This window comes from Schistocerca gregaria, chromosome 2 (assembly GCF_023897955.1).
Source record: "Schistocerca gregaria isolate iqSchGreg1 chromosome 2, iqSchGreg1.2, whole genome shotgun sequence".
In the NCBI taxonomy this organism is placed as follows: Eukaryota; Metazoa; Arthropoda; class Insecta; order Orthoptera; family Acrididae; genus Schistocerca; species Schistocerca gregaria.
In genome coordinates this window covers 383,603,581-383,887,424 of record NC_064921.1, presented here as the reverse complement: position 1 = coordinate 383,887,424, position 283,844 = coordinate 383,603,581, and the positions used below count along the sequence as shown (strand labels likewise).

At 41.2% G+C, this 283,844-nt stretch overlaps 1 protein-coding gene and 1 pseudogene across 1 annotated transcript; one reads left to right on the top strand and one right to left on the bottom strand.

The window, feature by feature from the left end:
• Positions 1–42,901: 42,901 nt before the first annotated feature.
• On the bottom strand, positions 42,902–43,019 carry LOC126337350 (5S ribosomal RNA; annotated as a pseudogene).
• A 40,292-nt stretch (positions 43,020–83,311) lies between these two features.
• Positions 83,312–280,292, top strand: LOC126320847 (cholinesterase 1-like). The gene is made up of 11 exons (XM_049994126.1): positions 83,312–83,391; positions 98,879–99,016; positions 105,442–105,573; positions 105,956–106,106; positions 106,558–106,743; positions 109,954–110,153; positions 127,133–127,298; positions 143,064–143,245; positions 250,966–251,098; positions 270,100–270,223; positions 279,929–280,292. Exons 1-11 carry the CDS (start codon positions 83,323–83,325, stop codon positions 280,083–280,085), a joined length of 1,638 nt encoding a protein of 545 aa, XP_049850083.1. The 5' UTR covers positions 83,312–83,322; the 3' UTR covers positions 280,086–280,292.
• Positions 280,293–283,844: the final 3,552 nt, after the last annotated feature.

The window sequence follows — 283,844 nt, the reverse complement described above, 5'->3', positions numbered from 1 at the left end:
TGAACAGTAAGATCTGTTCTTACACGAATTGACTGTCAGTTGTGGATTGCACTGCTTATGTGAAGTTACTCGTATGTCTGGCACCAATGCAGATACAGATTCGTACAGCAGTTCCGTAGGAAGATGTCAATGCTCATGAAACAAGTAAATAATGATTAATAGTTTGTTTTGGTACACCGAACCTGTACTAGATCACAATTTCAATTATTAAAATGAATAAATGTGCATTTGTGGCCCCACGTTGGGTGCCAGTGGGGCGTTCGCTGTGTTATTCACTGGTTTTGTATTTAACTGATTTGTAAATGGAAATGATAATTTTATTTTATTACATTGAGTAATTACTAAATAAATTTTCTTCCGGCTAAAAATTTGATCAAGTTTGTTAAAGAACTCCCAGTTAACGTCGTGTTAAGGTGTTGTCTGTAAGTTGTTTAAGTGTCACTAAATTACAGTTCATACAACGGATTCTATACAACTATGGATTATGATGGAAACTGTTATCTTCAGCAAAATGATCATTAAAATGATCATCAGCCACGCACAACACTGGCGTATGTTACCTGAAACAATATTCATCGCAATTCGTGCGTAATTAATTTAGGCTCCATACATCTATTAGAAACGTTTGTTATAACAATCGTGCTATGAGCACTGTTTTTAAAGAACCAAACTGATTCCAATCATTTTCATTAAAATGAGTTCGGAACCACCAGTGCACATTTGTATTACGTTCGGCATTTATGTCTGCAGAGTTGCGTAATTTGAATTTGCCGCTGAGATAATTCTTCAGATGGCGGCAGACAATTGATAGAGACTTTCTATTGTTATACCAAATAAGTAAGTATTTTAAATGATTATTAAATTCTATAAACTATACATTCATATTGTGCACCATTTAGACCTCATCAAGCAACATTCGATTTGTTTCTAAGGAAAACACAGACAAAAAAGCGATACAAATCGCTGCGCTCCTTGCAGCGGAAAGAAATAATTAACACAGATTATGCTTACTGATAGAGGAATTAAAGTTACAAATAATTATTCACTCATATTTATAATAATAATAGATCTATTTTCAAGTAATAATTAACAAATAATTACAATTTCTTAACAGACCTCAGTTCGATATGCGTCTGGAACCTACAAAAGCCATCCAACAAAAGGTAAAAACAAAGGAAGACAAACGTAGGTCATAAAAGGAAATTACAATTATAATTGTCTTTGTATGATACACTTCGATATGTCCAATTATATCATAGAATATTATACAAATAATTAATATTTATAAGTTTTCACTGTTTTTCATACGTCGAATAGATAATGTTTTGTAACTGTTAGAGGCATAATTTCCTCTCGTCGCACTGTATCCAAAAATTTATCACGTGGATGTTACACAGAACATTGAAAGACTAGAGTCAAATAAGGTCGGAGGGATGAATCACATATTTTCGGAAATCATTAGGGGAAAATGACAAACTGAAAATTTAGTTCTATAGAACCAGAGATTTATTAACAGAATTTCATAAAAATATCTTCTACACAACCCTGAAGGTAGCACAGTCAGATAAATGTGAAAAGGAATGCACTGTAAGCATAATGTCTCATACATCCCAATTGCTGACAAGAAGAATATAAAGAAGAATAAAACTAAATTGAAGTTCAACCATACAGGCCATGAAGGCCCATCCGGACCGACCGGCCGCCGTGTCATCCTCAGCCCACAGGCGTCACTGGATGCGGATATGGACGGGGCATGTGGTCAGCACAACTCTCTCCCAGACCTATGTCAGTTTCCGAGACCGGAGCCGCTATTTCTCAATAAAGTAGCCCCTCAATTCACCTCACATGGGCTGAATGTACCCCACTCGCCAACAGCGCTCGACATACCGTGTGGTCTCCCATGCAAGTGCTAGCCCAGCCCGACAGTGCTTAGCTTCAGTGATCTGACTTGAAACTGTTACCACTGCAGCATGACCGTTCGCTAATATACAGAACAATGAGAAAGAAAATTTTAGCCTCTCATAAATGACAAACAGTTTGGCTTCAGAAAAAGTAAAGATTCCAGAGAGATGGATGTAGCACTCACTAATGGAAGCAAAGTCTAAAAAAAATTAAAACAAATCTAACATTTGTCGGCTCAAAAAGTGTTCGACAACAGAAAATGGTGCAAGTTGTTAAGAATTACCAGAGAAGTAGAATTAAAATATGGGTAAAAATGAATAACACACAATATGTACAAGCACGAAGCAGGAACCATAAGAATGTATGATCAAGACTGAAGTGTTCGGATTAAAAAGGGTATAAGACAACGGCGCAGTTTTCACCACCTCTGCTATCTATAAATTGAAGAACCAATAAAGAAAATAAAGGAAAAATTCAATAGCGCGCTTAAAACCCAGGGGGAAGGAATGCCGATGATAATATTTGTTCATAACGTTGCTGTCCTTACTGAAAGTATGGAAGAATTGTAGGACGAATGGAATGAACAGCCTACAGAGTACAGAATAATGAATGAGAATAAGCCGAACAAACACGAAACTAATGGTCCGTAGCAGAAATGAGATTCGCAAAAAAATCAACATCACAACTAATAACCACTAAGTAGTCTAATTGAAGCATTTCTGCGACCTTGGAAGCAAAATGTAGCATGTTGAACAAAGCAAAGAGGATGTAGGAAGGAGACTAACACAAGAGAAGTGAATACTCCTGGCTTAGAGAAGCCTTAATTTGATGAGGAAATTACCGAGAATTTGTGCCAGGATCACAACACTGTATGGAAGTGAATCGTGGAATGCAGCACACTGGCACAGAGGGGGAAGTCGTATGGGCAGTACCATATCAGCCAGGGATTGTTGACCAAACGCAAATAAAAACTATACTGGAGTATTCTTCAAAAGAACTACGATGATGGTCACTTGACCTTGAAAAGTACAGTTATTAGGGTAGACTGCCTACATGCCAAAAGGAATCTGTCATCAATAACTTTGTACGTATGATGTCATCAAGATTGTGGAAAATTTAAAAAAATGAAAATGGTGGTCGGGGTAAATTTAAAAGTTAAAGACAGCAATCCGGGAAATTTCCTTAGCATTCACTGAAAATGAAACAGCTAACCAGCACCTAAAAACAGAAGATGGTGGTGGTGGGAGATTGTCTCATCATGCATTAAAACTAAACAACCACTCAGACTTTAGTATTTTAACGAATACAAAGTACTTCGAAGTGTACGAATGCTCTGAATCTTTTGCATCATTATCCAACAAATTACATGAAGGGTTCAACATCAATATAACGAAGTAAAAGGGCGGCTCAGGAGTATCTGAAGCCTCTGAATTTCTTTTTATTCTGCATGCAAAGTGTTACCAATATGTCAAAATCAACATTGTGATACTTGACGTATACATTGCATTTATTGTCATGCTTACGCATTTTGCAGATATTTTAGATACGGAAAGAACATTCCGGGATTTGACAAGCTTTACTGATGTGGAAAATAGTCAGATTGGGGGACAGTTGTGAGTGGTTCACAGATCAAAGGCTGAGCATTTGCAAGTGCTCCAATCTTTTGAGGATGAAAGCACGAAGAATGAAAGAGCAGTTTATTTTATTTTACATTTTGAAGTTTCGCAGGATACTACTAGAAGTAATAATCATCGTTGGTGACTACGTATTTCTAATTCGTTGATAACATTTCATAACTGAATGTTGGTGGTTATTGTTTTGCATTCATTCTTACGTAAGAGAAACATAAATATCATAAATTTTATTATATGCTTAGGGCAACAACTTAAATTTATAAAAAAAACCTACGTGTTTTCAAGCAATAAATAGTTTTCATCAGTTATTGTGCATGATAAGTAGCCTTTGAAGCACGGAATTGAGCTTCATCAGGATAGACCTGAAAGATCGGTGTAACTCCCTGGAAGTATCTGGAATGAAATCAAGGTATCAGGACTCAACAACTTGATCCGTAAGAACGAAGATGACTAGTTTAATATCGATTCCAGATCAAATGTTTTGAATTTTTTTAAATGCGTGGTATATTCAGACCTGTGTTTCTACAGCTCATTCTTTCCTCATAACCGCTTCTGAATTCAGTTTCATATACCTAATGTCTCGACACGTTCTTGTTTCAAAACATTTTCAGTCAGAGCACACACATGTCTAATGCTATTGCATCAAAAGCTAATACATTAAGACAGGACTGAAAATTCCATTCTTTGAAGATTTTATAGTCAACTTTTGTCTGTTCCTTTCAGTAAAGAATTCTAGGACTGAAATATGTGCAAAATTACGAGTATTTCATGAGTAGCGAGAGACGAGTATTTGATGTTACAGTAACACTGTTTATTCTTGTCAACAAGTACTCTTCCAGATTGGCGTTAGATGAGCAATACTGCCCTTAAGTGTTTTGCAATGCAATATGCGTATCACATTAGGCGAGCTAAGAGAGGGTCATATCCATTGGATGTCAGCAAGATAATACTTGTTGGAACAAGCAAAACGCTCATGTAGCAAGTCCACTTCTCCTGATGTTTCCATACGTGTTTTGTGACACTTGACAGTCATTGTATAAAAATTTATATGCGTAAATAATTAATTGGAGGCATCATTCGAATTTTGCATGTAGCCACGTTTTGTTTCACATAACTTTTGGATGAATTCTTTTGAGCATGGTACAAAAAATTCAGATACTTTTGAGAAATCTGTAAAATGTTTTGAAAATTTCCAATTTAAATAGTTACGCTATTTTTGGATCAATAAGGCACAAAACAAATTTCAGTACGTTCAAATACTTTCAAACACACTGTAATGTGCTTTGAAGTATTGAAATTCACACACTTTACGTAATCTTTATATAAATGTAGAACAAAAAAGTCAGAGCGCTTCTATAGTTTTGATTACCTTAAAAGTACTTCGAATTACTGAAGGTAACTCAGTTTATATGTGTTTTTGGGTAACTATGATGCAAAAATTTCAGAGAGTTCTGATACTTTTACTACTCTATATATGGTAACTGGTTATTTCATTTTAATGAATGCTAAAAAAAGTTGACACCAATGGCATCTTGCATTTTTAAGTGGTGTGATTGAACATTTTTATGGATGATAAAATGATTTCCCGATATAGCCATTTTTAAATATCACACCACATTAAAGATTTTCGCCATCTCGAAAACGTCATATCTTCGAAGTTATTGATGATATTCTGCCTAGCATGTAGGCAACCTGCACTAATACTTGCTTGCACTTTTCAAGATGAAATGGTCGCCATCTTGGGTTGTGATGATGTGATACCGCATACTTCAACACCGCATTTAAGTGCGAAATGTTCCATAAAACCTATGGATATACTACTCACGCAACACTGTTTCTTGAAATAGCTGTATAAACACATTTGTTCCACAGAGCTAATCAGAAAAGTGTTTATCAAACGACGATAAAATCATTTATTTCTCCACTATCTACTAACCAGCAATAGTATTTTCCCCTTACTCCTGTATTGTCAATCTATTCTATGTAGAAGTCTGAATATCTGCTTTATGAAATGTAAATCCGATTTATTTCAAAAGAAAGCTTGAAAATATCTCTGGAATGGCTAAATAAACAAATCAAAAATAGATAAATGAAGAGAATCCGCGATAACTGAAAGTGTATCATTCATAAAGAGAAATTAACATAAATTACAGCACATTACAATTTACATAACGTGGCGGGTACCTGACTTATAATGCTAAAGTGTGTTGTTGGTCATGAAATAACTGCGAATGTAAGTTTTCTGTGACAGGATAGCGAGAGTTTGTTTCAGTGCGTGTGGCTACCAAGCGCTGAGCCGGAACACGATGGAGCATTTCTGACCGAACAGCCTTGGAAACTTGTATCTGAGGGGCGCTACAATCTGGTACCTTTCATGGCTGGCGATACTGATATGGAGCGTGTTGCACACACACAGCCTAAGTGAGTTAAAATTTTCTCGTTGTTTTCTATACATACGTATCAATATTGTAGTGAACCCTGTGTATCAGTTACATCATCAGGAGCTCGATGATTTACAAAAATAGGATACTGAATATACACTTGACAAATCCCTATAATACGTACCTCACAAAAGTCCCTGCATTAGTCACCGAGGACCAATGACTAATGCGCACCACGTCAGGCAGTTACGTTGATCCACATGCATGCATTACTTTTTTATTTTATTTTATTTTTTTTGCAATCTGTCTGACTGATCGATTCACCCCACCACATCTCCGCTTCCCATCTTTCTCTCAGAGAAGCACTTGCACCCGAAGTCCTTCATTATTTGTTGATTTGTTGTGTATAAACCAGTCCCTTTCTTTCCCTCCTGCTTCACCCCACACAACTCCCTGAATATTCATGTAAGCTTTTCCTTAGTATCTCAACTATCACATTTCCCATTATGTAGTCACTATTTTCCATACGTTCCTGTTCCCGTGAATTCTGCGAAGAACCTTTTCATTTCTTGTCTTACCACTGATCCCGATATTCAACATCCTTCTATACCGCCCTATCTCAAATGCTTCGATTATCTGCTTTCCCAGGTATCCCACAGTCCATTATTCCCTTCCCAACAATACTGTGCTCCTGACACATAGCCTACACTATCTCTCTTTAAATTCAGGTCGATGTTTGATACTATTTCAATTTTTTTAGGCAGAAATTCCTTCCTTGCCTGTGCTAATTCGCATTTTAAGTCCACCTTGCATCCTAGGTAATGCATTATTATACTTCTAAAGTAGCAGAATTCCTTTGGCCTCCTTTGAATTACCGTCTCCAAATTTAATGTTGAGTTTATAGCTAATCTCATTTCTGTTACTCCTCGTTAGACTCTTGTCGGTTTGCTCTCAGTACCTAGGACTTCTAAACACTTCATTCCATTCAACACTCCAGCAATTCCTCCTGACTTTCACTGAGGATAACAATAACATTAGCGAACGTTAACACTAATTTCCTGGATTTCAATCTCACTTACGGATGTTTCTTGCATTAACACCATTGCTTCTTAGCTGTGTAGATTGAAAAATAGGGGTAAGCGACTGCTTCTGTGTCTTACTCCGTTTTTGATGCAATCACTTACTCCTTGTTCTTCCATATTGTTTCCTTTTGGTTGTTGTGCATATTGTGTGTTACCCGTCTTTCCACGTAGCTTACACCCATTTACCGAGAATTTCGAATATCTTTCACCACTCTTCGTTGTTTAACGCTTTTCATCGGTCGACAAATGCTGTGAAGGTGTCTTGATTTCTCTTTAGCGTTGCTTCAATTATCGAGCGCGAAGTCAGACCTGTCTCTGTGGAACCTTCGGCTTTTCTAAAGCCAAACTGATCGTCATCCAACAGATTCTCATTGTTTCCAATTTGTTGTAAATTATTCTTGTCAACAACTTGTGGTTCATGGTGTGAGTTCCTGTAGTCATGTCCTAGTTCATGAACCACGGGCAATGTATGAGTGGCCAAGTAAGTGGTCCCGACAGTCGGAATACCAGTTACTTTGGAATAAGGCTGAGCATCTCGGACATATTCTGAGTCGTGGTCACCTTTGTGCTCAGACGGCAAAGACTACCAAATCCACCGGTTAGTCCCTCAACCGTTAGGGTTAAAACTCAATGGGACTCGGGGCAATTAAGGCTAGCAACCTGCCTCCCCGATACTTTAAATATGATGCTGGCAACAATCAGAACAAAATGCCTCGGACCTTTGGAGGTGACGGAGTCCCACCTCTAACTGACAAACCAGGGACTCGGAAGATACGACTTGGCAAACAAATGGTAATGAGATGGGAAGCTATTAATATCAATGGGGGCTACCTTGGGAAGAAGGTAGAGCTGGCAGAGGCTGTAAGTAAGATGGGGCTGGACGTTTTAGCTGTTAGTGACATTCGGGTAATGGGTGAGAAAGAGAAAGTGGGAAAATACAAGGTATACCTGTCAGGAGTCAAAGCAGAAATAGCACAATGGGGTGTAGGGCTTTACATCAGGAAAGAAATGCAACCCAGCGTAGTTGCAGTAAGGTATGTAAACGAACGACTGATGTGGATAGATGTGACAGTGTCTAGCAAGAAAATTAGGATTATGTCAGTATATTCGCATTGTGAAGGGACAGATAAAGATAAGATGGAAAGTTTTTATGAGGCACTCAGTGATGTAAAGTAAAGAGGACAGTAAGAGTAAAGGACAAGGACAGTGTTCTGCTCATGGGTGATTTTAATGCCAGGATCGGAAATCGAACAGAAGGATATGAAAAAGTTATGGGTAAATTTGGAGAGGATATGGAGGCCAACAGGAACGGGAAACAACTCTTCGATTTCTGGGCCAGTATAGGCTTAGTAATCACAAACTCCTTTTTTAAACATAAGAACATTCACCGGTATACTTGGGAAGGCAGGGGAACCAGATCTGTCATTGACTATATAATAACAGATCAGGAATCCAGGAAGGCTATGAGGAACACACGTGTATTCAGGGGATTCTTTGATGACACGGATCATTATTTAATTTAATTTAATTTAATTTAATTTATTTAATTTTAATTGGGATTGTGAGGCTGAAAGTGCAGGAGGTCAGGTCCACATGTAGGAGGATAATAGTGGAGAAACTTCAGGATAAGGAAATCAGGCTCAAGTACATAACAGCGATCTCAGACAGGTACCAGTTAGTTGAATGTAGTCAATTACAGCCATTGGAAAAGGAATGGACAAGGTACAGGGACACAGTACTAGAAGTGGCCAAAGAATGTCTTGGAACAGTAGTGTGTAAAAGTAGGATGAAGCAAATAGCTTGGTGGAATGACACAGTCAAGGCAGCCTGTAAAAGGAAAAAGAAGGCGTATCAAAAATGGCTACATAGTAGAACTCAGGTAGACAGAGAAAGTTATGTTGAAGAAAGAAACAAAGCCAAACAGATAATTGCAGCATCCAAGAAGAAATCTTGGGAAGACTTTGGAAACAGGTTGCAGACATTAGGTCAAGCTGCTGGAAAACCATTCTGGAGTGTAATTAGCAGTCTTCGAAAGGGAGGTAAAAAGGAAATAACAAGTACTTTGGACAGGTCAGGAAAGCTGCTGGTGAATCCTGTGGATGCCTTGGGCAGATGGAGGGAATATTTTGAATAGTTGCACAATGCAGGTGAAAATACGATCAGCAATGTTTGAGATTTCGAGGTAGAATGGGATAGGAATGATGATGGAAATAGGATCACATTTGAGGAAGTGGAGAAAATGGTCAATAGACTGCAGTGCAATAAAGCAGCTGGGGTGGAAGAAATTAAGTCGGAACTCATCAAATACAGTGGAACGTCAGGTCTTAAATAGTTACACAGGATAATTTTAATGGCCTGGGAGACGGGACAGGTTCCATCAGACTGGACAAAAGCAGTAATCACACCAATTTTTAAACATGGAAACAGGAAAGATTGTAACAACTACACAGGTATCTCTTTTATCAGCGTTGTGGGTAAAATCTTCTCAGGTATTGTTGAAAGGAAAATGCGAGTATTAGTTGAGGACCAATTGGATGAAAAGCAGTGTGGGTTTAGGCCTCTTAGAGGTTGTCAGGACCAGATCTTTAGCTTACGGCAATTAATGGAGAAGTGTTATGAGTGGAACAGGGAATTGTATCTATGCTTTATAGATCTAGAAAAGTCATATGACCGGTGTCCTAGGAGGAAGTTACTGTCTGTTCTACGAGATTATGGAATAGGAGGCAAACTTTCGCAAGCAATTAAAGATCTTTAAATGGATACTCAGGCAGCAGCTATAGTTGACAGTAAATATAGTTCATGGTTCAGAGTAGTTTCAGGGGTAAGACAAGGCTGAAACCTGTCTCCACTGTTGTTCATATTATTTATGGATCATATGTTGAAGACAATAGACTGGCTGGGTGAGATCAAGATATGTGAACACAGAATAAGCAGTCTTGCATATGCGAATGACTTAGTTGTGATGGCAGATTCGATTGAATGTTTGCGAAGTAATATTTCAGAGCTAGATCAGAAATGTAAGTACTATGGTATGAAGATTACCATCTCCAAAACGAAAGTAATATCAGTAGGAAAGAAATATAAACGGATTGAGTGCCAAATAGGAGGAACAAAGTTAGAACAGGTGGACGGTTTCAAATACTTAGGATGCATATTCTCACAGGATGGCAACATAGTGAAAGAACTGGAAGCGAGGTGTAGCAAAGCTAATGCAGTGAGCGCTCAGCTACGATCTACTCTCTTCTGCAAGATGGAAGTCAGTACCAAGACTAAGTTATCTGCGCACCGTTCAATATTTAGACCAACTTTGTTGTATGGGAGCGAAAGTTGGGTGGATTCAGGTTACTTTATCAACAAGGTTGAGGTTACGGATATGAAAGTAGCTAGGATGATTGCAGGTACTAGTAGATGGCAACAATGGCAGGAGGGTGTCCACAATAAGGAAATCAAAGAAAAACTGGGAATGAACTCCATAGATGTAGCAGTCAGGATGAACAGGCTCAGATGGTGGGGTCATGTTACACGCATGGGAGAAGCAAGGTTACCCAAGAGACTCATGGGTTCAGCAGCAGAGTGTAGGAGGAGTCGCGGCAGACTAAGGAGAAGGTACCTGGATTCGGTTAAGAATGATTTTGAAGTAATAGGTTTAACATCAGAAGAGGCACCAATGTTAGCACTGAATAGGGGATCATGGTGGAATTTTTAAGGGGGCTATGCTCCAGACTGAACGCTGAAAGGCATAATCAGTCTTAAATGATGATGATGATTAACAACTTGTAAGCAACAGATGTTAAGCTGATTTAGCGATAGTTATCACACCTACAAACCTATGCTATCGTCGGTATTGTATGTTATTTCTCCGAAAGCCAGACGCATAGATTGTAAAAAACGAACTTGAACGTCGGTTGGTTACCATTTCCCCTAGTGATTTTAAAAATTCCGTCTGTGCCTTGTATCGTACTTGATCGTAAATTATCCGCTTCCATGTTGGACTCTAATACTGGATGGCCTATGTCTTCCATATCAACTCCCATTTCACATAGCATGTGTACTGCGTAAAATGCTAATGTAACTAGGTGCTATATCATTTTGTACACAGGAAAGGTAGCAATATAGTGAAATGGAAATTATTTTTGTTGTTATAGATAGCAATGTAACTACAGCTTATAACAAGTAAGGGACGATCTAAAAGCTTCCGTTTAGGGGCGTTGCTGCAGCGAGTAGCGCGACTCCGAAGCGGTATATATAAGCACCGACCTGTAGGAAAGGGGTTGGTATGGCACTCTTGTCTTTCCGACGAGCGTGCCGTAAATCCGGAAACAAAACAGAACCATCCTACAGTAATTCTTTTCATTGCTGCCGAAGAACAAACACCGGTAACATTCATGGGAGAATGAAGAATGATAACGGGGGAGCAGGTCTGTCCTAAGCGACCGGTGTGGAATTATGTGCGAAGTTCCATGCTGGTCACGATTAGACACAAGGCGCCGGTCGATCTGCGAGCAAGCCTCATCCAACTGGTGTCTCCATCACTGAGGCGCCTTGCCACGGTTCGCGCGGCTCCCCCCCGTCGGAGGTACGAGTCCTCCCACGGTCATGTGTTTTGTGTTTGTTTTCCTTAACGTACGTTAGTTTAAGATTAATAGTGTGTAAGCCTAGAGACCGATGACCTGAGGAGTTTGGTCCCATGGGAACGTACCACAATTTTCCAAATTTCCATCATTACGGTGCAGTGTTGACAACGCTTGAGAAGTTATGGTGTGCAGTGATGGCGAAACGTCTGGCAAAATTGCGACACAGGGTGCTGCTGCTTCTTGACATCGCACACATATTTAACGAAGGAGTAACGCCAACTTAAGTGCCAGACACGGACCACCCTCCTTATAGTCCTGAGCTTTCGCTATGCGATTACCACTCTTTCTGTACCTTTAAAAGGGCCTTTAAGTCTACGGTGCCTGCTGGACGGGGATGTGCAGCAACCAATTACGGATATCTTACAGAGCAGGACATGTTTTACCTGACGAGTTCTTCAACCTGCTGCGTCGATGGTGTGATTTCCTCAGTGCACTCGGTTATTTTGCGTGATTGGCATACCGATTCTGCACCGTACATCTGCCGAACGGAAACTTTTTGATCGACCCTTATAACTCAAACCTGAACATATCCAATGAGCCAAACAGCGTACATACTGGACAGTAGAAGACTAAGTACGTGTAGTGTGGTATGACGATTTTGTCTGTTCTGAATTGATGCGAGACGTCGAGTGCACTCATAGTGTTTAACTAACAGTATGTGGGGGGGGGGGGGGGCTTAGTTGAACCAGGGATGGCTCTATGAGGTTTTGAGAGTGCTTTCCTAGCATGACAGGCTCATTAATTTAGGTTGTCATGGACATGAGCCCGATTATTTATTTCAATGTCGTCAGTGATGCACTTTCTTTTCCATGTAATTGAGATGTTTGCTTTGGCCGCCCTCGTCTTCTAAGATGTCGACAGCAGTGTTCACAAGGCTGTAAATAAATGATCCTGGTTTTACGAACTCTCTCGCATCCTATCGTACCTCGCCTGGCCCTTTGTCAATTCAATAGGAACTGTCCTGATATATCAAAATTCTCACAGACTGGTAGTTCTGTGAGATCTCAGCCTCTGAGTGGCCTCAGGTGCAGGAGGCATACCTGAAGGAACTTGTACTGTGTTGGTGTGTTCTACAGATGACTAACCTTTTCTCAGGTTGTCAGGACCCACGAAAACTTCGGCGTCTAAGTGCAGAACAAAATATTTACAAAAATTAATCCTCAACGCGAAGTCAATTGGACTCAATATGTTTGTTCCATTGTTCGCCATTCCTTTGATTAGACGGCAAATTGCCCTTGACCTGAGATGGCTGGTATATGTTTGATCTGTCGCCAGACATCAGTGGCAGAAGTTCTTCAGCTTACGCTTAAACACATCCATCAACGATTACGGAGCCCCCTTTCATCTGGAGTCAAATGACGCAGCAGGAATTGCAGGACACTTGATTCAAGATGTTATATAGGGTGTTACGAAACTATTCCTTCAAAGTGATACCAGAGGTAGAGAACATCAAAACAAATACATTTAGTCCTGGTACATGTGGTCCCTGACGGCAGTTTCTAATGGTTCAAATGGCTCTAAGCACTGTAGGAATTAACATCTGAGGTCATCAGTTCCCTAGACTTAGAACTACTTAAACGTAACTAACTAACTAACTAACTAACTAACTAACTAACCAACCAACCTAATGACATCACACACATCCATACCTGGGGCAGGATTCGAACCTACGACCGTAGCGTTTCCGGACTTAAGCGCCTAGAACCGCTCGGCCACAGCGGCCGGCAGCAGTTTCTAATGCTAGGGACTGTTTACGCAGAAGGTAGTTTAGCATGCCAATTACAGAAGAGACATTCCCACGAAATGCTCGAATGAGTCATTGGCCTCTATCTACGCAGAATATTGTCGGACCACTGACTGTCTTCTCCATTCGATGATACCTGGCATGTCCGCAATCGCTCTAGCAGTGACGGCAGTTATAGCAACAGGGTCTTCTTCTGTGAATGTATGCTTTCCCTGCGTATACAGCTGGCGAACAGTTCTCGGGCTTCAAGCCGGGTAGCGATGTCTTCAAACTGCGACGTTTCGACGAGTGACATACTCATCATCTTCTGGCGAAGACCGCCACCCGGCTGGAAGCCCGAGAACTCTTCGCCACCAAGGTCGTCTTCTGTTTCCACAATGGTTTTGCATCAGCTGCTTGATAAGACCCAGTGGAAGAATTCCAGACGCTGAGGTGACCTGAGTGGCCACGCCACAGGGCCACCTCGGGTGATCCATAGATTCCCGAAGGTGGATCTCAGATGATTCCTCACAGTAGTACTGGAATGGGCTGGAGCTCCACAGTGCTGGAAGTACATTCTTTGTCTAAGATACAAAGGTACATCTTCCAGCAGTTCTGGCAACACATGTTCGTCAACGTTACGGTATCTGTCCGCTGAGGCGCTATCGAAGACTGCATGGTCCAACTATCCATCTCCGATAATGCCGGCCCACGCATTAACACCGAATCACTGTTAATGAGCAGGAGTTGGAGTACCTCATTGATTCACATGCGCCAAACGTGTGAACTGTGGATACAGGAACATGCTGTACAAGCCTACTCAATGACACCGACAGCACTGCTAACGTTATTACCAGTAATAAAATGTTCCCTAACATTAGAACTGGCTTCAGAGATTAAATGTTCGTAATCGAAATATATTTGTTTTGATGTTCTCTACTTCCTACACTAATTAGAACCAATAGTTTCAGAATACCCTGCAAATATTTTCTTATGAGATACGTTCCAACTCTTTCACATAACTTATTGCGATAGTCTTCCGCCAGCATATCATGAAATTTATCGTTCTGAGAGGTTTCGGTGTTGTAGCCGAATTACATTTGCATCGTGCCACAATATTCTGGCTGACTGCCGTTCAGTCGTCTTCAGATGAGTTTTACACTGGAAGATGGCTACATGGTTGTCAGCCGAAATGCTGTGACAGTATGTTGAGGTCATCACACTACAAGCCCGAAACATAAAGGAGTAGCCGTTACGCCAGGAAATCTTCAAGAATTACATGAAGAGTTCTTTGTCCAGGAGAAATATCAACAACGTATCCGGAACGTGTTAAGCTTACAGTATCCATACGCTCACGTTTGAAATCATTTATCGAGAGATTCTTTGTCTTATGTATTATTTCATACACTGCATGGACATAGATTGATAATGTAAGTGTTGATAATCAAAATCTTATGAGCGCACGATCGTCACGTTCATCTATTTCTACCATCTTGACAACAGACAATTACGTGTTTCAAGTGTTCGGAAATTTGAATACAACCGTTGAAGGAGTCGTTCATATGAACAATTACGTCGCCTGACAAGAGGATCCACTACTTCACAGAGATCATTCATTTATTAGCACAATGTCGTTAATTTCAGGTACGATGCGTCAGCAAGACTGGAGATAGCTGATACAATGGGCACATTCTGAGTACAAAATTTAAACAGAGTGCTACTGTTCCGTATTATACGTTCGCGAATTACACCAAAGAGATTCACAGCAGTTACGTGTTTGCAGTGCTTCTGTCCAGAACGTTAATGTGAAAAGGGAGCCTTAAGCAGGGGCTTGAATGTTTAACTCATAGCGAGCCGCTAACTTTATACACCGTACTACAGGATTCTGTTCTTTTAGTCGTTTTGTGGCCCGGAAGACATCTCGAAATATGTAGATGTTTAGATTATACTATGCGAATTTAGGGTGTAGAAGATACATGTGTACTGTAATACAGCAAGCATTAATTTGAATAAAGTACTCGTAGCGAAATAGTTATTCTGTGGCGGGATATATTAAACGAGATGCAGCGGCAGTGGAAATGACTAATTTTGAACTGAAATTCGTATTGAATAAATTTCTCGTTGTAACGGTCTCTCCATGTGTTACTGATTTCTGGTCCTATCCTTGTGAAGTCAGGCACAGATAACGCTGTTGGATAGCAATATGTTGGGTGAAGCGTGATCATATGAAAATGCAATACAGTGCGGCGAAATGCAAGAATAAACGAACTTCATATTTAACGCATATCGGACTGCAGCTTTTAAATTAGGTGATGTAACTAAATATGTGGTAGTACGTAGATAGCGCGAACATCACATAACCGAAGTATCGTATGCTTCACAGCGTAAACAAATAGCTGAAACATGTAATGCAGTTATGCAGATAATTAGCGATACATGACGGGTATATATAATGGATAATAACTCACTGTATCTCAAAGTAAGATTATTATCAGCAATTAGCTTGAGATTGCTAATATGGACGTCTTACTTTTAAGAAAAAAGATGAGAAAAAGGTGAGTCCTAAGTAGCTGAAATAAACTAGTTTGTTTTATATAGAAGACGAATGAAAATATTGAGTATTATGAAGAACCATTTCCGATGTCGATGTAGTGATATCGCTACATTGAGATCAGAAATGTTTCTTCATAATAGTAAATTAAATAGATGAGGATTAATATGCTACAGTGCCCAGTCCATGATATTTTAAAAATGAAGCATGCTCATCTAGAATTAAACATTTTCGGTACCTTTACCATATTTGAATGTTAACTCACGACGAAGATGATGGTAGAAACCAATGTGAGTACTATACAAAAACTTTACGAGTACCTGTAACCCATTGTATCTTCTCATTCTTATCCTGCGTACTACATTGCAAGTCAATGAGATGCAATAGATACACAGTCAAACATTCGGTGTAGGTCCATAAATAATGGATAATAGAGATTACTGGTAATGTCTAATTTTCCCTTAAATAAAGAAGGATTTAACAAAGACAAAATAACTAAACCTCAGTATTAACAGTAAATCTATTGTACGGATGGTACCCATAAGATCCATCATATGAATTTTAGTAATTTACATTACTATCTGGAGTATTTGGATTATTTTCTAAAATGTTCAGTATTTTCTGACGACAGCTGGTGGACAATTATCAACAGAAGCAGCAATAAAGGATCTCAACGACAACTTCTACGAAATCGTTGGGAACGATCTGCGACTTCCGACAAGGGAGAAACAACTGCAAGGTGCTGAATCCATCAAATAATGGTACTACAACGACAGCGACATCACGCTGAAGGACAACTACACCACCGCTCTGGTGAGTAACGATCGCTTCTAATGTAGAAGAACACATGGAAGTTGCTGCTAAAGCGTGCCTTCACTGTCAGTGTCTCGAATCAGGGTTCCAGGTACAAGTACTGGCGATTCAAGTGTACCTTCTTTCTTCTCAGAAATATTTGTGGCTTGAATGTCCTTTTTACTTGTTTAACTAAAGATGGAAGCATCAGGACCATTCATTGCCAATACCTTTCCGATATCCACATTCTGCAAATCAGTAAGAAGTGTGTGGCAGAGGCGACGTTCTATTGATCCATACATTACTCCCTTTTGAGTCATGGATCGAGAGTGGAGGCGTCGACTGCCTGTACTCCTCAGTACTGACTACTGCTAATCTAATCTTGTCTTCACAATCACCATAAGATCGGGATACAGAAGGCTAACATCCGATTCTACGATATTTGCCGTGTATTTTCCGAGTGTGCCAGCTACAATATTACAGATTTCTACTACATTTCCTTGCATATGAAACAAGGACCTGATGATTCACGCTCCATTTCTTTGTTGAGACTCGGTATCTCTGATATGGGTCCCATACGCTTTAGCAAAAAAAAGATTCAAATGGCTTTAAGCACTACGCGACTTAACATCTGAACTCATTACTCCCTTAGGCTTAGAACTACTTAAACCTAATTAGCCTAAGGACACCGCACACATCCATGCTCGAGGCAGGATCCAACCCTGCTACCGTAGCAGCAGCAGCGCGGTTCCGGACTGAAGCGCCTAGAACCGCTCGGCCACAGCGGCATGGTACGTTTTAGCAGTATCCTAGTATGAATCACACGAATCACTTGTATGCAGACTCTTTTGTATACAAACCGGTACCATTAAGTCGTAACCTGTTTTTTACTTAACCTCCAAGTCAGCCCTGAATGTTCCCTATGAATATACACTGCACCACTCGCTTGTCTGTATATCTGGCTCTACATGTGACACTAATAGTGTAGTCAAAAGCTATTCAATGTACAGCACACTAAGTTTTATTTCTGTCTCATTCACACTAAACAAGGTGTAACACTTGAATACGAAAAGCTTTTACAGGGCATCCTGAGGAACAAACTGAGGACAGGAAACATTCTTCGGAAGCATCGAAGGTATAGAGGCCACAACCTGCCGCTAGATCACCATTCAGCAGCAAATAAATATTATTGAGCTGCCAGACTGCGTATGGAACTTAGCGCAACGAGCATCACAACTTACAGGGCATTAGATGGCGTGGAACAGATCCTCAACTGTTACGGCAACTCTTTACGGACGAGTAATCGCAACGGCGACTGACGTTTGCTTCCTCAGTGCTCTCATCACACCGAGGCAAGTTCAACTGGTTAGGACGCTTCCCAGGAGTTTAATTAACGCTGTGTGAGTTAATGGCAGGTAAAACCTGCCTGTAGAAAGAATGGAAAACCTGATACAAGTCGACCCAGAAAAATCATTCCGTGGGTAGTTTCATTTAAGTCGTGTAAATATACCCGAAGAACAATGTGAAAAATTGAAACACTTTTCGAAACATAAATGATGTAAAATAAAAGTAACGTTAAATATCTTACAGACGCGAAGATTGGCCGTGCGGGTAGAGGCGCCATGTCACTGAAGGAGCGGCCGCTCCCGACGGAGGTTCGAATCCTCCCTCAGACATGGATGTGTGTGTGTTTCTTAGCTTATGTTAGTTTTAGTTAGTTTAAGTAGTGTGTAAGGCTAAGGACCCATAACCTCTGCAGTTTGATCCCTTAATAACTCACGAACATGTGAAGATACCTTACAGAAGGGAGACACTTACATACGGAAATGTAATCCTCCACATTTAATTGAACTTCTGTGTGCTAGGAAGACACAGCTGGCAGGGTACTGTCATCGAGACATTTTTGGAGTCGAGTTTTCGAACTTTACACACATTCATCCTCCAAGTAACACTCCTTGCAACTTTAACTCCTTGTGTCTTCACTGTTTAAGTGGCAACAGCTATAAAATTATTGTTGGCTAATACCGCCAGCCATCAGTTCTTCCAGTTTACATTGACACACTGCTTACGGGATTCTCCCCTCTGGTCTCACGATGGGCTTAGCTGCACTTCAAAACTTCGTTTGAGAAAATTTTGTCAGTGCTAGTAATTAACTGGCCACTGAACGAATCTTATAAAAATCATAATATAGAATATCATTGTACCGGAAAATAATTTACAATGTTTCTAAGCGATTTTGTGATTGCTGTGGTGTATAATAAACTATAGAATACAAAAACCCAGATATTGACGTTTTTTATTGTTTCGGCAAAACTGGATGTGACTTTGCTAGTAGTATTGGACATTAAAATCCCATTTGAAATTGCCCTAATTAAAGATCCCCTCTTAAAAAGAATCCCTGGAGTATGAGATCGCAAGTTAAGTCGTTAGCGAAGGTCATTTGTGTAGGGTTTTTCCCACTCGTTGCTTACACGGTGCGTAAAGGATATTGCGTTCTCGTAATGCTATACAACAGTTCAAACAACTATCATTAGTACTTTCATTTCTAGAAATCAAATTGACAATAGTTAGCTGTAATTACAGCAAGCATTGATGTCCTTCGCAGATTGGGCCGATCTGAGCAGCCGAGGCTAGCAGGAGCGCGTTCATATTCTTCTTCCAGGTTTCGCTCTTGGCGCGGCGCGGTTCAATTCCGCGCACTATTGGCCGACGTTTCCTCGCCGCCTCGTCTGCTGTAGCGTTCCGCATCTTCCTTGCGGCGATTGTGGCTACGCCGTAATTTGAAAGGGCTGTGTTAATATTTATGACAGGAAAAATATTGGCTGCTAGTGATTCACCATTTGCATCGCGAGCACCACGGAAAATGAGTGTCCCGGAGAAGCAAAGGTAAATCATCTATAGGATGTTTGTAGTAACTTCATAAAACAGACATGTACAACATTCAAGAAATGTTAAAAAAAGCTGTCAACTTACAGCATGAACACCGAATGAAAAATGACGCGTCGGAGTGATCATAGAAGTTTGCACCATCAAAATCGAAGGCGAACGCTTGGGAGCTACAAGATGTGCAGAATGTTCACCTACGTATTCATTCTTAAAGAACCCATTCAGAATCTTATTAGTGTAACGGGGTGATGAGAACTGATAGAATGTGATAGCATGCAAACGAAAGGGAAACACTGCTGGAGCCCATCTTGAAACTGGCTGTCCTTTAAGGCGTAGCTGCAGACAGAGCGATAATATGTTTATATGTACGGAAAAAACAATCCATAAGCTGAATGTGTCCAGAGGTTCCAAATGGTATGAATTTGCAATGTTACACACTATCCGGGAGACAGTTTTCACTAAAGGAGTACGATTTTTGAACGCAGACCAGGAATCAAGCAAAATCGAGTTAGTATGAAGGCTTTCACGACCGGATGACATATCTTCTGGTAAACCTTCCGAGATATAAGGTCGTGGTCCATGAAACTCTTCAGCTCCTAACGTTTCGTCCAGAGCTGTGCTGGACATCTTCAGGTGTTTTTCTCCTCCGGTGAGTCTTGTCGGCAAGACTCACCCGATGAGAAACACCCCTCTGAAGATGTCCAGCGCAGCTCTGGACGAAACGTTAGGAGCTGAAGAGTTTCATGGACCACGACCTTACATCCCGGAAGGTTTACCAGAAGATAAAATCGAGTTATTTGGACCATCTATTGGGCAAAATCAGTGCACCTTTACAGTTTTAGTTCTTTTACGCTCGATTTCCCACTATTGATTGCTATGACAAATATTCCCTACTGCCCAAGAATACTCACACCAAAAGGAATCGTAGGGGGCAGAGAACCTACAACTTTCCAGCTAATTTTTCATCCAGATCAACAGTCGGCACAATTGCATACGTATGCTTCAAGGTGTTGATGTTATTTGATCTTGATGCAGCTCTTTTGGTATCTCTAATTTCCAGGGTTCCTTTCGTATGACTTTCCTCTTCAAATCCTGATTGCTGTCTGTCAGTAGTGGTTTATCTTGTAGTGAAGTCGAAGTAGATACTCCGTGCGAATTGGTATGGGTGGAGGTTATACTTAACAGCCGAATTAAGTTAATAATTGGCTCCTTCTACCGACCCCCAGACTCCGATGATACAGTTGCGGAATAGTTCAGAGAAAGTTTGAGTCTCGTAACAAATAAATACCCCACTCATACGGTTATAGTTGGTGGGGACTTCAACCTACCCTCGGTATCTTGGCAAAAATACTTGTTCAAAACCGGTGGTAGACAGAAAACGTCTTCCGAGATTGTCCTAAATGCTTTCTCCGAAAATTATTTCGAGCAATTAGTCCACGAAACCACGCGAATTGTAAATGGTTGCGAAAACACACTTGACCTCTTAGCCACAAACAATCCAGAGCTGATAGAGAGCATCATGACTGATACAGGGATTAGTGATCACAAGGTCGTTGTAGCTAGGCTCAATACCATTTCTTCCAAATCCGTCAGAAACAAACGCAAAATAATTTTATTTAAAAAAGCGGATAAAGTGCCATTAGAAGCCTTCCAAAAAGACAATTTCCATTCCTTCCGAACTGACTATGCGAATGTAGACGAGATGTGGCTCAAATTCAAAGATATAGTAGCAACAGCAATTGAGATATTCATACCTCATAAATTGGTAAGGGATGGAACGGATCCCCCGTGGTACACAAAAAAGGTCCGAACGCTGTTGCAGAGGCAACGTAAAAAGCATGCGAAGTTCAGAAGAACGCGAAATCCCGAAGATGGGCTAAACTTTACAGACGCGCGAAATTTGGCACGTACTTCGATGCGAGATGCCTTTAATAGGTTCCACAACGAAACATTGTCTCGAAATTTGGTAGAAAATCCGTAGAAATTCTGGTCGTATGTAAAGCACACAAGCGGCAAGACGCAGTCAATACCTTCGCTGCGCAGTGCCGATGGTACTGTTATCGACGACTGTGCCGCTAAAGCGGAGTTACTGAACGCAGTTTTCCGAAATGACTTCACCAGGAATATTCCAGAATTTGAAACACGACCGTCTGCTAGCATCGTGTCTGGACTGATCACGGTTCAAATATCGTTTCCCGTTCCCATATAAATTTTCCGCTGTTATTATATGTCGGTTAAGACAAATACTGTCATTGTTCCCCTTACAAAACGAGACCAACATACATCTTCGAAAGTTATCTAAATGAATAAAAATGTAGACTGAAGTACTCAGTTCCCGATTTTAAGCTCTGAGCTGTAATAATAAATGAACTGAGGCAATGAATCTTGTACTGTCTTAATGTGAAAGCATAGCTCCACTGTAGTAATAATTAATTGTCGTAATAAAAAGGGGATTTGATTGCAAGAATTTTGAAGAGTATAAACAGCTTGAATAATTCACTTGCAGGGTGTATACGTGGACAAGGAAAATAAAAATTCCCGGATTTCCCGGTTAAAAATGCACTTTGTCCCGCGTGAAAATACACTTTTTCCGTGTTAAGTGACAGTATACTCTTCAGCACTGTAAAACTTATCAATTGTTTGAATGTTAATGGTTTTATATACCGATGTAGAATATCCCGGCACTGTAGAAAACTAAACTCGGCGGGGAGGGGGGGGGGGGGGACGTTTCGAAAGACCTTTGATGTGAAGCAACATGTACGCTGCAAATTACGAAGGTATACTTTTGAATTCAGCGCATGTCACTTTCCGAAGCATTCAAAATCTAGATTAAGACGCGCTTTTGTAAGCCAGTCATAGCTCATGTCAAGTGATGTCGCCAGCTGATGACAGCATACGACACGTGATGTAGTCAGCCAATAGCAAGATCACTCTTTAAGCAGCGCGAACACACAAATAAGAAAAGCTAATGATTTAAATTAATATACATAGCATTCACATATAATATTGGTCTCTAAGATTAATAAGTTGGAAGAGAAGCTAAGCTTCCACATATAGCGTTGAGCTTCTTTGCGCTTGTTACACTTTAAGATTCATAACACAAATTCGCCAGTAAAATTTTTAATAACGACGTAAATATTTGAACATCTGGGCTAAGAATTCTTCTAAATGGTCAACCTCAAAGAATTTATTTTTAAATAAGAGTCAAATGCTTTGTGATTTAAGAAATTCATCGTACTTTCTCGCACATAGTTCATCTTGCGTAAAAGGAAATTTTAATTGAATGTAACGCTTCTTAAACCTCCATTCGCAATATTTTCCTGCGACCTGTTAAAAATAGGTTCGTGTCAGCAGTTGGAAGAGAGCGCCAGATAACAAGCGTCACCGCGCTTACGCAGCTACGATGATGCAGGAAGCCCATATGTTCGTACGTGTGAAACATTTAAAAATCTTACATTATGCCATAAAAGGAACAAGACATCGGAGAACACTTCAAGAGCATCTGAATTTCGTGAACCATACTAAAATGCATAATTCGGCTTAAAATGCACATTCATATTTCCAGATTAGAATGTTAATTTTCTTGGAGTACCAGTACTGTATTACCTCGTTTGGTTCTTTATTATGACATAATGCCATACGAGCACTTGGAATGCAGCGAAGAGTTGAAACTAGCCAATAGTGTGAAATTAAACATTTTGTTTCAAATAAAGCAGAAAAGATTAATGAAACCCAAATCTCTTTAGCAAACCGACAAAAATAACTTCATTGTTCTGCAAGGCGATTAATGCATGACTGTCAGGAAAGTGGAAATAAAATCTGAAACTAATAATATATTTTAGCCTTCCGTAATTATGCGAAAGTATTTAATTCATTTGATAACTCCCGGTCGCAAAAATCCGTTTGTTGTCATTTAACGTGAGAGCAATAAACGAAGAGGAAACAGCAAAAATCACTGAACGTTAACACAGGTCACGGTGGGGACGACCCACCTCCCCACCACAACTCAGACTGCTCTGGGCATAAGCGCCAGATTTACTATATTTCCGAACCGGTGCAATATAAGTAGTGGCGCCCAGCCACACTTCTGTAACCAGAAGCGGGAGAAGGTACTACTCCATACGCGAGTCAACTCTGCATGCGCAAAAGCCCGCCCGCAGCTGCTCACACGAATCTAATATAAATTGTTGTCACGTCACTCTCACTGGAGGCAATTTGTTGTTACAAAGCATTGCATAGTCTTCCTAACACCTTTGACACACTTGGCTGTTGGCAGACGCTTGTGTGAGGACTGTGTTTTGTTGTTGTATACGGCGCATTTCCTTTGCAACTTAAGTTATATTTTCGTTTTTTTTTTCTCGTTAATGTTTCGTTGCTGCAGTATTACTCTGCAATAGCGGGATACAGTAATGTGTTTTGTTAGAGTATTGGTTCTTACCAGTCAAAAGCACCAAAATTTAACTGAAATCTAAAACAATGAAAAATTCCCGGGTTTTCCCCGGTTTTCTCCCGGATGAAAGAATTCCCGGGTTTTTCCCCGATCTCCCGGTTGTCCCGGTTCGTATACACCCTTACTTGGCCATCAAACATATTAAACTTCCCCTATGAATGTAATGAATCGCTGTGCTGGTAAAACTACTTTACGTGATTTTCAAACTGCAGAGTGAAACTGAAGGTACTGAGACTTTTCTCCTTATTTATTCTGATCATGACTACACTGACAATATTTTAGCGCACGCAATCTGACTTTCAATAATCCCTACAAGAGAATAGCTCTGACTAATAACAACCTATACCCTTCATGAATCACTTGTCTCAGAAAATCTTCGTTACTCGAACTACTGCAATAAAGCGAGCGCCAATACTGCCAGAGAAATAAAAGATTGTAAATGCTGAAGACACTAACTACTGATAGGCATATACCTGGCAAATGAACGACTTTGATAGAGAACAAACAATCTATTTACCTTAATAGTGCTGGCGGCTCACCTCCAACTGCCCAACACTACACTCTGGCGAAAACTTCCAACAACGAGTCCAACCAGCCACAGATTGCACACAGCGCAGTCAGAGATTTTAACAGAGAGCGCGACATGGCGTTACCAACATAAAAAACTGAACAGCCTACTTACACATACAGTAATTAGCTTTGCAAAATTTGATCTCAAAAACTGTCTCTGAATGACATAAGGTGGTCCCAATTGAATAAATAAAATAATCATAATATTTTCTCCTCACCTCTGTTCTGCGTAAATGTGGATAACACGTTGCAGTACTGCTCTGTCCTGTGCACAGCTATGCTAAAGCTGCAAATTACTGCATCTACACGGGGACACTCGAGAGGTGCAATGAGTTCCCTGTTAATTGCATATCGAACTATTTATCGAACATACTTGGTTGAATGATCCGTTAAAAATAATAGTAAGAGGTTGGTTTGTAAGAAAATGAAATATGCGCATAAATGACAACACCAATTTTTTTTTTTTTGTACACCGTGAAAAAGTGCTCAAGACGGTTTTTTAATTTAATGAATTTCTTAACATCCAAACAATGCACTTTCCTATCTTCATTATAACATTTACCTCATATTCTATGAGACTTCCTCCTTCACAAAAAAAAAAAAATCATTGATGAACTGAAACTTTAAATTTCAAATATAATATTGCCATTGCTTCCTCACTCTAACACAGGTTAACACTGTCAGCTTCCTTACACTAACACAGATAAACATAATCTGTGACTTTTCTCTCTACCAAAGCTAAACACTGTCTGCTTTCACTGCGCCCTCGCGCACATCAACGATACTAGAGACCAAAATTATATGAGACTCCTCTCATCCAGTCCTCTTTTTTTCCTTCAGGCCCTCAGCTACCTCTCCAGAACCAGCTAAGTGTCGTGGGCTACGTGTCGATTTCTCCGATATCTGTGACGTGCAGATTTCCCGCCAATAACACCTTCTGACTAGCCGTTAGCAACTTCGTAATTTCACTCAGCTGGAGCTGTCTTTGCCCTTCGCTACCCACTTCCTCTCCCTACTCGAGCGCTGCGGTAACTCGTAGTGGAACTTGTAGTGGAACTTGTAGTGGAACTTGCCGTATTGGATCGTTCGGACTTTCCAAGCTTCCAGAAGCAGATAAGACGTCCCTAGCCTTGAGTAGTATCGGAATCAACATCACCTACCAGATATGTGTTTTACAAGGTGCTTCGTGGGCTGGATTAAGCAGAACGAATAGCAGTTTGTTGTTACAAGGATTTGGTGTAACATTAATGGCGTTACGTCAGAGTCGCGCAAGTGCGATTTTCCTCAGTAGCATTTACACTCAATTCTCCACTCTCGTAAATGTTGCATCTACTTTTCTAACGGATTTATCCGTAAATTCCTCAACCATTATCCTTTCTTCCAGATAACTACCTTATTAGTAGGGTATCGTACAGCAGTTGCTGCTTCTCAGTGCAGACTTCCATGGTATGATCGAGCTGTTCCTGCTCTAACACTGGTGAATGTCCTGTAAGCTCCCTACAGATAAATAATATGTATAATAAGCTCAAAACAGTAAAAATATAAGTATATAATTTACATTCAGCGTAACCTCCCACAGATAAATTCCGTAACCTTGGAAGAATGAAATGTGACTAATCTCCTAATAAAAAAATGCAACTCATAGATAACATTTCTATAATTGACTGTGAATTTAAACTGGTAAATTTTGTACGTCAGCAGTACTGCCTCATGGCCCTGAAAGATCACACTGTGTAAAACGAAAATTCTTACCTCAATGAAGTCGCAGGACAACGTATATATATCTGCTCTTATAATAAATTTTTCTGGCACAGCCCTGTGCAATGCTGCCCGATGGATTTGTCATATGTAAAAGGAAACAACTGATTTTTATATACAATAATCGGTTATAACCATGGATTGGAGAAATTAGTTGTTCTTGTTGTGGTCTTCAGTCCTGAGACTTGTTTGATGCAGCTCTCCATTCTACTCTATCCTGCGCAAGCCTCTTTATCTCCCAGTACCTGCTGCAGCCTACATCCTTCTGAATCTGTTTACTGTATTCATCTCTTGGTCTCCCTCTACGATTTTTACCCTCCATGCTGCCCTCACGTACTAAATTGGTGATCCCTTGATGCCTCAGAACATGTCCTACCAACCGATCCCTTCTTCTAGTCAAGTTGTGTCACTAACTCCTCTTCTCCCCAATTCTATTCAATACCTCCTCATTAATTATGTGAGCTACCCATCTAATATTCAGAATTTTTCTGTAGCACCACATTTCGAAAGCTTCTGTTCTCTTCTTGTGTAAAGTATTTATCGTCCATGTTTCACTTCCATACATGGCTACACTCCACACAAATACTTTCAGAAACGACTTCCTGACACTTAAATATATACTCAATGTTAACAAATTTCTCTTCTTCAGAAACGCTTTCCTTGCTATTGCCAGACTATATTTTATATCCTCTCTACTTCGACCATCATCAGTTATTTTGCTCCCCAAATACAAAACTCCGTTACTACTTTAAGTATCTCATTTCCTAATCTAATTCACCCAGCATCACCCGACTTAATTCGACTACATTCCATGATCCTCGTTTTGCTTTTGTTGATGTTCATCTTATACCCTGTCCATTCCGTTCAACTGCTCTTCCAAGTCCTTTGCTGCCTCTGACAGAATTACAATGTCATCGTCGAACCTCAAAGTTTTTAATTCTTCTCCATGGATTTTAATACCTACTCCAAACTTTTCTTTCATTTCCTTTACTGATAGCTCAATATACAAATTAGTAAATTCTTTAAATTGAGATGAATGATTGTCAAAAGCTAATTTTTATAACAAACATTATTATTAAGAGATTTTTTTAACATTTACATGGGACTTGATATAACAAAACTACGTATGCTTGACGCTGCTTTTACCTTGTATTATATCGCTCAGGCTCCGCCATTGCTCCCCACGACCGGCCCAGCCAACTTCATACACACGACTACTATTTACAACTTACTCCTGCTGCTGACAATACTGCTCTCTGGTTTGAGATTCTCTTATGGCTTACATATTGGAGGCAGCGCGTGAGCAATGCATCTAAATTACATCTGCTCGAGTGCGCTAGCAACAAATTCCTTCATCATGGACCTCCTACAGTGCGACTGCACAGACTACATTTTACGGTATCTAGCTTCTGCTGTGTGTTCAAGGAACTACCCTCAAACAAGAAATTTTTGTTATGTTTCTAGTATTATGACGCACTACGCAATTTTCCTGAGAAATTTTTTACAGTTTGCAGTTCGATTCACATCTGTGCTTCGTGGAAGGGGTGGACGCCATTGTGAGGAGCATGTCCCACTATTCCTCACATCCGGTCTACTACTACGTATTTTCGTTCGTCGGTCCTCTCAGTGCATTTCCCGGTGGTCCAGGTAATAAAAAGCAATCATTACAATAGTAAAGTTAGCAAATTGTAGTATTTAAGAAACTCTTCCTGATTTTTACGTGAAATTACATTTATAATCAGTACCATACCATTATTTTAGCTACAGTCTCGCAGGACAGTATATATTTCGTCATATCATACAACGTTCACTTGATAGTAGAGAAGCTTATTTCCTCTCGACTACATACATAACCATATACAGACATAGATATGTGAGAATTCTAATGGAACGTGAACAAACAATTGCACCCTCAAACTGACTTACTCAAATTGTTGTTTACGTCTTTGGAAAGATTATACATGTGTTCCTAACAATACAGCTCCTAATAAGATTTGAATTTCGTACAGGAGTTGGTCGTTGTGTAATATATCCTGTAAGTTGGTTATGTTATGTTATCAAGATAGACTGTTATTTGTCCTCTGATGGGATATACCCTGAAGAACCAAAGAAACTGGTACACCTGCTTAATATCGTATAGGACACCCACGAGAATGCTGAAGTTTGAACAGTACATTGAAAGGCATCCAGGTATGCTCGATAATGTACATGTCTTTAGAGCTTGGAGGCCAGTGGAAATGTTTAAACATAGAAGAGTGTTCCTGAAGCAACTGTGTAGAAATTCTTGACGTGTAGGGTGACACTTGTTGGTGGCCCAGCACTGAAATCTCCAGAAATTTACAGAATGGGATGCACTTCTGTCACGTTGAACGATTCTCATCAGCCGTCGTTGGTCCGGTTCCTTTAGTATCTTTTTGCAGCCACAGTAACGTCGGAGATCTGATGTTTTACAAGGTTGCTGATATTCAAGGTACACTCATGAAATGGTTGTACGGGAAAATCCCACTTCATCGCTACCTCAGAGATGCGGTGTTCCATCGTTATGCGCTGATTGTAACGCTCAAATCTTGATAACCTGCCACTGTGGCAGCAGTAACCCATTTAGCAGCTGTGCTTTGTTTTTCTTTATTGTGATTTCATTCCCCTGCCCCATATGGGCAGGGTAGGGCTCTCAGCGGCACTATCCCCCGCTCTTCAGCCGAGTGACGTGACCACGAACACAAGAATAAAATGCTACATACATAAGGCGATAAAAAGGGTAACATAAAACAGAGTAATGGGAGAAAATGGAGGTAAAAATACACTGACACGGAGACGTTCATGGGCGACAGTTAATAAAGTCACCAGAAAGTTAAAGAAAAAAACACAGTTGGCGATTATTAAAACACAGAGAAGACTCTGAAAAAGTCGGCCACAGTATTAAAAACACTCCAGAACAGCACACTTAAAACCAATTTGGAACACACACGACTAAAAATAAAACTGCTAGGTGGGACCTGCAGAAGGAAAGGTCAGAGAGGATGGAAAAGGAGGGGAGCAAGGGGCAGCAGGGGAAGCGGCGGGGTGAAGAGAGTGGGGGCGTCAGAGGGTACACTTAGAGGAGACTGGTGGGGCAGGAGATGAAGAAAGAAGACAAGGAAGGAGGGAGTCCAGAGGCACTGAAAGGAGGCACAAGAGAGGGAGGGGGAGTAGGAGGGGAAGCCGCTCAGGATGACGGAGGGGAAGGAGGCTACTGCGCCAGACAGTTGTTGTGTTATGTACGGGTCGCCGACGGCAGCGCCGTATTCTGCTTGTTTACATGTCTCTGTATTTGAAGAAGCATGCCTGTATCAGTTCCTTTCGAGCTTCAGTGTATTACAGTAGCTGAAACGGGAGTGTGAGTGACTTAGAATATTTTTGTAATATGATATGGCTGAATAAAAGTTCCCACTGTAGCTTATTCTACACGTATTACCCGTTCTTTTTATATTGTGTTCAGAAGACAGGCGCGGAATTCGCTGCTGGGTAGTGATAATATGGCTGCTGCGCGATCGAGTAAAACTGGAGTAGAATGCGACGAAATATATCCCACTGCGCAGCAGGAAATTATCGGGCTCCGAATGTATGGCAAATCAGATTGGAGGCTCTAAAATAAAATACGTAATTAATTAAGTAATAGCACGCAGGTGGTGTATAGTCATCACATCATCGAAACTATGCTTCACAAAGGAGAAGTAAGGTTGAAATATAAACAGCGATCACACAAATAATCATGGATACAGGACAGATATATGAAATAAATATAAGCTAACAGTCCGCCAAAAATTATAGTAATTACTAGAAATTAACTTGAGAGCAACAAGATGAGACTCTTACTTTTAAGACAGGAAAAAAAAACAAAGGTGATACTTTCTTCCCATATTAAAAAAAAAGACGAATTAAATTGTGGGAAAGATATATAAGTGATGCCCTCACGAGGGAATCGCTAAACATATGTTATATGGTAGTTGTTGCAGTGATCCTATAACAAATAGTTGAGTTAAAATAAGAACTTCTCTATTTGTACTTCACATCTCAAAAGTAGCGTATTTGGTGGAGAGTATATGATATACTACAACTTAGTTTTCCCCTACCAGTTTCGTGGTTTATTCGCCAATAGTATGCTGGAAGGAGTGTTTTCGGCACTTTTCTGCACACACTCGATTCGCTCCCTTGGCGTCTTGTGGTAACGATACGAGTTCTCTGTTGGAGTAGGTAATACGTTTCCTGTGCTGAAACGTGGGACATCAGAAGATCGCGGGGAAACTTCACAGCGATGCCCAAAGGATTTCTGGGGTCTTTGGTGTCTGTCGAGGATTACCCGCATTAACAAATGGTTCAAATGGTTCTGGGCACTATGGGACTTAACTTCTGAGGTCATCAGTCCCCTAGAACTTAGCACTAATTAAACATAACTAACCTAAGGACATCATACACTCCCATGCCCGAGGCAGGATGCGAACCTGCGACCGTAGCGGTCTCACGGTTCCAGACTGTAGCGCCTAGAACCGCTCGGCCCCACCGGCCAGCCCCGCATTAACAATAATAACTCGTGACAAAACTCATAATTAATCTTTGAATCTTCCCATTCCTTCTGTTAAGACAACTTTGTGTCACAGTCTCACGAGCAGTAGTGAAGAGTCAGCCGTAAAATTCCGTTTGAGATAAAAATTTTAAAAAAATAAAACATTTTTATTTGTGTAAGATAGTGCCATTCACATAAACGAACTAGGCAACAGCCTCTCATCATAGGTCCAATTATAGACCGCTATTCATATTTACCTACCCTTTAAACTAAACACCGTCCGAAAACGACTCGGAAGGCCCAACGGCACACCGCTCACCCAACCGTTGCCAATTTCCGTGACCGCGGCCCTTAAGTCCTGAATCAAGTAGCTCAAGTAAGGGCTGAGTGCACCGAAGTTGCGAACAGCGCTCGGCAGACCGGCCGGTCACCCATCCAACTGCCAGCCAAATTCAACAGCGCTTAACCTCGATGATCTGACGGGAACCGTTATTGCCATTGCTCCAAGACCGTAGCCATACTTACCCTACAGAGTATATAATATGATTAAAAGTACAACAGGTACTGCAAAATTACAAACACTAGCACACCTCATACACTTTCAGTATGAGTATTTAAACGGTATTCTGCCTCTTATCGCACAAGTCATAGTTCATACAAATCACATCACTCATGCTTTAATTATTGCGGTGCTCTTTGTGAGACTCCAGAAAATTAGTATTGTCAATCTAAAGCCTACTTCTTTACAAAGCTGACTTTATAACACAGAAACCGGCAGTTTGTGCACAAGTGAAATAAAGCTCGTCATTCTGAAAAACTCAGCGCTGTTTCCTGTACAAATTGACAGTGAGCCCATTGGATAAAATCCACCACACTGCCGGCCATGGTCAATTTACTCGAAAAAGTTGTGTGTTTTTTGCATATCATCTAACGTCTCTGCTGACATTTTCATCTGGGATGTTCATCTTACGTAAAAAATAATGTTGGTGTATTTGTCGTGCCGCCCTTCTACATCTGCATCTACATCTACATGGATACTCTGAAAATCGCATTTAAGTGCCTGGCAGACGATTCATCGAACCATCTTCACAATTTTCTATTAGTCCAGTCTCGTGTCGCCCTAACCGCCGTCTGCTTCACGTCTGCTGTGCAGCGAGCTACCTTAATTTAAGTATTATCTGTATTTTTCTTACTTGTCACTTCTTCTTCTGCGTGTTTTTGCTTTTAGGAAGCTTTAATAGTAGAGTGCTATTAAGTGTTCCATAGATCTCGTGTTTGTTTTGAATACAGTCAGGGAGAGTCCCTTTAGTCAGCCATAGTGCCAGTAGTGTCAGTGTCGTCCTAACCGCCGTCTGCTTCACGTCTTCTGTGCAGAGAGCTACCTTAATTTAAGTATTATCTGTATTTTTCTTACTTGTCACTTCTTCTTCTGCGTGTTTTTGCTTTTAGGAAGCTTTAATAGTAGAGTGCTATTAAGTGTTCCATAGATCTCGTGTTTGTTTTGAATACAGTCAGAGAGTCCCTTTAGTCAGCCATAGTGCTAGTAGTGCTAGTGTTTGTTTTCAGTACCGTCCAGAGACAGGTAGTGCTATTTTCCTTGTTTCTACAAGAAGTGGTTAGCAATCACAGTTTAGTCAATAATCAACCGCCTTTAGTGAATTAGCAGTCTAGTTAAAAGCTGATTAACACTCTATAGTAAATTGATTTCTTAGGATGGCTAGGATGTGTGGCTGCTGTGTACGGACGCAGGAGGAGCTGGCCACTCTTCGCGAACAGCTGAGCATGTTGATGGCCGCGGTCAGCCGTCTTCAGGCTGCTGCCTCGGAGTGTAGCGGCAGTGGGGAGTCTGGTGCGTCGCATGGTGCACCCCAGGTGTTAGATGCTTCACCCACTGTCCCTGCTGTCGAGACATCTTCGCGGGTACCGGGCGCGGTTGGGCCACCCTCTCCCCAAGGGGAGTGGCGGGTTCAGCGGCGTTCGCGGCGCACGAGGCGGAGGATCAATGTGGAGGCTGGCCGTGTGGCATCGCCCGCTCTGCCTGTGAGTGGACATGTGGCTGCTCCTTCAGCAAGGTCCGAGCAGGCACACGGGGGGAGGGGTTTATTAGTTATTGGGAGCTCCAACGTTAGGCGGGTGATGGAGCCCCTTAGGGAAATAGCGGAAAGGTCGGGGAAGAAGGCCAGTGTTCACTCTGTCTGCTTGCCGGGGGGTCTCATCCGAGATGTGGAGGAGGCCCTACCGGCGGCGATAGAGAGCACTGGGTGCACCCGAATGCAAATTGTTGCTCATGTCGGCACCAATGACTCTTGCCGTCTGGGTTCAGAGGTCATCCTCAGTTCGTACAGGCGGTTGGCGGAGTTGGTGAAGGTAGAAAGCCTCGCTCGCGGGGTGGAATCAGAGCTAACTATTTGTAGTATCGTTCCGAGAACCGATCGCGGTCCTCTGGTTTGGAGCCGAGTGGAAGGCTTAAACCAGAGGCTCAGACGATTCTGCGGAGAGCTGGGGTGCAAATTTCTCGACCTCCGCTATCGGGTGGAGAAATGTAGGGTCCCCCTGAATAGGTCAGGCGTGCACTACACGCCGGAAGCGGCTACGAGGGTAGCGGAGTACGTGTGGAGTGCACATGGGGTTTTTTTAGGTTAGAGAATTCCCTCCCTAGGCCCGACAAGACGCCTCCTGAGACGCGGCAAGGCAGGAGTAGGCAAAATGCAACAAGGAATAACAATATTAATGTGCTAATAGTAAACTGCAGGAGCGTCTATAGAAAGGTCCCAGAACTGCTCTCATTAATAAACGGTCACAACGCCCATATAGTACTAGGAACAGAAAGTTGGCTGAAACCAGACGTAAACAGTAATGAAATCCTAAACTCTGATTGGAATGTATACCGCAGAGATAGGCTGGACAGTGAAGGGGGAGGCGTGTTTATAGCGATAAGAAGTGCAATAGTATCGAAGGAAATTGACGGAGATTCGAATTGTGAAATGATTTGGGTGAAGGTCACGGTTAAAGCAGGCTCAGACATGGTAATTGGATGTCTCTATAGGCCCCCGGGCTCAGCAGCTGTTGTGGCTCAGTACCTGAAGAATAATTTGGAAAATATTTCGAGTAGATTTCCCCACCATGTTATAGTTCTGGGTGGAGATTTTAATTTGCCGGATATAGACTGGGAGACTCAAACGTTCATAACGGGTGGCAGGGACAAAGAATCCAGTGAAATATTTTTAAGTGCTTTATCTGAAAACTACCTTGAGCAGTTAAACAGAAAACCGACTCGTGGCGATAATATATTAGACCTTCTGGTGACAAACAGACCCGAACTATTTGAATCAGTTAATGCAGAACAGGGAATCAGCGATCATAAAGCGGTTACTGCGTCGATGATTTCAGCCGTAAATAGAAATATTAAAAAAGGTAGGAAGATTTTTCTGTTTAGCAAAAGTGACAAAAAGCAGATTACAGAGTACCTGACGGCTCAACACAAAAGTTTTGTCTCAAGTGCAGATAGTGTTGAGGATCAGTGGACAAAGTTCAAAACCATAGTACAATATGCGTTAGATGAGTATGTGCCAAGCAAGATCGTAAGAGATGGAAAAGAGCCACCGTGGTACAACAACCGAGTTAGAAAACTGCTGCGGAAGCAAAGGGAACTTCACAGCAAACATAAACATAGCCAAAGCCTTGCAGACAAACAAAAATTACGCGAAGCGAAATGTAGTGTGAGGAGGGCTATGCGAGAGGCTTTCAATGAATTCGAAAGTAAAGTTCTATGTACTGACTTGGCAGAAAATCCTAAGAAATTTTGGTCCTATGTCAAAGCGGTAGGTGGATCAAAACAAAATGTCCAGACACTCTGTGACCAAAATGGTACTGAAACAGAGGATGACAGACTAAAGGCCGAATTACTAAATGTCTTCTTCCAAAGCTGTTTCACAGAGGAAGACTGCACTGTGCTTCCTTCTCTAGATTGTCGCACAGTTGACAAAATGGTAGATATCGAAGTAGACGACAGAGGGATAGAGAAACAATTAAAATCGCTCAAAAGAGGAAAGGCCGCTGGTCCTGATGGGATACCAGTTCGATTTTACACAGAGTACGCGAAGGAACTTGCCCCCCTTCTTGCAGCGGTGTACCGTAGGCCTCTAGAAGAGCGAAGCGTTCCAAAGGATTGGAAAAGGGCACAGGTCATCCCCGTTCTCAAGAAGGGACGTCGAACAGATGTGCAGAACTATAGACCTATATCTCTAACGTCGATCAGTTGTAGAATTTTGGAACACGTATTATGTTCGAGTATAATGTCTTTTCTGGAGACTAGAAATCTACTCTGTAGGAATCAGCATGGGTTGCGAAAAAGACGATCGTGTGAAACCCAGCTCGCGCTATTCGTCCACGAGACTCAGAGGGCCTTAGACACGAGTTCACAGGTAGATGCCGTGTTTCTTGACTTCCGCAAGGCGTTTGACACAGTTCCCCACAGTCGTTTAATGAACAAAGTAAGAGCATACGGACTATCAGATCAATTGTGTGATTGGATTGAGGAGTTCCTAGATAACAGAACGCAGCACGTCATTCTCAATGGAGAGAAGTCTTCCGAAGTAAGAGTGATTTCAGGTGTGCCGCAGGGGAGTGTCATAGGACCGTTGCTATTCACAATATACATAAATGACCTGGTGGATGACATCGGAAGCTCACTGAGGCTTTTTGCAGATGATGCTGTGGTGTATCGAGAGGTTGCAACAATGGAAAATTGTACTGAAATGCAGGAGGATCTGCAGCGAATTGACGCATGGTGCACGGAATGGCAATTGAATCTCAATGCAGCGAAGTGTAATGTGATGCGAATACATAGAAAGATAGGTCCCTTATCATTTAGCTACAAAATAGCAGGTCAGCAACTGGAAGCAGTTAATTCCATAAATTATCTGGGAGTACGCATTAGGAGTGATTTAAAATGGAATGATCATATAAAGTTGATCGTCGGTAAAGCAGATGCCAGACTGAGATTCATTGGAAGAATCCTAAGGAAATGCAATCCGACAACAAAGGAAGTAGGTTACAGTACGCTTGTTCGCCCAATGCTTGAATACTGCTCAGCAGTGTGGGATCCGAACCAGGTAGGGTTGATAGAAGAGATAGAGAAGATCCAACGGAGAGCAGCGCGCTTCGTTACAGGATCATTTAGTAATTGCGAAAGCGTTACGGAGATGATAGATAAACTCCAGTGGAAGACTCTGCAGGAGAGACGCTCAGTAGCTCGGTACGGGCTTTTGTTGAAGTTTCGAGAACATACCTTCACCGAAGAGTCAAGCAGTATATTGCTCCCTCCTACGTATATCTCGCGAAGAGACCATGAGGATAAAATCAGAGAGATTAGAGCCCACACAGAAGCATACCGACAATCCTTCTTTCCAAGTACAATACGAGACTGGAATAGAAGGGAGAACCGATAGAGGTACTCAGGGTACCCTCCGCCACACACCGTCAGGTGGCTTGCGGAGTACGGATGTAGATGTAGATGTAGATATATCTTCCCGTGCGAGTTCTGATTTCCCTTATTCTATTGTGATGATTGTTTCTTCCTATGTAGATCGACGTCTACAAAATATTTTCGCATTAGGAGGACAAAGTTTGTGACTGAAATTTCGCGAGAAGATTCCCTCGAAAAGAAAAACACCTTTGTTTTAGTGAAGTCCACCTCAAATCCTGTATCATATCAGAGACACTGTTTCCCCTATTTCGCGACAATACTCTGTCAATCCTATGTGATAAGGATCCCACACCGGGCAGCAGTATTCTATTGGAGCTTCTTTCTAAAGTAGCCGGTAGTGAACTTCAACTAAAGCGCAGCATGGACTCACATGTAGCAAATTCACTGAATTACAATCTACGAATGACAGTTATTTAGATAGTTGTTATGTAGTTGTTGTTATGGTCTTCAATCCGAAGACTGGCATGATGCAGCTCTCCATGCTACTCTAACCTGTGTGAGTCTCTTCATCTCCCAGTACTTACTGCAACCTACATCCTTCTGAATCTGCTAACTGTATTCATCTCTTGGTCTCCCTATATGAGTTTTACCCCCCACACTTCCCTCTAATAGTAAATTGGTGATCCCTTGATGTCTCATAGTGCATCCTGTCAACCAATACCTTCTACTGGTCAAGTTGTGCCACAAACATCTTGTCTCCCTATTTCTGTTCACTACTTCCTTATCAGTTTCGTACTCTATCTATCTAATCTTCAACACATTTCTGTAGCATAAAATTTCTAAAGCTTTTATTTTCTTTTGGTCTAATCTCTTTAGCGTCCATGTTTCACTTCCATACATAGCTACATTACAGGCAAATATTTTCAGAAAAAACTTCCTAAGACTCGAAGCTATATTTGATGTAAAAAAATTTCTCTTCTCAAGAAATATTAATTTTTTGCGATTGCCAGCCTACATTTTATATCCTCTCGACTTCGGCCATGATAAGTTAATTTGCTGACCCAATAGCAAAACTCATCTACTGCTTTAAGCAGTAGTAGCCGTTCTACTTTAGCTTTTAGTTTTTATACTCCAGATTTAATAGGGCCGTCCGCTTGTGATCAGTTCTGCTACTAGATGACGTTGGAAACCACTAGCTACAGCTCTCTGACAAATATTATAGGCTTATAAATAATGATTAGCCAAATCATAGCCGGCCGGTGTGGCTCAGCGATTCTAGAAGCTTCAGTCTGGAACCGCGCAACCGCTACGGTCGCAGGTTCGAATCCTGCCTTGGGCATGGATGTGTGTGATGTCCTTAGGTTAGTTCGGATTAAGTAATTCTAAGTTCTAGGAGACTGATGACTTCAGATGTTAAGTCCCATAGTGCTCAGAGCCATTTGAACCAGCCAAATTATTATGACCACCTACTTAGTTGGTGTTGCTTCACATTTGGAATCCGTAAGTTATTAGCCGCTGATTTTTCGGTGCGATGGAGACGCTCGATAACGTCCCAGATTTATTCAATCGGATTCCGTGAAGCCAAATTTGGGGTAGAAAGGATTTGAATGTGAGTTCAATATTATGCTCTTCCATCCACTATACTAGGTACAACAGGTCTTACGCCTTGTGTCATGGGCAACTATTCTGCTGGAAGATGTCACCCCCTTTGGGGAAAATATCAAGCAGGAAGGGATACAGGTGGTCAGTAATAACGTTCACGAAATCCACAAAGCTGCCTTTGTGTCATCGATTACTACCACAGATCTCATGGGAGCCTAGTAGTCTCCGATAGGGCATAATAGTGCCTCCCTCATAGGAGAACATGCCCCTAACAGCCGTTCGGCGGGTGATCGCGAATCCGGACTGGACCATCGACGTGGTATAACAAGGGACCTGATTCATCCAGCCAGGTGACACTTCCCTCTGATCCACAGTCAAATTTAGATGATAACGCTCCCACTACACTCGTTTTCTTTGTGTCAACAAGGGAATCCATGGGTGTCGTCTGCTGCAGGACCCCATGTTAAAGAATTTGCGCTGAGCGGTGCACTCCGAAACACTTGAGCTTGCATCAGCATTGTATTCTGCCACCAGATCTATACGAGATAGCCGCCTATCCTGTGTACATGGCGGAAATACCTCTGGCCACCAGATTCTGTGACGAGGAATTGACATCCAACACGTTGTCAAGTATATGGGCTCCCACAACAAAAAAATGTTCATATGGCTCTAAGCACTATGGACTTAACATCGGAGGTCATCAGCCCCTAGGCTTAGAACTACGTAAACTAACCTAAGGGCATAACACACATGCATGCCCGAGGCAGCATTCGAACCTGCGACCGTAGCAGCCGCGTGGTTCCGGATTGTAACGCCTAGAACCGCTTGGCCACCGGGGCGGCTATGGGTTCCAATGCGCTTAAAAACTTTCAGTGGATTCTCGCTGCTATAGGATGTGAACGGCATTGTGCCATAATGTTTTGCCTTTTGTCACAGTCGCTTATGTCAGTGGATTTTCCCAATTGTGTCTCTTAACGTCGCTAGTTTACGTGACTATGTCCAATAGCACAGACATTGGTTGCCAATTAAGCCCTAAGAAGCACTTAAGTGTTAAACACAGACGACGCTTGTAAGTTCACGCTATTATTAAATGCTGCTACCTATTACTAGATGAAATGGCCACACCGGCCTAACAGCCTCTAAGAAACACTGTTGCACACAGTAACGTCTAAATATGGTGTTTCAGATCACGAACTGTGAAAGGAGGAAGTTTCTATTCCTCTAATCAAAGCCTTACGCTCTGTTACACGTGGAAATACCAGGGAGAAACAAGACACCGATATATACGGGCAATGTAGAAACGAAACCACTAACTACAGTCCAGAGGCACATACAGACACCTTTTACGAATTCTTTTTAATGTAAAGGCTTAAGTGCATAGAAGTCTTTTCCCTCACATTGTAATACCTACGAAGCTTAAACCCCTAATTAAACATAACGCGTTTTCCACACACAAGGGACGCCAATTGTAATTATTATGAGGGGACTGTACTTCTTCAATAAACTGTCTCATACATCCACGCACAGAGGTGCCAAGCGCAGTGTCCTTGAGGCTACGACGAATGTTAAGTGTAATAGTTTTGACACTCAATGTTCAATGTCTATAAAGAGTTTCATGAAATATACCAATTGTAATCCACAGATAACATTCGCTGGGTTGCTGAACGCAACATTTTCCACCAAAAGGATCTGCCAGGTGCAATGTGCACAGTGGATTCCTGAATACAGAAACTGCACCCACATTTCTTGACAGAGTTGTCCTTCCCTCTCGTCTTCTAAAATGACTCGGAGACCGCGTTTCAATTGGTTTCTTCTTTCCCAGCCACGGTTCACAAACACGCATTCAGCAAACAGTGCATAAGAGTGGCAAATGGGATGTTACTTCAGTGAGAATTGCGAGATATCAGGACGTCAACTAATTATGTTTTATGTACTAATTGCAAATTTAGAAAAACAACGAGGGGCGTTCAGTAAATAATGCAATACATTTTTTTCTCAGCCAATTTCGGTTGAAAAAATGCGGAATTTTTCGTGGGAATAGTCTAATATTCCCGCTTCTGCCTATAAAGTTACATGAAGTTTCGGTAGGTGGTGGCGCTATACGTAGCATTAAAAATGGTGGCTGTCACGGAGGTGTGTTCCAAGCAGAGAGCTGTCATTGAGTTTCTTTTGCCGGAAATCCAAAGCATCGCAGATATTCATGGGCACTTGCAGAATGTCTACGGAGACATGGCAGTGAACAAAAACACGGCGAGTACTTGTCGGAGACGCCTCTTGTCATCATAAGGAGGTCACTCGAGGTCACGCAATCTTCCGCGTACCGACCCGCAGCACACAGTTGTAACGCTTGTTACGTTGGAACGTGCGGACATTCGAAGTGGTCGATGGATCACAGTCGAGACAGCGCTTCACAATTTAACGCCTCTGGTGGTAATGCTGACACAATCGTCCACCAGCTGGAGTACTTGAGGGTGTATGCCCAGTGGTTTCCTCGCCGCCTAACGGAAGAACATAAAGGGCAACGAAGGACTATCAGTGCGGTACTGCTTGTGCATTGCGAGGCTGCTCTTGACAATTTTTTGTCGAACATCGTCATGGCCGATGAAATATAGGTTCATCATTGGAACGGGAAACAAAACTGCAATCCATGGATGGACGCCACATAGAAAAATTTCAAAGCCGCATTCTCAGCTGGCGACAGCCTTCTGGGACTCCGAAGGAGTCATTCTGTTTAATATCCTCCCTCAAGGTGAAACTATCAACTCTGAAGTATATATTTCTACCCGCTGAAGATTTAAGGAACAAGTTGAGTCTGCCGCCACAAAAATGAACTCCTTTTCTCAATGACAACTCAAGACCTGACACAAGACTCCGCACCCGCGATGACATACCAAAACTTCATTGGACTGTTCTAACTCATGCACCCGATGTTCTGGCTGTTGCATCTTCCGACTTTCGTCTGTTTGGCTCAATAAAGGACGCACTCCACGGGAAACAGTGCGTGAATGATATGGATGTTACTGATGCAGCAAAACGTAGCCTCCGATGTCGACGAGCAGTGACGTACCGTACGGGCATACGGACCTTCACAATCAGGTGGCGTAAGGCCGTCGCATTGAATGGGGATTATATTGAGAAATAGGATTTTGTAGCAAAAAGATTTGATGTACTGAAAATCTAGATAGAAAAGACAACTTTCTTTCATAAAAAATGTGCTTCATTACATACTGAACGCCCCGTCTTACAAATGTAATAAATGATCTTCATTCTCTCTTCTTCATTCACAATTGTGTGTTTTGTTGTCTGATTTATGTAAAATAGTGCGTGTTTTCGTTCATTAACAATTGATATCTGTTTAATTTAATGCCAGAGGAATTTCAAAATAAAAAAGAAAGACGTATAATTAATAAGTTAACGTACATTATAACAATAATCTGTAGCTATACTAACGTATTTAATAAACGAAGACTTGACTTACTAAGGTAATGCCACTAACAACCACAATACCTGTTCCATATCTTGAAAATTACTGTGATCTGTATTTAAGTGGAAGAATTGTTTTTAATTACACTGTTGGCACAACATTATCGTGCACATACTCATAATTATTTTATTTCTCGATATCTTCAGGAGCAGCTCACACTGACGATATACATTACGTGTTTTCCTCAGCAACGTCTCTGGATCCTGACACAGATGGAGGTATTATTAGGACTCAGATGATAGATATGTGGAGCAACTTCGCAAAATATGAGTAAGTAACTATCTTCGTAATTGCCGTAGCCACTTATTGAAGTGTCGGTTACATTTAAAAGTAATAGCTGAAGTGATTCTACATCAATTAAAAGAATGCTATTGTTGTATAGTTTCCTCGCCATGAAAAGTATGAATTGCTTTACAACCTGACCAAAATGAGGAATATCATTTTAAGTTGCCATTTACCACGTCATATATCAACTGAAAAGCACAGAAATACCAGACTATCCAGTCCATCTCATAATCAAATTATGAGGCAAAACGCCTGCGAACAACTGCTTGACAGATCTCATTCACTTAAACCATTTCATGTTGAACCTCCTGTTGCTACTGTTAATGTGTTTAAACTGTATGCTCGACATTTCACCAACTGCTCGGAAGCTGAAACACATTTTCTCACAAAAAAATGAGCTAAATTAGCGCAAGGAAGAGTTTTCAATCCCAAACAGTTTGAAACATTCTGGGGATCGAAACACCTAAAGAAAAATTGGTACTCTATGCGATACACAAAACAAATTAAAAGTATGTCAGTTCATTTAGAGAGATGTTCTTTAGACAATAGTGGTGGATAAGGACGTGGTGGACAATTTATATGAATGCATCGTCATTTTGGAAGTTCCATCCTCCTGTTTGGAATGATTTCTGTGACAGTGAGTGAACGCTGTTACATTAAATACTTTCATACAATTTTTCAGACACACTTAGCTCCAGCATTCAAAAATATTACACGACCTCACTATTCATTACTGAATTTCTACCACTCTTTCGCTGGTCTTGTCATTACGTGAATGCAGTTTATGACGGGAAGGTAGACTGACCTTATAACGCTACCTTTCCGTTGGTCGGTAGTACAGGTATTGTGCTCGGCAAACACATGAATTCACTTCTCTGAATTCACCTCTTTTGCAATATGGTAGTTAGTAAAGGGTCAGCCACAAATACTTGTTGATGGATGTAATGTCAAACTGGTATCATTAACACCGTACTATACATAAAAACTAAACTCCCCGCGAACAGGCCACCAAGACCCAATGGTACCAACCGGCCGCCTTGTCATCCTCAGCCCGACGGTATCACTGGATGTGGATATGGACGGGCATGTCGTCAGCGCATCTCGCTCGGCCGTATGTCAGTTGTCGAGACCGGAGCCACTACTTATCAATCAAGTAGCTCCTCAGCTTACCTCACAAGGGGAGACTGCAGCCCGCTTGCCAACAGCGCTCGGCAGACCGGGTGGTCACCCATCCAAGTGCTAGCCCAGTCCGAAAGCCCTTAACTTTGGTGATCTGACGGAAACCGGTGTTAAGACTGCGGCAAGGCCGTTGGCCTGTAGTTTACATAATCGTATCAAATTCAGTTTGTTCACTAGTGCGCCGTCTCGCCTCGTGCGTACCTTTCTAGCTGACACCACTTACATGGCACGCACGTCATGGTCACTGTCTCAGGGAGGGGACTATAAAAAGCATGTGTATATCGTAGTACCGTGTTAGTGTTGTTACCGTTACAGTTGTTGCGAAACAAAGTGTACTCCTCTTGAATGGTATCAAGTAGGTCACTGAGGTTAACGTCCTAATCTGTTGTTGTGGTCTTCAGTCCATACATTGGTTTGATGCAGCTCTCCATGCTACTCTCTCCTGTGCAAGCTTCTTCATCTCCCACTACCTACTGCAACCTACATCCTTCTGAATATGTTTAGTGTATTTATCTCTTGGTCTCCCTCTACGATTTTTACTCTCGACGCTGCCCTCCAGTACTAAATTGGTGCTCCTTTGATACCTAGGAACATGTCCTACCAACCGATCCCTTCTTCTAGTCAAGTTGTACCACAAATTTCTCTTCTCTCCAATTCTATTCAATACATCCTCATTAGTTATGTGATCAACACATCTAATCTTCAGCATTCTTCTGTAGTACCACATTTCGAAAGCTGCTATTCTCTTCTTGTCCAAGCTATTTATCGTCTACGTTTCACTTCCATACATGTCCACACTCCATACAAATACTTTCAGAAAAAACTTCCTGACATTTAAGTCTATACTCGATGTTAACAAATTCCTCTTCTTCAGAAATTATTTAGTTGGCATTGCCTGTCTATATCTTATATCTTCTCTACTTCGGCCATCATCAGTTATTTTGCTCCCTAAATAGCAAAACTCATCTACTACTTTAAGTGTCTCATTTCCTAATCTAATTCCCGCAGCACCACCCGATTTAAATCGACTACACTCCATTATACTCGTTTTGCTTTTGTTGGTGTTCATCTTATTGCATCCTTTCAAGACACTATTCATTCCATTCAATTGCTCTTCCATGTCCTTTGCTGTCTCTGACAGAATTACAATGTCATCGGTGAACCCCAAAGTTTTTGTTTCTTCTCCATGGATTTTAATTCCTACTCCGAATTCTTCTTTTGTTACCTTTACTGCTTGTTCAATATATAGATTGAACAACATCGGCGATAGGCTACAACCCTCTCTCACTCCCTTCCCAACCACTGCTTCCCTTTCATGCCCCTGTACACTTATAACTGCCATCTGGTTTCTGTAGAAATTGTAAATAGCCTTTCGCTTGCTGTATTTTACCCATGCCGCCTTCAGAATTTGAAAGAGAGTATTCCAGTCAAAACTGTCAAACGCTTTCCCTAAGTCTACAAATGCTAGAAACGTAGGTTTGCCTTTCCTTAATCTTCTAAAGTAAGCCGTAGGGTCAGTATTGCCTCACGTGTTCCAGCATTTCTACGGAATTCAAACTGATCTTTCCCGAGATCGGCTTCTACCAGATTTTCCATTTGTCTGTAAAGAATTCGTGCTAGTATTTTGCAGCCGCGGCTTATTAAACTGATAGTTTGGTAATTTTCACATCTGTCAACACCTGCTTTCTTTGGGATTGGAATTATTATATCCTTCTTGACGTGTGAGGGTATTTCACCTGTCTTATACATCTCGCTCACCATATGGTAGAGTTTTGATAGGCCATTGCTCTCCCAAGGCTGTCAGTAGTTCTAATAGAATGTTGTCTACTCCCGGGGCCTTTCAGTGCTCTCCCAAACTCTTCACGCAGTATCATATCTCCTATTTCATCTTCATCTACATTTTCTTCCATTTCCATAATGTTCCCCTGAAGAACATCGCCCTTGTATAGACCCTCTATATACTCCTTCCACCTTTCTGCTTTCCCTTCTTTGCTTAGAACTGGGTTTCCATCTGAGCTCCTGATATTCTTGCAAGTGGTTCTCTTTTCTCCAAAGGTCTCTTTAATTTTCCTGTAAGCAGTATCAATCTTACCTCTACATCCTACATTTGTCCTCTAGCCATCCGTGCTTAGCCATTTTCCATTCCTGTCGATCTCATATTTGAGACGTTTGTATTCTTTTTTTCCTGCTTCATTTACTGCAATTTTCTATTTTCTCCTTTCATCTACTAAATTCAATATTTCTTCTGTTATTCAAGAATTTCTATTAGCCCTCGTCTTTTTACCTATATGATCCTATACTGCCTTCACTATTTCATCTCTCAAAGCTACTCATTATTCTTCTACTGCATTTCTTTCCCCCATTCTTGTCAATTGTTCCCTAATGCTCTACCTGAAACTCTGTACAACCTCTCGTTCTTCCAGTTTATCCAGGAACCATCTCCTTAAGTTCCCACCTTTTTACAGTTTCTTAAGTTTTAATCTACAGTTCATAACCAATAGATTGTGGTCAGAGTCTACATCTGCCCCTGGAAATGTCTTACAATTTAAAACCTGGATCCTGAATCTCTGTCTTACCATTGTATAATCTGTGTGAGACCATCCATGGGACGCTGCGGAGAGATCTTTAATTCGAGACAATGACGCACAATATGGTGACCAGAAATTTACGCCACTGACTCATATCGTGTCTGCCTCAGTATTCGCTCCTGCTACTCTCGAGCAGAGGGCCACTACAGATGCGTATGACAGAGGCGTCGATTATTCAGGCGTGTACAGTCGTGGACTAAACGAGCGAGACACCTTACCTTTTATTTATGCTGATCCCCACAGCCTTAAAGTCTGCTAGACAGCGTAACAGGCAAGGCGACTAAGTGTTACCAACATTCTATGCACCGGCATGAAATTGAAGAACTATCCGAACTTTGTCAGACTGTTTCCAATCATGTGTAAAACTACATTAATGCTGATTAGTGCGTTAAACACAAACGTAAATATAAGATATAGATGGAAGAAGAAACGCTAATTAGTATGAACTGTACTAATAAACATAAATTTCAGCTTATCGAGATATCATAACTTTTTGTAATACAAACTACCTCAGACCGTTACGAATTAGCAAAATATTATGCGCATTCCGCCGCGAAACGGTCTGTGTCAACGTTCAGACCAGTCATACTGGGTTACCGTTGCTGACCAACCATGAAAGTGTGCAAACTTAGCAATTCGTGAAGATTCAAAACGAAATTCAGTTAAAAATCAGTCAGTGGCCCACTTAAGTCAATTCAGTTATTGACAGAAGCGGAAAAAGTAGGCAGTAACAAGTATGAAATTCTACAAAAGTTTCATATTGACATCCACAGGGCAGCGGTACTGAATAAAGGTATCAATGTAACGTATTGGGGGCGCGAGAATTTCTTAAAATTGCTTTACTGGTAGTCTATGTGACTCCATCGAGTTTAGAACCGAAAAAGCCAGACCTCCCTTGCAGTAGCAAACACCTTTCGCTACGCTAGCAGACAACTCTGGCAAACAGCCCTCTAATATTACCCTAGACATGAATAAGCCTGCAATTTCGCCATGAAAACGGCAAAATGATCTGCAGTTAGTGTTGCATCGAGCTTTCTGGACTCAAAAACATGAATTTTATACCTTTATGTCACCGCTTATGTGACAATCACTCGGAATTTTTATCGAAATAACAAAATACTGTTATTAGAGAGTAAATTTAATAGGCTAATTCTGCGCTACCCCAGGAAATAAACGGTGACATAGCTGCCAAACGTATTCTACAATGTTCCGAATTCTCCATTAGACTCGCCACAGCCAGAAAACGTTCATTAGCCGAAGTGTTTCTGAAGCTAGCTATCAATGGTAATGCACACACTTCTATAACGCCGTGGCATGAATACAGGGATCCAAATTACCACGTGTATAGGCAAATAGATTTTATTTGCATTCCTGTAAATGTGATTTGGATCGAAAACGTAGCTACGATTAATATGCTGATATATCGACTGCAACTAGAACATTTAGAATAAAGAGAATGGTGATATCTTTACGCGGCCCTCATCTTCAGTAACTGTCGTAGGTATTTTCGTTGTTAGGATTTCGTTACCTTCATCGGTAAGAATGAAACCCTACTAGTCTCACTTTCTTGACCGTCTATCCGTCTACCCAACCCTTAAAACCCTTTTATTTCGAGTACGGGTAGACATAATAAGCGGAAATGTATCGCACTTCCTGCGGTAAACGGTCCCTTGGTGGTGTAAAAAAGTGAGCTTATATGTTTCTCGTTGCCGCGAGATCTTTTCACGAAATTTCAATCACCAACATCTGTTCTGAACGACAAAACACTATTTCCTCGGGAACTTACACAGGAAGAAATAACCTTAGTAATAATGTAATTCAGGGCTCGTAAGAAAAGATTTAAGTGGTCGTTTTTCCCGCACGCTACCAGAAGGAGCTGCAGTGCATCCTGCGCTCAATGCAGTTCCATTTTGCATTTAAGAGAAAGATGGAGAACTTCCTTTTGCCAGTTTCTGCCAATCAACACAGTAAATGCTTCCTCCTTCTCACAGTTAGACCTGATTAAGCCTGCTTTCTCGTTTCATACCTCATTCAGTCACTTCGTCTTTATTTTTCTTTCTCCCTTTATAACTATGGTTTCTATTAAATCCTTCTCTCTGCTTCTCCGAAACCTCATCTGTCACGACCATTACTGACCGAGCCCTCAGTTTAAATCTACCAGGATGTAATCTGCCCTTGTACGTCTGCTTTTTATGTACCAACATAAATTCAGCCTTATTCTATTACGTCAGGGCTTGTTGAAAAGTAATGCCACAGAATTTCCTGTATGAAAGTCTCAAAGATTTGAAACATAAATAACTTTGTTAAAATTCTATATCATTGTTGCTCAAGTTAACATATTTATTTCGCAACATAGGCCCCCTGGCAACGAACAAATTTCTTCCAATATATAGACATCAGTTTGCTTATATTATCCCTGTAGAATGTTTCACTATCTTGAGTGAGCCACAACCTCACCTTTGCTTGCTCCGATTCATTACTGTCAAAGTGATTTCTTGAAATGTGTTCTTCAGTTTCTGGAAACGGATGGAAATCGGATGGAAATCGGTGGGGCCAAGTCTGGACTGTATGGAGGATGATCTACATTGAACCCAAGGCGTCGGATTGTTGGAGATGTCGCAGCGAGCGCGTGTGTTGTCTGGCATTGTCCTTGAGTGGACTAACTCTTCGAATTCTAAAGTCGATTATAGCACACTGTTTCTCACGCACCGACAGAATTACGTTACACAGCGACATGCTACAAGCTAAAATTTGGAGCCCACCAGCAGCAGAGGGCTGCAAATATGTAATTCAACAAACAACATGTGTCAACAATTATTTTGTGCATTTCGCAGAGGACGCTCATCAGTTCTCAGGTTTCCTGCCTTCTTGCTTATGAAGTAGAACATTTATAGCCTTATGCCAGTTGCGAGAATTTATCTTCTCGTGCTGCATTTTGTACGTGATTTTAGCAGTTCATTTGTATTACTTTACCTACAGCCTTAAACTTTTATAACTATATATGATCTACAGGTGCCATTTCTTTCTATACCTGCTTTACACGCCGCGCCTTATTTGATGCTACTTCCAGAATGTTATGAGTCTAACTATTAGCATATTAGCAATTTGTGGTTCTTGTATGATCTCTTCAGGAGGTGCTGGCTTACACTCGAGAAAATCTGGGCGTAGCAATTTCAAAACAGGTGAGATAGTCTAGAAACTCAGAAAGTTGACCTCCATTCAGCAGCAACTGACTTCACATTGCATCTTTGCTATCTGCCTGTTGCTATCCTGAATTTTCTGTAAATGATTTCAAGTGAATTTAGAGAGGACTTGCGGTGTATTTCTCTCACATTCGGTATCCATCGTAATTACCACTACCTCTTAAACCATCTATTTTAGAGTGAAAACGAGGCTCCAGGGCGAATCAAGTCAAATTAAGCATATAATACAAAAAAATATTTCACTAACACAAATACGTGTATATGAAATATTTTAACTCGCCTTATAAAATCATAATGTATACTTAAATTTCTAAGTATCATAGTTAACATTCTTAGGAGAGAATGGAAATTGTTAGGTTTCAGCTCTTTTTATTCTCGTATGTTGCTTATCCACAGGTAACTTCTTATTCATGGCTGCCTAAGCCCAGAACTACGACACTGCATAATGTGTAGCTTCCAGAAAATTGAGATACGTTGATCAAACGACGGTATTATCCCCTACTGAAATGTACTTCAATACAATGTGCACCGAAGTTACTAATCCGTGGCCTAAAAGAAGGAGTATGTTAACGTTTACTGGTCCATCTTTCACAGTATAATTTGTAATGGATAACATTTTTTTCTTCCTTAATAACTGAGCAGACTGAGAACGTATGACTGACTGTTATAATTATTGTGATTTCAGCAATCCAACGCCACGAAAGACTTCCATTTTGACGGAGACCTGGAAGGAGTTCGATGATTCCGCTCCTTACTATCTGGAGATAACGAGACCTCTTCGCCTCGGAACGAACCTATCTGAACCATATATGACCTACTGGAACAAACTACTGCCTTCGTAAATACATACCAGGTTTATGTGTTATGTGAGGCTAAAAATATAGTACGCGCTGCTGTTAGATTGTCTTTCTACCATTAACACCAATGCGGTATTATAAAGTAAGAAGTCACACATGTAACGAAAGAATCGTTTCGATTACATAATTGTGTACATTGTTTCTCTGTGAGCAAACTTGACAATAAATAACGATAACTTTTCACAGCCTTCTCATTTGTTCTTCCCTCAGCACGTTGTAGAAATCAAGCTGCAGGAAACCTAAGTGCCTCCTGCAAGTGCTGTATGTAAGTTACCTATTTTCTTTTACTCCATAACTACTTACAGCTCATGATTTCAGCAGCAAAGGAGAACAGATGTTTTAAGTGTGCAGACGAGATGAAGGGCAAACATTTGTGAAGCGTGTCGTTTGATAGCAAATATTCTACATCGATTTACGGCAGTGACATTCAAATGCTGCTAAGAAGACGAAGGACCTCGAGTCCCTCTCTCCTTTTAGTGAGCTCGTACCAATTGTTGTAGTGAAGATAAAAGTCAAAACAGAGAAAGGGTGATCATAATGATGAGATGAACGGCGAAGCCTGTCTTGTAGGCGTATCTTTGGTTCGAACGGCTCTGAGCACCATAAAACTTAACTTCTGAGGTCATCAGTCCCCTAGAACTTAGAACTACTTAGACCTAACTAACCTAAGGACATCACACACATCCATGCCCGAGGCAGGATTCGAACCTGCACCGGTAGCAGTCACGCGGTTCCAGACTGTAGCGCCCAGAGCCACTCGGCCACCCGGCCGGCGGCGTATCTTTAACAGGATGATGCGTCACCGTGGGAAGATTATTAATCAGATCTGTGCATCAGATTTTGCTTCTCAGTGAAATGACGGTCATAAGTCGGCATCGGACTTCGTTATCATATACGTTATCTGGTACATGCTGTGAGCCCTTAAGGCTGCGACAATGGCGGCCGATCAATTGCATCACTGTATTAAGACGAGCAACAACAAATATTTGCTGAAAAACATTAAAATAATTCTTATATTATGTCAAAAAGTAAATTAAATAATAAAAGTAAATATAGGATATCTTCAGATTTACATAATTCGAAGTATTTAAACAGTAATAACAAGATCTTTTCTTTTATTGCAGCCGTTCACTAAGACGGCTACGACAGAAGAGATGGAGTACGAGACAGACTCGAGAAATTGCCATATGTTACAAAATAAAATCGTATCGTAAATAGGCCACAGAACACACCTCTGAGGTCTGGAAGCTGTGACAGTACTGCAGATGGAGACATGAACGATGACGGTCCCATTTAGGTTTGTTCTGCGCAACAACGTCAGGAGTCTCCTACAGCATATGAGTGAGCGTTCAATAGCTTTCTGAAAGTTGTGCTGTGAATTTCGAACCTAATTTGAGCATTAGACGTGATCGTAGCCACTTACTTAATGAATTTTACAAATTCCATTTGTGTCAAGTTGTCTTCGAAGATGGTGGTGCCAAACTACAGATTCTACATAAACGCGCAGGAGACTTGATTGGCCGAAAGGATGCTTTCTTATGAATTTCACAACGCCATTCAACAAGTCACTGTATAATGTATGTTCATCCCTTTTCATTCTGAAGTCTCATAACACTTAGCACATTTTATCACCTACACAAATCAAAGAGTATACTGACTCCATTTAGATAAGCAGAAATTGTTCATATACATAGGAAAACGTTTTCTTTCCTTTGAATGGGTTACTATTCATTTATTTTTACGTTTCAGTGTTTAAGAATGTCAGATTAAGTGACACAGACTGTTTTATCACTGAACTGTGAACCTCACGTTTAGGGAAGTCAGCTTACAGGAGGCTAGAAAGGCTGATAGACAGTTCCACTTAGGACAGTCTGACATCGCTGAGTGCAGTCAGACATTAACTACTATGCTCGCCCCATCCCCGTCCTCCACATTATCACCAACTTTAACACCTAACTAACCTGTAGAAAGAAAAACGTTTCTTGGAACACTTATATATAGGGTGTTACAAAAAGGTACGGCCAAATTTTCAGGAAACTTTCCTCACATACAAAGAAAGAAAATATGTTATGTGGACATGTGTCCGGAAACGCTTACTTTCCATGTTAGAGCTCCTTTTATTAATTCTCTTCAAATCACATTAATCATGGAATGGAAACACACAGCAACAGAACGCACCAGCGTGACTTCACAAACACTTTGTTACAGCAAATGTTCAAAATGTCCTCCGTTAGCGAGGATACATGCATCCACCCTCCGTCGCATGGAATCCCTGATGCGCTGACGCAGCCCTGGAGAATGGCGTATTGTATCAAAGCCGTCCACAATACGAGCACGAAGAGTCTCTACATTTGGTACCGGGGTAGCGTAGACAAGAGCTTTCAAATGGCCCCGTAAATGAAAGTCAAGAGGCTTGAGGTCAGGAGAGCGTGGAGGCCATGGAATTGGTCCGCCTCTACCAATCCATTGGTCACCCAGTCTGTTGTTGAGAAGCTTACGAACATTTCGACTGAAATGTGCTGGACCCCATCGTGCATGAACCACATCTTGTGTCGTACTTCTAAAGGCACATGTTCTAGCCGCACAGATAGAGCATCCCGTATGAAATCATGATAGCGTGCTCCATTGAACGTAGGTGGAAGAACATGGGGCCCAATCAAGGCATCACGAACAATGCCTACACAAACGGTCACAGAAAATCTGTGTTGATGACATGATTGCACTACTACGTGCGGATTCTCGTCAGTCCACACATGTTGATTGTGAAAATTTACAATTTGATCACGTTGGAATGAAGCCTCATCCGTAAAGAGAACATTTGCACTGAAATGAGGATTGACACATTGTCCATTCGCCATTCGCAGAAGTGTACCCTTGGAGGCCAATCAGCTGCTGATAGTGCTTGCACACGCTGTACATGGTACGGAAACAACTGGTTCTCCCGTAGCACTCTCCACACAGTGACGTGGTCAACGTAACCTTGTACAGCAGCAACTTCTCTGACGCTGACATTAGGGTTATCGTGAACGGCACGAAGAATTGCCTCGTTCATTACAGGTGTCCTCGTCGTTCTAGGTCTCCCCAGTCGCGAGTCAGAGGCTGGAATATTCCGTGCTCCCTAAGACGCCGATCAATTGCTTCGAACGTCTTCCTGTCGGGACACCTTCGTTCTGGAAATCTGTCTCGATACAAACGTACCGCGCCACGGCTATTGCCCCGTGCTAATCCATACATCAAATGGGCATCTGCCAACTCCGCGTTTGTAAACATTGCACTGACTGCAAAACCACGTTCGTAATGAACACTAGCCTGTTGATGCTACGTGCTGATGTGCTTGATGCTAGTACTGTAGAGCAATGAGTCGCATGTCAACACAAACACCGAAGTCAACATTACCTTCCTTCAATTGGACCAACTGGTGGTGAATCGAGGAAGTACAGTACATACTGACGAAAATAAAATGAGCTCTAACATGGAAAAGAAGCTAACTATCCAGAGTGCAGCTACACATTTGTTACAAAACACGCTCCCCCTGCATTACTCCTATCCACTTGCTTCACCTGCACAATACAATACCTACTTAAAATCAAGCAAGTTCAGCTGTGTACACTATGCTTACTGTTCGTAAAACTCTTCATTGCTGCACCACGTACTTCTAAACTGGCAAAAATTGGACGACCCAAAGCTGTTAATGCTTTGCGTCTAACCACTTTAATAATAATAATGATAAAACTGTGTACAGCTCAATTGTAGCCCTTTTGTTGTTATTGCTGTGCCGTGCCGTCGATTAATTCATCTGTTTGAAGTGAGTAACAAAGCAGGTACTACTATAACTTCGAGGAGATATTTTCTTGAGATGTCTAGCTTTTGTTACGTATATGTCTCACTTTTCTCATCAGCGATGTACGGGACAAAGCACAACATATGTGTCTACTGAGTGGACTATCTGAGGAACTTTTAGCCTCCGCCGCGTTAATGCCACTAAATGAGAAAAAGTAATTATTGATATCTTTTATAATCAATATTAGAGTTTTACAAAATTGGGATAATAGTAATGACTTTTTGAAAATAATTTATTTTTGTGACTGAAGCAGAATCTAATTGTTAAGTTTCTACTTCTCAGAAGATTTTATTTTATCCCACAGGGGGTAGTTACCCCCAGGTTGGGAACTACTGGCTTAGCGGAAGGCACTCTAGATGGCGGCTTTCTTGTCCGTACTGTTCCAAATCCCACGCGATCTTAAGAGATTCTACAATTTCCTAGGAGGTCCGCTAAGTTTTATTCAGAAGCGAGAGGTTCTTTTAATTACACAGCACAAGAAGTGCATGGACGAGGTGACATGTTACAAAAATTTGCATTAGGATCAGTTCGTACCGGTATTAGGTTTGCATTTGGTGTTGAGTTCATTTACATCATTTGAATTTTCAAGACCTCGCCATGTAGACATTAGTCTGTCTCGACAGTCAAGTCTGCTTGCACAGCTGGGACCGTCACAGGGTTCGCTCTGCGCTGGCGCGACAGGTAATTCGCCGGTACTGGTGTAAAGTGGACAGCGTTCTCACTCTATCGCTTTCGTACGAAATGTCTTCCATGATCTTCCAAGGCTATCGGTCATAGTATCGTTTGATAAGCTGAATTATCGCTTTCGCCTGTGAGAGCGTTGATTTGTTAGCGATCCGTTACTTTGCTAATGATTTTATTTCTGATAGTAGACTTGACTACGGAAGGACATATTTTCAAAGGAGGTACACTTCTACTGCTTAAAAAAAAGGACAGCCTCCTTTGCTGCGAGATATAAGAAAATAGTAATGTTTGTCAGTATACGCTCTTGTAAGAAGCGTAATATATACTGTAAAACTTGTGCACTGAGGAGAACGTTTTTATGAAATAATAACTATTATCTTAAAAGATAAAATTTTTCTCATTTCCGAAGTGAATATTATGCTCATCTCTCCTCTCCTACTAATCACGATACAAAGTGCAAGGAAGCAGAGGACTTAGGATATTGAATGCTAGATAGTACTGTGCGATCCCTGTTTAGTAACACGGTCTTTTGGAATGAACAGGTTCTCTTTTGTGAAAAGCGAAAATTTGTGGAACTTGCGCTACCGACCTAGACTATCATAGTTGTTCAGAATCGTATTCGTCTGACTTGCTCTTCAATAACAGCGTCAACAATTTTTCAGAGCTACATTACGACAGAGATCTTAGAGAAGCTGTTCCTCACGCTGGCTGCTAAGAAGTGCTTCAACTTTGATTTCGCTCGATTACACTCCGGAGACGCCACGCATTACTGAAAAATTAATAATTTACCCTTTTCAGCCAAGAGACAGTAATTAAGATCCATAGCACTAAATATTTTATTTTCGATGAAAAGATCAGTTTCAATTTTCATATTCAAAAGTAACACCAAAGAACAGATTTATTTAAATCATTTAATACTAGGAATGAAAGAGGACCTGGTAAGAGTAGGGAACAGCAGTTACAATTAATTTTGCAGTGGAAAGTTTAGAGGCTGCCTGTTATTCTTTTTGCTCTTGTCAGGAATACTGAATAATTTTTCTAGCTGCCAAGGGAGGGTCATTAGACCGTCTTCCACATATTAAACAACAGTCAGCCATGCGCTCACAGGATGAAGCCCAGTGTTCGCCTAACTTATGCGCCCGTGTTCCATTTACACACAGTAATGCTTGCCAAACACAGGATTTCACTCACTCCTTAAGCTTTTTGTAGGTTCTCCACTTAAACTACACTTAAATGGTCCTTTTTCAAAAGTCTTTACTCCACTGAAACTTAAGTCAAGAGTTTTTACTTCACGCTTTAAATTGCATCTCGTCCCTGCAGATCTCGAGGTTCATCATGAAATCAAAGATGTTTTCACTGTATTTACATAAGAAAGTGGGTGTTTCACATTTATTTTTCAATCTTGTCCTCGTCCTGTACAAGAATATTTACACTGGAATTTAAAATTGATGAGCAAAAAAATGGTTCAAATGGCTCTGAGCACTATGGGACTTACCATCTATGGTCATCAGTCCCCTAGAACTTAGAACTACTTATACCTAACTAACTTAAGGACATAACACACATCCATGCCTGAGGCAGGATTCGAACCTGCGACCGTAGCAGTCGCGCGGCTCCGGACTGAGCGCCTAGAACCGCTAGACCACTGCTGCCGGCTTATGAGCAAATATTCAGGCCACGTTCAGCACATTTTGCTTTAAAGTTCTCTTCTACGCAGGTTCATGATTACTTATGGTTTGGACAACAGGCATTCCCTATACCACGAAATTCAAACGTCTGCACCCAAAAGACCACAGACTCGAATACGTGCTAAAATGCACATAAAGCAAACCGAAAATAGAGAACAGCTAAAACTAAGGAACAGTACGTGTTAGCACACGTACAGCTTCATTCAGCTTTGGTAATGCATCTGATCGCATCCGTCAGTGCAACAGAATAATCCTGCCTATTCGCAGTGCAGTATATCAGTGGCATTTCACACTCCTAATTACCCTTTGCCCATGGGCTGCAATAAGCTTGTTGCACTTCCAGGAACAAAAACAAACTTAATAGTCTCCAGACCAGAGAGTGCATGAGGTGCTGGGCGGTTGTCAACAAGAATCAGTATCTTCCTATTCTGACTTTGTAATCTCCCAATCCTAAAGCCGGCCGCGGTGGTCTAGCGGTTCTAGGCCCTCAGTCCGGAGCCGCGCGACTGCTACGGTCGCAGGTTCGAATCCTGCCTCAGGCATGGATGTGTGTCATGTCCTTAAGTTAGTTAGGTTTAAGTAGTTCTAAGTTATAGGGGACTGATGACCATAGATGGTAAGTCCCATAGTGCTCAGAGCCATTTTTGAACCCAATCCCAAAGCCTTATTTCAACTTCAAACAGTTCGGAGGTCGTCCAGGACTTTTCTTTGGATTTTAGTACACTGATAAATTTTTGACGTACTTAAAACACCTAGAATTTTTTTATTTATCTATAATGACCATTTTTTTCCTTCTCAGTTTCACTGCGTTAGCACAACACACATCTGTTATTAGTTGTTAATATAGCTTGCCACCAACATATTTTTCCCCATTGAATTTTATAGTTTTCTCAAGTGTAAATTTAAACAACATATAAGTCTAGTTTGCAATAAAGGTGTCAAAGTTTTCATATCCTTCACGAATTGTAGGCCACACAGTAGTGAGCCAATGGACTGTTTCAGAATTCACACTGTTGGCTTCACTGCTCACTTTATCAAAAGTAATGCCGTGACGTTGCTTGAATCTGTGAATCCAGCCACTACTGCACACAAATTCCTGCTCTTCTAACTTCTTGGCAAATTTTTCTGGTTTCAGAATTTAAGTGAGCACATTGACGCCTCTCTGTTCTTTAAATCACGCAAGCAGGGCTCATTCACGGGGCTCTGTTCAGCTTTTCTTAACCACTCAATTTTCATCTATTTTCTTCAAACGCAGTAACAATTCTATCATTGTGCTTCCAAATCGTTTGGACTGTGGAATTTATGAGGCCACATTGACGACACATGTCAACCATTTTAACACCATTCTTGATTTCATCAATCAGTTTCACAGGTAAGGGTTTTCTTCGACTGGCTATGCTGTTGTAAAATGCAAGGAGTAATTAACAAATCGTTATGGAAACACGTTACGCATACTGTTGATGAGTTCTGAATCTGTCACTAGTAATAGGAAAACGAGATGAGGAGTGTGTACTACAATTGTTGTTGACGCAAGGGCTGAGAGAAAAAAATACCAGGCTGCCACAGTACAACAATTTCCTTCTACAGTACTTTTATTCTTGGAAAATCTTGTTGATAACTCAGGCTGAAAATGACGTTATTTACGAGCTACACGCATATAAATTCATTGTATTGAGCGAGGATGAGAAATATATTCCTAAAGAGGAATATAGCCATACCACGAAAATCATAATACAGTTCCGAATTTCATTTAATTTTTAAACAGCATGAAATAATATCCCTCAAAACTCCATCAATACCGCACGTTCCTTGGGGGACCAGACATGAAACATAATGTGCTCTCGTTCTTTACTAACACAATATTGTATTTAAAAAGAAGAGTGATGAAAATTGATAGCTTGAACACAGGGCAAGTTTTCTGAGCCAGCAAAAGGATTTCATTGTGTAGTTAAATACTGAAGCCACTGAAGGTATTGCTTGCAGTCATTCGTTTAGTAATATCTAAATTCCTTCCATTTTTCAATCCGAGAAATACATTTCAACATTAGAACTGTCGTCTGCTACGTCGATAACGAGTTGGATTAATGTCAGAATCCACGAAGCCACGTAAACGACACGTTTTCTCCTTTTTTTACGATGCGCTGTTCTGGATCGAGCCATCGTTCGGCTATAACATGTGACAGGGCTTCGTGCAATAGTTGCAATACGTGTGGCAGTATAAATGTCCGTGCTATTTCTCGCGACGAAGCCCCTAACCGTGCCTCCTGATCAGAACTGTTGGGTTCGTATAGCCTTGGTACGGTGGCGACTGTAGAAACGCAGCATTGATGCTGTCAAAATTATTGTTTTCCATGTTTCTACGACAGATATCACCCTGGCTCGTGTGAGATCACATATGTGGAGTAAAACTCTACATATGCTCCAAATAAAAAGGATTTGATTTTTCATTTTTGTCCTAAAATTTAATTTTTATGTTGTATTAATTTAAACAACCTTCATTAAGAATATTTTAAAAAACATCAATAACTAAGCATTTATATTTGTCATGAAAACGAATTTTGCCTACAATATGTAATTAGAAACAAAAAGACGCGAATTTGGTATTAAAAAATAATTAGATACGTGTTCATTAGCATATATTTGAAGAACATTAGATTTAAAATATGTATATATTCCAAACTGAACGAAAAGAGGGAAGAACAATACGAGATTTGAACCCTCGATCCACGAACTGTACCTGAATATATATTTATAACGCTACCGAGTCACCTACACATGTCATTTATACAGCGGCTTAACAGTAGTCAATACAGTTCCTCGGTAAACATCAAAGCCGATATTTAAACTAAAATTGAGAAAAACATGAAGAACAACCTTTTTCATCTTTTAACGGTGTTCTATGCACGCATTTCACTACGAAGCAGGAAGAAGCATGAGCTATTTCCACACTGCTTGTTAACAAAAAATGGTTCAAATAGTTCTGAGTACTATGGGACTTCTGATGTCATCAGTCCCCTAGAACTTACAACTACTTAAACCTAACCTAAGGAAATCACATACATCCATGCCCGAGGCAGGATTCGAGCCTGCGACCGTATCTATCACGCGGTTCCAGACTGTAAGGCCTCGAACCGCTCGGTCACCCAGGCCGGCTGCTTGTTAACAGCGCGACAATCAGAACACAACATCGTTACAGTCGAGCACAACGGAAACTGTGACTATACACAATTTTTGTAACAAAAACTACATTACTAAAGAATGATTAAGAGAAACATTGATAGTTGTTGATATATTAGAATATCTTGTAATTTCTTTTAGCGGAACTTAGTAATAAAACATCTAATTCAGAAGTAGGACCAAGAGCGTGACATCATTGTACGCGTGCTACGACTCCTGACCAATCATCGTGTTTGTGTTTGTTTACATCAGTTATGGCTTGGATTCAAAGAAATAGTATCGACAGCAGCTGAGAGATTTTTGCCAAATAAATTAACAAAAGATGCAGCTGATCCCTCATCGTATACAATACAGGTCAGAACCATGCTGCGGAAACAACGCAAAAAGGACGCCAAATTTAAACGAACGCAAAATCCCCAAGGTTGGCGATCTTTTACGGAACCTCGAAATTTTGCGCAGACTTCAACGTGAGATGCTTATAATAGTTTCCATAAAGGAACTCTATCTCGAAACCTTGCCAGAATTCAGATTCTGGTCGTCGGTAAATATCCAAGCGGAAATACTCCATCAACGCCTTTTCTGGCCAATGTCAGGAAAAATACTACCAATGTCAGCGCTGCTGAAGCACAGTTATTAAACACAGCGTTCCGAAACTCTTTCACCTCAGAAGACTAGCCAAATATTCCCGAATTCCAATCAAGAACATCTACCAACATAAGTAATGCAGAGGTAGATATATCCACAAAAGTTATGCAACTTTCATAGCTTAATAAAAAAGAGTCTTCCAGTCCAGACTGCATAGCAATCAGGTTCCTTTCGGAGTATGGTAATGTAGTAACTCCATGCTTAACAATCGCATAGGTCACACCAATATTCAAGAAATGCAGTAGGAGTAATTACAGGCCCATATCATTAACGTCGATATGCAGCAGGATTTTCGAATATATATTATGTTCGACGATTATGAATTACGTCGAAGAGGACGGTCTGTTTACAGCCAGGCAATACGGATTTAGAAAACATCGTTTATGTGAAACACGACTAGCTCTTTACTCACACAAAGTACTGAGTGCTATCAACAAAGGATTTCATGTTGATTCCGTATTACTCGATTTACGGGAGGCTTTTGACACCGTATCTCAGAAACGGCTTGTAATTAAATTGCGTGCTTATGGAATATCGTCTCAGTTACACGACTGGGTTCGTATTTTCCTGTCAAGGATGCCACAGTTGACGGAAAGACATCGAGTAAAACAAAAGTGATTTATAACGTTCAACAAGGTCTTTCCATAGGCCCTCTTCTGTTTCTTATCTGTATAAACGATTTAGGTTACACTCTGAAAAGTTGTCTTACGTTTATTGATGATGTGCCGTCGTTTATTCATTTAATAAATTCATCACAAGATCAAAACCAATTGGGAAACGATTCAGATAAGAATTCTTTTTGGTGGGAAAATTAGAAATTGAGCCTAAATAATGAAAAGTATGGGTTCATCCACGTAAGTCCTAAAAGGAATCCGTTAAACATAGGTTACACTATAAACTAATCAAATCTAAAGACCGTAAATGTAACTAAAAACCTAGGAATACGATTACGAACAACTTAAACTGGAAACAACGCATAGAAAATGTTGTGTCGAAGGCGATCGAAAGACTGTGTTTTATTGGTTCAAATGGCTCTGACCACTATGGGACTGTGGTCATCAGTCCCCTAGAACTTAGAACTACTTAAACCTAACTAACTTAAGGACATCACGCACATCCATGCCCGAGGCATGATTCGAACTTGCGACCGCAGCAGTCCCGCTGTTCCGGACTGAACGCCTGAACCGCTAGACCACCGCGGCAGGCTGTTTTATTGGCAGAATTCTTAGAAGATGCAGCAGATCTGTTAAAGAGAGTATGCTTCTCCGTCCTCTTTTGGAGTACAAACACTGCTGGGTGGTGTGGGATCGTTACCAGAAAGGATTAAAGACGTACATCGAGAAAATTCAGAGAAGAGCAGCGCGTTTTGTGCTTCCTGGAAATAGGGGAGAGAGTTTCACGGTCATTATAACGAAGTACATCGAGAAAGTTCAGAGAAGAGCAGCGCGTTTTGTACAGCCCGGAAATAGGGGGGGGGGGCAGAGTTTCACGGACATGATACAGGATTTGGAGCGGACTTTATTAAAACAAAAGCGCTTTTCGTGGTGGAGGAATCTTCTCACGAAATTTCAACCACCAGCTTTCTCGTCCGAATGCGATTTTCTTCGTAAAAACTGGGGAAACATTGGTTTTCTAGGCATCTTGAATACGTTATAAACTCCACATTTTTACATGACTGTTTTAAGATTTCTATAGAAAAATAATGCTTTCAAATAACACTCTCGAAAATTTCATGTTACTCCGTCGAGAGCTAGGAAACAAATCGTTTGCACAGCAACATTGTCCCCAATGGTCGATTGGCCACTTCGAGTACTTTCCACTTGAGGATTTAAAGGAATATACTGCATTGCAAGTCGAAGTGAGTTAAGAGCAAAATCTGAGATGACTTATTTTTACTGTAGACTTTAAATCAATATTCGTTTGCTAGTATCAATCGCAGGATTGTCTCAGTCGTTCGCCTTACTGAACTCAAGCACTATCACCTTTACGCAAGGTCCATGATAGTGTACAGTTCAACAGAAGAAAACCCGGAAACCAGTTGGTTCAGAGTCTAGTCTTATAATACTGTGGCCGTCAAATTTTCCGAGCTATACGACAGATGGAAAAATTAGGTAATGCCAAGCATGTTTTTTAGTTTCTTCTGCCATTTCGGAATTGCGAATTTCTTTTCACGTCTTTCGACACCACAGTATTCGTGAAACACATTATTTTGTAAATATTGTTTAAAATTAAAATACTCAGGTGTTCACTTTTATAATTAATTTTAAGCTGCTTAGCTCAACTTTGATATAAAGGGAAAGGGAACAACGAGAAAATGTCATACCCACTGTACAAAGCACAAATATTTTTTCGATTTCTTAAAAGTTTTGTGTTGTTAAAGAAATCTACTCAGTCACAGGAGGCGATGAAACCTAAATTCGTTAAAATTTATTGTATATTTATTTTATTTTGCTACAGTTAAATGCCCTTAATAACACCAAATACTTTTTATACCCACTTCATCATATCATAACCTATCTTTCTTGTATTATGTTTCCCGCCATAAAAACTGCCATTTAACTAATCAGCAGATGGAGCGTTATGTAAGGTAAATGTAGAACGATAGACAAAATTAAAACAAATGCTTTTAACTAAGACACTGGAGAATCCAAGAAGAAGACCCAGTCCAGCAGTGCTTTGTGGTCATACTCTAGTGGCAGCAACCACCGCTTTTAGAAAACAAAAAAATACCATTTTCAACCGTTTTCTTTTCCAGCACAGCCAACGTTACGACAAAATTATGTGTATTCATCTTACACTGACGCACTGCACACAATGCACAGATATTGGGGAGCCTTGCATAGGGATTTCTGTTGCTTACACTGCTGACAGTCTTGGCCGGTACACTGCAAATCTAATTGTTGGGAAGTTGGACCCAGATGCACCATCCATGGCTTATTTGATTTGCTCAAAACAACTACAAAAGACCAGACAGCAGACCACTGCACACTTTGTTAACAATGGTCGTTGTATCCAAATGGTACAGTTGAGAAGAAGGTGCTTCTAGGTTTCACTGATGCCGCTACATACATGGTTACAGGATTTCGACTGGTTCAAGTGTTCTACTCTTTGATAAGCTACATTGTAAAATGCGTAACACATAGGGTCAACTATATAGCAGAACACTTAAGGCTAGAACTCGACATGGTAAATAAATTTATATCCACATGAAAGAAAATTTTTGTTAAGGCACAATCAAGCATCCGGGCATTCAGAGAACAACTTCCAGATGTCGCCTTGTTACCCAAACCAGTTGTTATCTGCTGGTGCACTTGGTTAGCTACAGCGTAGTACCACAGTAAGCATCTTCCCGCATTCAAAAAGGTAACTGAGCCTCTGTAACTTCAACAAGAAGGTAATGAAAGATCCCTCAATCCAGTACGACTTGGCTTATATTACAGCCAACTACACACTTATGACAAGAATCTTTTCTGAATTATAAGGGTCAAGGAGACCTGTCTACGTGAACATTTCTTTGTTGGAGGGGGTTATAAGGAAAATTAATGAAGTGCAAAGTGAAGTGGGAGAAAAACACAGGGAAAAATATAAAATGCTTTGCAGAAGAACTCATATCAGAAGGAATTGTGCACCGCAGCATACATACTTAGCAGAAAAGCCAACTTCTCTCATTGCCGCTTTTCTATCCCACATGTGCCGAAATCGACGTATATCCCTGTCACATCCGTTGATGTAGGACGTTGTGAGAAAACCTAGAAAAGTTTTGAGTTATGTGATGCCAACTATGTTCTGAATTTTAGAAACCACTGATTTATCCAGCACTTATTAAATTAAATATGAGGCATGTTTCAACACATGGTTATATGTGTTTTATTTTGTATTTTCAATCACGTTTGGGATCAGTTTCAGCATTAAAGTAGTGTAATGCTTGGTGTGTGTCGTGCAGTTTGGCACATTCTCTTTTTCCTTGTTGTTAGCAAATAATAATAAGCTCGTATACCAACACCGTGTATTTTACATTATGTTCCGTTATATGATAATACAGTTAAGGACCTATTTTAAGCTATATATAGCCTAAATGAGACACTGAGAGTGTATTTTAGGCGCCTAAAATCCACTTTTCACAACCTAAAATTCCGCGGTCTATTAATTATGTTTGCTACTATTTAGTATTACTTTAAATTGCTTATTACATTCTTATGATTGGTCAAAGGATGTGTTCTCTCAGTTTCACACTTGTATTGTGTACTAATTAATTGTGATTACATACTGTATGAAATATACCTGAATATATATCAGTTGATTATCTTCCACTACATACATACTGGCATTCTACTTCACACTAGTGCAGCTAGATCACTGTTCAGGTGATTCAAATTGATAATTTTAGTATATTATAAACACACTTATTTACATAACAAATGCAATAGATATAGAACAATTATCATCATGGCACATACTCTCTCAAATCATTATTAGTTAAGATATAATCCTTTACTCTTATTTGATTCAGGGAAAGCCAGAAGCAACTCCCTTTATGTGGTGTACTAACTACCTCAGATGATCCATAACACAGGATTCCAAATTCCAATTTTTTAAGATGTCACTATAAGTGTTTTTTCAGTTGCCTGGAATGTCTTCGTTTTGGTCAGCTTTGTATCAAATTAAATCTCTCTCAGATCACCATTTTTTGTTAGTGGAACTATGGTTTTCGTATGTTTTCTTCCTAGCCCTCATTTCTTGGAATCTAGAAGTGGATGTATATATTCAATTGTTTCTTTCTCTGTAAGCATAATTTCAACTGTTGTATCTGAGGTAGAAACATGTGGTAAGACTGAATGACACAATGTATTTAATAGTTTGGGTTTCTGTCAAGTTAACAAGTTCTTAAAAGTTGGTTTACATGTCAATGCATGTTTAGAAAATAGCAAATGAGACCGATATTTCTCGAATATTTTGCAACACCTAAGTGAGCCAATGCAAATTAGCTGAAAAACGGAAGGAATACTTATCCATCAGGAATCGGATTATGTGTTATGACCATAAGACGACACCTTTTATATGTCTTGCAATGCTGCAGTAGTTTATCAGAAGGGCTTTGCAACAACAATTGTTTAACATTATGCAGTCTCGAATTAGAATCCTGTATGGTTTCTATAGTTCAGCAGATACATAAGAAATAAAGTGAGGTCTTTTATCAGTAGAACTTGGAAATCTGAGGTTTTGCTCGGTTAATTCCGAATATACAGGTAGTTCTTGACGAAGGCAAGCTATGGCATTTGCAACTATGTTGTCGTTTCCCTTAACATGAATTATTTCAAAGTTTTACTCTAATAATTGCAGAAGGTAATGTGTTAGGAGTGCATGCACTAATTTACGACTTCAGAGAGAGTTCAGAGATTGATGGTTGCAGAAGACTTTAACATGGTTACCATAGACATATTAAGGAAATTTCTTAAATGCTCATACTACTGGCCAAGCTTCCAGCTTAGTGGCAAAGTACTGTCTTTCACATTCAACTACAATTTGGATGGAAATCCTACTGTGTGACTAGTTGATTTTCTGTCAGTTTCATCAATTTTGAACAGAGAAAAGCCTAAGCCTTACAAGCCTTACAAGCCTTACAAGAAGTCTTTACACATACCTGGATGATGTAAGATTATAGAAGTTACCAAACCATGTTTAATAGTGTCAAAGGCTACTTGGCAATCCTTTCCCCAAAACCAAGGGGTGTTCTTCCTCAACAACCTTAAAAGTGCTTTACTGTTTAATAACTTACTTGCCCCCAATCGCCTAAAAATGAGCCAGAAACATGTAAAGTTGCTTTTTTTGTACTAGATGGAAGGAAATCTTTTGTAGCAGTCATGTTCACATGTCCTCATAGTATCTTGTTGGTAAGATTACAAGACATATATGTTTCATTCTATCTTTTTCAAATTTTGATTACAGGTTAATTGCAGTTACACTTGCCTCAATAAACTTTTTTCAGTGCTTTCTTTATTAAATTAAGAAACTCTTTCCATGCAGATATGGATATAAACAAGTCATCAACATACAGTTCCCTGGTGTATTAGTTTGGGTCCTAGGACTCGGTCTAGGACTGTCGTAGAAGCAGTTACACTTACATCTAGGCCAAATGGAATCAGACATTAGGAGGCCTCCAAAGCAGTGCTAGTAAGAAATTTCACTTCATAGAACAGCTGTTTCTATGCATCTAGGTTTCTGGTTTTGTCTGAACAGGAATGATGATTTCTTTATTTGGTCAGGTATTGAGCAGAAGATGAACACTGCTGCTGGACTTGGCTACGACCAGTAACAGACTACTGTGTGGTGACATTGACGATTCACTTACGTTCCACTGTAACACCTTATGGATTTGTTCTGTGAGTGCCCCTCTTTTTGACCACAGGCAGAGTAAATGGTACAGCAATAAGGTATGTGAGGAACTATGTTCATATGATACACATACCCACTGATAATCCTGGTTTCTCAGCTACGAGGTCTGTATACTTTGATAGTAAAGCAATTACTTCTGCTTGATGAGCTGCATGGGATTAGCCGAGCATTCTGGGGCACTGCAGTCATGGGCTGTGTGGCTTGGTCCCGGCGGAGGTTCGAGTCCTCCCTCAGGCATGGGTGTGTGTGTTTGTCCTTAGGATAATTTAGGTTAAGTAGTGTGTAAGTTTAGGGACTGATGACCTTAGCAGTTAAGTCCAATAAGATTTCACACACATTGAACATTTTTCTGCTTCATTATTTAAGATACCCAGATTGAGAAACCTTATCTTTGATATGTTCCTCAATAGCTGGCTAATCATTATAATGATTATGATTCATCCTCACTGAGTGAAATGAAGGAATGCTAATATCAGCACATTCGTTCCAATAGACATTTCCTTTACCTTTATATATAACTTACCATGCTTGGCCTCTGTTCTTATCAAATCTAATGTAACACTCTTCACATCAATGTGCATGTAGCATTTGCAACAAGAGAAGCGAATTGTAGCTTCTTTTCACATAAAATTGAGTACTGGAAATACATTTCATACTTATGGGTTTTGCTATAAAAAGATCTAACAAAAGCCTCCATTTCCTGCATTTACATTAACTTATGCTAGCACCCTGACAATTTATGAGTTGGTATGAATAGCATGTATAATTTGGCAATTTTGAAACAGCAAAGTTGGTATTTTGGAAAACTCATTCATTCTTTTAAGTAAATCAGTGGAATTGACACTTGACGTAGCTCCAGGATATAACACAGCAGCACCTGGAATGTTTCCCATCACAGCATTAACTGCAGCTGGAACTAAATCTCCATTCTGTTCATTAAACGTAGTAGGATCAGTAAATAACTTTTCTCTGGTATCCACACCATCATTATATCACAAGTTGATTAGTTCATTTTCGTTCTCCCTTCTCTGGCCTGGAGCAAACATTGAGGGTGAAATGGGATTGAATTTAGTGTGTCGATTTCGACATGGCTGGTTGCCCGTACTATCCCGCTTCAGCCACTCTACACCTGGGTTTTGTGTGTATCAATTTCATTTGGTTGTACAATATCAAGTTATTAGATTATCATGGTAACTATATTCACATTTTTTGTGTGGAATTTCATAAATTAAAGTTCCATTGGTAGTAATGGCTTTAGTCCCATGTATTTCTGTGATTTGGATGGTACCCAGGATAGTATTTGGTGTCCTGTCGCCTTCTTTTATCAACGTAGCTTGAACTGTGAACGGTTTGTGCACAGCCACCAAGGTTTCTACCAGTGGCATCACACAGGTGACACAATGGTCATCATTTCTGTTGTGATGGCTACCTGATGGAAGCAGCCTGGCCGGTGTCATTGAAATTACACACGTTCGAGTCTTAAAGTACCAGTTCAACACAATCTAAAATTCATATAAAGGTTTCAAATTAGTTTCAGTGATACGCACCAGTTTTTTCCTAAATTTAAGAGGTAACCTAGCTTTAACAACTTTTGATACACCTCAGTACGAGTTTGACTCGTTGCAAGACTTTTTTGTTTTATTTGGATATCATTCAAAATTTTTGCACAAACTGCTATTTTCACTAATGTCCAATTCAATGTTTTAAATGTCCTTTCGAGGACCAGTATTTTGACCAGAAAGCCCAAACTATCTAAAACACTCCGCGATTTCGATCGCCCATAGTGCCCCATCTCCTTCTATGTAAGGTGCAGTTGATTTCATATTCTATAAATCAATCCATCCCTTAGGCAGTACTCCCTTGCAGGACTTTATTAAAACTGCAGGCTGTGTTGTCTTTTTGTCAGGTGAAAAAACCTATAACTACCAGTGCTTTAATAATATTTCCTCTAAAAGAATTGACGAGAAGGTCAGCTCTGCTGCTATCCCATGTCATACATGATTAAATGACAACCTACTAAGATATATGTCTTCTTGGTTCATTTTATCAAACTGACCTGTAAAGTTGTAAGTGTCACTTACCCTGGAACCATGAGGTGGCGTCTCATGTACTATTTCTTGCGCAGTCGATAATTCCCTTCACACTTCGTTAATTTGTGCAGGTATTTTGGGGATATCCATAGTGTCTTCTTTAACTGAAGCAATTCAGGATAAATTATTCATCTTGAAGCATATTTTTATTATAACACTGCAGCATCTGCTTAGTGTATAACAATTTTTAATTCAGAGTTGAGCTATTCGTGGATTTGTATGTCCTTTTGTCTATCCACCTTACACTATCGTTGGGAAATTTTTGCTCTACATTTCGAAACAATGTTTTAATTTTTCTTCCTGTTGCGTGACTAAGTTATTTACCTGTTCTGTTAGCTGCTGGACAGTTGCCCTTAAAGCAGTTTGTTCTGATTTTATGGAACTCACTTCTCCCATCAACTTTTTTACAGTCTCAGAAACAGCGTCCAATTAGAACAAAACTGTCCTGGTTACGCTTAATATTGTGCAGTATGGACTTCAAACTGTATTGTTTGGATTGAAAAGAAGCGTGAGCGGACTTTAAAGCATTCTGAAGTACGTCCTATTTTTATGGTAAGTTATGAAAATTTGTTTTTATCAAATTCCTTTGCACATTTCCACAAACAGATTCAAGATGTAAGTAGTTTGCGAAATTAGTTCCTAATCTTCACCTTGCGGTTTCATTTCGATAGTTGAGGGTCCCATATTAACCACCATCATAAAAGTAAATTCACTGCCATCGGCTTATGAATAGCGATCACTGTGGTCAAATGGTTAGGGTTGTTCTATTATGTTTACTAAGGGCATTTCAACACGACAAAATGTAGACAGCTTTAAATCACTGAATTAATTTACTGCAAAAAATGCGCAGTCTAGACAAACAAACTGACAGCTTGGTGCAATATAACACATGCGACACACCAAATCAGCCATTTTGTTGTCAGTTATATGATCTACTACTCGACTGTTTAATACAATGTAAACGTCAAATCTGAGATAGGTCATGCCTTATGAACCATCTACCGATAAACATTAAATTTTAGCGAATGGAAAGATAGGTGCACAAACAATTGAATGCTTACCTTCACTACTACGATATGGTTTCAATCATAATAGCTTCGGTATTGCAATATAGTTTAATATAGTTTCAGTTAATAAAGTCTTAAAAATAACTTCACTGAAATATTTCAGTTTCTTTGACTTGATTCTAGCTGTGTCTGGTTTGTTAGTTCATTTACATTTTTCTAATTCAGCTTGTCTCAGTAGGTGACTGTCAAACCTGAAAAAGAGGTAACACAACTAGTTCCCACACAAACAAAAAATGTTCGCATTCATATAACTTAACGATGTTAGAAAAAGAATTCATCCTGGAAGCTGGTCGGAATTTGATGTTTCTCCCACTGTCGTAAAGTTAGTTTATAATGTCCTGATAAATTTTAAAGTACTAAACAAAAGGATTCACTTTAACACCGATCGAATGAAATTTCTTTATATTTTGCATTGCATGAGTCATTTAAATAATTTGCTTTCTTAAATGTTCTAATAAATTGTTTGTAACATTTTTAGTCCCAAAAGAAAGTACAAATCAAAGTTTCATGTTGGTCGTCAGTCTGCATGGTAACGTGTAACGGCGAAAGTAAATTAACATTCTCACACACGTAAAATGAATTATATAACTCATATAAAACTGTCAAAAATCACTTCCATAACTATAGTGATATGAGTGGAACAATAGGTTGCTTAGTTACCGAAATAAAAGTAGTTTGAGGTTAAATATAACATTATTATTCACAGAAGAGACACAGTACATTGAACTTACATCCACGCTATTCAATGACCAGCAGGAGAAGAAGGTTAATTTTAAAAAATCTAAGATTAATTCCCTGTTACAAAGATTATTTTCACTTGGATGGACAACTGATGCAACGTCGCTGTATTATATTTACTTTGCATTGATAAAATAGCGTTACACTATGCATACTCTGTATCATACGCATTACACAGCAACTCACAGACAATGTATTATACAGTAATATTGTTTGGGAGTGCATCATTGGATGTTGTGAGGTGGATTACCACATAGAAACGATAAACTGTTTGCATGAGTAGCTCTACAAAGTTGCCTAGGTGAAGAGTAATGTCCACTTTGAGCTGACATCACGCATAAGGGGCTATACCTTACGACACGATTTACAATTTAACTGTATATATCCAGTTGTATACTGAAACATATAATCAATATATATATGTCAAATCACAAGCCCATTAGTGAACAGTGTTATCAGTGGGCACGTGTGTGACTCTGTCCTATAACCTACATGTGTTTTAAATGTGAATAAGTGGTGTTTACAATGTATTTCAATATGTTGTCATCTAATACATACGTTAAGGAACAGCTGCTGTGTGGGGTTTACCAACACTCTTCATTTGTCTGCTGGTGTACATGTAAGCCATCCATCCTGTCAAGATTATTATTAACTATGTTCTGTCTCCATATAGCTTTACTGAGATTCACTGGCTGCAACAAATAAGACACAGATGTGCTGTATTAAAGCAGGAAAATCGATGTTCACCTCAGCACCGCTAAATTAGGACTGGTACCCACAAACAACGTTATTGCAGTGGTACTACGTTTCCTATGTATATAATTTCGTATCCCACCATCTTGACAAGTCCAAACAAGTTGGAGTTTGTGAAAGTGATTAGTCAGCTCATGTTCACTGAGGTGTGGCTGAGATCAGCAATAGTGATTAGTCTAGGTTTACTACTATCTAATAGACAGATATTCCACAAAGTCAAAGTATGCTTCTATAACATACAAACGCCAACAGTACAATGTGTCCATCACTCACTGTCATATAAAATCTGCCTAGAGCACTATCATTACTTTTTCACTCCTTCACGCAATTTATCGTTGTCTCATATACGCACTGTAAGGTGAAAGTATCATAAGTTAATATTAGCCTTAGTTTTGGAGAATATGCTTACACACTATGATGTCACAGTCTATTACATTAATGTTTATTACGAGTTTTTAAGTATGTTGCTAATGGTATTCTCATCACAGCGTAGAAACCTTAATTTACAATTGTAAAAGAATAATTTGTCAGTTAACTAATATAGCACCCTGTAGCAGAATTCTGGACGTACCTAACTGAGGCCAGGAGTAGGGAACACACATATCAGAGGTCAAGTGTGCAGCTAAGTACTAATTATCTGTACCACTGAAAAAATTGCTGAGGTGTGTCTCAGAATATCCCAAGAGCATTACGCTAGAGCTGACCCGCTGCAGCTTCATCCACACTGGTGGAACCATGACTGTGTTTATGTGACAACTGGAAACTGGAAGACTAAGTGCTAAGTGGAAAGGTTGCTACGCTTCACTTCCAAAATAAAGAGAAGGCATCATATATTGGCAGTTGGCTATCTTGATTTCACAGGCCTGCATTACAAAAGTAATGTTATTATTGGAGCATATCGCAACAGTTCTCTCTCGTATTTCGTTAGCGGTATTACAAATCATTACCTAAATTAATTAGACTGCATTAACTGCCTCAAGCTACAGTTAAAGTTCTGCTGGTATATAGTGTCTCTCTCCCATGCTAACAATTTCTGTAGACTGACTATTCTGCCTACAATGTCTATTTGCGGGCTGACACACAGATTGCGTCATGTTCATGTACTAACAGGTACTCGTACTCGTTTATGGCTCTTGACTGACTAAATTATCCAAAATATTGATCGGAGGCTATTTGTTGGAGCAACGTCTATGGGAGCTTAACATACCACTAACAATGTGTAGGGTGGATTGAACTGTGGTATCTTGTTGTCAATGTATAGCATTTTGCTGCTAGTGTATCAAAGACACTCTGATTCAGTCACTATATATGGTTATCTAGTTAACATGAGGCGCTTTCAGTTGACTGATCTCATATTAGTCTCGAATTCGTTATACCTATTCCTTCTGTTGGTCGACACGAGTGCAACTAGCACCTATGAGTTGCTGTGTCCATTATATTCAGGCCTTAGTACCGATGTGTAAATCCACTAACTGCACATCCTCATTCAGGTGTATTGGGGGACTGATGACATCAGATGTTAAATCCCATAGTGCTCAGAGCCATTTGAATCAGGTTTATGCTGTGATGCACGATATTCGAACTACAGTTATTCGTTGCCATAGTTTTTAGGCACTTCCTGAACACAGCCGAGCACTTCAAATTGCATATCAAAGGTTTTCCAATTCAAGCAATAGATTTTAGTTCTCATAGAAATGTGGTGGCCATTATAGTTAAAGTGATCTGCATGTTGTTAAACTGAAAGAAGAATGCAGCTGTGCAACTGTGTTACAGGCGCCTATATAATTACTTAATCAGATGTGTTGTCTTAATGTGAGAAAGCTAAGCCTACCAATTTCTTTGCACTTGCGTTATTGTCTATTTCGCCAGTTTTATAGTTGGTCACAGTTGACAAAGGCAACATGTGGATATGCTAATGTCATTTTTTGTGCTCCTGCAGTGCAGTAGTGCACTGTATTCTTCCTAGTATATGTAACGTACTGTGTTTATAAATCACCCTTACCACACAATTATAGGTCGACCATATGCTGCAGACATGTTACAACAGCGTTTCTGTTTCTTCATTAAATAATTAACTGTTGACCCAAGTTGACCTCAGTTTTACTTCATACACAGTAGATTTATTTTCTTTAAGGGCTGAGAAATAGCATTACATTAACACAGCATCTGCAATCTGGCATAGGCAGACACAGGAGCAGACAGAACATTCACCTGACATGCCTTTGCATAAGTGTCTAGTCAATACTTTTAATAATCACTTACCTGGTAGCAATCCTTGTATGTATGGACAGCAAAGTACGAGTCCCCTGATAGAGGTATTATGTCAAAAAATCAATACTCTAACATACACAACAAGTAACACGTATCCACAGCACTCAATTATTTAATGTAAATGCATTATGCAGTCTCAGTATTTCTGGAGTGCTTACACATCTTTGCTGCTGGATACAATCACACACACACACACACACACACACACACACACCATACTGTCAAAGTGATATGTTAATACTGATCACACATTACAGAACTTACTACCACATCATACATTCTAGGGTGTAACAATAGCTCATATCACTATCTTTGTAACTCTACCTCTCACTACAGTGGATGAAACTGAAGTACTAGAATGACAATTTTAAAAAATATTTCTTGCACTACATATTCACACCCCAATTCTCTGACTAAGGAGGATAGACCTGGAATGGAGAGTAAAATCAAACTGCGTAAGATTAGTGGAGCTCTACAGCTACTATCTGGAAACCACCATATATACTTGTGTATATGCAGCTAAATATCCTATAATAAGCCTGTTTTTACTTTCTTAACACTATCAGTCAATAAGAAAACATAGCTTTTAAAGTTTACCATAAAGCATTAGCAGAGTCCTGTAGCTGTCAGCTTTGTCAAGTTTTATAAATTGGTTGGAAAATGGTGACTTAGCAGTAGCTTGGTAGGATGCCAGATCTGGAAATTGGTAGAAAACTGACAATTTGATGGGACGCAAGATCTGGAAATTCGCATAACTGGCAATATATATATATATATATGTATATCACTTAAATATGTTACCTAGGCAAATTAATTATAATATAATTAATATAGAGCGACAGAGTTTCCGAAATACATTTTCCTAGGTAACATATTTAAGTGATTAACATTGCAAGATCATAAGTCAATATGAGTGCAATATCAGAAATTGCAAATGTGATATGCTGGTACATTAATAGGAGGTGTAACTAGCAGAATGTTGAATGCAAACACACAAAAGTGCATTAATTGCGTTGTAAAAGTGCCAGATGTCAGTCTGTGAGAAGGAGTTCTATCATGTACAGGGACAATTATTGCTGTTTCTGAATGATTTTTATGTCCAATGTTGTCCCATACATGTTCGATTGGAGACAAATCTGGTGATTGAGTAGGACAAGGCAAGACGTCGACACTCTGTAGACACCACAATCACCATATTGACGTACAAAGTTTCAATTAGGGACCACGGATTAACTGCGAGAGTGATTATAGTGTCAGACGAATTTGCACTGCACATCATAACTTCAGATACAGGTCCACTGTGTATAGCGCACAGACAGGATGACCTCCTTCTACACAACACACAGCCTTCACTGGCACTCAAGGAGAACCAGTTTTCCTTGGGAAATATAAAAACACAACAGCTGACTGTGTCACTGTGGTGCCAACTAGTGCTCAAATTGCTAAATTGCTGCTGCCTACACAGTATGATGTGTAAGAGCTGTATTTCGAACGTGATGGTCTCACCCTCAGTAGTGGTATTTGGCCGTCTGGAGTCTGTTCTTCTTGCTACTGTGCATTCTCGTGAACACTGCTCCCAGCAGTCATATACAGTTGCTATATTCCTGACAATACCTTGTTCAAACTCAGTGACGTGCTGATAGGGGTGCCTTTGACACCTTGAAGGCATTCCTAACTAACGTCAACTTAACCACGTCCAATCTCATAGGTAACGAACGTTACAGTGTGTATTTCAAGAAACCCCGATTTGCATTCTCATAGTAGATCTACACTACTGGTCATTATTTATCTGCTACACCACGAAGTTGACGTGCAACAGATGCGAAATTTAACCGACAGGAAGAAGATGCGGTGGTATCCGTTGCCTGGTGAAACGTTGTTGTGATACCTCGTGTAAGGAGGAGAAATGATTACCATCACGTTTCGGACTTTGATAAAGGTCGTGTTGTAGCCTATCGCGATTGCGGTTTAACGTATCGCGACACTGCTGCCCGCGTTGGTCGTGATCCAATGACTGTTAGCAGAATATGGAATCGGTGGGTTCAGGAGGGTAATATGGAACGTCGTGCTGGATCCCAACGGCCTCGTATCACTAGCAGTCGAGATGACAAGCATCTTACCCGCATGGCTATAACGGATCGCGCAGCCACGTCTCGATCCCTGATTCAACAGATGGGGACGTATACAAGACAACAACCATCTGCACGAACAGTTCGACGACGTTTGCAGCAGCATGGACTATCAGCTTGGAGACCATGGCTGCGGTTACCCTTGACGCTGCATCATACAGAGGAGCGCCTGCGATGGTGTATCAATGACGAACCTGGGTGCACGAATGGAAAAAGTCACTTTTTCAGATGAATCCAGGTTCTGTTTACAGCATCATGATGGTGGCATCCGTGTTTGGCGACATCGCGGTGAATGCACAGTGGAAGCATGTATTCGTCATCGCCATACTGGCGTATCACGCGGCGTGATGGTACGGGGTGCCTTTCGTTACACGTCTCGATCACCTCTTGTTCGCACTGACGGCACTTTGAACAGTGAACGTTACATTTCAATTGTGTTATGACCCGTGGCTCTACCCTTCATTCGATCCCTGCGAAACCCTACATTTCAGCAGGATAATGTACCATCGCATGTTGTTGGTCCTGTATGTGCCTTTCTAGATACAGTAAATGTTCGACTGCTGCCCTGGCCAGCACATTCTCCAGATCTCTTACTAATTGAAAACGTCTGTTCAATGGTGGCAGAGCAACTGGCTCGTCACAATAAGCCACTAACTACTCTTGATGATCAGTGGTATCGTGTTGAAGCTGCATGGGCAACGTTACATGTACACTCTATCCAAGCTCTGTTTGACTCAATGCCCAGGCGTATCAAGGTCGTTAATTGTGGCCCGAGGTGGTTGTTCTGGACACTGATTTCTCAGTATCTATGTACCCAATTTGCGTGAAAATGTAATCACATGTCAGTTCTAGTATAATATATTTGTCCAATGAATACCCGTTTATCATCTGCATTTCTTCTTGGTGTAGCAATTTTAATGGCCAGTAGTGTACTAGCGCCACTGTCATACGACTGGAGCCAAATTTTAATAGATGATACATCATCTTTCAGATGCAGATGCCTACTAATTTTCGTTTACGTGGCACAAATCCTTGTTGGTGTTGCGACTTTTTGGCGTCAGTGTAGCGTACACATATTTTTCCCGCAAACTCTGTCTAGCTAATACTTCTTTCCTCTTCTTTGAACAACCAGCCACGCACATTCACGGCAGTCACTCGTCAGGTGCTCATGCATTCTACATATGACCAAAAGCTCCCCCACTCCCTCAATATACATTGTTGGCAATCCAAGGCACGATGGGTTGCCAGATTACATAGTGTGCATCTTACCGATCGCAGGCCACCGTTCACATCTCTCATATTGCCTCTAAATTCAGTAGGCAATTATGACTCTACCATCACTGGAATTGCGCTGAAACAATAGAACAAAGTTAAACTTTAAATGCATTGAATTATGGAATATCAGAATGTTGTTAATTTATCATAGTCGGTCCGTAAAAATACAATATCTCTCTCATATCTATGAGGAAGCAGTATACCTTTAGATACTGTCCTCGCGCTCTCTGACTTTGGTAATAACAAAAAAGAAATAAAGAATACACGCACGGTCAAATCATAAGAATTAATATTGCTCGAAGAGTGGGTGGCCGAGCTTGCACGCCATTGGCAGGTAGGATGATGAAGTTTCCTAGCTGTGGCGTGGCTGCACAGGGTGGAAGGGAGGGCGGGGGGGGGGGGGGGGGAATTGGTGCGCAAGATGTTGGAAGGGGGAGCGGTGGGGAGAGCGTCGCCCTCACAGGACAGTGATGCTATGATATCGGAGTTTGTATGGCAATGATGTCATGGCTTTTGTGCAGTTGTCCATACTCAAGTATGCCAGGACTTCAACAATGTCTCTGTGAAATATAATGAGCTCAATTGCCCGAGCTCTAGTTGCGATGTTGCCAGAACCAACCATGACTTTCTATTGAGGAATAACCTTCTACAATCATACCACCACGCACTAACTTTGCAACAACTGTTGTCAGTACTTTCTATTTAAGTTACAGATTGTAAATAACGCAACACACTGTGTTGTAGGTCTTTCAGTTCAAATTACCCCGCGACTTTCGTAAACTTCCATCATTTTTTAATTGCTGGAGGCGGATGTTGGCACTGAGAGACATGCATTCCCCAAACATAACTCGACTGCTTCTCAGCGATTATACCTGCAGTACAATAATATTAAGCCACAGCAAATAGTTCAATACCTGCATTTTAAATTATTCCGATGGGAAGAGAGTAGCGTGTGACAAGGGAACTAAGACTAATGGGTATTAACTGGTTCTATTTTGGAGTAGTGAACCCACAAGTAATTAAGAAAATCATACACGCACCATGGGTAAAAACACGGTTGCGGAGTGTAATAGAACCACCAATCTTCTTTCGAAGATGTCGTGATTATGATTGTCTGCAGATGATATTTGGCTAAGATGTGCACAGATGCTCAAGATCTGGTGCTGCGGCAGCCGATTTCATCCTGGTGTAGACCATCTGCATGTGGTCAATCCGCAGCTACATCGTGAAACCAATGGTACGGTAAATTTCACTTGACAAATAAGGGTGCCAGGAGGGAGAACGCGTCATTCTGAAATTCCGTCATGAAAACCTGATGTTTTTGGTCATTGTACTCTTAAGGTGATTACTGTTTTTCCTAGATCTCTAAGGATTGTTGAACTGTTTTGTCTTTCTTGCCTCGTCTACGTTTTCGGGAGAATTTCGTTTCGTAATGATTGTAATTATATTTCCCCATGAACCATGGACCTTGCCGTTGGTGGGGAGGCTTGCGTGCCTCAGCAATACAGATGGCCGTACCGTAGGTGCAACCACAACGGAGGGGTATCTGTTGAGAGGCCAGACAAACGTGTGGTTCCTGAAGAGGGGCAGCAGCCTTTTCAGTAGTTGCAGGGGCAACAGTCTGGATAATTGACTGATCTGGCCTTGCAACATTAACCAAAACGGCCTTGCTGTGCTGGTACTGCGAACGGCTGAAAGCAAGGGGAAACTACAGCCGTAATTTTTCCCGAGGACATGCAGCTTTACTGTATGATTAAATGATGATGGCATCCTCTTGGGTAAAATATTCCGGAGGTAAAATAGTCCCCCATTCGGATCTCCGGGCGGGGACTACTCAGGAGGATGTCGTTATCAGGAGAAAGAAAACTGGCGTTCTACGGATCGGAGCGTGGAATGTCAGATCCCTTAATCGGGCAGGTAGGTTAGAAAATTTAAAAGGGAAATGGATAGGTTAAAGTTAGATATAGTGGGAATTAGTGAAGTTCGGTGGCAGGAGGAACAAGACTTCTGGTCAGGTGACTACAGGGTTATAAATACAAAATCAAATAGGGGTAATGCAGGAGTAGGTTTAATAATGAATAGGAAAATAGGAATGCGGGTAAGCTACTACAAACAGCATAGTGAACGCATTATTGTGGCCAAGATAGATACGAAGCCCACACCTAATACAGTAGTACAAGTTTATATGCCAACTAGCTCTGTAGATGATGAAGAAATTGAAGAAATGTACGATGAAATAAAAGGAATTATTCAGATAGTGAAGGGAGACGAAAATTTAATAGTAATGGGTGACTGGAATTCGAGTGTAGGAAAAGGGAGAGAAGGAAACATAATAGGTGAATAGGGATTGGGGCTAAGAAATGAAAGAGGAAGCCGCCTAGTAGAATTTTGCACAGAGCACAACTTAATCATAGCTAACACTTGGTTTAAGAATCATGAAAGAAGGTTGTATACGTGGAAGAACCCTGGAGATACTAAAAGGTATCAGATAGATTATATAATGGTAAGACAGAGATTTAGGAACCAGGTTTTAAGTTGTAAGACATTTCCAGGGGCAGATGTGGACTCTGACCACAATCTATTGGTTATGACCTGTAGATTAAAACCGAAGAAACTGCAAAAATGTGGGAAATTAAGGAGATGGGACCTGGATAAACTGAAAGAACCAGAGGTTGTACAGAGTTTCAGGGACAGCATAAGGGAACAATTGACAGGAATAGGGGAAAGAAATACAGTAGAAGAAGAATGGGTAGCTCTGAGGGATGTAGTAGTGAAGGCAGCAGAGGATAAAGTAGGTACAATGACGAGGGCTGCTAGAAATCCTTGGGTAACAGAAGAAATATTGAATTTAATTGATGAAAGGAGAAAATATAAAAATGCAGTAAATGAAGCAGGCAAAAAGGAATACAAACGTCTCAAAAATGAGATCGACAGGAAGTGCAAAATGGCTAAACAGGGATGGCTAGAGGACAAATGTAAGGATGTAGAAGCTTATCTCACTAGGGGTAAGATAGATACTGCGTACAGGAAAATTAAAGAGACCTTTGGAGAGAAGAGAAGCACGTGTATGAATATCAAGAGCTCAGATGGCAGCCCAGTTCTAAGCAAAGAAGGGAAGGCAGAAAGGTGGAAGGAGTATATAGAAGGTTTATACAAGGGCGATGTACTTGAGGACAATATTATGGAAATGGAAGAGGATGTAGATGAAGACGAAATGGGAGATACGATACTGCGTGAAGAGTTTGACAGAGCACTGAAAGACCTGAGTCGAAACAAGGCCCCCGGAGTAGACAACATTCCATTAGAACTACTGACGGCCTTGGGACAACCAGTCCTGACAAAACTCTACCAGCTGGTGAGCAAGATGTATGAGACAGGCGAAATACCCTCAGACTTCAAGAAGAATATAATAATTCCAATCCCAAAGAAAGCAGGTGCTGACAGATGTGAAAATTACCGAACTATCAGTTTAATAAGCCACGGCTGCAAAATACTAACGCGAATTCTTTACAGACGAATGGAAAAACTGGTAGATGTAGACCTCGGGGAGGATCAGTTTGGATTCCGTCCAAATGTTGGAACACGTGAGTCGATACTGACCTTACGACTTATCTTAGAAGAAAGATTAAGAAAAGGCAAACCTACGTTTCTAGCATTTGTAGACTTAGAGAAAGCTTTTGACAATGTTGACTGGAATACTCTTTTTCAAATTCTAAAGGTGGCAATGGTAAAATACAGGGAGCGAAAGGCTATTTATAACTTGTACAGAAACCAGATGGCAGTCATAAGAGTCGAGGGAAGCAGTGGTTGGGAAAGGAGTGAGACAGGGTTGTAGCCTCTCCCCGATGTTATTCAATCTGTATATTGAGCAAGCAGTAAAGGAAACAAAAGAAAAATTGGGAGTAGGTATTAAAATTCAGGGAGACGAAGTAAAAACTTTGAGGTTCGCCGATGACATTGTAATTCTGTCAGAGACGGCAAAGGACTTGGAAGAGCAGCTGAACGGAATGGACAGTGTCTTGAAAGGAGGATATAAGATGAACATTAACAAAAGCAAAACGAGGATAATGGAATGTAGTCAAATTAAATCGAGTGATGCTGAGGGAATTAGATTAGGAAATGAGACACTTAAAGTAGTAAAGGAGGTTTGCTATTTAGGAAGTAAAATAGCTGATGATGGTCGAAGTAGAGAGGATATAAAATGTAGACTGGCAATGGCAACGAAAGCGTTTCTCAAGAAGAGAAATTTGTTAACATCGAATATAGATTTATGTATCAGGAAGTCGTTTATGAAAGTATTTGTTTGGAGTGTAGCCATGTATGGAAGTGAAACATGGACGATAACTAGTTTGGACAAGAAGAGAGTAGAAGCTTTCGAAATGTGGTGTTACAGAAGAATGTTGAAGATTAGGTGGGTAGATCACATAACTAATGAGGAGGTATTGAATAGGATTGGGGAGAAGAGAAGTTTGTGGCACAACTTGACTAGAAGAAGGGATCGGTTGGTAGGACATGTTTTGAGGCATCAAGGGATCACAAATTTAGCATTGGAGGGCAGCGTGGAGGGTTAAAATCGTAGAGGGAGACCGAGAGATGAGTACACTAAGCAGATTCAGAAGGATGTAGGTTGCAGTAGGTACTGGGAGATGAAGCAGCTTGCACAGGATAGAGTAGCATGGAGAGCTGCATCAAACCAGTCTCAGGACTGAAGACAACAACAACAACAATGATTGTACTGTAAAAGTTCATTTTTTCTACATATATGGCTGTAGAGTCTCAAGTTGTTTAGCGCAGTTTCGAAGTTTCATTAATGTAATACCCTGATGTTCTGTTAGACAGATGTAAGAATATAAGGGTAGCTTCCACACACGACAAATCGTAACAACGTTAGATTAGTCTGTCAGCAATTGAAAATGCTTCGCGGGAAGCCTTGGGTTGTGCAACCGAGTCGTTGATTATGTTATGAAATGGAGTCGACGACTCCACTGAATATAAGAGAGCATACAATCGCTCCAAGAAAATGTAAGAGATAACAATAACAATGGCTCTGTTCGACTCACATTAGCTCGTTGTTGAAGTGCGGGTAATTACTCGTCGAACTTACTTGTATACCCACGTAAATTTACACCGAAGTGCCAAAGAAACTGGTACACATGCCTAATATCGTGTATAGCCGCGCCGTAACATGACGTGGAATGGACTCGACTAATGTCTGAAGTAGTGCTGGAGGGAACAGACACCATGAGTCCTGCAGGGCTTTCCATAAACCCTAAGAGTACGAGGGGACGGAGATCTGTTCTCAACAGCACGTTGCAACGCATCCCAGATATGCTCAGCAATGATCATATGTGGGGAGTTCGGTCGTCAGTGGAAGTGTTTAAACTCAAAAGAGTGTTCCTGGAGCCACTCTGTAGCAATGCTGGACGTGTAGCGTGTCGTAATGACCTGCTGGAATTGCCCAAGCCCGTCGGAATTCAAACTGGACATGAATGGATACAGGTCATCAGATGGGATGCTTACCTGCATGGCACCTGTCAGGGTCGTATCTAGACGTATTAGGAGTCCCATACCGTTTCACCTGCACAAGCCCCACAGCATTACAGAGCCTACACCAGTTTGAACAGTCTTCTGCTGACATGCAGGATCCTTGGTTTCATGGAGTTGTCTCCGTACACGCACGTCCACCCACTAGATACAATTTGAAACGTAACTCGTCCGACTAAAAAAGATGTTTCCAGCAAACAACAGTCCACTGTCAGTGTCGACGGGCGCAGGCAGACGTAAACCTTTGTGTCGTGCAGTCATCAAGGGTACACGAGTGGGCCTTTAGCTCAGAAAGCCCATATTGATTGTTTTGTTGAATGGTTCGCACGCTGACACTTGTTGATGACCCAGCATGGAACTCTGCAGCAGTCTGCGGAAGGGTTGCACTTCCGTCACGTTGAATGATTCTCTTTATTAGTCGTTGGTTCCATTGTTGCAGATTCTGTTTCCGGCCGCAGCGATGTCGGGGATTTGGTGTTTTACCGGATTCCTGACACTCACTGTACACTCGTGAACTGGTCGTACGGGGCAATCCTTCTTCTTCGCTACTTCGGAAATGCTGTATCCCATCACTTTTTCGCCGAACGTAACACCACGTTGAAACTGTCTTAAATCTTGATAACCTGCCATTGTAGCAGCAGTAACCCATCTAACAACTGCGCCAGAGACTAGTTGTGTTGTATAGGCCTTGCCGACCGCAGCGCCGCATTGTACCTGTTCACAAATCTTTGTAACTGGATCCGAATGCCTATACCAGTTTCTTTGGCGCTTCACTGTATTTTGAGTAAGCTCCTTTGCAGTATGTCGAAGAGGGGATACTACTCACCATTGTCTTTTAACCCACGCCTGCTCCCTCGATCCAATATTTTTCTCTGTCTATTATGACGACACGGTAGTTGTCACACTAGATTTGCTTCCATTTGAGAGTATCCAGGGTCTACTTCCCTTTTGGCCATCCATTTCTGGTATACAATGTTTCCCCCAAAATTACTTACGACTAATTTTCAGGATGGTTCCCTTGAAGAGGACAAGGTTCAGTTGCTTACAGTCTATCTTTATCGGATACGTACTGATATTTTCCTAAGTATCACGTTCATGTTAACAAGTGCAGTAGTTATCTGTTTCCATTAGTTTCAAAACATTTAATTCTAAAACGCGTAAAATCAATATCGTCGTTTAATTACTAAAATTTAAATACTACTTCATAAGCACTTTAGTATGTTTCTTTTTATTTTTATTTTTTTAATTTTTTTATTTTATTATCCTTAGGACGTATATTTGGCGAAGCACCTCGTCTGCTCAGCAAAATTTCCAGTAACTTCACCTTCTTCATTCCGTGGAAGTTTCCACACGTGCATGATTATGAGATAACTTATCAACTGGCTGCCACGGCAATTGGACGATGTTCTTAAGATATATAAAAAACGTGGCCAGGTGCCCAAATGTCGGACAGATTCCCCCAGCCACCGTAAGAGGAGATCAACACCAGTCCGCTATGCAGCTTATCACAGTACTTGAGTTAACCGGTTTACTCCACCTCTCTCTATCACTGGGTTACCTGTTGGTAAGTCTGTTAACAAGCCTACCAAGTGCTTCTACTCGTAGTGTAACTTAAATATTTGCCAGCAATAATTCTACAGAAACGGGTCTGATGTCACGAGAAAAATATACAATAGATGATCTTAGACGTCAGTAGTGACAACTGGCAACATAGCGGTATTTTGGTTGTAGTACTATTTGTTGAGTCTGCCTCCTACTTTCAAAACTATTGGGCCATTTTTCTTAAAACTATGCAATTTAGATGGTACAGTTAAACCAAAGGTTCAGATGGATGTAGATGATTTATTCTTAGTCAGGAAAGCATAACATGAAAACGTAATACATAGTACTGTCAATAAAAACGAAGACGAAATTCAAACACCGAAATATTTATACAAGTAGAACAACAATAACGGTAGTAGTTGTAGTAAAATAAGAATTCTAACTAAACATAGACTTACATCACTGAGTTAGCATTAGTCTGAAAAGTACCTCGCACTTCCCTTGCGTTCATTACTTGCTGAATTCAACTATTTACGTTAATAGTAGCCGGTGATACAGTGCCTGTATCGCCGAAGTTTGAGGCCGTATCCTCGTATACCTCTATAATAATCTTTTTCCCATTATTGCTGCTATAGCAACTTAAGTGGTTCACCAGTAAATACATACTTATTTGACGGAAGTATGTATTATTACATGTGTTAACTGATGTTATATTGTCTGTATTCCTTGTAACAGTTTCTGCGGATGCTGTCCTAGTAGCTAAAAGGTAATCGTAACTTGCTCACTATTGCTTTACGGCGATAGATGCAGCAGTGCATCTCCACTATGCTGTCGTTGGCGTAGTTGTATCTGATGAACCTGTAGACACAAAAACACCCCATCGATACAGCCCTTAAGGTACTTCTTCAACAAGCTCCGTCATCATATCGAAAGCATAATAGTGTGATAGTACCCCTCTACCTGTCTCTGTCCGGTAGCAATTATGCGAATAAGACTGAATGAAATACTGTCGACGGGTTAAAGCAACTCCTTTGCAAGAGTAATTGTTTCGATTGAAAGGGCGTCGGTTCAGTCCTACTTGCAGGATTGGACCGAAATATTGTGAACATGGACCGTATCCTGAGCTGTAAAATGATGAAGAATAGGATAGCACAATCCGTGATTGGGCTCGCCAAGCAAAACCATTTATGAACAAAGGAATCCTAGTGAAAAGTGGGAAACGACTTTCAGTATGCAGTCTGTAACGAGAGCAATGTGTAGAAATCCGTTGACACTGGGAGAAAGCAGAGGACCGACTGCACCAGGGTTTTTCTAGCACAGAGAGGCTTGCTTCACACTGTAATGTGGTTTACCGTGGCGGGCTCACTAGCGCATGGATCAATGGTCGGAAGTACGCAGAGGTTCATTATTCACAGAGACTGTCACTCGACACGTCTATTCAGCTCTGTGTTGTCAGAAGTCCTCTCTTCTTAAAACTCGAAAATCATTGGCCTTTATTTGGCTGTTGGGTTCAGATACACTCCTATAATGGCTCTTCGCGTCTTACACAGCTTAATGGGGGTACTGAGAATCCCCACAAGTTCAAAGAAACAAATTTTTTCAGGAGGTACAAAAAGCACACCACGTCTTACCATTACGTGAAATTCCGCTTATCTTCTCATTTTTCGTTAATGAATGTAGACTGGAGAATGACATTGCAATGCAGACAATCATAGCACATTTTCGTGATTCTAAGGAAACATTTATTTAGTGAAAGTGTGGGCTTTCTCAATGTTTTGTAACAAATAAGCATAGATCATTGCCTAACTCATACATTACTGGTGATATGGACCAAAATCAAACAAATTATTCCGATTTTCCGTTCTCTTTAGCATGTGTTTCATTCTTTGACATATGTTGGTCAGTTGTGTAGGTCAGAGTAGAAGTTCTGGATGATTTCTTTTGCTAGAAGGAATGGTAGACATCGTCTTAGGTCATTCATTTTAATCTAATTTATAGGCCCGTGATCTTGATAAACCTGTGCGTACAGGGCTTGGTGGAATTACGGATGGATCCGCCAGTTATAATGTGTGCTTTTTTGCTCCATCAATGAAGGGCCCAACTTTAACAACATTAAGACTTTCATTTCAGTAGGAGAACTTCATGAACTGTGTTACATGAAGTATTCTTTGTTGTTTCTTTGTGTACCTATTCCTTGAGTTTCAACTATAATGTGGTCATTTTGGCAGAAGTATAGCTATCATTAATTAAAATTTTGCATCTCGTATCATTTGGGTATTTTTACTTCAAAATTCATCCTTGTGCTGAACTCTTATTAATTTTGCATACTCTTTCCGCAAATACATTCTATCTAGTTTGTAGAAGCTAGGTGTGGTCTCTTAATGGAATGTAATGGATGATGAACTGAAATCTTCCGTGTGCCACAAGCATTAAACAAAATCTTATCATTGCAAAGTTTTTATTGTTGCCTCTACAAGAGGCCACAAAACAAATAAAGGCGTCCAGCATGTTTTCCAATATTTTCATTTATATAATCAAGAACAAATGAACATATTTCATCAAAAAATTTTCGTGCTATTTCTTCATGATAGAGGTAAAATCTGGTTCTTCCATTCTGTAAGTTATGTACATCAAAGGCATTTACTGAAAGCTGAAACAAGTAAAATATGTCTTGCACTGGCATCTGAGACATTTGCAGGTGCTGCTTAAAATCAGACAAGAGGCCTCCAATGACGTTTTACCACAAATAACAGCAGTAATCGATTAAACCAAAATGTAAGAGAAAATATCTATTATTCTCTCTGTTTATAGCAGTGGTCACAACTTAAAATTTTGAGAAAAAACGTATGTTTAGTGCATGTGGGGTTTCTCTTCAGTAAATGTGATACAGTGGCTACATAAAAACGCAGAAAACGTCAAAACATGGAGATTTTTTCTATATCGTGATCGACTTATATTTTTAAAGTACAAAATCACAGATAACTCAGTTTCTTAACTAAACGGACGTGTGGGGCTACTCGGTATTCGCATTCAGTTGGTGTTGACTGCATCAGACTTTCCTAGTAACTGTCCATTTTGAGAATCACACAGACACGCAAACAAGGGCAATGTGTCACCAAATGTGAACCATCTTTTTCCTTCGCCACCTACCTCGCTCAATTATCTGACAAATTTAGCATTATAAAGAGCGAGAGAGAGAGAGAGAGAGAGAGAGAGAGAGAGAGAGGGAGAGAGAGAGAGAGAGAGATAGATGGAGGGGGAGGTCCCAAAAACCGGCCCCCCATTATGTTTCTGATTTTGAAAAGATAGAAAGTAGTAATAAATTATATTCTAAAAGCACGTAATATTTGCACTATAACTTAGTACACCATTCACATTTTACTCTTATAAACTATTATTAAAAGGTATCAAGGGAAACAAAAATAAAAAAAATCGTTATTCATAGCGAGTTTGAGAAATAGTCACCAAAATCGGAGCACTCATAAAAATAACGAAAATACCACTACATATTCGTAAAGTTAGAATCAGGTTTCAAAGTAAAGTAAAAATAAAGTAGCTTCAAAGTATGTGTAGGATATCATCTTCCAAAAGGTTGCGTCTCCTTTGCTACAGATTATTCCTGAAGCCTTTCTTCCTAAGGGTTTGCTCTTGTCACGCTTAAGAAAAATACTAGTTCGCTTTTCCCAGCAGTTTCGTCTTTGAAAGTGTGTTTAATTATACTTCCGTTTTTCAAAAGTCATTACGAGTAAGCTCAAAGGGAGAAGCTTCCATAGCAAGACAATACTGTATCAGCTCTCCTTCAAGATGTTAACACAAAATATGCAAATTGAACTGATGCAGGAAATTCAAATCATCATGCTGTTGACTGTGTAAGAAAAAGTCGCTCAATCCAGAACAACTCTATTCGACTTGCAGAAAAACTGATTCCATCATCACTTTAGGTCAGTGAATTTTGTATGAATATCAGACAAGCACCGGTAGCCACTATTTCTGGAATCGACAAAATACTAGCGAGGTCTTTGTGTGGAGAACTGTACAGTCCCAGTGGACAAGAGGAAAGACCACGTGTCGCTGTCATGCACAATAACTTATGATATATGGACAGACGAGCAGCCTGTATTGATTACACGGCGAGAACAGCACAAATTACGACGAACGTTGCGCGTTATTACGTCCATTAGTAACTATCCTCTAGTAGCTAGTGAGCATGGGAAGCGTTTTGAAAATTTCGTCTCGCAATGCATCACCACACAATAAATCTCCGATGGTCTAGCAAAAGTAATGTATCTTGACTAGAGCTGAACTTGCCCCTGCTTTAATGGTAGTTAATTATGAGTGCAGCAGCGAGCAGAAAACCACGCATTAATGCACTGAGTCGAGCAGCTCCACATAGGACTAAACCTGAACATCACAGAGAAGGGAGCATATTGTTCAGTGAGTCTTTACATATGTTGCTTGTTGGGTGGACAGTGAATGTTAACAGATTTGTCTTCCTGTCAACTGGCGTTCCTGCCGTAAGGTAACCTCCCTGTACACAACCCATATTTTTCACGATGTTTTCTCCAGAAAGTTCGTCATTTGCACTGAATAGCACTGTGACCAGACCGGTTTTACATTCAGATTATGTAGAACGTGTCTAGCTTAGTCTACAACACTACAACATTCCGTGACCAGTTCTGAGAACAACTGAAACTAATCAAAGATTCTCCGACGTTTAATTCTGTACTCCGCAAAGCGCCCTATGTTGTGTAGCAGAGGATACTTCGTGTATCACTCTCACTTTCGTCTTTTTCCTGTTCCAGTCGCGAATATTGCGTAGAATGAACTACCGTTGGGAAGTTTCCACATATGCTAGGATCTCTTATATTTTTCCCTTCACGGTTTTTTCATAAGATATTTGCTGGAGCAAGCAGTATATTTGTTGACTCTTCTAGGTACAAATGCCCTTGGAAAGTTAAAGGTTGATGCACAAAGCCTCTCATATAGCATCGGCCGCTGTGACGTTTTGGTACTGTCTAAACGAAACCATAATGAAACGTGCTGCTTTTCTTGGGATCTCTTCTATTTCATGTGTCTGTCGTATCTGTTAACGGTCCCAGACGTAGAAGCAGTACTTTAGTATACAGGATTACCCAAGATAAATGATCAATATACAAAGATATGACAGGAACCATCATTTGAAGCAAAGAAGTCTAGTAAACGTGAGTTCTAAAACGCATACCTTTACAGCTATGAGCTTTCTTCATCTATGGTATTGTAAAAAGCATCTCTTCGACTGCAAGGTCTTTGCTTTCAATGATTTGGAATGAGCTAGTAAGGACCAAAACAATTAAGAACAATCTAGTAAACATCGACACTAGAATGCATACATAAATAATTGTGAGCAGTTCTTCGGTAGAATATTTATGTTACACAGTAGCAGAGATGAACAAGTGCCCAAAAGCTCTTAGGGTGTACAAATTAAGAGCTCATTTATGCTGAACGCCTTTTTTCTTGTTTTGGTCCACACTGTCATTTCTCAAAATTCAGAAAACAAAAGCTTGCATTAGATGAGATGTGTTTGACAGCATCGAAGATGAGGTGGTGCTCATAGCACTTAAGGATACAGGGTACTTTTCCGACTCAATATTATGTAAAAATCAACACTTATTTTTTCAGCCACTGTTTATAGTGTATATGTTTTATAGGTTTTTTGTTGATATTAGGTAATGCAGCACACTTTCTAGACAAATTAGAAGTATTTTGAAAATTTTTGAACCTGCTTAGAGTTATTAAAAAATTACAAACAAATTGATGAATTTTTATTCCAATATGCTTCCTCAAATGAGGAACCATTTAGTCCAGTGTTATACATTTGAAGGAGACCAAATTTTTGCCAGATATGCATGACATGATGGCTGAGGTACCAGATCTATTTAATTCCACCCATTATGTAAATTACAAGGAATAAAAAATATCACATCTTATATTATAATTTTTATAATTTTTCCCTAATAAAATGTTATTTTTTCTATTATTTAGTTGATTCTGCAATAAAGCTTAGGTCTACTACATAAGAATAGACATTTGCAAGTTACAGAAAAAATTCGAGCAATGCTTTATAAATTTTGGGAAATATTTGCACCTGAATCCTTAAACATACAACTTGTGGGAAATTGCGAATAAAGATATGAATCCAATTAAACTGTGCCTCTGAACGTTCCTGAAGCATAGTCTTAATCCTGCAGTATTACTTCATCTTCAAGCTATCTCTTGGCACTCCGTTTAGCACTTCCTGCTTCTTTGGTAACTTGAAGAGCGAATCTTTCAGCTTCATGCACCCATTGTCTATCACATGCAAGCATTTAGTCTTCCATATTCGAACCACATTTTATGCCTAAATGTCTCATGACTTCCAACCTTCCTATCACTCCATCATTGAAACATATCACTGCATCTAGTACAGCAATCTATTTAGTCCTACAAAACATTCTTGAGCAATCTTCCCCATATGCAATGGTTCAAAATTTCTTTTGTATTCTGAGTGCCCCCATAAAACATTTACTAAGCTAAACAGGATCACTCAGCTCTCTAAAAATTCATTTCATTTCATTCATAGCAGGCTTAGGAAGAGAATGCTTATGATGGTATATTTAACCAGTTTATTTTGTTTTTTGGTAATCTGAATCTGCTCCTTTGGGGCACAGTCTGCAAACAGGATGGTCATCTGTGGACAACTTATGAAAGTAGGTGGCCCTTACACTTTTTCTCATTGCTGTAACATCATTCAGAGATGCAGTTCGTCTAATGGTCAGTCAGTAAGAACTCTGAAGATAGTCTGTTTTAGTTTCTGCCTCAGACAGACAGAGATTTTCAGTCAGATAGCAACTTCCCTTTCATTTCTCTTCGTAGCTTCCTCAATATAGCACCCATCCTCTTTTGCACATGTCCACAACACTCTAGATTTGTTAACAAGGCATCACCATAAGCACTGAACTCATTAATTTTATTGAAAACTTTAGAATCCCCATCACCAAGGTACTTCGTACATCTATCGTCATAAATGGGCACCGATCTCTGAATTATTTTTAGAGCTCCCTCAAACTCAATATCTCTACTGTAACAATCATAATTCTTAGAACACTGACGTTCAATATGTCCTTGAGTGTTACGATGGCAGGTGTGGCAGTACTTAGATAAGCACTCAACATTCTCTAGTGAAGTAGCACACCATTCAAGGAACGATGTCCCGTCAAGTGCAACAGCAATGTCCCTGGTTCCACTAATATTTACTGTTTCTTCTACTGCACGATTCATAGATGCTTTAGACAATACCGTCAAGGCTCCTAAAAGTATTTTTATGTACTTTCTGAACCTACTGGTAGGAGGAGGAAGGTCCATCAAGCCACAAAACGTTTGAGCAGCCTTTTTTCCATTTCCTATTGCAAGCATTGCATACACTAACTTCAAATTCACATCATACAAATAATGACCAATGTTTGAAGTCATATTCGACGTAGATTTATTGCAGGATATACACACAACGACTAATTTTGACGCTAAACCATTCCTGCTACTTTGCTGTTCCGTTATTTCCAGACAGCCTACACCATCACATTGTTTACATTTCGCCACTTTCTTTAGCTAAGAAGATAAGATGCCCACATCAACAACAACAAATCCACTACCAACGGGGTCATTGTTAACACAAAAATTTCAATCACCAGGAGGCATCCCATGTGGGAGATTCTTCCCTGATGAACTAACTGATACATAGGTTACTTTCAACAGTGTGGCTCTCTTTGTTTGTGAACTGGTTACCATGGAATAGTTCGTATTTACTGCACTCTGCAGGATATGTACTTCCACAAATCTATATAGCACTTCGGTAACAAAAATTCAATAACACGTGAACAGACTGCTTCAGCGAAATAAAAGAAATTATAGTAAAGATAATCATTTACGGACAATAGAAACCTGCACTGGTGCCAACATATGCAATGTATCATACATATAGTTGCTAGAAACAGAACGTTCACAGTTCTTTCCAAAATAATACTGGTTTCTGTAACAGAAATAAGGTGGGGGGGGGGGGCCTTGGCGGCATACATGACTGTAGCTTTAAATTTGGTATTTCTAGGTAATTTTTCGCTTGAAACCCTGTAATGTATACAGCAATCTAATCAGGAATGAGGAAATGCTATAGAATTTAATGAAGTCATAAAAAATTCGGTTTTGTCATCGTTTATAAGTACCCTGTATCCTGAAGGTACGCTATTTAGAGCCCATTTTTACTGGACTTTCTTGCATAGAATTATCGTTCGTGTCGTATCGCTGGTTTTGACTTTCTTCAATGGGCTAAGGCTACTGAATAACGATGTAGACTTTGTCTTATGGGACATGACTTTTGAATCATCTCTAAAAGTAGCTAATGCTCTCTCGGTGTGAAATTGAGTCTTATCTGCTGACGATTAAAAGTAGTCTTATCGCTACTGACTGTACTATGCAAGACACAGTTAGGATTTCTGGAGGTTTTCGATATTGTGATTTGTCAGAGGCATTTGGTTGCGTAAATCACAACATCTTGTAAGCAAATTAGAATGCTGTGAGTTCACTGGCAGTGCTGAAATATTCCAGTGCCTTGCAAACTAGACTCATATAGTGTCCCTGCCGGGACCAGTAAATTAAGCTATCGCTAATCACCACGCTGGAACATAATTAGAAGTGGTGTTCCACAAGGACCACGGTTTCTCTTTTGTACATTAATGACTTATCATCAGGTAGTAATTCAGATTTCAGTACTTTACTTTCACATTTATAATCCATTATTTTATCCTTTTTTACAGTTTCAGGTATCCATTCTGATATCTTAACAGAAGGTATTTTACAGTACTGACTTTCTGTAAATTTTGTACAGGACCCTCTCTTGTTAAACACATAGCATTGCTTTCACAACCCGCGCCCCTCTTAACGTTACTTCCTTTGACTACTCTAAATGATTCGCTCCATTCAACAGTTTCAACATTTTATGCCGTTTACATTTTACGTAACTGTTATTCTACATTATTAGTGTTTCAACGAGAATTTTTACATTATTGTTTGTTCTATGATTTAAGCTCGACGTCTCTTATTAAAGTCATCACATCCCTACAATCTCCTTCCTGCTTCCTTTGCCCTTCCAAAATCATCCTCACTCCATTTCTCCGTATCCTCTCCACCTACCACCGACATATACACTGATTTAGCTCGACTTTGTATTAGATCTAAAGATCATCCAGAGTGATCGAAATATGAAATTTAAGTAACAATGTGCAACTGAGTCAGAACAATAAACGAGAATCATCTTAATTATCTGAACAATTGATCGAGCTCACAAGACGATTATGTCGACTATAACGAGAGATTATTTTATTTGCAGATGAGTGCTGCAACAATTAGCAGGCCAAGCATAGTTTTAGATAGCGCTACTACTAACAGTTTCATAGACATTAATAAATGGCTTACAGCCAGCTCATTTTCGTTAAACTTCGGAAAGAATATGTGCTGTTCAGAACATGTAAGAGGTTCCCAACCAGCACAAGCATAAAGTAAGAAGAAGTGGAGATAGAAGAGGCTGACAGTATTAAAGTGGTGGGGTAGAAACATGATACTAAATTCAGTTTGAAGGAACATTCCACAAAACTGGTCAGACGTCCAAACAAATCCTCGTTTCCAATGCGAAAGTTATCAGACATCCCATTATCCCTTAACTTATCACATTCTGAGATAACGTTTCCCGTAAATCAAAAGCTTTCAGTGTTAAAAAGCGTGTAATGCGCATTATTTATGGAATTATTGTAGACCATGCGTTGGTATCCTCAGGTTCTATTCATTGCCCAGGAAATACATGCACGAGCGTCTCAAATACAGATAGATGCTGTATTGGAGAGAAAAATGCTCTAGTCGACACGACGAGTGGGGTTGCTTCAGAAACTGCTTTGACCATCGTTGTAGCAGCAGAAAGTATGATACCAGGACACTTGATGAGCGTCGGATTTTGGGCATTCAATGTGCTGGAGACTCCACCTCCTACCTCCTATGGAGTGCAGCAACTACGATTTTCCCATATGACCATGACGGGAGGCGGGGGGGGGGGGGGGGGGGGCGTGGGGCATAGTATCTTAGTATCTCTATTGGAGGTAAACTTGTGACAGCCACAGCTACCGTCACTAACAACGATTTGCTAACAGGGTAACCGTCGGTATCCGCTTATTAGAGAGCAACCAGAACACAGAACATAAAATCAGAGTACGACAGGAAACCAAGCAGCAGTACAACTTAGCATTTTGCTGTGGGATACAAAAGTCTACATCACAAGTGAGGAACTGTCTATTTTGTCCAAATGGACATGGTGTCATTAATTCTTCTAACTGTATCTTGTCTCCCACTGTGCATTTTCAGTAATAAAGAGCTGAATTTTGGACATGAAAGCATAATGTAATGGCTTGCCGATTTTTCCCACAGCCTCCAGGGTATCTGTCATTCCCGTCACCATTCAACCACCTATATACGAATTAGTGCATATCAGATGTATAGAAAGGAAATGTTATCATGCATCAGGAGGTGGAACAACATAAAAGCATTGATGTTTCCAAGTACTGAAGTGGGTCAATGTTTTGGAGCACTTACTATGAAAATAGCAGTCACAGCAGACAAACTACACACCAAGAGAACTGGCGCCAATGTGTTGAACTCGACGGTATCAAATTTAGGTTTAATCATCCAGAGTTAAGTTTCTCGAGATTTACATATACAAATAAAAGTGACCCAGGCAAGTGAATACGATTGCACATTAATGTATATATATAAACATGCCTCGTTGTGTGCACAGCACGAGTAAGCCCGTCACATGATCCACACTGGCTCAGAGCATAGTATGGGCAGTGTCAGTGTGAGTGGAACAGTGCAAATGAGGCGATGGAACTCACAATGAATCAGTGATTGTTCGTTGTGGAAAGTTATATGACATCAAAGTCGTGGGAATGGTGTGGTCAGTTGTCCACTGAGAAGTTTGACGCTTAGTCCGAAAAGGGCGTCACACTGGATCTGTTTTGAACAATCAAAAAAGTGTTCCAAACCAAGGCCGGAAAGTGCCCCAAGAGATGATTGGTAGTCACTTTCAAAATAGTCTGTAGTCAGATTAGTATTGTATTTCCTTTCCTCTGTTGTGTTTCTCTTTACCCTGGAACTCTGTTCTCCAGACCACTTTTATTTGTCCCAGATTGTATCTCTTAAGGAGATTTGCAGGATGATTCTTCCCAAAGTCGAAGTTCACTTTCCTTACCGATCCATCTTCAACATGAGCTTGTGGTCTGTCTCTAATGAAACTGTTTTCGGTGGGAATTTAAAATCTAATCTTCCTTACTTGCTACAGTTAGTGCTGTTTGTGAAACAATGTGATAATTTATTAAGTAAAGTATCCATTTAAAATCTAAATAGAATGAGTCAACGTTAATCAGGAGTTCATCATTAGTTTTATAAACCACATTTTAAAATACACTCCTGGAAATTGAAATAAGAACACCGTGAATTCATTGTCCCAGGAAGGGGAAACTTTATTGACACATTCCTGAGGTCAGATACATCACATGATCACACTGACAGAACCACAGGCACATAGACACAGGCAACAGAGCATGCACAATGTCGGCACTAGTACAGTGTATATCCACCTTTCGCAGCAATGCAGGCTGCTATTCTCCCATGGACACGATCGTAGAGATGCTGGATGTAGTCCTGTGGAACGGCTTGCCATGCCATTTCCACCTGGCGCCTCAGTTGGACCAGCGTTCGTACTGGACGTGCAGACCGCGTGAGACGACGCTTCATCCAGTCCCAAACATGCTCAATGGGGGACAGATCCGGATATCTTGCTGGCCAGGGTAGTTGACTTACACCTTCTAGAGCACATTGGGTGAAACGGGATACATGCGAACGTGTTAGAACAGCAAGTTCTCTTGCCGGTCTAGGAATGGTAGAACGATGGGTTCGATGACGGTTTGGATGTACCATGCACTATTCAGTGTCCCCTCGACGATCACCAGAGGTGTACGGCCAGTGTACGAGATCGCTCCCCACACCATGATGCCGGGTGTTGGCCCTGTGTGCCTTGGTCGTATGCAGTCCTGCACGGCGCCAAACACGCATACGACCATCATTGGCACCAAGGCAGAAGCGACTCTCATCGCTGAAGACGACACGTCTCCATTCGTCCCTCCATTCACGCCTGTCGCGGCACCACTGGAGGCGGGGTGCACGATGTTGGGGCGTGAGCGGAAGACGGCCTAACGGTGTGCGGGACCGTAGCCCAGCTTCATGGAGACGGTTGCGAATGGTCCTCGCCGATACCCCAGGAGCAACAGTGTCCCTAATTTGCTGGGAAGTGGCGGTGCGGTCCCCTACAGCACTGCGTAGGATCCTACGGTCTTGGCGTGCATCCGTGCGTCGCTGCGGTCCGGTCCTAGGTCTACGGGAACGTGCACCTTCCGCCGACCACTGGCGACCACATCGATGTACTGTGGAGACCTCACGCCTCATGTGTTGAGCAATTCGGCGGTACGTCCACCTGGCCTCCCGCATGCCCACTATACGCCCTCGCTCAAAGTCCATCAACTGCACATACGGTTCACGTCCACGCTGTCGCGGCATGCTACCAGTGTTAAAGACTGCGATGGAGCTCCGTATGCCACGGCAAACTGGCTGACACTGACGGCGGCGGTGCACAAATGCTGCGCAGCTAGCGCCATTCGACGGCCAACACCGCGGTTCCTGGTGTGTCCGCTGTGCCGTGCGTGTGATCATTGCTTGTTCAGCCCTCTCGCTGTGTCCGGAGCAAGTATGGTGGGTCTGACACACCGGTGTCAATGTTTTCTTTTTTCCATTTCCAGGAGTGTACATTTATTTCGGAACTGTGGTTCAATTCTTTGTTACTGCATGCAACCTAAAGACGATCACATAAACTGAACCATCACATAACGTGTAATTATACTTATGGAAAATGAGCTTGCTGAAACTGGTAACATATTGAGACATACCCTCACAACCAATTCATAGTGTAGACTAGTTAATGTTCTCTCAGGCAATGATGGTCAACAACTGACATTTAATATGTCAGTACATCATGCCATTATGAAATGCAGCAGTAAAATTTAGGTCGGTTGTGACATCGAGGTCTAAGAGGTGGATAGAGTGCATTCATAGAGAATAAAAGTAAGTCATTACAGGAATAAGAAAACCTACACACCATACATCATGCAGTAATTTATTTCACTACGAGTAGCAAGTTAGTCATTTTTAAACTAATTAACTTGTCACATGGGAATTTAGTGGAATGGGGTTTTGTCTGAGGTTTGTGCAGAAGTGGGGCATAATGAACAATATTATTTTATTAAAACAACAAAATTTCAACAGAACATTAAACACCTTGTAATAAAACAAATATACATTTTTAGGCCAAAAGAATTTCAAGTATGGCTAAAATAACTAACAGAACAATTAAATATTTAGCGTTAACATAAAAAACTCAAATGTAAACTAAATTCAGTCTTGCACTCTTGTGACCAACTGGGCAACAACAAAACAAATTGCAATGACAATTGAAAAGCTTACAGTGTGAATGACTGCTTTGTATTATTTTGGATCAGTTCGATGACCTCTATATAGATCTAGATCTACTCTTGTTACTATCTCCAGACAACTACGAAACTAAATACCAACAACACTGCCAAGCTACCAATGCTTATGGCTAAATAACTTTTGATACAGTTGATACATGCGAGATGATTCATTTAAGATAATAACAGAGTAAAATCCTAATACACAGGATTGAACCACTGGTTCAATCATATTAACTCAATAACACTTGAGAAAGATCTGATTCACGCTAATAGCGAAAAACGTAACTTGTGGTTCATATATTTAGTCCACCCCCGGTAGATAGAAAAACTGTTATGCTTGCCCTGTCTGGTAAAACACACTGCCACACCTCTCATATGCCACAGATACAAACAACTCAATAGTTTAGACTCATAGTCTCCCATGCGGGAGGTTGTTTACAAGTGGCTACACTCAGTGCACATTTGCATCTAATGTTGTGCAGGGCCTTGATCATAAAGCTAACAGGCTACCACCGTCAGCTGCGAAAGCCCCCAGGTTGTGCTCCTTATGACCAGCAGAGCGCACTCTTCGACTCCTCTGAAAATTCTCTGTGTCAGTACAGGTAAAGGCAGTAACCATTGCACTTCGTTGGCGCCATAAGTGCCATCTAAACACTAAAAGGATCGATGACTATGCACCACAGGTTCTGACCACAGACAGGGCACTGGCGGTGCCGCAGTTCTCCATACGCCACAGTGACTACTGACAACAGTGCACAGATATCACGTGTGAACACAGTGACATGATGATCTTTGAGATCTGTATTTGAAGGGGAACAGGTCAATGCAGTTCTCACTACTTGTGCTGTTCACAATGGTTTAAGCTGTCACCATCAGCGCGGCAAACGTGGATCACAGCGTTCCTTGCTGATGTTTTAGTACTAGAGCAACGCTGATGTGTCTGGCTGGGTATGGTGGGAAATTAGGAATGCTATGAACTACAGATTCGTGGCAATACTTGCTTGCTTTGTATGATCCCATGAATCAACAAGTTAAAAATATCACCTTTTGAGAAAGCATTAGGTGGAGCTAAAAATAAAATCCAACTTTGACAATTCTTTTTAATTTTTTTTACCGTTACCAATACCTATTCTTAGTAAACAATCAGTACATAATACTACTAATATTAGAAGTCAAATCAATGTTTACCAAGAATTAATGCTTGTGCTAAAAGGGAATGAAATACCTGGTTTCACATTTGATCAACATTTTTCCAAAGCATATCACTAGTGTTATGAGGAATATTTTTAAGTTTGAGAGTGAATTTATGAACTTCGTGTTTTCCAGTTACTTGGACTCAAACGAAAGGTACATGCACAGGGCATATAAAACTTAAAACTCCTACGAGATTTGCTGAAAATCTGTAACAATATTTTTACTGACAGCTGGATCTATAATATTCCATAATATTTTAATTATCAAATACAGTTTACATAAAATTAATTTCTTTGACTTCTTCATATACCCCAGAGACATCACTGACTATGCTCTAAGGGATTGTGGTATGAAATAGAATGTAATATTCGCTGGATTAAGACACTATATGAAAAACAGAACTTTGAAGATAAACTTAGATAGAGACTTTATAGGAAATTTAACTTTTTTATTTTGTGACACATTGATTTTTATCTTCTAGTCTGCACTGGGTTGCTGGGTAATTGATACATAATCTTGCTTCATTACCTTATTTCTGTGAGATGTTCATTAATTTTGTGTAACAGATCTAAATTATGCAGTCCATTTGTCATACCTTAAAGTACTTCTTCCACTTTTAATAAAGTGTTCATAACTCATCTGTTACCTCGTTTTTTTAAATTTTCTTTACATTTGTTACAGGCTCAAGAGTATGTAACAGTGGAAATACAAGAGGGCACCCTGAGGGGTCAGATGTCGAAAACATGGACAGACATTCCCATGTTCATGTTTCAAGGTATTCCATATGCTGAACCACCAGTGGGAGATCTTCGCTTCCAGGCAAGTATACATGTTTCTTTTTCCTATGTTGTATATACGAGTAATGGTACTGAGTACATTCTGGCACTGTCTCCATTGCTGCTAGATTTACAATGGCCTCATCCTTCCGAATTGTCAAATTTCTTCCATCCCATCTGCCAACCCATCCCCTCTCCCCCAATCCATCCCTCACTCCTATGATATCATAGTGGCCACGGACCAATTGCCCTATGTGGAAACCACAAGAAATTCAAAAACTGATGGGAAATGAAAAAAAAACTTTGTTCTTCTCAACCTTCTAATGTCACGGATTCAACCTTCTAATGTCACAGATCAATTGTCCTAAATATAACATTTCGGGAAGTTCAAAATTCGAAGATGGACAGTTATCCTACAGGTGTAAAATGAAAAAAAGTATCCAATTTGGCGACCCAGCATGGCTGACCTACCAACACAGGCGCAGCCACAATGATTGACAGGTTTTCCGTCATATCTGTCACATCTAAATATTGGATGATTGACCTTGTAAGGGATCCGTGATCCCACAAACATAGAAGCTAGTATCCGACGCCCAGGTCGATAGTAGACAGGAGTCGATTGTCAAGTGCTGCAGGAGGCAGTGAGACGAGTGTCGAGTGCGGAGTAGTACTGGAGAGGAGAGCCTGGAGTGAGCTGTACTGTTGGAGAGGCGGGCAAGAATGGTGGTCGAGTAAATTCACCGAAGTGTGACAGATGAGCGCGTCCCCCTAATCGTCGTGGGGTGGACCCTCATCGACACCGATCCGCGAGTGATATGACACCAGAAGTGACAAGTGCCGAATTTCGTGTTTCGCGTCAACCGCGTCGGCCAGAAACAACCATGGATTGCAGTGAGGATTGTTGTGGATATAAACCCTCATTATTGCGTGAAACAAAACACCTAAAATCAGCAACCAATAAGAGATATAACCGTGATTAGACGTGTAAGGCGAAGGTAGCAACTGCCTCAGAATTTGTGTGTTCGTAGAAAATACAATACAGTTTGTACATCGCACCCTTTGTGGTCCTTAATAATAGACAAACTTTCTATCCTTGCACTATTCAGTTGCAAAGCAGCCGCACTCGGTTGAAATACTCCCCAAACGACAGCAGAAAAACCGATAGCCTTTCATCCATTAAGCACACCGTCATATAATCATAATAATTAGCTGTTTGGCGGCTTCGATAAATTACACAAAATCCAATAAAGGAAATTTAATCGGGGGTGTTTCAACCTGAGGATAGTGCCTTGGTCTTATGACAACAGAATCCATGATGGTGGACCTGAGGAGTCTTGTGCAACTTCCCTGGTTGTCAGATTTTCCAGCTGAATAGCACAGCCTGCATGGTTGCCAGACCACTTGGACTAAGCTTAGAATTTGGTGTAAGTTTAAAATAGTGTGATATTCAGAAATCATTGGTTTTCTCTACTCCTCTCATGTCCCAAGTTTAAAACTCACTCAACTTTCATGTTTAAGGAATTTCAATCCTGATTTTGCAACCCAGGAGCTGACTTGCCCTAAGTTTAAGACTAGTTGTCTGCGTCACTCTCTCTAGCAGCCATCTACTTGTGAAGCACTGTGCCATGTCATCCACTGTGAGTCATCAGTCACTGTGACAACCACAGCAGTGTGCTGTATGGAAGCTGACACTTTGGCAGTGCTGCTGCCTCTTCCTACCTCTGCCCAGACCATGTGATATTAGAATGCCAGCTTCCCATCCCACCTCACTGTGTGCTGTTGGTTGACACCTGGCACTGTCTGACATACCCCAATGGCTGCGACAGGACACAACAGCTGGGTAGTGGCGCCTAATCCACTACTTTTTGCTCTGCCGAATTAGAGGTGTGTGACGTACCAAATGCGCGAGTCTGCCAGTGTGCTGATGCCTATGAGATCACAGTCACAGTCCAGTCAGAACTTCCAGAGAATTTGTGATATTATATATGCCTAACATAAACATTATTTCTCTCATAGACAAATTGAAAACTGTAGCACATTCCAACTAGAAAATGCACTTAGACATGCTACTTCTGTTCTACAGTTAGTAACTTGGAGGGATGTCAGCTCTTTATATCTGACCTGTTTTCCAGAACAAAAAAATCCACTTAGTAGGTGCAAACACGTTTTTCTCCTCCAGACAGAAACCTGTATTTCACTCAGCAGTAGCTGTACATAAGAAAGCCCTTAGACAAGCTGTTTCAGCCTTACAGCCTGCAACACTACTTACAGCAGACACACGAAAATTCTCTCATCAGGAATGTGAAGCACTACTGTCTAGTTACTCCTCGCGTACAACGGACGAATTTGGATACAATGAACACAAGGCAATTCGAAAAATAATAAATGGAAGTTGGAAACATTCCATTGCGGTAACTAACGAATACTTTGCTTAGAAACTTGTGAAATTCAGTGAGTGAATAAAGAAGGCTGGAAATAATAATCGTACATCAACAGCTCTCTTATTAGACCATCATCCACCTAACAGTTCATAGAGACTTGTCGTTTGTGTGATGCAGCTGACATGTTTGTAGTTATAGATTCATTCCATAGTTTCAAAGAGTAAGAACCACATAGATTTGTGGTAGTAGTTTCAGTCCAAAGATTTCAACTGTATATCCCCAAAGTTACCCTCTTGATGGCTGTGTGTTGTGTGCTGTCCTTAGGTTAGTTAGGTTTAAGTAGTTCTAAGTTCTAGGGGACTGATGACCATAGATGTTAAGTCCCATAGTGCTCAGAGCCATTTCAACCATTTGAACCCAAAGTTACCTGAAACACATCAGCCACACCACATTTTTTCTACAAAGTTACCCACATTGTTCTGTCAAAATATTACTTTATCAGCTTTCTTGGAGTTCAGGCCAAAGACTAATTTGTTGATACAATCTCCACAGTAGTCTATTCTATGCAACCTCTACTGCAAACTATGTCCATTTGAACCTGCTTAGGTATTCGTGTCCAGGACTCCCTCTACAACTGTTAGGCTGCTCATGTCCCTCCATTACCAAACCTATTACCCGTGATGCCTTCGGATATTTCCTGTCAACTGGTCCCTTCTTTTAGTCAAGTTGATCTCCACAATTCTGTTTAATACGTTCTTATTACTTATTCTATCTACTATTAGCATTGTTGCACATATATAAAATCACATTTTAAAAGCTTATGTGGTCTTTATGTTTGAACTGCTTATTGGCCATGTTTCACTTCCACACAAGGCGACAATCCATGTAAATACTCTCAGCTAATCCTTCCTAATAATGAAATTTGTATTACATGTCAAAAAAATTCTTTTTTTCAGAAAAGATTTCCTTGCTATCCCCAATATGTGTTCTGTATCCTTTCTGTTTTGGTCATAATTGATTACTTTGCTGTCCAGTTAGCTAAACTCTTCTTCTACTTTTAGTGATTCATCTTCCAATTTAATTTCCTGATCATCACCTGATTTAATTCCTCTACATTCCAGTGAGCATACTGTTATGTCATCAGCAAAGAGAGAATTTTCTCCATGACTGACACTATTTGAAAAGTTATTAATGAATGAACCAGAACTCCACTTACAAACATTCAGAGGCTCTTCAGGTAAACCTTCTATGTATTTTGGTGCGGGGGACCCACAGTCTTCGAGGGTTGTTACACAACAGTGCAAATGTCAACGGTATGCGTTGAGTGTCTCGTTTACATTCGTTCACAGTACCTGCTATTGCCAACAGTGATTCCCTCTTTAACTCGTTGCCCTCAAGTGTGTATTCAGTACTGCTCTGTTCTGTCTAGGACTTTGTTTCTCCGCAATGTTAGTTGTGGTTTGACAGTGATAGACAGCAGTGCTATGTCTAGGCTTAGTGATGAAGAGCTGACATATGTGGGCTTCGTTTATTGGCTCATTAAGTACAATTGCAGAGTGGCATAACGGTTGTATTCTGAGCTGTTCCAGAACCGACGGCAACGTTACAGTACTTTTGCACCTCCAGAAGATTGAAGCATTGCATTTTCTTATGTGTTGTCGGTATTGGTGATCGAATGTTACAGATCCTCTAATACTGTGGAGTTATTTTCACAGAAACAAGCGTGACTGCGATAGCAAACCAATTAAATAATAATTACATTATTACCCTGTAACGAACCGCTGGAGACCGTAGGTTTGTTATATCTAAATACTTAAAGGGTTCCCTGAACAACCTCTGACACTTTGTCAATGGAGTTCCGGTTCACCTTGTATGCCTACGTTTTGTACCATATCTGCTTTACGCCTGCTTAGGTGAGTGATAACGTGCTTGTCTCCCAAGCACCGGACCCGGATACGATTCCGATCCGGTCGGAGATTTTCTCCGCTCGGGGACTGAGTGTTGTGTTATCCTCATCATCATTTCTTCCTCATCATCGGCCGCATGTAGCCCAACGTGGCGTCGACTGAAATAAGACTTGCACTTGGCGGCCGAAACCGAATGGGACTTCCCGGCCGCAATGCCATAAGATCATTTCGTTTCGTTTACCATATCTGCTAATTGTGACTGAAATCAGTTGTCAGCTACAACTCTATTGCATGGTGGTTCTAGTTTATTCAGTAGAATATTATGGTTAGTACTATAATCATCCTCGGAGACATCTAAGAATATATATGTGACTTATTCAACCTTGTCAAGAGTGTCCAGTGTCACTTTTGTCAATTCTACTACGATTGACTCTGCACTTCTACAACTTCTGAACCCAAGCTGCGACTCACTTTCTATTTACTAAAGCAATTTGTCACTCTCTTTATCAGATACATTTTCGAATTTTTCATAAAGAAGACAGCAAGGAAACAAGCCCCTAGTTTTCTGTGTCTACCCTGAAGCAAACCACACCTTCGAACAGCTTCATTTAACAACGTTATTATTACACTTAGGTGACTAACGTTATGAGATACCGATACTGTCTCTGTCTGTATCGCGTACAAAAAGGTATAAAAGGGCAGAACACCGGCAGAACTGTCGTTTACACTTAGGTGATTAATGTGAAAAGGTTTCCGACGTGATTATGCCGCACGACGGAAGTAACAGACTTTGAAAGCGGAATGATGGTTGAAGCTAGACGCGTAGACCATTAAATTTCGGATATCGTTGGAAAATTAAATTTCCGCGATCCACAGTGTCAATAGTGTCCCGAGATTACCACATGTCAGTCATTACCTCTCACCGCGGACAACACAGTGGCCGATGGCCTTCACTTAATGACGGAGACCAGCGGCGTTTGCGTAGAGTTGTCAGTGCTAACAGACAAGTAATACTGCGTGAAGTAACCGTAGAAATCAACGTCGGACCTACAACGAACTTATCTGTTACGGCAGTGCGGCGAAATTTGGCGTTAATGGGCTATGATAGCAGATGAGCGATGCGAGCGCTGCCTTTGCTAACGGCACGACATGAACCTGCAGCGCCTCTCCTGGGATCGTGAACAAATCGATTGATCCCAGACGTCTGGTAGGCAGTGACCTCGTCACATGAATCCTGTTATCTGCTGATAAGAACTGATGATAGTGTTCGAGTGTGAAGCAGACCCCGCTTAGCCATGGACTCGAGTTGTTAGTAAGGGACTCTGCAATCTGGTGGTGGCTCAATAATGCTGTGAGCTACGTGTATATGGAATGGAATGGCCCCTCTTGGATGTTCGACTACTTTGAGACCATTGTACTCCACACATGTACGTCGTTTTCCCAAACAACCAAGGATTTTTTTTATGGATGACGATGCGCCATTTTATTGGGCCACAGTTGTTCGTGACTGATTTGAAGAACATTTTTGACAGCAAATGGTTTGGCCGCTCACATTCCCCGACTTGAATCCCATCGAATATTTATGGGACATAATTGAGTGATTAGATCGTGCACAAAATCGTGCACCGACAAGACTTTCGCATTTATGAACGACTATCCTATCGAACATTTGTGGGACGTAATCGAGAGGTCAGGTCACACAAAAAAACCTGCACCAGCAACACTCGCATTTATGGACGGCTATAGAGGTACAATGGCTCAAAGCTTCCGCAGTGGACTTCAAACCCCTTATTGAGTCCATGCCCCGTCGAGTTGTTGCACTACGCTGAGCAAAAGGAGGTCCGACACGATATGAAGAGGTATCCCGAGACTTTCGTCACTTCAGTGGATGTTCGTTAATTCACTGTTGTCTTTAGCTACGTATTCTTCATAATTCTTAAGATTTGCTCTAAGGCGCTGCAGTCACGAGTCACGGGCTGTGCGGCTGGTCCCGGCGGAGGTTCGAGTGCTCCCTCGGGCATGGGTGTGTTTGTCCTTAGGATAATTTAGGTTAAGTAGTGTGTAAGCTTAGGGACTGATGACCTTAGCAGTTAAGTCCCATAAGATTTCACACACATTTGAACATTTTCTCTAAGATGAAACAGATATTTACGTATTATGAAACTTTCTCTTTTCCTTAGCCACCAGTGAGTAAAGCTGCTTGGTCTGGCGTTAGAGATGCACTGGCGGTAGGATCGATGTGTCCTCAACTTGATAACAATGAAGCGTCTGGAGACGAGGACTGCCTCTACCTGAATGTCTTTGGTCCAGAGGTAGGCATAATTAAATAAAAAACTGCTACTGCATAATTTACTAATGTGATGAAAAACTGCCGGCCGCGGTGGTCTCGCGGTTCTAGGCGCGCAGTCCGGAACCGTGCGACTGCTACGGTAGCAGGTTCGAATCCTGCCTCGGGCATGGATATGTGTGATGTCATTAGGTTAGTAAGGTTTAAGTAGTTCTAAGTTCTAGGGGACTGATGACCACAGCAGTTGAGTCCCATAGTGCTCAGAGCCATTTGAACCTTTTTTTAAATGAAAAACCGAATGATACTTTAAGTTTAATAACGAAACAAAGCTATGTCAAAGAATTCCTTATTAGATTTTATTACTCCTCTAACACGACTCAGTACGATGATTTTCTACATTTATGCAGACAGCCCTGCAGAAAGAAGAACTAAAACCTGTAATGGTATGGATCCACGGTGGATGTTTCACATCAGGCTACGGTCAGGGTGCGACACCTAATTACTACGTAGACCAAGACGTCATCCTCGTCAGCATAAACTATCGTCTCGGACTCCTGGGTAACAAATATTTTTATCAACGTCACCTCTTACTTGAATGATAAAAACGGTATGAGATGATTTTTCGTTACACATCTAGGTCAATGAACAACAGAAATTCCGTTTGTCATTAATGATTTATTTTGTATTTTGTGATAAGCAGTGTTTGTGAAGTCCTAGTTATCCTTTATACACAAAATGTTTTGCTGAAATGTGTGACGCCACCTTACATCTGAAACTGGTGTTATATGCCACACATCATAGAAGTAATATTGTGCTGGTACATACGCTTGTTCTTAGCTGTAGAAAGCACCAATATAAAAATTTCTGCAAAAGTGATCTGGCGTAAACTACCTCTTTTAGGAACTTCGCTCTCCTCACTCTGTTCATTACCTTACTAAATATCTTTATGTTATACAACGTCCGCTGTGTTTCTAAATACATCACTGACAAAACAAAAAAAAATCCGTAGGTTTCCTAAGCACAGGGGACGAAGTCGTCCCAGGAAACATGGGCCTTAAAGACCAGACAGAAGCACTTCGCTGGGTACAGAGGAACATAGCAGCGTTTGGTGGTGACCCACAAAAAGTTACCATTTTCGGCCAAAGCGCTGGAGGAGCATCTATCCATTATCACGTCGTATCTCCGCTGAGCACAGGCAAGTAAAACTTTTCAAACACTCTACTAATTTAATCTTTCAACTGATCGAGATTTTCAAAAATTATACGTTTGTGTCAACTACTGCGTAGTCATTAAAATTTATTTATTAATCACATCGAAATTAGGAGTCGTAGTTTCTTCTCCGAGTAATAATCGTTCATGTTATCTCGCAAGCATAGCTTTCACGAACGCAGCACGGCAACGTAGTCTAAAATATCAATTAAAACTTCCGCGCAAAGACGCCGTGGTAGATATATAAAAGTATTCCTTGACTTTTCCTCTCCGACTGCGCGAGACATCTCACCGTTTTATCTCCGATGATATCTCCCACAGTCGGAGACGAAAGTCAGGATATACGTTCGTATATGGACGACGGCCTCTTAGCCCGGAAGTTTTAACTCAAGTGAATACCAACCGAAAAGTCTGTATCGTATGAATAAATCTCAAACTATATAAATCTTCATTAGATGATATACTATTAGATCGATTTATTACTGAAATGTGCTGCTTTCCAAGAATAACTCCTCAAAGCCTTACACGTTAGTCCCATACTGGCTGCAAAATCAATCCTGCTACTCTCTGTAACAGTAGTAAGAAACTATTGAGTGACAGTAATAAGTAGCAAAGACGATAAAATGTTTCATCAAATTTTAGTTTCTATCATTACCATATAGCACAGTGACTATAGTTCTGACGTATTCTAGTGTAACATACCATGAATACACCTACAGTCACAACGTAAGTGTATTGTGTCACGTACCACGTAAAAGCGTCTGACATGGAGCTTAAGTAATTAAATGAATATCATTTTAATTATCTTTCATGATACATTACTGTTGTTGTAGTTTACGCTAGTGTAGATACTAAAACAATAGAATAATCATCTAAAATAATTTCCTTTTCAGTTAAGACCAATTCATGTACCGGCTACTTCCTGTGTACGAAGTTCTGGGAAGAGATTTCTCTCACTGAAGTGCCTTATTGTTTCTGTGCACTAAATTTTCGTTTGTAATATAATTATATTGTACTTCACAATGGCTTCAGGTTTCAATTGCGTCCTAGTTCCAGGCCTTTCGGTTGCATGTAGAAAGGGAAGTTTATCGTCTACGGTTTCTATTACACGTCGATGGTAAGAGGTAGGCTGCTACTCGTGACGTGTTGGCTAAGTTGCTTCTGCCAAGTGTTCGTTACGTCTAATGCTAAATCCCTCCCCCCCCCCCCCCCTGCTTGCCCCACGCGTATTTACTCAGTGTGAAAGCCGTCCACAACTACTTTGAACTGAGAACTTCAGTTCCACACAAGATATATGAAAAAGAAGTTAATGACCCTTATGTTGCTTAGTTGTGAAGCTGTTGCTCTACAAACGGTACTCCACAAAAACTGATTTTTGCCTGTCACGGCCGGTAATCTGCTCAGTCACTGTGTCGTGCAGTGATTTTAGCTACTTGAGATATTAATGCAGTATTGTCTCGCTGACCACATGTAAAACCGTTTATCAGCATCAGGTCTGGAGAACGGATTTATCGAGCACGTCGCACACTGCAGCATTTCGAAGACGTTTTGAGTTCTCTGGCGAAAGGTAGTCACGTTTGGTTTTCGAATTTAGCTGCAAGGAAGCTATCTTCGTTTCCTTTAACTCATAGTTAGTACAAGCCAGGGCTACCAATACTAGTTCATTTATGTTTATTGGTTTCAAGGCGAAGAAGAACTGTATGAACTGCTTAAAATAGCATACAAGTTTGAAAGACGAGAACTTATCTTTCTTCGAGAGATTCTGTCAGTATTACACTGCCGGCTGTGGCGTCCACGTTTGTTGCGTCTTTCGTCCTTTCGTTGCCAGGGATGTGATCTCAGGGAATATAACCAATTGTTTAGGCACCTACGGAAGTGGGAAGGATTGGGATCTTACGTCCTTCCGATGACGAACTAATTATAGTTGTCTCAAGGGATCGGGTAGAATAAACAATTGATTCATGAAACCGTCATGTATTTCTACTTTTACGATTTATACCAGCGGGAACAGAAGCTAAGCTTTAATCAGTGGTGCTGCTCGTCAAGCCTTTGCATTATCATGCAATATGCCTCTGATAGATTATCAAAAAAGGGACGAATGCCGCAAACTTGCATTTGGCGGGGAATTCAGCAATGGTTGTATGAATGTGTAACGTCGAGTAGATGGGTAGGTAGCAACGTAGAATATCAATTTAGCCCTTATGCTCTGGTAAGAATTTAGCCTCCAATCGCTGATGATGCTGACTCTAGAAACAGTAGGTAATGGAGGACATACCACTCGTATCACACTGCGGTCGTACTTATAATGACAGGGGGAGTGCCCTCTTATCAGACCAACGCGCACGCTCATAGTTTTCGCATTGCGCAAATATCTCTCCAAGGTAACACAGCGAGAACTGACCCCAATAGGAAATTGGCACACATGGTGGTATGGAGCAGGACCAGGTTTGCATTTACAGAAGGTTCTACCACTCTTTAGTAAGAGCACATGCAAACAGTGTGGAGCAATATCTCACGGTATCATGTATGATCGTAAGTATGAACTACAGTAGAATCAATTTGTAGCTAGAAGTCGTTGTGCAAGATGCCGAAAGCATTCTGCAAGAAAAAGTGGTCTGAGCTGTGTTGTTATCGTACAAGGTCTTACGAATCACTACAGTTAGTAAATACCATATAACGAGGCAAATTTGCTGCTGTGATGCCTGGATCTTGTCCAATTATACTACTGAGAAAGCCGTCCGGGGTGGACGATCGGTTCTAGGCGCTACAGTCTGGAATCGCGCCACCGCTACGGTTGTAGGTTCGTATCCTACCTCGGGCATGGATGTGTGTCATGTCCTTATGTTAGTTAGGTTTAAGTAGTTGTAAGTTCTAGGGGACTGATGACCTCAGAATTTAAGTCCCATAGTGCTCAGACCCATTTGTATTTTGAACTGTTGGGAAAAAAATGGTAAATAAGACACTAAAACAACTTCAGTTTTGCTATCTGTCAATTCCACTGCATAATACTGCCTGCCATTTGTTATGTTGAAACTGCAGCAGTGCACGTTACATCTGTGAAACTTGCTGCAAAGGGTTTCGAAACACTTTACGTAAGGACGATAAATACGTACTTCACTGGAAACGCGTGTCTGGTTTTTGTGTTAGCATTGTGTGCGATTACAGTAATTCATTGGAAAATTTTGTTCCTCACCAGGTCTGTTCAAGAACGCAATTTCGATGAGTGGATCATCGTTAAACCCGTGGGCGTTTTCGAGAAATGCAACAGACAGAGCAATTCGATTTGCTCAATATTTGGGATACACAGGGAAAACTTCAAGTGATCTTGTAAATTTTCTGAAAAATGTGGATCCCTCAACGCTAATAATGGATCAAAAGGTGGCTCTTTCGGAAGAGGTATGTATATGACTTGAATTGCACTGTTACACTCAATAAGATAGCTTCTGATATCATCGTTGATTATTTGTAGGCACAGGTAAAAGGGGGCAATACAGAACAATGAAGCGACCAAATAATCTTAACAGTCATACACTCTGCATAACATATAATAAATAATTCATTAATAAACTTAACTTGATTGTCATGATTTTCGTTGCTACCGTAGTGAATAAAGAGTAATAAAACTTATAATTGCAAGTTAGAGAGGTAATGCAAGGCCTAACCTAAGATTAATTACTGCCATGTTCATGTCAAACAAATCCGTCACAGTTGCAATGTGCTTTCATTGCTCGAAGTCTTATATGGATGACGTCGCTATACACTTCCACCGTTTCGGGGTCAGCCTCATCATGAAGTGTTCCTGAAATACAAAGTAAGACTATTTTTAACCTATTCCCTTAAATAATTAAAGTATTTAAGAAACAAAAATTAGAGTCTAAATAATCAGATCAAATGATAAAATTAGCCCACCTAGCAATAGTAGGACGTCATGTCCATGCCCAAACAAAAAGCAGATAACATTTAGCGCTTGTGAACTGTCGTAACCCGACATAATTGGTTCACTTAGAGGGATGTTGAAGAACTATAAGCAATGTGTCCCTCTCAGGCCAATTTTTAATTCTATAGGACGTCCAGGTCATGAATTGACTAGATACCTTAACAGCGTCCTCAGCCATCATTATTATTACTCGCAGCGTCATTTGGTTAGGAATAGGAAAGAAATTATACAACTCTTGCAAGCAACTAGGGTTCTTTAGAAAGCTACGTTTGCTTCTTTCGATGCTGAGAGCATGTATACTAATATCCCCATACATGAGGTTCCCCATACATGAGGTTCCCCATACATGAGGTTCCCCATACATGAGGTTCTGGACTTATAGACAATAATTAAGTAATTGGTAATTAAGATGAAGAATATATTAAAGAGCGTTGTAAGTTACTCACACTGCTGTTGAAACATAACGATTTGAGGTTTGGAGAAGAAGAAGGACAGCAGAATGTAGGTTTGCCAATGGGCTCTCCGTTAGCCACTACATTAGGCAACATTTAACGTCACACTTGGATGGGAGATATTATTTGATAAACACCCCTCAGTACAAAGACATAATTGTGCAATGTAGGAGGTATATCAATGACGTTATTGTCGTTTTTGATCGATTACAGGGACCAGCCTTTAGATTTGCATAAGGTCCTAAATAATTAAGCACATAACACAGATTTACTATGGAGTTCTCACGAGATGGTACTTTCTTATATTTCGATTTGTTATTTAGTTTCCATAATGAGAGGATTATGTTTAACATTTATTGGAAACCACCCACCACGGAAACGTTGATACATAGCTCCTCCACGCCCGATAGAGTACATAACGCCGCGTCCTTTGTATCTATGCTTCACAAGTTACATGAAGTCCCACTAAATAAGAATGTCTCTAATACTGAATGGTGCACAGTAAAATTCTTACCTTACAGGAATGGATACCATGCCAAGATTGTGGAAGATATCGACAAGCCATTGGCAAAAAAGAGTGGAAATAATGAGCTTTTAGACAGAACACTCGTTGCACGGAGTGTGGGAAAGCGTTTGAATAAAGATATATTTCACCACCAGTTGTTTTCTTACTGATTGTTTGAGCACTGAAATGCTAGGAAGGCTATTTTTAATGACTTTGTCATGTATTTTACTTCCAATTTCAAATTTTTAAATTTTCTGACTGCTTAAAGGAGTAAGTAACAAATATTTTTTTACTTTAGATTTCAAATACAACAGGTCGTAGGGCTAAGACCCTGAAAACGTGGTACTGTTAAGACTTAGGTAAGTAAAACATTATGCCTCGAGATGACTGGGTGTTTATGTTGTCCTCATAATTTCATCATCATTCATGAAAGTGGCGAAATTGGGCTGAGAAAAGGTTGGGAAATTGTACAGGCGCTGACAATCGCGCTGTTGAGCGCCCCACAAACCAACCATCATCATCATCATCATCCTCAGTAAAACAGTAAAAGCATTTTACACCTGTGGCGTGTTTGTTGACCATGGACATGTTGCTGAACAGTTGTGGATGTCCCACAACAAAAAATTATGCAATTTTATTATTTAGTCTTAAAAACTACTTGGAAAGCATTCTTCTGAGTCATTCACCGTCTCTTAAAGTCTCATTAAGTCATTCATCTCACAAGTTTCCATTAAACTTATCTAGCAAATTATAGTCAGTCACCAAATTTACCTCACTTCTATTATGCATCCCATTTATTTATTTCATTTTGTGGCAAGGCAAGATGCATCTCTTCCTCTCTTACATCAAACATGGTTTCTACGCGTTTTAAATCAGTTCATTATGGCACACCCTTTATAAGACGTCTTTCATATGCCAATCTTGAACATGACTGTTAACAGTAACTGTAACTTTCCTATTTATGAATTACACAGCCATTCAGCTTCCACAATTTGTTTTATTTTAGAACTGAGCCACGTTTCGATAGAGCTAAGGCTATCTTCTGTAAACAATTTTTTTACGTAAAAATTGATATCTACCTTCCACCTGCAAATGAAAAGTTGTAAAATAATAACTGTTATTTATTCGGATTATTTTTCGTATAACTTTTAAGTGCATCAACATTACATCCATCACATGTTAAGGAACTCAAGTCAAATACAGACAATGTGAATAAAATATCCGTTAAAACTGAAAGAATTAAAACCTGTGTAGCTACTGAACAGACAACCGTCAAACTAAGCACATAGAAACTAACTCCAGCGCTTACACAGACTGTACTTTCCTACTATTATGAAGTAGTAGAACAATAATGGAAAGAAATTCTAAGATTAAAAGGAATTAAAAGGCACCACATAATTTTAAATAGGACTAACTACCATATTTTGACAGTATAAAAGCAATTAAAATCTGTATTAACATGAAGAAGTACGTAGGATGTTATTCAAAAGAAGTGAAAAATTGTTGATCTTGGAAAACGACGTTACATTAAGTAAATAACAGTATCCTCTGGCGATAAATTAGTCCATCATAGAACTAATGCACACTCATGAGATTGAAGAAAAGTATTACGAAAAGTGCCTGAGGGAAATAACTCTTCCGAATAGGAAGTGATGTTGATGAACAAAGGTACCGATGTTAGACGATAGTGAGCAACGACTTGTAGCCATTAAGGGGGGACCTATGCGAAATTGAAATACTTCGAAGAAAGTTTTGTAAAGTCCTGAGTGCTCAGGACAGTGTAACTAAATTGGGCACACTTAAGAAATTTTATGTACATACACATTTAAGTTTTCATGATTATCAATGTTACACGGTTTTAATTATAAACAATTTAATTTTTTCAGCAAGTTGAGTACCACTGTTTCCTGAAAAATCTCTCAGAACAAGGTTATTGGCTTTTCGTACGAACTTTGATCTACAAATATCTGTATAACAGAATTTTGATCTCTTCTGTTGATTCAGTTTTACATCTCTTGAAATTGCACCAGATTTTGGGCCCTCTCTTACATAAATGCCTTAATGTTGCATAAAATGAAAATTCTTTCCAGTATAATATTGACAAATTGCACGTCAAATAGAAATACTGTAACGCGCTGTATGAGGAGAACTTTTATAAAGTTTCCAAAATGTAACTAAAATCAAAGATTTGGCACTTTTTATTAGGCCTTTCCGCATGTGGGTGAACTAGTGCAAACTAAAAGCATATTTCTCTTAAACATGAAGGAGACGTTTCTTTATCTTTATGTTTTTTATTTTCAAATTGGGTAGAAAACGTGGCAGCTGCATCAATTCTCTTCTTGAACCATTATTATTGGGCTAGTTTCCAAGTTGTCATTATAGCGGAGAGAAGGACTACACTCCTTTATCCTTTTAAAAAGTTTACTGGAACGAAGCATGGTGCAGACGGTAGTAACAAATCTACATAAATCTTTCGTAAAAGTTACTCCTTTGCAGCCACTTGTAAACAAACACCATAAAGTAAAGAATACAACGTTACTAGCAGTGATGCTATTCCGTAGCCTTTCTGATACACCACACTAACATTCCCCTCAATGTACTGCGTAAAACTGTAAGAAAGCGTCGTAGGAATAAATAACATAAGCAAACAAAGAACAAGAAAGGGGCGGGCTACTTGGAATCTTTTGTCATTAATAATTTTTATCACACTTTCTAGTGAAATTGGAACATAATATTCAGGAATTTAAATTGCTTTCCACGTAATAAATGAAGAGTAAAAAAAAAATTTTTGTAAATTTTGATGGTTTTCACGTGCGTCCGCTCTTAAAGAGGTTATAGTTCCTCAATTACAGTTGTTCGTTTAAAAGAAGGCCACCTTCCTTTACCGTGTGTCTGAAATCCTCTGTTCCCTCCAACGTATCAGGCAATTTCTTTTTTTTAATGCAAAATCTCATTTTCTTCAACTCTTTTCGGATTATGACCTGACGTTCAGGATTGTTCTGTTTCAAAATTAAAATGCACATGACACAATTTATTTAATTTCAAAAGCATATGACAAGCCTTTTCACTAAGGCTGTCTTTCTTTCTCAATAGTTTACATATTCTCTGTATGTCCATCTTTTCAGAAAAGGTTGCGGGACCCGGCCGTTCTGTACAGAATGTCAAATCAAACACATTTCAGTCGTCAAATTTCCAAACTGTTATTTTACTGGGCTACCAGTTTTGGCGATATATTGTGCCATCCTCAGGCTGCCTGGTCGAAATTCCAAACTCGGTTCCGGTCAAATTAGTAGCCAGCATTTCGTCAGATAATGATTCAAGTGATCGCTGTATCAAGCAGAAATCTGCAGATACCAGTCTTTGAGTGATGGTCGATAATTGGACCGGAACCGAGATTGGAATCTTCCCACACGTCGGTCAGGGGGACTGAGGATGGCGTAACATATCGCCGAAATTGGTAGCCATATAAAATAACATTCCGAAAATTTGACGGCTGAAAAAAGTTTGATTTGACATTCAGCACACATTCTCTGAGATTATTTGCTGAACCAGTTGTTCGGAAGTTTTAGGGTATTTCACACACTGTGTAACATTTTAATAAGATTTTATGTGGTTCGGTAGTAGACCCATTTCTTTAAAAGGTCTATTGGAACGGAAAGCCATACATGTGTAAAGTACAGGGTGATTATAATTAAACTTCCAAAGCGCTGTAGAAATAGCACCAATTGTCAGGATGACGTCAATCTGCAACGAAATATAATCGGAGAAAAAAAAGTAGTGTGAAAATTTATCAATAGATGGCGCTGTATTTGTCAGAATACATAAAAGGAAACACCTGTTATGCACACGACCCAATGAAGCTGGTATAAACACTCCGGGTACACGGCTTTTCCTTCTTTCGCGTCTGCGATATACGCCATGACCATCTCAGTGCAGGATCGGGCGCTGTTTGTAACTAGCTATATTACAAGAATGATGACTGAGCTCTGCAGAAGTTCCAGACACTGAACGGTTTGGAAAAAGGCGCTGGTCCGATGACTGCCGTGGTTTTAACAATATCAAATGGTGTATGGTTCAAATGGCTCTGAGCACTATGGGACTTAACATCTTAGGTCATCAGTCCCCTAGAACTTAGAACTACTTAAACCTAACTAACCTAAAGACACCACACACATCCATGCCCGAGGCAGGATTCGAACCTGCGACCGTAGCAGCCCCGCGGTTCCGGACTGCAGCGCCTAGAACCGCACGGCCACCGCGGCCGGCTAAATGATGTCTGGCTCCCAGTGCGGCGACATACTGTCGTAACCCACAAAGTAGTAATCTATGTTGCTACGAATAAGAAATAGTATAATTCCAATTGAGTAACCGCGATTTCAACTAAATACATTTCTCCTTAGTATACTACGGTATGTCCCTGAAGAATATGTTAAAACCACTCTAAGACAAAGAGAACTATGAACCACTAAGGAAATATTGGAATGGGATGGAAAGCAGTAGACGTGATGTACACGTACAGATAACAAGCATCTCTTTAGAAAAAAGTAGCATAACAGTTTCATATATATTAATAAATGATTCTGTAGTCACCTCACTATTATTAATCTTTTAAAAGACCAATTACGTGCACACTGACGTGAGGTCTTTATGAAAAGCAATGCCACCGAATTTTTAAAAATGAATACTCTTTAAAAAAAATTATGCAGAACAGCTTTATTAACATTCAACATTCTGCGTAATGTAACTATGCCAGTGAGTGATTAACATCGTGCTGTAATCGAGTTCATATTCCGACGAATTGGTCCGCACATGGAGCACCCTCTCCTTCCGCATAACAGTGCCAGGCCAAACACGAACGCTGCATCTGCAACCATCCAACGCCTTGGGTTCACTGTCCTAAATTGGCATTTTCATCTGTTTCTAAAACCTAAAGAGTGCCTTCGAGGACCTCACTTTAATAGCGATGAAGTGGTGCAAGCAGAGGTGAGGTTTCCGGCCGGAGTAGCCGAGCGGTTCTAGGCGCTACAGTGCGAAAGCGCTCGACCGCTACGGTCGAAAGTTCGAATCCTGCCTTGTGCATGGCTGTGTGTGATGTCCTTAGGTTAGTTAGGTTTAAGTAGTTCTAAGTTCTCGGGGACTGATGACTTCAGCAGTTGTCCCATAGTGCTAAGAGCTTTTTTTTTACTTTTTTTTTTAGACAGTCTACAGTGAATATGTCAACAAACACGTTCCTCGGTGGGGCAAATATATTCGCTGTCCAGGTGGCTATGTTGCAAAATAGATATTTAGACATGAATAATAAAGAACTAGATCGTTAGTCACTTTTGTTTAACACTCTAAGATACAAAAAAGGAAGGAAAAAAGACCGTTGCACTAAGAAGCGCTATACTAAATGGGATGGTAATCGGTATATGTGGTGTACGAATCGAGGAAAATTAATCCCAGCGAAATTTGCGCCAAAACAGAAATCTGTAAAATCTACGTCCAATACCTGCTCCCTCTGCATCACGTCTTATCCCTGCGCCCAAACCATCGTAATAGCTCTAAACTACCTATTCTCTAGAGTAGACCTCCGGTAGACCTCCTCTACCACATTGGCCGACTGTCCGATAAAACAGCATTAATATCGTTCTAGGAGTCCTAGAGCTAACATCACGTGACTTGCGTATTTCTGTCGCAATAGTTTCGATATGCAAGTTTCAAGGACCATTCAAAGCAAGCTGTGTTGCTACTATGAAGGTTATTTTCAGATTGGAAGAGAACGATAGAAAGGACCGTGGGATGGGGTTCTTCAAGATAGGAAGCAAACCATTGGCGAAGAATGCTTAAAACTAGGGACTCGACAGCGCTTTTCTCACTCGAGCATCAATGTGGTGCTCCGGACGACGCTCGGTTGAAAGTAAGGAAGACTTGAGCCAGGCAAAGAAACGGGAACAAGTGGATAAGACTTCTATTTCCAAAATATATTCATAGGAACTGGGTTGCCTGCATAATCCAGGGTATGATTTTGTCACTGAAATGCCAGACCAGCAAGTAACTGTGAGAACTCTATACAAACAGCTGACAAAATCACAGGAAAATGACAGATATCCGCAGACAAGAGAAGAAATTGACCTCAACGCAGAGTTACCAGCTATGAATAATGGCAGCAGTTTTCCGTTAAGCGACCACATATTAGGAGAAAGGATAACAGTTTTTAGCGGAAGAGCAGGGAGAGAGAGGCTCTAAGAAGTAAACAAGATTTCTTTATGGATGCATCAGCAAACAGTTTTGGCAAGTATACACCACGCACGCCGACTTTGAGAGTACAAATACTGAGACAAACATATGTGCAGTCGCCTTTGCATTGTTGTTCAACGAAAGAAAAGAGACATACATGCGTCTTTTCCGAGGTAGAGGAGGAGATTAGTGGTTAATCTACCGCCGAAATCGAGGTCATTAGCGACTGAGCAGAAGCTCAGGTTAGGAAAGGATGGGGAAGGAAATCGACCGTGCGCTTTCAGAGGAATCATCCCAGCTTTTGCCTGAAGTTATTTATGGGAAGCATGGAAAACCTAAATCAGGATGACCGGAGACGGGTTTGAACAGTCGTACTCTTAAATGCGAGTCCAGTGTGCTAACCACTGCACCACCTCGTTTGGTATGACCGGAATTTTTTGGAAAAAATTCCAGGATGGAATGACCGCAGATTTCGAATCAACGGCGATTTGTGCGACTGAAGATTTACTAATGACAGCTGAAGTGCATAGATGTTATTTAGACATGGAAAGAGGTCTGTGGAAAAAAGTGCAAGATCTAGTACTTACTCATAAATACGAAGGAAATGGAGAAGTGAGGCAACAAATTCGCATGTATACGAAAGCAAAGTCTGTAAAGATAACGAAGCTACCTAAAGCACCAACGAAAATGGTTCAAATGGCTCTGAGCACTATGGGACTAAACATCTGTGGTCATCAGTCCCCTATAACTTAGTACTTAAACCTAACTAACCTAAGGACATCACATACATCAATGCCCGAAGCCGGATTCGAACCTGCGACCGTATCAGTCGCGCGGTTCCTGACTGAGCACCTAGAACCGCTAGGCCACCGCGGCCGGCAGGAGCCAACGCAATTTTTTTCACACTAGATAGTTATGATGACTGAAGATACATTGAGCTAAAATTAAACGTATCAGAGGAATGTAAGCTTTGTTTATGCAAGTGAATTTGTGATTCACTTTGTAAAGCTCTAAAACACATTACACTCACTTTAACGTCGTAAAGATAAGAACCGTGAGCTATTTTAATGTTATTGACTACCTTAGTGACATTTGGCGTCAGGTTCTAACATGTACAGAACTGTACAAAGAATTCCCCATTTGATTATCTACACATCCAATATTTTACTGTGGTTCAGACTGACGTTAATAAAACTCCGAACCTCACAAAAGCATAAAATCCAACATTTGTCTATAGCAGTTTTTTCATATGCGTGCTTATGTAATGAAAATATAATGTTAACTACTTCGCAAACATTTTTTATGGGCGAATACGAGTAAGAAAAGCCCAGGAAAAACACGAACAGTTAATTAATTATTAAGAAAGCTGTACAAGTAACCGTAAATTTCCTTAGTGACAGATGATTCCTACGTAGATTATAATTTCTTCACTCTGTTTCGGCTGCAAATTTTGAAACTGATTCTTCAATATCGATATCTTTAGATATCTAATTTTTTATTGACTAACTGCTACATTAGAGTATCGTGTCTTATTCATATGGGACTCAAGATAATTCTTAATTAAACTTTAAAAAAATAATTTTCTTACACAACGCTATTTCTGAAGAAGAGAAATTTGTTAACATCGAGTTTAGATTTACGTATCAGGTAGTCGTTTATGAAAGTATTTGTATGGAGTGTAGCCATGTATGGAAGCGAAAAATGGACGATAAATAGTTTGGACAAGAAGGGAATAGAAGCTTTCGAAATGTGGTGCTACTGAAGAATGCTGAAGATAAGGTGGATAGCTCACGTAACTAATGAGGAGGTATTGAATATGATTGGGGTGAAGAGTAGTTTGTGGCCCAACTTGACTAGAAAAAGGGATCGGTTGGTAGGATATGTTTTGAGGCATCAAGGGATCACAAATTTGGCATTGGAGGGCAGCGTGGAGGTTAAAATCGTAGAGGGAGACCAAGAGATGAATACACTAAGCAGATTCAGAAGTATGTAGGTTGCAGTGGGTACTGGGAGATGAAGAGGCTTGCACAGGACAGAGTAGCATGGAGAGCTGCATCAAACCAGTCTCAGGACTGAAGACAACAGCAACAACATAATTAAACTTTCAAAGAGCTGTAGTAATAACACCACTTGTCAGAATGGTGTCAATTTGCAACGGAATATTATCGGAGGAGAAAAAAGTAATGTGAAAATGATGGTGCTGTATGTGTCAGAATACATAAATGAAATCGTCTTTCATGCGCACGACCCATTGAAGTTGGTATAAACAAGCCGGGTACACGGCTCTTCCTTCTTTCGCGTCTGCGACATACGCCATGACTGCCTTAATGGAGGATCGCACTCTGTTTGTAAATCTGTGTTAGAAGAATGATGACTGTGCACACGCCGGTCTACAGAAGTTCCGTACACTGAAGGGTTTGAAAAAAGGTGCTGGTCCGATGACTGCCGTGGGTCTGGAGAAAATGATTCAGAAATTCTAAAAGACAGGTTTTTTTTGGTGTGCAACTCGGTAGAGGGAGGAAACGAGTTGATTCGACCTCTGTACAAGCAGTCGCCACAGCAGTGCAGGAGGAGACGAGTGATGGTGCGCAAACCTGTAGTACACGGAGAATTGCCCGAACATTGGACATATCCTTGAGCACGGTGCGTAAAACCCTACGAAACATCCTTCTTAGCTATCCATTCAAAATTACCCATGTGCACGAGCTGCTTCCTGTTGACCTGCCAGCGAGAGAGACCTTAGTTTAGAATTTATTGCTCGCGTGGAAGTGGACAATCATTGGCCGTGGAAGATTTTGCGGACAGACGAAGACCGCTTCCATCTGACAGTATATGTCAAAACCCAGAATAGTCGAATATGGACAACGGAAAATCCACATGCAGATCAACCAGTAACACTTCATCCTTGAAAGGTCACTGTGTGGTGCGGGTTTACGGCATCATTTATCACGAGGCCATACTTTTTCGGTCCTGTTACCTGTACTGTCACTAGTAAGCACTATGAGTGTCTTTTGCGCAACCACGACATTCCAGCTCTACAACAGCGCGGATGTTTGGGTGGGATCACTTTAATGCAGAATAGCTCACGTTCGTACATTGAAAATGTACCGTCACTTGTGCGTGTCGGTACCGTACCCATGACGTCACAAGCTGTTTCCTTTGTCTACATCATCGTGTATGCATGGTACCAAGATGCCGATTCAAAATATATATTCCGGAGAAACGTGATAAATATGGCATAAAGCTCATGTGTCTCACAGATGCACATTCACCATATTTATATAATGCTTATTTTTATACGAGGAAAAATAGCGATGGAGCAATACTATCGGAAGAAGAGAAAACATTTCAAAAGATGACACAGTCTGTGATTCATATTTCCAAATTGGTTTTTCTCACTGAATCGTGTAAGGAACTGTTGAAAAACAACTATACAATGTTGAAACTTTAGAATCCAACGATAGAGAAGTTCTGAAAGAGTTTCTTCCCCACACAAAGACAGATGTTGGCTCAGATGTTTTTGGTCCCAATACAGAATTTACACTATTGTCTTTCGTTAAAAAAAAGTCTAATTCATTTACAATTCTTTCTTCATTAAATCACTCTTCATATACCGATGAAAAAAAAGAAAAAAGAACAGAAATTATTAATTTCTATAATGTCAAGAAATCTGGTGTTGACACTTTAGACATGAAGTGGGGCATACTCAGCTAACTACCGAAAGAGGAGTTGTCCACTGGCAGAAGTTTACCTTCTAAAATCAGTGAGCTCAGCAAACGTCTACGTTATGTATTTACGCAAGTGTACAACGTCAGTATTTAAGTTCATGAAGAGCATAGGAATGAGTGTAATCAGAAGGCATGTACAGAGCAGACTATAGGTCCCAAACGTACCTGTTGGAGTCAGGATTGCAATTTCAAATATTTTGGGTGATCGAACAAAAAGAGAAGAATGGCAAGCTAGAAAAGAGAAAAAATTGTCGTTTCTTTCTCTACACTCAACAGAATGACGGCATACAAGTGCATGAAACGTGATAAACCCAACTGCTTACACTGCTCCATGTAAATATGTAAAATACGTGGAGAAAGTTTGTAGTTGTTTTCTTTTGTATGTATTGTATTGTATGTTAACTGGGGACCTGGAAACGACGGGGAGGCTCTGTTCCCACCGCAGCCGCAGTGGTCCACAACCCTACGATGACTACTGCAATCCACTTCACCCCTCCGCCGCCCCACACAGAACCACTCTTTCAGAGTTATTGTGCCGTTCGGTACCCGGTGGACCCCCCCAGGGAACGTCTCACACCAGACGAGCGTAATCCCTATGTTTGCGTAGTGGACTAATGATCGTGTATGCGTACATGGAGAACTTGTTTGTGCAGCAATCGCCGGCATAGTGTAGCTGAGGCGGAATAAGGGGAACCAGCACGCATTCGCTGAGGCAGACGGAAAACCGCCTGAAAACTATCCACAGGCTGGCCGGCTCACCGGACCTCGACCCAAGTCCGCCGGGCGGATTCGTACCAGGGACCAGGCGCTCCTTCTCACTCCGGAAAGCCGTGCGTTAGACCGCTCGGCTAACCTGGCGGGCAGCTTTTTCTTTACTTCCCTGTATATCAAACTATTTGAGAAAACACGTCAACTTAACAAACTATTTTAGAGGAAACAATTACATTTAAGTTGTTCAGTTTTACAAAAGTATAATGAGTTTATAAACTATTTCACGAAGAAAATATTTGCAATTGTTAGATACTGTGGGGCAAACCATGATTTAAACACGATAAAAGTACTAGTATCAATATTTCATCAGTCCTTGAAACTGATATTTACTTTTGATGTTCACTAAAATTGACATAAATTGGAAAACTTGTTAATCTTAGTCTCCCAGACTGGTGTTACCATTAGTTCACATTTTTTACATGTTACCAGCTAATGGTTAAATCGTAATGTTTTTGACCAACCGTATCCTCAGATTGCCCTCAAATTGACTGGAATTTTACTCGGCGTCTATCGCATGTTATTTTGGAGAAAATGTTCCAAGTTCAGTAGTTGGTAACTTTTAGAGAAAGTGTTTCAGTCATTAATGTCGAACTTCTTCGGAACTGCATGGAAAGCGGGCACAGTATCTGATGCTCCCAGTCTGTCACAACAAAGTCCTGACACAACTAGTACGTGTTCGCTGCTGCTCCGATTGTTCTTGAGGAGTGACATATCTGCGTCCGATATTTATTAGGAAGCAACATAACAGCAACAACATGTAGTCGTGAGCTAGACCTCCTGTTGTTGTTGTTGTGGTCTTCAGTCCTGAGACTGGTTTGATGCAGCTCTCCATGCTACTCTATCCTGTGCAAGCCTCTTCATCTCCCAGTACCAACTGCAACCTACATACTTCTGAATCTGCGTAGTGTAGCCATCTCTTGGTCTCCCTCTACGATTTTTACCCTCCACGCTGCCCTCCAATACTAAATTGGTGATCCCTTGATGCCTCACAACATGTCCTACCAACCGATCCCTTCTTCAGGTCAAGTTGTGCCACAAACTTCTCTTCTCCCCAATCCTATTCAATACTTCCTCATTAGTTATGTGATCTACCCGTCTAAACTTCAGTATTCCTCTGTAGCACCACATTTCGAAAGTTTCTATTCTCTTCTTGTCCATATACTCGATGTTAACAAATTTCTCATCTTCAGAAACGCTTTCCTTGCCATTGCCAGTCTACATTCTATATCCTCTCTACTTCGACCATCATCAGTTATTTTGCTCCCCAAATAGCAAAACTCCTTTTCTACTTTAAGTGTCTCATTACCTAATCTAATACCCTAAGCATCACCTGACTTAATTCGACTACATTCCATTACCCTAGTTTTGCTTTTGTTGATGTTCATCTTATATCCTCCTTTCAAGACACTGTCCATTCCATTCAACTGCTCTTCCATGTCCTTTGCTGTCTCTGACAGAATTACAATGTCATCGGCGAACCTCAAAGTTTTTATTTCTTCTCCATGGATTTTAATACCTACTCCGAAATTTTCCTTTGTTTCCTTCACTGCTTGCTCAATATACAGATTGAATAACATCGGGGAGAGTCTACAAACCTATCTCACTTCCTTCCCAACCACTGTTTCCCTTTCATGACCCTTGACTCTTATAACTGCCATCTGGTTTCTGTACAAATTGTAAATAGCCTTTCGCTCCCTATATTTTACCCCTGCCACCTTCATAATTTAAAAGAGAGTATTCCAGTCAACATTGTCAAAAGCTTTCTCTAAGTCTACAAATGCTAGAAACGTAGGTTTGCCCTTCCATAATCTAGCTTCTAACATAAGTAGTCGGGTCAGTATTGCCGCACGTGTTCCAACATTTCTACGGAATCCAAATTAATCTTCCCCGAGGTCGGATTCTACTAGTATTTCCATTCGTCTGTAAGGAATTCGCGTTAGTAATTTGCAAATATGACTTATTAAACTGATAGTTCGGTAATTTTCACATCTGTCAACACCTGCCTTCTTTGGGATTGGCTATTATTATATTCTTCTTGAAGTCTGACGGTATTTCGCCTCTCTTATACATCTTGCTCACCAGATGGTAGAGTTTTGTCAGGACTGGCTCTCCCGAGGCCGTCAGTAGCTCCAATGGAATGTTGTCTACTCCGGGGGCCTTGTTTCGACTCAGGTCTTTCAGTGCTCTGTTAAACTCTTCACGCAGTATCATATCTCCCATTTCGTCTTGATCTACATCATCTTACCTTTCAATAATATTGTTCTCATGTACATCGCCCTTGTATAAACCCTCTGTATACTCCTTCCACCTTTCTCCTTTCCCTTCTTTGCTTAGAAAATGGGTTTCCATCTGAGCTCTTGTTATTCATACAAGTGGTTCTCTTCTCTCCAAAGGTCTCTTTAATTTTCCTGTAGGCAGTATCTATCTTACCCCTAGTGAGATAAGCCTCTACATCCTTACATTTGTCCTCTAGCCATCCCTGCTTAGCCATTTTGCACTTCCTTTCAATTTCATATTTGATACGTCTGTACTTCTTTTTGGCTGCTTCATTAACTGCATTTTTATATTTTCTCCTTTCATCAATTAAATTCAGTATTTCTTCTGTTACCCAAGGATTTCTAGCAGCCCTCATCTTTTTACCTACTTGATCCTCTGCTGCCTTCACTACTTCATCCCTCAAAGCTACCCATTCTTCTTCTACTGTAGTTCTTTCCCCCATTCATGTCAATTGTTCCCTTATGCTCTCTCTGAAACTCTGTACAACCTCTGGTTCTTTTAGTTTATTCATGTCCCATATCCTTAAATTCCCACCTTTTTGCTGTTTTTTTCAGTTTTAATCTACAGGTCATAACCAATAGATTGTGGTCAGAGTCCACATCTGCCCCTGGAAATGTCTTACAATTTAAAACCTGGTTCCTAAATCTCTGTCTTACCATTATATAATCTATCTGATACCTTTTAGTATCTCCAGGGTTCTTCCACGTATACAACCTTCTTTCATGATTTTTAAACCAAGTGTTAGCTATGATTAAGTTGTGCTCTGTGCAAAATTCTACTAGGCGGCTTCCTCTTTCATTTCTTAGCCCCAATCCCTATTCACCTATTATGTTTCCTTCTCTCCCTTTTCCTACACTCGAATTCCAGTCACCCTTTACTATTAAATTTTCGTCTCCCTTCACTATCTGAATAATTCCTTTTTTTTCATCGTACATTTCTTCAATTTCTTCATCATCTGCAGAGCTAGTTGGCATATAAACTTGTACTACTGTAGTAGGTGTGGGCTTCGTATCTATCTTGGCCACAATAATGCGTTCACTATGCTGTTTGTAGTAGCTTACCCGCATTCCTATTTTCCTATTCATTATTAAACCTACTCCTGCATTACCCCTATTTGATTTTGTGTTTATAACCCTGTAGTCACCTGACCAGAAGTCTTGTTCCTCCTGCCACCGAACTTCACTAATTCCCACTATATCTAACTTCAACCTATCCATTTCCCTTTTTAAATTTTCTAACCTACCTGCCCGATTAAGGGATCTGACATTCCACGCTCCGATCCGTAGAACGCAAGTTTTCTTTCTCCTGATAACGACATCCTCCTGAGTAGTCCCCGCCCGGAGATCCGAATGGGGGACTATTTTACATCCGGAATATTTTACCCAAGAGGATGCAATCATCATTTAATCATACAGTAAAGCTGCATGTCCTCGGGAAAAATTACGGCTGTAGTTTCCCCTTGCTTTCAGCCGTCCGCAGTACCAGCACAGCAAGGCTGTTTTGGTTAATGTTGCAAGGCCAGATCAGTCAATCTTCCAGACTGTTGCCCCTGCAACTACTGAAAAGGCTGCTGCCCCTCTTCAGGAACCATATGTTTGTCTGGCCTCTCAACAGATGCCTCTCCGTTGTGGTTGAACCTATGGTACGGCTATCTGTATCACTGAGTCACGCAAGCCTCCCCACCAACGGCAAGACCTGATTATGTGTGAAATGCTCCATTTACTGGGAGGTCACATAAACAACAGGAACCGAGCTATCGCATGTTCAGCGGAATTACTGTTATTTAACTCGTCTAGTAGATTACGAAATGAGACATCGAATGTAATAGATGAGTCAAGTCGAAGTAGAGTGGAAGTGCAATACCGACTGGCAATGACAAGGAAAGCGTTTCAGAAGAACTGAAATTTGTTAACATCGCATATAAACTTAAGTGTAGCAAAGTGTTTTCTAATGGTATTCGTCTAGAGTCTAGCCTTGTACGGAAGTAAAATATAGACAATCAGCAGTTCAGAATAGAAGCTTTTGAAATACGATGCTACAGAATAACGGTGAAGATCAGGTGGGCAGATCGTGTAACAGATAAGGAGATACTGACCAAAACTGTGGGAAAAAAAATTATGTCACATCTAGACTGAAAACGAGTTCGGTTGGCAACACACGTTTTAAGGTAACGAGAAATCATCAGTTTAGTATTAAAGGGAGTTGGGAGGGGGTCAGGGGAGGCGTATAGAGACCAAGGGTTGAAAATAGTAAGCAGCTTCATATGGATGTAGGTTGCAGTAGTTCTTCGGAGATGTAGATGCTTGCACAGGATAGTGTAGAATAGACAGCTGCATCAGACCTGTATTTGCACTGAAAGTCAGAACGACAACATTCAAAATTAATGACTTAACGAAATAGTAATGTGTGGTCTATATGTCGTTATGGTTATAGGTACATTGTAGCAAATTAAATGGTTATGAACGTACCAAAATTGTCTGTGACAGGACAGCAAAACATTGTTCACCTGTGTTTGGGTGCCCAGTGCAGAGCCCGTACACGATGGGGCGTTTCTGACGGAAGAGCCGTGGACTGCTTTGTCGGAAGGGCGCTACAATCTGGTTCCCTTCATGGCTGGCAACACTGACCTGGAGCGAGTTGGACACACTCAGCGTAAGTAAAATAAACCTCTCTCATAATTTTATTAGATACATGAACCATGGACCTTGCCGTTGGTGGGGAGGCTTGCGTGCCTCAGCGATACAGATGGCCGTACCGTAGGTGCAACCACAACGGAGGGGTATCTGTTGAGAGGCCAGACAAACATGTGGTTCCTGAAGAGGGGCAGCAGCCTTTTCAGTAGTTGCAGGGGCAGCAGTCTGGATGATTGACTGATCTGGCCTTGCAACATTAACCAAAACGGCCTTGCTGTGCTGGTACTGCGAACGGCTGAAAGCAAGGGGAAACTACAGCCGTAATTTTTCCCGAGGACATGCAGCTTTACTGTATGATTAAATGATGATGGCATCCTCTTGGGTAAAATATTCCGGAGGTAAAATAGTCCCCCATTCGGATCTCCGGGCGGGGACTACTCAGGAGGATGTCGTTATCAGGAGAAAGAAAACTGGCGTTCTACGGATTGGAGCGTGGAATGTCAGATCCCTTAATCGGGCAGGTAGGTTAGAAAATTTAAAAAGGGAAATGGATAGGTTGAAGTTAGATATAGTGGGAATTAGTGAAGTTCGGTGGCAAGAGGAACAGGACTTCTGGTCAGGTGACTGCAGGGTTATAAACACAAGATGAAATAGGGGTAATGCAGGAGTAGGTTTAATAATGAATAGGAAAATAGGAATGCGGGTAAGCTACTACAAACAGCATAGTGAACGCATTGTTGTGGCCAAGATAGATACGAAGCCCACACCTACTACAGTAGTACAAGTTTATATGCCAACTAGCTCTGCAGATGATGAAGAAATTGAAGAAATGTACGATGAAATAAAAGGAATTATTCAGATAGTGAAGGGAGACGAAAATTTAATAGTAATGGGTGACTGGAATTCGAGTGTAGGAAAAGGGAGAGAAGGAAACATAGTAGGTGAGTATGGATTGGGGCTAAGAAATGAAAGAGGAAGCCGCCTAGTAGTATTTTGCATAGAGCACAACTTAATCATAGCTAACACTTGGTTTAAGAATCATGAAAGAAGGTTGTATACGTGGAAGAACCCTGGAGATACTAAAAGGTATCAGATAGATTATATAATGGTAAGACAGAGATTTAGGAACCAGGTTTTAGGTTGTAAGACATTTCCAGGGGCAGATGTGGACTCTGACCACAATCTATTGGTTATGACCTGTAGATTAAAACTGAAGAAACTGCAAAAATGTGGGAAATTAAGGAGATGGGACCTGGATAAACTGAAAGAACCAGAGGTTGTACAGAGTTTCAGGGAGAGCATAAGGGAACAATTGACAGGAATAGGGGAGAGAAATACAGTAGAAGAAGAATGGGTAGCTCTGAGGGATGAAGTAGTGAAGGCAGCAGAGGATAAAGTAGGTACAAAGACGAGGGCTGCTAGAAATCCTTGGGTAACAAAAGAAATATTGAATTTAATTGATGAAAGGAGAAAATATAAAAATGCAGTAAATGAAGCAGGCAAAAAGGAATACAAACGTTTCAAAAATGAGATCAACAGGAAGTGCAAAATGGCTAAACAGGGATGGCTAGAGGACAAATGTAAGGATGTAGAAGCTTATCTCACTAGGGGTAAGATAGATACTGCCTACAGGAAAATTAAAGAGACCTTTGGAGAGAAGAGAACCATGTGTATCAATATCAAGAGCTCAGATGGCAGCCCAGTTCTAAGCAAAGAAGGGAAGGCAGAAAGGTGGAAGGAGTATATAGAAGGTTTATACAAGGGCGATGTACTTGAGGACAATATTATGGAAATGGAAGAAGATGTAGATGAAGACGAAATGGGAGATACGATATTGCGTGAAGAGTTTGACAGAGCACTGAAAGACCTTAGTCGAAACAAAGCCCCCGGAGTAGACAACATTCCATTAGAACTACTGACGGCCTTGGGAGAACCAGTCCTGACAAAACTCTACCAGCTAGTGAGCAAGATGTATGAGACAGGCGAAATACCCTCAGACTTCAAGAAGAATATAATAATTCCAATCCCAAAAAAAGCAGGTGTTGACAGATGTGAAAATTACCGAACTATCAGTTTAATAAGCCACGGCTGCAAAATACTAACGCGAATTCTTTACAGACGAATGGAAAAATTGGTAGATGCAGACCTCGGGGAGGATCAGTTTGGATTCCGTCGAAATGTTGGAACACGTGAGGCAATACTGACGTTACGACTTATCTTAGAAGAAAGATTAAGAAAAGGCAAACCTACGTTTCTAGCATTTGTAGACTTAGAGAAAGCTTTTGACAATGTTGACTGGAATACTCTCTTTCAAATTCTAAAGGTGGCAGGGGTAAAATACAGGGAGCGAAAGGCTATTTATAATTTGTACAGAAACCAGATGGCAGTCAAAAAAGTCGAGGGGCATGAAAGGGAAGCAGTGGTTGGGAAAGGAGTGAGACAGGGTTGTAGCCTCTCCCCGATGTTATTCAATCTGTATATTGAGCAAGCAGTAAAGGAAACAAAAGAAAAATTTGGAGGAGGTATTAAAATTCATGGAGAAGAAGTAAAAACTTTGAGGTTCGCCGATGACATTGTAATTCTGTCAGAGACGGCAAAGGATTTGGAAGAGCAGTTGAACGGAATGGACAGTGTCTTGAAAAGAGGATATAAGATGAACATCAACAAAAGCAAAACTAGGATAGTGGAATGTAGTCAAATTAAATCTGGTGATGCTGAGGGAATTAGATTAGGAAATGAGACACTTAAAGTAGTGAAGGATGGTTCAAATGGCTCTGAGCAGTATGGGACTCAACTGCTGTGGTCATTAGTCCCCTAGAACTTAGAACTACTTAAACCTAACTAACCTAAGGACATCACACACATCCATGAACGAGGCAGGATTCGAACCTGCGACCGTAGCAGTCGCACGGTCCCGGACTGAGTGCCTAGAACCGCGAGACCACCGCGGCCGGCCAGTAGTGAAGGAGTTTAGCTATTTAGGAAGTAAAATAACTGATGATGGTCGAAGTAGGGAGGATATAAAATGTAGACTGGCAATGGCAAGGAAAGCGTTTCTGAATAAGAGAAATTTGTTAACATCGAGTATAGATTTATGTATCAGGAAGTCGTTTCTGAAAGTATTTGTTTGGAGTGTAGCCATGTATGGAAGTGAAACATGGACGATAACTAGTTTGGACAAGAAGAGAATAGAAGCTTTTGAAATGTGGTGCTACAGAAGAATGCTGAAGATTAAATGGGTAGATCACATAACTAATGAGGAGGTATTGAATAGGATTGGAGAGAAGAGAAGTTTGTGGCACAACTTGACTAGAAGAAGGGATCGGTTGGTAGGACATGTTTTGAGGCATCAAGGGATCACAAATTTAGCATTGGAGGGCAGCGTGGAGGGTAAAAATCGTAGAGGGAGACCGAGAGATGAGTACACTAAGCAGATTCAGAAGGATGTGGGTTGCAGTAGGTACTGGGAGATGAAGCAGCTTGCACAGGATAGAGTAGCATGGAGAGCTGCATCAAACCAGTCTCAGGACTGAAGACAACAACAACAACAACATAGTTCATTCCAAAATATGATATTTGTTAACGTGGAATATAATTTTAACTTCATTATGTCTTTCCCAAAGATATTAATTTCCAATGTAGCCTTGTACAGAGGCGAATGATGGGTGATGAGAAGTTCTCATCAGAGGAAAAAGAGGAGGTTCTGAAACGTTGTTCTACAAAAGAATGCTGAAGATAACTTTAATTGCATGTAGGTGGCCGAGTACGAGTATCGCAACTGGACGACTTTGCTTGTTCCTACACAGCGCGTTATTGAGCAGGGGAAATAGTACCTAAAGTTTAACGTGGAATCCGAATCAATTATCGGTCCTCGCGACACCCCATATCGTTGAGAGGCGAAGGTTAAATTAAATACAGACTGAACACCTCCGTGGTCCGAAAGCGACCTTTCGCTTCCCAGGCACATACATTACCACTAGGCCACCAGTCCCAACAGTGATGAAGATTGGTGGGTTGATCAAATGACTAGTGAAGAGATATTGTTATGATACAATTGAAATAAATGAACGGATGGTTCATGAGACATATCCTATGGCATCAGCCAATCGTCCAGCTCATTATCGTGTGAACTGTATAAGCATTGGGTAGATGGGGGCCAAACACTGAAGAAGGAGATCAAGACTGAACTAGAATAGGAACGTTAAACTATACGTTTGTTGCAGCTGCGCTAATATTTATATTGCTTTTTATCTGTTGAAATCTATATGAAACTTGAAACATCCCCTTAGAAAACTTTATAAATTACTGTGCTGGTAAACTTCTACGTTATTTGATTTTCAAACAGCTGAGCAAAACTGAATGTACTCAGGCATTTCTCTCTTTACTTATTGTGACCAACCCACAATATTGTTTTTAGTGCAACGAAATCTGACTTTAAATAATCCTTACAAAAGAATGGCCCTGACTAACAATAACCTATACCTTTCATGAATCACTTACCTCACAAAAATCTTCGTTACTTAAACTACTGCTATACAGCGTGCGCCAATACTGCCAGCTAAATAAAAGATTCTAACTACTGAAGGCACTAACTACTGACAGGTATAGTTAGCAAATGAAAGATTTTGATAGAGAACAAACAATGTATTTACCTTAATAGTGTTCAAAAGTCATTATACTGTAGATCAGTTCATGACATCCAGTTTTACAAATTCCGTTTTCTGACGGACACACATCCAGATCGTCCTCAAAACTCTGCCATCTCTCTCCCCACATTCACCACTGCTAGCGGCTCACCTTCAACTACGCACTGTTCACATCCAACTGCCCAACACTACAATAGCAAATATTCCAACAATGCAGATCAGCCACAGACTGCACACAGCACAGTCAGTAATTTTCATACAGAGCGCTACGTGGCGTTACCGACATAAATACCTGAACAGCCTACTTACAAACTAAGTCAGATTCTATATTTCTATTAGGGAAGTGGTAAAAAGTTAGTATACACTAATAAGTGTCTTGTAATTCAACATATTTTTTGTGTTGTAAGTTTTCGGTACATGAGCTCTATTCAGTTATCCTGTACAGTGGAAAATTCTTAAGCCGACGTATGATCTGAACATCATTTTAGAAAGAATTATAAATTTCGTTATGTTATGTCGATTGCAAAATAACTTCTTCATGTTCGAGGGGGTAGGAAACTTTTCCTAGCCCTTAACGTGGCACAAGAATTTTTGTTTAGCATATACTCGAAGGTAACTATGCTATTTCACATGCCATTTAAGTCTTTAGATACAATATCGAAGGTTCTGTCATCAGCATTATTCTTTCTGACCGAGAGACTAACGTAACGAAGAGCGATGAACTTATATCCTTCAAGATATCTTTTTCATGTTTAATATTTATGGACATAATTATTCTCTCCGAAATTTAGTCGACTGTTGACAACAAATTTCGTGAGCTAGTACATGAAACGTGATGCTGTACTTCGAAAATCTAATATTTATGCATTAGTCTACAGTATGATTGGGGGGGGGGGGGGGGTGGGGGTGGGGGTGGAATACCAAATATTACTTTTGTTGGTCGTCTTTGTGCTGTAGAAACTTGCTTCCTTAAAGATGAGCTACTTGATAATGTAATTATACCACACATTAATCAAAAATGAATCTTAACTTACAGATTTCTTTCCTCTACGAGACTTGCAAATAGCGTGAGATGTAAATATATCTTAAAGGATTTATTTATCAAACTATAGATTGAGGAGTTTTATCATTATGTACACCAGTCATTTTAAACACTCTCACTTAATTTTTACTTTTTGGCTGACAGCGCCGGATTTAAAAATTTTGCGGCCCTAGACACACCATATTATATGCGCCACCCCCCCATCAAAAAAACATATTTTAAATGATAACTATTATCTGATCGCTTCACAATTGCCTTTTTGGGTGGGAGTGCTGTGAGCTGTTTCCGTACTCTGCTATTCATTGTTCTCAAGGACGCGTCAGCGGTCTAGTCACACTCAATCAAAATATAATACGGTTCCTGAACTGTATTTGTGTACGGCAGCGGATAAAACAAACTTAAAACTGCATTTTGTACACACATTCTTCTGGCGAAAGACAACAGAAACGAACACAAGGAAAATAACTTTTCCTTTGTGGCCTAAAAATTTAGCATAGCGTGTAGAATACAATTAATTTTTGTTATACATTTACTTTCAATATGCTATTTTACACGAAACCGTTGAAAATGAAAATAAAAAAATTTGTGTTAAAATCCTAAAGTTGAAGCGAACATGTCATACATTAGAAATTAATACGTACTTTTACAGAGATGGGTTCAAAATTAAAATTAAAATGTCGTTTTAAGATCTAATAACTAGAATGTGTAGCAGATAAAAAAACACGTTCGCTATTAATACATGAATCTATAGGAAAGCGTAAGATATGAAAAAGAAGCAGAGATTTCAGTGCACAGAACTGGATTTCCAATTACATGACTTTACAGACCAGTGTGGAAAAATCTAATTTGTTTTATAAACTAATAGTTAATGTGTAAAGCATTAGGGTCTGTGTACAAAGATGCTGCTGCATAATAATTGTGCACAATACCTTTAATCCATGTAAGGGCTGAAGAGTTTTGTGCTGCAGCTAATGCTCTCACCATAGCTTTTTCTAACGGTATTAGCAAAGGTTTTCCTTATTTATCGACAGAGCAGAACTACGTTATTTATTAACACTTTTTCATTTGAGCGTACTGTCCGATAACGTATATATCCGCGATAACTATACATTCAAGCAGACGCCAAGCATACGAATTAGTTGTAATATACTACATTATCAGTGTGACTTGAATGTGAAGCGCAGAGTGGCCTGGGTCATTCGGGTATTGTTTAGTGTTGTCGGTGGCCTTCGTCACGACTGCAGATAAATGAGATAAACAGGTGATTTAATGAATGTCCTCTACTTTATAATAAAAATTTTTAAAACTAATATTAATAAACAAACAAGCTGACCAATCATCAAAGTTTGGTTCTGTCTTTGACGGCAGAAACGTCGTTGATCATATCTATAATAGTTCACACGGTTATCAGTTTGGAGGTCGGCTTCGATGTGAAGAATGGACAAGGCGTTCAGTCTCTCCTCAGACAACGTAGAATCTAGGTACGACTTCAGTCTATTAAGAACCGTAAACGAGAGTTCTGCTGAACAATTTGTAAGTGCCATACATAGAAATATTTTAAGAGCAATGTCAACATTTAGAAACACGGCCTGCAACCTCTCTTTTCGTAAACATTTACTCATTTAGACTGGTATATCACTAATCTCAAAAGATTTCAAAAGTTCCGCGAAATATGCACATTCACTAGGGAAGGAAGACTCTAAATCTGGGTTGTATGATGGTTGGAGCTTTGCTGTACATTCAGCAATATCGTCAGGTGAACAGTTCTTAAGTTTACTGAAAACTGTGAAGGAGTCCAACAGTGTTCTAAAGCTTCCCTTCCTCTTCACTAATTCGGCGTACTTATGGAGTACAGGGAGAAATGTTTCGACTCTAAATTTTTCCCTTCTAGTCATAAACATTTCTTCAGTCTGCTTCTTCGTCATCATGAAGTTTGCGTTTTCGTGATCTTTTATAGTTGTGTTCATAGTCTATATCAATCACAATGTCCATGGAATAGTCGAACATGCCACGAATAGTTGCAAAAATCCTACAGTAATTCATATAATTCATGCACTATTTTAGTGTCAATATACAGGGTGTCCCATTTATCTTGGCCACCCTAAATAACTATGTATCCAGATGCAAATTACAAAATGTTTCAAGCAAATGTTCTTTACCTGTTAATCAACATGATTGCTTTAGTTGTAGCTTTGTTTCTTACAAAGAGATGAACAGCGGATGACTTTTTTAAATGGCACCCGTATTTCTTATTCGGTAATTCATTTCCTCTCCTAAAGACCTATTCAAAAATGTATCACAGTGTACTCTTCACTGAAACAGAACGTTATTAATTACATACCACCACATTGACTTTGAGCCCTGGATCACAAACTCATCCACTTGCTGGAGTTGTCAGAAAACAAATGTAAACCAAGCCAAAACATAACACAAAATTTACTTTCACTCTCCTGTACCATTGCCCAGGAGCATAACATTCAAAGGTGCTCAATGGTGACCCCGGACACCGATACACTGGTGCTCTCGTTGAATGAAAGAATTATTTACTGTTTACTGGAGTTGTTGGAATATCGCGAAAGACAACGTCTTTAATGTATCCTCAAAGAAAAAAATCCAGACGATTTAAATGAGGACACCTAGCAGGCCACGTTAACTGTTCCTCATCGACCAATCCATCTGGCACAATACGTTCGGTTCAGAACTCGACCTGCACGCAAGGCATTACGTGCTGGACATCCATCGTATGGACACCACGTGAGCATTCTGGTTCTTAGCGGCACTTCATCCAGAGGAGGAGGAAAATTCGTGTGAAAGTTGGTATACACTGTTCCATTTAGACTACCATTTATGAAATAATGGCCAATAATTGTAGTACCAAGCATCCCACACGAGACCTTAACTCTCCACTAAGGCTCATGTTCCACCTTGTAAGCAGTTGTGGGTTGTCGCTGGACCAATAATGCATGTTCCTTGTATTTACCTGTCCTTTGAGGAGGAACATTCATCGGTAAATAGAACACTGCAGAAGAAGTTCGCGATGGCGAGGATTTGCAGCTGCGCCCACTGACAGAACTGTACACGATTCTGGAAATCATTCACAAGCAATTCTTGATGTAGGTGTACATGGTAAGGATGAAACCGGTGACGTGTAAGAATATTATGTACACTGGTTTTAAGAATGCCAATCTCGTGTTAAAGCTGTCGTGTGCTCACTTGTGGATTCATAGCAATGGAAGCGATAATAGTAACTTCGGCAGCTTCGTCTGTGCGAGTGCTACGACGATTGCATTGTCGTGGGTTGAAACTTCGCGTTTCCTGAACCCGTCGGGAAGGTGGGTTCTTGTCAGGATATCGCTCTCTGTACAGTTCCCCTAACTGTGTAGCATTTCGCCTACCTTCAACAACAACAACAACAACAACAATACAAGGAACGTTATGTCGATGCAGTTTGTAGGAAGGAGAGCCTTCACTGTATGCCTGCCCTACACAAAAGTATTTAAAAGGACTTAACTACTGTAATAAATGTACCGGTACATAATAAAACAGCATTACAATTACTGTTACATTAACTTGCATTCCCAACAGGTAAGTAGCATTTCTACCTTCCCTTCGTTGGTGTACATTGTACTCACACAACTCTTCCACTGACGATGGTAGACGGAATGTCAGGTGTGCATTCTACTTATGTTTACATTTGTCGCCTGTCAACATCAACACCTGGACGTGTTCCATTACCCCCAGTACCTGCACTAAGCGCTGGGAGCGTCAGCGTCAATGTTGTGTTATGTAATTAATACCGTTATGTTTCAGTGAATGGTACACTGTGAGACATTTTTGGCTAGGTCTTTAGGAGAGGAAATGAATTACCGAATAAAAATTACCGGGTGTCATTTAAAAAAGTCATACCGCTGATCATACCTTTGTAAGAAACAAAGCTACAACGATGGCAATCAAAATGGTTCAAATGGCTCTGAGTACCATGCAACTTAACTTCTAAGGTCTTCAGTCGCCTAAGAACTAATTAAACCTAACTAACCTAAGGACATCACACACATCCATGACCGAGGCAGGATTCGAACCTGCGACCGTAGCGGTCGCGCGGTTCCAGAGTGTAGCGCCTAGAACCGCGCGGCCACTCCGGCTGGCCGAAGGCAATCGTCGGGTAAACAACATATTCTTGAAACATTTTGTAATTTGCATCTGGATAAACAGTTATTTAGGGTGCTTAAGATAAATGGGACACCCTGTACACACTTGGAACATCAGATCTAGACTATTAAATCTCTGGAATATATCCTTCCAAACTGTCATCATGAATATCGTTTCTAGGCTGCTGAGTTGATTCAATAAAGCTGAAGCCTCATTTCGCGCAAGTGGTTCTCAAAGCGTTTTATTGGCTGTATGTGAGAGCATTTATAATGACCCCCCCCCATCCCAGCTTCCATACAGACTCACACACACTTTCTCTCTTGCTGAAAAACGTGTTTTTGACAAACTTTTTACCGTTTTGCTTCCTCCTTTCATGGAAGAAAGAAGTTTACCCCAGCGCTGTGTAGAAGCAGGGAACAAAATGTAAAGGTCTTGCACTGCATTAAAAAATGAACATGCTTCCCGACAACAGCTTGCAGCACTAGTGCCGACTAAATTCAAAGATTGTGCTGCACAAGGCACATAATGCGCTTTCGAACTGCGTTCTTTAATGCGCGCCTACTAACCAGTGAAGGTTGCTGACATATTGCTAGCGTTGTAATATGAGTGGCCTCTACAGCCAATTATATCAATAAAATTTGTAGACAGGACTTTTAGTACGGCCTCAGCTAAGTTTTCGGACTTGTGTCCCGGGTTTGGTAAAAACAGAAGAAAATGGTCAACAGGTTCACCATTCTCGTTCCCATATCTTAATATGAAAGATAATTGGTCAATATATGAAATGCCCGTAGTGGAATATACTATCATATAGAACCATTTTGCCTATTTTATTTCACTTATGATAATTCTTGTTATTTGTTCAGAAAGAAGCTCTATTATTTCATCACAAATTGTTGAAGAAAGATGCCAGTACACTATGTGATCAAAAGTATCCAGACTTCACCAAAAACATACGTTTTTCATAATAGGTGCACCATGCTGCCACCTACTGTCAAGTACAACATATCAGCGACCTCAGCATTCATTAGATATCGTATGAGAGCAAAATGGGGCTCTCCGCGGAACTCACGGGCTTCGACGGTGGTCAGGTGATTGGGTGTCACTTGTGTCATACGTCTGTCCGCACTCGTAAACATCTCTATGTCCACTGTTTTCAATATGATAGTGAAGTGGAAACGTGAAGGGACATGTACTGCACAAAAGCGTACAGACCGACCTCGTCTGTTCACTGACAGAGACCGCCGACAGTTGAAGAGGGTCGTAATGTGTAATAGGCAGACATCTATACAGACTACCACACAGGAATACCAAACTGTATCAGGATCCTCTACAAGTACTATGACAGTTAGGCGGGAGGTGAGAAAAACTCGGGTTTCATGGTCGAGCGGCTGCTCATAAGCCACACATCACGCCGGTAAATTCCGAACGACGCCTAGCTTTTTGAAGCAGCGTAAACATTGGACAATAAAACAGTGGAGAAACGTTGTGTGGAGTGACGAATCACGGTACACAATGTGGCGATCCGACGGAAGGGCGTGGGCATGGCGAATGCTCGGAGAACGTAATCTGCCGGCTTGTGTAGTGCCGACAGTAAAATTCGGAGGCGGTGCTATTATAGTGTGGTCGTGTTTTTCATGGACAGGGCTTGTTTTGCGTAGCACTATCACAGCACAGGCCTACATTGATATTTTAAGCACCTTCTTGCTTCCCACTGTTGAAGAGTAGTTTGGGGATGACGATTGCTTCTTTCAACACGATCGAGCACCTGTTTATAATGCACGGCCTATGGCTGAGTGGTTACACGACAATAACATCGATGTAATGGACTGGCATGCATACAGTCTTGACCTGAATCCCATAGAACACCTTTGGGATGTTTTGGAAAGCCGACTTCGTGCCTGGCCTCACCGACCAACATCGATACTTCCCCACAGTGCAGCACTCGGTGAAGAATGGGCTTCCATTCCCCGAGAAACCTTCCAGCAGCTGATTGAACGTATGCCTGCGAGAGTGGGAGCTGTCATCAAGACCGAGACTTTTTTTTCGTGAAACTCGAAATCAGTAATAATTTGCTTCTCTTCATTTTTAACTTTTGTTCCGTCCGTATTTACTTCTTTTACAACAACTGTAGTGCCAGAAATATCATCCGTATTACTTGAACACGAAGTCGAACCAGCAAGAGGTTTTGGAAAAAAATTATCTACTCTGCCAAGCCTTTTTAAGAACATTGGCTTCTCGTTCTTGTCTTTCCTTCGATAATTTCAGAAATGCCGTCCAATTTAATTTTGCACGTTTGTTTTTTCACTGTTATTCATGTTAAGGAATTTACAGGATTGTCAACCAACAGTAAAAAAAAAGAAAAAAACATTGTAGAAGGAAAAAAAAGAAAGACTGCATCCAGTTCCAATCGTACTACACCGCACATGAGCACAAAGCTTTTTTCTTTAAACGAACTGACCAACTCGGATTATCGAACGTAACTGTGCTATGAAAGAACGACAATGCACAATAATTTAATTTCATTGTCGCTTGCCGGCAGGAATTCGTCTCTTACAGGGCAGACCAATTTTTGGCTCTGTTTCCCGCGTCGCCGGAATTTTTACTGGGACGCAGATACGTTCTAAATATTCTTGACATTGTCTTTTTAATTTAAAAAGCAAATAGTTTCGGCAGTTTCTTGCAGTGAGGTGTGCTGAATCGACGCTTACGCCACTTTTTCTTATAACATTTTAGCGGTTTCCGTGGGCAGACTACAAAGTTTCAGTAGTCTTGCTGGCAGTTGATGTGGTGTGTTGTCATTTGTGTGAACACAGATGTTATGTCTAACGGCAAATGGACCTTTTGTTTCAAAATAAAATAAAATAACATATCTTCGAAGAAAAAAAGCTTAGTTAAGAAGTTTAATATGAAATTTGCAATGCCTCGTAATATTCGATTGCACTTAGTGGAAACTTTGATATCATGCAGGCTGCAACACAACAAATGAGACAAACGAAAGTTGGTTTCTTTTTCTTTTTTCTCCAAAACAAAAAGTAACTAAGTGAATAAATAAATAAAGTTTTGAAACTGTTGTGAAGTGTATTTCACACATTGATAGATATTCTGCTTATGTTCTTTTCGTATAAACATGTGTTTAAAAATGTAAAACATTCCCAGTATCAACATGTTTTGTTAAACGGGTGTCATTAAAACAAAGCTCAGATATTGAAGACCACAGAGGTTTCACATCAATTACAGTAAAGGAGGGTTGACTTGATACTTCCTCGTAATTTCTACAAGAAATTTAAGTAGAGTCAGGTTTTACATACTGAGGCCCATACATGGTACTTTATCACAGCTTTTGAGGGGTCTCAGTATTTTCACGGGGAAAATATGGTAGGGTTAAGCAGAAGTCGACAAAATTCTCGGAACAATAACGTTTCAAACATTGTATTGTCGATTGCCATGCTGACAGGTACTACAAAATATTTTGAACAATCATGAAGATGATACCCAATGCTAAATTTCCGTTCAGTCACCAAGTAAACTATGTATATTTCCTAGCTTGTATTGTCGAATTTCGTTCTTAAGGCTCATATAAACTAGCAAGTTGATTAACAACGTTAAAAATTTTTGTCCTTTGTAAGCGCAATTATTTTAAAACGTAAAGGGTTAAAATGAGTACAGAGCAAAAAAGGCCGCCCCCCTTAAGGTGACGGCCCTAGACTCGTGCCTAGTGGGCTTGTATAAAAATCCGCCACTATGTCTGAGAAGTAAGTTTGTCAGTACTGTTATACCATTTAATACGCGAACCTCAACAACATGTGCCGAAAGTAAAGCACAATACGAAGACTGTTTTGAACAATACAGTGGTCTAGTGGAAACGGTCCTGTCGGAGATGGTATACCTTTGAACTGACCTCCCGGCCAGTTGGAGGACGTCTTACAGTTTAACGTGGATTCCGAGGTACGGTACAACTCAGCATTTTTCGCATCAACATACACTGCCAGAGATGAAAGGAACGATAAGTGACGTATAAGATTAACCGTGGATCGAAACTAAGACAATCGGACTAGAAGTATGGCACTTAGCCGTTCAACCACACAATATGTGTTTGCCTTTGCGTAGCTTTCTTTAAGTGAGAATGTGATCATTTCAGAAAGCTAAACAACAATTACTTCAAATAGACTGTTGACAATTTATTTTGTTGCTGTAAGTTTACTTGAATTTTTGGAAAATACGTCTCACAAACAAAGATAACTTTTTGCTTTTTGTGTGTAGGTTCCACAGATATAATTGTCGTTTTTTCTGTTGTGTGTCGATGGATTACATGTTTTAATCGGTATTTTGAGTGGTCGTTCTCAATTGTACTTGTCACCGATAGAAATTAGTGTTTACCAGTATATTCAGGCAGTTCAGATCATAAATATTGTCGTGAATAAATCATTTACTTCACTATTTGGTAAAGAATTTACAACCGTGGTCCCAATTGTCTCTTAATTTTGTAAGGGTAATATAAAGGAACTGGAAGCCAAAACACTAAAACTTACAGTAGGAGTAGAGTAACCAAACCTCGACTCAAAGTTGAAGGGATTTCCTTAAAGAACGATTCGTTGTAATTTCAAGATGATAATTCGCACAATCACATGGCTGAAAATACCCAAGATCGGTAAGAACGTGAATGAAATAACAGCGCTCACATGACTACTACAGTCGACAGATTTGATTCATCCACTTGTTCCGACATATAAAGGAAGAACTGAATTTTTACCTCTTGAAAAACATGTCAAAGAAAGGGAACAGTTGCTTATTCGTGGAGGGGTATAATAACTAATGGATCATCATGATCAAAGTGTGCCATTGACACCAACTGACGGATTTTAGTGTGCTCTATACTCTTCCACACTATACCGCTTTAGAAAAAAAATACTTCTTCTTTCTGCTTGTTTTCTAATGAAACAAACCAATTTCGGTCGTCCTGAGGTCATGCTATCCAGTTCCATTAATCTTTCATTTGCATACTTATATCTCTCCGGACTTCCATTTTATCTTCATTACGGTCATAACTACGTCTTTCATTCCTGCCTCTTTCCTTATCCCTTTCTATAATTAGTATACATGTCCCTTTTGTCAGCCTAATAGTTCTCATTCTGCAAATGGTATTCATGTTAAAAGGCTGTGTCTCAATTTCATGAATGAAAACATATAACCATCAGCGAGTGAAACTTTTAGATTTCAGATATGTAGGTAGTTGAATTATAAAAACAAAATGGTTAAAATGGCTCTGAGCACTATGGGACTTAACATCTGAGGTCATCAGTCCCCAAGAACGTAGAGCTACTTAAACCTAACTAACCTAAGGACATCACACACATCCACGCTCAAAGCAGGAAACTAACCTGCGATCGTAGCGGTCGCGCGGTTCCAGATTGAAGCAGCTAGAACCTCTCGGCCACATCGGCCGGCAATTATCAAAACAATATTTACTAGTCGTTTACCAAAAGCACTGCAAACCAATTCTGTTCTGCTCTTTATATCTCTTATTGTCTATCCTGGCACTTTTTCGAATGCGCTAAATAAGAAAGCTGAACTGGTGATACCACTCCATTGTCCCTTTTCAGTATTTTCTTTACGATTTGGTCATACATCATATTTGCATAATAGTTATTTATTTTCAAATCTCGGCTGGTTTCAGATTTGCTCCATTAAACTCTACTATTCGTTGTTCAAGTGTATCTGCTTCAGAGGCAAACGGTTTAATGTTATCTGCAAAGCGAAGGTGAATGAAAACCATAAACTCAGTAAAAGCACACAAACTGTCTAACTAGCACGAAAGGATCACACAAAAGACAGCGAAAAATCGTTACAGATCATGTCACGCTTCCTTATCGGCTACAGAAGATTTTAACAGGTAAGATTAAAAAATGTGCTGCTCTGTACATAAAAACCGTGTGTTTTTTGTTGACAGCTGGTGGTTCATTATCCACGGAGGCCAAAATAGAGAACCTGAACGAGAACTTTGGCGAAATTGTGGGCTGTGATCTACGACTTCCAACGAAGGAAGAGCGTGTGGAAGGGGCAGAGTCCGTCAAAAAATTCTACTACAACGGCAGCGACATCACACTCAAGGACAACTACACCACCGCTCTGGTAAGCCACAGCAACTCACATGTGAGCAGCCGTTCGAACATTTTTAACTGTGCCGGTCTTCACTACATATTTCTTGAATCGTACTGGACTGGATCTCATTTATGAGTTGAATGTATGGACATCACTAACTTACCGATTTTCCTGTCGTCTCCAAAAGGATTCGCCATTTTCAATGCCCCTTCTCGATGATTTAAATAATTCTATTTGATAAAACAAGTTCCCACTCTTTGTAGTTACTTTATTTCAAGTGTCCTAGAAACGTGATCAAAACTCTTGGAAACTGAAAAGACGTGACGTATCTGTTACGAGAAGAGGAGAGAAAACCCCGTTATGTTAATTACGTTACATATATCTGCTAAAAAATGAATAAAAATGCAGAAAGGCCTGCTGAAGGTAGGTGCTTGGAAAAAATATTGGCAGGTGACATACTGCATGAAGAAATGTATCGTATTGCGAATAACTAGACGAGAAGACACGCTATTGTTTGATTACACGACTGCCGAACAATATATGAAAACAATTCCATCCATTAACTACCTGGATAAATGTACACGAAAAGATTTAGAGTGGAACGACAACATAAAATTAACAGTAGGAAAGGCACATGCCAGACTGAGGTTCATTGGATGCATTTTCAGGGAATGTAGTTCCTAAATGTTCAGCACATCATTAAGGGCGTCCCAAGAGGAATGATTAATATTCAGGGACAAGACAGGAACGATCATTCGAAGTAAAGATGGGCTTTAAAATGCATACCTTAAGACCTATGAGCACTTCTTCATCTATACAATGAAAGAAATCTCTTTTACTACAAGCTTTTTGTTTTCCATACTTTGGGAGGAAGTAGTATGGACAAAAACAGGAAAATTACGTCAAGGAGACATCGTCTCTAATGTGCACTTAGCCATCTTCGCTGATAATAGCTCTTAAAGTATGTATTTTAGAGCCTATTTTTAATAGAAAATTTTTTATTGTTTTCATCCAAAGTACATCTATATCTACACGGATATCCGCAAATCACATTCAAGTGCCTGTAAGAGTGTTCATCGAACCACCTTCACAATAACTAGGTATTTAGTTGAATTTACAGTTTTTAGATTAGACTGATTTATCGTGTAACCGAAGTTTAACGAGTTCCTTTTAGCACCCATGTGGATGACGTCACACCTTTCGTTATTTAGGGTCACCTGCTACTTTTCGCACCATGAAGATATCTTTTCTATATCGTTTTGCAGTTTGTTTTGATCTTTTGATGACTTTATTAGTCGATAAACGACAGCGTCATCTGCAAACCGAAGATGAATTCTCAGATTGTCTCCAAAATCGTTTATATAGATAAAGAACAAAAAAGGTCCTATAACACTACCTTGGGTAACGCCATAAATCACTTCTGTTGTACTCGATGACTTTCCGTCGATTACTACGAACTGTGACCTCTCTGGCAGGCAATCACAAAAAATGGTTCAAATGGCTCTGAACACGATGAGACGTAACTTCTGAGGGCATCAGTCCCCTAGAACATAGAACTACTTAAACCTAACTAACCTAAGGACATCACACACACATGCCCGAAGCAGGATTCGAACCTGCGACCGTAGAGGTCGCCCGGTTCCAGACTGGAGCACCTAGAACTGCTCGGCCAACCCAGCCGGCAGGGAAACACAAATCCAGTCATATAACTGAGACGATATTCCATAAGCACGCAATTTCACTACGAGCCTCTTGTGTGGTACAGTGCCAGAAGCCTTCCGGAGATCCAGAAATATGGATTCGATCTGAAATCCTTTGTCAGTAGCACTCAACACTTTATGTGAATAAAGAGGTAGTTGTGTTTCACAGGAACGATGTTTTTTAAAACCATGTTGAGTGTGTGTCAATAGGCAATTTTCTTCGAGGTAATTCATAATGTTCAAACACAATATATGCTCTAAAATCCTGCTGCATATCGACGTTAACGATATGGGCCTGTAGTGTAGTGGATTACTGTTACTACCTTTCATGAATATTGGTGTTACCTGTGCAACTTTCCAGTCTTTGGGTACAGATCTTTCGTCGAGCGAACGGTTGTATATGATTGTTAAGTATGGAGATAATGCATGAGCATACTCCGAATGGAACCTAACTGGTATAAGGTCTGGATCAGAAGACTTGCTTTCATTATGTGGTTTAAGTTGCTTCACTACTTCGAGGATATTTACTTTACGCTACTCATGTTGACAGCTGTCCTCGATTCGAATTCTGGAATATTTACTTCATCTTCTTTTGTGAAGGCATTTCGGAAGGCTGGGTTTAGTAGCCCTGCTTTGGCAGCACTGTCTTCGATAATATCTCTATTGCTATCACTCAGAGAAGTCATTGATTGTTTCTTGCCACTAACATACTTCACGTACGATCAGGATCTCTTTGGATTTTCTGTCTGGTTTTGAGACGAAGTTTCGTTGTGGAAATTGTTATAGGCATCTCGCATTGAAGTCTGCGCTAAATTTCGAGCTTCTGTAAAAGATAGCCAATCTTGGGGATTTTGCGCCTGTTTAAATTTGGCTTATTTGTTTCGTTGTTTCTACAACAGTGTTCTAACCCGTTTTGTATACCAAGGAGGATCAGCTCCGTCGTTTGTTAATTTATTTCGTATAAATCTCTCAGTTACTACTGCCAATACTATTTCGACCAAAATATCGAAGGCAAAGGGCTTCCTGTAGAAGAGACTTTTTACACAGTATCAAAGATGAATGCTCATAACTCTTAACATATGCAGCTTAGAGCCCATGTTTACTCGACATTTTGGCTTCCAACGATCATTCCTGTCATATCTCCCAGTATTGTCCATTCACGTTGGGACACCCTGTGTACTTGGTGTTGCTTGGTCTCGAACCGTTAACAAATAGAACTGATACAAGAAATGGAGGAAGTCCGAAGAACAGCTGCGCGTTTCATTATGGGGTCGTTTAGAAAGAACAAATGCGTAACAGAGGTTCTGATCCTGTCATCGTGCTAATCAGTGTAAATAAGGAACGCTCTGGAGATAACGTCGTGGAAAGTATGGTGTGTGTAAAGTGCTTTGCCCTGCTGGAGGAACACCAGTTGAATGAACTGGTTAACATTCAACATATATCTTGCAACATTCACTGTTCCCTCAACAAGCATCATATGTTCACAACCGTTGTGTGAAGTGGCTCCATACTCTCTGATGTTCAGCTTTGGTCCTATGTGAAGCTGTTCGATATCTCCAGTAATGGGTTGCTTTCTGATCGACGTTGCACTCACAAGTGACTATTGCCAACGCATGGGCAAATTCAGCCCTCGTCACTAAATATTGCTTTACGTCTTTCACTAGACCATCGAAGATTTGCTACGTGATGATGCGTTGCGAAAGGCAATTTTCATTGAGGTTCTCATTTTCATAGTACATCTGTAAGTGAGTAGTTACTCATGATCGTAACTGCGAGCAAAGTTCGTCGCAATTTGTGCTGCGTTCATCGTTTAATCAATAACGGCTGCTCGTCTGTGCGACATCCCACGAGTGATTGCGTATGATGACGAAACGTGCTCTTTCTTTTTGTCCACCTGAACTGTACAGCTATCCACACTAAGACCTCGCCGTTATTCTTTTGAATCCAAGGAACTGTGGCTGTCGGCGTTTTTCTGATACTTCTACGAAGTTCGCTAACCCGAACTGATACTAGAACCAGTCTTTCTACAAGTCGAATATAGTTTTTGCGAGCTCATATTGATCCGGTGATCGCTGGTTTGGTTCCTGCTAAAGACTTTTTTTACGATGTAAGGGTATGGAAGAGGCTTTCCCAGCATTGAGAGTGAATCTAACAAGCTCCTAATCATAATGAGCAGTGTCATTGATTCACAAGTCGCCGAAGTTAAACTGAATTTCACACTGTGGATTTGGCTTTATACCATTGTGTATTTGTTTAACGCGTTACCGAGGTTACGGGTATAGTTCGTAAGCGATAATGATAATGATAACATGCCAGACAATCAAATGGCTCTAAGCACTATGGGACTTAACATCTGAGGTCATCAGTCCCCAAGACTTAGAACTACTTGAAGTTAACTAACCTAAGGACATCACGCAAATCCATGCCCAAGGCAGGATTCGAACCTGCGACCGTAGCACCCGCGTGGGTCCGGACTGAAGCGCCTAGAACCGCTCGGCCACAACGGCCTCGGTAACGGATATACACTGCAGTTTCCACCTCTAGTCTCCTATTTTAAGTGCCTAAATGAGCAAGCTAAAGGTAATATCTCCGGATGGGAGTTACTCGATGCAAAAGCCGATGATGAAAAAATGTCCATGTTCGTATTGGCAGTATAAGAGCACGAGAAGTAACAGCAAACAGTTCTCATTGCAAATCCTTCCTTAAGCCCCAAACGACAGCGCAATTTTGAGGCCGATTTATACGACGTACATTGTAACATAATCAAGGGATATGACCGATTTGATAGTTATCAGTGGCGAAAATTGCATCTTGTGTTGCGGCGATTCTCTTATTAATGAGTACTGAGATGACTGGATTTTGCTAACAACTGCCCCAATCTCTCGTTCGGGAGCACTTCACGAATAGCAAATTCTGGTTGGGGGAATAGTCTAAACAACAGGGGCCTGACACACAAAATAGCCGACCATGCACTACGGATAATTATTTAAGTCTTTTGTGGCCCTAAACGGGCATCTGACTGCCTGCATACATACAGTTCGTCCATTGATTACAGTTGAAAGTAGAAGAGTAAAAACCACCAAAGAGTAAAATAACTCAGTCCACTATGTAACATTCATTAAAGGACTGCAAAAGCTTCACTGCACTGTAAAATGGTAAATTAATGACCACGTCATACCATTTACACGTCCATCCTTCCAAAAAATAAAAGACCTCTCTTGAAACTAAACTTATTGAACATATTCTGAATGAAGATTTACGCTTAATGCAGCTTGTGTAGACTGACTGCAATGTATATCTAACAATATTAAGATCATCTCAATGTTCATAAATCTGACCTGGCACAATAAGAAATCAGATCGGGTCCAAACTAAAAAAAATATATGAAAAAATGCATTACAATATAACTAATGTCTTCTTCTCCTTCGCTACCTCTCTCTCTCTCATTTCTCCAGATTGCCAACACAGCTCACGATGCTTACAACCAGAGACGATTCCCCGGCAGGTTGACATTCTACGTGCTGGCCTGTGCTTGCATGAAAGATTTTTCAAAATTTATTACGCCTACTCGCTGCTTTAATTCTGTAACTCAGAAAACAGTTTTGCAGCAACGCCTAGCATTATCACCTTGTGGGAGAAAATAGAAAGACGTATGTACTGCCGATACGATCGGCTCGTTACACTCTTTTTGACTGACGACGGGAGTAGCGGAGGCGGTCTAAAATTCTCGACAACCAGCCTCTGTGCGTATACCAAACCTCTCAGCTATGAGTTATGGAGTGAAGCGAAGCAACATTTTTGGATTACAATACAGCTGTTGGCTTCAATTATCATTATTCAAGGACACCCAAAGGGGTCTTGCTACGAAACCAAATGGCACCGAAAACAATTACTCTGCTGTCGGGCCGTATGGCGGTTGACAGTCAAGTTGGTATACCACCGCCATCTGGAGCGTCACTACTCACGTCTACACTGGGCATCGGGGCTCAGTACGAAGCGACAGATTCGAGGCTGAATATATGCGACGCCACTGCAGACGGGCTTGCTGTTGTACAATGGTCAATGGTAGTTAGCGCAATGGGCGCCATGATCACAGCCCCCTTTCGTCGAGCAGCCTATTAATAGTCCTTGTGGTCACTGAAACACCAGTTGCACGTCGGAGCGATAATAAGATAAATCCTGGGATCTAGTGCTTTTCTGATTATTGGTCTTCCTATCGTTCTACTGGCTGCCTTGGTAAACCGTTTCCTTCTTGACACTGTCTTCGGCCATGGCTCACCCATTGCTGCCAACATCGTCGAACAGTGTCACTGCTTCTGTTCAAATGTCGAGCGATTCTCTTATTTATCCAAGCGGCCTCTTTGGGCCCAACCACACGTCTTCTCTCAAATGATGACGCCTAAGTATATTGTTCACGCGCCTTTCTGTGAGGCATAGTTACTGTCCAACTGAGTACACGGAATGAAATTGACAATGAATTTATGGCCTTAGCATAGAATCGTCCTCTCTTTAGTGTTTGCTATCATTTCCAGCGGTTCTGGTGGAATTGCGCTACAAAGTCACACTATCACGCATCGTGCACCAAAGTTTTATTAAAAAAATATGTGGGGCGTTTATTACACGTAAATTCACTTGGTTCCGTAGTGAATTTCGTCCTGCAGTTACGTTCTCATTAAGCTCGAAGTTTATGAAATCGTATCTTTTGAACCTATCGTACTCTGAAATAATTTTGCCGGTAAATTCAGTGATATATGCAGATATTGTTTGCGAAATCAATTGCGAAGAGAGTTAGTAATAACACAGAGTTAGTAGATGAAAACCAGATTATTTCATACGTCTCAGTGCTTATGACCCCATATTTTATGAACTATATCTCGTAGATTAATGTGCTTTGGCAGGTACATTCAGCGGTGTATATGAGTAGTGCGTGAAAAATGTATAGCGAATGGTGTTAGCAGTAACAAAGTAATAAATTAAAATGTCAGGCCTGGTGCGGCAGTTTTAGTGCATGAACAACGAATGTGTGAAAAATGGTACACTTTTTTTCTTTCACCAATGTGTGGGGGCTTTCAGTGAGGAGAAATCTCGCGAGGGCTTGGAATTATGTGAAAAGTTGGTTTCAGCTCACGAAGTACTCTCATTCGCAAATGGGGGTTTGAGTAAAGTCTAGTTATCTGACCATCTGAGCTACACTCATTTCTTACCAGCCCATTCATTCCGTTGAGAGGTACGTGGATCTTACCCGCACGCTGATTCTTCCCAGATAGTAAATTACTTTGAAATCGATCCAGTGTTTCAGGAAGAGATGTGCAACATGCAGACATATATCCATTTTTATAATATGTATGGATTAATGTTAACAGTGGCCTGTAATCGATCTCGGTAATCACTGAAAAGACGGTTATTTATCTGTACTGTGCTAAATTCTTGAAATACTGACACTAAATTTACCTTTCAATTATGTCCATTTTCTCTACGTCTCCAGAGTAATTATAATCGAATAAGAAGATTGCATGTGTATTTATTGGCTTCTGACTACACTACAATATTTGTGATGCTTTACTACATTTTGCAGTTCGACTCACACCTATTCTTCGTGGAGGGAGTGGACGCCGCCGTCAGGAGCATGTCCCGGTTATCCTCGCAGCCTGTCTACTACTACCAGTTTTCGTTCGTCGGTCCTCTCAGCGCATATCCTGGCGGCCCTGGTATTCAAATAAAATAATTAGAAATTTCTCTCACTTATTATCATATTTAGTAATTTAAGGTGTTTCACCACAAGACAGTAACTGCCATTCTGATAATTTTGCTAATACATTCTGAGAATAATGCCATAGAAAAGACAAACAACACAAAAGTATTTTTCTTTTCGTATCGACTAATCTTCACTGACAACAATATAGTTCTCGCAAGTTTAGACAATTGCTTGAAATTTTCGGCGAAAGCTTCTTTTACCAAAACTAATCCCTGTGGTTGCATGTTTGAAATGGCCCTCAAAATATGATGCAGACAACAGTGATCTGAATTTTTGTTAGAGACTTCATAGAAGTGGTAGTAACTACATTGGTACTTTATAGAAAAAGGAGGATCACAGGTGAAATTCCCATCAACCAATCTATTAATAGATATTTACGAATAATGCGGTTAAAAATGACATTGCTGATACCCGATTCCTTCGGCATCACTATTAAAGAACTTTTTTCCATCAACTGTAACATTTGTTCGACCTTAATCTGTCATTATGGTTGTTGGCGTTTGATTCAAACGAGGCTCATCAGCAACAAAATTCACACCATTTTGAGTTGTTTGCGCCAGCCACAGAAATATTTTTTCCTCAGGAATATGTTTCGTATGCTTCATCATCACTTCCTTCGTCTTCGCGACAGTTTCCCCATTCTGGAAAGATACATGGTGTTCATCTAATATGACGTGAGCCCCCAACAGAAGACTAGAGTATTCGTAAGAGACTCTAGTTTCCAGCGTAGTGATAAAAACAAGAAGTGACTTGGAACTATTGTCGAACTGCTTTTGGGATGTAATGTCAACAAGAAAAAATTAATCGTCGGACTAGTAAGCCGAAATCATATTTTTTCGACTACCACCGCGCTTGAAAAACACGCGTTAAAAAGGCAGGAATGCTATTGTGCTAACAGACTGCACTAGTATACCAATCAAAAACCAAAATATAAAAGGTGACGAATATGACTACGGAAAAGGAAATGCCAGCTTGAACGATCCAGGTTCTTAGAAAGACATAGTGCGGCACTACCGTCAGTATAAATATCACGGCTCAGTTAATAATTCAAGGATATTGAGAAATTTTGATCAATACGATACTATAGCCGGCCACACAGCAAATGCAGTGTTTATTTGATTATCTGATTATAGAATAACGAAAATGCTTTTCAAGCTATAACGCTCCTTAAACCTCAGAACAGTCACCCAGCAGTGCAAACAGAAATAAGAGAGAGTAATTTTGGTCATTTTTCCGTGTATGTGTCTCTACAATGTGCTAAACACGTTCTGGACCAAAACTTCAATGTTCCGAAATTGGGGGCATGGCGGCGTGGAGTATTACCAGTAGATGAATCCTGTGTGCAGAACGTGTGAACAGGGGCCCAGATGAGAATTTTCCCAGTTACGTGAACTTAACAGGAATTTGACAGTTAAACATATTCATTGTTTCATACTCAAATAATGTCTATAATTGTTTTTAATTAAATCTTAATTACTCAATTAAGGACAATGTATATATTTATACTATTTCACAGTATTGTTGTTCTAAGAGGGATATACTGTATCTAATGACAAGGTGGCCCAAGAATACCAACAATGGACAAAAACTATTATGACCACACTGGATTAGATCCAATGACTTGTGGGGTAACTGCGGTGGCACTTACCACCAGATCCTATACGGACGTAATTAGTTTGCTTTCTTCGTCCCAAACCATTAGCTTACTTCGAAAATTTCCTCACGGAATTTATCCGAACACCCCATCGATAATGCTGAAAAAGATGTCTTCCTAAAATTGTCATCCTTACTGAAACGAAATTGGTGCTCTAAAAGCAAAATTATGCGACAGATCTAAAAAATTAAGCTACTTTTTACTACGTTCTTAGTTAGTTATACAACTTGAATAACAAAATGTCTACCTCGATATTTTCATTCTTTTACTTTCCTTTAGGAGCAGCACATGCCGATGATGTGCACTACATGTTCACATCGCCCATGGCTCTGGATCCTGAATCGGATGGAGGTATTATCAGAGCTCAGATGATAGAAATGTGGGCTAATTTTGCCAAATATGAGTAAGTAATTTTCTTTTGATTTTTAATTATTATTTCGCTCCGAAAGTACCTCGAAACCCATGTGCCGAGATGCAAATCATTATTTCTTAAGTAGTTTCATTGTGTATAATGTTTAAAAGTTTCATGGAGTGATGCTGATAACCTACGAGTGGCCTTAATTCTGGGCACCAACAAAGAATGTTGTCAAATCTGTGTATTTAGTCAGTCTCGCGATAATACATTCCAAACGTGTAGTAAAAAACAGCAGACTGCAAGGTTCGTAAGTATTAAGGAGCCATTAGCTGAATTGGTCCTTATCAGGTTCATAGCTGTCAGGTGGAATCAACAACAATCTCAAGAGTCCGAAATTCTTTCCTTACCATAAACTTCAACCGTGAAATAATTGGTATTCAGTATACGGGAGCACATGGAAAGTGAAGGTACAAATCACAGAAAATACTGATTAATTACAGTACTGCACTTGAATAAAAAGCTCAATAATCTCAAGGACAATATCACTTTACTGAAAAGTGAGATAATAGCTAGTTTATATTGTAGAAGCATATGACAACAAATTCAGACGAAATGAAACACACGTGACACAGTAAAGACTGCCAAACATTCGAATCAGTACACAGTGTACCACTCTCTGGTTGCAACGTGGGCGGGTATTCTCGCATGCAAACGCTCATAAAGGTGTCGAATGGCACCCTGCAATAGATTTTCCCAGGCATCTGGCACCTGTTGTTGCAATTTGGCAATGTTTTGTAAGTTCCTGTTTCATCTTGCCCCATTCGTGTTCAACTGGCTAGGGATTTGGTGCTGGCCGCGGTGATCTAGCGGTTCTAGGCGCGCAGTCCGGAACCGCGCGACTGCTACGGTCGCAGGTTCGAATGCTGCCTCGGGCATGGATGTGTGTGATGTCCTTAGGTTAGGTAGGTTTAAGTAGTTCTTAGTTCTAGGGGACTGATGACCACAGATGTTAAGTTCCATAGTGCTCAGAGCAATTTTTTTTGGAGATTTGGTGATCTTGCTGCCCAGGGTAGCTGCTGACATCACGAAGAGCACGTTGGTGACAACGGCCACATATGGACGTGGATTGTCCTACTGAAAAAGCACATCACCTTACTGCAGAATAAATGGCACTTCCATTTGGATAGCAGCCTATGCAATGTATCGTGCACTAGATACGTTACTCTGCAGATACATCAAGTATCACTGCGAGCTATATGTGATGGGCCGCCCACACCATGAAGCCTGGTATGGGTTTGTGCGTCGTGGGGGAATACACTCTGGAATAGATATCTCACAGATCTACCCTATACACTCGCATGCGGACAGAACCTACTCTCATCACTGAAGACAACAAAGTGCCATTCCACTTTCCATCCAACTCCTTCACGACACCAGAGGAGCCATACTTGGTGTTGTAGGGCTACCAGTGGACGTCTGGTCAGAGTCACACGTGATCCTAATCCTGGTGCTAGCAGATGCTTCACGATGGTCCTTGATGACACAGCAGGTGCTACATGTTCCCGGATTTCGTTGCTGCATGATGTTCGGTCGGCCACAGCATGTTAGGTGCAAGGTGTCGATCTTTACGTGAGTCTGTACAACGCGAAAGTCTAGAACACGATTTGCAGGTGTGGGGAGTTTCTGGGAACCACTGTTGAAAGCAGCGATGCATCACCGATATGCTGGGCCCAGCATGTGCAACAATCCGTCGATACGTCCATCACGTTTCCAGTGGGCCAACAACGCAACTTCGCTCAGACGATTGAAGCTGTTACACAGGAGCAGGGGCTCGCCAGTGGGGCATGTGTCAATGTTCCAAAACAGTTCACTTCTAAACTCAGCACAGTTGCTGCCTGCAAAGTAAAAACAGAGGGTGCATGGACAGTCCACTTGATCGCCGATGACCGAGACAACTGAATTTACTGAACTACAATTCCGCACTATGCACATATTATACCCGGATGCAGCTTAGCGCAGTCCTTGGAGGCTACCTGCGTTCAAGAGTTCACTACTATCGATTAGCCTTCATTTTCAATATCAACTAGCACTCAACATTTAATCTGTCGCTAATGACTTCAACAGGACGCTGAGTTCTAAAATCATTAAACAGTCTGCCGTGAAGTGTGCGCTGGTTTCAAACCTTGTTGGACATTAAAGCTGTGTCGGACAAGGACCCGAAGCTGAGACATCTGACTTTCGCGAGCGAGTGTATGTATTACTGACTAACCTACACAAGTAAGACTACAGTCGTGACTCGTGAGACATGCTTCGATGGTCCAGTTAGTATTGCACTTGCTCCCGAAAGGCATAGGTCACAGATCGAAATTTCGGTTCAACACACATAAACTTTCACATCATTTAAATGTGTGTCGCACGGACCGGTAGTACGAAAATTTAAAATCTTTTCTATGGAGTAACAACCATAATCACCCTTGCCTTACTTAGTTTGAATATTAATTCTGCCAATTTTTATTGGAAAAGAAAACAAAACTGAACTGTGTTTGTAGCCTACAGTTTCTGTACGCTGGGCTTTGCGTGTCTATAATCCGCTTTTGTAAACGTCTCTACGGCAACGGCAGTTCATAACTTTATACACGGCTATTGTTTTCGCATAAAGTCGTCTGTGCTTCTCAGTTCAAAGCTGTCAAAAGAGTTGCCACGTGTCAGGAATTTCCTTAAGTTTAGTCGACTGTAGGAGCATGTTAGGCGTAAAGAATAAACGTATTAAATTTCATGCATGAGGCGGAATATTTTCGCGGATCTCAGTGTTTATGTCAGCGCATCTATTCAAGTATATGACGCACAGTGATGTATTTAGTAGGTACAGTCAACAGCTTATGTGGATATGTTAAACGTCATGCATGATGAGGCAGCGTTAAACGCATCTCATCGTTTATCACCTGAACTGTAATAGGTAGATGGTGCTAACCTCCGCAGCAATTGTTGCCTAACATTAAGAGACATATGTACAAGTTTGGTTCAAATGGCTCCAGTGGCTTACGAGGAGAGGTGAAACGTACATACACGCATGCGAGACTCGTACATACACCCAATTTTACAATGTGTATGATTGCCAATGCTTGCAGTCTTATACCCTCAGTTGCTGCGTGAATTAAGCTTTATAGGTTTTCATATAGATAGGAAAAATTTCATCTTTGACAACGGAAGACTCAAAAACATATATTTGCAAATAAGTATATGATTTAAATGAGCTGCCAAGAATTACTGCTGATGTCCTAATAAAATAAGTATAATTAAAAAATTTTCTTTATATTACAGACCACTGATAATGCCTACCATAAAGAGGCGAAACATATTTGGTAGACACAGATACAACACTCAGCTGCAAAAAAGCAAGGTTCCTTTTCTATACGATAAACGATAATATGTGCATGTAATTCCTACTTCAAGGGAGTAATAATACAATTTATTGTTAAATTGCGCTGCAATGTCAGTGTCAATAGCTGTTGGTATCAACTGCGATATCCTCAAGAATAAGACAACTTCATTATTCTGTACACAACAAATATTATTCAGAGCATATCGTACCACATCCTGCCAAGTCGACTTACAAAGTTAAACAAACAGCCTGGCGCTAACATGTCCAAAAATAAAGTCCACAACTACTTCGAATGCCGTCATCAACAAGGTCCCGAGGGCGGCAAACTAAGAACCATGTTCGTTGACTCTGGAACGCTCCCTTGGCTGTCTTTATTGTTTCTGTTTTTATTTACAGTAATTTAATTTCCCACGAAGGGGAAGGACACGAAGCGGAGAAAAACCGCTCTCCAACTAAACGTTACATGTACTTAAGACATGGTTGAAACACATAAAAAATATGACAAAAACAGGTGTTTTTTGGAAATAAAAACACGTTGGTGAACAAAGTTTAAGACTGATACTACCTGGCGGATTAAAACTGTGTGCCGGACCGAGACTTGAGCTCGGGACCTTAGCCTTTGGCGGCAAGTGCTCTACCAACTGGCAGAAGTACAGTGTGAGGATGGGGCGTCAGTCGTGCTCGGGTAGCTCTGTTGGTAGAACACTTGCCCTCGAAAAGGTGAAGCTCCCGAGTTAGACTCTCAGTCCGGCACACAGTTTTAATCTGCCAAGAAGTTTCATATCAGTGCACACTCCGCTGCAGAATGAAAATCTCATTCTGGAATGTTTACGACTTTTGCGTGAAAACGGATGATAAACGAAGTTGCTGTCGTTGTGGTTTTCAGTCTTGAGACTGGTTTGGTGTAGCTCTCCATGCCACTCTATCCTGTACAAGCTTCTTCATCTCCCAGTACATAATGCGACCAAAATCGTTCTGAGTCAGCTTGGAGTATTCAGTTCTTGGTCTCCCTCTACGATTTTTACGCTGCCCTCCAATACAAAATTGGTGATCCCTTGATGCCTCAGAACATGTCCTACCAACTGATCCTTTCTTCTAGTCAAGTTGTGCCACAAACTCCTCTTCTCCCCAGTTCTGTTCAATACCTCCTCATTATTTATGTGATCTATCCATCTAATCTTCAGCATTCTTCTGTAGCACCACTTCGAAAGCTTCTATTCTCTTCTTGTCCAAACTATTGATCGTCCACGTTTCACTTCCATACATGGCTACATTCCATGCAAATATTTTCAGAAACGAGTTCCTGACACTTAAATCTATACTCGATGTTAACAAATTTCTCTTCTTCAGCAACGCTTTGCTTGCCATTGCCAGTCTACATTTTATATTCTCTCTACTTCCACCATCATCAGTTATTTTGCTCCCCAAATAGCAAAACTCCTTGACTACTTTAAGTGTCTCATTTCCTAATCTAATTCCCTCAGCATCACCAGACTTAATTGGACTACATTCCATAATCCTCGTTTTGCTTTTGTTGATGATCATCTTATACCCTCCGTTCAAGACACTATCCATTTTATTCAACTGCTCTTCCAAGTCCTTTGCTGTCTCTGACAAAATTACAATGTCATCGGCGAACCTCAAAGTTTTTATTTCTTCTCCATGGGTTTTAATACCTCCTCCAATTTTTTCTTTTGTTCTCTTTACTGCTTGCTCAATATACAGATTGAATAACATCGTGGAGAGCCTTCAAACCTGTCTCACTCCCTTTCCAACCACTGCTTCACTTTCATGTCCCTCGACTCTTCTAACTGTCATCTGGTTTCTGTACAAATTGTAAACAGCCTTTCGCTCCCTATATTTTACCGCTGCCACCTTTAGAATTTGAAAGGGAGTATTCCAGTCAACATTGTCAAAGACTTTCTCTAAGTCTACAAATGCTAGAAACGTAGTATTTGTAGAAAACACATATCTGAAAAATATGGATGGTTCTGTAAACTTCTTTGACGATTTTGTATCAGTTAAAATATAGTCACTGGTGAATGTGGATGATTCAGTGGGACAATGGTGACGCTGCTGATGAATGAAAACAACTATCATGATGAAGGTGCAATGATGAGTACGACTATGGGGCCCTGTAAGACTGTGGGTGGTGACTAAAAGTCATCCAATTTGAGGAAGAGGCAAGAGTAAAGTGGAAGGATGGTGTGAGGGTCAACGTTGTGATAAGAGTAGATAGGAGAGATATATCACGGGGCGGATTTCATTGTCGAGGAGGAGGAATTGGTTGAAATTCCGGCAGCAGAAGATGGATAAGTCATGGAGGTGCATGAAAGTTGAAATTAGAATGAAGTGGTGCATCAGGCCATCTGGCTTAGTGATTGGCTTGTACCCAGAGACGTTATTTAAAGGCTGCGGTCTGGCAGTGACCGGCTGAAGGAATCCTGCAGGCGATTTCAGTCTTGTCACCATTGTGCGTCCTGCGGCTACCGGCTCTTTTGGCGTCTGTGATGCGCACCGCATTGAACGTGAGCTGGGAGCGACACTGAGTACACGGGTAACCTACAGTACATACGAATTTATGCAAATATGATGTCTTTTTGACGCCATACGTGCTTATCGAAGACCACAAGAAATGCTACCGACTTTCATTAAAATTAGTTGTTCAGTGCTTGGGATATTAGGTTTCGTAATTTCGTATCACAACTTTCGTGCTCTGGAAGTATGGTATTTCAAGGCAATGTCACACTGAAGATCTATTGAAAGACGTCGGTCTTGGTACGAACTGTTACACTCACATGTCACAAAATGCCGTACCTATGAAGGTAAGTCATGGTTTCCCGCACCATGAACCATGATTAAACAGTTAACACAACGCTATACCATTCATCAGCAGTAATTGCTTCCTGGCCACAACACCATTCCAAACACAACCGTTTTTTGTGGTGTTGACGACGGTCTATGCTTGGAATGTTAATCTCCTAGTCCAGATGCTGTTAGTCTGCGACGAATGGTGCGAGAAGACACAGAATATTGCAGGCAGTCAATGATTTGCTCCCGGATTTGAAGTACACTGGGGAACGGGTTACAATGAGCTTGGTGCTCAATATGGTGATCCTCTCTTTTGATTGTGAGACTTGGAGACCGATAACGTGACCATCAGTATGCCTGCCTTCACTTTCGCAAGCAGTCGAACATCAGGGCAATGTCACAACCGAATGCACGACAAATATGAGTATTGGAGAAGTGTCCCGCCGATCAAATGGAGACCCACAGTAAGGTTTCTTTCAAAGTCGGCCAGCTGCTGATAATGCTGTGTCCTTGTCAGTGATCACTCAGCATCTAACGTTTTTCACGCACCTTCTGCCGTATCCCACTTTTTTTCGTCTTAGCGTTTCTAAAATCTTCTGGGACTTCTTTTTTAAGCTAATAGAAGTATTCTCCTCCTGTAATATATGATGTGTACAAAGTGCGATTTCTCTCTCTCTCAGTCAGTTCTCATCTCCCACTCTCAATAATATACAGATTCAACCTGAGACACGCCACTGAGCATAAATACTCGCGTGTTGATCATCTGGTAAAGCAAACTACCAGAAGAAAACAGAATTAAAAGAAAGCCATGTCTCAGACATCTATAAAGTGCATAAAAGACAGTTTACGAGCTAGTTCTTTTAGGACGTGTGCCGCGCGGGATTAGCGGGGCGGCCTCAGGCGCTGCAGTCATGGACTGTGCGGCTGGTCCCGGCGGAGGTTCTAGTCCTCCCTGGGGCATGCGTGTGTCTGTTTGTCATTAGGATAATTTAGGTTAAGTAGTGTGTAAGCTTAGGGACTGATGACCTTAGCAGTTAAGTGCCATAACATTTCACACACTTTTCAACATTTTAGAACACGTCTTTTCCAAAGAAACGTCTTCAGGTAAAGTACAACAAATTATACCACTGGCGACTTCTTCTCGAGAAATCTTAATGTTTCGGTGTTTCGAAAGTGCATTTATTCATGGTACGTAAGATAAATGAACTGTTGCTTTAATTTGTCTGCTAGAATGGCTACCTACTCTTTCTAATTACAGGCCAAGACCTAACACTCGTTTTCAGACTTTTTTGTTGAGACGCGTTAATGAACAGTGTTGAAGATACACAACACACTTTACTGGATTGAATGTTGATTGGGTTCATCATTTTTTTAAAGTCGTCTCACTTTCGGGGTTGATGAATGGGTTTTAGAAAAAATACTTTGTACAACTTTTTCAGTAAGCTTCGGAATTAAATTTTGTCATCACATTAATCTCTCCCTTATGCGAAAACCCAGTTCACAAGAAAGAAAAACGTTACACATTTATAAACGATGAATTAGCCGACCACAATATTACTGGATTTGGAAGTGAGTGCACTTCGGACTGCTTATCGCGAGTTTTAATTGTGATATTTCACTAGGACACGCTGAACAACCTGGAGAATTGTCTTGAAATCATTCACAATGCGGGGTATTTTCCTTTGTCACGACTCTACTTGTACACTGTAATGTCACCACGTGTTTCCAGTAACGGCCACGAGAGGTCAGTGCAATAATAGCGCGGTCACTTAGTAACTATGAGATGGATGCACTCTGCAGTAAAGAATAAAAGGTAACCTCCTCCAGTTGAAGTGAAATTATTGTTTTGTTTTACACGAAGCCTTGTGAACGTAAGGTTACTCTTGCCTCGATCTCCACACCGGCGTTATTGTCGGCCGTAGAGGCTATAGTGTAGTGACATCCTCATAATAAAGAAACTTCATGTAAATTTTGCCAGCCGCCTTCGTTATCTTAAATTCAAGTAATGCGAAGAGTATTAGCTGTTAGCACATCACTAAATTAATAACCGTAACGTAATGCTGTAATTAATGTCGTTCCAGCAATCCAACTCCGGAACAGACTTCGCTGCTGACGGAGACGTGGAAGGAGTACGACGAATCTACCCCATACTACCTGGAGATAACGAGACCTCTTCGCCTTAAAACAAACTTGTTTGAGCCGTACATGAACTTCTGGCTGAACCTGCTACCGTCGTAAACACACATCAGATTTAAGCGTTGTGTGAATGTAACAATTCAGTACGAGTTGTTGGTACGTTGAGTGTCATTCTTTTAACTGGAGTAATAAAATTTAACACTACTGTGACATCAAAAAATTTCTACCACGTAACAAACGCACCATTTTGATTGTAAGACTGGATATTGTCTTTCTCTCTAAGCAAACTTGACAATAGATAATTAATGATAACTTGTGACATTCTTTTCAATTCTTCTTTCTATTAAGTACGTCATATAAATCAAGTAGAAGGGAAACACAAACGCTAGTGATACATGCAATCTCATTTTAACAAATATTTTTGGATGTTGAGGATTTCACTGGGACATTTATCTGTATGTACGTAAGTATCCAAGTTTTCCAACGAACATACCGATTTGAAGCATGAAATTTACATAGAAATCTTCATTCAAATTTTAGAGAAACAAAACGAATAAAAACCACATGACATTCAGAAACTACCGGTTATTCGGCATTTCCTCTTATGAACATCTAGGTGCTGTAGTGGGTAGAGAGTACAAAATATTTTCAACAGGAACCCACAGTAGAATACTGGGGAGTGCAGAGAGTCTACAAAGGTGATTGCTTACAAATCACTAGTGCGACCTGTTCCAGAATATTGCTCAAGTGTGTGGGACACATACCAAATAGGACTAACAGATTGAAACTTCCTGGCAGATTAAAATTGTGTGCCGCACTGAGACTCAAACTTGGAACGTTTGCTTCTCGTTGGCAATTGCTCTACCATCTGAGCTACCCAAGTGCAACTCAAGACTAATCCTCACTGCTTTAATTCTTCCAGTACCTCGTCTCCTTCCTTCCAAACTTCACAGAAGCTCTCCTGAAGACATTGCAGCCTAGCACTGCTGGAAGAAAGGCTACTGCCGAGACATGGCTTACCCACGGCCTGGGGAATGTTTCCACAATTTACACTCTGCAGCGGAGTATGCGCTGATATGAAACTTCCTAGCGGATTAAAACTGTGAAAACATGTCCTGACTCGTGCTTGTGTAGCTCAGATTGTGGAGCACTTTCCCGCATAAAGCAGAGGTTCTAAGTTGGAGTCACGGGACGGGACACAGTTGTCATCTGCCATTTATATGGTTTTGGACTGTCCTTTCTTCCCTACCTCATCGATTTTCATCAAGCAAGCCACAAGAAGTCCATGGCCTGGGTGTGAAATAACCAGGTCATAAACTCGCTTTGGGTTTGTCTTTAATGCCATGTCAACACTATTGTACTCTTGGTCTCTCTGCGTGACGACAACATGAAGAAATCGCCTTGGCACCTCGCTAGCAGTACTCACCTTGAAAATTTCTCGGGTAGTCAGCCAGGTAGCGTCTTCCAAAAGGTGCGATATTTTGGCAAGCAGACTGCTTGCCATCAGAACGCGTGAAGATGGCAAGAAGTCGGCATACGGAAATATCGCGCCTTTTGGACGATGCTACCCCGCTGAATACCCGAGAAATTTTCAAGATTTCTGTACGCCGAGAAAACCTCAGATCACACATCAAGTACTCACCTTGTCAGTAGACGCTTTTGGCGAAACTTCGCTCAGTCATCTAACTTGATCTGTTTTTCTGTCGGAGGGAGATATCTCAGTTTTCCCCATCTTGGACAAGTGCATGATTTTACAGTGCAGTACATATACACTGATCAACCAGGACATTATGGCCACCGACGTACTATTGATTTAAACCCGTCCAGGTGATTACAGCGTCACCTGGCGAGGAATGACACACGTATGGTGCATGTAGCATCAGTGAGTGCGCTGTCCGTTTGCAGAGTGGAAAAGGCGCACGATATACATGAGTTTGACGGATGGCAGATTGTGATGGCCCAGAGGTTTGGCACGAGCATTTCGGAACTGCCCGACTTTTCGGATGTTCAAAGACTACTGTGTTGAGTCTTTTATATACCGAGTGATCAAAAAGTCAGTATAAATTTGGAAATATATTAAACCACGTAATAATGTAGATAGATAGGTAAAAATTGACACACATGCTTGGATTCATACCGGGTTTTACTAGAACAAAAAAAAGTATTTCTAGACGCGTGAAAGATCTCTTGCGCGCGTCGTTTGGTAATGATCGTGTGCTCAGCCGCCACTTTTGTCATGCTTGGCCTCCCAGGTCCCCAGACCTGCGATTATTGGCTTTGGGGTTACCTGAAGTCGCAAGTGTATCGTGATCGACAGACGTCTCTAGGGATGCTGATAGACAACATCCGACGCTAATGCCTCATGATAATTCCGGACACATTTTACAGTGTTGTTCACAACATTATTCCTCGACTACAGCTATTGTTGAGGAATGATGGTGGACATATTGAGTATTTCCTGTAAAGAACATCGTCTTTGCTTTGTCTTACTTTGTTATGCTAATTACTGCTATTCTGATCAGTTGAAGCGCAATCTGTCGGACAATTATGAACTTTTGTATTTGTTTGGTTCTAATAAAACCGCATGTCATTCCAAGCATGTGTGTCAATTTGTACCTCTCTATCTACATTATTCTGTGATTTATTCAGTTTTCAAATTTATACTGACTTTTTGATCACCCGGTACGTAACGAAACCAGACTTTTTGATCACCCGGTACGTAACGAAACCATGGTAAAACCATGTCCAGTGTCGTGGGGTTGGTGGCCACCCCTCATTACAGATGTCGGATGTCGCAGGCTGCGTAGACTGCTAGAGCAGAACGGGCGGCTCCCTGCGCGGCAACTAACATCAGACTGTAATACTGGCCAGAATACAAGTGTTTCTGAGCACACAGTGCACTTCATATTTCTAACGATGGGCCTCTGCAGCCAGCGACCCTTGCATGTGTCAATGTTAACACCACTACAGCGGCAACTGTGACTGATAAGGGCGCATGACCACTGACACTGGACGTTGGCGCAGTGGCAGAGTGTTGCGTGATCTAAAGACTGCCGATGCGTTCTTCATCATGCCGATGGGACGGCGCGAATCTGTCGGATTCTACAGAAAGAGCTCCTTGATACCTTTACTGTGCGACTGAGACAACCTGGCGGAGGCTCCATTAGGCTCTGCGGGACATTCACATGGGGATGTATGGCTCCAGTGGAGCTCGTGCAACACACCAAGACGGCCAAGGAGTATCGTCCACTGGTTGCAGGTCACGTGCTCTCCTTCATGACGATAGTGTCTCCCGGTGGCAGAGGCATTTTTAACAAGATAATGAGGCCTGCCACAAGGCCAGGTGTGTGATGTAGTGTTGCGAGGAACACAGTGTCGAGTTCAAATTGATGTGCTGGGCCCTCAACTCTCCGGATCTGACCTTGATTGAACACAGATGTGATGTGGTTGAACGTGATGTCAGAGCTCGCGCCTCCGCCCTGGAAATTACAGGAATCAGGTGACTTGGGTGTGCAGGTGTGGTGCCAGTTTCCTCCAGCAACCTACCAAGGCCTCATTTCTTCCATGCCACGACGATTCGCCACTGTTATACGTGTCAAAAGTGGATACCCGCTATTAAAAAGGTGGTCGTAATAATCTAGTTGATCAGCGTAGCTACTTATTAACTTAAAATTCTTTCGAATTGTGTCTGAAATTCCATTACCACTATATGTCTTTTTGTGGCAACTTTTATAACTGTATGAAATTTGAGTGAATGATGTGATGCTGTTTCCAAGGAACATAAAAGTGAACACTCGAATAACGTTAAAGCCTTAAGATGGGGACGGGATTGAGATAGTTACGGAGTAGAAATGGAGATGCTGAATACCTGGCGAAAAGAAATAATAGGAGATGTACGAAGAGATTGTGTGTTGCAGCTCCAGTGACAAGGAAAGTCCCAGAGAACGACGACATAAAGAAATACGCAGGACTACTTAGATGGGAAAACCTCCAAGTGTTTATGAGTGGACAAGTCTGGAAGATAGCTGTCTCTAGCACTGGATGATGACGTTTGCTGGTAATCCTCTACGACTTCGATCAACCAGCAGTCACTTCCTGCAACTCTTCTCAGCACTCTCTGTACTAATACTTAGATGGCAAATAACACAACCCGACGCGATTTTAGGACTTCCAGAGTAACTCATTCACAATTCTGCTAACTTCTATAATTTTCAATTTTATGGAAGAAGATTTCCATATTGAGAAACATATATTTCAATTTCCTGTACCTATATTGACTATTTTTCAGTAATTACATGTGCAGAATGATTTATTATGCCACAAAAATAACGGAGTTGCTGCATTCCAGATATTAAGATAGAAAAATGTCATAGTGTCATAAAAGAACTAAGGCCGACAGGTAAAATGTGACTTTTATTTTCGACTACTAGATCCACAACGCAGTTGGGAAAATCAAGTACACATTTTGAGGAAAACCGCTGTTGACGAGTGTAGTAGAAACTTCCGAAATTTGTTAGGGGACGTCATGATTACCACTAACTGCAGACGATATTTCACTAAGAAGTACACAAGCGTTGGAAACCTGACGTTGCCGCGGTAGATTTCGTCCTGGTGTGGGCCATCTGGTCCAATCGCATCCCCGCCGTGGTTGCATCGCTTCGGTAAATGTCGCCGGCCAAATGATACCGTCATTGTGGGAAGTCTTATTCTGCAATACGATCTTGAATATCTGACGCGATTTGTCCGTATTCCTAAAGAATTTTAGCTCTTTGGCTTGTTTTTCTTTTCCCGTCTATGTTCTCCGCGAAATTACTTGTTCGTAATTTTTCTAATATAAATGTTTAGTTTATCATGAACAAATAACTTATGTCAATATATACTGTTTCAGAGCCTTACCTTGTGTAATACATTTTTGATCTTTCATTCTATTTGTATAACGATGTAAAAAGATATGGGCAACTAACTTCACAAAACATTACATCAATCAAGTCAATCTTCGGCAATATGAAATTATTAGATGGCAGTCGTAGGATATTTGTGAAATGCAAGATGGAAGTAATGGAAAATTTAAAAACATCCAAAATGGCAGTGGTGAAAAATTTAAAAACATCGAAGAGAGCGGTGGCGTGAAATATAAAAAAAAATAATAAAAAAAGATATAAAAAAACGGCGAAGTGTTTGGAAATAGCTCAGCTGTGCTAAGTGTATAATACTATGATTTTCTTTAATGTTAAAGAGGCCAGAACTAGCCCATAGTTTCATTATAAGGTTGAAATACCAACCTATTTCACGGAGATTCAACGAAGCTTACAATTTACAGCATTATTCCGAGAACTGATCGTGGCCTTTTGGTACTGAGTCGCGTATAAGAACTGAAACAGACACTTGCAGGGTTCTGTGATAAGCCAGGCTGCGACTTCCTGGAGTTGCGCCTTAGATTTTGGAACTGTAGGGTCACCCTGAATCGGTCAGGTGTGCACTACACATCAGAGAACGCAACTAAGGTAGGTCACATAGGGATCATGACGATAAGATTAGAATAATTATTGCACGCAAAGAGGCATTCAAACAATCACTCTTCCCGCCCTCCATATGTGAATGGAACAGGAAGAAACCCTAATAACCAGTACAATGAGTTGTACCCGATGCCATGCACCTCATGGTGGTTTGGAAAGTAGAGATACAGATGTAGATAGATTATTTGTGAAAAATATGTAATGACGTACGCACACACACTCACACGAAAGCGCGCGCACACACACACGCACACACACACACATACATACACACACACACACACACACACACACACACACACACACACACACACACACACAGTTTCATTATAAGGTTGAAATACCAGCCTTTTTCACGGAGATTCAACGAAGCTTACAATTTGCAGCATTTATATGCACAAAGACATGAACGTTTGGTGCTCTCCCAGTGGTGGCGCAGTGTTGAACCAGTCATTAAAACGAAATACCCCACCACAGTGCAGCATTGTACCGGTCATTAAAATGAAGACCCTATCAGTAAGCACCAGGTTCAAGTATTGCAACGATCTGAATTTAGCGCCATGTTCAAAGGCAGCTGAATTATCTGAGTTTTTAGTAAAAAATATGTGAGGTTCAATACAGTACATCCATATCAAGAATTTGTGAGCAAACACACATACAATCGTGAAATGTATTATGCACACACCTCCAGACCTCAGTACCTCAGGTGGCTGGATGTATGAGAAAGACAGCTTTTTCTTGCTCACCATTAGATGTTGAAGACGTATTTTGTGAGAGAACACACAGGGGCTGGCCCCTGCAAATGAGCGAAGAAGCCAACAGCCTACTGTTGAAACTGCATTATATCACTTTCATTAACATGTAGTAGCTATATTTCCTAAAGCCTAATTTAATTTTCTGCATGCATGCGAGTCCTTAAGCAGACACTCTCTGAAATATATTATGTGATGTAATCTACGCAATGCTAGAAGAAAATGGAATATTCTGTCTCTTATGGACGTTCAGACATGCATGACAGTTACAAATCAAAAGAAGAATACAGACATTTGTTTGTCAATACGTTACAGAACACTGGTTGCTTACAACCATATTTTCATGAAACATATAGAACATACAAATTACAATTTCAGTTTCACAATACGCTCCACACTTTATGGAAATGATGGTCTGGGAGACGAGTCTTTAGTATTAACAGCTCGGTAGCGTCTTTCCGTTGCCTAGCGACCGCAGGCAGGCAGCCAATGACGGCCTGTCTTTGAGCGTGTAGCAACGGCCACGTTGCCACTCTGAAACCGGGTCGCACGCGCTTATGAAACTTACCAGTGTCTCGCGTGTAGGCGGTGCGGTCGTTCGTCGTTTGTCTGAAGTTGAATTCGCAGTTTATTTAGTTTTTGTTGTTTTTAGTGTTTCTTTGTTTATGTTTCGTTGTAAACAATGTCTAGTGCGGCGTCTAGTACCAGCCCAACACAAGAAGTGAAACGGAGGAAGAACAGTGTGCTACACACCCAGGCCCGTGAATTCGTGTGCTCTGTGAGGGATTACTTTGAGAAAGAAAAGTACGAAGGTGGGCCCTTAATTCCTGTTGTTCAGGTTGTGAAGAGAACTGCAGCAGCATTGAAAATAAGTAAGAACACTGTTGTAAAGATAGGGAAAGAACAGTATAGTGTAGATTGTCACGAGAGTGACACAACAAAGCTGCACACACTAGGAAAGAAGCGACCGAGAAATAAGCAGGTGACAGCTTTGGACGATTTTCAGAAAGACGCTATTCGTCGTCATATATACAGCTATTATAAGAGAAGGGAACGTCCCACTCTATCTAAATTACTGGTGTCGCTTCAGAAAGACGATCTTTTTAAAGGGAGCAAATTTTCATTGCGAACAGTGCTGAAAGACATAGGCTTCAGCTATTCACTGTTTAACGGACGCAAAATATTAATGGAAAGGACATATGTAGTTGCATGGCGGTGCAGATTTCTGCGCAGGATCACAGGTGTGGAATTCGAAAGTATAGTGTGGTTAGATGAAACTTGGGTCAATGCCAGCCATGCTTTACGTAGAGGCTGGAATGATGGAACGCCCGAGGGGACAATGGGACAATGGCAGTGCCTGTTGGCAAAGGAGGGCGTATTATTGTCTTACATGCAGGAACATCGAAAGGTTTTGTGCCAAACTGCTTGAAAATGTTTCGGTCAAAAAAGACGGGAGATTACCATGAAGAAATGAACAGTGTAGTATTTCAAGAATGGTTCGAGACATAGCTTATGACGAATCTGACAAGTCCATCAGTGATTGTTATGGACAATGCGCCTTATCATTCCATTGTTCACGATAAGGCACCAACCTTGGCAACAAAAAAAGACGATATCACTCAGTGGTTGAAACGGCGAAAAGTAGATTTCAGAGAAGATTTAAGGAGGGCAGAACTGCTCGAAATTGTGGCACAAAAGAATCCCCAATTTCCAACATATGTAATTGACGAGATTGCTAAAAGGCACGGGCATGAAATCGTTCGGCTTCCTCCATACCACTGTCACTTCAATGCAATTGAAGGAGTGTAGGCGCAGATAAAAAATTACATTGCTGCAAACAATAAAAAATTCACGATCTCTGAAGTGGAAACTCTCCTTCCAGCAGCTATCAATAAAGTGACAAGCGAGACGTAGGCTAAAATTGTAAACAGCACTGCGAGTGCCATCAGAGAGGCGGTCAAAACCGAAGGGGTTGTGGAAGAATGCATCGAAAATTTAATTATACATCTGGGAGAGAGCAGTGATAGTTCGAGCAGTGCTGAGGAAAACAATGTCAAATCAGATTCTAACAGTGATGTGAGTGGTGTTTTTCCATTACAGTAACTACAACGTATTCAGGAATGTAAGGAGCGAGTTTGCTATCGATCTACAACCAGATCATCATATTGTGAGTACTTTCTTCAGATTATAACTCTTAATACACTGACCAATTATTCTGTAGCTTGTAGTAGAACAAATTAATAATGCTAATACTTCACAATGGAAACCAAAACTGCTAATGTTCAACAACTTGCGAAAGTAGTTTTTATTTCAGTTGTGAAGTTTAACAAATAACTTTATTATATTTCAGCATCTTAGATACTTGTACTAAATAGCTGTTATCAGTTTTCGAGTAAATATATTTCAAGCATCAACTTTAAATAAATTCACGCGTACCAATACGACTTGTATTTTGTCTCGCTTTTATTTCTGCTGCTAGAGAATGCGTGTAGCAGACAGGGCGCCGCGTGCTGTGAGCCACGTTCGGCAACAGCGCCTTCTGCCCGCCGGAACTGTCAGTACCAATCACTCGTCTCACGGACTATATGCAATATGGCAAAGTATGAAACGGCAATTTGTCGGTGTCATGTGGTCAGCAGGGTCAGATCGTGGAGTCAGTTTTTCGCTTTGTCTTTGCCCTATTCGAGAAATTCCTCTGTCTATAACGATTTTTTCGTCGCTAGAGCGTTGAGCCTAAATATTCATTCCTTTCCTCCTTTTCCGCTATTTGTTTGATAATGCTACCGAAGGAAATCTGTCGGAAAGTCTCTGTATAATTTTACTGTTATGGTCGCGTAGTGAAATATATTTATAGGCGATTTATAACATATGACATCAGTTATTAATGGACTGTGATAATGGATGTGCCCATGTTTTGCTTTTAGACAGCACAAACTTTCTGTGGGTGTCTGAGTGTCTGTGAAGAAGTGGCAGCTGTTCTTCCCCAAGAGCCGATACCAGAGGAGCCAATGATGATGGGAGCTGGAAAGCGACGTCGACTTACTGACTCATCCCAAAGGTGTTCCACGAGCTTTAGTTTGGAACTTTAGGTAGGCCTGTCAGTGGTATTGCTTTGGGGAACTTGGTACACTTTCTTTACATTTTAATGTTACTTTTGCAGGTCAGTACCGTACCCACGACGTAACAAACCACGCCCCATTCTATGACGTCATCATTTATGCACGGAAGCGAGATGCTAAGCCATAAGCAACCTGATACATAGTTTCATTATCAAACACCGGGGGTATCAATAAATTCCACCAATCTCCCTGACGAATATACACATTTAGATCCCAAATCGCAACCCAGTAATTTATCGGCCACTAAAACAAAACAGTCACTCATCTCCAAGGATCTCCATGTTCAAAAGTATCCGAACTACTTTTGACGCCATTCTCAAAAATATTATAACGACCAGCATCATTAATCATAGTGCAAAGACGTTGGCCATAATGGTTTAAAGTACTGTAATTCCATATCCGAAATGTTTGTATTATTAATCAATAACTGGTATGTCCAGAGAAGGATTATAGAAGACAAATGTTTAATGCACCGTGTAAAATTATTTTTACGTTAAGTGCGCGTTTTAGACGTCAGGTGTGAGTTTTATCGCACTCTTTCAGTAACCGCCACAATACTGTAGGTAACTAGTGTTTATAGAGCAATAAGTGTGACATTTTTGGATGTGCTATTAACACTGACTGGTAATATCGACATAACAGGTGTAGCGCCTATCTACTTCTATGCCATATTCCCTAAGTTACCAGACGGTGTGTGGAGGAGAGTACCTCTTGTAGCAGTACCTGACCCCCCTTCCCTGTTCCACTCGCGAATGGTACGTGGGAAAAATGACTGTCAGTAAACCTCGGTATTAGCTCTAATTTCTCGAATTTTTTTGTCGTGGGTATTTCCCGAGATGTATGTTAGGGTATAAATGAGGATATATGTTGCAGGATCCCCCTCACGTTGGGTGGCTTGAGTGCTTCAGTGATATAGTACACTAGTGAAACCACATCGAAATGATATCTGTTGGGAGGTGTAAAGGAATAACATAAAATTTTTTTATGAAAATATAGACACTAGTTCAACTAATAGAGATTAATGGGTAAAGCATTTGCTGAACAAAAGAAGCTTTACGCTCTTCGTTTATTAGTTTTAGAGTAAGTTAGCTTTCGGTGTTATCCTGTCTTAGTGTTAAGACGTGTTGTGCCACTTCTTACTGATAAAATTGGGTTAAATAATTAAAGTGATTTTCAAACAGAGCGATTTCGTCTTTTGTGATACCATGGGTCCCAGATCCTTAAATTCAGGAAAATTATTTCTATTATTTTAATTTTATGCAGAGAATTTACATGGAGGCGACGATCTTCATGGCGACGCTACTCAACAATAGAGGTACGTGAATGTGTTCATCTTTTTCCTTTAGTGGCCGCTACCGTCAATTTCAATATATTTACCGCGACATTCAGAACCTGTAGTCTTTCTTTTCACTTAATTTCAAAGTCCACACTTTTACGTTCTAAGATGAATAAATGCATTTAACTGTAATTCTTTTTATCCAGTTCACGAGGGATGATTGCACTCAAAATGTACCTGTATCTATCCCGTTCGTATGTTCGCATACATTTGAGTGTGTACAAGCGTAACTATATTTAAGGCTCATTTCCTACACGTGCCCTCTTATTTGATGTAGTCAGTCAGCCGTATTCTTTAATAACATCATTTGTAATATTCAGTGGCTTAGTTTCCATAATTGATCTTTGCCTGTGTCGCAACAGCGCTTCACGCGAAATATTTATTACGCGACATCCACAATAAAGATTTTTCTAACAATAACAATAGCAAAACATAATAATATAAGAGGAGGCGTTACAGAGACCAGTCAAACGAATGAATCCTACAGAGGGGCCACAGGAACCTTTTGCCGGCCGCGGTGCCCGAGCGGTCCTAGGCGTTTCAGTCCCGAAACGCGCGACTGCTACGCTCGCAGTTTCGAATCCTGCCTCGGGCAGGGATGTGTGTGATGTCCTTGGGTTAGCTTGGTTTAGGTAGTTCTAGGGGATTGATGACCTCAGATGAAGTCCCAAAGTGCTCAGAGGCATTTGAACCATTTTTTGAACAGCAGCCCTTTCAGTACTTGCAGGGCCAGCAATCTGGGTGATCGACTAATCTGGCCTTTTGATATCAACCAAATCGGCATTGCTGTTCTGGGACTTCGGATGCTTGAAAGCAAGGGGAAACTAAAGCCGTATGTTTCCTCGATGGCATGCAGCTCTTCTGTACAGTTAAATGATGAGGTATCCTCTTGGGCTAAATATTCCGGAGGTCAAATAAACCCCAATTCCCATCTATGGGCGTTCTACGTATTGGAGAGTAAAATTTCAGACCCCTTAAAAGGGCAGCCAGGTTAGAAAACCTAAAAGTAAAATGGATAGGATGCAGTTATATATAGTAGAATTAGTGAAGTTTGGTGGCCGCAGGACTAGGACTCCTGGTTAGGTGAATTCAGGACTATAAATAAAAAATCAAATAGAGGTAATACAGGTGTTGGTTTAATAATAAATAAGGAAATAGCAATGCGGGTAAGCTACTATGAACAGCATAGTGAGCGCATAATCACAACCAAAATGGACGTGAAGCCCGCACCTACCACAGTAGTAGATGTTTATGTGCGAACTAGTTCTGCAGACGTTGAAGATATTGAAGAAATGTATGATGATATAAAAGAAATTATTCAGAGAGTTAAGGGAGACAAAAATTTAATTGTGTTGGGGGACAGGAAACACATAATGGGAAAAGGAAGTTAAGGTAAAATTTTAGGGGAATATGGACTGACGGAAAGGAATAAAAGAGGAAGCTGCCTAATGATTTTTGCACAGAGAATAAGTTAATCATCGCTAACACGTGATTTAAAAACCATGAAAGAAAGTTGCATACGTGAAAGAGATCTGAAGACTCGGAAGTTTTCAGATTTATTGTATAATAGCAAGACACAGATTTCAGTATCAGATTTTAAACAGTAACACATTTCCAGGGGCGATATGGATCCTGGCCAAAATTTACTTTTTGTGAACTTTAGATAAAAACAGAAGAAACTGCAAACAGGTAAGAAAGTAAGGGGATGGGACGTGGATAAGTTGAAGAAACCAGAGGTTGTTGAGAGCTTCAGAGGAACCATTACACAGCACAGAAGACACTGAATTAAAGTAATGAAAGTAAAATATATGAAAATGCATCAAACGAAACAATCGAAAAGGATTACAAACATCCAAAAATTGACGATGACAGCAAGTGCAAAATGGCTATGCAGGCTGGCTCTGAGCACAATGCGACTTAACTTCTGAGGTCATCAGTCGCCTAGAACTTAGAACTAATTAAACCTAACTAACCGAAGGACATCACACACATCCATGCATCGAGGCAAGATTCGAACCTGAGACCGTAGCGGTCACCCGGTTCCAGACTGTAGCGCCTAGAACGGCACGGCCACTCCGGCCGGCGGCTACGCAGGAATTGCTAGAGGACGAATGTAAGGATTTAGAAGCATACATCACCAGAGGAAAGATAGATACTGCCTACACAAAAGTTAAAGAGATCTTTGGAAGAAACAAAAACAACTGTATGAATATACAGGGCTCAGAAGGAAAACCAGTCCTAAACAAAGATGGGAAAGCTGAAAGGTGGAAGGAGTATATAGAGGGTATATACAAGGGAGACTAAATTCCAGACAATATCACAGAAATGGAAGAGGACATAGATGAGGAAAAGATGGAAAGTACGATACTGATAGAATAATTAGTAAGAGCACTGAAAGATCTGAGTCGTAACGTGGCCCCGGAAGTCGGTGACATTCCGTCAGGCCAACTGCTAGTCTTCAGAGCGCCAGCCACAGCAGAACTATTCCATATGGTGTACAACAGATATGAGACAGGCGAAATAGCCTCACACCTCAAGAAGGATGGAGTAATTCCAATTCCAAATAAAACAGGTGCCGACAGCTGTGGACATTATCGAACTGTCTGTTGATAATTCATGATCGCAAAATATTAACACGAAATTTTTTACAGAATAATGGAAAAACTGGTAGCAGCCGACCTCGGGGAAGATCAGCTTGGATACTGGAGTAATGTGGGAAATTCTGAGGCAATACTGACGCAACGAGTTATCATAGAAGACAGTTAAGGAAAGGCAGACCTACGCTTATAGCACTTGAAAGCTTTTGACAATACTGACTTTGACTACTCTCACTGAAATACTTAAGATAGCAGGAGTAAAACAGAGAGAGCGAAAGACTATTTACAACTTGTACTGATGGCAGTTACAGGAATCGAAGGGCATTAAAGAGAAGCAGTTCTTGAGAAGGGAGTGAGACAGGGTTGTAGATCGGCCGATGTTATTGAATCTGTACGTTGAGAAAGCGGTAAGGAAACCCAAAGAAAAATTTAGAGAAGGAATTAATGTTCAGGGACCTAAATTCAAAATGTCTGAAGTTAGTCGATAACAGTGTAATTTTGTCAGAGTGAGCAAGGGACTCGAAAGAGCACTTGACCGAAATAAACAGTGTCTTTGAAGGTGGGTGTAAGACTAACATCAACAAAAGGAAAACAAGGACAATGGAAAGTGGTGGAAAATTGCTGAGGGGATTAGACTAGGAAACGAGACGCTTCAAGGAGTAAATGAATTTTGATATTAGGGGCAATAAAATAACAGATGATGCCTGAAAGAAACAGATTATGAAATGTTGTCTGGCAATGGCAAGAAAAGCGTTTCTGAAGAAATTTGTTAACATGCAATATAGGTTCAAGTGATAGGAAGCCTTTGCAGAAAGTACTTGTGTGGAATGTAGCCATGTATGGAAGTGAAACATGGACGATAAACAGATTATACAAGAAGAGAATAAAACATTTTTAAATGTGATGCTACAGAAGAATGCTAAAGATTAGGTAGGTAGATCACGTAACTAATTAGGATGTACTGAATGGGAATGGGGAGAAAGAAATTTTGTGGCACAATCTGACTATAAGGCATCAATTTATTAGACTAATTTTGAGACATGAAGGGGTCATCAATTTAGTACTGAAGGGTAGTGTGAGCCGCAAAAATGGTAGAGGGAGACCAAAAGTTGAATAGAGTAAGCACATGGCGAAGTGTTAAAGTTGCAGTAGTAATTCGTAGATTATGAAGCTTACACAGCACAGAGTAGCTTGGAGAGCTCCATCAAACCAGTCTTTTGACTGAAGACCACAACAGCATGTTGGAGGTAGTAATATGTTGTCTGTATCTGCACCCTCGAAATTTCAGTAGCAAATCTGTCAGTGATGTACAACGCTTTACTCGTAGTGTCTGCCACTGGAATTTGTTGAGCATTTCTCTAACACTCTCCCGCCGACTAAACGATCCCGTAGCGGAACCAGCCTTTCGTCGTTGGATCTTTTATCAGATGCAACTGATAGGAATCCTCGATTGATGAATAGTACTGGAGAACCGGTCCTTACAAGGCTTTCTACGCCACTTCCTTCGTGGATAGGTTACATTTTCTTAAGCTTCTTCAAGCCTGGCATCTGATTTTCGTATTATTTGTTTTAGGCGGTTATTCCGTATTAGGTCGCTATGGAAAATTACTCCTTTTTAGGATGGATACTGTTTCCAGTGGTATGTCGTCAATAGTGTATCCGTACAATAGTGGATTTCTTTTCCTACGTATGCCCCCTGTATTTTACGTTTATTTACGTTCAGTGTCAACTGTCAAAGCATGCGCCATTCGTTAATCCTGAGCGGGTCGTTCTGCAAACCGGTACTGTCTTCTGGCGAAGCTACTTTCTTATAGAAAATCGTACGATCTGCGAACAGTTTTCAAGGAGCTTTACATACATCGTAAAGAGTAACGGTTCTACGAAACCTCCTTGGGGAGTCCGGTAATTACCTTCACATCTGTCGCTTTTGTCCCGTTAGGAGGCGCTTGTTGAGTTCTGTCTGAATCCAGTCGCAAATCTGGTCCGAATCTCACGAAGCTCCTTCTGTTTTCACTAAACGGCTGCGCGAGTTGGTGTCAAACGCCTTCCTGACGTCAAGAACCACGACATCGACCTGAGTCCCGTTGTCTACGGCGTTGTGGTTCTCATAGAGAAACAAAAGAGCTGAGTTACGCAAGGTCTCTGTGTGCGGAATCCATGTTTATTTTTATTCCTCAAATAGATCGTGATTCCTGAATATAAAACATGTCCCATAATTCTTCAACAGGCTGACGTCAACTATATAGGCCTATAAGCATGTGCAACTGTTCTACCCCTCTAAGTCCTTTCTAGAAAACGGGAACGACCTGCTCTTTTTTCCAGTCGCTGGATACCCTTCATTGTTCCAGCTATCTACGATAAATTACTGGTAGAAGAGGAGCAAATTCTTTCGGATAACCTTCGTAGAATCTTATAGGTACCTCATCTGGTCCTAAGCGATTGTAGCTGCCATCGGTTATCTCAGTACCTGCAGTTACGACGTTCGTACGAAGATTCAAAGCAGGGTCCGTGCTAAGCTCTTCCACAGTGAATCAATTTCGGAAGACCGAATTCAGTATTTCGGCCTTATCTCTGTTGTCTTTAGTTTTTCGGTTCCAGGATGGTTATTGCGTGAATGAATATAGCATTTCGAACCGCTTACTGATTTCATGTAAGACTAAAACTTCTTAGGGTTTTTACTCAGATTAGTTGACAAAATTTTACTTTGGAAGTCACTGAATGCATCTCTCATCTCTGTCTTTATGCTCATTTTCGTTTCGTTCAGCTTTCGTTTGTAGGCTTGGTTTTGACTTCTCTTGACTATGAGATGAAGCACTCACCACTTACGTAGCAGTTTCGTAACAAAGACATTAAGCCACTGTTGTACGCAAGACACAGCGCTGTTAAACGTGTTCATAACCGGCCGCACTAAGCTCGCCCCTAAGCGCCCTAACCACGCAAATAACGCCCGTATAGTAGTACCGCCTCCTTCCTGCTTCACTATTGCCACTACACATAGTGACACGTAAGGGTCTCCATGCATTCACTATTCTAAAACCCTTCCATTGGAGAGTGATCCATTGCTCGAAATCTCTCGTTTCCAGTCATCCATTATCACGTGGCGTCACTCTGTTCACCACTCTGCACTGTCAACAGAAGTGTGTATCTCATGAGGAACTACTCGACCAGCGTACCTTATTCTTTTTAATTCCCCGCGCGCCATCATGGTGCTAGCTGGACTGCTAGTATAACTTGTGAAGCCACGAGTAAGTCTTACCACTGATACTATGCGATTTGTTTACAGCCACGTTCCACAACGATCGACGGCTCCTGCCCGTCAGTAGATGAGGACTACTTTGTCTTGGTTTAGCTGTGATTGTTCCTTCCCATTGACATTTTACAATTACATATTCAATAGTCGTCTTGGGTAGCTTTGCAATGGTTGAAATGTTCCCGATGAATATCTTACGCAGGTGATGTACAAATACTTATCCACACTGGTAGTCACTGAGCAGACTGATTTTGCTTTTACTGCTTCTCAACTGACAACAGAGTACTCCCTGCCTCCTTTCATTCTGGATGGTCCAACTCTCATGACCTCTAGAGGTCAGTTTCACGAAACATAGGGGTGTCCAAATACTTTTGATCAGATCGTCTTTGCCGTTATATTGTTCTTGGACTGTGAGCTTTCAGAATATTAACGTTTTGGCCGAACACGCACATAGAAACACGCAGAGAAACACACACACACACACACACACACACACACACACACATACACACATTTAGACTCTGGGACGAGACAGTGGCAAACAACGAGCCAGAAATAAATTAAAATGGGTCCAATCCATGGGTTCTGATAACGATTTTCTGGAGGTTTCCCTTGGACGCAGAGAACACACACACACACACACACACACACACACACACACACACACACACACACACACATACACACATTTAGACTGTGGTGGGACGAAACAGTGGCAAACAAAGAGCCAGAAATAAATTAAAATGGGTCCAATCCATGGGTTCTGATAACGATTTTCTGGAGGTTTCCCTTGGATAGCAGTGAAAAGCCGGAACTAGAAACCACCTCCCAGATATTTCCAGTATAGGACCGCTATGCCCTGATCCCCGTCTGCTGCATATTTGGATGAAAGGAACAAAGATCTGCAACAGCCTACCCAGTTATCAGTAGTGGTGCATGAAACATATGAAAAAACGCAACGTGTATCAAACGCTAGGTACACTGTGCTGTGTGGTATGTCGTTCAACAGTACAACGCCTGCACAAGGTTAACGTCTAAAATTATATGATTCTTTTTGATGAACACTAAGAAATCAATCAGTAATAGGTATGCAAGAAAAGAAAGACAAATAATATTTTTTTTAAACTTTGCTTTCATTATGTCTGATCAGAAATGTCTTGTCTCATAGAATAATAATTATTAGAGTATAGTCACGTAGAATAATTATTATTAGAGTAAAAGAGGGTATCATCTGGAGTGCCCCAGGGAAGTGTGGTAGGTCCGCTGTTGTTTTCTATTTACATAAATGATCTTTTGAATAGGGTGGATAGCAATGTGCGGCTGTTTGCTGATGATGCTGTGGTGTACGGGAAGGTGTCGTCGTTGAGTGACTGTAGGAGTATGACTTGGACAGGATTTGTGATTGGTAAAAAGAATGACAGCTAATTCTAACTATAGATAAATGTAAATTGATGCAGATAAATAGGAACAAGAATCCAGTAATGTTTGAATACTCCATTATTAGTGTAGCGCTTGACACAGTCACGTCGATTAAATATTTGGGAGTAACATTGCAGAGCGATATGAAGTGGGACAAGCATGTAATGGCAGTTGTGGGGAAGGCGAATAGCCGTCTTCGGTTCATTGGTAGAATTTGGGGAAGATGTGGTTCATTTGTAAAGGAGACCGCTTATAAAACCCTAATACGACCTATTCTTGAGTACTGCTCGACCGTTTGGGATCCCTATCAGGTCGGAGTGAGGGAGGACATAGAAGCAATTCAGAGGCGGGCTGCTAGATTTGTTACTGATAGGTTTGATCATCACGCGAGTGTTTCGGAAATACTTCAGGAACTCGGGTGGGAGTCTCTGGAGGGAAGGAGGCGTTCATTTCGTGAATCGCTACTGAGTAAATTTAGAGAACCAGCATTTGAGGCTGACTGCAGAACAATTTTATTGCCGCCGACTTATATTTCACTGAAAGACCGCAGAGATAAGAGAGATTAGGGCTAGTACAGAGGCATATAGGCACTCATTTTTCCATCGTTCAGTTTGTTAGTGGAACATAGAGAGAAGATACTAGTTGTGGTACGAGGTACCCTCCGACACACACACCGTAAGGTGGACTGTGGAGTATGTATGTAGATGTAGCTTGCGTTGTACCTTAGTTGACATTAAAAGACGTATCACACAAACTATTACGAATTTTGTATTATATGATGTGAGCTTCTTCTCAAGAACATCATCGAATTTTCTACATGGAAAAGTTTTTTTATGAATGATAAATAGTACTTTATTTGTCACGGATATGAAGAAGTGTATCGGTTGTAAGATACCGCCGCATTTGCAAAAGAAAGAAAATTAAGTTTGGTCCTTCTCATTGATCCATAGTCAGAAGACAAGTCCATTATTTCAAAATCTAGGTGACATGGTCAAGAAAGGCTACAAAAGACGTCGGAAGAATTTTTCTCATGTACGAAATAAAATCACTGCACAAGGGCTTGGTAAGAAAATACAAGAAACTGTGCTCACCTTTAACGAAATAGACGGGTTCCAAAACTGTGTGAGGAATGAATTTTGTAACATACATCTAACATCCTCAGGTCAGCCACACCGCTGTATTATCACTATACTGTATAAATTATATGTATCTGATTTGGTGAAGGCTGCCGGTCTTGCTTACGAGATGAAGGCAGAGCTGACCATCTGCAGCATCGTTGACAGAACCGACTGCGAACTTTTGGTGAAGAGCCGGGTGGAGGGTCTGAATCAGAGGCTCGGGCGGTTTTGCGACCGTGTTGGCTGCAGATTCCTTGACTTGCGCCATAAGGTGGTGGGGTTTCGGGTTCCGCTGAATAGGTCAGGAGTTCACTACACTCAGCTGGTGGCTACACGGGTAGCGGAGGCTGTGTGGCGTGGACTGGGCGGTTTTTTAGGTTAGAAGGTCTCGGGAAAGCACGGGGTGGGCTGCAATCTCAAAGGGTGCAAGGCAAATACAGGACTTCCTTGGATCAAGGAATAGTCGGAATTGTAGTTGTAAAACGCTAATAGAAAGCACAGAAGCTGAAATCGTTATAGGTACACAGAACTGGGTAAAGCCTGAAATAAGTTCTGCAGAAATTTTTACGAAGTCTCAGACGGTGTTCAGGAAAGATAGATTAGGCAGAATTGGTGGTGGAGTGTTTGTGTCTGTCAGTAGTGGTTTATCTTGTAGTGAAGTCGAAGTAGATACTCCGTGCGAATTGGTATGGGTGGAGGTTATACTTAACAGCCGAACTAAGTTAATAATTGGCTCCTTCTACCGACCCCCAGATTCCGATGATATAGTTGCTGAACAGTTCAGAGAAAATTTGAGTCTCGTAACAAATAAATACCCCACTCATACGGTTATACTCCTCCCCCCATGAACCATGGACCTTGCCGTTGGTGGGGAGGCTTGCGTGCCTCAGCGATACAGATGGCCGTACCGTAGGTGCAACCACAACGGAGGGGTATCTGTTGAGAGGCCAGACAAACGTGTCGTTCCTGAAGAGGGGCAGCAGCCTTTTCAGTAGTTGCAGGGGCAACAGCCTGGATGATTGACTGATCTGGCCTTGCAACATTGACCAAAACGGCCTTGCTGTGCTGGTACTGCGAACGGCTGAAAGCAAGGGGAAACTACAGCCGTAATTTTTCCCGAGGACATGCAGCTTTACTGTATGATTAAATGATGATGGCATCCTCTTGGGTAAAATATTCCGGAGGTAAAATAGTCCCCCATTCGGATCTCCGGGCGGGGACTACTCAGGAGGATGTCGTTATCAGGAGAAAGAAAACTGGCGTTCTACGGATCGGAGCGTGGAATGTCAGATCCCTTAATCGGGCAGGTAGGTTAGAAAATTTAAAAAGGGAAATGGATAGGTTAAAGTTAGATATAGTGGGAATTAGTGAAGTTCGGTGGCAGGAGGAACAAGACTTCTGGTCAGGTGACTACAGGGTTATAAACACAAAATCAAATAGTGGTAATGCAGGAGTAGGTTTAATAATGAATAGGAAAATAGGAATGCGGGTAAGCTACTACAAACAGCATAGTGAACGCATTATTGTGGCCAAGATAGATACGAAGCCCACACCTACTACAGTAGTACAAGTTTATATACCAACTAGCTCTGCAGAGGATGAAGAAATTGAAGAAATGTACGATGAAATAAAAGAAATCATTCAGATAGTGAAGGGAGACGAAAATTTAATAGTAATGGGTGACTGGAATTCGAGTGTAGGAAAAGGGAGAGAAGGAAACATAGTAGGTGAATATGGATTGGGGCTAAGAAATGAAAGAGGAAGCCGCCTAGTAGAATTTTGCACAGAGCACAACTTAATCATAGCTAACACTTGGTTTAAGAATCATGAAAGAAGGTTGTATACGTGGAAGAACCCTGGAGATACTAAAAGGTATCAGATAGATTATATAATGGTAAGACAGAGATTTAGGAACCAGGTTTTAAGTTGTAAGACATTTCCAGGGGCAGATGTGGACTCTGACCACAATCTATTGGTTATGACCTGCAGAGTAAAACTGAAGAAACTGCAAAAATGTGGGAAATTAAGGAGATGGGACCTGGATAAACTGAAAGAACCAGAGGTTGTACAGAGTTTCAGAGAGAGCATAAGGGAACAATTGACAGGAATAGGGGAAAGAAATACAGTAGAAGAAGAATGGGTAGCTCTGAGGGATGTAGTAGTGAAGGCAGCAGAGGATAAAGTAGGTACAAAGACGAGGGCTGCTAGAAATCCTTGGGTAACAGAAGAAATATTGAATTTAATTGATGAAAGGAGAAAATATAAAAATGCAGTAAATGAAGCAGGCAAAAAGGAATACAAACGTCTCAAAAATGAGATCGACAGGAAGTGCAAAATGGCTAAACAGGGATGGCTAGAGGACAAATGTAAGGATGTAGAAGCTTATCTCACTAGGGGTAAGATAGATACTGCCTACAGGAAAATTAAAGAGACCTTTGGAGAGAAGAGAACCACATGTATGAATATCAAGAGCTCTGATGGCAGCCCAGTTCTAAGCAAAGAAGGGAAGGCAGAAAGGTGGAAGGAGTATATAGAAGGTTTATACAAGGGCGATGTACTTGAGGACAATATTATGGAAATAGAAGAGGATGTAGATGAAGACGAAATGGGAGATACGATACTGCGTGAAGAGTTTGACAGAGCACTGAAAGACCTGAGTCGAAACAAGGCACCCGGAGTAGACAACATTCCATTAGAACTACTTACGGCCTTGGGAGAGCCAGTCATGACAAAACTCTACCAGCTGGTGAGCAAGATGTATGAGACAGGCGAAATACCCTCAGACTTCAAGAAGAATATAATAATTCCAATCCCAAAGAAAGCAGGTGGTGACAGATGTGAAAATTACCGAACTATCAGTTTAATAAGCCACGGCTGCAAAATACTAACGCGAATTCTTTACAGACGAATGGAAAAACTGGTAGATGCAGACCTCGGGGAGGATCAGTTTGGATTCCGTCGAAATGTTGGAACACGTGAGGCAATACTGACCTTACGACTTATCTTAGAAGAAAGATTAAGAAAAGGCAAACCTACGTTTCTAGCATTTGTAGACTTAGAGAAAGCTTTTGACAATGTTGACTGGAATACTCTTTTTCAAATTCTAAAGGTGGCAGGGGTAAAATACAGGGAGCGAAAGGCTATTTATAATTTGTACAGAAACCAGATGGCAGTAATAAGAGTCGAGTGGCATGAAAGGGAAGCAGTGGTTGGGAAAGGAGTGAGACAGGGTTGTAGCCTCTCCCCGATGTTATTCAATCTGTATATTGAGCAAGCAGTAAAGGAAACAAAAGAAAAATTTGGAGTAGGTATTAAAATTCATGGAGACGAAGTAAAAACTTTGAGGTTCGCCGATGACATCGTAATTCTGTCAGAGACGGCAAAGGACTTGGAAGAGCAGTTGAACGGAATGGACAGTGTCTTGAAAGGAGGATATAAGATGAACATTAACAAAAGCAAAACGAGGATAATGGAATGTAGTCAAATTAAATCGGGTGATGCTGAGGGAATTAGATTAGGAAATGAGACACTTAAAGTAGTAAAGGAGTTTTGCTATTTAGGAAGTAAAATAACTGATGATGGTCGAAGTAGAGAGGATATAAAATGTAGACTGGCAATGGCAAGGAAAGCGTTTCTGAAGAAGAGAAATTTGTTAACATCGAATATAGATTTATGTATCAGGAAGTCGTTTCTGAAAGTATTTGTTTGGAGTGTAGCCATGTATGGAAGTGAAACATGGACGATAACTAGTTTGGACAAGAAGAGAATAGAAGCTTTCGAAATGTGGTGCTACAGAAGAATACTGAAGATAAGGTGGATAGATCACGTAACTAATGAGGAGGTATTGAATAGGATTGGGGAGAAGAGAAGTTTGTGGCACAACTTGACTAGAAGAAGGGATCGGTTGGTAGGACATGATTTGAGGCACCAAGGGATCACAAATTTAGCATTGGAGGGCAGCGTGGAGGGTAAAAATCGTAGAGGGAGACCGAGAGATGAGTACACTAAGCAGATTCAGAAGGATGTAGGTTGCAGTAGGTACTGGGAGATGAAGCAGCTTGCACAGGATAGAGTAGCATGGAGAGCTGCATCGAACCAGTCTCAGGACTGAAGACAACAACAACAACGGTTATAGTTGGTGGGGACTTCAACCTTCCCTCGATATGTTGGCAAAAATACTTGTTCAAAACCGGTGGTAGGCAGAAAACATCTTCCGAGATTGTCCTAAATGCTTTCTCCGAAAATTATTTCGAGCAGTTAGTTCACGAACCCTAGCGAATTGTAAATGCTTACGAAAACACACTTGACCTCTTAGCCACAAACAATCCAGAGCTGATAGAGAGCATCATGACTGGGATTAGTGATCACAAGGTCGTTGTAGCTAGGCTCAATACCGTTTCTTCCAAATCCACCAGAAACAAACGCAAAATAATTTTATTTAAAAAAGCGGATATAGTGTCACTAGAATCCTTCCTAAGAGACAATCTCCATTCCTTCCGAACTGACTATGCAAATGTAGACGAGATGTGGCTCAAATTCAAAGATATAGTCGCAGCAGCAATTGAGAGATTCATACCTCATAAATTGGTAAGAGATGGAACTGATGCCCCGTGGTACACAAAACAGGTCCGAACGCTGTTGCATAGGCAACGGAAAAAGCATGCGAAGTTCAAAAGAACGCGAAATCCAGAAGATTGGCTAAAATTTATAGACGCGCGAAATTTGGCACGGACTTCAGTGCGAGATGCCTTTAATAGGTTCAACAACGAAACATTGTCTCAAAATTTGGTAGAAAATGCGAAGAAATTCTGGTCGTATGTAAAGTACAGAAGCGGCAAGACGCAATCAATACCTTCGCTGCGCAATGCCGGTGGTACTGTTTTGACGACTGTGCCGCTAAAACGGAATTATTGAACGCAGTTCTACGAATTTCCTTCACCTGAGAAGGAGAATGGAATGTTCCAGAATTTGAAACACGAACAGCTGCTAGCATGAGTTTCTTAGAAGTAGATACCTTAGGGGTTGCGAAGCAACTCAAATCGCTTGATATGGGCAAGTCTTCAGGTCCCGATTGTATACCGATTAGGTTCCTTTCAGATTACGCTTATAAATTAGCTCCCTACTTAGAAATCACATACAACCGCTCGCTCACCAATAGATGTGTACCTACAGATTGGAAAATTGCGCAGGTCGCACCAGTGTTTAAGAAGGGTAGTAGGAGTAATCCATCGAACTACAGACCTATATCAATGACGTGGGTTGTCAGTAGGGTTTTGGAGCATATACTGTACTCAAATTTTACAAATCACCTCGAAGGGAACGATCTATTGATACGTAATCAGCATGGTTTCAGAAAACATCGTTCTTGTGCAACGCAGCTAGCTCTTTATTCGCACAAAGTAATGGTCGCTATCGACAGGGGATCTCAAGTTGATTCCGTATTTCTAGATTTCCGGAAAGCTTTTGACACCGTTCCTCACAAGCGACTTCTAATCAAGCTGTGGGCCTATGGGGTACCATCTCAGTTGTGCGACTGGATTCGTGAATTCCTGTGAGGAAAGTCGCAGTTCGTAGTAATAGACGGCAAATCATCGAGTAAAACTAAAGTGATATCAGGTGTTCCCCAGGGAAGCGTCCTGGGACCTCTGCTGTTCCTGATCTATATAAATGACCTGGGTGACAATCTGAGCAGTTCTCTTAGGTCGCTCGCAGATGATGCGTAATTTACCGTCTAGTAAGGTCATCCGAAGACCAGTATCAGTTGCAGAGCGATTTAGAAAAGATTGCTGTATGGTGTGTCAGGTGGCAGTTGACGCTAAATAACGAAAACTGTGAGGTGATCCACATGAGTTCCAAAAGAAATCCGTTGGAATTCGATTACTCGATAAATAGTACAATTCTCAAGACTGTCAATTCAACTAAGTACCTGGGTGTTAAAATTACGACCAACTTCAGTTGGAAAGACCACATAGATAATATTGTGGGGAAGGCGAGCCACAGGTTGCGTTTCATTGGCAGGACACTTAGAAGATGCAACAAGTCCACTAAAGAGACACCTTACACTACACTCGTTCGTCCTCTGTTAGAATATTACTGTGCGGTGTGGGATCCTTACCAGGTGGGATTGACGGAGGACATCGAAAGGGTGCAACAAAGGGCAGCTCGTTTTGTATTATCACGTAACAGGGGTGAGAGTGTGGCAGATATGATATGCGAATTGGGATGGAGTCATTAGAGCAAAGACGTTTTTCGTCACTGCGAGATCTATTTACGAAATTTCAGTCACCAACTTTCTCTTCAGAAAGCGAAAATATTTTTTTGAGCCCAACCTACATAGGTAGGAATGACCATCAAAATAAAATAAGAGAAATCAGAGCTCGAACAGAAAGGTTTAGGTGTTCGTTTTTCCCGCGCGCTGTTCGGGAGTGGAATGGTAGAGAGATAGTATTATTGTGGTTCAATGAACCCTCTGCCAAGCACTTAAATGTGAATTGCAGAGTAGTCATGTAGATGTAGATAGTACACCTGCACATGTCACCCACGTCATGGAGTTTACTTTGTATATAACAAACACCATAAAGAATCATAGTTTCACACATGCTACACTTTCATTTTTTTGTGTGGAAGGTGTTGAATCAGAATTAAATTAAAAATAGTTCCCTTTTCTCAGATCTGATCAAGGTTTGGAGGTTTCCGTTGGTTGTGAGGCAAACGCTGAACTGGGGACTACCTGCCACCATTCATTTCCAACTAGCAGACTCTCTCCGTCTGTAGCAGTTCGCCTGGCGTTTACGTTTAAAGGAGTGAAAGTCTCTAGAGGACAGAATCCCGAATAGCCCACTGTATCTCTTGAAGAAGACAATGAGAAGTACACGAAAAGAGGACTTTAAGCACTTAGCGAATTTTAAATATCGTTTCAAACTGAGACAGGTATGCTACCTCTGTCGTGGATGAATTATTTATTTGTGACATTCTTACAACGAATATTAAACAAAATTTCACATTTAAATTTACAGAATAAAAGCCGTGAATATATCTGACAGATTAATTTTAGTAATAATATGAGCCGTATTTGCTAAGGTGCTTATACACATAATGTAGTCTGTAATTTCTTTCTGTTCAACACTAACACTTGCAACGATGGGTACGATGTGTGCTTGGTGTGTGCAGGTGCAGGATGGGCTGGCCGCAGTTCGCGAAGTGCTGAATGTGCTTTTGGCTAAGGTCAGCCACCTTCAGGCTGCTTGCTCAGGGTGTAGCAGTGGCGAAAAAGGGATTTCACGTGATGTTCCGGAAACCAATGTACCTCTCCACGCGAATTATTGGATAATAACTTTCTGGTGGAAACTTGTTTCAAGAATCCCAAAACCTTACAGATTTTGCAGTAACGTACTAACAGTGCAGAAATGATTTTTAACCCATCGACAGCCAAGTGCTTTGATATGAGTGATTTATTTGAACAATCTGATCTTCCTGTATAGTTAAGCTAAGCTGTTTAGTAGCTTAGCTACCAAACTAAATTTTTATTTTTGTTGTTTGAATACAGAAGAAGAATGCGAGTTACACACGTACTGATATGTTGTTGTTGTCTTCAGTCCTGAGACAGGTTCGATGCAGCTCTCCATGCTACTCTATCCTGTGCAAGCTTCTTCACCTCCCAGAACTTACTGCAACCTACATACTTCTGAATGTGCTTAGTGTATTCATCTCTTGGTCTCCCTCTACGATTTTTAACCTCCACGCTGCCCTCCAATGCTAAATTTGTGATACCTTGATGCCTCAGAGCGTGTCCTACCAACCTGTCCCTTCTTCTTGTCAAGTTGTACGACAAACTCCTCTTCTCCCCAAGTCTGTTCAATACCTCCTCATTAGTTATGTGATCTATGCATCTAATCTTCAGCATTTTTCTGTAGCACCACATTTCGAAAGCTTCTATTCTCATCTTGTCCAATCTATTTATCGTCCATGATTCACTTCCATACATGGCTACACTCCATACAAATACTTTCAGAAACGACTTCCTGACACTTAAATCTATACTCGATGTTAACAAATTTCTCTACTTCGGAAACGCTTTCTTTGCCATAGTCAGTCTACATTTTATATCCTCTCTACTTCGACCACCATCAGTTATTTTGCTCCCCAAATAGCAAAACTCCTTTACTACTTTACTAATCTAATTCCCTCAGCATTACGCGACTTAATTCGACTACATTCCATTATCCTCGTTTTGCTTTTCTTGATGTTCATCCTATATCATCCTTTAAAGACACTGTCCATTCCTTTCAACTACTCTTCCAAGTCCTTTGCTGTATCTGACAGAATTACAATGTCATCGGCAAACCTCAACGTTTTTATTTCTTCTCCATGGACTTTAATACCTACTCCGAATTTTCCTTTTGTTTCCTTTACTACTTGCTCAATATACAGACTGAATAACATTGGGGAGAGGCTACAACCCTGTCTCAGTCCCTTCCCAACCGCTGCTTCCCTTTCATGCCCCTCGACTCTTATAACTGCTGCCTGCTCTCTGTACAAATTGTAAATAGCCTTTCGCTCCCTGTATTTTACCCCTACCACCTTTAGAATTTGAGAGTATTCCAGTCAACATTGTAAAAAGCTTTCTCTAAGTCTACAAATGCTAGAAATGTAGGTTTGCCTTTCCTTAATCTATTTTCTAAGATAAGTCGTAGGGTCAGTATTGCCTCACGTGTTCCAATATTTCTGCGGAATCCAAACTGATCTTCGCCGAGGTTGGCTTCTACCAGTTTTTCCATTCTTCTGTAAAGAATTCGCGTTAGTATTTTGCATCTGTGACTTATTACACTGATAGTTCGGTAATTTTCACATCTGTCAACACCTGCTTTCTTTGGGATTGGAATTATTATATTTTTCTTGAAGTCTGAGTGTATTTTGCTTGTCTCATACATCTTTCTCAGGACATGGTAAAGGTTTGTCAGGACTGGCTCTCCCAAGGCCGTCAGTAGTTCCAATGGAATGTTGTCTACTCCCGCGGCCTTGTTTCGACTCAGGTCTTTCAGTGCTCTGTCAAACTCTTCAAGCAGTATCGTATCTCCCATTTCATCTTCATGTACGTCCTCTTCCATTTCCATAAGTATGTACATCGCCCTTGTATAGACCCTATGTATACTACTTCCACCTTTCTGCTTTCCCCTCTTTGCTTAGGATTGTGTTTCCATCAACGCATTCATACAAGTGGCCATCTTTTCTCCAAAGGTCTCTTTAATTTTTGTGTAGGGAGTATCTATCTTACACCTCGTGAGATAAGCCTCTACATCCTCTAGCCATCCCTGCTTAGAAATTTTGCACTTCCTGTCGATGCCAGTTTTGAGACGTTTGTATTCCTTTTTGCCTTCTTCATTTACTGAATTTTTATATTTTCTCCTTTCATCAATTAAATTCAATATTTCTTCTGGTACCCAAGGATTTCTACTAGCCCTCGTCTTTTTACCTACTTGATCCTCTGCTGCCTTCACTACTTCATTACTCAAAGCTGCCCATTCTTCTTCTACTGTATTTCTTTCCCCCATTCCTGCCATTTGTTCCCTTACGCTCTCCCTGAAACTCTGTACAACCACTGGTTTAGACAGTTTATCCAGGTCCCATCTCCTTAAATTCACACCTTTTGACAGTTTCTACAGTTTTAATCTACAGTTCATAACCAATAGATTGTGGTCGGAGTCCACATCTGCCCCTGGAAAAGTCTTACAATTTAAAACCTGGTTCCTAAATCTCTGTCTTTCCATTATATAATCTACCTGAAATATGTCAGTATCTCCAGGCTTCTTCCATGTATACAACCTTCTTTTATGATTCTTGAACCAAGTGTTAGCTGTGATTAAGTTATGCTCTGTGCAAAATTCTACCAGCCGGCTTCCTCTTTCATTTCTTACCCCCAATCCATATTCACCTACTATGTTTCCTTCACTCCCTTTTCCTTCTAACGAATTCCAGTCACCCATCACTATTACATTTTCGTCTCCCTTCACTATCTGAATAATTACTTTTATATCATCATACATTTCATTAATTTCTTCTTCATCTGCAGAGTTATTTGGCATATAAACTTGTACTAATGTGGTATGCATGGGCTTCGTGTCTATCGTGGCCACAATAATGCGTTCACTATGCTGTTGGTAGTAGCTTACCCGCTCTCCTATTTTTTAGTCGTTATTAAACCTACTCCTGCATTACCCCAATTTGATTTTGTATTTATAACCCTGTATTCACCTGACCAAAAGTCTTGTTCCTCCTGCCACCGAACGTCACTAATTCCCACTATATCTAACTTCAACCTATCCATTTTCCTTTTTAAATTTTCTAACCTACCTACTCGATTAAGGGATCTGACATTCCACGCTTCGATCCGTAGAACGCCAGTTTTCTTTATCCTGATAACGTCTTCCTCTTGAGTAGTCCCCGCCCGGAGATCCGAATGGTGGACTATTTTACCTCCAGTATATTTTACTCAAGAGGACGCCATCATCATTTAATCATACAGTAAAGCTGCATGCCCTCGGGAAAAATTACGGCTGTAGTTTCCCCTTGCTTTCAGCCGTTCGCAGTACCAGCACAACAAGGCCGTTTTGGTTAGTGTTGCAAGGCCAGATCAGTCAATCATCCAGACTGTTGCCCCTGCAACTACTGAAAAGGCTGCTCCCCCTCTTCAGGAACCACACGTTTGTCTGGCCTCTCAACAGATATCCCTCCGTTGTGGTTGCACCTCGGTACGGCCACCTGTATCGCTGAGGTACGCAAGCCTCCCCACGATGAGCAAGGTCCATTCCATGCATGAAACATTTTCAGCGAAGTTTTCGATCATTACTTGCTTAGTAGTTATCAGACATTTACCCTTTATGTGTTTCTTAACATTTATTTCTAGACAAATACAGTCATTATTGTCGCTTTATTCATGAAATTTCAACCACTTCATCAGTGCTGGAGCCTCCTTCAGTGTTTGTAGATGTACACACTGAAATCCCTCTTATCTGGCCAAGACACTTGCTATTAACTGTGTGTCTTTTTTTACTCCTGGCTAGTTTCCTCAGCTATATGATAATGAAATGAGATAACTTATCAACTGCCTGGCAAAGTACTTAATTTGTCTGGTGTTAATATTTCGAACAGATGCCTGCAGCGACAGCAGAAGGAGAGCAACAGCAGCCCAATATGGAGTTTACGATAGTATTTCATTTAACCGTTTTACTTCACCTGTCTTTATCACCGATATATGTGTTGGTAAGTCTATTAATATGCCTAGAAAGTGTTCGCTATCCGTAAAGTTGCTTATATGTATCTTCAATACAAACTGCCTTATAAGAAAATTAAATCACCCAGAAGACATGGTCAGTGTAGCTTTGTACACGTACATATCATCGGGGGGGATGTAACTAATTAGAACTGTAATGCACTTCGACAGGCACAGAGGCCACCAGTGTGTATTAGTGTTGTTCTTACTCAGTGTTGTTGGCAGGCTTGGTGGTCTATACATGGGGTATGAACAGCTTCCGGTTTTGAATGATCACTATGAAGGACAAGATGCAATGTACTCTCATGAGCGTTATCAGCCCCTAACAGTGTTTGAAATGCGTCTCACTATAGGCTAGTATTTGACCGGCTGACCGAATTGTGAAATATCAAGAGTTCTGAGGTGTTCGGATGGGACGGTGTCCAGATGTCTGACACCATGGAAACGTGGAGGCAGCCACACTCGTCGTCAGGATTCTGATCGCTATGTCCCATCACCACAAATAAGGATCGCTATACTGTGTACCAAGTAAACCACAACCTCTTCGCACCTCCACTTGGCATCTAAGGTCAAGTAATTGATTGCCTGCAACATTCTCTGTCATGCAACTCCATCGGTCGAAGACCTGTAGCATCTGAACTGGATCCCACTCGGAAGCATCCGTAAATGCCACAAACAAACGGCTGTGGTTAGGATCCATTGATTGCTGATGAATGGCGTTTCATTGTGTTCAGTGATTTATCTCAGTCCTGCGCTGTCGCAGACAACCGACATTCACGCCTATGGTAGCGACCTGGGGAGCGGTTCCATTATTATAACATTTTAAAGAGACATAGCGGTGTTACTCCGGACGTTATCGTGTGGGTAGCCATCAGGTATAAGATCAGGTCGGGGATGGCAGTATTTGACGGAACTCTGAAGGCACAGAAGCACAATACGAACTTCCTATTTCCTCATGCGACGCTCTCGTGGTGCTGGTTTTCAATAGGATAGTACTCATCCCCACATGGTACTTTTCTCTATAAATTGTCTACGTGATGTCTGAGGATTCCTGTGGTCAAAAAGATCCACCATTATGCCCAGGGTAGAACACTTGTGCTACAAATTATTACAAGCAGTATCGTAATATACAGTAGATAATCTGGAAGATGAGCAAACGTACCTCTCTTTATGAAGTTAAGAGAGTAATAAAATAAAATATATAGGTGTAAATGGCACCATGGCATCGAATGAAATCATGATAAAATTGTTAACACTTAATGCCCCTAACGTTGTGTAGTCACTGGTGTACTGTGTCTGGCAGAGGGCAGTTTGCAACGGCCTGTTACAAAACAGAAATACTATCTGCATGAAACTAAATCGAGTATACTTAAATACACTTTAAGAAACAGTTAGAGTTTTAACATGGGTACAAAGAGAAATATAGTTTACTTTATAAAAAGGTAGCTGCAAATATGGGTTTATGAAATATGAAGTACAGCAAAATTAATTGACAGCAGCATGTCAAACGATAACAAAGTCACACGCACAGCGAGCATGCTACGAACGGTTCTAAGATACCGCTGGCGGCTCGAACCAAGACATAAAGCAAATGGACAGAATCAGAAACACATTTAATAAAAACTCTAAAGCTTAGACGAAGATACCATAATGACAGATCTTTTCAAATTGTAAAAGTTAGTCCCTATTGGTTGTCTATGGCGTACACACTGCACAATTAAGCGAAATGAAAGCAACATACCAAAACATGATAAAAAGACTGCTTACACAGCAGGATCGCCTAATTCAACACAGGAAAATGTGGGCAGCACAGGGACCTCGGAGAAACAGAGTTCTAGCAGCAAATGAGACCGACAACACAGCATCATATAATGAAAAGAAGGCGTTGGCCGATAGTTCATTCTGTTCACTAAGAAGTTCAGAAGACTGGTGTTTCCTGTTCCCATTAATCTATATTTCTTTTATAAGATACGACAGACATCCCTTAGGTACAGTATATACTATCTTCATATTGTAGTCTATGTTAGTTATGGTATGCTTGTGCTCGATGAAATGCTGTCCAGATGCATTTCTGTTTCTTGGATGTGTGGATTCCTGCAACCGATTGCTAAAATTCCTTCCCATCTGCCCAATCAATGCACTGTACTCTACAAACGACCGAATTCAAAAATTGTTACGTTTGTCACATATCTTACGTCTAGGCTGCATTTTTAGTGTTATTTTTTTTTAAATCGCATCTGACGATGCATTGTTTAATTGCTTCTATAAGGGCTGCACTGAATTTTCCGTAATATGTCATCAGGTCAATTTTTTTCTTATTCTTTACGCTTTACTATTTACTGTTTTCTGCGGTTCTGCTCTTTTTTCTTTATTTTGTTGTATAGAAGTGTGACGAAGATTTACGTGTACCCGTTTGCCATGGCTGTCTGTTTTTGCATATTTAGTTCCTTACTATTTTCTCGTTTACCTAATGACAGATAGATAAATCAGTAAACCATGGAAGTACATTGTACCACATCGGATGGCAAGATTTAGCGTGAATACATGTCGTTTTTATATAAATACGAAATGTAAGATTATCGTTAGTTTTAAAGATCGTTAAATCCAAAACATTAATAGAGTTATTCTTTTTAGTTTGCGTGAATGCATATCACAAAACCGTTGTGCGAAGACGTATATGTCATTAGTGCTAAGATGACGTCCGCCACTAAGATGACATCTATCTAACGCAGCAGATGACTTGTCCTTTACAGTCCGGAAATTTATTAAAAAAATTTATTTCCAAGTCTTTAAAAAAATGTCAACTAAAGTGCCAGCCAATCTGTTTCCCATTGCAAGGACTTGATTTTTGATAAAAAATAATGTTATTAAACGTGAAGTAACTATAGGACAGCAAGAGCTCCAGCATTTCAACGAGCTCTACGGGTTCTGCGGTGAGCCACCAAGTGGCATCCTATCTCGATAGTTTCATTAAGGGAAACATTACTTTATAGATTAATGATGCCAAGAACTGCCAAAGTTCCATCGTTATTAGTTCTGTCTTTAATGGCATAAGCTAACTGGCAACTGTTCTTCATTCCGAAAAGTGTGAATGGTGTTTTCAGTTTAACATTTAACAGTTTATTATGTTTAGAGGTAGGGAAAGTCCTATTGTTAACAAGGACACGAACTGGATTGCCAATCCTATGTGACTTTACTTGAAACCTCAGCTTATGGATACTGGCATTTATCATTTAAGAAGATACTCTTTCTTTCTCTGTAAGTAAAATGTAGCGCCGTCCATTTTTTTGTACTTGCGTACCTCAGTAATACTGTTTTGTATAAAAAATATATTCGTTGTCATACATTATGACAGCAGTATTGCTCTTATGCTGACGTGGCGATGCACTCGACTGCCACAGTTGTTTCTGATGACGCTGTGGACACATAAACACTTCACTGCATCAATACAAATCTTTAAGTGCTGCGTCCACAAGCTCTGTCACCATACCGCGAGTGTAATCTTGCTGGTCTGTGACTAGGACAGTTTTATCAATAAGTATTAAATTAAATGCTGTCGAGAGGTTAGCGGTACACAACGACTTTTCTGTATGAGCAACCGCGCAAAATAATCGAAACAGACATATGTTGCATTAACCTTATTCATTACGGATATTTTAGAGCCAGCTACTGTTCATTGAATGTAAATACATAGTGTTTTCCATAAGTTTAATAAACACAACACAGGCTTTAGTCGTCAATAAAACATGCTCCTTCAGTATTTGCAAGACTCTGCCAGAGTGTGGGAACTATATGATTCCTTGACTGTAGAAATCACGTGGTTGTGAGGCGAGTCCGCAGCTCGTGGTCGTGCGGTAGCGTTCTCGCTTCCCACGCCCGGGTCGATGATTTTCTCTGCCTCGTGATGACTGGGTGTTGTGATGTCCTTCGGTTAGTTATGTTTAAGTAGTTCTAAGTTCTAGGGGACTGATGACCATAGATGTTAAGTCCCATAGTGCTCAGAGCCATCTGAACCATTTTTTCTGAGGCGAAGAACCCGTCGAGGCATGTTCGGAGCCCATTTTTGTCCAGAAAAGAACTCACTTAATGATTGTTCAATAAAGAACGGAAGAGGCGAATAAGATGTGTGCGGAATGACGTACCAACCGAACTCCTGTATACTGCTGTTTTTCAGTCTAGCAGAATGCGGGCGGGCGTTATCGTAGAGTAACATCACTTCATGCAGTCTTCGCGTCGTTATTCTAGGACTCCGTCTGCAAGACGTCTCAGTTGTTGACAGTAAGTGTCAGCAGTTACGGTTACACCTCGGCAAAGCAATTCGTAGTACACCATACGTTCGCTGTTCTACCAGGTGCGTAACATTACCTTTTGCGAATGCACGCAGGCCGTTGTACTAGGAGTTACTGCTTTGTTTTGGCTCAACCATTCCTTTCTTTTCATTACGTTAGAAAAAACACGCCATTTCTTGTCACCAGTAACGATACTGTATAGGCATGGTCGGTGTCATTCACGAATCAATAGATGATGAGTAAGCAGAGATGCATCAATATACATCCAATTTTTGAACCTACCCGATTGCATTCCAAATGTCGCACGATGTGGAATGATCGGAGTTCATGACATTCACCAGTTCTCGATCACACTAATGTAGATCATTGTGAATAAATGCATTTAAACGATCTTCTTCAAACCTCGAAGCTCTTCCAGAACATAGTGGGTCACTACATCAAAATGATCCTTCTTAAAACGAAATAACTGCTTCCTTGACGTGCTCTGTTCGATGATATTATCCTCACACACGATGCAAATGTTTCTGGCTGCCTCTGCAGTTGTCCGCCCTCAACTGAAATCAAACAAAAGAGTATATTGGAAAAGTTCCGGCTTCGCCACTTTCTACTGTCCACAGCTCCACTCACTATCTCCGAATGGTAAAGTGACAGTATGTAAACTCAACATCAACATTGAATTACAATGAAAAGGACTGTCAATAAAGAAACCCGTAGCAACGGGAATACCTACATGAAAAACACAAACACTACGAACTTAAGTACCAACCTAAGAGATAAACTTGCAAAAAACAATCGCCCTAGAAATTTTATCCCACGTCCTTTATTTTGTGAGATCTTACTTTTATCTTCTAATCTCATTCCTTGGAAGAAGTATGTTCTCACATCTCCTTGCTGCTTGGTGAAATGGGAATTACATAGTCACCTAGATGTATCTTAAAGTAACCTTCCACATCCTATCCTCTGTAACTAGTTCTTTTTTTAAAAATTTTTCTTTACGTTTGTTGCAGGCCCAAGAGTATGTAACAGTGGAAATACAAGAAGGCACTTTGAGGGGTCAGGTGTCAAAAACTTTCACAGACAAAGTCATGTTTATGTTTGAAGGCATTCCATATGCCGAACCGCCAGTTGGAGATCTCCGGTTCCAGGCAAGTAAATACGCCTCTCTATCATTTGCTGCACATATTTTGAGAGTTCTGAACAGAAGAAGTTCACAAATCGTACGTCCTTGTTTTTAAATATAGACCAATGACAGTTACTAACGCAACAGACTGTTATTTCTTAATGAGTTCAAGAAATTCTATCGTGAATGGAAGTTTAAGTTCATTGGCTTTCCGAAGGCAAATTAATTTTTGAAGAGCAGTAAGTTTCACGTTTTCAACTATTCTAATCTGAGTAACATGGGAGTATACAGGCTAATAGTTCAGTAATATTTAGCCCAAACGCCTATGTAACTAGGTAAAGGACGTCCACAAGACTTCATTCGAAAACAGCGCTGTTGAGCACATCTCTAGGGCGTGATAACAATAATGCACCATTTTATGGTAATATTATTGATTTCTGAGTTTTCGAATACAAAAAATGTTGGTCGGTTTTGGAGGGACAATGGAAATTTTTTGTGCTAATTGGAAACAGGAAGCCTTTCCCGAGGTGCGAGGCGATGATAGTCTTAAATTCAAAATTTTTCATTTTAGGCGGCACTTTATTTCTTTTATTTACACATTCCTGCAACTGCGGTCATCAGATCTATGAGGAAAAATTGATTCTTTAAGGCACTGATGTGGTGATAGAGTCTGCCGAAACGTATATTTTGGAATAAATACCGTACAATCTGAGGAGAAAAGTTGTGAGTATAGAACTAGCGTGAAACCTCAAAAAGCTGCAGCTAAGACACATACAAACAACTTTCGTAATTTATATTCATACAAACTGCTTTTATAGTTTCTACTTATATGCAGCTGAACGGTGAGGGTTGCAAGTAGTGTCGTAGTTATAATTACAAGACAAGTCATCAAGACTGCAAACGAATCGAAATTACCAGTTCTTGCACTCAAAGGTCCGGTGTTGTCCATATACTCCTCATTGAAAAATTATTCACCTAACTGTTTTAGGCGTTACACCGTTCAGAAGGCACCCTACTTTGAAGTTTTTCGAGGACTGGGAATAGCGGCTTTCGCAGAACCGTTTTGCAGACACTGCATTTCATGTGAAGACATAATTTCCTCCTTCTGCCAAGGCGGAAACTGGAAATCCTTATGCCATTTTGAACTGTTTATATATAGGAATAAAACTTGTGCTGCAGTTCGTTTAAATGTACGAACCTCTCACTTTCTCGATACGGAAGAATGTAGCTTGACATTCAATGAATAGTTCCTCTTTATTTAAGGTCAAACGATGAAGAAAGGACATATCATCGTGTCGACGAGGTCAGCGCCGGCCGCGATGACCGAGCGGTTCTAGGCGCTACAGTCTGGAACTGCGTGGCCGCTACGGTCGTAGGTTCGAATCCTGCCTCGTTCATGATTATGTGTGATGTCTTTAGGTTAGTTAGGTTTAAGTAGTTCTAAGTGCTAGGGGACTGATGACCTCAGATATTAAGTCCCATAGTGCTCAGAGCCATTTGAACAATTTTCGAGGTCACCGCAGACAGAGCGGAAATTCACATAGACGATGCACAAATAAATTGGCAATGGCCTTTGCAGTGGGAACGTATCGAGAGCTGCCTGAATCATTTTAGGAAAATCACTGAAAGCCTAAATATGAATGCGCGGACGCAGATATGAAGCTCCCTCTTCTGAATACAAATCTAACTAACTATAGCGCCATCTCTCTCTCTCTCTCTCTCTCTCTCTCTTGTGATGGATGTTGCAATTACTAACAAAATTCTCAATTCATCTCAGTTTGATTCTGTTCACCTGAGACAGGCTAACTATTTACCAGAATGAGATTTTCACTCTGCAGTGGAGTGCGCGGTGATATGAAACTTCCTGGCAGATTAAAACTGTGTGCCCGACCGAGACTCGAACTCGGGACCTTTTCCTATCGCGGTCAAGTGCTCTACCATCTGAGTTACCGAAGCACGACTCACGCACGCTACTCACAGCTTTATTTCTGCCAGTACCTCGTCTCCTACCTTCCAAACTTTACAGAAGCTCTCCTGCGAACCTTGCAGACTAGCACTCCGGAAAGAAAGGATATTGCGGAGACATGGCTTAGCCACAGCCTGGGGTGTGTCCTAGTTCTGCAAAGGTTTGCAAGAGAGCGTCTGTAAAGTTTGGAAGGTAGGAGACGAGGTACTGGCAGAAGTAAAGCTGTGAGTAGCGTGCGTGAGTCGTGCTTCGGTAGCTCAGATGGTACAGCACTTTCCAGCGAAAGGCAAAGGTCCCGATTTCGAGTCTCGGTCGGGCACACAGTTTTAATCTGTCAGGAAGTTTCAGGCTAACTATTTGATTGCGAGACGTCAGCAAATGCATTATTCACGATGTTTGCCAGTGACTCGCCTTAAAGTTTTCACAGAAGTGTAATAGAGCAAATATATCCTGTTAAAGATTTGAATATTAGAGACTTCAAGAATATAAAAGCAAAAAAGGAAACGTAAGGAACCTCTTGTGTTCAGCCGCCCTATAATCGACTTTCTCAACATAGTGTTACTGACAGTGGCCACTAGTGATGACAGAGAGTACAAATATGAGTATTGCTCATCAGTGTGGGATCCGTACAGAATCGGGTTGACGGAGGAGATAGAGAAGATCCAAAGAAGAGCGACGCGTTTCGTTACAGGGTTATTTGGTAACCGTGATAGCGTTACGGAAATGTTTAGCAAACTCAAGTGGCAGACTCTGCAAGAGAGGCGCTCTGCATCGTGGTGTAGCTTGCTGTCCAGGTTTCTAGAGGGTGCGTTTCTGGATGAGGTATCGAATATATTGCTTCCCCCTACTTATACCTCCCGAGGAGATCACGAATGTAAAATTAGAGAGATTCGAGCGCGCACGGAGGCTTTCAGACAGTCGTACTTCCTGCGAACCATACGCGACTGGAACAAAAAAGGGAGGTAATGACAGTGGCACGTAAAGTGCCCTCCGCCACGCACTGTTGCGTGGCTTACGGAGTATAAATGTAGATGTAGATGTAGATGTAGATCTACTGATTATTGTACCAATACTGAAACTCCCTAACTGATTTTGCGTTGGGTAAGAGAGCATCAGCATCGAAGCAGTAAGTAGTGGTGTTAGCAGCAGCAGCATAAGTTGTAGAAAAAGTATTAGTCATGTGTGGACCTCTTTCGCATGACATTGGACATTGTGCCGTAATTCTAATGAATTGCCCACGGTTTTTGCCAGTCTAATATCTGCTATGCTGACGGGTTTCTCTTAGCAGCTTCCCATGAGGGTTGAGCTCTTTCCGAACCTTACTTCTGTATCAACCGAGGGCAAGTCTCCACTGCAAACCTACCTACTTCATGACATTTCCGGATGTCCCCTATCAACCACCTCTTCTTTTCGTAACCTGTATTGTAAATATCTTTTCTCTCTAATTCTATGAAGTTCCTCCTCATTAGTAGTTGAATCGGCCCATATATTCATTAGCATTCTTCTGCAGCACCTTATTTCGAATCCTCTTCTTGCCTGAACTTCTTTATAGTCAAAGTATGATTATGTGTATCCTGCAAAGAGTGTAAGAATTATCAACAGCGGATTTTCCTCTACGGGAACGCTTATGTCGATGGTTTTATCACCAGACCATCACAGTTATATGATTTCTGTCATCAGTCCTCTTTGTTGACAACACAATCTTTAGCACAACTGGTATTATTTATCTGCATAATCGTCATCTGCGGGCTACAGACACGGCACGTGATCAAAGGAACTTCATTTATCAGCGCCATGTACCGTCGCAACGATATATTTCCGGACACATTTTCATAGGACATTTTCCTCTCCATTTTTAGTCCAGAATATATTCACGCAGTTTGTCGGTTATATTAATGTTCAACCAGTATGTTGCACACTGGGTGGATTAGTTTGGTCATAGCTGGTTCTCCCAAGGATTTCAGTAACTCTGAGGAAGGCTGTCTTCCCCCAGTATTTTATCTCCCATCTTATCCTCACATACGCCCGTTCCCATTTTTATAACATGGTCCTTGTTATCCTTATACAGACCCTATATAAGCTATAAGACACAAAAAAAGGAAGAAAGAAGAAGAACGACGGAACACTTTACGTAAATTGGTCTCAAACAGATATTTATAAAGGTATGTACAGAAAAATTGTAAACTTCGGTAGCCACTACATGATTTCGTAACGCTGCAGTGCACTGTCACGATGGAGGTGACAAGGATAGTAAACAGGGAACATAGGGATACCAGAGCATAAGGTATTGTCAAATTTCATTCCGCATATTCAGTTGGACAGTGACGATGCCTTTCAGAAAGGAGCGTGAACGATACACACAGATGTCAGCGTTTGAGAGAGGACTTCTAATCAAAGAAGCCAACTCGTGCAATCGGCGAATCACTCAGCATCTGAGCAGGTGCGATGCAACTATTAAACGATATTGGCAGGAATGGGTGAACCATGGGCGAACAAAGCTTCAGCAAGGAAGCTGTCTACCCAGAGAAACGACAGAGCGTGAGGACCAAGCAGTTGTCAGAGTGGCACTCAGAACCACGCATTCATCTTCATCACAGATCCGACGAGCCAACTGGTGCTTCAGTGACCACAGGGACCGCTGATTGGCAACTCACAGAGAGGGGGCAGAACTGTCGACGTTCAATATCTCGACTACCATTGACCTCTGTGCACCAACAATATCGTTTCCAGTGCTGTCTGTAACATACGGCCCATAATCTCATTGAATGGAATAAAACTACCACTTGCGATTGTTGCCGCTTCAGACTGAGCACCAACGACCAGAGAAATCGTATATGAGATGCCTCAGACAGCACTGGGACACCATACTGACCGTCGCCCGTCATAGGGTCCGACAGCTTAGAGTGATGGTCTGGGGTGCACTTTTCTTGAAACCGCAGAACCTTTAGAGCACCGCTGTGCGTCGACAACTTTCTACGCCCATTTGGGCTTATGTTTCAGCAAGGAAATGCCCGCCCGCCTATGGCGAAGCTTTCTGCTGCTTCTCTTCATGCTTCCAAAACCCTACCTTAGCCAGCAAGGTCGCCGATTCCCTCCCCAGTTGAGAACGTACTATGAGCAGCACCCTTCAACCTGTTCGGGATTCCAAAGATCAAACGCGCCATTTGCACAGAATTTGGCACTATTTTCCTCAGAAGCACACACAAAAACTCTATGAATCAATGCCAAGCCTAATAACAGCTTGCATTCTGGCTAGTTTACTACCTGTGGTCAAAAGTTAGTGTCTTTGACTAGTAGTCGAAACGTCCAAGTTCCCGGGTTCAAACGTTGCCACTATTCAGATTTTGAATAAAAGTCATCAGGCATGGTGGCCGAAGACTTCCGTCGGTCTGCCATCATCCTTGTCAATGAGGGCGGAGAAGCGGAGATAATTTCAGGGCAATCTTTTGCCCTTATGATGGGAAACTGCCCTTAAAAGGTGGAAGAATGGTCAATGGGATAAGTATGCTGAACAGAATAACAACCACTGCGTCAATGACACGTAATGTGTATCCACAGGACATGTGGACTGTAACTAATAAAGTGTCATAATTATCTCTAGTTCCTCATTCGGATCTCTGGGAGAGGACTGTCAAAGGGGAGGTGACCATGGATAGAAGACTGAATAACGAACGAAAGTGTAACGTTCCACGAGTTTGAAAATTAAGTGACAGAAGTTTGACATGTGGGGAAGCCAGAAAATGTGAAAAGGGAAATGCAGGGGCACAGTCTAGATATAGTGAGGGTCAGTGAAGAAAGAAACAAGGGTTTCTGTTCAGCTGAGTTTAGGGTAACATAAACAGCAGCAGAAATTGGAGTAGATTTCCTTATGAAGGTGGGCAGAGAATGAGTTATCGTGAACACTTCAGTGATAGCGTTGTTCTCATCAGAATCGACTTCAAACCAACACCGACAACAATAGTTCAGTCATACATTCTGATGTCCCAAGAAAAAGATGAAGAGATAGAAAAAGTACATGATATTAAATGGGTAATTCAGTATATAAAGGGAGATAAAAATCTTTTATTCGTGGGGGACAAGCCTGCAGTTGTAGGGGAGGACGTGGAAGGAAGGGATGCGGGAGAATATGGGCTTGGTAGTGGGAACGAGAGAGAGAAAGACTAATTGAGTTCTGGAATAAATATCAATTAGCAATAGCGGATACTCTGTTCAAGATTCACAGGAGGAGGAAGTATACTTGAAAAAGGCTGGGAGATAAATGGAGATTCCAGTTAGATTACATCATGATAAAGTAGAGGTTCCGAAATCAGACATTGGATTGTAAGGTGCACCAGGAAAAGACCACAATTTATTGATGATGAAGATCAGGCTGAAGTTTAAGAGGCTATTCAGAAAAATCAATGCACGGAGAAGTGGGATACATTAGTACTAAGAAATGTACAGATACGTTTGACGTTCTCTGTATCTATAGATACTGCAATAATGAGAAACGCAGCGGGCAGTTCAGCTGAAGAGGACTGGACATCTGTAAAATGGGCGGTAAAAGGAAGGTAAGTGAGAAGCAACTGTGGTTAACAGAATAAATATTTCTGTTGATCGACAAAACAAGGAAGCACAAAAATTTTCAGGGAAGTCATAGGTACAACTCATAACAAATAGAAGTTCAGAGAAGCTAAGATTAAATGGCTGCATGAAAAACATGAAAAAAATCGGAAAAGAAATGTTTGTCGGAAGGACTAACTCAGCATATAAAAATATCAAGACAACCTTCCGTTAAATTAAAAGCAGCTTGCACTCTTGTGCAATGCGAATTCCACTGTTAAGTGCAACAGATAGGTAGAAAGAATATAATGATGACCTCTGCGTGGAGAAGGACTTCTCTAATGACATCACAGAAGAACAAACAAAAGTAAACAGGGAGGAGATAGGGGAGCCAGCATTACAATCAGGATTTAAAAAAGGTTAGGAAGTCTTGGGATAAAACAGGACGAAGGGAATAAATAATATTCCATCAGAATTTATGAAATCACTGGTGAAAGTGACAACAAAATAACTATTCATTTTGGTGTGTGGCAAGAGTGAGACTTTCAGAAAAATGTCATCCATACAGTTCCACAAAAGTCAAGTCACGTTCCACAATGTCAAATGGTGCAATATGTTCAAAATTCTGAGAAAAAATGGGTGTTAGCTACAGGTAAAGACTGCAACAACCAGGAAGGAACAATTAGACTGCAAGACTGAGAACGAAGTGCTCAAATTAAAAAGGATGAAAGACAGGGATGTAGTCTTTCGCCCCTATTGTTCAGCCTACACATCGAACAAGCAATGACGGAAATGAAGGAATGTTTCGAAAATGGGACTAAAATTCAAGATAAAAGGACATCAGTGATAAGATTCGCTGATGACATTGCTATCATCAGCGAAAGTGAGGAAGAATTAGATCTGTTGAGTGGGATGAAAAGACTAATGAGCAGAAAAAATGGACTGGAAGGAAACCAAAGAAAGACGAAAGTAATGAGAAGTTGCAGAAATGTAAACAGCGATAAACTTACCATCAAAATTGGAGGTCACGAAGTAGACAGAGTCAGGGAATTCTGCTTTAGGTAGCAAAACTAGCCATGATGGACGGAGCAAACAGAAAAGGAAAAGTAAATTAGGAAAGTATTATATGACAATGAAACATGGACTGTGGGAAAGCCTGAACAGAAGAAAATCGAAGTATCTGAGACGTGGGGCTACAGAAGAATGATGAGATTTAGGTGGACTGGTAATGTAAGAACAAAAGGTTCTGCAGAGAATTAATGAGGAAAGGAATACATGGAAAACACTGACATGAAGAAGGTAAAGGACGACAGGGCATCTGTTAATAGATGACGGAATATTTTGCACGGCACTAGAGGGATCCGCAGAGGGTGAAAATTGTAGAGGAACACAGAGACAGAAATCCATCTAGCAAACGACGGAGAATGTATGTTGCAATTGCTACTCTGTAATGAAACGGTTGGCACAGGAATTAAATTCGTGGTAGGACTCCTCTAATCAGTCCGAAAACTGAGGACTAAAGGCCAACCCATTATTGACTTGTTCAGTTTTTGAAGTTCCTTCTCTTGAATAAATTATCCAACCTTTATGAAGATTTTATCATTTGTTTCTCTGTATACGTGCATCACATGTATCGATGTCCGCCCCATATGGATAATTCCTTCATGGTGCGTCGTTTTTTTTTGTTTTTTTTGTCTTGGATTCTATGTTCCTTCCACCTATCAGCTTTTCCTTCTTTACTTGGCTCTGGCTTTCTACATGCACAATTGATATTCATGCAACTGCTTCTGCTTTCTCCGAACATCTCAATTCTCCTACAGGCAGGATCAATATTTCCCCTAGTTATACATCATTCTACATGAATGTTGTCGTATTCTGCCCTACCATACATAATTGTTTTGTACTTTCTGTCAGCCTGATTTTGAAACGATTGTGTTTCCTATCGTCTGTTTCATTTGCTGCACTTTTATACTTACTTCTTTAGTCTATTAAATTCAATATATCATGTGTTATCTAACGATTTATATAAGATCTTAAATTTTTACCAATATGCCCCCCTGCTGACTTTGTTACTATATTCTCAAAGCTACATATTCGTATTTTTGTATTACTGTCCACTGCTAAAATCAAATGTTGCCTAATGGTCCCTCTGAAACACTCGAAACCTCCAGTTCATTCAATTTATCTAGGTGCCGTATCCTTAATTTCCCACATTTATGGAACTTCCTCTTTTTAATCCGAACTGTTTTATAATCTAAAATCTGGTTCCAAAATCTCTGTCTTATGACAAAGTAATCATTCTGAAACGTTCCACGGACTTCAGCTGGTCCACATATACAAACGTTTTTCATGATTTTGGAGGTCTGGGTTACGAGGATGGGACATGTAGATGGCGGAGATGACAGCCTTATAGTGGATACCATTTCCTGAAGCAATGTACGAAAACTGCAAACAATGTACATCATAATGTGGATTACAGCTGCCATCCTCCCTAAAACAACACGAGTCCACTGAAAATAGCGAAACATCGTTCGTTTATCGTTGTTGTATTTCATTTATATGATCTTGCAAAGAATGAAGAAAGGAAGAATTGGGTATAGCGTGTAGTGGACGACTAACTCATTAGAGGCAGGATGCAATCTCGGACTGAAGAAGGGACCGCCCTGGTATTCACGTTAAGCGGTTCAGGGAAATCTCGTAAAGTGTACACATTATGGATGGCAGCTACGACACTCCTCTTGCGTTGACAGGTCTCTATTTGTACAAAAGAAACTGTGTATGGTGCAGTCGTCGTTGAAGACATGCGAGTCCATCACATCTCGTGGTTGTTTTCTAAAATCCACTAACCTCTTCCTTCCAGGTCATGTCCCTTTCTGTGCAGTTGATTCCTAGGATATCAATATTTATCCAACCCTGCAAGGCATGCCATATATAACACTCCCATTGAATGGGAAGAGCAATATCAGCCTCTATTAATTTTGTAATAGAGCAACTGTACACCGTGAGGTCGTCGTTGGATGCATGTAAGAACATTACATCTTTCAGTTGTTGATCTGAAATTCACTGACCAGCTTCATTCAGATGATGTCTCTTTCGCTGCAGTGGAATCACGGCTCATACATTTTCCAGATCTGGACCAGGAGCTACAGCTACCATGTTAAAATATGAATGGAATTATCTGATACTGTTTGGTCAGTAAAGAGCCTACATGATTTAAAAAGGTGTGCTATATAATTTGATTTGTCCAGTAATGTCGTCATATACACTACACAACACAGAATTATATCCAGTTTGCTTTGTAGACAGAATCCAGAGATCAATTTACACGCATGATATTATACTCACAGACATAAAATTTATAATGTATACAATAAATACAATCACTGAGAAAATTCTTTCTACGTGTTGATAGTGGAGGCAATCCATAATGACTCTATCTTTAATTAGAGATGGTGTGATCAACGCAATGAGCGTGATTCATGTAATGAGCAGGAGCTACTATAGACACACGACCACTCATGCTGGATTCCCTCGCCTTACTGTCCTTCAGTTCCAGCGACATTGGTTAGGGAGCTGGTTCCTTGTTTTTCGGCCAATTAACACCACTGAAATTTTGTCTGATTATATATATATTACAGCCCAGCTCCGCCAATGGCGTTCTTTAACGTTGTTGACGTAATGCCGCATCACCAAGGTGCCGCACTGGAAGTGTTGTGTCGTATTCGATACTCGCCTTCTCCCTCTCACAATGATCTGGCAATATGTTGCACAACATTATCAACTACTAGAGATCACTTAATGACGTAATTGTTACATAGGGATTTGAACCACCATCTTTCCGAATATGAGTCCAGTGTTTAAAGCTCTGTGGCACTGGCTAACACAAAAATCCAGTTGATTCGCTTCTCTGCACCAATCACTGTAGATAATACATGCACTCTACACACATTATCAGCTGACATCGGGACCATGATAGTGGCTTTTATGTTTCCATTTTCAGCAACACAAAGAGATTTAGTGTAACGTTTCACAGAGAAAACATTGTAAGTCGGGAAAATTTAGCACAATGGTATGGTAAACCCAATTTTAAATAGTGTAAATGACCATGTGTTTACATGGTAGCCTAATCTGTCATGCCAAATGAACTTAAGCGTTTTAGTTAAAGTGATTACTTTAATTTTTGGACTTACGAGTTCAAAGTAATGAAATCAAATTTACCGTCTATCTCAAAATCAATAAACTGTTCTCATATACTGATTCTGTACTGTTACTAAAACATGTATACAACAGGATCCCAAAAACCTAATGAACTTATTCTCTGGTATTAAATAAAATTCCAAAAACTACTCTGGTGAACTGAGGTTCCTTCTCTTTGCTGTCGAACACGAAATGACGAAAAGATGACTGATGATATTGCCCCACGCTGGGCGCCAAAATTGTAGTGAACCGTGTATTCTTCCTCTGCTGACGGACATGAAATGACTAGTAGGTGACTAATGATATTGCCGCACATTAGGAGCCAACAATTCCTTCATATCAATAATGAAATGAAATCCTCGGCCACTCGTGGCGAATTGGCGAAAGTGGCTGCGGTCGGACGTATTTACACCACGCATCAATGTTGTTGAATAATAACTATGCGTAGATTCAGGAATGCATTCAGTTGCTCGAACCCATGCAACTGGTGTAGTAGTGTAAACAAAGTAAGCACAAACATGTGTACATTGCCTCTCTAATTCCAATACAGTGTGAGACGCAGTCCTCCGCCAGTCACAATGAAGCACATTTGTAATAGGTCCGTGTGCATGCCATAAAATGTCAATTTGCAATACTTTTCACCTTAAAAACTCAATTATTCATTATTTGAGCAATCGAAATCTGAGAAACTGGTTAATGCACCGAATTAATGGGAGCATCAGTAGTGTGCACATATGAAATCAAATGATTTATTTGTTTCCTTATGCACGATAACCAACACAAAAGCTATGCCATCATGCCAACAATCAGCACTCTCCTCGTCATTACACAAATCTTGATTGTTGAATTCCAATACCCGAAAATTTGCTGTCTTGTGACAAATGTATATCTATTAGATATATTGTTTGAATGTATTATCATTTAGTATTAAATATGACGAATAAAACAAAATGACGAAGGAAAAATATTTATATAGATTTCGTAGAGGTATATTTTTACATAATGATACATTTCATTACTATTGATTTTTTTTGAATTTTAATTAGCTTATACTCCATGTTATCTAAATAATGCTCCGCTGTGCAGAATGCATTGCTTCACAGGAGCTTCCCCACAGTATTTTTAAAGAAGTTTAGTTAGTTATGAAATTAGTTCCTTTCGTCTTCCATGGATAATGCTGCGTTATAAATTGTAATTATGTGGAAAGTCATTTACATTCACATTACAAATTAGTTTGTAAATATTGCTACATTATGTCATTTATAACTTTCTTTTAAAAGTTCTACAGATTTGAGTTAGTATTTCCTAAGCACCAGCTTTCACGCATTACAATAACAGGAATTCTTCAACAGAACTGAGTAATAATCAAAATTTTTAGTTGGAGCGGTGTGCACCCATTTTTGTGTTATAGACAGTCTTAATGTGAAGCAATGAGTATCATTTTCTCTTCCAGAATTTTAATTATATAAATCATTGTTCCTTTTGAACTGTAGTGAATTACTTACAACAAACTTCATGATGAAAAAAAAAAACATTGTGAAGCAGTAGTCAGAACGCCCAACTATTTAAACGGATGTATGCAAGATGGTTGTGAGTGAGCACCACATATTATTCTTACAAGAGTTTCTAACCACTGAAGGCTTTCGTTCTTAAAGATGAGTTACCCAAGAAAACTGTTTCACATGACAATATTGAATGAAAACAAGAAAAATCTGTAAAATTACTGATTTGTCCCTCCTCAAGATTTGCAATTACTCCAAGAGCAACTGTGGCTCAACTAAGTTGTTCAAGGAATTAAAAATGTGCTTTTTCCAGTTTAAATTCTCATCAGTATTGACGTACGACTATTCTGAAACTTCCATCCTATTTATTATTCGCCCGTCATGTGTTACACTTGTCATTAGTGTAAAAACCCTAGATGTGTAGATCTGAATGTGTTGTGTGTCTTTTATAATTGAGGATAAAGCCATTCACAAAAAATTATTCAATCATATTTTTAAGATATTGTGTATCGTTTCTTCTGTTTCTGTATGTATGTTTGAACTCATTACAATACTAATGTCATCTGCAATAAGATTAATTCTGCTTGTTGGTCAGCTTGTCATGAGTATTCATTCCTAGAAATTTTGTACATATCATTTAATCTATAGCGATTTTCTGAAACACTTTAAACTTAATTTATGAGTGTCAATTTTCTCTCCTCTGAGTGATAATCATGGATTTTTTTTCATTGCTGTCCGCAGCTCGTGGTGGTGCGGTAGCGTTCTCGCTTTCTACACCCGGGTTCCCGGGTTTCATTCCCGGCGGGGTCAGGGATTTTCTCTGCCTCGTGATGACTGAGTGTTGTGTGCTGTCCTTAGGTTAGTTAGGTTTAAGTAGTTATACGTTCTAGGGGACTGATGACCATAGATGTTAAGTCCCATAGTGCTCAGAGCCATTTTTCATTGCTCTCAATGTATCTTAACTTTATGTTGAAAAATTATAAACTTCCTTGAAGGTTCCATTTCCTTTTCCCATGAGAACTACATTTGTTTTATTCAGCTATATCTACCCTTCGCACTCTATCTGGTAGTTGTGACCAGCTATTCATCTAATACATAATGATTCCAGCTTACTTCGTAGTCCTCGTACGGTTCTAAGAGAGTGTCTATGACGCACTCAATACTCCACCTTGCCAAGAGCATCAAGTATCACTTTTGTGAATTCTACTACGATTGATTCTGTATTTACATCACTTTTTAGTCCGATTTGTGACGTACGTAGAAGGCTGTATTTGTTGAGGTAACTCATCAGTCTGTTTAAATTGATTTCATCACTTTTGAGAAAGAAAACGGGGGAATAGACACAGAGAATTCTTCTGCAAGTATCAGTTTAGAATACTTTCTTCAAACAATTTCCTTTTTCTGTTCGCTAATTCGTTTTTGAACGGTTGAAAGCTAAATGTTATTTCTGATTCTTACAATACGCTCTACGCTCACAAAATTTCGACGTACCATGAAACTTTTTCTTTTCTGCAGCCGCCAGTGGCCAAAGCTGCGTGGTCTGGCGTCAGAGACGCCCTGGCGTTAGGGTCGCACTGTCCTCAAATTGAAGACAATGAAGCAGTCGGGAACGAAGACTGCCTCCACCTTAATGTTTATGGCCCAGAGGTAGGTGCAATTTGTAAAGAATTACTGCATTAATTACTAACCTGACAAAACCTGACTGAGATTTTTAAGAATAACAGCAAAACAAAAATAAGTAAAAAAATTGATTATAGGATTTTGTGTAGTTTTTCACACGACTCAGTACCACGATTTTGCGTGTTTATACAGGCGGCCATACAGAAACAGGAACTTAAAGCTGTTATGGTTTGGATCCATGGTGGATGTTTCACAGGAACTTCTGGTGACAGCGCGATACCTAATTACTACGTTGACCAAGACGTCATCTTCGTCAGCATAAATTATCGTCTCGGTCTATTAGGTAACACATATCATTACTATAGACGTTAGTTCAAGCGTAAAGGTGAAATAACGTTTCGTTCCACATTTAGATTAGTGAACAATAGTACTCTTTCCTTTTCTCAGGTTTGTTAGTGATTTCTTTTCTATTTACTGATAAGCAGTGTTCGAGAAAATCCTACGTGTGTCAACATTAAATCTGTTCTGTGTGTAATTATTTTCTGCTGAAATGTATGTCTGAACTTTACATCTAAAATAAGCGATATTTATCTACATTGTATAAATGATACTGTAATATCATTCTAGTATGTAGACTTAATCTTAGGTGCAGAACACACTACTAAAAAATTTCCACATCTGGAATAAACTGTACCCTCAGTCTATTCATTACCTCACAATATATAATTATGTTATATATCGCCTGCAATATTTCTAAATACAGTATATTAAAAATCCCGTTTTGTAGGTTTCCTAAGCACGGGTGACGAAGTAGTCCCAGGAAACATGGGTCTTAAAGACCAAACAGAGGCACTGCGCTGGGTACAGAGGAACTTAGCAGTGTTTGGTGGTGATCCAGGAAAAGTAACCATCTTCGGACAAAGCGCTGGAGGTGCATCCATTCACTATCACGTCGTATCTCCACTGAGCACAGGCAAGTAAATCGTTTTTAAATACTAGACTGCGTCTTTAGAAAAATTATAGGTCTGAGTCGGCTACTAGCTAGTCATTACATGTTATATTTTTTATTTACGTCGCATTATGGGGACATAGCTTCTTCTACGCTCCTAAAAGGCGGAAGATTTAGCAATGATCAACAGTATGAAGATGCACAAGGTAATCGAAACCACACAAGGCGTATCAACAGCACACTGGAAAAGTGTCATGATGATCTCTCCATTAGCAAACAATCCCGGATTGGTCCCCCATTCGCATCTCTGGGCGGGGAATGCCAAGTGGGAGATGACCATGAGAAAAAGACGCAATAACCAACTACAGGATGACATTCTACGAGTCGGAGAATGGAATGTCAATAATCTGAAAGTAATAGGAAAACTATAAAATCTTACAAATAATTAACTCTTTCAAAGGTGATCAGCAAGGGATAATAAATAAAGGCAGAGGCTCATGTTACAGTACCGACGACTCTCATCCATCGTGGTTTTAATTTATTGAAATGAAATGCATTTTACATGTAAACGATTTTATAATAACTCCAATCACACTACTATTATGGTAATTTTTGAATAATATATACCTTAGCAACAATGAAACAGTTCATTGTTTATTTCTCACATTGTCACAATGTTACATTTGAATGACGGAACAAATCTTTTACTTACAACGGACACACCTAACGAAAGAAAAATTAATAATTGCAGGTACTTCATAGTACGGTAATTACTAGTTTGATTTAGACGGAATGGTGTTCGAGTAAGAAATGGTCCTAGGAGCTGCTCTGCTTATCGTGCTGCATACCGAACAGACTTCGTAAAATATACCAATGGAAACTGACATGGCATAAATATCTGACATTTAAGAATACTGTTCTCCTGATGAACCCCAAATGACACAGAGATATTGGAAATTCTATTGACAGCTTTCTTAAAAATACTTTCCACATGCAAAAACCTGCTTTGTTGAGTGTCAAATTGGTTGATTTTGGTGGAATCTAAATTATCTCAAGAGTCTTCTCGTTGTACTCCTGAGAGACAGAGATATTGTTATATCCAAACCAGAGTAAGAGCAATGAAATGATTTCTGCATTTCGAACGAAGTATTAAAAAATATTATTTCCTGTTTTAACAGATTCTGGTGGGTCGATTATGACATTTTTGCTACTAAACAGTCTTTTTTTCTATTTCCGTTCCTGAAGACGTATAAAGCTGTGGAAACAGTAATACAAGCGGAGTTATCGCTGTTTTACATGAACGTGACTTAGCATAAATAGATTTCGCAACAAACTGTCGCTTCAGAATGATGAAGTGTGGTTTGTACGCAGTTATTTTACGAAATCTGACAGACTGGCGCCAGAAAATACAGATGTACGGACAACATCAAAGTTTGTCTAATATCAGCTGTTAGTTAATAGCATCTCCTCTACACTATTATCTGAAGCAAACTTGGCTGTTTAGCGACTTCCTATACTGTTTGATTTCTTAATCTGCTTAACCAGGTCGAAGAAGCGTTGAAATCGGCTGTACTCATTTCAATTGCGACTTGGAGGATCCAGTCTTGTAGATTTCCAGATTTCCATCGCTAACTATGCACTGCCACTCACGAGCGGCTCTACATGTTTCACATCTGAAGAAAACTAAAGAACTATTGTGCACATTATTTAATCATCAAGTTGATTATTGACGGGGAGTAACAGATTTTTGTGGTCACCCTTTACGGTAAATGTTTCAGATAGTTTTCCTTTCTTTCACACTTTTGCAAGTTTCATTTTGATGCGTATTTATTACTTCGTGTAACTCTTTCTTCCCTTTATACAGTTCACACTCAGATTTTAGGAAACGAAAGGGGGTTTGGACACCACTTGACATTAACCGCTAAGCACAATGAATATTTAATCAGTTTTATCTTCATTTTTGACACTTACACTACCGCAAAATCAAGTGATAACTGTTACGGATGAAATAAGTTGCAAGGTTGAGTGAACAGTAACTGTGGACAATTATTTCAGACAAACTATAAACGGAAACTGAAATTTACTGTAGATATTACAATCACAACGAGTAGTGTTACTTGTTTACCGATGCACAGTCAACTAAGGATAGGCGTCTACCATTTGTGCATGAGGAGTCCGCTACGGCTCTGATAGGGATGGAAATTTGCATCTCTTTTTTTTTAATTTTTTTATGCTTGCAGTGCGTCTTGGCAGCTAACATTCTGACATTACCTTTCTTTCGCTGTATTCTTTCTGTACACCAAAACATTGAGAGCGTGTTTCGAAGTGTCAGATTGAACCATTCCTTTGTCAGATCACAGTTCAGTTCGGTAAGGATGAAAAGTAAATTAATGTTTAAGAGAATCGTTCAGAAGAATCAGTATCGAAGGAAGTGTGATACTGAAACACTAAGGAATGCTGAAACTTATTTGAAGTTCCCTAAGGACGATGAAAATGCATAGGGAATATCAGAATAAGCAGCTCCACTGAAGAGGAGAGCAGATTTCTAAAATGAGAGCCACAGATGTTGGCCAGGGAACCAGAGGCCTAATGAAGGTAACTATGAACAATCACCGAATAACAAACATAGTTCAACTGATCGACCTAAGAAAGTATTTCAAAAATGTTCAGGGAAAGACAGGAATACAAAATATAGGTCACACAGTAATTAATTAACTCGTAACAACACGGCACCCAAGGTAAAATGGCTGCAGGAAAGACACGAAGAAATCGAAAAAAAAAAATTAACATTGGCAGGACTGACTGAGCAAATAGAAAAATCAAATGAGTCTTTGGTGAAAGCAAGTTTGGTAACGTTGAGAGGGAAATGGGAATTTCAGTGTTAAACGCAGAGGAGAGAGATAATAGATGGAAAGAGCACACTGAAGGTCTCTGTAACGAAGAGGGCATGTTTGATGATGTTATAGAAGATCAAACTGATATCGATGAGGGAGACGTAGGGGATCCAGTGTTAGAGTCGGAATTTGATAGTGGTCTGGAAGAATTCAGATAAAATAAGGCAGAAGGGATGAATGCAAGCCATTCCGAATTTTTTAACCACTTGTGGGAAGTGGCAACCAAACGAGTATTTAAGTTGGTTTGTAGAATCTATGAGCCATCTCACTTTCGGGAAAATACTACCCACACAATTTTACAGACAACAGGGGCAGATAAGCGCAAGAAATATCGTACAGTCAACCTAACAGCACATGTTTCCGAGTTTCTGACAAGAGTAATATACAGAAGAAGGTAAAAAAATTGAGGATTTATTAGAGGTCGATGAGTTTGGATTTAGAAAAAGTAAAGAGACCGCAGGGGCAGTTCCGACGTTGCGGTTGTTAATAGAAGCAACACTGAAGAAAATCAAGAAAGGCACGTAGTATCTTTCATCTAAAAAAATGTGTTAGCCCATGTAAATTCGTGCAAGATAATTGAAATTCTGAGTAGAGTTGGTGTAAGCTATAGTGAATGACTGGTAATATACAATATGTACAAGAACAAAGTGGGCACAATAAGACTGGAAGACAGAGAAAGAAGTGCTCGGATTGAAAAGGGTATAAGACAGGGATGCGGTATTTTTCCCCTAAGTCTCAGCCTATAAATTGAAGAAGCAATGATGGAAATAAAAACAAGATCCAAGAGTGCGGTTAAAATACAGGGTGAAAGGGTATCAGTGATAATATTCGCTGATGACAATGCTATCATAAGGGGAGGTGAAGAAGAATAGCTGGATTCGTTGAATGGATCGAACAGCCTAATCAATGTAGAATATGGATTGACAGTGAAGCGTAAAAAGACAAGATAATCACAAGTGTCAGAAATGAGAATAGGGAGAAACCTAACATCAAAAGTGATGTCATAAAGTAGGTAAAATTAAGCAGTTCTGATAATCGGAAGCAAAATACACTACGATGGACGAATCAAACATAAAATAAAAAACAAACAAGGACAAGCAAAGCAGGCATTCCTGATCAAAGGAAGTGTACTGGTATAAAACACAGGCCTTAATTTGAGGATGAGATTCCTGAGGAGGACGGCCATGTGTGGCAGCGAATAATGGACAATGGAAAAATCGTAACAAGAGTGAATCGAAGCGTGTGAGATGTGATGCTACAGAAAGATGTTGAAAATCAAGTGGACTGATAAGGTAAGGACGAGGAGGTTCTCCACAGAATCGGCGTAGAATATAGGGATAACACGGGCGACAAAAAGAGATAGGGAACCAGGACATGTGTTAATACATCATAGAATAATTTCCATGATACTAGATGGAGCTGTAGAGAGTAGAAGCTGTAGGGGAAGACAGAGTTGGGAATGCATGTAACTGGGGACATAGGGTGAGATGAAGAGGCTAGCGCAGGACAGCATCAAATTAGTCAGAAGACTGGTGAACCAACTACCATTTACATTCCAATTGAAAGACGCACACTAACATTAATTTGTTGCCGAAATGCGCTGTTTTTCAAGAAATCTGAGCAAAGATGTACAAGATAGTCCCATTTGCGCTGTGTAGTAATAATGGTAGCCTCTGAATTTCAACTGTCATTACTGTGAAATCCACTGAGAACAGGACGTACGTATTCTACCGTAATATACTTCCAGTATATCTACAGTAACGAAATAGCAACGTGCTATGTTTCATCCTATGAATGAAGCTCTGTGTCACATAAATTTAGGCAATTAATAGAATACAATTACAATTAACTTTCATAACATATTGTTATTGTTGTAATTCACATCAGTGTTGCACTCGAACAGTCAAGCAGAAGAAATATCTATAACAGTTTTTTTTTAAAATTAGGTGCATGAATTGGTTGTAGGAGGATTATCGAAGGGACTGGTTTCAACAAACTCATTACGGTTTTTGCGCACCCACTTTTCATTAAGAATATAATTATGCTGGACTTTATAGTGTCATTAGATATCAGTTGCCTTCTAGTTCGTCTTTTTGCTGAGCATGTAGAAAGTGACGTGTATCAGCAAAAGGCCACATCACACGTCAGTTTTTATACATGAGCTGCAATTGGAGACGCGTTTGTAACGTTCGATCTGCAAAATGTCAATTATTTGCAATGCCAAAACGCCTTCACCACTTGTTTATTCAATGTGAATGTCATCCACAATTCCACTGAATCAGCTATTTCAGTTCTACACAAAATACACGAAAAAGTATTTAACAATACTTACGGTGTCTCATTGTGATACTGTTGCACTACAAATAATGCTCCTCCGAAACTGAATATTCTTGGATACAGCGTGCAGGTCTGTTCAGTCGACACGTCGTGCGCTGTGTTTCAGTATTGGAGAAATTGGTGCTTCATTTTTTCGGAGATAACACGTATAATTCCTTCAAGCAGTAACACGAGTTGTTCAGAACGACGCATACTATAGTGTTTGGAAGAATAATTTCAGTTCTCAGGCGAAAGACTGTCGTGTTTGCTCTTCGAACTAAGGTGAAAGCAAGGTATCCTTTGCCGCCAACAATATCCGTTAGACAACGTCTGGCCACCACTCCTACCTCTTACTACTCAGGACAGTCAAACGCAAATCTCTTACATTTATTTGTTTTTAGGTGAATAGGAACTATGACAATTTCTTAAGATAACATACATTGCTGAAGGACTGTTAATAGCATTGGGGGGGGGGGGGGGGGCTGCGACTTCCACGTTTGTTACGTGGCTTCGTATCCAAAGTGTCTTTTTCCTTTTCGAGAAAGGCCTTTCTTCTTTTGTTGCCAGAGATGTGACCTCGGGCCATGTAATCACAGGCTAAATGCTTTATAGCAGTCAGCAGTGAAGAGAAGTAGGATTATGCGTCCCTTCGACGAAGGTCTAATTAGAGATGGAGAGCAGGTTCGGATAGGAAAGAATAAATATCGTGTCTTACTCAGAGGAACCAACCTACCATTCGCCTTTTATAGTTCGTACCAGCAGGAATGGAAGGTAAGCTTCAGTCAATTGTGCTATCGTGAAGCCTCTGCGTTATCCTCTAGTCTGCCTCTGATGCGTCGGTGAAAGTGAGGGTCAATGCTTCAGTGGTATCGTTGGTCGTGACGTGCTTAATGGTATGCGGAGTAATAGACTAGAATCATTGATGGTGTTACTTGCGAAAACAGAGGAGAGTGCAGAATATATAAATCAGAAAACTCTTTTGTCATTCTTATATTGTCAGGGACTCACACGCGTTTAGCAACCCAATTTTCGTTACTCCTAGGAATCACTGACTGCCAGATCTGATACCATTTACAAAGTGCGTTACATGGTGATGATGGGGTAGGGCTAAGTTTGCACTACCATCAACTTCTATTTACATTTAGTGAGAGTAGGTGGCAGTAATGTGGAACACTGCCTCCGGAGTGTATGTAACATGGTCAGGACGAATTACTGCAGAACTGATTTCTAGCTAGAGACGGCGACGTAAGGTGCCAAGTTCAAATGGCTCTGAGCACTATGGGACTCAACATCTTAGGTCATAAGTCCCCTAGAACATAGAACTATTTAAAACTAACCAACCTAAGGACATCACACACACCCATGCCCGAGGCAGGATTCGAACCTGCGACCGTAGCTGCCCCGCGGTTCCGGAATGCAGCGCCACAACCGCACGGCCACCGCGGCCGTTGTAAGGTGCCAAGTTTGTAGACAAACTGGTCATAGGTTGGTTGTCGTATTTGGCTCTAAAGAATTAGCAGTACTGTAGTTATTAAAAACCAAAACTCGAGCGAAATTTTCTGCTTTAGTGTCCGGCTCTTGTCCATTTATATTTCCGGATAAACAAAAGCAAAAAGCCAGAAAAATACCTTAATTTTTCGTATTGATCAGTTGCATTACATTAGTTACTGTGCTTCACTGTTAACGTGAATCTTTAGCAATACAAGTTATACCAGTAATACGTGATTCACTGCCGCGAAGGGTAGCCTCGCGGTCTAGGGTGTCTTGCCACGGTTCGAGCACGTCACCTCGTCCGAGGTTCGAGTCCTCCCTCGGTCATGGATGTGTATGTTGCCCTTAGCGTAAGTTAAACTTAGATTAAGTAGTGCGTAAGGCTAGGGACCGATGACCTCAGCAGTTTGGTCCCATGGGAATTTACCACAAATTTCCAATTTTTCCTTAATTCACTTAAAACAGGTGTCTGATTTTTCTGTTAGCATTCTGTACAATTACAACAATTAATTGGAAATTTTTCTTCCTCATCAGGCCTATTCAAGAATGCCATTGCAATGAGTGGGTCATCGTTAAACCCGTGGGCATTTTCCAAAAATGCTACAGATAGAGCAATTCGATTTGCTCAGTATTTGGGATACACAGGGAAAACTTCGAATGATCTCGTAAATTTTCTGAAAAATGTGGATCCCAAAGAACTAGTGACGAACTCAAATGTTGCTCTTTCCGAAGAGGTACGTATAAGACTTAAACTGCATGGTTTATTCAAGAACAAAACGTTTGGTATTACTAATGAGTAACATAACATAAGGGAAGTAAGTCACTAGTTAGTTTAACTTACTTGTCACGAAATATCATTGACGCTTTAGCGAAAAATGACACATTAACGAAGCTACATAATAACTACGAATTACAGTAATGTTGCAAAGCCATATTTTGAGTTAATTACTTTCATATTAAAGTCTGCTCCCTAAGTTTCCTTTTTATGTCATTAACTTTCGTATAAAATTTAATTTTTAAGTCATTCATCTCACAAGTTTTCTGTATACGTGACTAGTGGTTCTAGGCGCTTCAGTCTCGAACCACGCTATCGCTACGGTCGCAGGATCGAATCCTGCCTCGGGCATGGATGTGTGTGATATCCTTAGGTTAGTTAGGTTTAAGTAGTTCTACGTTCTAGGGGACTTATGACTTCAGATGATAAGTCCAATAGTACTCAGAGCCATTTGAACCAATTGTTATACGTGATTAGTAAACTTTAGTCCAGATAGCCGGCTGTTTGCCTTACTTCAGATACGGAAGGTGTGGGGAGCATAAGTGATGACATGTTATTGGTGACTGAGGATAGCGTACTGAACTACATTATGGTGGTGGTGGTGGTTAGTGTTTAACGTCCCGTCGACAACGAGGTCATTAGAGACGGAGCGCAAGCTCGGGTTAGGGAAGGATTGGGAAGGAAATCGGCCGTGCCCTTTCAAAGGAACCATCCCGGCATTTGCCTGAAGCGATTTAGGGAAATCACGGAAAACCTAAATCAGGATGGCCGGAGACGGGATTGAACCGTCGTCCTCCCGAATGCGAGTCCAGTGTGCTAACCACTGCGCCACCTCGCTCGGTAACTACATTATATCAGTATTTACGTCACTTTCAGGCTATGTTACTAGGCTGGTTAATACCGCCATCTACACTTGAAAATAGCAGCTCATAAATGCTTATTTCTATCTTGGCAGCAGGTCATGTGTTGCAGTATGGACAATTGGATGCAAATCAGTTAGGCATAGTGCTCTTAGTAGTATAGTTATGACAATGCAGAAAACATCAGGTCGTGAAGTTTGTGACGTATTTGTGGAGCACACAGAGGAAAATCAACCTACACAGTGAAGTGTGTACATATTATCTACTCACTGTGGCAAGACAAGGACCATCAGTACGCCTCTTACATGAGACAAAGTTTTCTACACATTTTACAATACGTTCATTATGAAAAAGATTTTATAATAGGTCTTACACTGTATATGGGATAGAAATCTTAAATAACTGTAACAAAAGTAGTGCAAATACAAGTAGCTGTGATAGACGACACGGTACACAATTCATATTAGTTCACAAACAGCAAAGCATCACAGACACATTACACATGTAAGTTTAAGTTGAGGGCACTGGCATCAAAGGACGTGATAGATCAGAAGTAATAGAGTGTCGAGGTAATAAAGTGACATGACTGACTGAGGAAAGGAAAGAGAAAGATGAGAGACAGGAGAAAATGGGGACATTTGCATTTATGTTTGACAGAGAGAAGCAGGTTATAAATATCAATGTTGAAAGAAAAAATTATGAGGTTCACAAAAGGAAATGCTTCAGCTGCAACCAGGCACTAAAGTATGTCCAAAACACGCGCTCGTTGTTTGCTTTAAGGAACATAAAGCACCTGCAAAGGTGCAGTTGGGTAGTGGAGTTGGTCAAGTAGTTGACCACGAAGAGCAAAGGTCCCACGTTCGAGTCTCCACCCGGCACACAATTTTAATTTGCCAGGAAGTTTCAACAACGAAGGACTTTGCAAATGATTTTGTTTTATGGATGGGCACCACTAGGATACTAGATATGCGAGATCGCCATTTACGATTATGAGAAGGCGTGTTATCTGTTTCTGATGTTAGATACTGTGGTTCATGTGCGCTGAGAAGCCACACGAACAATTACCTAGAATGTTGTTGTTGTTGTCTTCAGTCCTGAGACTGGTTTGATGCAGCTCTACATGTTACTCTATCCTGTGTAAGCTTCTTCATCTCCCAGTACCTACTGCAACCTACATCCTTCTGAATCTGCTTAGTGTATTCATCTCTTGGTCTCCCTCTACGATTTTTACCCTCCATGCTGCCCTCCAATGCTAAATCTGTGATCCCTTGATGCCTCAGGACATGTCCTACCGACCTACCTACCCTTCTTCTAGTCAAGTTGTGCCACAAACTTCTCTTCTCCCCAATACTATTCAATACCTCCTCATTAGTTATGTGATCTATCCGCCTTATCTTCAGCATTCTTCTGTAGCACCACATTTAGAAAGCTTCTATTCTCTTCTTGTACAAACTAGTTATCGACCATGTTTAACTTCCATACATGGCTACACTCCATACAAATACTTACAGAAACGACTTCCTGATACATAAATCTATATTCGATGTTAACAAATTTCTCTTCTTCAGAAAGGCTTTCCTTGCCATTGCCAGTCTACATTTTATATCCTCTCTACTTCGACCATCATCAGTTATTTTACTTCCAAAATAGCGAAACTCCTTTACTACTTTAAGTGTCTCATTTCCTAATCTAATTCCCTCAGCATCACCCGATTTAATTTGGCTACATTCCATTATCCTCGTTTTGCTTTTGTTGATGTTAATGTTATATCCTCCTTTCAAGACACTGTCCATTCCGTTCAACTGCTCTTCCAGGTCCTTTGCTGTCTCTGACAGAATTACAATGAACCTCAAAGTTTTTAGTTCTTCACCATGAATTTTAATACCTACTCCGAATTTTTCTTTTGTTCCTTTTCTGCTTGCTCAATATACAGATTGAATAACATCGGGGAGAGGCTACAACCCTGTCTCACTCCTTTTTCAACCACTGCTTCCTTTTCATGCCCCTCGAGTCTTATGGCTGCCATCTGGTTTCTGTACAAATTGTAAATAGCCTTTCTCTCCCTTTATTTTACCCCTGCCACCTTCAGAATTTGAAAGAGAGTATTCCAGTCAACATTGTCAAAAGCTTTCTCCAAGTCTACAAATGCTAGAAACGTAGGTTTGCCTTTTCTTAATCTTTCCTCTAAGATAAGTCGTAAGGTCAGTATTGTTCACGTGTTCCAACATTTCTACGGAATCCAAACTGATCCTCCCCGAGGTCCGCATCTACCAGTTTTCCCATTCGTCTGTAAAGAATTCGCGTTAGTATTTTGCAGCTGTGACTTATTAAACTGACAGTTCGGTAATTTTCACATCTGTCAGCACCTGCTTTCTTTGGGATTGGAATTATTATATTCTTCTTGAAGTCTGATGGTATTTCGCCTGTCTCATACATCTTGCTCACCAGCTGGTAGAGTTTTGTCAGGATTGGCTCTCCCAAGGAAGTCAGTAGTTCTAATGGGATGTTGTCCATTCCCGGGGCCTTGTTTCGACTCAGGTCTTTCAGTGCTCTGTCAAACTTTCACGCAGTATCTTATCTCTCATTTCCTCTTCATCTACATCGTTTTCCATTTCCATAATATTGTCCTCAAGTACATCGCCCTTGTATAGACCCTCTATATACTCCTTCCACCTTTCTGCCTTCCCTTCTTTGCTTAGAACTGGGTTGCCATCTGAGCTCTTGATATTCATACAAGTGGTTCTCTTCTCTCCTAAGGTCTCTTTAATTTTCCTGTAGGCAGTATCTATATTACCCCTAGTGAGATAAGCTTCACATCCTTACATTGGTCCTCTAGCCATCCCTATTTAGCCATTTTGAACTTCCTGTCGATCTCATTTTTGAGACGTTTGAATTCCTTTTGGCCTGCTTCATTTACTGAATTTTTATATTTTCTATTTTCATCAATAAAAATTCAATATGTCTTCTGGTACCCAAGGATTTCTACTAGCCCATTTCTTTTTACCTACTTTATCTTCTGCTGCCTTCACTACTTCACCCTTCAAAGCTACCCATTCTTCTTCTACTGTGTTTCTTTCCCCATTCCTGTCAGTTGTTCCCTTATACTCTCCTTGAAACTCTGTACAACCTCTGGTTCTTTCAGTTTATCCAGGTCCCATCTCCTTAAATTCCCACCTTTTTGCAGTTTCTTCAGTTTTAATCTACAGTTCATAACCAATAGATTGTGGTCAGAGTCCACATCTGCCCCTGGAAATGTCTTACAATTTAAAACCTGATTCCTAAATCTCTATCTTACCATTATATAATCTATCTGATACCTTTTAGTATCTCCAGGATTCTTCCATGTATACAACCTTCTTGTATGATTCTTGAACCAAGTGTTAGCTATGATTAAATTATGCTCTGTGCAAAATTCTACCAGACGGCTTCTCTTTTCATATCTTAGCCCCAATCCATATTCACCCACTATGTTTCCTTCTCTCCGTTTTCCTACTGACGAATTCCAGTCACCCCTGACTAATAAATTTTCGTCTCCCTTCACTACCTGAATAATTTCTTTTATCTCATCATACATTTCATCAATTTCTTCATCATCTGCAGAGCTAGTTGGCATATAACCTTGTACTAATGTAGTAGGCATGGGCTTTGTGTCTATCTTGGCCACAATAATGCGTTCACTATGCTGTTGGTAGTAGCTTACACATACTCCTACTTTTTTTTCATTATTAAACCTACTCCTGCATTACCCCTATTTCATTTTGTTTTTATGACCCTGTATTCACCTTACCTAAAGTCTTTTTCTTCCTGCCACCGAACTTCACTAATTCCTACTATATCTAATTTCACCTATTCATTTCCCATTACATGTCCGATTAAGGGATCTGACATTCCACGCTCCGATCCGTAGAACGCCAGTTTTCTTTCTCCTGATAACGACGTCCTCCTGAGTAGTCCCCGCCCGGAGATCCGAATGGGGGACTATTTTACCTCCGGAATATTTTACCCAAGAGGACGCCATCATCATTTAATCATACAGTAAAGCTGCATGTCCTCGGGAAAAATTTCAGCCGTTCGCAGTACCAGCACTGCAAGGCCGTTTTGGTTAATGTTGCAAGGCTAGATCTGTCAATCATCCAGACTGTTGCCCCTGCAACTAATGAAAGGGCTGCTGCCCCTCTTCAGGAACCACATGTTTGTCTGGCCTCTCACAGATACCCCTCCGTTGTGGTTGCACCTACGGTACGGCCTTCTGTATCGCTGAGGCACGCAAGGCTGCCCACTAACGGCAAAGTCCATGGTTCATGGGGGGACCTAGAATGTTGGCTATTATATTTGCAGCTTTGTCTATTTCAATTTCCATCTTTTACTGCTCAATATTTTGCCTGTTAGTTAATGCAGGACTTCTGAAAAAGATGTAGTTCCGCTCCTAGTTATCGACTGCGAAGAGAATAGTTGCGCTTTGGGTCTGTTCGTGAGGATATAGGAAATATTTTTTTAGTTCTGGGGTTCATGCACACTGGGGAGGCGATCAAGAGGTTTGTAGAAAGCTGGCTGTTCCATTTTCAACTTACACTATTTTCAGTTTGTAATTTTCACCATTCAGTTATTTCGAGTAATTGTTAACTGAGGTCTTCTGAGAAGTTCCTAGTTACCAATCACCAAGAGCGTAATTGATCTTTGGGTCTACCGTGAGGTGAACAGGAAGTATTGTTTCATTTCCAGCTGAGCTGACTAATCATGTCACAGCCTGCCTCGCTGCTGCGAATTCTGGGTTTATGTTTGAATAGGCATTTGGTATTCGTGTGAGCACAGCGTAAAGTATCGTCTAGCAGTCTCGCGGGCAGTGCCTGGGAACACATTGTCTGTTATCGATTCACGAAAATTGTCTGAGTCATGCAAAATTATTTTCTCTCTTCGCATCGCGAACCTCCAGGGGGAGGATTTCACTGAAAGTTTTGTGGCTTAAAATCGTGGCTCCCAAGTGGAGATCCGATCTTTGAGTTTTGTGGGGAGAGAAGGTTTCCATACTCAGTACAGAATCACAGTCCTTATTAGTGAACCTTTGCCAGTGTTTTGGGACTTGAGTGTGGTAGATTTTGCTTCGTCGGACATCCTCTCATGTTGGGTCTCTATGTGTCACTTGTTTTCTGAGCGTTAATGTTACAAGAGCTCTCGTCCTTTAGTTACCTCTGGAGACAATTATATGGATTTATATTCAAACATTGTTGTAAATAAAAATTTTCTGGCCATCATTTTCCTGTTCATATTAGTTTATACCGACTATCATTGGCAATTAGTATATGACCACTCGATGGGGAACTCACTACCTGCCTTCAGCAAGTCGTTGAAATTTTACAGAATCTTTGCTGCAATTAATATCACAACTAGAGTCAATCAACCTGAACAATATACGTCCCGTTTCTGTTCATAACTTTTAGCACATTTCAGTAGGTGTTGGAGATGACGCACATGGAAAAGACACAGCCGTTCAATCTGTTGAAAGTTTGTTTATCTGATGTCACGTATCTGTAAGCTATTATAACAGACTGGGTTCACATGCCCATCACATTGCACTGGGCTATGAGCCACAGTGGTTACAATTTTCATGCAAAGTGGAAAGTTTGTTACTATTTACTCAGGCTGACCTACTAAACGAAATATCTTACAAACGACATTTTGTAACACGAGAATCTGCTACATAATTTATTTTCAATTCCAATTAAACGATCGGTTCAGACCATTTTGCGGTTCTTGTTGTAAAACTTTACGGATTTTCATAGAAAAAGTGTGTTTTAAATTTCGAATTCAATTTCCTTTTGCTATGTCCATTGAAATTTTTTGCACAAAGTAAGCATTCACTATTTAAGCAACAATCTACAAACTGTGCCGTCGGAGCAGTTTACTAGTTTGACTAATGGGTCTCAGTAATGTATGTGAGAGGGCATACTTATTAATTTAGGGTATATTTGGATTTACTTTCAGAGGTAATACTTTTTCCAATTTTATGCCCTACTAAGGCGCTCATCTGATGTTGCACCCAAAATCTGCAGTTTCCTGGTGAGGTACTGGAGCAGCTTCGAAAATTCGCGTTGTATTACTTTTGTTTCACTACACAAACTGAGATTACCACAAACTAGAATATTGTGAGCATTCAGAGCAGATTAGCAAACAGCCATTAATAAATGGTGGTTTCGATAGATGTTTTGAACTTCTCTGACTGAAGAAGCTTAACCTTTTAAATATGACTATTTCTTGTCTATCGTATTCGTCAGAGCCCGTCAAACAGAGTTTAATTTCGATCAGCATGTACGGCATGTTTTTCTGCAGAAATGTTCACACTGAGTTTACTTTTGGCTGCTGCAGAAAGTTTTTCCGACCTTAATGCCAAACTTATATTAAACTGCATTATGTACCACCTTCCTTATGGGATACGCAATTAGCATCTGATGTTCTGTGTCTGTTTCACGAAGTCCTGTGCAACCATTTAGTGTTGTACCTACGGCTCCCACGTGACGCATCTGTTGGGTCAAGTGCAGGGCCTGATTATTTGTACACTGCTCCAGTGTTTATGAGGTTACAGAAACGGCAAGAAAACGGTTCTCGAATCTACAACAGAACTATCGTTATTTAAGTAGTCTGGTGCCAGGTAAGAACAGTTCTCGGAAGAAAGATAATTCCATATGTGGACATATTCAAACACTGCCTCTGTGACGACGCATTAACTGCTCAGTCCAATTGAGTTCACTCTGCGTGTTGTCATGCCATGTATCTTGGAGTGTACAGGTGCTGAAACAATGCGTGGTTATCATACACATATTTATTGACGGAGTCAATCATCACAGAGAACTACAGGACTTCGCACCGGAAATGTGTGTAGGGGTCAGAACTGCCTGCGTTCACATTATGAGATGTTGTACAGGAGCTACGCGTTCCGTCACCCTCGGTTAGTAATCTAAAAACGTAAAAGAAACGACAATGAACTTCCGTATACTGTTTTGGACTGTTTAAGAAATGAATGTCGCTATATCACGGAAAGTCGTCTCAGTTTAAGTTAGATTAACGATTTGAAAATCAGTTCAGTATAACGAGAAGTACCTAGTTGTTGATAAGATATTTATCAGCTTCATGTTAATGTAAGATAATCTCATCTTTAAGAATAGTAAACTGAGTAAAGTAATCTGTACTGACTCTCGTCTTTCCGTTGATATCAGAAAAATCAAACACAAGCTTCGGTGTTTCAAAATGCAATACATAACAGTGAAACTTCCCATAGTTTTCTAATATTCTGCAACAGAAGGAACAAGCGATGTTGACGTGTGACTGTTATTCCTACAAACGCCATCTACTTCTCAACAAAAATAATTGAAATAGCTCACATCTATGAGCCTCTTAACGGCAGAATAGATGCTTAGTCGTAGGGCAGGCGCTTCTGTAGGCGCGGCAAATCGTATTACAAGTATGTGTCGCGTTAACGGTATGGCTACACAGCTTCTACCAGTAGACAGCTTGAGCGCTGAGCGCAGGACGCGTTATACGACATACTTTCGTATGCGGAATTTGTTACGGGACATCGTGGAATATTCCAGCTTCAGTCCATGTAGATTCATGAAGTTCCGATAACTGGCGGCTTTATACGTAAACTTCAAAATGATGTCTGTGACGGAGGTGCGTTCCAAGCACAGAGCTGTCATTGAAAACCAGAGGATCGCATATACTCGAGGTGCTTGAAGAATGCCTACGGAGAACTGACAGTGAACAAAAGCACGTTGAATCGTCGGGCGAGACGTCTGTCATCATCGCATGGACGTCGCGCAAACCTGCTCGATCTCTTGCGTGCCTGCCAGCCAGACAAAGCTGTGACTCCTGCACTGCTAGAACTTGTGGACACTCTCATTCAAGATGATCCACCGATCACAATCAACTACCTCACTGCACAAACACACTCTCATTCGAGGTGATGGCAGGCTCAAAATATGACACCTCGCTTCACAATTCTCTGTACATACAGCTCACAAAACTTCATTTGGACTGTCCTCCCTCTTCCACCCTACAGCCTGGATCTCGCATCTTCTGACTTCCATTTGTTTGGCTCAATGGAGGACACACTCCACGGGAAGCAATACGGGAGTGATGGGGAAGTTATTGATGCAGCAATAAATTGGATACGGCGTCGTCCAGTAGACAGGTGGCGTGCCGGCATACAGGCCATCCCAGTGAGGTGACGTAAGGTTGTCGTATTGAAAAAGAGTGTGTTGAAAAACAGGACTTTGTAGCCAAACGAGTGGGGAATAATAGGGTCTGAGGGAATCCTCAAAGAAACCAACCAGCTTTCAGAAAAATAAAAGTGTTGCATTACTCATGGAACGCCCGTCGTATACTCGCGGCTATTTAGTGGGTAGCCTACGTGTGTGACTTCGGTTTCCCCACGCCTTCATGTTAAGTGTTGGCAGTGACGACGTCGGTAAGTACCGCGGGCAAGGACGAGCAGATGCGGCGGCCCGCCGTCCACTGGCGCCGTTTGTAGCAGCGTGTTAGTAGGTGACAGTGCGGCAGGTCACTCACCAACCAATCCAAGCAAACATCTGCTGAGCAGCCAGTATATCTGAAACCGCATCTCAGAACCGACAATGGTCATTCTGTGAAGGAGGCACTTAATTTGCAAGTGTATACGACCTCCGCAGTTTAGCGATAGAAACATCAGCAAATGTCGCCGGTACTGATAAGTTAGTGGCACACGATATTACACACCGTAGCAAGAAAGCTAGTTATTCGGATGCCCATTTTTTCTTCTTGAAACATGACTGCCAAAAATAATTAAACTTTCGTCTTATTTTATCAGTTTAAATTTCTCGCTCACTTTTTAAGAACACGAGAGATCTTAAACATCTTCTAAAACCCCGCTTTCCTAATCATTATATATTTTTATAATCACTTTCAGCTTTTGATAAGCTTTATATTCCTTATTTTCTCTTCTTTTTGTAACGGTAGTCCAGTAGAATTTCACTTCATTTCGGATGTAGCATTTATTGCTTCCACCTTCAGCTTCTTTATCAGAAAGTATAGTTTCATAGGTTTTTGATTTATTGAGGAGTTCAATTAGTCATGCCAACCTACTAGAGCATTCGTGGCCCTGTGTCGCTGGTTAAAAACATTCCACATTTTAATTGGTATACGAGTAATTTCCACCAATTAACTGAGCGAACTGCTGCAATTCCTCTTTAAAATTGGGGGAACAGCTGCTGTATTTTCTTCAAAGACTATTTTCTTGTAATTATGCATTAATCAGCACGTCTCGTTTGTCAGATGGGCAAGAGCAGCCCTGTTTAGGCATGCTTCAGCCATTTGTAATTTTTAAACGGCCTCGGCACTTAGTCTGATCGGAATTCACGTACGACTAGCTCATACACTCATCATATTTGCTAGGCACTCGATGGCGATGGCCACGCTTGAGAATACATGGCCTCGGTTTCGTTACTGCAATAATTATTCCCATTTGTCACAATGTATATAGGTCAAGCAGAGCGCAAAACTCCACGGAGACGATTGGCTGTCGGGGAGGATACTACCTTACAGACAGTGAAAACACTTCCGATGGCTGTAAACGACTGACGTACATCATTAGTGGGGGAGACTCCGAAGGCCACGGTACACGTGACACCTACAATACAGGCGGAAAATCCACGGTCGGAAAGGCCTCCTAATCATGCCACGTCTTTTGATGTCAGTTCTGACGAAGGTAGATCTACGCTGAGTTTGTAAGAAAGAGAACACACTCTCTTACTGGGAAAGACAACCGACCTTTGGTTATTCAAATGAGCCTTAGGCGATTTGCAGAAAGCACTACAAATACAAATCAAGATTATCGTACGCAGATCTGAACCGTCGTCCGCCACTCTGGCCGTTAACGTTTATCACAAGGTGCTCAATAGAGGCAAAAGCAAGTGACGTGGGCGCATTAGAATCATCTGTGACCGATCTACTTGAGCTACAGATCAGTGCTTTTGGTGTTCCGTTGAACTGTATCGAAGGTGAAAACTTGTGCTCTATGATGCTAAATAAGCATGTGTGCTTCAGTTACTTATTAGTGAGTGAACATAGGATACCTAAAATCAATAAAATAATGGACAATTATTTGTGATTAATGATGTAGTGACTAGTCCTTGTTTGTGGCAGATTAAATATACGTTTATGTTCACGACTAGAAATATGACGTTCATATCCGGAGGACGTGTACATTTGTATGTTCTGCAGAAATGATAAGCATTTCACTCACCTCGTTTCAGCATGTGCCCTGTTGCCTAGCAGGTACAGGATCTGCCATGGGCCCTGATAACTTGTTCTATGCGTGATGACATCGACACGTAGAAGGCGCGGATGGTGTCCTGTATTATAATCATCCACGTTGCATTCATGATATCCCACACATTTTCGTCTGGTGACATGTCTGGCCAACTGACGGGCCAGGGCAGAAGGCTAACATGCTGTGACACCAAAGAGGCACGTGTTCGTGTAGCAACATGTGGTCGTGCATTGTCTTGCTGAAAAATGGCGTCGGGGGTGTTGCGCACGAAGAGTATGTCTACGGGACGCAGGATGTCGTTCACGTAGGTCGCACTGGTCACAGTGTCATGGCCATGCACCATATGTGATTTATGATTGTGCCCAATAGCACCTGATACCATAAGACCTCCCTCCCATGAAGCATGGACCTTGCCGTTGGTGGGGAGGCTTGCATGCCTCAACGATACAGATAGCCGTACCGTAGGTGCAACCACAACAGAGGGGTATCTGTTGAGAGGCCAGACAAACGTGTGGTTCCTGAAGAGCGGCAGCAGCCTTTTCAGTAGTTGCAGGGGCAACAGTCTTGATGATTGACTGATCTGGCCCTGTAACACTAACCAAAACGGCCTTGCTGTTTTGGTACTGCGAACGGCTCATAGCAAGGGGGAAACTACAGCCGTAATTTTTCCCGAGGGCATGCAGCTTTACTGTATGATTAAATGATGATGGCGTCCTCTTGGGTAAAATATTCCGGAGGTAACATAGTCCCCCATTCATATCTCCGGGAGGGGACTACTCAAGAGGACGTCGTTATCAGGAGAAAGAAAACTGGCATTCTACGGATCGGAGCGTTGCATGTCAGATCCCAAAATCGGGCAGGTAGGTTAGAAAATTTTAAAAGGGAAATGGATAGGTTAAAGTTAGATATAGTGGGAATTAGGGAAGTTCGGTGGCAGGAGGAACAAGACTTCTCGTCAGGTGAATACAGGGTTATAAATAAAAAATCAAGAATCTTAAAGGAAGGTTGTATACATGGAAGAGTCCTGGAGATACTAAAAGGTATCCCATAGATTATATAATGGTAATACAGAGATTTAGGAACCAGGTTTTAAATTGTAGGACATCTCCAGGGGCATATGTGGACTCTGATCACAATCTATTGGTTATGAACTGTAGATCAAAATTGAAGAAACTGCAAAAAGGTGGGAATTAAGGAGATGGGACCTGGATAAACTGACTAAACCAGAGGTTGTACAGAACATAAGGGAACACGTCACACCAATGAGGGTAAGAAATACAGTAGAAGAAGAATGGGTAGCTCTGAGGGATGAAGTAGTGAAGGTAGCAGAGGATCAAGTAGGTAAAAAGACGAGGGCTGGTAGAAATCCTTGGGTAACAGAAGAAATATTGAATGTAATTGATGAAAGGAGAAAACATAAAAATTCAGTAAATGAAGAAGGCAAAATAGAACACAAACGTCTCAAAAATGAGATTGACAGAAAATGGAAAATGGCTAAGCAGGGATGGCTAGAGGACAAATGTAAGGATGTAGAGGCTTATTTCTCGAGGGGTAAGATAGATACAGCCTACAGGAAAATTAAAGAGACCTTTGGAGAAAAGAGAGCCACTTGTATGAATATCAAGACCTCAGATGGAAACCCAGTTCTAAGCAAAGAGGGGAAAGCAGAAAGGTGGAAGGAGTATATAGAGGGTCTATACAAGGGCGATGTATTTGAGGAAAATATAATGGAAATGTAAAAGGATGTAGATGAAGATGAAATGGGAGATATGACACTGGGTGAAGAGTTTGTCAGAGCACTGAAATACCTGAGTCGAAACAAGGCCCCGGGAATAGACAACATTCCATTAGAACTACTAACAGCCTTGGGAGAGCCATTCCTGACAAAACTCTACCAGCTGGTGAGCAAGATGTATGAGACAGGCGAAACTCCATCAGGCTTCCAGAAAAATATAATAATTCCAATCCCAAAGAAAGCAGGTGCTGACAGCTGTGAAAATTACCGAACTATCAGTTTAATAAGTCACAGCTGCAAAATACTAACGCGAATTCTTTACAGACGAATGGAAAAACTGGTAGAAGCCATCCTCGGGGAAGATCAGATTGGATTCCGTAGAAATGTTGGAACACGTGAGGCAATACTGACCTTACGACTTATTTTAGAAGGAAGATTAAGGAAAGGCAAACCTACGTTTCTAGCATTTGTAGACTTAGAGAAAGCTATTGACAATGTTGACTGGAATACTCTCTTTCAAATTTTGAAGGTGGCAGGGGTAAAATACAGCGAGCGAAAGGCTATTTACAATTTGTACAGAAACCAGATGGCAGTTATAAGAGTCGAGGGGCATGAAAGGGAAGCAGTGGTTGGGAAGGGAGTGAAACAGGGTCGTAGCTCTCCCCGATGTTATTCAATGTGTATATTGAGCAAGCAGTAAAGGAAAAAAAGACAAATTTGAGTAGGTATTAAAATCCAGGGAGAAGAAATAAAAACTTTGAGGTTCGCCGATGACATTGTAATTCTGTCAGAGACGGCATAGGACTTGGAAGAGCAGTTGAAAGGAATGGACAGTGTCTCGAAAGGATGATATAGGATGAACATCAAGAAAAGCAAAACGAGGATAATGGAATGTAGTCGAATTAAGTCGCGTAATGCTGAGGGAATTAGATTAGTAAAGTAGTAAAGGAGTTTTGCTATTTGGGGAGTAAAATAACTGATGGTGGTCGAAGTAGAGAGGATATAAAATGTAGACTGACTATGGCAAGGAAAGCGTTTCCGAAGTAGAGAATTTGTTAATATCGAGTATAGATTTAAGTGTCAGGAAGTCGTTTCTCAAAGTATTTGTATGGAGTGTAGCCATGTATGGAAGATAAACATGGACAAAGAATAGTTTGGACAAGATGAGAATAGAAGCTTTTGAAATGTGGTGCTACAGAAGAATGTTGAAGATTAGGTGGGTAGATCACGTAAGTAATGAGGAGGTATTGAATAGGATTGGGGGGAAGAGAAGATTGTGGCACAACTCGACTAGAAGAAGGGATCGGTTGGTAGGACATCTTCTGAGGCATCAAGGGATCACAAATTTAGCATTGGAGGGCAGTGTGGAGGGTAAAAATAGTAGAGGGAGACCAAGAGATGAATACACTAAGCAGATTCAGAAGGATGTAGGTTGCAGTAGGTACTGGGAGGCGAAGGAGCTTTCACAGGATAGATTAGCATGGAGAGCTGCATCAAACCAGTATCAGGACTGAAGACCACAACAACAACAACCATAAGACCTCCAGCTGGTGCTGTAGGTCTCGTGCCATTGCTGTCACTGTGATGCCGCTCTCCCTGTCAACGGCAAATCAAAATGCAACCATCATTTTCAAACAAATAAAACCTGGAGTCCTCCTAAAACACTATCTGATACCTTTCCTGTTCACGGCGATGTCGTTCAGTACGCCGTTGCCTCCTAGCATGTTCTTGGTCATTTGCCAAAGGTATGTGGAGAAGTGGGCGACCTGAACGTAACATATACCGTAATGAGCGCCGACAGTTAGCGTACCAAGTGTTATACTGTTCCACTGTTGCACCAGAGCTCAGGAGGACGCAGATCTGTCCTGCAATGCCATTCCCATAAGAATTCGATCTTCTTAGGAGGTTGCCTATGGTGGCGCGACTTGACTCATCTCGTTGTGTTCTATGGCCTTCCGGAAACCATTCTGCACACACTCGTTGCACTGCCTAAACACTTCGTCCCAAACGAGCGCAGCAATTTTCCGGATGGATGAATCACATTTACTCATGCCAATAATGCGCCCTGTTTCGAACACACTGCTTTGACGGTATGGTTCACGTATACGTCATCGAGGCATCCTGCTCGTATGCTCAAGTCACACTGATCCATTACTTTCGGTTTAGAGCGAAAATAATGGCCGCAGGCTCATTTTACGGGTAGGTTGCGTTCGGAGGCAATATCGATGTTGACCTTGAATCCGGGGATCAGCGTGTTTCAAATACTAATCATTTCTGCAGAACATACTAATGTGCATATCCTGTGAGTATGAAAGTTCTGTCTCTAGTTGTTCAATGTGTTCTGCTTTTCTGAACGTGAATCTATTAAGAATGTAACAAAGTCTTCTGTGACAGGATAGCAAAACATTGTTCACCTGTGTCTGGGTACCCAGCGTCGAGCCGGTAAGCGATGGAGCATTTCTGACCGAAGAGCCGTGGACATCTTTGTCGGAAGGGCGCTACAATCTGGTTCCTTTCATGTCTGGCAACACTGACCTGGAGCGAGTTGGACACACACAGCGTAAGTAAAATAAACTTTTTTCGTCACTTTTTGGATCTAACTGCATTGTACATTGTCAAATTTGTTAACATGGACTATATATCCAATTTTTAATAGGTCTTTTCTGGAGGTACTAATCTTGAGTTTAGCCTTCTGTAGAACTGAAACGTGGCTACAGAATAGTCCCCTAGAAAATGGTTCAAATGGCTCTGAGAGCTATGGGACTTAATATCTGAGGTCATCATTCCCCTAGACTTGGAACTGCTTACACCTAACTAACCTAAGGAATCACACACATCCATGCCAGAGGCAGGATTCCAGCCTGCGGCCGTAGCAGCAGCGCGGTTCCGCACTGAAGTGCAGAGAACTGCTCGGCCACAGCGCCCGGCCTTGATAAGGCCCCTACCTTCAAAGGTACAGGAGTCAAAACGACTGTGAGGAGTTTTAAAACGTTTAATCTGACTCTGAATTCCTGCCATGAGAAATTAATCCTTCATTTTCGATATGCTTTTATTTCATTTTAGTACATAACTAATTGACTTTCAAACCTACGAGTTTTTTTCTATTTCCTCATTGGTTGAAGTTTTTGAAGTTTATCTCCAATAGAGGCAAACGGTATAACGCTATCAGCAAAACGAAGGTAGCTCAGATCCATAAACCCAGTGAACTCAAACAAAGTGTTTAACTGGCACCACACGCCAACAAAATATGCGTGATTACGGATGTTGTTTCTTTTCCTTACCGGTTACAGCCCCCCTATGAACCATGGACCTTGCCGCTGGTGGGGAGGCTTGCGTGCCTCAATGATACAGATAGCCGTACCGTAGGTGCAACCACAACGGAGGGGTATCTGTTGAGAGGCCAGACAAACGTGTGGTTCCTGAAGAGGGGCAGCAGCCTTTTCAGTAGTTGCAGGGGCAACAGTCTGGATGATTGACTGATCTGGCCCTGTAACACTAACCAAAACGGCTTTGCTGTTTTGGTACTGCGAACGGCTGAAAGCAAGGGGAAACTACAGCCGTAATTTTTCCCGAGGGCATGCAACTTTAATGATGATGGCATCCTCTTGGGTAAAATATTCCGGAGGTAAAACAGTCCCCCAATCGGATCTCCGGGCGGGGACTACTCAAGGGGACGTTATCAGGAGAAAGAAAACTGGCGTTCTCCGGATCGGAGCGTGGAATGTCAGATCCCTTAATCGGGCAGGAAGGTTAGAAAATTTAAAAAGGGAAACGGATAGGTTAAAGTTAGATATAGTGGGAATTAGTGAAGTTCGGTGGCAGGAGGAACAAGGCTTTTGGTCAGGTAAATAGAGGGTTATAAATACAAAATCATGTAGGGGTAATGCAAGTGTAGGTTTAATAATGAATAGAAAATAGTAGTGCGGGTAAGCTATTACTATCAGCATAGTGAACGCATTATTGTGGCCACGATAGACAAGAAGCCCACGCCTACTACAGTAGTACAAGTTTATATGCCAACTAGCTCTGCAGATGATGAAGAAATTGATGAAATGTATGAAGGGATAAAATAAATTATTGAGGTAGTGAAGGGAGACAAAAATTTAATAGTCATGGGTGACTGGAATTCAACAATAGGAAAAGGAAGAGAAGGAAACGTAGTAGGTGATTATGGATTATGGCTTAGAAATGAAAGAGGAAGGGGCCTGGTAGAATTTTGCACAGACCATAACTTAATCATAGCTAACACTTGGTTCAAGAATCATGAAAGAAGTTTGTATACATGGAAGAACCCTGGAGATACTAAAAGGTTTCAGATATATTATATAATGGTAAGACAGAGATTTGGGAACCAGGTTTTAAATTTTAAGACATTTCCTGGGGCAGATGTGGACTCTGACCACAATCTATTGGTTATGACCTGTAGATTAAAACTGAAGAAACTGCAAAAAGGTGGGAACTTAAAGAGATGGGACCTGGATAAACTGAAAGAACCAGAGGTTGTACAGAGTTTCAAGGAGAGCATAAGGGAACAATTGACAGGAATGGGGGAAAGAAACACAGTAGAAGACGAATGGGTAGCTTTGAGGGATGAAGTAGAGAAGGCGGCAGAGGATTAAGTAGGTAAAAAGACATGGGCTAGTAGAAATCCTTGGGTAACAGAAGAAATATTGAATTTAACTGATGAAAATAGAAAATATAAAAATTCAGTAAATGAAGAAGGCAAAATAGAACACAAACGTCTCAAAAATGAGATTGACAGTAAGTGCATAATGGCTAAGCAGGGATGGCTAGAGGACAATTGTAACGATGTAGAGGCTTATCTCTCTAGGGGTAAGTTAGATACTGCCTAAAGGAAAATTAAAGAGACCTTTGGAGAAAAAAGAACCACTTGCATGAATATCAAGACCTCAGATGGAAACCCAGTTCTAAGCAAAGAAGGGAAAGCGGAGAGGTGGAAGGAGTATATAGAGGGTCTATACAAGGGCGATGTACTTGAGGAAAATATAATGGAAATGGAAAGGGATGTAGATGAAGATGAAATGGGAGATAAGATACTGCGTGAAGAGTTTGTCAGAGCACTGAAAGACCTTAGTCGAAACAAGGCCCCGGGAATAGACAACATTCCGTTAGAACTACTAACAGCCTTGGGAGAGCCAAGCCTGACAAAACTCTACCATCTGGTGAGCAAGATGTATGAGACAGGCGAAACTCCCTCAGACTTCCAGAAGAATATCATAATTCCAATCCCAAAGAAAGCAGGTGTTGACAGCTGCGAAAATTACCGAACTATCAGTTTAATAAGTCACAGCTGCAAAATAGTAACGCGAATTCTTTACAGACGAATGGAAAAACTGGTAGAAGCCATCCTCGGGGAAGATCAGATTGGATTCCGTAGAAATGTTGGAACACGTGACGCAATACTGACCCTACGACTTATCTTAGAAGAAAGATTAAGAAAACGCAAACCTACGTTTCTAGCATTTGTAGACTTGGAGAAAGCTTTTGAGAATGTTGACTAGAATACTCTCTTTCAAATTCTGAAGGTGGCAGGGGTAAAATACAGCGAGCGAAAGGCTATTTACAATTTGTATAGGAAGAAGATGGCAGTTATAAGTAGAGAGAATATAAAATGTAAACTGGCAGTGCCAAGGAAAGAGTATCTGAAGAAGAGAAATTTGTTAACATCGAGTATAGATTTAAGTGCCAGGAAGTCGTTTCTAAAAGTATTTGTATGGAGTGTAGCCATGTATGGAAGTGAAACATGGAAGAAAAATAGTTTAGACAAGAAGAGAATAGAAGCTTTCGAAATGTGGTGCTGCAGAAGAATGCTGAGGATTAGATGGGTAGAACACATAACTAATGAGGAGATATTGAACAGAATTGGGGAGAAGAGGAAGTTGTGGCACAACTTGACTACAAGAACGGATCAGTTGGTATGACATGTTCTGAGGCATCAAGGGATCACCAATTTAGTGCTGCTGGGCAGCGTGGAGGGTAAAAATCGTGGAGGGAGACCAAGAGATGAATACACTAAGGAGATTCAGAAGGATGTAGGCTGCAGTACCTACTGAGAGATGAAGAAGCTTGCACAGGATAGAGTAGCATGGAGAGATGCATCAAACCAGTTTCAGGACTGAAGACCACAACAACAACTACAACACCGTTTACAGAGGGTTTTGGAAATGAAGCTTAAGAAAGCTGCTGCTCTGCAACGAATCAAAGCTGGAGGTACAAACGATGTCGGTGCATTTCCCCTGTTTTGTGTTGACAGCTGGTGGTTCTTTATCCACGGAGGCCCAAATAGATGTCCTGAATGAGAACTTCGGAGAAATTGTGGGCTGTGATCTACGACTTCCGACGAAGGAAGAACGGCTAGAAGGTGCTGAGTCCGTGAAAGAGTTCTACTACAACGGCAGCGACATCACACTCAAGGACAACTACACCACCGCTCTGGTAAGACATCGCAACATGTGTGATGAGCTGTTCTAACCATTCCCTCCGTCCAGTCTTCTTCCTCACTGTTACCTACGTTTACCTCACCCTCTGCCATGCCCCATACCCACCCTCGCTTCATCCCAAACTCCACTCCGTCCCCCAATTCTCCTTTTATTTACCCACTCCCCCTACGTATTTTGACGGTTTATTTTTGTTTTCTTCCCCTTCATTTCATCTACATATAAAAAGACGTACGAGCTGTGATCAAAAGATGACGGGAAGTTTTTAATGTCACGAGATTTGTACATGAGATTTTCAATTTTTTTATCTTTTTGATACACATGTTCCCGACGTTTTTGTGCATTGTCAGCTGTTTTGCATACTTAGTTTGTTGTTGACAGTCAAAAAGATTATACGTGTCTTAGAGTGCTCATTGAATTTTTACTTTCGAAAGAGATCAAAGAATTTTCATTACATTTTGCTTGAAAAATGGAATGAACGACAGTACCCGCATTGGAAATGATTCCTGTTGTAGCTTTCGGTGAATCTACTATGAGTAAGACAAGAGTGTACGAGTGGTGTAAACGTTTCAAACAGGGGCGCTGAGGACTACGACTGCTCTGAACACCCCAGCACATCAATTACTGATGACAGTGTGGAGAAACTGAATGCAATGGTTCTGGAAAATCGTCCAAACTCCATCGGAAATGTTGCTGATGATGTCTGCGTATCCTTTGGCTCATGCCAAGCTGTTTTTTCCGGTGTTTTGAGCATGAGACGTCGATGCAAAAATGTTGTACTTCGACCCCCCCCCCCCCCCACACACACACACACAAAAAAGGACTGCTATCCAGTAAAATCGATAACGATCTCGAACTCCTAAACAATGTTATAAATGGCGAGGCAGGATTTGAACTTGCGACCGTAGCGGTCGCGCGGTTCCAGACTGTAACGCATAGAACCGCTCGGCCACCTCGGCCGGCTACATTGGGATAGCGCATCATGTGTTCCTGCCTTATGGCGCTATGTCAATAAGGAACACTATCTGGAAATTGTGCCCCGTTTACGTGAATCGGTCAGAAGAAAACGACTACAATAGTTGAAAAACCACTCGTGGAAATTCCAGCACAATAGCGCTCCCGCTCACACCTCAATGCTTGTTCGTAATTTTGTTTTGACAATAAACAAAACTGTTAGGCTGCCTCAGTCACTGCACCCGTCGGCATGGTCCCGTGCGATTTCTTTGTATTCCAGAGGCTGAAGAGAACCATGAAAAGACGTAGTTTTGTCACCTTTTATGACTTAAAATCAGAATCGCTGAAGGAGCTTCCAATATTGGAAAAAGCGCTGGCACAAGAGTATTATGTATGAGGGTGATTACTTCCAAGGGGTCCAAGTTGACGTTGATGAATAAATTCTTTAAGAAATTTCCCTTTCTTTTTTATCACACCTCATATATGGAAATATACACAGTGAGTAATGCACACCCAGTGGTATACTTGCGACTTATACTGTTAATTAATGAATTTTATGTAAATTAAATAGGTTCATAATATTATCCATGACGAAGTACGTATAGTAGTCAGTATTTACAACGAGTCTACTTCTGAATACATTTCATAAGTGAAGTCACCAACTCTGTATCATCACTACACTCTTGTGCACCATATGAAGAAATACGCTATTTCATAGAGCTGTTAAAGAACATTAAAGTACTTGATTTATGTCATCACTGCAATTTTTACATTTGCTGTCCGTCACATTCTTTTGTAAATACGTTTAGCTGACAGATGTGATATGAGCTTTGTATTAACACATGTGACTGTAAGCAGTGCCATCTATCAGATTGTGATACAACTCTAGATAGTAATTTTTTTCCATACGCAAAGCCCTCTGTCGGTTTGTGTTGTAGTTCCACTTGATTATTTTACAGTGCAATTACTTGTAGGACAAATGCCATAGGCAGTTTATTAATCTGATGATTACTTCGTTAATTCTTAAAATTTTAGTACACAAATCTGTAGGTAATTGGCAGACTGTTTTTGGGTCTTCAGTCTTCTGACTGGTTTGATGCCGCCTGTCACGAATTCCTCTCCTGTGCTAACTTCTTCATCTCAGAGTAACACTTGCAACCTACGTCCTCAATTATTTGTATTTGTATTCCAATCTCTGTCTTCCTCTACAGATTTTACCCTCTAGTACCAAGTAAGTCAGGTCTTAACAGAGGTCCTATCATCCTGTCCCTTCTCTTTACCACTGTTTTCCACATGTCCCTTTCCTCTCCGATTCTGCCCAGAACCTCCTCATTCCTTACCTTATCAGTACATCTGATTTTCAACAGTCGTGTGTAGCACCACATATCAAATGCTTCTATTCTTCTCTGTTCCGGTTTTCCCACAGTCCATGCTTCACTATCATACAATGCTGTACTCCAGACGTACATTCTCGGGAATTTATTCCTCAAATTAAGGACGATATTTAATGTTAGTAGACTCCTCTTGTTCACTTTCACTCAGGATAGCAATGCCATGAGCGAATCGTATCATTGATATCCTTTCGCCTTGAATTTTAATTCCACTCCTGAATCTTTCTTTTATTTCCATCAGTGCTTCCTTGATGTACAGTTTGAGCAGTAGGGGCGAAAGGATACATTGTCTGACACTCTTTTTAATACAAGCACTTTGTTCCTGGTCGTCCACTCTTATTATTCCCTCTTGGTTGTTGTATTGTATTGACCCATCTCTCCTTATAGCTTACCCCTACTTTTCTCAGAATTTCGAACATCTTGCACCTTTTGCAATGTCGAACGCTATTTCCAGCTCGACAAATTGTATGAATGTGTCTTTATTTTTCTTTAGTCTTGCTTCCAGTAATAACCGCAATGTCAGTTTTGCCTCTCTCGTGCCTTTAACTCTCCTAAAGTCAAAGGTCATCTAGCTCATTCTCAATTTTCTTTTCCATTCTTCTGTATATTATTGTTGTGAGTAAATTGGGTGCTTGAGCTTTTAAGCTGAGTGTGCGGTAGTTCTCACACTTGTGAGCCCTTTCCGTCTTCGGAATTGTATTGATGATGCTTTTCCGATTGTCAGATGGTATATTGACAGACTCAACATTCTACACACCAAAGTAAACAGTCGTTTCGTTGCCATTTCCCCCAATGATTTTAGAAATTCAGATGGAGTGTTATCTATTCCTTCTGTCTTATTTGATCTTAAGTCCTCCAAAGCACTTTTAAATTCGTATTTTAGCATTGAATCCCCTATCTTTTCTAAATCGACTTCTGTTTCTTCGTCTATAACATCAGACAAATCTTCCCCCTTATAGAGGCTTTAAGTGTGTTCTTTCTACCCTCTCTCCCCTCTGCATTTGACAGTGGAATTCCCGTTGCACTCTTAATGTTATCACCATTGCTTTTAATGTCACCGAAAGTTGTTTTGACTTTGCTGTGTTCTAAGTCTGTCCTTCCGACAATCACTTCTTTTTCGATGTCTTCACATTTTTCCTCCAGCGATTTCGTCTTAGCTTTCCCGCACTTCCTGTTTATTTAATTCCTCAGCGATTTGTATTCCTCTATTCCTGAGTACATTTTTGTACTTCCTCCTTTCATCGATCAGTTGAATTTTTTCTTATGTTACCCATTATTTCTTCGCAGTTACCTTCTTTGTACGAATGTTTTCCTTCCCAACTTCTGTTATGGCCCTTTTTAGAGATCTCCACTCCTCCTCAACAGTACTGCCTACTGAGCTAGTCCTAATTTGCTAAATATATAGCTTTACAGAACTTTAACTGTATTTCGTTATTCCTTAGTACATCCATATCCCACTTCTTTGCATATTGATTCTGCGTGACTAGTGTCTTAAACTTCAGTCTACTATTCATTACTACTATATTGTGATCTGAATCTATGTCTACTCCTGGGTACGCTTTACAATCCAGTATCTGATTTAGGAATCTCTGTCTGACCATGATGTAATCTAACTGAAATCTTCCCGTGTCCCCAATCTTTTCCAAATTCTTCCTCCTCTTGTGAGTTTTGAACTGAGTATTCGCTATTACTAGCTGAAACTTGTTACAGAACTCAATTAGTCTCTCTCCTCTCTCATTCCTTGCTCCAAGCGCATAACGTCCTGTAACCTTTTCTTCCACCCCTTCCCCTAAAAGTGCATTCCAGTCTTCCATGACTATTAGGTTTTCATATCCCTTTATATACTGCATTACCCTTTCAATATCCTCATACACTTTCTCTATCTCTTCATATTCAGCTTGTGACGTCGGCATGTATACCTGAACTATTGTTGTCGGTGCTGGTTTACTGTCGATGCTGATAGAACTACCCTATCACTGAACTGTTCACAGTAATACACTGCCTGCCCTGCCTTCCTATTCGTAACGAATCCTACTCCCATTATTCCATTTACTGCTGGTGTTGATATTACCCTGTACTCATCTGACCAGAAATCTGTGTCTTGTTTCCACTTCACTTCGCTGACCCCCTAGTATATCTAGATTGAGCCTTTGCATTTCTCTTTTCAGATTTTCTAGTTTCCCTGCCATGCTCAAGCTTCTGACATTCCACGCCCCGACTCGTAGAACGTTATCCTTCCGTTGATTATTCAATCTTTTGCTCCTGATAACCTCCGCCGAGGCAGTCCCCTCCCGGTGATTCTAATGGGATACTATTCCGTAATCTCTTGTCAATAGAGAGATCATCATGACAACTCTTCAATTACAGGCCACATGTCATGTGGATACACGTTACATGTCTTTAATGTAGTGGTTTCCATTGCCTTCTACATCTTCATGCCGTTGACCTTTGTACTGATTCTTCGACCTTTAGGGGCAGCTTTCCCACACCAAGAACAAGAGAGTGCCGTGTCAGACTTGTCAGTACACTAGTGCCCACTTGTGACCGACTTCAATCAAGATCACGTAACATTACGATCTGTTTGCACTTGGTTGTGGTACACAGCAAATAATGAGGCACTTCTCACGAAGAGGCCATCAAGGCCCAACGGCACCGACCGGCCGCCGTGTCATGCTTAGCCCATAGGCGTCACTGAATGTGGATACGGAGGGCATGTGGTCAGCACACCGCTCTCCCAGCCGTATGTCAGTTTCCAAGACCGGAGCCGTTACTTTTCAATTCAGTAGCTCCCCAGTTTGCCTCACAAGGGCTGAGTGCACCCCGCTTGTCAGCAGCGCTCCGCAGTCCGGATAGTCACCCGTCCAAGTGCTATCCCAGCCCTATAGCTCTTAGCTTAGGTGATATGACGGGTACCGGTATTACCATTACGGCAAGGCCGTTGGCTATATGACAGAATTGTCAACAGTATTTTAGCATGACGATTGTTATATTTCTTTTAATAATTTTTCAAGATTTCTCCAAACCTGTAGCAGGTTCATGGTGACATTAGTGTTAGCACCACCTATTTCTGATACTTTGTATAAACTTCTTTATAGCCTTTGACGTATTATCGAAAGCGTAGCTGATTTTTATCCATTATAAAGCATGGCTGGGACAACCGAAGTTTCAAGAGCTGTTATATAAATCTCGTGAAAATGAATTAAATTAAAACCGGCCTGCGCAAGTCCGACACTTGCAACAGATATTGGTAAATTAAAAGGTAGGTCATCGTTGGCCGTAATATTGATGTTTTATTGATGACAGAATCTATTTTCGATCACATAGTGATCATCTTCAGTGCTGACATGTACAAATTAAACTCAGGTATCAAGTTATCAATAACCAAAACTGAGAAGCGATCACAATATTCCTCCCACACACCATCTTCCAATGGAAGAGAACTGCAGGAAGTGTGGGCGTTGCACAAAGCATCCTCCGCTACATTCCGTATTTGCGGATTAAATATGTATGTGCAGATATAGATGTAAAGGAGAATCATTGATTACTTTCAGCTGAATGTTATGGTAACGCCGACTGGACTGGACGCTATGCTATCATGTCCCTCGTAATTTCAATGGGAACGTGGGGACTGGTGATCGTATGAATGATTGTAGATGACAAACAAACGAGTGTTATCTTACTGGCGGAATGACTGAAGATGTATCTTCGAACAGTTCGACGCGGCAGATAACTAACTGAAGAAGTCCGGATTTGAGATTCCCGACCGGGTCGGTGATTTTCTCCGCTCGGAAGCTAAGTGTTGTGTTTTCCTTGTCTTCCTATCGTCTTAACTGACACCCAAATCGCCTGCAGCCGGCCGCGGTGGTCTAGCGGTTCTAGGCGCTCAGTCCGGAACCGCGCGACTGCTACTGTCGCAGGTTCGAGTCCTGCCTCGGGCATGGATGTGTGTGACGTACTTAGGTTAGTTAGGTTTAAGTAGTTCTAAGTTCTAGGGGACTGATGACCACAGATATTAAGTCCCATAGTGCTCAGAGGCATTTGAAATCGCCTGCATGACGTCACACGGCGGGTTTAAGTGTAAGTAACTTCGCACGGCTTGGTCGACATGAATCTTCCGCATTGTCGTAACACACTTTCGTATCGTGTTTTCATTGCTGAGATGATTGAGTGAGCACACTCCGGAAACCAGGAGCTAATTAAAAAATAATAAGTCTAGCTTTAATCGCAGATAATTCAGCATTACTAGGGCCGATTTGGACGACTGATTGGTTACACATCTAGTAGCGGCCAATCCCATGTGTTTGACAGACGACGCGAGTAACGGAGATGCCCGAACGTTCCAGAGAACCAGTCTCTCTTCAGATAGCGTATCTCTTAGTAGTGACGTACGGAGTGGAGGGGCGTGTCGTTTTGGAGGAAAAAGCCGCCGAAAAGCCAGCTGAGAGTCATGACGCTATCCCAAAGCCATATGAAAAGTAAGATATTAGACTCAGTCCCGGTGCAGCATACTAACGTCATACGGGATGTTTATGTTGCAGGTTTCGCGATGATGATCTGACAGGGTTCTGATATGCATAAACGCAGATGAGGCTTACTTTCGGAGTTCAATTTCGGTTAGCCAAACTGTTCTGTTCCGTAGTTAATGTTAAACGTAGCATCTATTCCTTTTCAGCGACAGTGAAAAGACATTTCTTTTTTCTGGTTAAATTCTTAAAAAGTACCGGGTGATCAAAAAGTTATATCATGGAATAATGTAAATGGAGAGGTACAAACTGACACACATGCTTGGAATGACATGGGGTTTTATTAGAACCAAAGAAATACTAAAGTTCAAAAAATGTCCTACAGATGGCGCTTCATCCGATCAGAATAGCAATAATTAGCATAACAAAGTAAGATGGTGTTATTTACAGGAAATGCTCAATATGTCCACCATCATTCCTCAACAATAGCTGTAGTCAAGGAATAATGTTGTGAACAGCACTGTAAAGCATGTCCGCAGATAAATTCTGCCGAAATTTTTAGAAAGGTACAGAAGGTGTTTAGAAAGGATAGATTGCATGCAACCGGTGGTGGAGTGTTCGTCGCTGTTAGTAGTAGTTTATCCTGTAGTGAAGTAGAAGTGGATAGTTCCTGAGAATTATTATGGGTGGAGGTTACACTCAGCAACCGAACTAGGTTAATAATTGGCTCCTTTTACCGACCTCCCTACTCAGCAGCATTAGTGGCAGAACAACTGAGAGAAAATTTGGAATACATTTCACATAAATTTTCTCAGCATGTTATAGTCTTAGGTGGAGATTTCAATTTACCAGATATAGACTGGGACACTCAGATGTTTAGGACAGGTGGTAGAGACAGAACATCGAGTGACATTATACTGAGTGCACTATCCGAAAATTACCTCGAGCAATTAAACAGAGAACTGACTCGTGAAGATAACATCTTGGACCTACTGATAACAAACAGACCCGAACTTTTCGACTCTGTATGTGCAGAACAGGGAATCATTGATCATAAGGCCGTTGCAAAATCCCTGAATATGGAAGTTAATAGAAATATGAAAAAGGGAGGAGGGTTTATTTGTTTAGCAAGAGTAATAGGAGGCAGATTTCAGACTGCCTAACAGATCAAAACGAAAATTTCTGTTCCGACACTGACAATGTTGGATGTTTATCGAAAAAGTTCAAGGCAATCGTAAAATGGGTTTTAGACAGGTACGTGCCGAGTAAAACTGTGAGGGACGGGAAAAACCCATCGTGGTACAACAATAAAGTTAGGAAACTACTGCGAAAGCAAAGAGAGCTTCACTCCAAGTTTAAACGCAGCCAAACCCTCTCAGACAAACAGAAGCTAAACGATGTCAAAGTTAGCGTTCAGTGAATTCGAAAGTAAAATTCTATGTACCGACTTGACAGAAAATCCTAGGAAGTTCTGGTTAAATCAGTAAGTGGCTCGAAACAGCATATCCAGACACTCCAGGACGATGACGGCATTGAAACAGAGGATGACACGCGTAAAGCTGAAATACTAAACTCCTTTTTCCAAAGCTGTTTCACAGAGGAAGACTGCACTGCAGTTCGTTCTCTAAATCCTCGCACAAACGAAAAAATGGCTGACATAGAAATAAGTGTCCAAGGAATAGAAAAGCAACTGGAATCACTCAACAGAGGAAAGTCCACTGGACCTGACGGGATACCAATTCGATTCTACAGAGAGTACGCGAAAGAACTTGCCCCCCTTCTAACAGCCGTGTACCGCAAGTCTCTATAGGAACGGAAGGTTCCAAATGATTGGAAAAGAGCACACGTAGTCCCAGTCTTCAAGAAGGGTCGTCGAGCAGATGCGCAAAACTATAGACCTACATCTCTGACGTCGATCTGTTGCAGAATTCTAGAACATTTTTTTTGCTCGAGTATCATGTCGTTTTTGTAAACCCAGAATCTACTCTGTAGGAATCAACATGGATTCCGGAAACAGCGATCGTGTGAGACCAAACTCGCTTTATTTGTTTATGAGACCCAGAAAATATTAGATACAGGCTCCCAGGTAGATGCTATTTTTCTTGACTTCCGGAAGGCGTTCGATACAGTTCCGCACTATCGCCTGATAAACAAAGTAAGAGCCTACGGAATATCAGACCAGCTGTGTGGCTAGATTGAAGAGCTTTTAGCAAACAGAACACAGCATGTTGTTATCAATGGAGAGACGTCTACAGACGTTAAAGTAACCTCTGGTGTGACACAGGGGAGTGTTATGAGACCATTGCTTTTCACAATGTATGTAAATGACCTAGTAGATAGTGTCGGAAGTTCCATGCGGCTATTCGCGGATGATGCTGTAGTATACAGAGAAGTTACAGCATTAGAAAATTGCAGCGAAATGCAGGAAGATCTGCAGCGGATAGGATCTTGGTGCAAGGAGTGGCAACTGACCCTTAACATAGACAAATGTAATGTATTGCGAATACATAGAAAGAAGGATCCTTCATTGTATGATTATATGATAGCGGAAGAAACACTGGTAGCAGTTACTTCTGTAAAATATCTAGGAGTATGCGTGCGGAGTGATTTGAAGTGGAATGAACATATAAAATTAAATGTTGGTAATGCGGGTACCAGGTTGAGATTAATTGGGAGAGTCCTCAGAAAATGTAGTCCATCAACAAACGAGGTAGCTTACAAAACACTCGTTCGACCTATACTTGAGTATTGTTGATCAGTGTGGGATCCGTACCCGATCGGGTTGACGGAGGAGATAGAGAAGATCCAAAGAAGAGCGGCGCGTTTCGTCACAGAGTTATTTGGTAACCGTGATAGCGTTACGGAGATGTTTAACAAACTCAAGTGGCAAACTCTGCAAGAGAGACGCTCTGCATCGCGGTGTAGCTTGCTCGACAGGTTTCGAGAGCGTGCGTTTCTGGATGAGGTATCGAATATATTGCTTCCCCCTACTTATACCTCCCGAGGAGATCACGAATGTAAAATTAGTGAGATTAGAGCGCGAACGGAGGCTTTCAGACAGTCTTTCTTCCCGCGAACCATACGAGACTGGAACAGGAAGGAGAGGTAATGACAATGACACGTAAAGTGCCCTCCGCCACACACCGTTGGGTGGCTTGCGGAGTATAAATGTAGATGTAGATGTATATGTATGGTGTGGCATTGGCGTCGGATGTTGTCTTTCAGCATCCCTAGAGATATCGGTCGATCACGATACACTTGCGTCTTCAGGTAACCCCAAAGCCAATAATCGCACGGACTGAGGGACTGGAGACCTGTGAGGCCAAGCATGAGTAAAGTGGAGGCTGAGCAAACGATCATCACCAAATGACGCGAGCAAGAGATCTTTCACGCATCTAGCAATATGGGGTGGAGCGCCATCCTGCATAAACATCGTACGTCCCATCAGGTGTTTATCAGCCAGGCTGGGGATGATACGATTCTGTAACATATCGGCGTACCTCTCACCCGTCACGGCAGAAGTTAAAAAACCAGAATCACGCATTTTCTCGAGGAAAAAAGGTCCGATAACGGTAGATGTGGTAAATCCAACCCGTACCATGACTTTCTCGTCGTGCAATATAGATTCCACGACAGTTCTAGGATTTTCGGTAGCCCGAATTCTGCAGTTGTGGGCATTGACAGACCCTCGGAGCGAGAAATGGGCTTCGTAGGTCCACAACACGTTACTCAACCAAACGTTATCTTCCAACATCTTTTGAAACGCCCACACCGCAAATGCCCTCCGCTTCACTAAATCGCCAGGTAACAGTTCATGATGCCGATGGATTTTGTACAGATAGCATCGGAGGGTACACCTATGTACCAACCAAACAGTAGTGTATGGAATGCCGGTGCTACGTGCGACTGGACGAGCGCTGGCTTCCCCGTGCGTACATGAACCCGCTACAGTCTCCATTTCTTCCTGAAATGTCTCAGCAGCAGTACGCCTTGTGCTCGGTTGGCCACTACGGGGTCTATCTTCTAAACAACCCGTGGCTTCTAACTTCGAAATCATTCTCGCCACAGCTGCATTTGTCAACGAACCTTTACCCGTTCGAATCTCCTTCCTACGGCTATAGGATCGCAACGCTGAACTAGCAAATTCCCCATTCTGTTAATACAGCTTCACTAAAAGCGCCTTTTCAGGTAACGTCAACGTGCTGCGACTGCTGGCGCATCTGATTCTCTCTCTCTTTTTTTTTCTTTATTGGAATTTTAAAACCTGTACAACAGGCAGGCTGTCAGCAGCGTTCTATGCTGCTCTTCAGCCAGAGGATACAAGATGAGAAAAAACAGAAAGATTACACATACGTTACAGAACGGTGGGCAAGAAAACAGTTGACACAGGAAGGCAAACACGGAGCCGTTCACACTTGACGATAGTCCACACTTAAAACTGGTGACACGACGCAGAAACACGGAAGACGGCGATGGCACAGGTGAACGATGGAGTGCGACGGTGAACACTGAACACTAAACACGACGGCACACATGAGACGCTGATGGCGATGATCTCTGGCGCGCGAAAGTCCACGTAGCGTGTGCGAGTCCGGGGATCTGCCAAGAAGGGCGGGGGGGGGGGGGGGGGGGGTAGTAGAGGGGAGAACAAAGACGCCAATGGCTGAGGACATGGGAGGAGGAGTAGAGGGACAGGGGAGAGGAAGCCCGGGGAGGGGTGGGGAGAACGGGATGAGGGAGGGAGGATGCCCAAAGGAACAGAGACAGGAAGAGGGAAGGAGGATCAAAGTTGGTAGGAGGGGTATATGGAGGGAAGGAGGACATCATCAGGGAGGGGGGCTGGCGGAAGCCACCTTGGGAGAGGGTAAGGAGGGTAGAGAGATGGAGACCAGGTGGGACGAGGGAATACAGGCACGGCAGCGGGCGGGGGCGGGAGAGGATAGACGAGACAAGCGGGTGAGGAGGATCGAGTTTGCGTGAGGTGTACTGGATCCGTATCCTCTCAAGGAAAAGGGGGAGGTGGGGGAATGGAATGAGATCGTACAGGATCCGCGTGGGGGAGGGGAGACGGATGCGATAGGCGAGGCGGAGAGCATGGCGTTCAAGGATTTGGAGGGATTTGTAAAAGGTAGCAGGGGCAGAGATCCAGGCCAGATGGGCGTAACAAAGGATAGGGCGGATGAGGGATTTATAGGTGTGGAGTATGGTGGAGGGGTCTAGACCCCACGTACGACCGGAAAGGAGCTTGAGGCGATGGAGACGGGAGCGTGCCTTGGCTTGGATTGTAAGGGGATGGGGGGTCCAGGAGAGGCGATGGTCGAGGGTGACGCCAAGGTACTTGAGGGTGGGAGTGAGGGCGATAGGACGGCCATAGATGGTGAGATAGAATGATTCTCTCTCTCGTTAGAGTTCCTTTTATATACGATTGTTATGCTTAGTCACTGACGTTTTGCTGTCCAGCACCATCTGTCGGACATTTTGTGAACTTAGTTTTTGTTTTTCGGTTCTAATAAAACCCCATATCATTCCAAGCAAGGGTGTAGTTTTTTAACTCTCTATCTACGTTATTCCGTCGTTAATTAAGTTTTCAAATTTATACTGACTTTTTGTTCACCCGGTATATACTGAATTTACATTTCATTTACGCCCGTATTCTGTACATCGTTCGATTAATTACACTCGAATAAGAAGATTACGAGACTGTTTATTGGCTTCTAATAACACCACAATCTTTATGATGCTTTAATTATGTTTCACAGTTTGATTCACACCTCTTCTTCGTGGAGGGAGTGGACGCCGCCATCAGGAGCATGACCCGCTTTTCCTCGCAGCCTGTCTACTACTACCAGTTTTCGTTCGTAGGTCCCCTCAGCGCATATCCTGGTGGCCCAGGTACGAGAAGCAATTATTTAAATAACATAATTAGGAGTTTCGCTTGCGTTATTTCATATCTAGGAATTTGAATAGCTTCACCACTTCAAAGAGGCTGACATGCTGATAATATTTCTCGTACATTGAACAAACGATACTATAAGAAGAGACAAACGATACAAAGCATCTTTCTTTACTTTTAGAGCCGTCTTCACTGGCAAAAAATACTTATGTTAAGTTTCTAAAATTGCTGAAAATTATCAGCGAAAGCTTCATTCACCAAAACGAAATAATGAAGTTCTACCAGTCAAAATGTGATGCTGACATTAATGATCTCGATACGTAATAGTGACTCACCCTACAGCACTTTGAACTGCCGGCCACTATGCTGGTAGTTTGCAGAGAAAGGAGATTCTCAGGCACGTGTACCAACGACATGCCCGTCAATCAATATCTGCACAGTCAGATATTTGTGAATAGTATGGTTAACACTGGGTCTATACCCAATCCCTTCAACAACAACATTAAAGTATGTTTCGCAAAACTAATAGCAGCTGTTCGATGCTAACAAACATTATAATTGCTGGCTGTTCGTTCGGATGTGGCTCATTTGTAATAACTTTTTATGTATTCTGGTGGAACAGGAGCCACTCGCAGAAATATTTTCCCTCAGGAGTACGTTTCGTATGGCAGCAGAATCAATCCATGGGTCTTTCCGAACGTTTTTCCGTCCTCGTAAGGAAATTTAGTAACTTAATAACGAGTCGTCACCCTCATTACAAGTACACACGACTGGCCGCAGCGCCAACTTCAGCTCAGTACAATGATCAACGCTATCAAGATTTTCCGAATACTTCGTATTAAGTCTACTTTTCCATATTATGCAGAAAACTTTGCTAGTACCGCTAAGGGAAGCTATTTTAATTGGTGTCTTCTTCGTAAGACAGCTTTCGGCATTTCTTTTATATACAGATAGTGCTGTAATTTAAGAAGGTTTATTTATTTTTATTGCACACTCCAAGACAAAAAAGGAAACGCCCACCACGGTGGACTTATCTGAATGGGACGGAAATCGGGAGATGTGTTGCACATATAAAGACAAGCGAATGATTGCAGTTTAACAAAAATTGGATGATGAAAGAGCTTCACAAACTGAGCAAATCAATAACGCGTTGGTCCAAAAATTATTCGGCTCGTAATGTATTGATAGACAAATGTCCTCCTAGTGCATTCCGTGCCAAGTTCCGTCGAACGAGCGTACAAGATCGTCCAAATGTCGAGCTGATTGGAGGACCCTACCCATAATGCTCCCAACGAGGAAAGATCAGGTTACCTTGCTGGTCAAAGCAGAAACCGCCATGCGCGAAGACAAGTAGAAATTCTCGTCGTGTACAGGCAGTCCTTATCTTGCTAAAATACAAGGTGTTACAAAAAGGTACGGCCAAACTTTTAGGAATCATTCCTCACACACAAATAAAGAAAAGATGTTATGTGGACATGTGTCCGGAAACGCTTAATTACCATGTTAGAGCTCATTTTAGTTTCGTCAGTTCCTCGATTCACCGCCAGTTGGCCCAATTGAAGGAAGGTAATGTTGACTTCGGTGCTTTTGTTTACTTGCGACTCACTGATGTACAGTACTAGCATCAAGCACGTCAGTACGTAGCATCAACAGGTTAGTGATCATCACGAACGTGGTTTTGCAGTCAGTGCAATATTTACAAATGCGGAGTTGGCAGGTGCCCATTTGATGTATGGATTAGCACGGGGCAATAGCCGTGGCGCGATACGTTTGTATCGAGACAGATTTCCAGGAAGACGTTCGAAGCAATTGATCGGCGTCTTAGGGAGCACGGAACATTCCAGCCTATGACTCGCGACTGGGAAAGACCTAGAACGACGAGGACACCTGCAATGGACGAGGCAATTCTTCGTGTAGTTGACGATAACCCTAATGTTAGCGTCAGAGCAATTGCTGCTGTGGAACGTTACGTTGAGCACGTCACTGTATGGAGAGTGCTACTATCAGCAGCTGATTGGCCTCCACGGGTACACTTCTGCGAATGGTTCATCCAACAATATGTCAATCCTCATTTCAGTACAAATGTTCTCTTTACGGGTGAGATTCATTCCAACGTGATCAAATTGTAAATTTTTACAGTAAACATGTGTGGGCTGACGACAATCCGCACGCAATTGTGCAGTCACCTCATCAACACAGATTTTCTGTTAACGTTTGGGCAGGCATTGATGGTGATGTCTTGATTGGGCCCCATGTTCTTCCAACCTACGCTCAATGGAGCACGTTATCATGATTTTATACGGGATACTTTACATGTGCTGCTAGAACATGTGCCTTTACAAGTACGACACAACATGTGGTTCATGCACGATCGAGCTGCAGCACGTTTCAGTCGAAGTGTTGATACGCTTCTCAACAACAGATTCGGTGACCGATGGATTGGTAGAGGCGGACCAATTCCATGGCGTCCACGCTCTCCTGACCTCAACTCTCTTGACTTCCATTTATGGGGGCATTTGAAAGCTCTTGTCTACGCCACCCCGGTGCCAAATATAGAGACTCTTCGTGCTCGTATTGTGGACTGTTGTGATACAATACGCCATTCTCCAGGGCTGCGTCAGCGCATCAGCAATTCCATCGGAGTGTGGATGCATTTATCCTCGCTAACGGACGACATTTTAAACATTTCCTGTAACAAAGTGTTTGAAGTCACGCTGGTACGTTCTGTTGCTGTGTGTTTCCATTCCATGATTAATGTGATTTGAAGAGAAGTAATAAAATGAGCTCTAACATGGAAAGTAAGCGTTTCTGGACACATGTCCACATAAGATATTTTCTTTCTTTGTGTGTGAGGAACGTATCCTGAAAGTTTGGCCGTACCTTTCTGTAACACCCTGTATAAGGCCAGGATGGCTTGCCATGAAGCGAACAAAACGAGCCATAAAATATTGTCGGCGCACCGCAGTGTTGTAAGAGTGCCGCCGGTGACAACTAAAGCGTTCCTTCTACGAAAACAAATGGCAGCCTACACCGTCACTCCTAGTTTTCGGGAACAGCTGTCGATGTCTAGGGCGTCTCCAGACATCACGTCGGTCTGGAATCTCATTGACTTGAGTAGAATTGTCTTCACTAACGGGTAATTCTTCGAACGGAGCCTCGATGACCAGGGAAGTCATGACTGGTTACGCCCCAGTCAGCGGTTGGATGCCAACATGACTGTCGCCCACCATACGGCCCGACAACCAGCATTGATGGTCTGGGCTGACATATCTTTTCAAAGCAGAACGCCTTTGGTTGTCATACGCTGCACCCTTCTAATATAGCGGTACGTAGGCCATATTTTACGCCTCGTTTTGTTACCCCTCATGGCAAGCCGGCCGAGGTGGCCGAGCTGTTCTAGGCGCTACAGTCTGGCACCGCGCGACCGATACGGTCGCAGGTTCGAATCCTGCCTCGGGCATGGATGCTTGTGATGTCCTTAGGTTAGTTAGGTTTAAGTAGTTCTAAGTTCTAGGGGACTGAAGACCTCAGAGGTCAAGTCCCATAGTGCTCTGAGCCATTTGAACCATTTGAACCTCATGGCAAGCCACCCTGGTATTACATTTAGGATATATATTGCCCACCCGCACACAGCGTGAGTTTCTACTGCTTATCTTTCTGCTTGCCAAATCCCCAGCAGGATCGCCGTATCTCATCCCGCCTGAGAACGTTTGGAGGATTATGGGCGGGTTTTCCAAGCAGCTAGGGATTCTGATGATCTATAGCGCCAGTTGGGCACGATATTCGTCAGGACTCTGTCAGTCAATTCCAAGCCGAATAACTGGTCAACGAACGCGTTATTGATTTTCTCGATTTTTAAAGCTCTTTGTCTTGAGTAAAACATTCAGTTTTTTCTGAAATTGTAATCACTTATTTCTCTGTACATGTACATCACATCTACCGACATCCGTTCCATTCGGATAATTTCTTCGTGGTGTGTCCTTTTCTGTACATGTACATCACATCTACCGACATCCGTTCCATTCGGATAATTTCTTCGTGGTGTGTCCTTTTCTGTCTTAGAACGTATTTCTTATTTACTAATAGTGTATTTAAATGCAGTAAAATGTAAACAGACTGATTAATAAACACCATAATAACTGTTATTTTGATGCAGTTTATCTATCATGACCCACTTATAAATTTCTGGTAGTTCACAAAATCATTTAATGGTTCACTCACGTTGTTTCAAACCAAAACAACTGGATCTCTCTGCTACAAAGATTTAAAAACAGTAATATACCCATTCTGTTGATGATAACATCGGGGGCACATTCCTGGACGTTACTTCTTCGAGGCGAAACGCTTCATGCAGCATTCATTTGACTGCAGAATCTTCAGGTGAATATACCTGAGAGAACCAAGTGCCTGACACCATTGGCTCAGATGATTATCATTTATGTACACTATGACAGTCCTGAGCGGTCATTCAGCAGAAACTGGGAAGTCTCATAGGTTCAGCAGCTAAATAAATGACGGTAAGAATGCACCCAATTCTACTGCATTCTGCTGAAGTTTGTCCGACATCTGTATTTACATTAGATTGGCCTGATTAGATTTAGAGTCGTATAAATCGTATTATGTGCAAGGACGATTCGTTGCGCCCGAATAAGGCACTTTTAAAACTCGCTAAAACTCGCAAACTTACAGAAAAAATTATCCTTGCGGAAGCACTCAAGAGTACGTCTTGTTTCACATTACGCTATGTATGTCTGTCAGTTCCACACTGTCTGGTCATAAGCATCCTGACGTCCAATAAAACGCCAAACTGACCAGTACATGAGAGTACGGGAGACCTGCCCACCAGTATTAAAGGAGGCGGGGATGGTAGAGAAAAAATAACTGCAGAATGGGTTGGTCGGAAATACTCAATCACTACGAACGGGGGATCTTTCGCTGGATTTCATTTTAGGATCCATCGGGAACCCTTCGAATGTAGCCCAAAGCAACTGATCGTAATGCCATTGTGAAGCAGAAACATGCAGCAACAATCACAGATAATCAAGATCATAAGGAAATAATGTACCTACGGATAGGGAACATGGAGAATTGGAAAGGGAGGTTGTAAAAAATCGCATGAAAACAGCGGAAGAAATCACTTGTGATTTCTAAATCGCCACAAGTGGTCCAGTTAGCACAGGGACCGTGTGTAGGGTGTAAAGAAGAATGGAGTACAGAGACCGAGCAGTTGCTCTTAAGCCATGGCGTTAAGAGCGGCGCCACTGGACAATGAATAACGGGACACAAGTGACCCGGAGTGATGCATCACATTAGACCCGGTGGCAATCCAATGAAGGTGTTTACGTTTGGAGAATGCCAGGAGAACGTTACTTGTTGTTATATGCAGTGCCAATAGTCAAGTACTGAGGACGTAATATTAGGGTATGGGGGTGCTTTTCGTAGGTAGGGATGGTCTATTTATTGCTCTTAAGAAAACGCTAAGTGAAGAAAGAATGAATACATTTTACAGCATTGTATACTGCGTACAGTAAAGCAATAGTTTGGAGACGATGATGTACAAACATCAAAAAGAGTTTTGGATCACCTCGGTTACGAGAGTTCCGGAACCTGTACAGAAAATTGGAATAGAGATCAACATAAACATCATTTCCGCCCTATTTATTGCTCATGAAAACCACACACTGCCTATTGTACCACCATACAGCGAGACCTTCAGGGGTGGTGGTCCAGATTGCTGTAGACAGCAGTACCTCTAAAACCCAGTATCACGTCCTCTTGAGTTGATACATACTACCCACAAGTTCATCAAGGCACTGTTGGTCCAGATAGTCCCACTCCTCAATGGCGATTCGGCGTAGATCCCTCAGAGTGGTTGGTGGGTCACGTTGTCCGTAAACAGACTTTTTAAATCTACCTCAGGCATGTTCGATAGGGCTCATGTCTGGAGAACATGCTGACCACTCTAGTCGAGAAGGAAGTCATTCAAAAGATGTGCACGATCGGGGCGCGAATTGTCGTCCATGAAGACGAATGCCTCGCCAGTGCTGCCTATATGGTTGCACTATCGGTCGAAGGATGGCATTCACGTATCGTACGGTCGTTACGTCACCTTCCATGGCCATCCACGGAGTAAGTAGGCCCCACATAATGCCACCCAGAAACAACAGGAAACCTCCACCTTCTTCACTCGCTGGACTGAGTGTCTAAGGCGTTTAGCCTCACAGGGTCGCCTCCAAACATGTCTCCGACGATTGTGTGGTTGAAGGCATATGCGACACTCATCCGTGAAAACGACATGATGCCAACCCTGAGCGATCCATTCGGCAAGTTGATGGACCCATCTGTACCGCGCTGAATGGTGTCGTGATTGGGAAGATGGACCTCGCCATGGACGTTTAGAGTGAAGTAGCGCATCATGCAGCCTATTACGCACAGTTTAAGTCGTTACACGGCGCCCTGTGGCTGCACGAAAAGCATTATTCAACATGGTGGCGTTGCTCTCAGGGTTCCTCCCAGCCATAATCCGTAGGTAGCAGTGATCCACTGCAGTAGTAGCCCTTGGGCGGCCTCTGCGAGGCATGTCATCGACAGTGCCTGACTCTCTGTATCTCCTCCATGTACGAACAACATCGCTTTGGTTCACTCCGAGACGCCCTTACAAGTTCCCTTGTTGAGAGCCCTTCCGGCACAGAGCAACAATGCGGACGCAATCGAACCGCGGTATTGACCGTCTAGGCATGGTTGAACTACAGACAACAAGAGCCATGTACTCACTTCCTGGTGGATTGACTGGGACTGATCGGCTGTCGGACCCCCTCAGTCTAATAGGAGCTGCTCATGCATGGTTATTTAATCTTTGGGAGGGTGTAGTGACATCTCAGAACAGACAAGGGACTCTGCCTGTGATGCAATATCCATAGTCAACGTCTGTCTTCAGGAGTTCTGGGAACCGGGGTGATGCAAAACTTTTTTTGATATGTGTATAAGCCTGCATCCTGTCATAAAGCAGAATATTTGAGGCAATGATTTGTGGACAGTAACATTCCTGAAATGGCCAGGCCTGTCCAGAGCCCCGACCTGAACGCAATGTAACTGCTCTGGAAAGACTTAGAATATCGACTTTGCTTCAAACACCAGCGTCAGCCATCATTACCTTGTCTGGTTTCGGCTCTTGAGAAATAATGAGGCGGTTCCTCCACAGATATTCAGACAAATTAATCAAAATGTCTGGAGCAGAGGTCAAGTTGACATAATAAGTCACTGGTCGGCACTAAGATACATTGTATGACAGGCTCTGACTAGGCGCTCCTATGACAAGAAAAGACTAAGACACGACCCTAGGCTACGCGCCGATAGCGTGTATATGGACCACCGCCGCCGACCGAGCTGTCTCAGCCATTGTCTCAGTCTCAGTACCTAAGGACGTTGCATCGGTACTAAGTTCCCAGTGCACCTCAATACGCCGCACTGTCCTCTAGTCTTCCACAGTGACAGTCGTCGCCTTGCACCTTAGCTAATTTTGAGAAAATGGTGGTAGCTGTATATACACTCCTGGAAATGGAAAAAAGAACACATTGACACCGGTGTGTCAGACCCACCATACTTGCTCCGGACACTGCGAGAGGGCTGTACAAGCAATGATCACACGCACGGCACAGTGGACACACCAGGAACCGCTGTGTTGGCCGTCGAATGGCGCTAGCTGCGCAGCATTTGTGCACCGCCGCCGTCAGTGTCAGCCAGTTTGCCGTGGCATACGGAGCTCCATCGCAGTCTTTAACACTGGTAGCATGCCGCGACAGCGTGGACGTGAACCGTATGTGCAGTTGACGGACTTTGAGCGAGGGCGTATAGTGGGCATGCGTGAGGCCGGGTGGACGTACCGCCGAATTGCTCAACACGTGGGGCGTGAGGTCTCCACAGTACATCGATGTTGTCGCCAGTGGTCGGCGGAAGGTGCACGTGCCCGTCGATCTGGGACCGGACCGCAGCGACGCACGGATGCACGCCAAGACCGTAGGATCCTACGCACTGCCGTAGGGGACCGCACCGCCACTTCCCAGCAAATTAGGGACACTGTTGATCCTGGGGTATCGGCGAGGACCATTCGCAACCGTCTCCATGAAGCTGGGGTACGGTCCCGCACACCGTTAGGCCGTCTTCCGCTCACGCCCCAACATCGTGCAGCCCGCCTCCAGCGGTGTCGCGACAGGCGTGAATGGAGGGACGAATGGAGACGTGTCGTCTTCAGCGATGAGAGTCGCTTCTGCCTTGATGCCAATGATGGTCGTATGCGTGTTTGGCGCCGTGCAGGTCAGCGCCACAATCAGGAGTGCAGAGGCACACAGGGCCAACACCCGGCATCATGGTGTGGGGAGCGGTCTCCTACACTGGCCGTACACTTCTGGTGATCGTCGAGGGGACACTGAATAGTGCACGGTACATGCAAACCGTCATCGAACCCATCGTTCTACGATTCCTAGACCGGCAAGGGAACTTGCTGTTCCAACAGGACAATGCACGTCCGCATGTATCCCGTGCCACCCAACGTGCTCTAGAAGGTGTAAGTCAACTACCCTGGCCAGCAAGATCTCCTGATCTGTTCCCCATTGAGCATGTTTGGGACTGGATGAAGCGTCGTCTCACGCGGTCTGCACGTCCAGCACGAACGCTGGTCCAACTGAGGCGCCAGGTGGAAATGGCATGGCAAGCCGTTCCACAGGACTACATCCAGCATCTCTACGATCGTCTCCATAGGAGAATAGCAGCCTGCATTGCTGCGAAAGGTGGATATACACTGTACTATTGCTGACATTGTGCATGCTCTGTTGCCTGTGTCTATGTGCCTGTGGTTCTGTCAGTGTGATCATGTGATGTATCTGACCCCAGGAATGTGTCAATAAAGTTTCCCCTTCCTGGGACAATGAATTCACGGTGTTCTTATTTCAATTTCCAGGAGTGTAGTTGTGATATGCACACAGATAAGATTCGTGAATTAGTGCCACAGAACTTCGGATTGGCAGCATTCAAGATTAAGTACTCAATTGTTTCCTGTAATAAAGAGTATTTAATCCACGCATGCATATTGTGTTGTAGTGAGAAGAAACCGGCCACCCACCAGTCATGCCGCCCACACCTTACACAGCGAGGAACAACAAAATATTACAGTAGGGCACAGCCACAACAAAGGCGATGGATGCACACACCCTAGATTAACGTCAACTAATAGGTGTCCGACGTAGTGTATCCCATTGGTTCATTTTGCTTTCAGCTCTTTGAGAGAGAGCACTTTCCGCTTCACTACGCACTAAAATAGCTGAATTTCTGACCAAACACCGAGATGTCTGTATCACAAGTACAGTGATGTTAGTGGGGGCACCTGGCCTATCACTTTCCTGCAAGTCCCATCCTTTCCCTGTCTTCAGGCTCTCTCTCTACAGGCACACCAGAAAGGAAACGAACATGTTTTAGTGAAGCTTCGCTCAGTAGCATTTTGGCGTAAGTGAAATTTCGTATTCACGTGGTAGCGCTGAACTTTATCGACTACCAGAGTACAGTACAACACTAATTTCTGTAACACAGAGAACGAAAACAATGATTCGTCACACAGAAATATTTCCTCCACAGTATCAAGCTTGTGTTCTGAAGACATGGTCTATTCTAAACTCATCAGTCGAAATTATCAGTTCCCGTTTTTGAAGGTCAAGTATCAATATTACCATGTGTGTTCCTTAATTTTTCACTTTCGTGAATTTTTCCACGCTACCAGATGTTGCGAACGAAGCTAAGAATATTATTGGGCTATGCTTACCCACCACAATATTGAGATCTTTAAAGGGTGGCCTGATCAGCCCATTGGTTCAGATCTTGATGACGAAAAATAAGTAAGGATAATGTGGAAAGTAAAATAACCAAATGCGAAAGCATACACGCCTGTCCAAATGACTTCGGACATCCTAAATCTCTACACAGTGTAATATGGTATTATGGATTCACATACTGTTTGCTGCAACCCGTCTGTTGAAATGAGTGATTGTGGTTCGTACGGACAGTAACAGGGAATAGCCTGTGTAGTAGACGTGGAGGGTCCAGTTTCCCATTCTGGCAGCATGAACACTAATATAATACTACGACGAACAAATACACATACACTTAATATTCCGCTGCCGAGTAGGAGAAAGGAACAGGTGAATAAACTGCAGTCCATCTTGCGCAGAACATTCTCACAATATCAGCTAGCAATCTTCTGAATAAGGCATAGCTTCCGAGATATATGTTTTGGAAGAAGATTTCTTCGTAAGCTGAATTTAATAATTTCTTCTAGAAACAGATCTAGATCTAGTTTTGTCTCCTTTTGTCAAGCTTCATATGTAAATTAATAATAAAGAGTTGGTAGTAACAATTTTCCCTCCTGTCTTTCAAATATAACGCGTTATCTTCGGCAATTGTTGAGGGAAGAAAATGTATGAATACATCTGCCAAGGTATCAGAAAGTTTCTCCTTTTGTAAGAACAGACAGCTGACCTTACAGACTATAAAACGAATTTTATTCTCGCTACTCATCTTAAATGTATAATACATCGTGATTATCGGATTATTGACTAATAATTCGAATTTTCCATAAACTAATTAAATAGTTATATGTTACAGTAACAATGAACACGATCTGGAATTATCATTCACTCGGCTTAAGATAAAGCAAGCTACAGGAAACTGTATAATGGTACGAAACTGGGAACCTGTAGTTGGTCGACAAAACTTTTGAATAGTTCATTCCGGAAAAGTGTGTTATGGAAAGCTTACAAAATGAAGATCCTTCAATCTAAGAGGCAACCTGGAAGGGAATGCCAGTATGGTTCGTCGACTTCAGAGGTTATTTTCACGAGAGTTAGATCAAACAGGCCAAACCGGCTTCTTGTATATAGAAGAAAACGTGGCTTCAGAAGGAAAGTTGTAGGATCATCATAGTGATATAGTAGGGCTGGTATAGTGCGAAGAAGCGTCAAGACCTCCAGAGCACACTCTCGCTCTAGAGTGTGTGTGAGACAGAGGGGGGCGGGAGGTGGCATGGGCGGAACTGCCTGTGAAGGTGGACGAATCAGCAGTGACAAACGGCATGAGGAATCAAGAGACAACGGACACCACTGCATTAACGTCACAGAGCTTGTATAATCATACAGCTTGTGGCCTTAATTAAAAAAGTGTCAATATCAAATCTCCATTATCATGAGATTGCAATTAGACCCTTATTCTGATCCTCGGAAGAGAACATCGGAGGCGGAGATGATCACGAGAAAAAGACTGAAAAACATCGGAAGCATGACATTATACCCGTCGGAACGTAGCACGTCACAGTTCAGAATGTTGTAGAGAAGGTGGAAAATCGATAATGGAAAATAAAAAGCTGAATATGGATGTAGCAGGAGTAAGTGAAGCCAAAAGGTGAAGAAATGAAAACATTTGTTAGCCTAATGTAAGGTAATATTAAGAGCATCAGAAGATGCAACAACGTGAGTAGGTTTCATTATGAACAGCATGGCTGTACTAACAGTGGATTACCGTGAACAATCCTAATCAGAAATGAAGCCAAACCAACGCCTACAGCTACATTCATATATGTATACCTACTTCACAAGGAGAAGATTACCGGATGAAGAGGGTGCGTGTATTGCTGTATTATATAAGTAACTCCATATACTAAGGGAGAAGTAAATCCTACAGTCACGAAAAACTGGAGTGCTACAGCCGGGAAGGAGTAGAATACCAGATTGACAAGATGATATCGAGTTGGCAGAAAACATCAAGAAGAAGATAAACAGTCCTTCAGTTCTGCAACGAATTTCAGATAGTAATAGCAAATAAACAGTTTAGAAGTCATAAGAGGAGGAGGCATACTCGGAAAATGCCAGGAGATTATGGAACGTATCAGATGGATTACATCACAGTGAAACAGATATTCCTAGATCAGATGCTGAGTTGTAAGTTTTACCTAGGGGCAGACGTAGATTTCTGTTTCAATTTACTGATGATATAGAGTAGACTAAAGGTAAGAGAATCATCAGCAAAAATCAAGGCACGAAGAAGTAGGAGTCTGACGTACTGAGGGACGATGGTGTGCCTTCAAAGCTCGATAGACTGTAGATACTGAGATGAATACCACACTAGGCACTTCATCTGTGGAGGACCGGACATCTCTAAAAAGGATAAACACGGAAGCTGGACAGACAATTATAGGCTTACGAAAAATAGCTGCGAAGAAACTGTGGCTAACGGATGTAATATGTCCGTTGATAGACAAAAGAAGAACATAGAAACATATCCATGGAAGGAAAAGAATACGACAATATAAGTCGTCTAGGAATGATAACAAGTCGAAGTACAGGGAAGCTAAGACGAAATGTTTTTCTTGATGGGACATCGATAGCTTTTATTCCTCGTCAGTATTAAAATCGGTCATAGTTGTAAAAATTATTTATTTCTGAAAAGGAAAAATAAGACGATTTCAGGACGTGTAGCCCATCTTCAGGTGCATATTAAAATATGAGTCCACAAAGGATGCATAGCTGAAATCGGTACGGGCTTAGGGAGGCACCACACATAGATCGTGGTGCTCTGTGAGAGACTTTCTGACCGGTCTAGGTTTGTGCGTGCCCTATACCACGGATGCACTACATTAACATATTTTAACCTCTTTTATGAATCCTACGCGGAAGTACAATTTAATATGCACCTGAAGGCGGAATTCATGGTCTGAAACCCCGTTGGACTTTCCCTTTCAGAAAGAAATATTTTTTACTACTGTAGAGAATTTTATCATTGATGATAAAACGAAACGGCTGCAAGAAAAGATTGAAGTAATAGAAAAGGACACGATCGTTTAAAGCATAAATGGAACGTATCAAACACTCAAAAACATGTTTCGAAACATTTAAAGCAGAGGTGTCAACATTAAAGTTACATAAAGAATATTATTATTAATTGTGGAGATGAGAACAGTAATGTGGAAAGAGTACTGCGGGGAGTACTGCGGGGCCTCTGCGAGGGGGAAGAACTATCAGACTTTTTTTGACGTAAAAAAGCGTTCGGCAGCTAAAACTGTAAACTAAGTGTTTGCTGTCATTTTAAAAAGTAGGAGTGAACTGCAGATAAAGGTGGGTAGCATTCTAAATGTGCAAGACAGTAATGGAAGATCAAAGCATCATATCAAAACAAGGAATAAGCTAGAGATAAAGTCTTTCTGCTCTACTGTCCAACCTATACAGTGAAACGACTATAGTGGAAATAAAGGTTCGAGAGTGCAATTAAAATTTATCGTGAAAGAATATCTGTGATAAGATTGATTGACAATATGGATATCCTCTGTGAAAGCGAGGAAGAATACATGAGCGGTTTGATGGAGTTGAGTAGCATATTGAGCATAGAATGTGGTTGAAAGTTAACCTGTGAAACACGTAAGTATTAAGGATCCGCAGAAATTAGATTACTGACGAATCTAATAAGAAAATTTGGTATTAAGTTGAAGATGTAGTGAAAAGAATTCTGATATCCTGTAAGCAAAATAACTCATAACATACATAGAAGGAGATTCTTTGAACTGAAAGCCATATGGAAGGCTGCTACAGACGGATGTTGACAATGCAATGGAAACGATCACATAACGAATGAGGTGTTTCTACAATAGACGAGGGAATGTAACACCTAGACAACACTCGCTGGAGGAGCCGACATGATGACAGTGTGTTAAGACATGAATAAATTACTGTCATGATACGAGAGGAAGCGCCGAGAGCACAAAGTGGGGCGGGAGACCGACGTCGGGTAGGTTACTGAGCTCTAGAGCAAATCGTCGTGGTCCGCATCAGACTTATCTGATGACCCCGTCCCTCTCGCTTCTCCTCAAAAAAAAAAAAAGAACCTCACACGAAACTGATGTGTGAATGGCGAATAAAGTAACGTCGTGAATGCGCATACTGGGTCCACAAAACGCATAGTACCAATAAAAATCAGCTGCGGCTAAGTTCCACACCAATGAAAATTTGTGCCACGTGACTCGTATCTTCAACAGCACCTTCTCTCACGTGTATCTCAGACGCGACACGTATTTCGGCATTAATAAAGATCCAAATAACGAATCTGGGAACGCTCCGCAGTTCGCTGCTTCTTTGCTGTGTCAGTACAGGAGGGTGAGAAGCTACACTCCTTCGTAGACTTCTGTCACAAAGTTGAAAGTGATAACATATGTAGAGATCGTGGAATACAAAACTATAAAGAACCGCACATATTCACGTCGGAACACTATAACAGCTTCGTGATTATTTCTTCATGGATCACAAATAAGATGTGAGCCCCAAAAGAAGACGAGGATTTTCATAGAAGACTCTGGTTTTCAGTGAAATGATGAACAAGTCAGAACTGCTTCGAGGAATTCCTACGAAGTCCTTTTCGGATGTTTCGTGAACAACTATAAATTCGACGTCGGACTAGATCAAATTTCTTACCACTACACTCGGACATGGGAAAGCCAGGCACAAACTGGGGCTGGAAATGCTAAAGTGTCAGTCGACTGCACTTGTCTATTAGTTAAAAACCAACAACCTGATGTCGATAAATACGAAAACAAAAACAGAACTGCCAGCTTCGACGACCAAGATACTTTCAATTCAACAGCGAGTCACCACAAGTAGCGTGGCTCGGGGTTCAAGCATACTTAGAAATTCTGGTGTGTGGAACGTTATGGTCGCGAACAGTGCGAGGTGCTGTTTATTTGAGGTCGAAATTGAACACTAACGCCATTAATTATATCTTATAACAGCCCAGCGTCAGAACAGTTACCAATAATGCAATCAAAATAAGATGGATTCCAGAAAAAGTAATTTCGGTTATTTCGTCGTGTATGTTTCTGCACAATGTAGCTAAGCGCTTTATGGCCAGCGGAGGTATGGTGGGCTGCAGGATTAGGCAGCAAAGGATGAGATCCTGGATGCAGAGCGTACGAAACGAGGTTGGGTGGAAATTAAGAACATTCGCTGTTAGCAAGGACAGAACCAGAACATTAGAAATAAGCATTTTCGCATTTCTCACCGCACAACTACACTGCACAACACACTTTTCGCAGTCTGTATGAAACTAGCTGATTTTGAGTAATTATCATATGCTAAATTCAGATTTGATTTTAGTTTTTCTACATCACGTATGGTTTCTTCTGGATATCAATTTCTTCTCTGATACGTAAATGTACTTCAATTTAACTAAAATAAATTTCAGCTCACATGAAACAGGGAAACTTCCTTCTCTGCGTCTATTTTGACATCTGCGTTTGTCCATCTCATCTCAGCTGTCGTGAACACGAGTCACAATTCTGCTTTGTGCTGCCACCTGGTGAGTTTTTATTCAATTTCGAAAAAATAGTATTAGTGCTACACTGTAATGATATTTATTGCTGTACTCTGTGTTTTGATCGTGTGAGGCTTGTGATATATGAGTGTGTCCTGCCAGAAACTATTGTATAAAATGTCTAGAGAATGTGTAAATAATCCCAGTACGTCTTATTATACATGTATAGCATATACAGTGAAAAGCTGAAGGCACGATCATAGTCGTGTAGTTAAGAAGGCATATGAGTTGTATTTTGGCTCCAGAATTGGAGACCAAGGTAATCTTTTACTCCTCATATTTGCTATTGCACTGGTGCAAGTAACTTGTGTAACTGGTTGCACGATTCTAGAGCATCAGTGCCATTTACGGTACCTATTGTGTCACGAAGAGAAGCATCATGCCACTGACTGGTAGTTTTTCTTGACCAAAGTGAAAGGGCATTCTGCAAAATCAAAATAGGCTATCCAATATATACACTCCTGGAAATGGAAAAAAGAACACATTGACACCGGTGTGTCAGACCCACCATACTTGCTCCGGACACTGCGAGAGGGCTGTACAAGCAATCATCACACGCACGGCACAGCGGGCACACCAGGAACCGCGGTGTTGGCCGTCGAATGGCGCTAGCTGCGCAGCATTTGTGCACCGCCGCCGTCAGTGTCAGCCAGTTTGCCGTGGCATACGGAGCTCCATCGCAGTTTTTAACACTGGTAGCATGCCGCGACAGCGTGGACGTGAACCGTATGTGCGGTTGACAGACTTTGAGCGAGGGCGTATAGTGGGCATGCGTGAGGCCGGGTGGACGTACCGCCGAATTGCTCAACACGTGGGACGTGAGGTCTCCACAGTACATCGATGTTGTCGCCAGTGGTCGGCGGAAGGTGCACGTGCCCGTCGACCTGGAACCGAACCGCAGCGACGCACGGATGCACGCCAAGACCGTAGGATCCTACGCAGTGCCGTAGGGGACCGCACCGCCGCTTCCCAGCAAATTAGGGACACTGTTGCTCCTGGGGTATCGGCGAGGACCATTCGCAACCGTTTCCATGAAGCTGGGCTACGGTCTCGCACACCGTTAGGCCGTCTTCCGCTCACGCCCCAACATCGTGCAGCCCACCTCCAGTGGTGTCGCGACAGGCGTGAATGGAGGGACGAATGGAGACGTGTCGTCTCCAGCGATGAGAGTCGCTTCTGCCTTGGTGCCAATGATGGTCGTATGCGTGTTTGGCGCCGTGCAGGTGAGCGCCACAATCAGGACTGCATACGACCGAAGCACACAGGGCCAACACCCGGCATCATGGTGTGGGGAGCGATCTCCTACACTGGCCGTACACCTCTGGTGATCGTCGAGGGGACACTGAATAGTGTACGGTACATCCAAATCGTCATCGAACCCATCGTTCTACGATTCCTAGACCGGCAAGGGAACTTGCTGTTCCAACAGGACAATGCACGTCCGCATGTCTCCCGTGCCAACCAACGTGCTCTAGAAGGTGTAAGTCAGCTACCCTGGCCAGCAAGATCTCCTGATCTGTCCCCCATTGAGCATGTTTGGGACTGGATGAAGTGTCGTCTCACGCGGTCTGCACGTCCAGCACGAACGCTGGTCCAACTGAGGCGCCAGGTGGAAATGGCATGGCAAGCCGTTCCACAGGACTACATCCAGCATCTCTACGATCGTCTCCATGGGAGAATAGCAGCTTGTATTGCTGCGAAAGGTGGATATACACTGTACTAGTGCCGACATTGTGCATGCTCTGTTGCCTGTGTCTATGTGCCTGTGGTTCTGTCAGTGTGATCATGTGATGTATCTGACCCCAGGAATGTGTCAATAAAGTTTCCCCTTCCTGGGACAATGAATTCACGGTGTTCTTATTTCAATTTCCAGGAGTGTAGATCTGCCTTCAGCCATACGCCTAGTTTCTCACGATGCTTCTTCACGCCCCAAACTATCGAGTACTCTGACCCTTGATGAACTACGTCTAGTTGTTGGTCCGAATCCGGAGTAAGAATACTTGCCACCACAATCAACATTACATCATTGTATTTAGCAGGCACAATCTGAATTAATGGTTTCGTGACTGCAAGGTAGAATTTTCTTGAGCAGGTCTTAAAATGACTGCACGTATAAGGCACCAGAATGTGTTTGAAACCTTCTTCTCTTTCTCCAACGAATTTGTATACTGTAGGGAGGCCAGTGTTTTGTTTAGAGCGTGAAACGTTCACAACCCTAAGCAATGGAGACTCCTTGTTGATTCATCGAAATCAAGTTTACAGGCAGTCCGCCATCGTAATGGTAATATAGATACCTCAGTGCCAGTCGAAAACTCGGTGAACAGGAAAGGTACTTGCTCAGTTACTTACACTGTGACATTCATGACTGGATATTGCGTGCAGATCTAAATGTCATAGGGCTATCGACTGGTATGCAAACAGTTTATACGAAGTACTGAGTGAGTAGGACAGTCACAACAACAAAACACATCGCATACGTACAGAGTGGCCCAAGTAAAACTCCGAAATTCCAGCTGAAATGTGTGTCTCGTTTGAGCCGTTAATAAACCCCGAAGTATGTTTTCCATCCTTACATATTAAGATGGGGTAATGAAGATATCAACACAGGACAGAGAAAGGGGTTTTGCAGATCTGAAGATAATGTATCCCAATATTAGAGGTGCAGAGATTAAAGGATGAGTGGCGCCTGGCCCCAAACTACGACGGGTTATGCAAGATACAGATTTCACTAACTCGTTTGGTGAGACTGAAAAAGATGCATGGAGTACTTTCAAGTCAGTGTATACGCACTTTCTTGGAGATCGCAAATCTCAATACTGTAAAGAAATTGTGAATAACATGATAAGATATTTCCAGCGTACGAAGTGTCGTGTGTCACCAAAGCTACAATCGTTTGATGGCGATCTAGTTTTTTTTCATAGCTTGTCCTTCTAAACTTATTCTGGGATGAAATATTCGTCTTTCCAAGCTTCAAAACTTTGTTTTTTTTTCATAAATAATAAAACCTTTTCTTTCGGAAAAGGTAAGTGAAGCGAATTTTTTATTTTCAAATCCTAATTCCCCATAACCCCGTCGAGTGAAAAATCATAATTTTAGCTACAGAACAGACAAAGAGTTAAAGTGTGTGATGAACTGTAATTTGTATAATAATTCTTAAGTAGCCCTTAACTACTGACGTTGTTACAGGAGTTGCTTTTACAGCATTTTACAGTATTATTATTGTTCTAAGTATGAAATGCCGTAGGTAATTACAAGCTCGCCCAAGACCACCAACCCTGGTCATAACGTCCATGATTCGGGGATTAGAGCATACGGTCTGAAGATTAACACGGGACACTCATCTCTGTACAGCGGTTATCGTTAGTTGCTTCCTTCATCCAAAACTTTCAGTTTATTTTTAAATTTTTCTAGTGCAATTGGCATGAACAATTTCACGCCATAAATGTTACTGGAAAGGATAACGCCCGAAAATGATTATCATTCTTATAGCAAGAGAAACAATTATAAAAAGGGGAAAATTATTCCTCAGGTCTCAAAAGCTTAGCTGCATTTCACTGCGTGTAATTTTTATTTATTTTTATGCTTTTTAACTTTTTATATTTTTCAGGCGCAGCACATGCCGACGATATGCGCTACATGTACACAACACCCACGGACCTGGATCCTGAGTCAGATGGAGGCATTATCAGAGCTCAGATGATAGAAATGTGGGCTAATTTTGCCAAATATGAGTAAGTAATCCTCTGCTAATTTTTAATTTTTATTTTGTTTGCTGTGGAAGCTACTTATGATTCATGTTTTGAGTTGCAGCTTCATTGTTCCATTACGAAAATTGTTTTGAAAAATTGCTGAGTGTTGATAGCAACGCGTGAATGATCTTTAATTTTTGTCGCCAACAACTGAACAGTGGTGTCAAATCGACAATCTGATGAAAATATACGCCACGTATATATAAAAAAATTGTAGCATGCAAGGCCTCGTGGTAATAAGAAGCCATGGGCTGAAATTATGCTCATCACGTTTAGAGCTCACAGCTAGAAAAACCTTCTCGTACCATCACCTTAATCCTTGCAACAATAGGTATTCAGTCTACATGGAAACCTGGCGACTGAAGAAACAAATTCTGAAAACGTGACAGGAATAACATCAAGTATGTCAGCCACACACAGCAGGAAAAGCTGCCGGGTAGTGGCAGACAGACAGTCAAGCAAACATGCCAAACAAAGGACGCCGAAAGAAAGATAATGGGCAAGTTTCGTGAGATACCAATTTAGTTTTTGCACTGAGTTTGTTACTCGTTCACATTGTCGTCGAGAAAAACAGCAGAGGAAGTGGTGATTCCACCCCACATTCTCATCAACCGTGCCTTAGCCACCACTTCTCTGTTCCTTTGTCGAAAGAGTTTTCTGTTGGAAGTCTCATCTTGCCTAGCAACCATCGTCACTTTCATTTTAATCATCTCCTCTTTCTTTATGCCCTCCATCTCTTCTAACACCAGACAAGGATTCAAAATGCTAAACTAATCAATATCGTTCTCAATGTCTTCACTATTTTATTATTATTGATATTATTATCATTGTAGTTCCTATTAAATTATTACTTTTGTTAATAATTAAAATTATTGTTACTGAGTTTGATACGCAATAACTAATTAATATCATTCTTAATTCCACCAACATTTTATCATAAGTGTTATTGTTGCTATCCTTATAATAATTATTATTACTGGGAAATATTATTTATGTTAATAGTGGAAATTATTATTATTATTATTATTGTGATTGTTATGTAATATGTTTTATGTGTTGTTCCTGGTCAGATGTAACAGCATGCCTTTATACTTTTATCTGATCGGGATAAAGAAGCAATAAATAAATAAAATATACTGAGTGATAGGTCAACACAGGGGAGAGTCCATTCTTCTATAAAAGGAACTAAAGGAAGATTCAGATAATTTTTTAGTGTTATCGAATGTCACTTAATTCATTCAAAAACTGTTAATTATGATGGAAAGTGATTTCTCTAAACAAACACACTAACGAGGAATTATGAGAGTGCGTATGAGAGGCTAGTAGTTAGTTAAATATAAGTTTTATTAATACATAGAATGAAATGAATAGATTCACAATATTTACTACAATGGCATGTACCATACTACAGTTACAATTTTTCAAATAGGGTGAAAGAATAATCAGTATCCAACCAGATCCCAATTTACTTTCCTTGGGGGATTGTTTTGTTGCATGTACCACGGTAATTGCTTGCCATGACTCATCTTCATATTTCTGTTTTTATAGTTTGGGCATCTGATATGATAAATACATAGAAATTTTTGCACTTCCAGAGCTAAGAGCTCAGTTTCTACGTACTCCATGTTGCAGCGACAGACTGAAGGCTGCGTGAAAAACTGCTCATGACGGCACATAGGCAGGTGGAATAGGACGGTGTGCATTTTGCTCTATGGGACCTTGGATAATCGCCGCTTCTTTGCAGCAGCCGCGTGAATTCCAGCTCTGAGTGGCCACCCTCTCTCAGACGTTGCAGTTCTATATCTGCTGCGTTTTTCTCAGCTCAAATCCTGCTGAAAAAAAAAAATGTTTGTGGGACCGTAGCATTTGGCGACAGAGGGCCTTGTTGGTGACAGCGTTCTGATCGAATGGCAAGCCGCGCTGACATGCTGCTGCGGACTTAAACTTCACGTAGCTGCGGTATCTCGCTACGTTGGCAGTTCGAGGAGTGCATCGTGCGACTTTGGGTGCGGGTATTTCCCACTGGGACAGTCGCGCACAGCCTACAGAGAGAGAACTGTGGCCCGTACATGACTTAACGACTGGCAACGGAAGTACTGCTGAAATCCTCTCTTCTGCTTCAGAGCCTCCATTATGGCATTGGTATCAGCTTCCTTTCTCCCTTGACAGCTTTTGTTTGTCTGTAAGCACAACATGCACAGACGGGAAATCTATCTGGGTCCAGGGACATTTGATGCGCGTCACTGGACGTACAGCAGAGCCGACTTCTTCGAGCTCTTCACGGAAGCAGTGAGGGAAGCACCGAAAGGCCGCCTTCATAGATCAACCAGAGGTGATGGGGTGAGTATAGAAAGGTAGCTTCCGCGCCACAGCGTCGCCCATGGCCCTCCGAAAATCCTCCATGGCTGAAACTCTCATCTGGTCAACTCCCGCAGACTTCACTGTGAATGCTGCAGTCTTGGTGTCGTCTCCTAAACTCGAAGTCAATAAACAATTAAATTCTGAGCCCCCACAAATTACAGCTCAAATCCATCATTCGGAGGAATTAATTAACCTGGTTGCCGTCCATTCTAGAAGGCAGGATTCCAGTGCGCTGGCACTGTGTTACACGACAAAGTAATCAGCCAAAACAAGTCTCCGTAAGTTACATTTACTATGTAAACACAGTTTACATACACAGTCACAATATCAAGAGGCGTTTTTCAAGCCTTTCCTGTGTTGCCAACCTAAGTCTGGTTGCAGTCACAAAGAGAAATAAAGTATTGGAGTTCTAACGAGCTACTTCAACCGCAGTTCACTTATAATTGCCTCATGCGTCTCTTAAAAGTCTAGTGTGGCTACAATCAACGTAAGTTTGTGTTTACAACAGAAGGTACATACTTTGCAAGATATCAGAAGAAGTTTTCGGCATACGAAAATAAAACTCCATTTAATTTCTTTTTATGTATAGCATTTCTTCCGTACCGTCTTTTGCTATTTTATCCCGACATCGGCGTAAGGTGGTAGATTTCATAATGTCATATTTACCCGTACAATACACAAAACTGTATCTCAAATATAATTGCCATAAAAGGCTCTAAACTAAATTTTAGGATAATGTATTAGCATTCATACGTTTTTTTCTCAATCATTGCACACATCTTCTTCTTATTTTAAAGTCTCGTCGAGCGACTTCTTGCAAAACACATATCATATCCAGTCTACTAGAGATCCTGTATGATCACAGTAATTTACAGAATAGATATTCAGTCATTTTATCTCTTTTCGTCTGCTAACAGCCTCTCCGTTCTTTTTGGTTTTAGCAATGAGTTGATCCTAAGTTTCTGTCACTACAACTGCGTTTTCTTTCCTTCGTTTTGAAACTGGTGTTAGAACTGACACAGATGATATGTCTTAAACTGCTCACTCAGTGCCAGGTGAACCTGAATCGGGAGCGAATGTCGCTACTCTTTCTCTCATATTTCTGCTCTTCGACCCTGCAGGCGCCATGGTGTCTGCCTCTTTGCAACATCCCAACTTATCTGCATCGGAACTGCTAGTAGTGTTTGTCAGCACAGCGACCGAAATTGAGAAACGCTCTTCCGGTATAGTTAGCATCTTCCCCAACTACTGGGTTCCGGGCCTAGAGGTTTCACATGAGCAAACATAGTTCAACAACGTGGGTTGTTGACGACAACAGAAATTTTGAATTTCAACTTACATCCTACATCAATAGATATTTCCAGTTTTCAAACATACGAGTACATATTACATTTTTCGCACGTCTCTGAAAAATTCACTGCAGTGAGAAATACTTCTTCCTAGAAACGTCTCGTTTAACAACACGAAGAATTGACCAGTTGTGGTAGCTTTAGTTTTCCCGATACACATCTGGCTCACTATCACACGTGCAAAGTTGGCACTCGGCGCGGTGGCTGATGGGAGCGACCGTAAAGGCATTTTCCGCTTACAGTCGCTCCCATCAGCCACCGCGCCGAGTGCCGACTTTGTTTGCTCGAGTAATAATAGCGTGCAGCAATGCGTGGCGCTTTCTGTAGGCTAAATGTGAAACTACAGGAAATCATTCATCTTAACCTATAGCCATCTTCCCCCAATTCACACTATATAGAAGCATGCCAGTTCCTATCAGTTTGAGGGATGTCAGGTGTCGAAAACTGAGTTAAAAAGTGTGGAATTAAGCGGCCTGATGACAAACAGTATTTTAATTTATATTAGTTTTTACGTAAAGAAATTTGTAGTTTGTATATTTAATTAACCCTAATGTATATTAATGTAGTAGCAACTATATCCGAGTGAGCTGTTCTTTGCACCCTTCGTTCTTCCATATTAGAAAAATAAAGTAATTGTAATATCTACATAACTTAAAACGAAAGCGAAACGATGTGTAAAATTTCTCATTTTGAAGGAATTTCTATGCTGATTCGAAAACTAGTCTTAGAATTTTCCGTTCTATAATATTTCCGAATTTGTGGAGAACTATCAATATGACTGATCTTTTATTATCATTAATGCACTAGATGCGCTTAGATTAGCGTTGTATGTGTAAAATACGATGTTTTGTTCTGTAGCATCAGCAGAGTGGACACTTCATTTGAATACAGCAGCTAAATATAATTTCAGTACTGACTGATAAATTCTCGTGTTGATACCTAACTCATTTTTGGAATTAGCCAAATGAATGGTTCCCTCGTGAAACAACATCGCTGCTACCTCTCGCTCTTCCAAATGCCGTTCTGGTCTGGGTACGGCGTAGCGGTACATCGGGAAAACCCTCAGCTTCGCTCATGTCTAGCGCTTCCATGCGCACGTGACTGTCCGTACCCCTTGGAGTTCTTTTCTCCGTGAGAGGCCGGAGGGGCAACCGACACAGCCATATCCGTCGGACGGCGATCCACCGCGCCTTTCACTCTATCACTACTGCCCGTTGGCATAGACTTCTCAACCCGAATCTGCGTCGGCTGTCACGGAGTGGCACTGTTTAAGGCCGGCGGTCGGACAGTGATTGGATGTCGGAATCCCGCATATGATACATGGGGCCATGTGCAAGTCACCAGTGTCATGGCAGCAGGCATCCCGGCTTGTCGCTGCACGAGGTCACACTAAGGCGACAGGATACGATACGATACGACGCAAAGGCAATCCTCATCGGCGGAGCGTATGGACACACACTGGAAGAAATTGAGTTTGTTCGCACTGAGACGACAGCGATTCACCACTGACACATATCTCTGTCGGAAACAGCTGTTTTTATTTTCTACACGCAGTAAGGAAAATTTTATGAGAAACTAACTACAGTGACGGGTGCAATTTTTGCTTTACGTAAAACAAATCGGATGACTTGAAATTTCACACTCTGTGTATAGTACGATACTGGGCGTGCTGGTTGCGTCACTCGTAGCCGCGCGGCATTAGCCGAGGTGTCTGGGGCGCGCGCAGTCATGGACTGTGCGGCTGGTCCCGGCGGAGGTTCGAGTGCTCCCTCGGGCATGGGTGTGTGTGTTTGTCCTTACGATGATTTAGGTTAAGTAGTGTGTAAGCTTAGGGACTGATGACCTTAGCAGTTAAGTCCCATAAGATTTCACACACATTTGCGTCAGCCGTATCGTGAGAATCACAGGGAGTGGAATTTCAAGTCAACCGATCTGCCTACAAAATTGTATCTACATCTACATCCATACTCCGCAAGCCACCTGACAGTGTGTGGCAGAGGGTACTTTGAGTATCTCTATCAGTTCTCCCTTTCAAGTAGATGAAGTGAAAATACGTCCGTCGTGGTAGTAGTGAAGCTTTTACAAGCTACGTAGAAAAGAATGAGAACAGCATTATGAGATTTACGCATAGTCTCCGCTATGTAGTCTTCCTCATTCGATTTTAACGAAAGTACTTGGTTAAAACTTCAATTTTTCCGCGTCTTATACCCACACATCTCAACTGGATAATGAATAGTTTTTCTTTTAGCTGTTGCCCATAGTTAGTGTACTTCAAATTAAACTACAAATTAGAAGGATATTTTGTAAAGTTTTCAGTGAAAAATATAGTCGTTGGTCAGCTTACGTTTGGAGTGCCTGTTCTATACATTATTGCGTATGAAATATAGCTAACGAATAGAAATTATTTTCAAGTGTGGAAGGAGAGTCATATCTCTATTTATTACCGAGAAAATACGTGAGATATATTGTAGATTGTAACGACGTGGTTGGCAGGTAGGCGCCGCACACGCGGCTATTTCGCCTGCTGCGGTGCCTGCTGTGCGGAGTGCGCAGATGTCTAACTTTCATCTTATTCGCTTGCTGCCACTACAAACCGACAGAAGAGATGGAAAACTTCTCGAAGATGATCCGATGACTTTGACTATATGTTTTCTCTGTCTATGCAACCTGGTGTCAGGAAACTTTGTGACAGGCATAAAAGAACTCTGAAAGCTTCTTTGAAGTTACTTCTGAATGAGCATCTGTACGAAGCCGAGAACGACACGTCGTAATTTTCCTTATCATGGGCTGGTCACGCGTCTTCAAACACATTGTTCACCCCTACGCAGAAGTCACCAACCACTACTACATTATGGACGATGTATGATCCGCTCCAAATCCAGCAGTGGTTTATTTTTCTTTTTCAATATCCCATACCGTGAATTATACATTACTGCGAAATTGAACAGTTGTATAAATACTATCCTAGCTTTATTAATTTTTAAACATTATTTCTATTCGTACAATACTGAATAACGTACTGCACTATGTGCTCTTAATAAAAATACATTTTTCGTAGTGGTATTTTCAATGTCACTCACAAACTTGTGCCAACATAGATGTACATCTACACATAGGTACGTACTCCTCATGCCACCATAGGGTGTGTGGCGAGGGTTACCCTGTACCACTACTAGCCGTTTCCTTTCCTGTTGCATTCGCTAATAGACAGAAGGATAAACGACAGTCTGTATGCTTCCATCAGAGTCCTAAATTCTGGTATCTTATCTTCGTGGTGCTTACACGAAATATATATTCGCGGCTAAACAACTGTGTAGCAGTATTCTTCAAATGCAGGTTCTCTAAAGTTTCTCAAGAACAGTGCTTCTCAAAAAGAACGACGCCTTTCCTCCAGAGATTCTTATTTAAGTTCCCGATGTATCTCCCTAACACTTTCTTATTGTTCGAAGCCACCGGTAAGAAGTCTAGCAGCCCGCCTCTGAATTGCTTCGATATCTTCCTTCAGTCCCTCCTAGTACTGATCGCAAACACTCGAGCAGTACTCAAGAACAGGTCGCACCATCCTCCTATTTACAAGTGACCCACTCTTCCTGAAATTCTCCCAGTAACCCGAAGTCGACCACTCGTCTTCGCTACCACAGTTACCACACGCTCGTTCCATTTCATATCGCTTTGCAACTTTACTTGACTGTGTCCAGCATGACACTTGTAATACTGTATCCGAAGGATACAGGTTTCATCTTGCTACTCATCCTCATTCAATTTACATTTTTCCACATTTAGAGGTAGCTACCTTCATCACACCAACTAGCAATTTTGTCCAAGCCGTCTTGCATTTTCCTACAGTCACTCAACGTCGAAACCTTACAGCACACCAAAGCAAAATCAGCAAACAAACGCAGATTACTGTCCACCCTGACCATCAAATTATTAATTTATATGAAGAACAATAGCGGTCCTGTCACACTTCCATGGGGCACACTCCTGACGAAACCATTTCTAATAAATAGCTCATCAATAGGAAAAGTAGCAATTCGAAAATTTGTGTCCTCCTTTGCCAGAGTAACTGATACTAGTTGCTAGAAAACGTGGAAACAGACTGGCCTTACTCTGCAGAATTGGCGGAATTTGTATTCGCATTCGGAGAGCTTACAAGAAACCACAGCTGACCAAAGTTTTATACTTAAAGCATCGTCTTGGTGCACTCAATATGTCAAGCAATGATAAGCCACAAAACGTCCTCTTAGAAGAGCTTCTGGTTGCAGCTGGACCTGAAACAGGAACATGATATGTGCTGTCTTATTGCTTGTCGCATGACGAGTGGCATCGCACACCGCATCGCATATCGTATCATATCGTATCGGTTCAGTGTGCACCCCGCCTTATATCTCTCGGCGGTTTGCCGTGTGGCGTCTCTGGCAGGCACCACAATGGAACGCTAGCGAGGCGCGACCCTTTGATGCGCAGGCTTCGCTCTGCAATTTCGGTTTTATTGTCGGATACAACTTGGGTTGCCACGTGTTCGATTTTTTACCGAACAGTTCGGTATGTCAGCCAAGAGTTCGGTGTTCAGTACCGAAGTATAAGTAGCTCGGAGTTCTCTACGTTTTCATTCGTATCACTAATCTATTTATTCATTTGCAAAATGAAGTGCATAACTGGGTGTTGTTATAGTAAAATAGGAATCGAGCACTCGTTGTAATTTGAAGTTTGCAGCAAGCAACAACATTTATCAAAAAAAATAAAGGTAAAAAAAGTTGTAAGCTGTATATAGCGATAGTAAGAGAAATGTAATATTTACTAACAAGGGAAACTCCTCTTCTCACTCTTCTCAGATTTAATGATAGTGTGGCCCAGTTGATAGTACGTCAAAATCTGAACACAGATCAAGCATGAAAACAGCAAGAAGCTATACTGAACTGTGAAAAAAGAAACAAAATAGAAACTGTGAACGATCCAAGCTCAAGATCTGCAACATCGAACAGATTTGGATAGACCTGAAGTCGTGGTTATGTGGTCAGGGTGTTGGACTGCGAAGGGCAGATTTGTGCTCAAACCTCCCTCGTGCCCCCTTTTTCTCTGTTCGCTCTATTCAAATTTGTGTCTGTGTCGAGGTGTGGCGTCTGTTTACAACAACGAGGTGTAAAGAAGGAATCTCCAGACGTACACAGCTTACATTTGTTCTGCGCAAGTGCCAAATTTTACGACTTTGGAGCCAGTTTTGGAAGTTTTGGCTCTTGAATTCCTCTGTCGTAACACAGTTGATTTGTTATTTTCATTTCTGTGAGAGGTCTATGGGGTATTTCGCCTCCTCTTACTGTGCGTCACATTACGACAGCAAATGACTAATATTCTGTAACCACTGTATAGCACGACAATTACGAAGGCTACAGAAGGAAAACAGACACGTAAATGATGGGAAGGAAAGTTCACAATTTTGTGGGAAAAAAAGATACACGAGGGTGATTTGACAACTGATCTCCCGCTTAACAGTCCAACTCAGTGACCACACAATTAAAACGCCGTGATTCTTGTAATCTCTTCGACATTGCACATTTATAAGGATAGGCCGTTCATTGTTTCTTTTTTGTTACCTCTCTTACAGTTATACGCATCATCTTCCTGTTTTCATGCTTGATCTGTGTTCACTTTTTGACGGGATATCCACTGGGCCATCTTACCACTGAATTTGAGGAGGGTGCGTTAGGGAGTTTCCCTTGTATGTATTTACCTTCAGCCCGCAACTCAGCAAGTCTTTTCGCCAGACTATGCCGGGTAATTTCGTCAACATAATTTGGGAACCTTAGATGTAGCAGCTGCCAATATATTGCATCCTCAAAATATAGATACGTCATTTGTATTTTTCTGCCACCTTTCGCTATATTTATTTCAAATGATGCTAAGCGCAAATCATTATTAGTACATCAGCAAATTAACAAATAATGAATACTAAATGTTGCAATTACTGTCTTTTCAGCAATCCAACGCCGGAACAGACTTCTCTGCTGACAGAAGCGTGGAAGGAATACAATGAATCGTCCCAGCATTATTTGGAGATAACGAGACCTCTTCGCCTAAAAACTAAGTTGTTTGAGCCGTACATGATCTTCTGGCACAATCTACTGCCGTCCTAAATATCGATATGGTTTAACTACAGCGTGACCATGTCAGTCCAATACAAGCTGCAGTTTAAATCAGCTTCAGAACTCTATTTTCAATTATCCAATCAAACTCGAACACAAGTAAAAACATGCAAACGGTAGATACCTCCACATTTAAAAATGTACTCTTAGCTTCTATATCAACACATTTCACAATAAATACACAGATTTTTTCTCGTATTTTTATTTTCATTTTTCCTTAGTACTTCGCAGAGGCGATTAGCAAGTAACGGAAATCACTGTTGCCGAAATACTCGTCAAGGGTGAATTCAAGAACTGTTTTGAAATTTCATTTTTTAAAAAAACACGTTGTAAGTTTATTTAGGAAACGGAAATGTTTTCTCCTAATTATGATGGAACTTTCCTAGGGTAGTTTTTCACAGGTGGTATTTGCTATCATTTCTATTTAAAGAGCATTAAAAGTTTTCTGCTGTGCAGGCACTTTTTGTTGTTAGACTTAACCAGAAGTGCAATTACGATGTCCGCAACATTTGCGTTGCGTGCTGCTGTATGATTCGTAAATGAAGTAGGATGGTATTTCGTTTCCTTCGCAGATATTTAAGGTGTGCTGTTGGGTTCAAACGAAGCTACAACGTCGGAGGTTGTGAAATATCCGGAAGAAATGGCGAAACACTTGTGACAATCGGGTTTGAAAGATTTAGCTACTCTCGTTAACTATTGCACTATCACTTGATTGAATGCGAACAACGGTAATGGACATGCACTAGCAGCAGGCAGCAGAAGATCTGTGGACACCGTCAATACACTTACGCATTATTTGCAAATGAAAATAATAACACTGCTCACGATTTGTGCAAAATGTTTGTGCTGTACTCTTAAAGCACCAGATATTATAGGTAACTGTCATAAACTTCCTAGTAATTAGAGCCTGAAGAGCAGATTTTATCTAATTCTGTTTCCTTAAACTACATTTTACGGTCGGCCGGTGTGGCCGAGCGGTTCTAGGTGCTTCAGTCTGGAACCGCGCGGCCGCTACGGTCGCAGGTTCGAATCCGGCCTCGGGCATGGATGTGTGTGATGTCCTTAGGTTAGTTAGGTTTAAGTAGTTCTGAGTTCTAGGGGACTGATGACCTGAGATGTAAAGTCCCATAGTGCTCAGAGCCATTTGAACCAACTACATTTTACGTATTACAACGTGGTACACCAGTTTTATTTATAAAAAGTGCAACGCCTACAAGGACTGTGGCGACTGATATCAATGTGCAACATGTTCATACCGAGGATAATAGTGTTAATTATTCAATTTAGATGGCCATCGGACGTGAGGTGGCGCTGAGGAGGCCAGTCTGTGCACCCTCTGTTTTGACTTTGCAGGCACTAACTGTGCTGAGTTTACAATTGAACAGTGTTTGCAACACTCATTCTAGGGTATAACTATGTCCCACCACCTACACGTACAACTGTTCAATAGCTTCAGCCATTTGGACAGCAGCGAACTGTGGGCCTGCGGGAAGCTGGGTGGACATGTCGACGGACCGCTGCACGTTTAGGCACAATTTATCGGTGGCAACGGCACACCTGTAGAACTGGTTCTGGACGTCTGCTACGGACGCATGACAAAAATACGCATTATGGGAGCAGCGACGGCCGACCACCCGTGGACGAAATCTGGGCATATGTTGCACCTGCTGTGATGACATGTTCCTCAGCACATGCTATCTCCTGTGTTTCCAAGAGTTCGGTTATTCACCCTACTGTTCTGTTCTTCAAACATGTGTTCGGCGTGCGCCGCAGAAATATAAGAGGTTCGGTATATTTAGAATGCTATTCATATCATTAATTTATCTATTAAATTGCAGAATCAATTCAGTATACATCTGGTGCGCTCTCATCAGACGGTGCGTGCTGCATGCGTGATCTTCCCTGACTGGTGTCCGTCTCTTGCTGTCTCTGTATTCGGATGCCCACGCCCGCGAACGTCAGCATACGCTACGCACCCGTTAATCAGTTGATCCAAAGGATGGGGATGGGAAAATCGATCGGTTAACACCGACAGCAGAATTTTAGTTCTGAATAACCGTTATTTTTCGTTATTTGTTTGGCTTCAGTTACAACAGGTGTTTTTTTAACTTTTACTAATAACCAGGTACAAAAACGAAATGTCAATTAGCCACTGAAGCAGTGCTGAAATTTTTGATTTTTAAATGAACCTTTTTAAAAAAAATTATCACGTACTTCTTTATCGCAAAATTTCAATTCCTTTGAAATGTTGCTTCATAATAGAATATGGGAAAAGCGATCAGTGGTATTTTCGTAACAATGCCAACAGAAGTAAGCAACAGACACACGGATAAGGATTGTACAGCGTTGCTGAGACAATAATGTTCCTGCTATGATGTGGAGTGGTCCCTTTAGGTGGTACCTGTGTACGTACTGTGTGCGAGACTTGTCTCTACGGTAGTTTCTCACTGTAGACTTCGGACATGAGTTGCATTACAAAATGCACCATCGTTTGTCTGCAACTGTTTTACAAAGTATAGTATCAGTGAAGTACAATGCTCCATTTGCTTTAAGAAATGGAAAACATGATGAATCACAACAACCTTCAACATCATGTGAGGGGAAAACTTAAAACAGTTCATAGTATACTATGAAAATAGAAAGTATCTCATCTGCTGCATGTGTCCACATAAAAATCCTTTATATACTGGTAGCCATTCGAAATAGACAGATTAACACTAGAAGTTTGTTCATCTTCCGTTTTCATGTTTTAGCGCTGACTGTTCGTAATGTGCAAACAGTGGTATGATCCTCGATTAAACGTGATTTCAAAACATTAGAATGAACAGGAAAATACTGGTAATTTTTGTAGTACTCAATCACTTACCACTTTTCGAGAAATCAGCCAACGGTGTACAGACTAAGTTTTGTTTTATTTGCCCATTTAATTTAATATTTTATATTTCGATACTAAGGCATTCAAAATTTTTCACTCTTTGTTAGATACTTGCTTTTATTAGAGGAAGTACTAAGAAAACAAAACTGAGGTCGGTCATTTCAGATAGCGGGTATTTTGAGTGGTTTTAACAGTCAGGATAAACTGGAGATGAAAAAACGATGTAACTGAAAACAGGTAGCTGCCATCCCTTCCTCAGAATTGAACACTGTAGCGTTTCGAGTTTATGATGTGCAGCCTATCGAATGCGTGTCCAACCTAAAAATGTTTACAAGCGTAAAAGGTTTCGGGTACTCTAGACGACATTGACAAAGATAGTTTGTACGAAGACATCTGTAAAAGACATAAAACTTCGGAATTTTATACGGACACATCCGTATAATAACTAAAAATTTGGAAAAATTGCAAATTCAAGCTTCTACGTCCCCAAATTCATTTTTTGAGAAAAACGTTGTTAAGAGAAGGAAAAACGCCTAACATAAAAAATTGTCAGAAGGTTAGTGGCGGTTACCTGTTATAATGGCTATGTGGAAAATGTCTTCAGTCTCATGAATCGTTAATGTTCCGACACTGTAAACAAACTGAGTGTCGATATGATAAAAGGCAAATTATTGCATCTGTTGTAATTTAAAGTTCACAACGTGCAATGACTTGTAAGTAGACTGTTTAGGTTTTTTTATTGGTAACGCCACGTAGCGCTCTGAAAATCACTGGCTGTGCCGTGTGCAATCTGTGGCTGGTTTGCATTGTTGTCTGCCATTGTAGTGCTGGGCAGCGGCAGCTGGATGTTAACAGCGCGTAGCGTTGCGCAGTTG

What these genes read in the sequence shown, in the direction of transcription:
- LOC126320847 (XM_049994126.1), top strand. Translation starts at nt 83,323, where the DNA reads ATGCAGCTTATCACAGTACTTGAGTTAACCGGTTTACTCCACCTCTCT. An exon ending in ACAACTACACCACCGCTCTG is followed by an intron (nt 143,246 to 250,965) that starts GTAAGCCACAGC and finishes TATGTTTCACAG; the next exon opens with TTTGATTCACACCTCTTCTT. An exon ending in GCTAATTTTGCCAAATATGA is followed by an intron (nt 270,224 to 279,928) that starts GTAAGTAATCCT and finishes CTGTCTTTTCAG; the next exon opens with CAATCCAACGCCGGAACAGA.